We start from the raw sequence: 203,566 nt of genomic DNA, 5'->3' as shown, positions 1-203,566 counted from the left end.
TCTCTATACTGGGGAGGGGGGTGTCTCCCACCTTTTATTTTATTTTATTTTATTTTATTTTTTTAAGACTAGTCAAGTGCAGTAGTGAGGAGGGGGGAAAGTAGTAGAACAAGGAGTTCTGTAACTGACTGTGAACAATCAAGTGCCACCTTTTTTTTTTTGATTGTTCAATAGTGTTGTTGACATTTTTAAAATATTTACCCTAATATATGCATATTTTGTTAGCCATATATATTTAATACATGAAATTCATGATAATGTAAATTTGGACATAATACAACTGCCAATTGGTTCTTGTGTTCCTCTCAGCCCGCCCTTTATCATTTGGGAAGATGAGGTGTGGAGGAGAGGGTGAGGCAGGAAGCATTGGTGTTAGTGGGTCCCAGTGTCCTTGGTATTTCCTAAGCCCAGTGTCCATATCAAGTTGACAAAGGGGCACCAATGTTCTAGACATTCCAGTCATGTGTATGGATTTGTCCCCATTGATGATTAATCTAAGGTGGAAAATGACCACCAGGTGGTACTACAACCCTGTTGAGACAAGGATGGACTTGGTTCTCAGCCAGATGCCCAGACTCCTGGTTGGCTAGCTGTGCAAGTTACATCATAATGCACTAGATTTTTTTTTATTCCACTTAATGATATTTTGACAGGATTTTACTGTGCAATTCACATGATAAAGAATACACTAAAATAGAAATCTTAAAGAGATGAGATAAAAATATAAAAAGTTTTGTAAGTTCATTTCTACGTCTGAATGGACTTCATTGAACACCTCTTGGTACACACACACTCAATAATCTTTATTTTTAAGAAGCTCCAAGGTGATGCTGATTCTGTTTGACGTTGTTCTACACAGCAGACAGAGCAACCTTTTCAACACCCAAATAAGATCATACCATTCCCCTTCTTCAGTAGCTTGGCTATGTATTGAATATTATCAGACATAGAATAAGGGTAAAAAGGGGCACATTGATGGTTTTCCTTGGGTAAGGTCTCAAATAATAGATAACATAACCATAAGCCAACGTTATGAAACTTACTAGAGCAGAGTAAATGATCCAGTACAGCCAAACTGCATTAATATACTTGTCCCATTTAGTAGAAACATTGCAAAAATCCATTACAAAAAAACTTAGTTATCATGAAATAACTTATAATATTTAAGACACTTCATAGTAAAGCCATTTGTCTTCCTATCCCTGTGGCAATTTCATATCTACTAAGTTTACATTATAAAACTAGGTCTTCATTGTTTTTGGAGACAACTCAGAAATAAGGACATGGACTATTTTCCCATATGTTCAGGAGTTTTCTATCTCAGTAATGAATTACATTCAATTTACATTGCTAAGGTTCTGAGTATGACCCTAAAATTGTGTAAAATTGTATTGGAATAGTAATGATTATTTGAATTTACAATTTTTTTTTTTTTTTTCAGAAACAGGGTCTCACTCTGTTGCCCAGGCTGAAGTACAGTGGTAAAATCATAGCTCACTGCAGCCTTGAACTCCTGGGCTCAAGCAATCTTCCCACCTCAACCTCCCAAGTAGCTAGGATTACAGCTACATGCCACCATACCCAGCTAATTTTTTTAATTTTTTGTAGTGACAAGGTCTCACTATGTTGTCCAGGCTGGTCTTGAACTCCTGTGCATTTGCAATTATAATTTTACGTTTCTCAAAATACTTTCATCTGCTATTACCCTCCAAGTAGCTCTGTAAGTGGCAAAGAAAAAGGTTTCAGAGTTTTCAAAATTGAACATGCATCAGAGTCACCTGGAGAGATTCTGATTCAATAGATCTGAAAGGAAACTCAATAATTTGCATTTTTAATAAGCTCCTAGATGATGCTGATGCTGCTGGTTCATTGACCACACTTTGAGTTAGCACTGTTTTAGAGCAGTGGTTCTTAATTTTGGCTATACATTGAAATTATGTGGGTGGGAAGTTCTTTAAAAAGTATCTGGGGGGCAGGGCCCAGTGGCTCATACCTGTAATCCTAGCACTTGGGAGGCCTAGGCGGGCGGATCATTTGAGCTCAGGAGTTCGGAGCAAGAGTGAGACCCCTCCCTTCTCTAGTAAAAAAACAGAAAGAAATTAGCCGGACAACTAAAAATATATAGAAAAAATTAGCCGGGCATGGTGGCGCATGCCTGTAGTCCCAGCTACTCGAGAGGCTGAGGCAGGAGGATCGCTTGAGCCCAGGAGTTTGAGGTTGCTGTGAGCTAGGCTGACACCACGGCACTCTAGCCCGGGCAACAGAGTGAGACTCTGTCTCAAAATAAATAAATAAATAAATAAATAAATCTGGGGACTCCCAGAGATTCTGATTTGATTGGCTTGGGTTAAGACACACATATTTATATGCATTTCTCTACTTACCAGGAAGTTCAAGCATCTACTCATGTCTGTTAATCATTTGAATTTCTTTTTCCATAAACTACCTGTTTAGAACTGTATCAGTTTTAATTTGGTTGTGTCTTTTTTTGATTTATGTGAACATTTTAATACATTATGGACATCAACCCTTTTCTGATTTATATTATAAGAATATTACATCTTAGTCTGTCACTTGGCTCTTATCATATAGGAATTTTATTTAATTAATTTATTTATTTCAAGACAGAGTCTAGCTCTGTTGCCCAGGCTAGAGTGCAGTGGCATCATCATAGCTTACTGCAACCTCAAACTCCTGGCTCAAGTGATCCTCCTGCCTCAGCCTCCTAAGTAGTTGGGACTACAGGTGTGCGATACCACATTCGGCTAATTTTTTCTATTTTTGGTAGAGACAGGGTCTTGCTCTTGCTCAGGCTGGTCTCAAACTTCTGAGGTTAAGCAATCCTTCAGCCTCGGCCTTCTAGAATGCTAAGATTACAGGTGTGAGCCACTGTGCCCAGCCAGGAATTTTAATTTTTATTTTATCTGTCCATCCTTTTCTTTACAGCTTCTGGGTTTGAGTCTTGCTTGGGAAGGTTAACCACAAGGTTAAAAATGTTCTTTTGTACCTTTTTCTGAGATTTTTATACTTCCGTTTCCTACTATTACTTTTCTCATTTACCTATAGATCATTTTTGAGTGAGACAGCTTTTTTCCCAGATGGATAGTGCATATGTGAGGACTGAAGTCCCTTTTGCTAGTTTAAGAATAAAGGGGTTTGCTAAGGGATTTAGGTGATACAGGATCTTTGGGAAAAACAAACTTCATAATGAATGTTCAAGAACTCCCCGAAATACTGAAATACTGTCAAGGCAGTTGCTAAATCTGAAAGGATCAGGAAGCTGCAGAATTAGGAATCTGCCAAAAAGGGGTATGCCTTGCCTCTCTTGTTATATAATTCAATTCTGAATCAAAGTCTTACATAGCTTGGTGGAACCTAAATCATATTTGGAACCCTAGCTACAAGTGAATGTGGGAAATAATGGTTTTAGTTTTCCAGGAAGGCATCCAAGAGGAGAGTTGGGCAATCCATACATGGTATCTGTCACTGACTAGTCCATCATTTTCCTATTACTTTGAAATGTCTATATTTTTATGTTAACTATATCATAGATATAGTTATTTAAAAGATATTTGGGGACAATTAGCAGTGTCTGCCACACTCCACAGCTCTGTTATTTTATAATTTACCATCCGTTTCAGTTAATGTTGTACATGATTTTATTTTTTCCAAATGAAGATTGTCAAGGTGTCCGGGAGGATGGAGAATGTAGTAAGCTGTCCCAGGTCATTCTTCTAGGCCTAAAGCCATTTTTTTCTGCTACTGCCTGTTGGGCTGACTCATTCTGGGATAGTTGCTCAACTTGATCTTCCAGTTTCTAATCTGTATCTGTTCTGAAACCCAGACCATCCATTTAATTTTTTATTTCAGTTACCAGGTTTTTAAATTCCCAAATAAATAGTTAAATTTTTTTGTACATAAGACATCTTCTCATGTTTCTCTGAAGATATTAATTACACTTTTCAAGTGTCTTCTGATTGTTCTCTAGCTTTTTTCTCCAATACTAGTTGTGGAAAATGGTGCCTCTCTCATGGTGGTTTTTTTTTTTTTTTTTCAAATGTGTAATAATGTGTTAGTTATCTGTTCAATTTTGTATTTTAGAATCTCTGTTCACTTTGCCTTTTTATTTACTGTATCCATTCTCTGCCAATTTTGAGTAAGGAACAGCTCTTATAAAACAAGGGTGTGTTGATAGCTCATCTTCAAAGTGAGAGAGACTGGCTGGGCGAGGTGGCTCTCACCTGTAATCCTAGCACTCTGGGAGGCCGAGGCTGGTGGATCACTCAAGGTCAGGAGTTCAAGACCAGCCTGAGCAAGAGCGAGCCCCTGTCTCTACTAAAAATAGAAAGAAATTATCTGGCCAACTAAGAATATATATAGAAAAAATTAGCCGGGCATGGTGGCGCACGCCTGTAGTCCCAGCTACTCGGGAGGCTGAGGCAGTAGGATTGCTTAAGCCCAGGAGTTTGAGGTTGCTGTGAGCGAGGCTGACGCCACGGCACTCACTCTAGCCAGGGCAACAAACTGAGACTCTGTCTCAAAAAAAAAAAAAAAAAAAAGTGAGAGAGACTGGTGTTCTTCCTGGCAGTCTATATAGCTTTCTGGGCCAGAATTTAGAACTAGTGGGGAGGAAAAAGGAATTGACTTAGTCTAACTACTCTAAATCTCTTTCCCCAGTTATCTTCCCTGACCAATGCCTCGGTGCCCTCCTCCCTAATTCTGGATCTGATAACTGTGAGCTTGCACACTGTCCCCCCAACTGTTCTGAGCTGAATATTCCTACCATTTTGTTCTTTTTTTTTTTTTTGAGACAGAGTCTCACTATGTTGCCAGGGCTTGAGTGTAGTGGTGCAATCATAGCTCACTATAACCTCTAACTTCTGGGCTTAAGTGATCCTCCTGCATTAGCCTCCCAAGCTAATTTTATATTTCTGTAGAGATGGGGTCTCGCTGTGTTGCTCAGGCTGGTCTTGAATTCCTGATCTCAAGAGATCCTCTCACTTCAGCCTCCCAAAGTGCTAGGATTATAGGTGTGAGCAACCTTTACCCCTGGTCTCCATTTTGTTTTTCTGAGATATAATCTATCCGCATTTTGTCTTTTCTCAACCTTCCTAGAAAGTTTGTTGATGGCAATTTTTCTCATTTTCCTGGCATATTTTTTACTTGTAAAAAGTATCTTTATCATTTCATGGAATTTTAGGTGGTAGGTTGTAGATGTGTGTGCTTGATTGACTATTTTGATCTAACCTCTGTTAAATTCTGTGTATATGTGCATGTGTGTGTGTGAGAGAGAGAGAGAAATCTTTTTTTGTACTATTTTTGTCTTATTTCTCAGATTATTCCTTTTTCCTCTAAATGATTTTTAAAAAGAAAAAGGAATAACTAAATGTCATAAATCTAGAGTTGAGCTTAGTACTGAATCTTACTTAGCCTTTTTTGCTTATATATATATATTTTTTCTCTATTCTCTTTGTTCTGGAAAAAATAGCCAAATAAATTAAATATGTTCACACCACACTTCCTGGTATTCAAAATGCACCTACTTTTCCTGAAATGAGAAGTAAAATTGGTGCCTATAGGTAGTAGATGATTTCAGGATTAGGATCAGGGCTGGGTGGCAGTTGGATGTTGTGGTTATAAGTATTTATAAACCAACAGGGGATGTGTAACAAACTAATACTAACCATGTTCACAGAGACTCAGTTATAATTCAGAATGCCTATTTTTTTTCCTTTAGAGTACAGGATATATTATAGCTTTGCAGGAACCAGTATTGTAGTAAATAGCACAAATTTAGAGTTGAACTTGAGTTGGAATCCTGGACTCACCATTCACTCTCTTTGTTACCTAATATTTCTGAATCTACTTTTATCTTTGTGAATATTAAATGAGATAAAGAACGTTAACTTCTTGGCACAGTAGCTAGCACGTAAAAAACATGGAATAAACAGTAGCAATATTGGTGAAGACGATGATGTTGGTGACCACTAGAGTTCTGTTCTTTATGGTAGCCCTCTCAGGATCAATCAGCCTGAAAAACTAAAGTAATAATCCAAATGGATCCTTGGGCAATGTAGAATTAGTAAAGTTTGTCTTTATATAAAACACATTTTTTATTTAGTTGTATTTACTTTTTACTTAGTCTTTAGTTGTGTTTTCATGGAGAAAATAATAATTAACATTTTGTTCATCAGTTTTCTCACTTATAAAATGAGGATAATTTTATGAGGTTGTCACAGATATTCAATGAGAAAACATTGTAAAGTGCTTAAAATGGTGACTACCTAGTAGGAGCTCAATAACTCTTAACTCTTGTCATTATTAATATTTTACACAAGCTGTAGAAGAGCTGGAAAATTATTCCTATTTCACTTAGTTGGTGATGTTATTTTTTTTCAACCAACAGTTGAAACACATGATTGGACATAATTCATGTGATAAACAGATATTTAAAATTGGCACTGTTCTAGAAAAACTAGAACATATTGTTACTATAAGTATAGTGTATATTTTTGATGACCAGAATTCTTGTGTCCACCACATATCTTTTCACTGTGAATTCTTCCTATCTGATGCTCTTACTTCAACTATTTTCAAATGATTTGCTCTTTTCATTATCAGTGGAACCCTTTTATCTAGTAAGATCTCACCAGATACCTTAATATATAAGTAACAATGTGCTGGCTAGGTTGGGGGTCCTTGATCCAGAGCTCTGCCCATTTTTTTTAATCTTCATGAAACCCAGGGCTCCTGGAAATACAGTTTGAAAATCTTATTTCTCATAGGTAGTGATACAATCAGTTAAGCAGATAAGAATATTGTTTATAATTATCATGCACTAGTGCATTTCTAATGATATACTCTATTTACTATTTTAGATTTAAGAGATAATTTTGGGAAATACTTTAGTTTTATCAGTATTACAAATCATATTTTAGGGTTTGTTACTTTTTTAATTTTATTTTTTTTGAGACAGGGTCTCACTCTATCACCCTGGCTAGGATGTAGTGGCGCCATCATAGCTCACTGCAACCTCAAATTCTGCAGCTCAAGTGATCCTTCTGTCTCAGCCTCCTGAGTAGCTGGGACTATATGCACATACCACCATGCCCAGCTAATTTTTCTATTTTTTGTAGAGACTGGGTCTTGATCTTGCTCAGGCTGGTCTTGAACTCTTAACCTCAAGCAGTCCTCCCACCTCAGCCTCCCAGAGTGCTGGGATTGCAGGTGTGAGCCACTGTACCCGGCTGTATTTTTATATTAATAGATGGTTATTACAGACATTTTATACTAACTATTTTTAGCTTCCTCTACAGAGGGTGACTTTATTTTGCCTTCTCTCGAAATCAGATTATACCATATTTAGGATCTATATTTCCTTATGAACTTATCTTTGTCAGTATTCCCACTAAATAAAAAGATCATAAGTATATATCCTTAAATTTTCTTATCAACTTTATTGGGGAATAATTTACCCAAATATCATATATCTAAAGTGTACAATTTAGCTATGACAGTTGCATAGACCTGTGAAATTGTCCCTATGATCAAAGCAGAGAAAATCTTCATTACCCTCAAAAGATTTTTACTAGACCTTTGCAGTCCATCCTTTCCTCCACCCCTGGCTCCAGGCAATTACTAATCTGCTTTTTGTCATTATAGGTTATTTTGGAACTCATATAAATGGAATCATATGGTATGTATTTTGTCTCTGGCTTCTTCAAATCAGTATAATGATTTTGAGAGTTACCCATGTTGAGGCCGGTATGAGTAGTTCCTGCTTTTTTATCACTTATTAGTAATCCATTGTATAGATGTACCACATTTGTTTTTTCATTCACCTGTTGATGTACAGTTGGGTTCCTTCTGGTTTGGGGCTATTGTGAAAAAATGCTGCTATGAGCATTTGTATTCAAATCTTTGTGTGGGCCGGGCGCTGTGGCTCATGCCTGTAATCCTAGCACTCTGGGAGGCCGAGGCGGGTGGATTGTTTGAGCTCAGGAGTTCGAGACCATCCTGAGCAAGAGTGAGACCCCATCTCTACTAAAAAATAGAAAGAAATTATATGGACAGCTAAATATATATATAGAAAAAAATTAGCTGGGCATGGTGGCGCATGCCTGTAGTCCCAGCTACTCGGGAGGCTGAGGCAGAAGGATCGCCTGAGCCCAGGAGTTTGAGGTTGCTGTGAGCTAGGCTGATGCCACGGCACGCACTCTAGCCTGGGCAACAGAGTGAGACTCTGTCTCAAAAAAACAAAAAAACACAAAACACTTAGGAATGGGATGCCTGGGATATGGTAGATGTATGTTTAACTTTTAAGAAATATTTTGTTTTATTTTATGAGAACTTACTCAACTCCTGTATATCTGGGCTCAGAGAAGGATACTAAATTTACTGGTTTGTCTAGGTGAAGCAGGGAGAAATACTTCCCCTCCCCCTCCTTGGCCCACCTACTTCCATGTTTAATTGCTCATTCAATTTGTTTGGGTACTTAAAATAATTTCAATCTCCTTCTTTCTTCTCCAGCCCTTTGCTACCATCTCAGAGTTACTTGGGTGTCTATTCTGCATTAGGTACTGTGCTAGGTGCTGAGGGGTGCACAAGACTTTGAGTTAAAGGGGTAGCAAAACCTGTCCTGTTTCGTGGTCTGAGCTGGGTGGACAGCTATGGGTCATGCTGCAGGCAGAACATGTGAGAACTCCTGAGGCAGCATTTCATTTACTTGACTCACATGCCAAAGGAAATATCCCACTTTTGTTTGAGTGTGGGCTTTATTTATTTATTTATTTATTTAAAGCAAGTGTGGCTGTTAAATGACGAGGAAGTATTATGTGAAATCCCAGAAAAGAGGGGAGAGAAAAAAAAATTCTTTCTTTAATAACAATAATTCTTCCCATTGAGCAGCGGTCCTCAAAGTGTCGTGGTACTCCGACTAGTAGTAGCAGCTTCTGCTGAGAACATATTAGAAATGCAAATCGTCGCGCCTCACTCCAGACTCACTAAATATGAAACTCTGGGTGAGGATCTGTGTTTTAACAAGCCCTCCAGGTGATTCTGATCCACGCTCAAGTTTGAGAACAGCTGTGCTAATCTCATTGCAAGCATGTAGATGGTCATTTTTAGGCTCGGGTAATGGTGGATTGTATGGATAACGTGCTGCAAGCGCCCATCCACCTCTCCCCGTCAAAGACGCTCCCAGCACCTGCAACTCCTCTTTCACTCTCCGCCTGAACCCCGGCTCCTGGTCTAGCGTCTCCTCCCGTGGGAGCCGCAGCCAAAAACCGGCAAGTGGATTCCGAGTTTGCAGGCCTGGATGCCGGCCGGGCATGCGCAGTGGCGCGAGCGCAGCAGCTAGGCGGGCGCCGAGAGGTAGCCAGCCGCACGGTGGACCTGCGAGTTAGTAGATCCCGAGCGAGAGCTGCGGGCCAGAGGGCAAGACGGCCGAGGCAGGTACGCAGCGGTCGCGGTGGGGCGCAAAAGTAAGGCTGGACAGACAGATGGAGAACAAAGCTTTACTTCTCTGGGGTCGCGCGGCGGCTCGCGGGCAGTTTCTCCGGGTTTCCTCGCTGATGGGTAGTCTCCGGCTGTGCAGTGCGGCGCTCGCCGTCCTCCGGACGCGCTTCTGCCCAGTCGGGGCAGCATGTAGTGCCTGCAGGTGTTAAATCATATATTTATACTGCTTAAACAATGAGCCTGAGAACTGCATTATGATTGTCTGCATGAAGTAAGCCATTCGGTAAAGTTTCTGTTTTATACTTTGGGAGGCTGCTGGAGAGGTTCCAGCCTGTTTCGTTTGAATTCTATGACTGGTTTGTTTGCCTTTGGCGTTTTGGTGCATAGGATCAATAGGGCTGGCGTGAAATCGCATCCGTGCTTTCTGGTTTTGGTGCCTTTCCTGGAGCATAGGGGCTTCTGGATGCGACATAAAACTGTCACTTTTCAGCAAATGTCACTGCCAAAAATTTTCCGCGTTTCAGCTGCATTTTCAAGTAGAGACTTTACAAAATTTAAGATTTTTCTCCCTTACCTTTCAACATTACTGTTGTTTTGGGCTACATTGGTGCTATTAAAAGGAAACAGTCTTTTAGATGAGTAACAGAATTCTTGCTTTTCCCCCTTTATTTACTATGTCACATTTTATGGCATATACAGAGATATTTTACCCTGGGTCTGTGGTGTTGGATACACTTGTATGAGACTGAGGCTGTGCTGCACACATTTCCTGGAGAACCTGTGAGCCCTAGGCAGAATTTCAGGCCAGGGGGCACATACTGAACATTGTTTATGTGCCACAAAGATGAAACAAGTGCTTTTACAACTCCCCACCCCTTTGTATTCAGCTCCCCTTTAAACTGGATTCTGTAGTGAAATTCTATAGTAAAGTGTTAAATTTGTGATATGGGAGGCATATACATAGTAAGTAGTAAGTTTAGGAAAAAACTTTTAAGTTCAGGAAGAGAAACCTATGTGGAAAGTGAATACAAGTAGGCCCTCCACTCCACCGCTTCATTTCCCCCATGATGAATGTTTTAATGGCAGAAATAATATACAGTTGTTCTACTTTTGGACTGTAAAGACCTTCAGGGTCAGCAAGTTCAGCTGCTTCAATTTACAAATGAGAAAACTGAGACCAGCGAGGTTAGATGACTTGCTGTGGCCACCCAAGCCCCTCGTTGGCAAAGCTGGGCCTGGAATCCAGGTTTTCTGATTTTTCAGGGCTCTTTTTACCACTCCCTGATGATACTATTCTCACCATTTGGTTAGATTATTAAACTTTCTTTTTCTCTTCCACCTTCTTATACCATGTAGTCTGTTTTGAGCATAAAATTGTTTCTATACTAAGCTTGCTAGTACCTTGTAAACTCCTTTCAAAAAGTGCCCTATCATTCAATCCCTGCCTATCAGTTTGCTGGTCTTGAAACTGCCCTCTTTCTTTGCATCCGTAATGTTGGGCCCTTGGCCCAGAATGCCTGTTTGCCTCCCTCTCTCCCTGTTGAAGTGCTGCCCATGCTGCAATGTGTAGCTCAGGTGTGACCACTTCTTGGAAGCCTTCCTTAATTGCTGCAACTAGAAGTAGCTCTCCTTCTTCTGAACCCTATAGCATTTATTATTATTGTCTGTGCTGTTGGTATCCCCTTTGTGTATAGTATCCTGAATTATTGTATTTTAGCCTCTCTCAACTTCCTGATCATGAAATTGGCAGATGGTGTAAGGTCTTGGAAGTTAAAGCCTATGATTTAAACATCCCATCCAGCAGTAAGCATTTTCTTAGCCACTGTTTGTGGGAGGGAAGTGAAGTACGGATAGTTTTATAAAGGGATTTGATATGGGTTCTGTAATATGGGGGAGGCCCCATTGTAGAGGTGTATCAGGACAGTGGCCAAGTCAAACCATCCAGATGGAGTGATTTTTCTGATTATTATATTTTGATAAGAGATCACCAGTTAGGGGTAGTGCTAGATACAGGGGTAAAAACAATAGGAGACAGTTGTCTGGGGCCTGGATTAGGCATGTAACTCTAAGTGCAGAGTGGAGAGCACAGATTTGAGAAATGATGTAAAGGAATAAGCATTTGGTGAAAGATTAAATACAGAGAAGGAAAGACGCTGAAAATTAGTTTCAGGCTTGGAGTATTAGTAATGGGTTTATAACATTCTCTTTCTCATAAGTACCTCCAATTATAACATCTCTTTCTGTTTCTTAGTTATTGATGTGATTATCTTATTTCCTATTCTAGATGATAAACTCTTTGAAGAATGATCTTTAACCCCTCACAATACCTGCCACATTGTTTTGCAGTATCAAACATGCAATAGTTGTTGCATGAATGAATAAATAAATAAATGTATTTTGGCATGGGGAGGGTGGACATTTAAGATTCTGGAACTATAAGGTGGCACTTTATCCAGACCATCCCCTAATTATATAGAGAAGGAACTGAGATATGCTTAACTAAGCTAGTTAATGACATTGCCAGACGCTCTGTTCAAGTTCCCTCATTACTAGACCCAAGCTCCTTTCATTAACTCATACTTTTTGAGGTTGTTGGCCCTAAGATTAATTTGAGTTGGCAGCAGGACGCTACAGTTTGAGATGTTTTGTGGATCCAAAGCCCTCAGAGACCAATCTAAATGGGGAAATTTGGTGGCTGAGGGGAGAATATCTGTGTCATTGGAAGATGTAAGATATAAGGGCTGATCCGGCCATTTCAAGAATGAGTATATAGAATGAGGAGGGGCTGAGGCTGGGGTCCTGGGAATCTGCACATGGGGGAGTTGAGAAGAAATCTGGAAAGGTCATGATAGCTTAGCTTGTCAGAGGGCAAAAACACAAATGGGTTGGCCCAAAGTCCTTGGACTGAGAGTATATTTCGGAGAGACTTTCTACACTACCAGGAGGTGGTGAGCAATGGCCATGGAGAGGGTGGCACCGAGGGATGGTGTTTGTGACCCAGGAATGTGGGGGTAAGATTAGAGAGAGAGGGACAGAGAATATGAGAGAATTTTGATGAGACTTTCCCTGGAAAAACAAGGCAGTACTTCTGAACTCAAAATCCCGGTTCAAGAGGTGGTTTGAAATATTTGTTTACTTGGAACGGATGTTGCAAATAGCTATTTTGCAAATCAAAATGCAGCCTTTCCATTGAGCTGCATCCAGCATTGAGGGGAGCTATTGGATGGCACATCCTTTCCATTGACATTCACACTGTGGTTGATCACTGTCTTCATTTTTCCACATGCAGTGATTCCTGTTCTCATAAAAATATCAAGGAGAGAGAGAGCAGTTGAGAGGCGAGACAGAGCTTGAAAGGCGGTTAGCAGGGGGGAAGAGAAGGGTTGACCTGGTGTTTTTTATATATATGTAAAAAATAATGACAGTGAAAATTGACTAGATAGACAAATGCAAAATCAGGCAGTATGTTGAAGTTAATGTCTCATACACTTAACAAATGCCCAAAAATTAAATCCTAGAGTTTACCATGGCCCTATGTAAAATGACATTATATAACTTTCTTAAAATAATAATGGTAATATTTAAAACTAGTATTATAGAATGTTTTCCATGGATCAGACACTATACGAAACATTTTACAAGCAATATGTCCTTTAATTGTTATAAATCATCCTATGAGATAGGTGCAATTATCACTCTCATTTTATAGATGAGAAAACTGAGGCATGGAGAGATAAAAGCTTCTATCTGAGGTCACATAGTTGACAGGTGGCTGAACTGAGATTTGACCCCAGGCCTGTCTGACTTCTGGCACTGAGAACTCAAATAACTTAATCAAATATCTTAACAAAATGCAAAATGTGGTAACTCTAACGGATGCTTAGAATGGCCACAGGTTTTAGCTGGTGGAAGTCTCAACAGTCTATGAGCCATACTTTAATCTGAGAAACAAAACAATAGTGATACTTTCTGGTTTTTGTTTGAGACATAGGGTCTCACTCTGTCACCCAGGCTGGAGTGCAGTGGCATGATCATAGCTCACTGAAACCTCCAACTGGAGTAGCTAAGACTACAGGTATGCACTACCACACCCGGCCTGGTTTTTTAAATTCCACTTAGTCTTTATGTCCTTTACTCATGAAGCATTCCTGGAGACAGAGACACCAGCTTTTTCTCTGGGTACTTATACCATTAAAGCCATTTCTGTTCTGCCCCCACCCTCTTTTGGGGTGAGGCTGTAGGGGGAAGTAAGTTGGTGTTTATCCATGGGGTGCCTCTGGAGTTGGGGATGGGAAACTCACCTTGCAAAGGAGCCTAAGAACTCTGGAGTGACCAGGTCTGTAAGAATTTTTTCCCTGGGGTGTATACATAGCTGGAAGCTCCTGGAATATCTGTAGGTCCTGATCCTGATCTCAGACTTTTGAACTATGGCCATAAACCCCCAGGGAAAATCCATATCTGAACACATTCTCCCCAAATTTTCAATGTCAGCGAGTTCTGAAGTCAATGTGGACTGGTTGGAGGTGGGTGTAGATACCTCAGGGAAGGCCTCAGGTCAGAGACAAATAATTTAAATGCCAGGCTGATAGGCCCCAGATTTGACCTGCCGAATGATCTACCAAGTTGGCTGTGAGAAAATGTGCTCCTTTTCCTCCTCTTGATGAACCTAATTACGTAGGGAGCTTACTCTCTCCTGGGAGTCTGAAAATGGAACCCAGCTGAGAGCTTTCTTCCCTCCCTGTGCTGCCTGAGCTCCTTCCATTTCCTGGTTCTGCTTCACCTTCCTTCCCCTGAGCAGGTCTGTCTGCTCCCAGGGCCTGTATTCTGGATATGAAAGGAAAGGCCAGCAGCTTCTGGCTTCTACCTGTTACTTGTCTCAACATCCAAAAACTTGTAACATCATCCAGTTTTGAATCAACATTTTACTCTGGATGATGGTAAACATCAGGGAAAAAGAAAAAGGCCTTCGGGTGGCATATAGGTTTATTGGTTATAAAATGGTTGTACAGTTTCGATTGCTGGAAACTTTGCTGCTATATAATATCACGTGAGATCTGAGGCTGTTCAATGCTGATCATTTTATTTTCAGTATTATTACTATCTCTGAGAATGCCTATTTGCCATTTTTGGTGAGACGCATGTAGCATGGCTTCTGTAAAAGCAAGTTGCTTTGCAGTAATACTGTGGACACAGAAAGGGCAAAGAGATGATGAGAGTTTTTCTCTTATTTAAAAGTTTCATCAGAAAATATTTTCTAGGAGAGTTAGAGATAGCTTTGTTATAAAGTCCAATTGTGAAGGACTTTTGACTTTAAAATCTAAATTTTCTCTACTTTTTTGATCAATGTACAGCTATAAAACTACAAGAATATTTGGGTGATAACTCACTACAAACAAACATGCTTCTTTCAAAGGATCCCAGATTATTCATTAGTAAGGTAGAAGATGTCTGTGAGGCTTCTTCATGATAGATGGTAAAAGGTTTTGGGGTGTAGTTGACCTAAAATATTAGAGGAAATCAGAATTACTCTATTTTGAGAAACAATAAATTGTTTAAAGATGTAGTTGCAGGAAATAATGTTTTTAGTAAAGAAAAGACAAAAGCTCCTTCAAATTTTTGAAGAACCAAGAAACAAGAGATTTTAGCAGTGCTGCCAAAATAGAATTTGGATTAAATCTGAGTTTAAGACTGGTAAATGTGTGTGGAAGGATCAGTCATGTTAATTACACCTTGGACCTAGGTCTACTTGTCTAATAAACCTTCTCCCTTACAATGAATGCCCAATCGAGTCCCTCTGTACTCCACAAATGAAAGAGTAAACCTATCCCCATAGATCACAATTGTAAAATCCAAAGAGGATGCACGGCAGTCCATGGCCTAAAACTGATATTGATCAAGCAATTTGAATGCCTTAGGTTGTATTCACATATTGTTCCCATAGCTGGTGCTCATAATCTAGATTAAACTGTTGAAATAAAAGAAAAGCCAGTTCAGCTGGGTGCGCTGGCATGTGCTTATAGTTCCAGCTACTCGAGAGGCTGAGATGGGAGGATCACTTGAGCTCAGGAGTTTGAAGCTAGCCTGGGCAATGTAGTGAGACTCTGTTGCTTAAAAAAAAAAAAAAAAAATTGAAAAGCAGGTTCAGAACCAACTTATTTATAGTGAATGATCAGTGACACAAGTAGACTTTATGACTCATTTCACTTTGTTATCTTAAATGCCATCTTTTTTGGCTATATTGGTTTCTTTTGTTGTCTTTGATGATAAACATGTATTTACTATATACTGTTTATAGATAAAAATCAATGCAGACTAGAACATTGAGGTTTGATAAATGAGTCCCTACTTAGGGTTTTATGCTACTTATCAATAATTTGGTGGAAGGACAATATCAAGTGAGTACATAATTGAACCTTTAGTTCAGTATCAAGTTAGTATTTATGACCTTTGTGTATTAACCAAAAGTTCTCAAAGACTCCTGTACTCTTTCCCTGGAGAACTTTCAGAATTCTTTCCTGTCAAAGTCCCTTTTCCTACCTCTCTCTTCAGGTTTATGTTCACTGGGACACCCTTTGGTCCAGGAAATGTTTCCAAGAGTAGCCCAGTTCTTACAGAGTTTTAAGTGTTATTAGGTCAGTGAGGTTCCAGCCGTGAAATATAGCTCACAAAAACCCAGTGATGTTTTTTAGCAAAATTTGTCATGCAAGTGAATTAATTTTGGAAAAACAACAATAATTGCCATTTGCTTGATCCCTTTTCTTATCCTTAAATAGCTAAGTTAAACCCAAGATTATCACAGTGGAAAAAGGTAATCTGAAAATCTTGGAATGTTTAGTGCTCAGTTAAAATGAGCCTTAGGTCAATTTAAAGTTTAGATATCTGAAATCAGTTGGCCTATGATCAGAGCCATGGATGGGAAATCAAAGTCTGTGATTCTTCTGACCCCACGAGAAGGGAGGCCTTCTCTTCAGCTGTGAGTTTGCTGATAGTGAATGTGCAAGCAACTAGTAAACTGTAAGATAAAGAAGTAAAGTATTTATTGTGGGGGGAGGTGGTTCATGTCTGTAATCCCAGCACTGTGGGAGGGTCACTTAAGGCCAGGAGTTTGATACCAGCCTGGGCAACATATTGAGATCCCATCTCTACAAAGAATAAAAAAAATTACCTGGGTATGGTGGCGCATGCATGTAGTCCTAGCTACTGGGGAGGCCGATGCAGGAGGATCACTTGAGCTCAGGAGTTTGAGGCTGTAGTGAGCTGTGATCGTGCCCATTGTACTCCAACCTGGATGACAGAGTGAGACTCCAAACAAACAAAAAACAGGCAAAGTATTTATTGATAATTATAATAGTTTTCTGTCTTTGCTGCTTTTTACTGATAAGAGTGGCCAGGACTTCAAGAATGACTTGCCTGCTTGAGGTTACCTCACTTGGAAGTGGCAGAGATCAAACTATATGTCTTCTAATGTCTACATTTGAAAGAATGTCAGGGCTTAGCCTTGGGATCACAGTGGTGACCTAGACAGATATAAAGTCCCCATCCTTGTGGAACTTCAGTCTAGCTTCAAATCTAGTGCTCTTCCAATCAATCTGTATTTTGATGAAGAGAAGTTCTGTTCATTGGGTTGAGGAAGGCTTTAGGGTGGAGGTGACTTTTGAGCTGAGGCTTTGGGGGAAAAAAAGCATATGTTCAATTTACAGAGAATAAACAGAAAAGGCATGCCACGGGAAGGGCAGCATGAGCAAAAGCATGGAGATGGATAGAGCTGGCCTGCTTAGGAAATGGCAGGTACTTTCATGTGTTCTAAAACTTTAGCATGTATAAGAATCACCTGGAGAGCTTGTTGAAAACCAGATGACTAGGTCCCAACTCCAGAGTTTCTAAATCTTTAGATCTTTGGTGGGGCTGGAAAATTTACGTTTTAACAAGTTCCCAGGTAATGCTGAGGCCAACAGTCTGGGAACCACACTTTGAGAACTTAGCTAGAGCATAGGGTGTGTAGGATAGACAAACTAGAAAAATTTTCTTTTGAAACTTCACTGCCTTCACAAAATTGACATTTCAGGTTTTGTTGTTTTGTTTCTTAAATTAGTCCTATTTACTAAGTAGTTACTGCCTTGTGCTCTCTGTTGCCTTTTGGAAATTTCTTACTCTGCCTCCCCCTCCATTCTATCAAGACTTTTTCTTGTATACCATGTTTTAAAATAACTGCTGTTCAGCCAGCACGACCATTTCACATATGGAAAGCTGAACAGCCAACATCAGCCAGATATTAAGAATTGGCCCAAACCAAGTTGAATGACTAGTACACTCAAAGGGTTTGTATTTGGATTTTCTTTTGTTACTCTTTGTTACTCTAGATATAAAACTTCAATAAGTATTTTTGAAATAGCCTTCAAGCTTTGAACTAAGAGGCAGAACTTAACTGCCGAAAGGTTTTCCCTGCCCTCAGAAAACTTGCAATCTTGGAGGAGGGTTAAAATGCAGGCATTCATGACTATAGTACAGGATAGTTGGTGCTAAGCGGTGTAGGAATGTATAGATACCAAATGTGATAGAACTGAGAAGGAAAGTTCACTTACCATGATAACAATTAGGGTAGGCAGGGCAGAATTGAGGAGATGCTGGTATGTGCTGTGTTCTCATGTTTTATGCATTTTCAGAAGCCATCTGAAATGAAGGAGCGTATGTCTACATAAAGAAAGTAAGGGAGTAGAGGGTATTTGAATTAGGCATTGAAGAATGGGCAGACGTCTGTCAGGTAGAGATTGATCCGTAGGGGGAGTAATAGGGAGAGGGTTCCAGACAAAGGGGCAGTTGAACCTCAGAAGGAAGGTATGATAAGGAATTAGCCAGGTGCAATGGCATGGACCTGTTGCCTTAGCTACTCATGAAGCCGAAGCAGGAGGATCACTTGAGGCCATGAGTTCTAGGTTACAGTGAGCTGTGATCATGCCAGTGCCACTGCATTCCAGCCTTGATGACAGAGTGAGACCCTGTCTCCCAGTTAAAAAAAAAAGGCGGTAGCTTAGTGAGTGCCTGACACTGAGCTGACTGACTCATCTTCCTTGCCCAAGATCCACAGCTGAGAGATTCAGTGGGCGAGGGAATCTCCAAGTCATTCAGCCTATCTAAACCTTGGGGTTTTTTTTTTTTTTTGGTTCTATTTTGTTGTGGATTAAATAAGTAAACTAAGTAAATTGGAAGATACCATACACATTTTAAGTCAATCTCCTAATACTAAAGTTTATTCTGTTGTAAATTCTTATGGGCAGAGAGTATGAGCTTGGAAAGAGCTGTGTCTCTTTTGGTTTGCACCCCATTGCCTAATCCATAGTAAGCACTTGATGAGTTATTGAAGGAATGGTAGAAAAAAGAGTTAATGGCTGAATAAATCTGCACCTATCTCAGCTCACACTCTGCCCACATACCTAATACTTTCTACCTTCTACTTGCCTGTAGACACTTAAGATCCATGGTGCCTTATTTTATTTTTTATTTTTGAGACGGTGTCTTTGTTCTGTCACCCAGAGTAGAGTGCAGTGGCGTCACGATAGCTCACAGCAACCTTAAACTGGGCTCAAGCGATTCTCCTGCCTCAGCTTCCCAAGTAACTGGGACTACAATGCCTGGCCAAGTTTTCTATTTTTTGTAGAGATGGGGGTCTCATTCTTGCTCAGGCTGGTTTTGAACTCGGGAGCTCAAGCTATCCTCCTGCCTTGGCCTTCCAGAGTGCTACAGTTATAGGCCTGAGCCACCGCACCTGATCCAGGATGCCTTATTTTTAGACTCACCTTTGTTGTCCAAGGTCCACTCATCCTTCTTTACCCCCAGGTCTGAGTTTTACTGACTGTAAATCTTAAGAGATACTCTAGCCTTATCTAAGAGATAACTAGATAACCTGAATTTAAAATACGAAGGATTTTTTGTAGATTCATATGCATTCTAAACTAATTCCAGAAATGAATAATATGTAATAATAATGTTTTACATGTAAATAATGTTTATATGTAAAACCAATTTCACCTCTAAAACCGACACCTAATAAATTGAGGTTATTTATATTCCTCTTGAAGTACTTTTTAGTGTTTTAAGAGAAATCAGAAATGAGTAGGAGAGCAGCTCACAGAGATTCTCAAAGAAATGTATGTTAATACACTAATCTAATGCTGGAAATTTGGATACTTGTCTATTCTGGAGTTAAATGAAAGCAGAGCCAAAAGTTACTTTATCCTACCTGAGGTTTTACAGTTTCTCTAATGTTTAACAGTAATGCAGTTTTTTTTTTTTTGTTTTTTTTTTTTGAGACAGAGTCTCGCTCTTTTGACCTGGCTAGAGTGCCGTGGCGTCAGCCTAGCTCACAGCAACCTCAAACACCTGGGCTCAAGCAATCCTCCTGCCTCAGGGTCCCGAGTAGCTGGGATGACAGGCATGCGCCACCATGCCCGGCTAATTTTTTCTATATAGATTTTTAGTTGTCCAGCTAATTTATTTCTTTTCTTTTCTTTTCTTTTCTTTCCTTTTCTTTTTTTTAAGCAGAGACAGGGCCTCACTCTTGCTCAGGCTGCTCTCAAACTACTGAGCTCAGATGATCGGCCCGCCTTGGCCTCCCAGAGTGTTAGGATTACAGGCATGAGCCACCATGTCCGGCCAGTAATTCAGTTCTTGAAATAAGACAATTAACATGGGAGAAATTAATCTCTTTCATGTTGAACAAAGTAGTTTTAATATATATCTGGAATGTGTAGGATAAAAAAGATTAAACTTTTTAAATATTTTACAAAATTATAGTCTCCCCATGTGATACATAATTGTACTGTGGGAGACTGAGCCTTAACTGAAGTATTTCTGAAAGGTTAATATTAACATTTCTCATACCACTAGGACAATAAATAACGGGAGAACTGGAATCATTGCAATTTTCTAGCAATTCGGAGGAAATGACTGCATTCTGAAGCAATGAACAAAAGGGTATGCAATGATACCAATTTTTTCAAGTTAATGTATTAAATATTAGTGGGGATATTCTGCATTCTGTTTCACATCTCAGGCACACTTAAGGAAGGCCTTATGTTATACATGTTGCTCATTTACTTTTTATGTAAAGTATTTATTAATTCAACCTCAGTTGTGTTGTATTCACATTGTCCAAATCTCTTCATGTTGCTCATTTAATCTAAAGAGAATGCTAATGTTCATTCAGAACTTCTGTAGGCACAGGTTCTTTCTACTATATTATGCCCTTAGACACTATACTAAGGGTATTACAAAATCAAGCAGCAAGATCTCTCAGAGAATTAAAGGTTTCATATCAACTAGACATTGTCAGAATCTTTGCCATGAATAGGATTAAATGGTGTTTCATCAGTATTCTTGGTGCACATGACATTTTAAAAATAACAGCTTTATTGAGATGTAATACCATACAGTTCACCCATTTAAAGTACACAATTTTAGAATATTATCATTACCCTGTATTCATTAGTGTTCATTTTCTATCACCTCCTTCCCTACCCCCCTGCCCTAAGCCATGACAAATCTACCTTTTGACTCTATAGATTTACCTAGTCTTTAAATTTCATATAAATAGAATCATATATTAATAATATGTGGCCTTTTGTATCTGGCTTATTTCACTTAGCATAATGTCATCCAGGTTCATCCTTGTAGCATGTATCAATACTTCTTTTTATGGCTGTGAATTATATCCCATTGTGTGGATATACCACATTTTATTCATTCCTTAGTTGATGGACATTGGGGTTGTTTCCTCTTTGGGGCTATTATGAATAATGCTGCTGTAAACATTTGTGAACTTTTTTGGGGGACATTTGCTTTCATTTATTTTGGGCAGATACCTAGAAGTAGAATTGTTGAGTCATATGGTAACACTATGTTTAACATTTCAACAAACTGCCAAACTGTTTTCCAAAGCTGCTGTATCATTTTACATTCCCACAAGGAATGTATGAAAGTTCCTGTTTCTGCACATTCTCACCAGCATTTGTCACCTGTTATATAGATACATGTGAAGTGGTATCTCATTGTGGTGATTTTTTAAATTATTATTAATGGACTTTATCTTTTAGGATAGTTTTAGATTTACAGAGAAATTAAGCAGCATAGTACGGAGTGTTCCCATATGCCCCCACACTGATACAGTCTACCATATTTTAACATCTTATATTGGTATGGTACATTTGTTATAATTAATGAACCAATATTGTTACATTATTATTAACTATAGGCTGTAGTTTATTCATATTATTATTAACTAAAGACCATAGTTTATTAATATTTCCTCTGTTTTTACCTAAAATCTAGGATGCCATCCAAGATAGCACATTACATTTAGTTGTTATGTCTCCTTAGGTTCCTCTTGGCTGTGACAGTTTCTGAGACTTTGTTTCTTGATCTTGAGAGTTTTGAGGAATAGTTTTCAGGTACATTGTAGAATTCCTCTTTTGGAATTTGTTTTTTCTTTTTATGATTAGCCTCTGGTGACATTGATTTTTTTATACTCAAAGAGCAACTTGGAGTATGAAAATACATAACCAGAATTGGAAATCAGCAGAATATAGTTAGTTGGGAATTCTTAGGCATTTAAAAAATTCAGTTGTCTCTGGAAGAGCAGAAATTTAACTCAAGATATATTTTTCTAGCAAGGGCTTGATCACATTGGAAGATGATCAGTAGGTAGTAGAATTTATTTTCGTGACTGTCATTAGATAGCATCTAATCTAAGGGTAAAGTCAAAGGTATATTTCTTACTGCTTTAAATGTAACAGAGAATGTGTGTGTGTGTGTGTGTGTGTGTTTTGCTTAAAAAACATATGCTATGTGATAAAGCTTAAAGTTAATAGAAATTCAGATTAATTTTTAGAAGAATTCCACAGCACTGTGGCAGCGGGTGTCCAAAGTATATTGAGTACTTACACCTACATCAATCTCAGTAATTCTCACAAATGCCTTGTGAAGGGGAAGGGAACTCAGGCTCAGAGAGGCTGTGTCATTTGCCCTGATTTACATGGCTTGTTATTAGTAGAGCTGAGATTTGAACCCAGGGCTATGGAAGCTTATACCCTGCTACCTGCCAGGTTCCCGAGTTCCCAGTGGTTTTAAATCAGGAATGCATCGAGGGACACAGGCTCGAGTCCTTATCTTACTGGATATTTTTACTGCCAGCCAGATGAGATAGCATCTCTCTGTGTCCAAGGCCCCACTCAAATTGGGCTGTCCAATTAACAGCATACTTGTTGACTGCTAACTAAGGAGAACTAAGCCAGCTTTGTCTGGGACACTACTCCATCAGTGTCTGTCTATGCAGTAGTAATTCCTGCCACATGTTTCTGAAAATGAAGCCCAAGTGTTATAAAGCAGGAAAAGAGCTATGTGGGAGAACAATCTTAGCTGAATATATTTGCCAGCGATTACATTGCTCAAGGTATATCTCAGTCAGCTCTCTCAGTGTTTTTCAATAAGTGAGTGGCATAGAGGTTTTGATTTTAAATACTTTTCTTTGAATTGGAGTAGGTGTGGTAATAATTTGTGAGTGAACTTGAAATGAAATATTAATGATAAAGTTTCACAGATAACTGTCTGAGGAAGGTTTGGATAATTTCCCTGCTTATTCAGTAAACTGCCCAAGCTGGTGGATCACAGACTAATACGAGGTTTCTTTCTGTATACCAGAATATCAGACTTTCTGTATTAGTCAGGATAGAGTAGTTTGTGCTACAGTAACAAAGTAACCTGAAATCTCCATTACTTTCTTGCTCATATAAATGTCAGTGTGAATTGGCTGTTCTCCACTGTAGCCGTCCTGTATGCAATTACTCAGAAATCTAGGCTGCTGTGATTTTTATGATTTTGTTGTCCTAATATGGGGCTTCCAAATTGTGCCAACAGGGGAAGGAGAACTGATGATCACATACCAGCTCTGAAATGCTTTGATCTAGAGAGACACAGATAACTTCTACTCATAGCCCATTGGCTAGAAGTAGTTATATGACCCTTCTTAAGCATCTGGAAGACATGGATATTTGGCGAATGATAAATATCTTTTGTACCACCTTTTTTAGAGCAACAGGAGTGGTTAAATAGTTTGAAAAAAAAACTTCTTCAGTAAAGAAAGAAAAGTGTACTGAAATATTTAGTGAGAATTACCTGATAATAAATTACAAGTGAGTTTTGCCATAAACTAATAAAATTTCTAATAATTTACTTACTTATACAGCAACCTGATTTCCATTTGTGAATATGGCTACATTTTCTAAGAGAATAACATTAAGGTTTACATTTTTTTACATTATAATTCCTCAAATGATGGTGCTGATGATTAAAGCTTGTATTTATTGTCTCCTATGTGCCAGGTACTCTTCTAAGTGTTTTACATGGATTAAATTAATTTAGATTGAACGCTGCAATTTCATGTCCATGGTAAATATTCTTAAATTCCATCAACTTGCTTTGTTTGATTGGTGCCTAGATTAGACCCATCACCATGCTGATAGCTTCCCTCTAGAAACAAGATTGTCATTATTTTACCTTAAAAAAATAAGGCTCCCTAGGTTGTATGTGACACTCTAAGTGTTGTCTGACCAGCACAGAATGAGACCTACCATTTACTATGATTTGGAGTCATACTTATGTGGCTGGAAGTATCTGTTGTCGTTATATTAACAATGTCTGGGTACTTGTCCAGACAGTCCTCCTACATACGCAACTCAAGGCTTTGTAAACCTTTTAGCAGCTGTCTATAAAAATAAGCTTGAGGTGAGCTAAGCCCATAGGATATTTTTTTTTAATAAATGTTTTATTTCCAAACGAATTCTGCCTTTTCCCTACTCAATTCAGTGTGGCCTAAAACTCCACCATTAGAATTATACAAAACAGTGACCCTAGCTGGGCTTCATAGACTAGGACAGTCCTCTCATGTTCTCTGTTTTCAAAAAGGCTCTCTGTTGTTTGAGAACAACTATCTTTACCACCTATAAGGAACCCCACCTCAGGCTCTTCATGTTGACACCATCACTTATCAAATATTTACTGAACACAATTTTAGGTTAGGCACTGAGGTAGGCCCCAGCAGAGCTCTGCCCTCATAGTGCTAACAGTCTAGACCAGAGGTTGGCAAACGTTTTTTTGTAAAGGGCCAGACAATAAATATTTTAGGCCTTGTGTTCCATGTAGTCTCTGTCTTAGCTACTTAACTCTTGTTGAATGAAAGCTGCTATAGATACTAATAATATATAAATAAATGAGCATGGCTATATGTTCCAATAAACTTTATTTATGGGCACTGAAATTTTGGTTTCTCATAAATTTTGCATGTCACAAACTATTACTCTTTAAATATTTTTTTTTCCAACCATTAAAAAAATAATGAAAACCATTCTTAGTTCACAGGTTGTATGCACACAGGCAATGGGCCAGATGTGGCCTACAGGCTGAGTTTGTTGACCCTGGTCTAGAAATAGCTCTGTGTGTTTTTTTCCCTCACAAATAGTGAACTCACTGCCTTAATGATTACTTAAATTATTCAAGTTCAATGTTTAAACATAATTAACTTAATCTGGGCCTTTATTCAATAAATTACTACCAGTTCTGCAAATTATTTGAGATTCTATTTTTATTTATAAATGTATATTTTATATTATAAATTAAATATAAATTATATGTAAACATAACACAAAATATACATAATGTATAAGTGTGCACACATTACTTTTGAAGACCACTCATTTTATGAAAATCATGAATCACCAATATTTAAAATAATAGCTAACATTTATTGAATATTTACTATATGTCAGCCCTTTTTCTAAGCCCTTTGCTGTTTATTTTAATTATTCCTCCTGAAACTCTGTGGAGTTGGTATTATTTATTTATTTTTTTGAGTCAGAGTCTCGCTCTGTTGCCCGGGCTAGAGTGAGTGCCGTGGCATCAGCCTAGCTCACAGCAACCTCAAACTCCTGGGCTCAAGCAATCCTACTGCCTCAGCCTCCTGAGTAGCTGGGACTACAGGCATGCGCCACCATGCCCGGCTAATTTTTTTCTATATATATTTTTAGTTGGCCAGATAATTTCTTTCTATTTTTAGTAGAGACGGGGTCTCGCTCTTGCTCAGGCTGGTCTCGAACTCCTGAGCTCCAGCGATCCGCCAGCCTCAGCCTCCCAGAGTGCTAGGATTACAGGCGTGAGCCACCGCGCCCGGCCTAGTTGATATTATTATCATCTTCATTTTTTGGTATGAAACCAAGAGTCAAACGGGTTAAATGATTCACCTAAGGAGATAGATTTTAGTAAGAAGCAGAGTCTACATTCATTCTCAAGAATTCTAACTCTAGAGTCACAGCTCCTAATGACATATTATGCCCCCTTAGGTACTGAAATTTATGTGCAAAAGTAATTAAACTTTTTCTTATTACAATGTAAGAAAATAGAAGTGGTAAGTAAAGATTAAAAAATTATTTTTCCTAAGGAGAAAGTATATAATTACAAAAGGAATTTAGTAAGTGTTTTAATAGTTTTCACTGATTTAATTTTAAGTTGTTTCCATGAGAAAAGATGATCAATTCAGATTCTAACTCAGGATAAACAATATACTGAGAGGTTTCTCTTTTCTCAGTTAACAAAGAATTAGGGCAGGGCTGGATTTACAATGGAATGATGCATTATGTCCAGCTCAAAAATCATAATGCAGATACAAATACAGTGTATCTGCATTATGATTTGTGTATTTGTGTATAGAGTTTACAAAATGCTCTGTTGTATATGATAAATTTTGTGAAAGTGTTTTGTAACCTGCAAACTGTGTTCCAAAGAGATCATTGTTAATCATTCTGGTGGGCCATTTTACTATAGATACAGCTTTAGCCCTACTTTCATTGTTATTAATATTTTAGTTGGATCAGTAGAAAAGTTTAGATTTCAAATGGACATAACTGTGAAAGATTCCTAATGGACTGTTTAAAATTTCCCCTTATTTAATTTTGGACCTGTTCTATGTTGAACTAGGATGAAAGGACTACAAAATCCATTCTTGTCCTGTGAAGTCTCTGAGAGGAAAGAAGTATTAACAGGATCCAGATACATTTTATTTTCCCATTTAAGTTCTGGTCTTAAAGGAAAGAGAGGTGAAATAGAAGGAAGAATTTTTTTTGAAGATAGGATCTCACTGTCACCCAGGCCAGAGTGAAGTGGTGTGATCATAGCTCACTGGAGCATCAAACTCCTGAGCTCACACAATCCTCCTGCCTCAGCCTCCTGAGGAGCTAGGACACCCAGCTAATTTTTTTTTTTTTTTGTAGAGACAGGATCTTGCTATGTTGCTCAGGCTGGTCTTGAACTCCTTGCTTCAAGCAATCCTTCACTTTGGCTCCTAAAGTGCTACGATTAAAGGTGTGAGCCAAGTGTGCTTGGGCTTTTTAAAAAAATTTTTATGTAGAGAGTGGGTTTTTCTATGTTACCCAGGCTGGTCTTGAACTCTTGGACTCAAGCGATCCTCCCAGCTCAGCCTCTGAAAGTGTTAGGATTACAGGCGTGAAGCCAGCACACTTGATCAGAAGGAAATTTCGAAAGTCAAATATTTACTTTGACACTGACTCACTAATCTTAGGAGCAAAGACCAGGAATTTAAAAGGTACCCAAACTTCTGCCACTCTGGGACAAGTTCCTGGCTGTAACACTGCAGTCATTGGTGGCATAGGTGTATTTTCAACCAGTTTATTGTACATGCAAATAACAGATGATTCAAGACAAAAGATCTTTGTACACTTTTATTGCACCATGATTGTTTCCTAATTAGGTAAAGATTCTCCTCTAAACTAATCTGTAGTATAGCTTATTGCTAAATGAAGAGGGCTGGTAGGTGACAGGGTCTTCCCAAAAACAATACACTTTGATTTGCTTTATATATAATTTAAAATTAAGTATACCATAAAATTCTACATTTGGCAACTTCTGATTATGGAATTTTTATCCTATAACACAGGATGTAGTCATTTTTTTCTTTCATTAGTCCTGATCTTTATTAAGGAACTAGAAATGTTAAAAAGGCGATTGCCTTTTTGATTTGAGTCCTTTTACCTTCTCTCTCCTCACCCTCTGTGAGTTTGGGCCACTTTGGGGTAAGCATTTGCCATTTGTTCATAATCTCTACAAATTACAGCTTCATGGTTGAGAATGAAAGCAACCACCAGCTGAGGAGGAAAAAAAAAAATACATGCTTCTTTTTCTGAACAGCATGATACAATATAATTTCAGTTCAGGGATATCTCGGGAAATTAGCAGTGGCAGGTAGTAGAGCTCATGTTTAACTACGGTTCGTTCACATATTCTCTGTGGAAGAAGGCAGTGAGAGAATGGGGACAGCAGGGAGTCACAAGGACTGTGAAACCCAAGGTTCACATCTTATCTAAAGGACGCAGCTGTTCCTGACCTAGCCCAATGTTACCATGTGGGAACATGAGCTCAGTATTGCCAGACCTTCTGATTTTAAGTGAGAGAATAGAAATCTGAGTCTTATGTTAATCTCCTAATTTTTATATGTTCACTCCAAAATTTAAAAAAATACTCAATGAGCCACTGAAGATGTATATCCAGGCAGTATTTGGTCCATGGGTGCCATTTTGTCCCATTGGCAGCCAGAAGAGGCTCTTAATTTGGTGAAGGAGTGAAAAGAGCCCTGAGATAGCTGCCTCAGAACTATGGAGGCTATAGATTGTGAGAGCTGGCATGGGTTTTGCTTGCTTCTTTCTTTTTCTGTTTTGCTGAGGAGATTGTGTTTTAATTCTGTTGTTCTTCTTAAGGAAAACCTTTTGCCATCCTCCTGGAGAAGGAGGGGCTAGAGGTGTTGAACTCTGTTGGGGGCTTCAGGAGCTGGGTGGGACTAGGCAGAGGTGGAGTAAGACTGGCCACACTGCAATGTTTGAGGGCAGGGAGTCATTTGAAAATTGAAACACAAAAGGATCCATTTGCAGAATCTGGGTAAGTGAGCAGACGCAGCACAGAAGCCAGACCCAAGCATAGAAAGAAAAACAGTAGAAAGAAGTGGTCAAGAGGTGCCCAAGGCACTGAAGAAAAGCTCCAGGGCTTGGCTTAGCTGTGGGTGGGAAGGAAGCTGTTGAGGCAGCCAACCTGGTCTGGATAGTTGTTGATGATTGACCCAGAGAAGTAATCTAGGCTGAATTTCCTGAAGGCCTTATATCTTCTTCTCTTCATTTACATAACTTTGGTGAGAACTGCATATTCTTCAGGGGCATTATTCAGTATGCCTTTTGATGTCATGTGGCTTCAGCATTATGGTTTAGATAGGACAAGGTCACACTGCGCACAGAATGAGGCCATAGCCTTTGGACTTCCCAGTTATATTCCCTATCATTCCACAGTCATTATCATGCTGGATGTTCTTGGGTTGATGGGGCTGATAATTTGTACTCTTCTTACCTTTATTCTCTGAACCAGTTGAGAAGTTGATATAGATCTCTCAGAGTTCAAAATATCAACTTTATTCTTGGTGGAGCTGGACCATGATTGCAGCCTGGGGCTGTGGCCAAATGGTCTTCCTAATTCCTTCTTCCCAGAAGTTTAACTTATACTCACCCCATCCCAGGTAGACCTGCTGGACAATTGCCTCCGGCTTTTACCATATGGAGGAAGAAGAGTGCTTGTGTCCTGAGGATAAGCAACTGCTAAAGGGAGAAGGGGCAAACCATGTAAGGACAGTGGTGTTTAACACTTTAGTCCCAGTAAGTATAGGAGTGGTTTCCAAAGTGTGGTTCTTAGACAAGCAGCATCGGCATTACCTTGAAACTCATTAGAAATGCAGACTCTTAGTCTTCGTTCCAAATGGTTCCAAATGAACTGAATCGGAGACTCATGGGGCAGGGAGTGGGTGGGCCCAGAAGTCTGTGTTTTCACAAGGCCTTCTTGTGATTCTGTTGCAGTTAAAGTTCGAGAACCACTGAGGTATGGGGTTCACTGGACCCAAGATACCCTCTCCCCAGTGAGATAAACACCCTCTCCCCAGTGAGATAAATCAGTTCCCCTTCTTTGGGGAAGAGTGAAAAAGGAGTGTAGACAAAGAGACCAGAAGTGCTGCTTTAACAATAGGCCCTTGTGGACACATAAATATAGAATGGATTTCCCCCAACAGATGATTCTGCTCTGTAGTCCAGAGGACTACAGTTTGAGAAAACCAGCAGGGGCAAATATGAAGACTTTCATCAAAGGCCCTTTTCCTCATCTGTTAATGTTTTCTACCTTTTCTACAAAGGACAAAGGAGAGCAAAAAGAAAGATGAATGAACACAAGTGGGAACAGGAAGTACACTAAAAGATATAGAAAAATAATGAAATAGGTATTGTATTCCTTCTGACATCATTCTTTAATCACTTATTTTTGTATATTAATTAAATTTTTAGTCTCTGTTTTTCTAGTTGTGACCTAACAACAAGCCATTTGCTGTGATAGTGTCATCTGTCATCAGCATGGACTCAACTCCAGTGCTATTTGCTCTTTTATTTGTGTTTATTCATTTCCATGTTATTGGATTGTGTATTAATATATTGTTTCATGACATGATTATTTATGTCCTTCATATTCTTGCCTGACAATTGAGATTATTTAACTTGCCTTGTAACCTTGAGCAAGTTGTTCAGTTTTACTTTCAACAGTCTTCAAATCAGAATGGAGGCCTGTCTGGTTAGTTACTAAAATAGCCAGTGATGGCAAGGACTTGTCTCAATAATCCATATAGTTGGCATTTCATATGCTAAGGTGAAAAAAGGGATAAATTTCCTACATGTTTGTGATTAGGAAAAATATCTTTTTGCTTCAGCCAGCCTTTTCAGAGAGTATAGCCTTAAAGAGATATGGATGGTCCCCTCACTCTCAATAAAACTTCCTATACACATTCTTAATTCTGTGCAGTCCAGAGTGGAAACTTGTATCCATTAAATATTTAATCTTTCCAGATACTGTTACAGGAATGAAAAATGCTAAAGAATTCAAGCTGCCTCTCCTCATTTTGATCCCATTCAGATGCCTGGGCCCTGCCCTAAAACCCCTGAATGAGATTCTTTGGGTTGAAGCCCACGCATCTGCATTTACATAAGCTCCACAGGTTGATCTTATGACTGCTAGTAAGAACAACTGCACCTAATTGTTGGGTAGCATTTCATGTTTTGCAGTAATGTCTGGGCCCCAGTCCATTAGGAAGGTGATATTGTTTGGATGTTTGGCCCCTCCAAACCTCATGTGAAAATTTGATCCCCAGCGTTGGAGGTGGGGCCTGGTGGGAGGTGTTTGGGGTGATGGGGGCAGATCCCTCTTGAGTGACTTGGTGTCCTCCCTGTAATAATAAGTGAGTTGTCACTTTGTTTACCCAAGAACTGGTTGTTTAAAGTAGCCCAGAACCACCCCCCCTTCTCTCTCTCTCTCTCTCTCTCTCTCTCCCCCCCCCTCCCCCTCCCTCCCTCCATCTTTCTCTTCTCTCTCTGTCCCTCTTCCTCCCCCTTTCCCTTCTCTCTCCATATGTGACACACTTGCTCCCCTTTTGCCTTCTGTCTTGATTGGAAGCTCCCTGAAACCCTCACCAGAAGCAGATGCAGAACTGTGAGCCAAATAAACCTCTTTTCTTTATAAATTGCCCACCCTCAGGTATTTCCTTTAGAGCAACACAAGATGGACAAACACAGAAGGGTTAAGACAAAGGCATCATTGCTTATCGTTATTGGCAGAATTTTGAATGTTTTAATTTTTGTAGTATTTTTCTTTTTAAGCTGCTAAACTAAATATTTGACTAATTTCCAATATGTGTGTATATGCTATTGGAGGGAAAATTTATTTAAGGAGCACTGTAAAACCAACAAGGATCCCTCCCATCAAACACATTCCCCCTCCCCCATCTTCTAAATGATAGTTGTTCTCTCTTATGGGCAATCCAAGACCAAGGCGATAAGAACATCTTATTCTGAATAAAACTGTCGGAGCCCATATTAGCTTTCTGTTGATCCTATAACAAATTACAAGAAAGTTAGCAGCTTAAACAATACAAATTTGTTACCTTTCAGTTCTGTAGGTCAGAAGTTTGACACAGGTCTCATTAGGCTAGAATTAACATATTAGCAGGACTGCTTTCCTTTCTGGAGGCTCTAGGGGGAGAATCTTTCTCATGGCTCATTTGGGTTGTTGGCAGAATTCAGTTCCTTGTGGTGGTAGGCCTGAGATCCCTGTTTTCTTGCTGGATATAAACTGAAGGCCATTCCCAGCTTCTACAGGCCACCTGCGTTCCTTGGTTCATGGTTCCTTTCCTCCATCTTCAAAGCCAGAGAAAGTGGGTCAAGCCCCTGTCACATTTCACATCTCTCCTTCTCCTCCTGGTTTATCTCTCTGACCCAGCAGGGAAAGGTTCTCTGCTTTTAAAGCCTCATGGGATTAGACTGGGCCTGCCTGGATAATCCAGGATAAACTACCCCATCCCAAAGCCCATACCCTTAATCAACATCTGTAAAATCCCTTGTGCTGTGTAAGTTACCGTTTTCCACAGGTGCTGGGGATTAGGGCACAGACATCTTTGAGGGTATTATCCTGCTTACCACAGACCTATTGTCTGCCTTCATTGACAAAGACGATAGTGAGGGTTATCACTACCAGCAGGGCTCCAAGCATTAGTGTTGATATACATGAGAAAATGTGACTTAACTGGATATTTTTCTAAATTGAAAATATTTCAGGGCCAGATTCTGAAACATATAGTTTTGAAAAGGATGTTTCAGGACTTTTGTATAGTCAAGCAGAGCTGCAACAACACTTATTTTTGTGTGTAGGAAAGAAAAGTAATTCACATTGTGCCTGCTTCTCTGGTAACTTAGATTCAGAAAAAATTATTATGATATGAAATAGGCATACTCACTCAGCCAACATATTTGCTTTCAGTTACTCATTGCCTGCCATATGCTCCCCTGTTTCCGCACCTTTGTTCATGCACTTCCAGCTGCTAAGTTTGCCCTTCTGTTATCTACCCATTTATCTATAATGATACATATTTATGACAAGTTTTGACACCTACTTATTCTAGGAAACATTTTACATGATGCTGAAAGTGTGGCATCTACTCATTTTTCCCAATAGCTGAATTAAAATGATAAAAAGAACCCAGGTCATCTGACAGTTTTTCAAAGGCTGTTTTTGAGTTCTGTAGGATGTCTTCCTCCATAAATCTGTGTAGCATTAAAGAAGCTCCTGCAGTATCTTGGACATAGTAAGTACTCAGTAACTACTTACTGTTCAGAAGCACTAAATTTAAGTAATTGATTAAATTATTTATACATCAAAATTCTGCAAGGTATATATACTTACTGTTTCCTTTAGAATGTTCTTAACAAAAGAACGAAGAATGTTTGATATTATACAAGTGAGTAAAACTGGGATTGTTAGAGCTGAGGTTTCCAATTCATCTTTTACTGAATGTTAATTCATATTAAAAATGTGGCTCCTGCCCTGAAGGTAAACATGGAATAGTCAATTCTTCTTTAAATTTTCTTGCTTTCTCAAATAGTTGTATATCCAACTTTGACTCAGATTATTTTTTTCCAATATTATTTTACTTGTGATGGTTCAAAATACTTTTGCCTCAAATATTCACAGTCTGTTAAAACTGCACCCTGCACTTGGCCCTGATCAGTGACTTGGCACTACATCACTTTCTACATAATTTTTGAGATCAAATCAGTATTATTTTCTTTGGAATTTTGGTTGAGACTCATAGTCGATATCGAAGAAGAAAAGCATTTTATCAGTGAAAGTGGCACTTTTAAACTGTAACACTTCTCAACAGAGCGGAAATAGAAATTGCTTGCAACAAAATGGAGTGGATAAAATCTTAGAGAAACTGGACTCGAACTATAATGTCCCTCATTCCCCATCCACTCTTTGTGGTCAAGGGTGTTTACTGAAGCATTATTTCTAAAACATTGGAAACCACCTTAGTTATCAACATGAATGCTTAAATAAATATTGGTATAGTTATAACATGGATTATTATGAAGCCTGAAAAACATGCTTTCAAAAAATATGGGAATTTCTTACTTAGTGTTAAGTAAAACTATATATAGCAAATACCAATTTTGTTTAAAAAGTATATTCATATACATGTGCATAGAAGAAAGACTGGAAATTCATGGCATATTGGCCCTGGTTGTTTCTGAATGGTGTGCTTGAGAACAATTTAAAATTTCTTACTTTCCAAATTTTTAAATTTTATATATTACTTTTCAAAAATCAGAAAACCACACAGGATCCTTTTTGTTTTTTAAAGGACACATAGGGTAGATAACTGATTTTTCCTGTGAAGTGAAGTCCTGGCACAAATTATACATAACAAGTACACATTTTAGTAAAGAGGTTAGCAGAGCTCCACACAACAGCAGCAACACCACAAACATCCATAATGGTCTCCTTGAAATAATGGAATTTGGGATGTAAGAAACATTAATGATCACCTCATCCAACTTTCTATGTAGGAATCCCCAAAGGCAACAGCCTCTGTACCCCCAAATGGTCCCTTAGCCTTTGTAGGAGCAGGCCCAGTGAAGAGAACCTCAGTGTTCCAGAGGTAGCCCGAGTTGGCTGTGTACCACTTGGATAGAATGTTTGCTTATATTCATGAGGAATTTGTCTTCTATTTCTGCCTAATGGTCCTAGTTCTATCAGCTTGTGGCCATATACAGCAAGAGTAAGCCTTCTTCAATACAGATGTCCTTTAAGTATTTAAATATGAGTGTGCATTTTTAACATTCATTGAGGTATAATTTAGGTATGATAGACTGTACTTAAAGTGGACAATTAGCTATGTTTTGACAGGTGTATACACCCACAAAATCATCACCACAATCAAGATGTAGAACATTTTCATTACCTCCCAAAGTTTCTTCATGTCCCTTTGCATTCCATCCCTCCTTGCGCCTCTGCTCCAGACCACCATTTATCTGCTGTCACCATAGATTAGTTTGCATTTTCCATGATTTCATATAAATGGAATCATACAGTGCTGTATGTGCTTTTGTTTTTTAAACTGGCTATTAAGATAAAAACCTTAACTTTTTCTTTCACCTTATTAAGGAGTTTTATAACATCCATTCTTTATGGAGACAGCATAAAAGATGTTTCAGAATTACTGTTCAGAAAATTAACCAGTCACTGAAAATGGATTATGCATTTTATAAGTGAGCCTTTCTTGCCTAACTTAGAAAGTAGTATTGGACTATAACCCTTGAGGCACTTTCTATCCTTAATACTGTATAAGTCTATGTAATGTTTCCAGTTATTGTTCAAAGGTAATTTTGTAGATTTGCTTGAAATTGGCCCAGTAACTATAAAAGAAATTCAGCAGGGTGTAAGCTTTTTCAATTTTTTTTTTTTTTTAGTTTTATACAGTTTCCTAATTCTAGGGATTGCAATGTATACTTAATTCGGTAGTGGTTTTCACATGGTGAAAACAACATGGCCCTTTTCTTTCTTTCTTTCCTTTCTTTTCTTTTCTTTTTTTACTTTTTAAGAGACAGAGTCTTACTATGTTTCCCAGGGTCTCTATGTTGCTCAGGCTGGTCTCAAACTCCTGGACTCAAGCAATCCTCCAGTTTCAGCCTCCCAAGGAGCTGGAATTACAGGTGCATGCCACAGAGCTGAGGTCAGCATTGCCATTTTAAAATTAAAATGGCAAAGTAATATTTATAAAAATAATATGGGAGTTCATGGGATAGTCCCATTCCATAGGAAGAAAACCTGCTTGAGTGGAATCTAAGGGGTAAAGTGAGTATCAAAATATATTTTAAACACACCAGCTATAATCAAATAGAAATGGTGATGGCATCTACATATTTTCCTCTTGATTTTTTTATAGTTCCAAACCACACCCACGTTGAAGGTTGGCCTTTCTACTGAGACCAAATTCTATTGAGATTAAAATTTATAGTTGAAGGCAGCACACTTCAGTGTGGAGTTGCTTATCTTCTTCAGTCAAACACTGACTTTGGCAAAGGATTATCTGAGGATAGACATAGCTTAGGAAGGCTGAATTTTAAATCTTCTGAAGTGTTTTTCTGGACTTCTAAATCTCAGGTGATAAGACTAGCAGAAGCAGGTATGTAAAAAGCAATAATAACAGCCTCAGATTCTAGTGCTACTTTTTCATATGATTGTTAAATTGAGATAACCCCCTCACAGTATTTCTTTTTATGGTGCATTCTTGCTTTGGGATGCTAGTGCATAATCAGTACAAATAATAACCTTGGTATTGAGGGTCATATAGTTCTTAATTCTCTCTTCATTTTTCTATTTGGAATACTATTTCTTCTGTAAGCACTATTTCTTAGATAAGAAAGGATTATTTTGATTTATTCAGGGTTGGATTAAAAAATTAAACTTGTAATTAGTTTAATCATGGATAAGCAAAATTCCCCATTTTTTCTAAGGATATTCCACAGATACATAAAATAAATCATAATAAAGGATATCTCCAATGCTAGGGATGTGATGTAATTATATCCAAGCATCTAGAGTCTAAAGAAAATATCTAAATTAAAATCAATTCTTTATCATTATTTTTGCTCTTCTACATTTTTAAGTACCAGAATGTACTTGTAGATAGTGACCTTGCTTAAAAGCTTCTTTCAATGTTTCATTAAATTTGGGAAGAGGCTGAAGGCTGTCAGACAGTTCTCATAAAAATAGTGTGCAAAGAAGCAAGCCACCTTTCACTTTGAGCATTTTTCATGGTGTCTGAGGTTGGCTAAAAAACTGTGTATCTTTACCTTATGCAGCTCTGGAAACTGTAACAGCCTTACTTTAAGCTCTTTTCTTAGTAAAGCAGAAAATGAACAGTTCCCAGCCCATGTAAAGCTGAGAAGGTCTTGAATGATGCATGTCAAGGAAACTTGGATACTGATACCGGTGGCAATTTACATAGGTCTTAATGCCAAAGAATTAAAGACTCGAGTTTTCTTGAGAGATCAGCTTTTAAAAAGTTAAATGTGTTTCCTTTTTGCAATGACCTGAGTTCTCAAACCTAAGTAGAAAGTTGACTTACTTGCTCAGCTTTGTGAAGTAGTCAACCATTTAAATTGATTTGTATAAGTCAGAGAATAGTTACTCTGTGGGCTCTTAGAGAACTGAACACAGTATGACCAATTAACCCTGGAAAGTGAGTGCCATGGAAAAATTTTACATGGTTTTTAAAAACCCTCTTATGGCTTTCTTAGGAACCAGAATTGCCTTTCTTGTATTATGCCTGGAGTCCAACAAAGACTGTGCCCTTGTGCCAGTCCTTTCATAATGAGTCAACCAATTGCTCAATTGTGTTCTTGTGAAGGAGGGGGATAACATTCCTTTATGATCCCCAGTTTAGATCAGCTTACCACCCAAAGCATGATATTTGATTACCCTTATTATGTTTCTTTGCTTAGCTACAAATGTTGCTAATGGCGTGGCCTTATCTAGCTATTATAAAAAATCCACATCTATGCTGACTTAGTCCGTGCTGTAAAAGGCCCTATTGCCAAGCACCTGGTAATATGAGTCCTTGGAGAATGGAGCAGCACTTGGGGTTAGGTATGCACTGCAAGTGGAAACATCTTAAAATCCCAAATATTCCACTGAGTACCTGACTGCCTGCTTTTTCTTCTAATGCTGATTTTAATCTCTAAAGCTCCCTGTGTCTGGGCCTGAATTGCTTTTTATAATTCTTATTGTAAAAGTTTACCGGCCACTTCTAACCATATTCTTCTATTAGAATTGAGGTTTTTAGGGTTCCCTTTTTTTCCCTTCCAAATGTTTCCAACTCAGTTCTCAGTCTTGCAGAACAGAAGAGATGCTACATAAACCACTAGAAGCAAATGGTGGAAGAATTCTTACCCCTCTGCCTACTCCAGCAGAGTTGTTGTTTCTCCCTTTAACTCTGGAGCAGTGGCCCCCAGGCTTTTTAAATTTTCAGTTCCCATCAATAAAAGTGTTGTGCATATACCACTTGCAAGATATATATTTTAAATTTATGTTCCATTTAGTGTATATGTCATATATACTAGAGAATATATAAAAAAAAAAAAGGAGATGATTTTTTAAAACCTATTATTTAGAAGAACATTATGGTAATAATATCCTTAACTAATATCTCATGATACAGTATATATACAAGATACTATTTATTGTTAATGATGGTGAGTATAATGTATTTTACATAATCCTGAACATTTTGATTTTTTTTGCCTAATTTGTGGTCACGTTTGTCCCTGTTTTGTTTTCTGATATAGCTGATGAACATTCATACTAAGAGGTGTCAGCTCTGCTATTTTCTTGGGCCTGTACGATTAGTATTTTTTTCAGTCCCCAATTTCTTTGCAGTCATTTTTTAAGGCTACTTACCAATTTAGTGAAGGTAGATTTGATATCAACAGGGTTATATAATCTACTAATGCATAGAACTAGGCGTACACAAACTGTAGGATGTCACAAATGCTGGAAATAAAAAAAGGAATGATGGCCAACTGTCCAGCCTCTTCTTTGTGGAATGTCTACTCCTCTCTTGGACATCCCTTTAACTGATTGTGCATGGGACTATGTCACAAGGACCAAGTTAGGATTCTTCCGAAAATTTACATGTTAAATATTTGTAAAGCTAATTTTGTCTTAAAATAAACATAAGCAGTTCTAATATTTACTTCCTACACTCAGGTAGAGACAATTGTTCTTGGTGACTGTGTTGTCTTCTGAGTAGACAAGGTTGGGTGTGGCCTTAGTTTTCTCATCTGTAAAAAGAGGGTTGGACTAGATGACTTTTAGGTGTTTTTGAGGGGGAGGGAAATTTTTACCCCATTTTGTTTTCTACCTGTCCTCTGGACTAATACATGCCTATTGATTCATCCACATAAGTAATACTGCTTGGAAGTTGTTTCTGTAAGGAATAATGTTCAGAAATATAAGTGACATATTAGGATTTGCTTTTTAAGCTAACACAGAAATATTTGTTACACTCAAACCAGAACATTAAAAGCCTCCTTACTCTTCAAGGCCCATCCAACTTAAACATTACCCCCTCAGGAGAATCTTTGTCAGAACCCGTATTTGAAGTGTTTGCTCCCTTTTTTCCTCCTATAGAATTCTGTTTGTACAGTAATCAGTGGTCTTGAATTATGGTTATATGTATACATGTTTGCCTTTCATGAGGCATAGCTGTTTATTACTAAGTTTTATATTTAGTAACAGCAAGCCTTGCTGATTAACTGATTGGTTTTCACTGAAAATGTTGGAGAATGCTGTTGAGAATATTAAGAACATGTTCTCCAAGAAATTATTTAAATATGTTTTCTTCCCAAGGAAACTTTTTTTGGAAAACCTGAGGCTAAAGGTCTTAGCCAGGAACCCATGGACCTCTAGAAGGCCCATGGATGGGCTTGCAGGGGTTGTGTATCCATAACCACCACTGAAATCATATGTAAAATTCAGATCTGTGGGCGTTTTTCTGGGAAGAGGGTCCATAGCCTCACAAAGGCTAAAAATCATAAGACCTTTAAGAATAAATGCAACAGGCGAAATATAGGCACTTCAAATATAACCTTCTATTCATCTTAATTTATGTTTACTTTCCAACTGAATTTTCATCACTTTTGTATATTTCAGCTCTCCATAGTATTTCATGGCCTTTCTATGAAAAGTATTATTAGCAATACTTAATACCATACCCCTGAATCTGCCATGCTGTATTCCTACTAATTTATATATTCATGACATTATCTTGCTTATGAGGGATAGAGACCTTTTCAAACTCATTACTTCTTGTTGAATACAGTAAATAAATAGTATTTTACTTTTTAGAAAAAAGGGAGAATTTGGGGTTAAATTAGAATTGAGAAAGTAAAAAGAACCATGTACAGAATTGTTTTGTAAACCTCTCTACTGAGTCATCTAATTTCAATGTCTACATAAAAGAAGCTCAGATCTCTCTCTTGAATATCATGTAGAAAGATGATACCCTGGTTCCCTGGAGAACCTATTTCATGACTTGATTGCTTTTGGCCTTTCAAGAATCAGTGTGGTTTGTTGAAAGGAACATGGGACTGGGACTCAAACAAACTGAAAATAGTACCAGCTTTGACAGTTACCATTGGATGACCTAGGCTACATAGGTCTACCTCTCTGAGTCTGTTTCCTTGTATGTAGAAATGGGAATAAGGGAGCGTTAAGCAGCAGAACTGAAAATACAGTGTATGTGTGTGCATATACATGTAGTAGTTTATGTAGTGTAATATTATTTTATTCCCATTTTACATATGAGGAAACGGGTAATACTACTATTATATATAGTATTGTTATTTTCAGTTCTGCTGCTTAACTTACTGGGTGATATTGAGTAAGATGCGATAGTACATCTGAAATTGCTTTATAAATTAGAAAGCACTTAAATGTGAGACTTAATTTCTCTTGATAATTATACATGTTACTTATAATATGGTGGTCTTCCTTAGTCTGCGGTTTGAGGCCACCATGAAGAATCAGTTTCAAACTTACCTTTTCTTTCACAAAGCTTATGTCATTATTATTAGCTAAGAATAAAATCTCGACTGAATTTGCCCTGGGACATTCATACAAACTGAAGGAACAGACTTAAAGGTAAAACCTATCACATTGAAACACACAAAGAAAAAACACTGGGTCAGCCAATTAATGTTATTTTAAAATACTGAAATTAACTAAAGTAAAATATTCTAAGATTATAAAAGTTGGATAGAGTCAGACTAAAAAGCAAAATGATTAAATTCCCTTATGAGAGATCCAGAGAAGTTTCCTGGGCCCAGCCTTACATGGAATAGTGAAAATATGGACCTTGAAACAGCTGTTTCAAGTGTGCTTCAGTATGACTCCAGTTGTTTTGGTATGACTCTAGTGCCTACTAGCTGAGTGGTATTGGGCAAATTAACCATAGTGACCTTGACTTTATCAGTAAAAATAGATGTAACAAATACTACTTTTGTGTGTTATTTTAAGGATTAGAAATAATTTATATAAAGTTCCTGGCACATATTCAGCAGAGTTCTGACCAGCACATTTGTGTGTGATGAAACTACCTGGAGACCTGTGAAAGAACCACTGAAAGGATTAGAAGGAATAGTGCTTGGCACTCACACTAGGCCAGGAAAAGTGCCTGTTCCCACCAGTCAGAGTGAAAAAAAAAATTTAATAATGTACAGGTTATTGAGTACTCAGAAGCATCCTGCCTCAATAATAGGGAATAGTTAGCCCTTAGACTGCAAGGCTTCTCAACCTCACCGCTATGGAAATGTTGGACTGGATGATTCTTTATTGTAAGGGGGATCTCCTGTGTATTGTAGGATTTTTAGCTGTGTCCCTGGCCTCACCATACTACATTCCAGTAACACCTTCTCTGTTGTGAAAGCAAAAAATGTCTCCAGACATTGCCAGATGTCCTCTGGGGACCATAGTTATCTCCTTTGAGAACCAGAACCCTAAACTAAATTCTGCTCTGGTCCTGCTGAATAAAACTTAAAAGCAAAAACCAAGGATCAAACTCTTTCTAGGTAATTTAACTGTATCCAAGAACAAAGATCAAGAATAGTTATTGGACATTTTTTTCAGAAATAAGAAAAGGCCATTCTGAAATTATGTGGTACAAAGCAACAGTCACCAAGTATAATACTGGGATAAAGATAGATACATAAAGACCAATGGAACAGATTAGAGAGTCCATAAATAAACTCTTGTGTATATGGCCAAATGGCTTTTGACAAGGGTCTCAAGACTTACACAATGGAGAAAAGACAGTCTCTTCAACAAATGGTGTTGGGAAAGCAGGATAGCCACAAGCAAAAGAATGAAGTTGAACCCTTGCCTTACACCATATACAGAAATTAACTCAAAATGGATTAAATATCTAAATGTAAGACCTAAAACTATAAACCTCATAAGAAAAAACATAGGGCAAAAGCTTCAGGATATCAGATTTGGAAATGATTTCTTGGATATGGCACCAAAAACACAGGCAACAAAAGCAAAAATAGGCCGGGCTCAATGGCTCATGCCTGTAATCCTAGCACTTTGGGAAGCCAAGGCAGGAAGATGGCTTGAGGCCAGGAGTTCAAGACTGTCCTGAGTAACATAGCAAGACCTTATCTCTACAAAAAATAAAAAAATTGGTCAAGGCGTGGTGGCATGCACCTGTAGTCCCAGCTACTCAAGAGGCTGTGAGGCAGGAGGATCACTTGAGCCCAGGATTTTGAGCCTGCAGTAAGCTATGATGACACCTCTGCACTCTAGCCTGGGCAAGGAAGTGAGACCCTGTCTCAAAAAAACAAAAACCAAAAAATAACAACAAAATGGGACTACTTCAAACTTAAAAACTTCTGCACATCAAAGGAAACAATCAACAGAGTGAAAAAGCAACCTATGAAATTGGAGAAGATATTAGTAAATCATATCTGATAAGAGGATAACATCCAGAATATATAAGGAACTTCTGTAACTTAACAACTAAAAAATAACCTAATTAAATGGGCAAAGAACTGGAATAGACTATTTCAAAGAAGACATACAAATGGCCAAAAAGCATATGAAAAGATGCTCAATATCACTACAGATGGTTCCTGACGTATTATGATGGTTCAACTTACAATTTTTTTGCCTTTACACAAGCAATACACATGGTGAGAAAGCAATACAGATTCAGTACACTCCTCAACTTATGACAGAGTGAGACCCCATTTGAAAAAAAAAAAAAAAACAAAAAAACCCCAGTATGACATTATGGAGGTTCCTCAAAAAATTAAAAATAGAATTACCATATGATCCGGCAATCCCACTTCTGGGTATATATCCAAAAAAATTTTGAGCAGGATCTCAAAGAGATATTTGCACACCTATGTTGACTGTATCATTATTCACAATAGCCAAGAGGTAGAAGCAATTCAGAAGTCCATCAGCAGATGAATAAAGAAAATGTGGTATATAAATATAATGGAATATCATGCAGCTTTTAAAAAGGAATCCTATCACATGCTACAACGTTGATGAACCTAAAGGACATCATGGTAAGCAAAATAAGCCAGGTCACAAAAGGACAAATACTGTATGATTCCATTCATAAGAAGTATGTAAAATAGTCATAGTCACAGAAACAGAAATTAGAATGTGAGGCCAGGCGCAGTGGCTCACGCCTGTAATCCTAGCACTCTGGGAGGCCGAGGTGGGAGGATCGCTCGAGGTCATGAGTTCAATACCAGCCTGAGCAAGAGTGAGACCCTATCTCTATTAAAAATAGAAATGATCCGGACAGCTAAAAATATATATAGAAAAAAATTAGCCAGGCATGGTGGCACATACCTGTAGTCCCAGCTACTCGGGAGGCTGAGGCAGAAGGATTGCTTGAACCCAGGAGTTTGAGGTTGCTGTGAGCTAGGCTGATGCCATGGCACTCTAGCCTGGGCAACAGAGCAAGACTCTGTCTCAACCAAAAAAAAAAAAGAAATTAGAATGTGGTTGCCAAGACTGGGGAGGGGGGGAGGAGAAATTCATATTTAATGGGTATAGAGTTTCAGATTTGCAGGACGAAAAAGTTCTAGAGATCTGTTGTATAGCAATGTGAATATAATTAATATTACTGAACTGTACACCTAAAAATGATTAAGATGGTAAATTTAATGTTATGTGTTTTTTACCACAATAAAAAGAATATCTATAGGAATACAAAACTATATTATCCAGCAAAGTAAACTTTACAATGTGTAATTCAATAAAAAATTATCAGGCATGCAAAGAAGCCAGCAAATATGACCCATAATTGAGAGGAAAAATCTGTCAATCAAAACTGACTCAGAACTGACACAGTTATTAGAACTGTCAGAGAGTGGCATTAAAATTATTATTACAACTATTTTTCACATGCTTAAAAAAAGAGTTAAATGGAGACATAGGAAATATTTTAAAAGACCCAAATCAAATTTCTAGAGATAAAAACTACAGCATCTCAGAGGAAAAATACACTGAACAGGATTTTTTTTTTTTTTGAAACAGAGTCTCACTCTGTTGCCTGGGCTAGAGTGCCATGGTGTCAGCCTAGCTCACAGCAACCTCAAACTCCTGGGCTCAAGCGATCCTTCTTCTGCCTCAGCCTCCCGAGTAGCTGGGACTATAGGCATGCGCCACCATGCCCGGCTAATTTTTTCTATGTATTTTTAGTTGTCCAGCTAATTTTCTTTCTAATTTTAGTAGAGACGGGGTCTCGCTCTTGCTCAGGCTGGTCTTGAACTCCTGAGCTCAAACGATCCACCCGCCTCAGCCTCCCAGAGTACTAGGATTACAGGCGTGAGCCACCATGCCTGGCCACTGAATAGGATTAAAGGCAGTTTAGACATTGTAGAAGAAAAGATTGATGGCCTTGAAGATGTAGCAATAGAAACTATCTAAAATGAAACAAAGAGAAAAGAACTACAAAAAATTAAAAATATCAGTAATCTGCATGACACTTTCAAGTGGTCTTACATACATGTACTTTTAGGTTCCCTTAAGGAGGAGGGAAGAGGAGAAGAACTATCTGAAGAGATTATGGCTTAAAAATTTTCCAAATGCGATGAAAACTATAAACCTACAGATCCAAGACACTCAGTGAACTTCAAGCAAAAGATACATGAGGAAAACTACATTGTAATTAGATTGCTTAAAAACAGTGATAGAGATAAAATTTTAAAATAAGCCAAAGGAAAAAAAGGATACTTTACATATAGAGGAAGAAAGGTAAAGATGATATAGATGTTTTTTGCTTCTATCCAATTGAAATCTTCAACTCTAGTTGTGGATTTGTCCATTTCTCACTGTAATTCTATCAAGTTTTGTTAAAGATGAGGTAATACAGATAAGACAGTAGAGGAACGTCATTAAAGTAATGAAAGAAAAGCAGTTAAACTAAAATTCTATACCCAAAAAATATTTTTTTTGAAGAGTCAAAATATTTTTTTTTATTTTGAGACAATTGTAGATTCAGATGAAGTTGTAAAAGACCCCTTTAAGCTTTAACCCATTTCTCCCAGTGGCAACTATCTCACAAAAAATATCACAACCAGGAAGTTGATACTGATGTAGTTAATACAAAGCAAACCCATATATTTTAAAAACAAAGATGAAATAACGACTTTTCAGATACGTGAGAACTGAAAGAATTCATCACCAGCAGACTTGTATTACAAGAAATGTTAAAGGAAGTCCTTCAGGCAGAAAGACAATACCATATGGAAATATAGATCTATACAAAGGAATGAAGAACATCAGAAATAGTATTATATGGATAAACATAAAGATTTTTTCCTTATACAAATCTTTAAAAGATAATTTCTTTAAATAAAAATAATGAAATGCATGGGGTTTATAACATCTGAAATATACGACAAAAAGCATAAATGCTGGGGAAAAATGGAAGTACATTATTGTAATGTTATACTGTACATGAAATGGTACAATATTGCTGGAAGATAAGCTATAGTAAGTTAAAGATGTATGCTATAAATCCTAAAGCAACCACTAAAATAACAAAGAGTTATATAATAATCCAAGAAAGGAGATAAAATGAAATTGTAAATAATATTTGGGTGATTCAAAAGAAGAAGAAAAAGAGGGAAAAAAGAAAACAGATGGGACAAACAGCAGAATAAGAGGCTTAAACCTAACCATATCAATGAATACATTAAAGGTTAATTGTTGGCTGGGTGCAGTGGCTCATGCCTGTGGTCCCAGCACTTTGGAAGTCGAGGCAGGATCCGGTGGATTGCTTGAGATTGGGAGTTCTAGAGCAGCCTGGGCAACACAGTGAGATCCTGTCCCTACCAAAAAAAAAAAAAAAAAAAAAATTGGCATTGTGGTGCTTGCCTGTAGCCCTAGCTACTCAGGAGGCTGAGGTAGGAGAATTGCTTGAGCCCAGGAGTTCAAGGTTGCAGTGAGCTATGATCACAGCCACTGTACTCCAGCCTGGGGGCTAGAACAAGACTTTGTCTCTTAAAAAAAAAAAGTTAATTGAATAGCTCAATTAAGCGGAGGTTGTCAAATTTGGTAAAAAACCAGCTATATGTTGCCTAGAGGAAACAAATTTTAAATATAAAGAGACAGCTTAAAAGTAACCATCACAACAAGATATACCATGCTAATGATAATCAAAAGAAAGCTAGTCTATATTAACATCAGGGTAAGTAGATTTCAGAGCAAAGGTTATTACCAGGGATAAAGGTAATTTTATTATTATTGAGGGGTCAGTTCTTCAAGAAGACAGAGCAGTTCTAAATATTTATATACCTAATAACAGAGCTTCAAAATAAATGAAGCAAAACTTGATAGCACTGCAGTGAGAAATAGAGAAATCTACAATAATAGTTGAAGATTTCAACTGAAATAGAAGTAGAAGCAATAGACAGAAATTCAGTAAGGATATAGAAGACTTAATACTATCATTCATCTCTATTGATATTTGTAGAACACTCCACCCAACAGCAGCAGAATATACTTTCTTTTAAAGTACACACAGAATATTTACCAAGATAGATCATATGCTGGGCCATAAAACAAGTCTCAATAATTTAAAAGGATTCAAGTCATATAAAGTATATTTTCTCACCACAATGGAGTGAAATTAGAAATTGAATTAGGGAAATCCACAAATATGTGAAAATTAACATACCTTTTTTTTTTTTTTTTTGAGACAGTCTCACTCTGTTGCCTGGGCTAGAGTGAGTGCCGTGGTGTCAGCCTAGCTCACAGCAACCTCAAACTCCTGGGCTCAAGCAATCTTTCTTGCCTCAGCCTCCTGAGTAGCTGGGACGACAGGCATGCGCCACCATGCCCGGCTAATTTTTCTATATATATTTTTAGTTGTCCATATAATTCCTTTCTACTTTTAGTAGAGATGGAGGTCTCGCTTTTGCTCAGGTTGGTCTCGAACTCCTGAGCTCAAACGATCCTCCCACCTCGGCCTCCCAGAGTGCTAGGATTACAGACATGAGCCACTACACCTGGCCAAAATTAACATACTTCTTAATCAAAGGTAAAAGAATAAATGAAAAGGGGAATTATTGTAAGTACTTTTAACTGAATGAAAACATATTAAAATGTGTTGGATGCTGCTAAAGCAATACTTAGGGGGAGTTTATCACACTAAACAGTCATATTTGAAAAGAAGAAAAATAAGTGACCTCACCTTCCACCTTAAGAAACAAGAAAAAGAAGAGCAAACTAAGTCTAGGCAGAAGAAAGAAAATGATCAGAACAAAAATCAGCAAATGAAAAATCAATGAAATCAAAAGCTGGTTATTTGTAATGATCAATAAAGTTGATAAACATCTAGCCAGACTGAGCAGACAAAAAAGAAAGAAGACAAATCAATATCAAGAATGAGAGAGGTGACATCACTACAGACTCTGCAGATATTAAAAGAATAATAAGGAGATGTTTTGAACAACTTTATACCAATACCTTTGGTTATTTAAATGAAAGGGACAAATTCCAAACCTTACTCAAGAAGAAATAACTAACATGAATAGACCTATAGCTATTGAGGAAATTGAATTTGTAGTTAAAAGCCTTCCCAGAAAGAGAACTCCGGCTCCTAACAGACATTTCAGGAACAAATAATGCCAATTCTATACAAACTCCTTCAGACAGTTAAAGAGAAGGGAATACTTTCCACTCATCTGTGAGGCCAAAATTTTTTTAAGAGATGTGATCTTGCTCTGTTGCGCAGTTCAGTGGCACAGTCGTAGCTCACTACAGCCTCAAACTCCTGGGCTCAAGTGATCCTCCCACCTCAGCCTCCTGAGTAGCTGGGATGAGACATGTGCCACCATGCCTGACAAATTAAAAAAAAAAATTTTCTTTAGAGATAGGGTCTTGGTATGTTGCCCAGGCTATTCTCAAACTCCTGGCCCCACACTATCCTCCCACCTGAGCCTTCTGAGCTGCTTGGTTTACAGGTTTGAGCCACCGTATCTGGCAAGGCAGCAAATATTCTGATGTTAAAACCAAATAAAGACATTACAAGAAAACCAAAGATTGATATCCCTTATGAATATAGATGCAGAAATTCTAAACAAAATGTAAGCAAATTGAATCCAACAATGTATAAAAGGAATAATGCATAATCACCAAGGGTTAATCCCAGGAATATAAGATTGTTTTCACATTTGAAAGTTAATCCTTATAATTCACAATATTAATAAACAAAACTATATAATCATTTCAGAGACACAAAGCATTAAGAATCTAACATCCTTTGCTGATTTAAAAAAAAAGTTTTAGCAAAGCAGAAATAGATGGGAACTTCCTCAATCTGACAGAGTACCTGCAAGAGCTATTAGAACTAATAAGTGAGTTCTACTACTAGCAAGGTTATACAAAAATCAACTGTATTTGTATTTAGTAGCAACAATCAGAAATTTAAATAAAAAGTACCTCTTATAATAGCTTAAAAAAATAGAAGGATAAGTTGGAGAAAAGATGAGCCAGACCTGTACACTGAAACTATTAAACATTGTTGAGATGTGCTCGCTTCAGCAGCACATGTGCTAAAATTGAAATGATGCAGAGATTAGCATGGCCCCTGTGCAAGGATGACACACAAATTTGTGACGCATTCCATATTTTGCTCCAGTCCTGGGAAGGTTGTTTCATTACTTGCTGACTAACTCTAAGGAAACAATGTGAGAAAAAGCAAAATGGGTGGCACCTAATATTGAAATTGTGATTTAAAAAAAAAAAATTGCTGAGATAAAAGATTTAAGTAAACTGAGATATACCATATTTATGAACTCTCAATATTGTTAAGGTGTCAGTTCCCTAAAATTGATCCATAGATTCAGTGTAATCCCTGTCTAAATCCCAAAAGGCTATTTGGTAGAAATTGACAACAGGATTCAAAAATTCATATGGAAGTGCAAATGACCTAGAATAGCCCAAACTGTCTTGGACAAAAAAATCAGAATTGGAGGACTAACACTACCTGATTTCTAGACGTTTTATAAAGCTAGAGTATTTAACGGTGTTGTATTTACATTGAGATAGAGCACTGGAACAGAACAGAAAGGCTATAAGTAGACCCACACATATGTACAACTGAATTTTAACAAAGATACAAAAGTAATTCAGTGGAGAAACAATCTTCCACAAATGGTGCTAGAAAAATTGGATACCCAGATGCCAAAAAATGAACATTGATTCATACCTTGTACCATAAACTCAAAAAAAGATTGTAGACCTAAATATCATTCCTAGAAATATGAAACTTCTGGAAGAGAAGAGAAAAATTTTGAGATCTTGGGTTTGATAAAAATTTCTTAGATCCAACATCAAAGGCATAGTCTATTATAGAAATAGTCGATAAGTTGGATTTCATCAAAATTGAAAAGTTCTACCATTTGAAAGAAACTAAAATGACAGTTCCAGAATGGGAGAAAATATTTGCAAAGAATGTATCTCATAAAGTACTTATATTCATAATATGTAAACAACCCTCAATACTCACTAGTAAGAAAATAAAACCACACAATCAAATAATGGGCAAAAGTTTTGGACACTTCACCAAAGAAGACAGATGAATGGTAGATAAGCTCATGAAAAGCTGCTTATTTTCATTAGTCATCAGGGACGTGTAAATAAGATACCACATTGAGATACCACTATTTGAATGGCCAAAATTAGAAAGATTGACCATACTAAGTATTGGTGAATATGTCGTAGAACTAGAACTCTCATACATTGCTGGTAGGACTGGTGAAATGGTATTACCATTTTGGAGAACAACTTGACAGTTCCTTAAAATGTTAAATATACATCTACCAGGATTTCCAGCATTCTGCTCTAGGGATTTACTGAAGAAAAACAAATGTATATGTCCACACACAGACTTGTACACAATTGTTCATAGCACCTTTTTGGTAATAGCCCAAATCTATGAACAACCAAAATGTCTTTGCGATTTATTCATTCAAAAGAATACTATTTAGAAACTACTCCCCTGCAAATGAGAAAAAAAAATAATATAAAGAAAGCAAAACCAAAATACTACTCAGGAATATAAAGGAATGAACTATTAAAACATACAGCCTAGATAGATCTCAAAATATTTATGCCGAGTGAAAGAAACCAGAAGAAAAGAATGGATGATTCCATTTATATAAAACTCTAGAAAATGTAGACTAATTGTAGTGACATTAAATACATCAGTGGTTGCCTGTGAACAGGAAAGGATGGGAGGGAGGGATTATAAAGGGGCATGAAGAATATTATGGGAGTCATAGATAGGTTCACTATCTTGATTATAGTGATAGTTGCAGGTGTGTAGTATGTCAAAACTTCAAATTTTATACTTTACATGTACAGCTTAGTATATGTCAATTGGATAAATGGTTTTATTAAATTATGTTTGAATAATTTCAAACATTTAATTTAAACATTAAATACATTGTTTTTTTAAAAAAAAGGCTGTGAAAAGCCCATGAAGGAATAGTTTAAAAAATTTACTATAATTTTCTTCTGTATGTGTGTGTATGTGTGTATTCAGGATATAGAATTAAGTATAGAAAAGAACAAAGTAGAAAGTTAATGGTTATCCTTCTGATATTACTTTTTTTTTTTTTTTTTTTTTTTTTTGTTGAGACAGAGTCTCACTTTGTTGCCCAGGCTAGAGTGAGTGCCGTGGCGTCAGCTTAGCTCACAGCAACCTCAAACTCCTGGGCTCAAGCGATCCTACTGCCTCAGCCTCCCGAGTAGCTGGGACTACAGGCATGCGCCACTATGCCCGGCTAATTTTTTCTATATAGATTTTTAGGTGTCCATATAATGTGTTTCTATTTTTTAGTAGAGACGGGGTCTCGCTCAGGCTGGTCTCGAACTCCTGACCTTGAGCAATCCACCCGCCTCGGCCTCCCAGAGTGCTAGGATTACAGGCGTGAGCCACCGCGCCCGGCCTGATATTACTTTTTATCTGTAGGTAAAGAACACTCCAGGCCCCTCTACCTATATAAAATATGGAGGTGCCTTTAAATGCCAATAATTCTATCTTTCTCCAGTCTTTTTCCCTCTACTCACCCTCCTGCTGTAGCTACTCTCTCCAAAGCTGGCCAGCCCCATTGGAAAAGGTGATAGATTGCAATTAGTGTTAGTGTGTGAAATGTGAGTATAGGGGGCAGGAGAGCTCCCCAACATACCTCTCCATCTGCTTATGTAACCTGAGATTCTGAAATTCCTTTGAAAGGGTATAAAGCTTTTTATTGTATAACTGAGAAAGTAGTTTTAAGCATATAGTCTCCTGAAAGAGGTAGTAAAGTAGTATCTGGCCTTTCACATGTACTTTCCCATTTGATCCTGAGCATCCTGTAAGATAGGTTCCGTTATTAAAGTGAGATCCAGAGAGGTCAAATACTCAAGATTGCACAGCACCTAGATCTGTCAGGTTTCACAGCTCAGTGGAAGGCAGGAAGGCACAGGGTGCTGAGAATGCTGGAGCTGCTTTCATGTGTTGGGGCAAAAATGCTGGCTTGAAGGGTTAGCACCCGTAAGAACCTGCAGCCCACCTAACTGGTCTGTGAGCACTGTCTCTGGAACGTAGGGACAACAGTGATGTTTCAGGGCTGGCAGAAATTCTGTGCCTGCTTTGTGAGTGCTCTAAAAAGGATGCCTGGGAGTAGTGTTTGGCATGTGTCTTTAGACTCTTTCTGGCCATATAACCTGTCTCTCTGAAGGACTTTTTCTCAGTATTCATTTTGGAATGTAATGATATACTACCTTGGATTATTTTTAATTTTTAAAAACCTCTGTAACAAGGATGAATTCCCAGGCCTCAAAATTTAGGTGTGCAAGAAACGTTTCTCATTTATTTATTATTTTTTTAATGACATAATTTCTATTGTCAGTACCTATCTAGTAGAAGGCTTCCTTAGGGTAAAACATACAGGGTACCCCTTGGTCATTTAAGGCTGAATTCAGTTGTTTTCCCTGGATGGTGAGTTTTCAGAAACTTCATCATGTCATAGCATGGATATGTGCATGAGGATTTTAGTTTAGGGCTGTTGTTTCTCTTAAATTATTATGCTTCTGCTGAGGCTTTGGTTTCTGTCTAGTCCCTGGGTGTGGCTATCCCTCTCTGCTGACATCTGAAGTGTTTGAATTCCCAGTTAAGTCTGTGGTCTTGTGGTGTCTCTTCATAAAGACCCTGAATCTTCTTCAAATCTACCTGGTTGTAGTTGCAGAATGGTGGAGGGCATGGGTTGGAGTTGTAAAACAGTAAGTTACTATTTCGCAATTTTATCCCAATACTCTTGAGATAACATGTTGCTTCTCCCCAATTCTTCCCACTTCTCCCTTGGACACTTTCTGGATTATTTGAGTACATAGAGACCTCTTCTTCCTCTCACCTCCTTAATTCTTTGTGTCTAACTATACCAGACGGTGAATTTTATTGATTACACTCATAGTAACATTGCCGTTTAGCTTACTATTTGTTTTTCTTATCCCCTGAGGCCCCCCCCCCCCCAGCTAGTTTGTAAGCTCCTGGAATGCCTAGGCCAGAAATTAAACTTCTTGATGCTCTTCACAGTCCATAGCATAAGACTGAGTGCATAGTTGGTCTTTAGTAAACGTTGGCTGAATGAATAATGAATGAATTTAAGCTTTCTGAGTACAGAGAATAAATCTAGTATTTTTATATCTCCTAAGATGTTTGACATAGTGTTGAACTCTACGTAATCATAAACTATTTACTTAATTTAACTGAGAGTCATTTTATGTTATTAGTTCTACATGTATTTCCAGTGTCCAAGGAAGCCTCAAAAAACCATGTTTGCTACAGATGCTCATTTGAAAATGATTTAAGCTATTGATTAGAATTGAATGGGAGAATTTTTTAGAATGCAGGAGGTAAGTGTGATTACATACATGGCATGTTAGAGACAGGAAATAATACAAGACCAGAAAAATAAAAGACTGCTGGTATTATTTACAACATCTATTGTTTAAATAGATATAAGAAAAAGGAGGCAGATGAATCCAATTCATTTCTCTTAAGCTAAGGGAGAAAAATTGAACTAAGGAGATGATCTCTTAAGCTTATCTTTGGTAGGGTTTAATGACTTTCTGTACTTGGGTTCATATAACAAATTTTTATTGAGCACCAACTGTGTGCAAACAATGTTTTAGACACTCAGTATTCAGAGAAACACCTGAAAAAAGGTGTTTCTTATTTTCAAGAATGCGTAATCTTTGATGAAGGCAGAATAAACAGAAAGTACTATGCAAAATGGCATTTACTAGAGGGCTCAGTGAGTTTCTTTGGCATCACTGAAGGACATAGTTGCTTATTCAGGCTGAGGGATTTGAGGAAGACTCCACAAGGGAAATGGTATTTGATTAGATATGGAATGATTACCAAGAATTTGAAGGGTAAAGAAAAGACAAAGGGAATTCTAAGTAAAGGGCATGTCTAGAGGTTGATTTTAAGACAGAACTAACATGTACAGGATCTGCTGATGTGCTCAGTGTGATTGTAGCATGTGGTATGGTGTGTGTGGCAGGGTGGTGTCTGATGATGTGGGTTTGGCTAGGTTGCAGGGGCATTCACTAGATGCCAGTTTGGATTTATTCTAGTAGTATATCAAAGTTTATCTTCTCCATTTTTCAAAAATCTTTTTAGCTGTCTTATAGGAATAGTAAAATGTGAATCTTCACTTTTTTCTTCCTCTCTTGTCTGTTACAAAAATAATATATGATGATTGTGGAAAATATACAGTTATATAGAAAAAAATTAACTCATCCATAATCTCTTCACCCTCTCCCCTGAAATGGCTCCTGTTATCATTCTTTTTAAAATGTACTTTTTCTTTTTTAAAATTTCCTGTTCTTATGAATGAATTTCTTCTTTTATTTCTAAACATTTCAGATATATCTATTTCAAAGTCTTTTCCCTGATTACCAGTTTGGAAGTCTCTTACTGACTTTGGTGGTGATAGATTCTTTAATATGATTTGTAATTTTTGTCAGTGAGCTCATCTTCGAGCCTTATCTTCAGCTGGAGTCCCGTGTGCACTCTGGAAGGTAGAGGTCTTCCTATGGAGCACTTCTGCTTCTGCCTCTGCTAGGTCCATGTGGTTTCTTTGGTTTCTTGGGTTCTAGATTTCCTCAGTGGGGGTGGTGTGAATTCAGGCCTCACATTCGCTCCAGGGCAGTTTTGGGGTTCTGATTTCTCATGAATGCCATTTTTTCTACCTGTAGTCTATGATGAATATTTAATATGTCTTTATAGAGAGGTCTGCTCCTTTCCTGGTTTGGGGCTTTATGTTCTGCTTCTAGCTTTCTGCTGTGTTCAGGATCTGAGACCTCAACTCCTATCCCTCGGAGTGTGAATATTGCCCTGCTCTTACTCAACTTCCCACTTCATTTCTGGTACCTGGAGATTTCTTTTGCTTGCTCAAGATATATATCAATTGAAAAAAATTAAAGATTTATATTTTATCCAACATTTCTATGTGTTTGAAATAGGAGGGGAACTTCCCTTACCACCTGTCTGGCCAGTCTTTTTTCTTTGTAGCAGTATATACTTTAAACAAATTGATGCTATACTGTATATATTGATAATCTTCTTCAAAACTTGATAATATATTACAAAACTTTTTTCTGTATTCTTTGAAAATATTATTTTTAATGACTGATATTTTTTATAGGGAGATACTATATATTAATGAATCTCTGTTTTTTAAATTTAGGTTGTTGTAGATTTCCATTATTATAAATGATGAACATTTATACCAAAGTCTTCTCATTTCAGATTACTTCTGTAGAATAATTCCTACAAATGAATTCTTTCATCAACATTTTTGAGACTTTTGAATCTTTTGTTGCTAAATTTTGCTATAACAAATTTGTTGTAGTTTATGCCTCATCAGTGGGGTCTGTATGTTTCCCAGAACCCTTTCTTCTACTGATTATTACCCTTTTTAAAAGTATGGCTGCTAATTTTCTGGGCAAAACAGTAGGATTTCATTGTTATTTTAATTTCCACTTTGTTTCATGGCCATTTGAAGAAAACACTTTGAATAAGTCTGTGATATTTTCAGTTTAAAATTTTCTTAAACAGTAATCTGGAGCTTTTGTGTCTACTGACTTGTATTCTTTTGCTGTTTGCTATTCTTCTACTGCCTTCTAAGGAAGTTGAATCTTTAGGTGGAAGAAGTTGTATTTGGTAAGGGGAGTGATGAGTGAAAAGGATGTAAATTGTGGAAGCTGAGGAAAGAGTTTGAATTGCTCAACATAAGAAAAGCGACCAGCCTCCTTCATGTTGATTTAATACCGGGGTAGGCTAAATAATGGCCCCAGATATCCAGGTCCTAATCCCTGGAAACTGTGAATGTTATTGCCTATGGAAAAAGAATCTATGCAGATGTGATTAAGTTAGGATCTTGGCATGGGGAGATTATCTTGGGTTACCTGGGTGGGTGCTAAATGTAATCAGAAATATTCTTACAAGAGGGAAGCAGAGGAAGACTTAACAGACAGAAGAGAAGGCAGCCATGTCAAGGCCACGTCACAGAAACAGAGTGAAGCAGAGTCAGAGAGAATCAGAGAGAAAAGATACAAACCATTGGCTTGGAACATGGAGGAGGGGACATGAGCCAAGGAATACAAGGCATGTGGCTTTCTCTAGAAGCTGGCAACAACTAGGACATGTATTCCCCCTTACAGCCTCTGAACTCCCTGCCAACACTTGATGTTACCTCTGTAAGATTCATTTCTGATTTTTGGGTTTCAAAACTGGAAGAGAATAAATTTGAATTGTATTAAGCCACAAAAAAAAAAAAAAAAAAAAGAAAAACAAAGCAAAGCAAAGCGAAGCGACCAGGATGGAGGCTGAAGAAAGGCAGGCCTTGGGGACGGGAGACTATAGACCAGAGAGGAAGATCCAGGAGCTGCTGCAAGGGAGAGAATTTTGAAGTGATCAGAGAGAAGGTAGCTCACTTTCAGAGAAGAGCTTTGGGGAAAGTTAGAGTAATTAAAGGAAATTTTGCAGTTTTGTCCAGTGATGTGTAATGTAAATTTTCTTCTCTACTTCTCGACAAAATCTTAAGTAAAACATTTCTCATCAAATGCATTGTGAGGTTGGCTCTATTTGGCAGGAATTCATTGAAGCTGTGGGTATGGCCTATGGTGTGCACAAGGTTAGAGCCAAATACTGGGTGGGGAGAGTCGGGAGGAGCAGAAATAAACCTCCTGAAGTAGCCCTGGCAAGGCATCAGAGTGCTGAACCAAGGCATGGACAAGTGAAGACAGAGAGAAGGGTTTCCCAGAAACATTTCAGGTTTGGAATTTGGTGATCAGTTAAGGGTGTTGGGGTGAAGCAGATAATGGAGTTAAGATGACTTTGGGGCTCACAGCTGAGGAGACAGCATACATGGGGGGTGTCATCTCTGATCACTGAGACTAGCCTCGAGAACAGAGGTCACTCTCTCCAGGCTTAGAACTAACTTTGATTTAGTTTAGGAAAATAAATATAATCTAAGAGTTGTAGAATATTTTGTAACTTTACAACTTATTTATTATTCAAATTCTCTATATCCTCTATTTGCTTTTGACTAAATTCTCAACAGCTACGATCTCCTACAGTAGTTGTACCCTTGTTAATTTCTTTTTTTATTTCTAGAGCTATATAACCCACAGCATCTAAACATTAATGCCTGCTGTGTCTTAATTTTGGCCTGAACCTCTTTAGTGGTTTTTAATTTAAGTCCTCTTGTTGTAAATACTCTTACTCATTATTGTCAATGCCTTGTTCTGAAACCCTGAGCACATCATTGTACCCCTCAATCTAGATGTCACTCCTCTTAGCTGTGGAGTAAAGTGTGTGGACTGGACTTTATAAGTGTTATAAATAATTAAACTTCATTGTGTCTCAATTTCTCTATGGGGATGACTTTGTCTAATAATAAGGTAATGGATGTGGAACTGCTTTGGAAAATAGAAAATGCTTGGTAAATATACAGTTATTAATTTTTCTAATGCCAAGATTCTGGTGAGAGAAAATTTCCAGAGTTGGTAGTGGGTGCTATTTTCCTCAATTTGCCAATAGCAAACAATACAATTACCTCATAGTTCAAATGATACAAGTACCTTAAAGTTTTTGGGCAAATACCTGGTTTCAACTAAGAAGCATCCATCTTTTGTGAGTAGGAAAAAACTCTAACCTGAGACGTTTGGTAGAATCAATCCTTCAGTGGTGACATGCAGACTGTTAAAAGAATGATAAAACATAAATTTGTTAGTTATATTCTTTAAGAAAATTGTGTTAATACACTGACAGTGTTTGTTTTCTTAAGAGACAGAGTCTCGCTCTGTTGCCCAGGCTGGAGTACAGTGGTATGATTATAGCTCACTGTATCTTTGAATTCCTGGGCTCAAGTGATCCTCCTGCTTCAGCCTTCAAGTAGCTAGGACTATATGCTACCACATTTGGTTAATTTTGTTAATTTTATTTTTTGTAGACATGGGGGTCTCACTGTGTTGCCCAGGCTGAACTCCTGGCCTCAAGTGATCCTCCTGCCTTGGCCTCCCAAAATGTTGGGATTACCTGTGAGCCCCCACCCCTGGCTCATAGTTATTAGTTCTTTATTATTTTGGCATTCTTTGTAAGTGTTGATATTTTTTGACACTAACTTTTAAAATCCGTAACCCTTAGCAACTTAGAACTTTTGGAATGACTTCTATGGATCCTTGAAAAAACTTGCATTCCTTCCTTTGTCTTTTAGCAGGGAGGGTCAGAGTTGGATTCTGCAGGTTGCAAAATAAAGTACCTCAGAGTTTCAACTCCTGAAAGCACTGTTGTAATTGATCTGTGTTGTGTTTTTTTTTTTTTTTTTTTTTTTGAGACAGAGTGTCACTTTGTTGCCCTGGCTAGAGTGAGTGCCGTGGCATCGGCCTAGCTCACAGCAACCTCAAACTCCTGGGCTTAAGCAATCCTACTGTCTCAGCCTCCCGAGTAGCTGGGACTACAGGCATGCACCGCCATGCCTGGCTAATTTTTTTTCTATGTATATTTTAGTTGGCCAGATAACTTCTTTCTATTTTTAGTAGAGACGGGGTCTCGCTCTTTCTCAGGCTGGTCTCAAACTCCTGACCTCGAGTGATCCACCCGCCTCAGCCTCCCGGAGTGCTAGGATTACAGGCGTGAGCCACCGCTCCCGGCCCTGATCTGTGTTAAGAGTGAAAAACTTCAAGTATAAACCAATGTGTGTTTGGGAGATTAAATTTCAAACCCTGACGTGGAAGCATGCTGGGTAGAACTCTTTTTGCTCACTTGGACACTCTTGGACTAGAATCTCACTTGTGTTGCTGTGAATCATTTACATTGAAATTCTCAGCTAGAACTGGGAGAAAGGGGATTCTAAACCAGGAAGTAATGCCTGGGTTATTCCAGAGCACTTGGAAGTGACTCATGGCTCCCTGTTCTCTGACAGCTCTTTGGTGTTTGTCTAGAGGCATTCATTCTGAGATATTTGGCATTATAGGCAGTTCCAATCTGGGCAATTATCTTTCTAATGTATAATTTCCTGTGACTAATACATAGAAAATAGGAATAAGGTACTTTTCCAGAGATGACTAAAAAAGTGATATAATATATATCATTCTCACAAAGTTCATTTAAATCCTTTCATCTATTCCCTGAGTTTCTAGTAAGACAGATCACACTGTGTCCATACTTCACCCTAAACAGTTCTATCCTGAAGAGTCAGGTTCTAGGGCAGCTTCTAACAGGAAAAGGTCATAGGGTATATAACTTGAGATATAGGCATGGAAAGGGATTGATAGGGACCACCAGCATGAAGGCAATATATAAGTAAGAGTCTGGACTTGGCAGACTCCCTGGGTTGTTTTTTTTCTTTTCTTTTCTTGATCACTTTTTAGTAGACTAGAGAACTCCCTGGGTTTTGATCCCAGCTCTACCACTTACTGTGAAGCTTTTGGCCTCAATTTCTTTGGCTCTAAAGTGTGAATTGTAATAATACCAACCTCATAGAGCTGCTGTGAGGATTAAATGGGACAATATCTACAGTACTTAGAAGAGTGCTTGGCCTATAATGAACAACCATGAATGTTTATTGTTAAAAGGGTAAGAGAAGTCTCACTTGCCTTGTTTGGACTGCCATGGTTATGAGTGCTGTGTTTTGTGGTAGGGAGATAGAGGGAGATGTTATGAGCCATGTTTCAGATGTTCTTGATTATGTGTGATTAGTTCAGGCCAGGAGAAGACTCTTAGAATAGCATGTTTGCATTTGCTTATGAGTCAGGTGTAAACCTTCATCTTTGCTTCATGCAAACAGAGAGACCGTGCAGCAGGCAAATGAATGAGACAAAGAGATTTTTACAGCTGTGTATCTTGCCTTCCTGGTATCCGCTGATTGTGGGGATGGGCATGTGGCTGAAACTCTGCCACTCAGACTCACCATCCTGGGAATTAGACTGTCATCCTCAGATGGTAGTGGAGGCATGTGAAGATAGTTCTCTAAAGTAGCACATCATAGTTCCCACTGTGGAGCTCCTTGGAGCTATCTGGCATTTGTTCTTCTTAGCCCTCCCTTGATTCTTTCAGCCAACACCCCAAACTCCCCGCCCTTCCAGTGCATTCCTTTTTTGACAAATTTTGCCAGAATCAGATTTGTCGTGTATAATCAAAATATCTTAACTGGCACAAATACCAAGTAGGTAAATATTTCCATTGTCAGTAGGTAAGGGGACATAGATGAAGCCAAGAGTTCTGGAGGTCATAGAAAATTCCTTCCTTAGCATGGCTTGGAATAAGAATATTACTTCTTTTCTGAGGAACATAAGAAGAAATGCATTTTTTTTTTACCTACTTCAGTGGAAAAAAGGGAGAGTCCTTAGGTTGGCCAATATTGTATAATATAAATAGTTGAGAACTCCATTTTGTCAGACTATGAGTGGTCTGTAGGGAGACCAGTAAGGTGTTTCTTCTTCAGCTGGGGTTTGCATCTTTCTTTCTCTGCCTGTTTGTTTTTCAGGGTCTAGCTCAAATGGTACCTCCTCTGTAAAATCATCCTTGAATCTTCCAGTCAGATGATTCTTCCTTTTGTTCTAGCTTGTACAGAGGTTCTGGATGTGGCATTCTAGTTCACTTTAAGGGTGGACTCTTTGGTAGAGGCTATGTAGAGGACCATGTTGAAATGGGGATTCTGAACCACTCAGAGCTCATTGGGAGAGAGTAGCGACTGGTGAGTGATGTCTGCAGTGGGAAAAGGAGTCTCCTGTGTTTGCCACTGCTGTCGTCTTTGGTTCATTTGACTCCCTTACTAAATTGTAAATTCTTTTGAGAGTCAGGTCTGTGTGTTAGTCACCATTTGATCGCTTCCACACTTGGCATAATACCTAGCACCTTAGATGTTCTCAATAAATATGTGCTGAAATGAAATGAGGTCACTGAGGAAAAATTCATGGTGGAATTTGAGCTGTACTTTGAGGGTGGGTAAAGATTTAGATGAAGGAGAATAGAGTTTCTAGGGATAGGAAATGACATGAAGGAAAGTTGTAGGACAATAAGGAAAGAGGCCTCAAGAGAAAGAGAAGGCCTTTTTTAGGGTGTAGTGGGAAATAAGGATTGTTAAAAGGAAAGGATTGGAGTCTAGAGGTAAAAGTTTAACTAAAATTGTTTGAGGCCATGATCTCATAAAGCAAATTATTTGATGTATAGTTTAAGGGAACAAACTAAAAAACACAAAAGAAAATTTAGTTGTGGGAGTTATCAGCTTTTGGAATGTTTTGCTCCTGTAGGATTTTAAAATAGAGAATAAAGGCCAGGCGCGGTGGCTCACGCCTGTAATCCTAGCACTCTGGGAGGCCGAGGCGGGTGGATCGCTCGAGGTCAAGAGTTCGAGAACAGCCTGAGCAAGAGCAAGACCCTGTCTCTACCAAAAAAAAAAAAAAAAGAAAAAGAAAAAAAAAATAATATATATACATATATATATATATATATATATATATAAAGAAATTATCTGGACAGCTAAAAATATATAGAAAAAATTAGCCGGGCATGGTGGCGCATGCCTGTAGTCCCAGCTACTCGGGAGGCTGAGGCAGTAGGATCGCTTAAGTCCAGGAGTTTGAGGTTGCTGTGAGCTAGGCTGATGCCATGGCACTCTAGCCAGGGCAAAAGAGCGAGACTCTGTCAAAAATAAATAAATAAATAAATAAAATAAAATAAAATAGAGAATAATTAGGAAACTTGTGAAATTTGGGCGGCAACATAGTGACATCATTATTGTGAACTGGAACGTCATAGCAACAATAAAAGCAACAAATAGATTTGCTAAAGAAGCCTATCATTTCTAATGTTTCTACTTAATGTTTATTTCAGGCCTATTTCTTTGGGAAACCATAACTACGTTAGATATCTGAGCATGCATAAGAACACTGTTAAAAAAAATGAATGGAGAGTTTTGTTTTTTCAGCCTTATTCCTTCCGAAATTCCTGTCTGCCTTGTGCCTTTCTTGTTCCCTTTGTGCTTTGAAGGCAATTTTTATGCAATACAATGTAACTACTTAGTTAAGAATATTCCTTTAACCTCTCAGTGGCAATGATGGTGAATGATCCCAGTCAAAAGGTGCCACACAGCAAATTACAGTGTAGGTTTACTGAGATCTGGGTCAAGTACCCCTTTGGAAATCTAACTTAAAGGGACTTGCTGCTTAACTGTACCTGTTTTCGGTGGGATGTTGTATAAATCTGAAAACATCTTAGACACATATTTTTTTTACCCCTAGAGATTGGGTAAATTACTTTTTCCTCTCTCTACATGCAAAACATTAGAAGTTTTCTGATTTTTATGATTTGTTGACTTTGAATGTCATTACAGCTAGATTGCCTTGCCCTGCCTCATACCAGAAAGATCTGCCCATTTCTCATATTACTATGTAGTTTGTCATCTTTAGCTGAAGATGAATGAAAAGAGAATAGGAAGAATTTTTCTGGATGAAGGGAAGGGGACAAAAGGTACAAAGAAGCCATAGGTCCAGAGGCCTTTATACTGTGAATATATCCTTAATACTGCTGATCAAATGTGGGAACAACTATAAATTGACTTTTCTGTGGTTCACTGAGGCATTGAATTTCTGGGATTAGTTGTAGTGGTGGGAAAATACAAGTTAGGACAAAAATAATGCTTCTTGTCTAGATATAAACTTATTCAGAAAATATAATTATGATTAATTTCCTTTCCCAATTCAGAATGCCCAGATAGTCTCCATTCTTTGAGGAAGTGACCCTCCCTTCCATTTTCTTTATGTAGATTGTCTGTCATTGCTATCTGTATATCAGTTTAGACTTAGACTGGGTCTTGCTCTATAGCCTAGGTTAGACTGCAGTAGTGCGATTATAAATCACTATAGCCTCAAACTCCTGGACTCAAGCAATCCTCCCACCTCAGCCTCCCAAGTAGCTAGGACTATAGGTGCATGCCCCCATGTCTGGCTAATTTTTAAATTTTTGTAGAGATGAGTCTCACTATGTTGCCCAGGCTGGTCTAGAATTCCTGGTCTCAAGTGATCCTCCCAAGTTCTGGATTACAGATGTGAGCCACTGCTCCTGGCCTAGGCTCTTGTTGAAAGCAATAGAAACCCAGTTTACATGGCTTTAAAAAAATTGTTTTGAGTAACCAAAAATGTATAAGGACTTTAGTACAGTGGGATTCAGAACTCAACCCTGACAGGATGTGTTTTCTCTTCCCTGTTTGGCTCTACTTCCAGCTGTGTTGGTTTTGGCTTTATTCTTAGCTTTGGGTCCTCTCCGTGCTGGAGACATGATGGCTGAAGCTGCTCTGACCTCTGCTTCCTCACTGATTCAGAGGATTGTGTGGGGACTCTCATTACAGAGAGCTCCACAAAAACCCCATCATGTCTTGTTGGCTTCAGTTGGGTTTTATGCTTATTTCTAAACCAAAATCACTGTGGCCAGGGAATATGATATATCACTTGGCTTGGACCTGGAGCCTCACCCAGATGGCATGGATGAATTATAGGATACGAGTGAAACTCCAAAACTAAAGTTAGGACTTTTCCCAGAAGGGAAATAGTTGCTGGAGAAGAAAACAAAACATGTTGAGGAAATTATACTCAAAGTGTTAATATTGTAACATTATTATTTTTTATTTCAAAATATTAAGGAGGTACAAGTGTTTTGTTATGCAGATACACTGTATAAAGCTGAAGTCAGGGTTTTTAGTGTACTGTCACCAGAATAGTTTTTATGGATAGGTAAGTTTTTATTCCTAACCCTCCTCTCACCTTCCCCCCTTCTTGGTTTCCAATGTTCTTCACATCTCTTTGTGACTGTGTGTACCCATCATTTAGCTCCCACTTATTAGTGAGAACATGAAGTATTTGTTTTTCCATTCCTGAGATACTTAGGATAATGGTCTCCAGTTCCATACAAATTGCTGTAAAAGACATTATTTCATTCCTTTTTATGGCAGAGTGGTACTTCATGGCATATATATACCATATTTTCCTTATCCACTCATGAATTGATGGCCATTTAACTTGATTCTGTATCTTTGCAATTGTGAATTAATATTATAACATTATTAATGATGGGAATTTGGTAATAACCATGTGTTGAATTTTCTCAGAGAACCAAGGAAGTCCTAAAGTGGATGTGGGGGTAGGGGAGAGTAGATAGGGATATAAATACTAAATGAGAAGAAAAAAGATCCTGGGATGCTGGAAAGGTCCAGTTACCTGAGCTAGGAAAGTCTCCGTGATTAATTGGCTCATGACCTGCTGGCCCCTCATCTTTCAGAGGCACTGACACTTTGAAATGCCGCTGTTTGGGTTCAGGGATAATGATGAGTGGTGCAAAACTGAGGTTGGGTTTTGACACATTAAGAGACAAAATGTTTTATTCTGTCCCTCAGAGTGAGCTAATTTGGTGAGAGTGTTTCTTTTCTTTTTTTCTTCCTTCTTATAAGAGAATCTGGGTTTCACGATGTTGCCTAGGCTGGATTAAAACTCCTGGGCTCAAGCGGGAACTTAGCTTCCCAAGTAGCTAGGACTACAGGTACGCATCAGTGCGTCCAACTGATGGAAATGTTTCTAAAGAAACGCACAGCATTTCAACCAAGGCCTTGTGAAGAGGCCAAGTGAAGTAACAGAATCAAGGAGGTGTGGAAACAAATTTAATAGACTGGAGGATTCATGTGGCACACATGGTGCTTTATAATAATTCAAATTATTTGCCAAAATTTAAAAATCAAATTTCAGGAAATCCGTCGCCTGCATTTCTGTCTGGGTAGCAAGGACTCCCAAGGGCCAAAAGAATTAAAGGCATGACTGGGATTTCTTCTGAGACTGTGGTGAAACTCCTTCCAAGGCTGGGAGGTCATTAGGTGCTTTGGAGGAACTTGGCACCACTTGATATTAAATAGCCACTTGAGACAAATATGAAATTGTATTTGCAGCTGATGGACTCAATTTGAGCCTTTAAATTTGTGGTTATTCTGTTATACTGTAAACTAATACATTGTTTGTCTAGCATTGATTAGGTTCCTTTGCATATGTATTTTCACAGTGTGCCCCCCTCCCCAAATCTGAATTAAACCAGATTTTGCAAATTCAAAAAAAAAATCAAATTTCACATAAAAATATGGATCTCTGGCTTCCCTTGAAAAATCAGAAGATCCAGCCATCCTGGGCTTCATTCCTCTTGACAACAGTCCTTTGGAGCTCAGCGGTGGCTGCTCCTTCCAGATCCCTTTCACAGCCCCTGCCTGGCCTCCGTAGGCTTAGAGGCAAATACGGGATTTCTAGGGGACTGGCATCATGGACACATCAGGAAAGGGGTGAAGGTTGGGGAGTCAAATGGGAAAGGGCCTCTTTTTTCATCTGGGACTTCAGGAACCAGGAAGAATTTTCATGGGCTATAGATTGGAAGTGTTACTGAGCTTGTGGCCATGGGGCCTCATTGGTCAGCAGGTCCTGAGGAGAACTGATTACCACTTCATAGATTCTAATTTCCTCTGCTTACAAGTTGTCTATATTCATTTAATGTTGAATTTAGAGGGGACTTGAGCCGTCAGAGAAATACTGGTGACTTAAGTTCTTTCCTTTCTTTCATACATGGGTTCCAGTTGTTCCAATCAAAGTCTAATATGGATACTCTTTATTATGCTTTTGATCAGTAAATCCTACTTTGTACCTTTTATATATACTTTTAATATAGTTTCCTATTTCTCAGCTAAGAAAATTATTAACCTTGGCTCCACTAACAAAGAGGCAAAGATTTTCCTGCCCCTTAGAGAGGCCACAGTGGGGAGCAGTGTCTGTGTCATTGGGGGCATGGCAGATCCATTAGCGTACCCACCTGGGTAGAGCAGAGGGACCAGAGGTGAGGCAACTTTACATATTTTCCCTCTTTGCCTAGGCCATTCCTTCAATAGGTACTTCCACAGTTAACAACTTGAAGTCTTTGGATTTCAAAACTGAATAGCACATGTTTGGTGTTAACCAGGGATAATGGGTAGGTGTGTGAGAAGAGACCAAGTTTTTTTTTTGATATGTTGATTTAACCATTCAAGAAGCAACTCTAACTTCACACACTCATTCGTTCAGTTGCACAAGTCAAATAACATTTGGTTTTTTTTATATTTATTTTTATTTCATCTTATTATGGGGGATACAGAATTTCAGGTTACATACGTTGCCCATGTACCGCCTGTTCCCACAAGTCAAAGCTCCAGGCGTGTCCGTTCCCCAGACAGTGCGCGTTGCACCCATCATGTAGGTATATATCCATCCCCTCCCCCCCCACCCCCCCCACCCCGCCCCGAGTCAGCACCTTCAAGCGTGACCATTCCCCAAACGGTGCACAATGCACTCATTATGTACGCATACACCCATCCCCTCCCCCCACCCCCCACCTCAGTCTGATATCTGATTGGTATCCATCCCAGATGTGTATTTAGGTGATGATCAGGGAAACCAATTTTCTGGTGAGTACATGTGATGCTTGTTTTTCCATTCTTGGGAGACTTCACTTAATATAATGGGTTCCAACTCTCTCCAGGAGAACCATAGAGATGTCGTATCTTCGTTATTTCTTTTTTTTTTTTATTTTTTTTTATTTTTTTGAGACAGAGTCTCACTCTGTTGCCCGGGCTAGAGTGAGTGCCGTGGCTTCAGCCTAGCTCACAGCAACCTCAAACTCCTGGGCTCAAGCGATCCTCCTGCCTCAGCCTCCCGAGTAGCTGGGACTACAGGCATGCGCCACCATGCCCGGCTAATTTTTTGTATATATATATTTTAGTTGTCCATATAATTTCTTTCTATTTTTAGTAGAGACGGGGTCTCACTCTTGCTCAGGCTAGTCTCGAACTCCTGACCTCGAGCGATCCACCTGCCTCGGCCTCCCAGAGTGCTAGGATTACAGGCGTGAGCCACCGCGCCCGGCCATATCTTCGTTATTTCTTATAGCTGAGTAATATTCCATGGTATACATATACCACAGTTTACTAATCCAATCATGTAGTGATGGGCATTTGGGTTGTTTCCACATCTTTGCAAGTCAAATAACATTTGAACCTCTGTGCTTGGGTGACCAAACCCCATACGTGAAAAAGTAAAGATCGGAGCTTTGGTACCAGCAGCTTTGATTTCAATATGGTGTCTTTCCTTGGGATGGTTATTCCTTCTGTACAACCTTTTTTTTTTTTTTTTAATCTAAGTCAATTTCTGCCTTCACAAAATACTTGTTGACTCACCACATGCTTTTATGTTGGTATTCTGGTTTGGGTCATGCCTCCCTCTGACTTGCACTTTGGTTTAACAAAGAAAGAGATAGTTTTGCCACAACATGAATCCTTTACATACCAGATGTTTTTTACAAGAACTTTTCTTTCTGTTTTCTTAAGTCTTTGTTCTTTGTCTTATTCTTGTTTTCTCTTAAACTCATGCATCTTCTCACATCACCTTTTCATGATACAATTGCCTTGGCTACAATTAGTGTAGAAACTTCCATCCCAAAGCCATCTATGCTGAGTGACTGCTATAATAAGTGGTAAATACTGTACAAAGAGGCCCTTTTTTATCCATATTTAAATAGCAAGTGATTAGAGGTGATTCTATAATAATTTGTCAATCATACAGAAATAATCATAAGACTGTATTCTTTACAGAAAAAAATCAGTTTTGGCCTGGCACAGTGGCTCACGCCTGTAATCCTAGCACTCTGGGAGGCTGAAGTGGGACAATTGCTTGAGGCCAAGAGTTCAAGACCAGCCTGAGCAACGTAGTGAGACCTCATCTCTACAAAAAATACAAACATTAGCCAGGTGTGGTGGCATGTGCCTGTAGTCCCAGCTACTAGGGAGGCTGAGGCAGGAGGATCGCTTGAGCCCAGGAGTTCAAGGGTGCAGTGAGGTATGATCACACCACTGCACTCCAGCCTGGGTGACAGAGTGAGACCCTGTCTCAAAAAAAAAAACAAAATCCCCAAAAACCCTGAATGCTATCGAATTAGTCTTTGTGCTGCTAATCCTCTAATGTTCAGCAGAGTAAACCAGTAAACAAGTGCTCAATAAGTTGTCATTGAATAAATAATGCATAAGTGGGTAAGTGAATGAAGATAACTAGTGATTGAGGTATAAAAACTCTTCATCTCTTGTCTATTGGTGGCACATTTCTCACAAGCCATTGTTTTGTTTGGCCCTTTGTTATCTATTCTTGCTCTGTGAAGAGAAACATCACTACTAATGAAATTTACTAACCTTTCCCCACATACACAACACAATAAGGCCACTGGGAATATAAAAATAATAAAATATCTTTTACCTGCAAGTAGCAAACAATGATGTTAGGAGGGTGGAATGAGAATAAAATAGCAAAATAAGACCACTACAAAGCAACACATAATGAAAAATAAATTAATATATGTGAACTGAATAATACATAAGAGATAAAGACACTAAGTAAAGGAAAAGACAGAGATGATCATGTCTTATGCCAGTGGGAAAGAGTTAAGGACACAGGGGAATGGACCTTAAGCCAAAGCTGGAAGTCCAAGCTGTCAGATTGATAGTAGGGGGCAGAGAGCACATTAATTTGGCAGCGTGGGGAGCAGTAAAATGGTAAATACTTGGAAATACTGAAGCAAAGAAAAAGCCCCAACATTAAGATAACAGTATACTGTTATTTTTCATTTTGTTTGTTTTTGTAGGGGATTTCTGGGCCTCCATTTAAGAGGTCACAAGAGTCAGTTTGGAACCAAGTGTCACTTCACCCCATGTGTGGTATCCCTGACTTAATGCTTTATAATGATGCTTAAATGATGTTCTCAAGGTCTCTAGGATTGTCTAGGCACTTAAGAATTATTCTGCTTGTTTGAAAATAGAAGTCTTTTTAACAATGAATTTTAAAAGTAATTCAGGATTTGGCAAATCCAGGCTGTTGGCAATCAAATTAAACACTTTCTAAGAAAAGTTTTTCTAGCATAGCTGCCCCTTGTAGAATAAACAAAAAAAGATGAGCCCAGTTCTTTCAGTGCCGAAGGATGCTCAGGAAAAAATTCGAATTATATTATACCCTTTTAATATATTACGCCCTCTGTCCAAAGAGCAGTGCAGGTTGGTATGTAGAGTAGGAGACTAATATTTAACAAAGTAAATCATATCCCAATTCATACTTATATTCAAGAGTTACTAGACATTCTAGTTAACTAGAGAAAACCTAGTAAAAAATTAACAGGTTGATATGGAATATGAATATTTACTTTTTGCAAAATGAAAGATGCAGCTCCCTGTTGTAAAATGTGGTTGAATAAGGAGATTGCTGGAAATATACATAAATGAAAACATTTTCCAGGTTTTCCTTTAAATTAGAAAGAAAACTCTTCAATTAAATAATATTTCTTAGCTATTTACTTTTTTCACATAGTGATTTATTCCAGTGACCTTGTGATCTTTAAACTTGTAATGGAAAGCTCAAAATAGGACGTAGCATAGGAAAAGGAGAGAGTTGCAGTGAGAGATGAGAGAATAATTTAAGAAGAATGGGAGGACAACACAGGACATCAGTAGAACTTCTACTCACCAGAGATACTGAAATACTTTGGAACAATTCTTCAGAGAAATACTATTAAGGCTTTTTCCATAAAAGTCAGATATGAAAGAAATATCACATTTCTTTACATTCTTTAAAGCAACTTTATTTTCACTGTGATGACTCATCCTTCCAAAATACTGTCAAGTCTCGGGCACCTGGAATCTGCCCCTCAGCCTCTGTTTTTCTAGGGTCTTAAGTGAATTAAAAGACTTAGAGGAAGTCTTCTATCCTTGCACATCAGTCCTTAGTGTCGACCTGGGAAATACCCCTTGGCTTAGGCTGCAGGTCCCTTCTGGTAGAGGTTCTGTTACACCTGCTACCTCTGGGGCAGCAGTCTTCCTTGCTGGCATCCACAGATTTCCCTTTCTCCCCACTGGAGTAATTTCTCCCCCTCTTTGCCTTCTTCATCTAGTGGTTTCTCAGAGGTGCCTACCTGCCCATTTCCAGGACAGCCAACCTAAGTAAGCCCTTTCATAGGTTTATGCTTCCTCCCAAAGACTGAGGGAACCACAGATTCCAGGCTAGTTTTGCATTCTGTGCTGCCACACAAGAAATTGTTATTGCCTTAATTGAGGGGGGAAAAGAATAAATGCAACTTAATATTTCAATTAGTTTTTCTGCCACAATAATATTCACTGTTTTAATTGTTCAAAATTGAAGTACTGAAGTACTTAAAAAAAAAAAAAAAAAACTTTCCCAAAGCCTTAGGAAAATTTCTCCTATTCCAAAACATATTCTTGGTCTTTGTTTTTTTTTTTTTTTTATCATTTTTACTGTTTGAGCTTCTGTTATTAGTGGTTTGTAGCTTTGGATTAAGAAGCATCTTTTTTCTCTTTAAGAATAATTTTTTAAATATTATGAGTTGTTAAAAAACTGAAAAATATAGAAATAATATAACATATCCATGTACTTCCCAGATTGAACAGACATTAAAGTTTTACCACAATTGCTTCCACTGTGTCTTTATTTAAAAAGGTAATAGATCCAGCCCTACCATCAAGTCCTTCCCCTTGCTTTACTCTCCATAAACAACCATTATTCTGAATTTGTTGTGTTATTTTCATGTGTTTTTTAAGTTTTACTACATATGTGTGGCATCATAAGCAACATATTTAGTATTTTGTTTTTATAATTTACAATAAATGGTATACTGTATATATCCTTTAGCAGTTTGCTTTTTCCATTTAGTATGCTTTCGAGAAACAGATATGATTCATTAATTTGCTGATTTATAAATATTGATTAAACAGTAATGTAAATATGGTTGGAAGAATTGACCCTTTAAATGTTTATTGGTCATTCATACTTTAGTGTGAAGTAATTATCAATCCTTTCTTTAAAACTACCTATGATGCTTGCAGTAAGAGAGTAGGGATTTTAATTGCTGCTTTCTCAGGCATCCAGGTATGTATGCTTCAATGCCAGGTATTTGGATACTGATTAAGTGACATTTTCTTCGTTTCTAAAATTGCAAAGTGAATTTTAGTAACTGTATTCTAGAGTGTTTCAGAACTGACAAGTGTAATGTGCTTGATAATATGAGTTGATCTAGCTGGAACTTTTCCCCCAACACTTTACAGAAGCTGATTTCTTTTAAAAATGCAAGTTCTTATTTTATAAGTATATAATAGATAGTATAAATTATTTATGACTATTATGTAAATACATATTTATAGGGCTTGATATCAGATGATATTTGGGAGGCCTGCATCCTAGCCTAGAGGCAGGAATGATACATACTTGGGTTCTGTCATAGCTTAGTTGTGAGACTGAGAGAGAAAGTTATTCACTTTGAGACCTTGAGAAAGTTACTCAGTGCCATGAAACATCCCTTTTTCAAATGCCAAAACGGGAACAGGACCTACCTCGTGGAGTAGTGAGGATTAAATGAGAATGCATACAAAGCACTTAGGATAGTATATGGCACATTAATTAAGTGTAAGACTAGGAACAAAAATAAATATTAGGTTGATAGTTATTGGGTCACTGGGCTTTTCTTCTGAAATTTTGCATACTATTTTGAAACTTTAGTTGTTGGATACATTCTCTTCCATAAATTTTTAAAAAGCCTGTCCTGTTTTATTGTAGTAGAAACATTTTTTCATTGAAAAACACCACAGCAAGTAATTTATTTGGAGATCATGTAACTAGGATAGTCTTACACATCAAATCAAACGCCTATGTTTTCTCAGCCAATGGGATATTTTGCTCCCAATAAGTTTATTGTGCATGTAAAAATGCATGTTAAGGTACACCATATGCTGTAGTTTTTGGAGAATCCTAACAGTATCATAATTTTGCAAAAACATAGAAAAATATTGATACAATGTATTTATGCATGATTCTGTACATGTAAAAGAAGCAATATAGTTTTCATTAACCACTCTACTACTAAGTCTTTATGCTTTTGTGAAAAACTATAAATTATTTTACTATTTTAATCATAGTTTTTGCTTTGTAAGAAAATATAGGTGCTCTTATTTATAATTGTCACATATAGGTAGGTATAGGTACTGGATAATCTTATTATCTGTAATCAGTAATGTGTACCTTCAGACCAGTAGTATTTGCTTTATTTTTTTCAGTGTTTTACCACAATTGCCTTTGTTTTTCAGTTTTTTTTTCCTGGTAGGCTTTATGGTCTAAAGAAAATACTAAAAGGGTCTAAAAAATACAAAAAGTATATATTGAAAAGTATATACGCCCTGCCCCAATTCCTCATTTCCCCCAGAGAATCAATTACTGTTAACCATTTTCTTATATGCTTCCAGAAATTTTTTATTAATATAAATATATAATTGATATATCACTCCCCTTCCCCCTGCCATACTTACTTTTTTGCACCTTGCTTTGTTCTTTTAAGAATACAGATGCTCCCCAACTTACTGTGGGGTTATGTCCTGATAAACCCATTGTAAGTTGAAAATATCATGAGTCAAAAATGCATTTAATACACTTAACCTACTGAACATGATAGCTTAGCCTAGCCTACCTTAAATGTGCTCAAAACACATTAACTTAACAGTTGGGCAAAGTCTTCTGGCAACATGGTAAACTGTAGCTTATCGGGTGTTCACTCTCATGATCGTGGGAGCTGTGGCTGCCTGCTGCTGCCCAGCATTGTGAGAGAATATCGTACTGCCTTATGCTGAATGCATATAGCTTTTTCATCATCGTAAGTACAAAAATTGTAAGTCAAACCATCGTAAGTTGGGAACTGCCTGTATAACTTGAAGATCATTCTATATTTTTCTATTTGTTTCTTTTAAGTACCAAAGGACTCAAAGCAACATCTTTATTACATATAAAAACAAAGCTTTAAAAATTAAAAAAAAAAAACCCATAACATTGTGTGGGTAAATTGCTTTTTCGATATGTTTAAATGCTGGTTTTGCCTGATTATGGCAGCATAAAAATATTTTATGTAATTAACAAATGATTTGAATAGGCATGAGCAAAGAATAGAGCTCCAGGTTTATTTTTATCATTTCAAATGCAAGGTCAATATAAGTACTGTTAATTTGCAGCCTTTCTGTAGAGTGCAAATGGTAAAACTGGAGTGCTATTTTTAAAATTTGAGGCAAGGGATAGAAACCATTTTGAGTACAGGAAAGGATATGCAGGATGGCCAAGACCACAGAGATCTAAAGTCAGCCACAATAGAAGTAGCATTTTGCAGACCCAGGGAATTATGCTTAAAAGTCCTAAAAGGATGATTTAATCTCTTTTTAACAAAAGATAAGTATGCCTGTATGTAGTTTTAAATATAGTAAAACCTAAAAGTGAGAATTCTAATGCTCAGATATAAGAAACTGCATCTGGGGAGTAAGATGACTTTTTCCTATTCCACTGACTTGAGCTCTTCAGATTAAAAAAAAAAAGTGTGGAATTAAATAGCGGACAATGGTATATTTAAACAAAAGATTCAACTGTGCATTTAATTAGAACCATACTCCAAAAAATTGAAAGAGAAATATATGATTTGGAAAAACATCAAAAATCATAAACAAATTGGTATAGCAATCATAAATGAGCCATACTCTTAGAGTGCGTCACACAATTTAATATTATTTTAAAATGATCAATGGTGAATTTCAGTGAATAAATTATTTTGAAAATTGTGCTTCCCTAGAAAATTAGGGATGTATTGAACCTCCTATATAAATCTATAAAAGTGTATAAAAAGATTTCCCATTTAGTTTCAATTCCTGTTGTCTTATAAGTACTCATTCATTTTCACTTATTTTCTAAGGCATATATCAACTGTCTGATATAACTAATTGTATATAAGAGGAATACAGCATAATTCATAGTCATCTTTAGCTTTACATTGAATAGTTAAACCACTAAGTCATTTTAAAAATCAGAGTTGCACTGCTATATTTCAGAAGTCTTAAAAATGTAAGTAATTCTACTTGTAAATATTTATTATACAGAAATAAACATGGATACGAACAAAGATTTATCTATAAGGATGTTCATTAAAACATTAATAATGAAATACTGGAAGCAATGCAAACACCCTGAGATAAGTAAGAGATTTACCAAGTTATAATACAGTAATATGTGGCCATTAAATATTGCATTGATGAACAACATGGAAACATAATGACAGTGTGTTAGGACAAGAAAAAAAAAGTACCAAAAGTAACCTAAAAGTACTATAACTAAGATAGAATGGACACTTTGTTCTTCCCTCAAAAAAGGTACACATGTGCTTAGAAAATAAAGGCAACAAAAAGATGCTAGTTGATATTTCCAGACAGTAGGATTATGGGTGATTTTAATTTTCTGTTTAGGGCATTTGTTAATTATTTTCTGTAATGAACACCACCTTCTTACTTACAGCCTAGTTTTACATGATTTTTTTTTTCTTTTTAGTTTGTCTTGCCTACTCAAAATAAGGGCAACACTTAGAGTAAGAAGGGCTCCACAGACCCTCACAGACCTTGCCCAGGGAAGAGGAAGGGATGTGGCAAAGGTTGGATATTGTAAAGCTGAATATAAAACCACAAACTACATCCCACGATGAGCAGACTCTAACTTACTTTACCTTTTTTTGTGGATATTACTCATGTCTTTAAATTTTACTTTCTGACTTCATCATTTACATTTATAAATGCTATACTTTTCTCAAACTTGAATTGCTTATTTTACTGAAATGGATAAAATGTAAATAAAAATTACACAGGCTATTGAGAAATATCTGTGCCCTGTAAAAGTACAAGGTGTGAAAAACAGGTGTTTTCTTCCCCTTACTGAGTCTCAGTTATTGTTTGGCTGGGAGAGAGTGTTACCGGGGAACCTACTCCTATTTGTTCCTTGTCAGCCAGACCTAATGGTTGATTTCTGCTAGAGAATGTACTTCCTCTATACCTTACGTTGCTTAGATAAATGTTTCCAAAGGACTAATGTTTTTTATAATATTGCTTTTTCTAGATATAAAGACCTGAAGGTAGTCCTTCCTGTCCAAAGATGGAAAACAGTACCACTACCATTTCTCGGGAGGAGCTTGAAGAGCTACAAGAAGCATTTAATAAAATAGGTATGCTCAAGAAAAAGTAAATATGACATTACTGTTCTGTTCGATGGCAGACTTTAGAAGGGAACAATACCTTTTATGTCTTCTACCACCGCCCAGTTATTCCCAGATCTGTTCCTTTTTTTCTCATCTAGGCTTTACTGTGTTCTTTCTGAGCGATAAGCTAGGACTGGCTTGAATTTCTAGGTGAATTGGACTTTGAGTTCTTTGATCATTTCTTTGCAGAGAATAATTCAGGTTAATGAATGACAGTGTAACTGAATACACTTAACATGGTATCCTTATTACAGAGAAAAAATACAGAAACACTTCCTTGTGTATACACTGAACTCTGGCCTTCATGTCTTTGTCACTAACAGTAACACTTTCTGACTTCATGCACAATATTTTAAAAATCTTGGTATTGTTTTAAAAGGTCATATGTCTTCCTTCTCTCTCATGCATAATTTAAAAAGTCTTAGTATTGATTTTAAAGGCCATATGTCTTATTTTTCCTCTTTCACTTTTTAAAGCCACTTAGTGTTTTGTCTTTATGACATTATCATTTTGACAGCTTTGTATTTTTCTTCCAAAAAAATTTCCTCATACTCTCTTAAATCTCAATTCTTCTGCATTTTGTTCTTAGGAAATCCATGGTAAACAAAGAGATTATAAACACCATTTTTTTCTTTAGTCTGCAAATGCATGCAAGTGAAAGGTGAACCCAGTGAAAGGTGAGCACAGTGAATAGACACTGGGACAATGACACCACCGTCTCAGTCTCATACTTGTCAGGATCCTTCTCTAGTGCAACAGGGCACTCCATGACAAACAGAGTTATGTGGAAGACCAGGGAGGATATAATGATCACAGTTGGTCTTGTGCTTAGATTTCTCACAAACCCAGGAAATAATAACTAAAATTAATGTACGTAAAATGCAATTCAGGATAAGTTTTAGAGACCAATATGAAGAAAAATTTAAGTTTAAAAAATAAAGTTACCCACCACCCCCCAAAAAACAGTGAAACTCAGCTCATGATTTACAAATCATTGCTATAAAACAGATCTCTGGGCCCTTCCACTTCTCCATGGGAAAGGCATATTTGTCATTAGAGCATTGCATGAATATGGTATGATTTTTCAGAAAATTATTAATCATAAATTTTATAGAGAATTTTATACAGTGCCCAGAATCTTTTCAAGATAAAAATTAGACAATTTTTGAAATGTTCTGCTTATTTTGAGCATTGAAACAGGAAAAGTAATAAAAATGTATCCCCTAGTTTGGTATTTCTGTCACTTTATAGGTGCAGTTTGTTAGCTTGAATAAAATTACTACCAAGATCTTAGTAAAACAAATGAAGTAGTAATCTATTTTCTTTGTTTAGCATACCAACTTTATGACTCATGGACATATAATCTTACAATATTTATTTAATGATATTTTGAATAAACAATTCACTGATGGAACAATTTTGACAGCAAGATAATTTGTTGTGAGGGAAGTGTTAACACGACCAGAATATGTACTTGCTGACTTTATTTAAAAGATAAACTGCTACCTGTGAACTTAGCAAGCCCTCTGCTAATTGATACCAGACCACTTTTCTCAGAAACCTAGAGACATGCTCGTCCAACCTTACTAGATGGGGTATTTTTAGACCACTGTGAGAAGTGGGGAGTTAAAATATTACTCAGTCTTGTTTCTTTTTTTTCTCTTTTTGAAATTGTGGTAAAATATACATAACAAAATTTCCCATTTTAACCATTTTTAGGTGTATAGTGACGTTAAGTACATTCACATTGTTCTGCATCCATTACCACCATCCCTTTCCAGAACTCTTTTCGTCCTCCCAAACTGCAACTTCCTACCCATTAAATAATAATTCTCTATTTTTCCCTCCTCCAGCCCCTGGTAACCACCACTTTACTTTCTGTCTGTATGAATTTCACTAGTCTAGGTACCTCATATAAGTAGAATCATACAATATCTGTCTTTTTATGACTGGCTTATTTCACTTAGTATAATGTCCTCAAAGTTCATCCATGTTGTAGCATGTGTCAGAATTTCCTAACTTTTTAAGGCTGAATAATATATTTGCTTATCCATTCATCCACTGGTGGTCATTTGGGTTGGTTTCACCTTTTTTTTTTTTAAAGAGTTGGGGTCTTGCTCTGTTGCCCAGGCTGGAGTGTGGTGGTGTGATCCTAGCTCACTGCAGTCTCCAACTCTTGGGCTCAAGTGATCCTCCTGCTTTAGCCTTCCAAGTAGCTAAGACTTATAGGTGCATGCCACCGTGCCTGGCTAATTTTTAAATTTTTTGTAGAGATGGAGTCTCACTATGTTGCCCAGGCTGGTCTAGAACTCCTGGCCTCAAGTGATCCCTCCCAAAGTGCTGGGATTGCAGGTGTGAGCTACTGTGCCCCACTGTTTCTAGCTTTTGGCTATTGTAAACAACGCAGCTATGATCTGGGTATACAAATATCTGTTCAATTCTTTGCTTTCAGTTATTTTGAGTGTTTACCCAGAAGTGGAATTGCTCAATTATATGATAATTATATATATAATGTTTGGAGGAACTAGCATACTGTTTGCTCTAGTGGATGCACCATCTTACATTCCCACCAGCAGTGTATAAGGATTCCATTTTCTCCATATCATAACCAACAATTACTTTCTGTTTTTTTGAAAATAGCCATCCTCATGGGTGCACAGTAGTATGTCATGGTTTTGATTTGCATTTTCCCAATGATTAGTCAAGTTGAGCATCTTTATGTGCTTATTGGCCATTTGTATATCTTCTTTGGAGAAATGTCTGTTCAAGCACTTTGCATATTTTTGAATCAGTTTGTTTGCTTTGTTGTTGAGTTGTAAAAAAATCTTTCTTTTCAAACTGTGATCTTTATGGTTATTTAACTTAAGCCTTTATTTCTTCACTTTTAAAATGGAACTAATATTAGTAACTACCTCAATGTTGTTGTAAGGATTTCATGAAATAATGTAAGTCAAGTTTTTAACAAATCACTTGGTACAGTATATGTGCTCATTAAGTGGTTTGTTTCTATTCTTGTCATATTACACCAAAACCTCAGATGTTGTAGGGATGGCGCTAGGATCTTAAGCACCTACCTATGTCTGTCTTCAGAGCCTTAGCTCTTACCTATTCTTGTTAGTTTAGCATGATGGTTAGCACAGAAATATCTTCCTCAATCTTGTTTATATTTAAATATTTCCTACCATAGTGCTGGTACAGAAGTAAGCCAGCCTAGTCTATTTGTAAATTTCAGAATTATGGGAAACAATTCTGTACTGGTGATGTACTAATAATGAGATTTTGCTCTAAATTCAAAGAAAGCAGTATTATTACAATATCAAGCAATTTAGCTGCCTTTTGTGATTATACCAATATTTTGGCTATTGGTGGTTCTAGTTTAGAAGTATTCCATTGTTCTGAACAGTATTAATTCTAAAATTTTCATATGAGTCCAAAGAAAAGTTTCTATCCTTAACATTAATTCAATTATAGTGATGAGAGCTCTTTTATTGAGAAGAAAAAGAAATATAGGAGACAAAGCAACTATTGCCAGATGAGCAAAGAGAACCTATACGAGGTGGATCCAGGCAACAAACAAAACAATACAAAGCTCTGCTGCCAACTCTTGGCAAAAGTATTTTGTGTCACTTTTGTTCTGAGTCAAGAAGTGATATCTAGTCTCTAGGGCAAACCCAGGGAAGGGCATCTCAATGATGACATGAAAACACCTGGAAACCTGTTTCTAAAAGTCCAAATATAGGTGTGAATTTCTTGAACACCTAATCTCAAAATGATATCAAACATGATTCAGCATACATAATGGTATCATAAATATGTAATGAAAAAGCAATGAATTATTGACAAATGAAACAGAACTGCAACCAAGTTAAATGTAGAACAAAAATTCCTATGTGTATTTTGCATGATGCATATATTTTATATGGAATGTGGGGCCAGCAGGTTCATTTTGTATATTTCATCAAGAAGTTAAAGTCTGGGTGGGTGTTCCTTTTTGTATATTGCTGATATATATACATATCACTTAAAATACATATGGTGGCCCTATGTCTATGGAGATAAACTCCATTTAAAAATGAGTTTTTAAATAAAGCATACAGCACACCCTGTACAGTTCAGGTGCAGGAAGAAAGGTTACTGCCACTTGTGAAACGAACATGAAAGGTTCTGCATGCCTGTGAATCCCCCAAATGGCCTTCTGACTACATATCTTCAGCAAAGAGTACAAATGATATTTGATAGCTCATAATGTATCTTTACAGATATTGACAACAGTGGGTATGTTAGTGACTATGAACTTCAAGACCTGTTTAAGGAAGCAAGCCTTCCTCTGCCTGGCTACAAGGTGCGCGAGATTGTGGAGAAAATTCTCGCAGTTGCCGACAACAACAAAGATGGCAAAATCAGTTTTGAAGAGTTTGTGTCAGTAAGTAATCTAATCCTCTCCTGGCTACTGATCGTTTTGTTTCAAGCAGAATTTTAATTAATGTCATTGCTAGCTTTGGTTAGATCCAGCTGTAGAGGCCACAAAAAGCATTGCTTTAAAATGATGATGATTATAATAATAATTATTATTTGTGGAATAATTTCCACAAATTATTCATAAAAAAGGAATAAAAATCATTCTCAAATTGTTGGAATGGAAGTCAGGTGCAGATAATAGTAATTCATTCTCTAGAATAACGACAGTTGAATTCGGTGCTTATTGACCAGTCATATAATTCAATCTATGAAATAATGTGGTTTTGCATTGTTTATTCATTAAGCAAATATTTTAGCTTTTCTCTTCCCAGAAACTTTGCTAGGCACTGTGAATGATGTGATGAGCAAAAAAAGACATAGTCCTTGCTTTCATGTAGTTAACATGTGGTGGGGAAGACTGAATCACACAAATGGATAAAAGATAACAACTATGATAATTGCTATGACATAGTGGTATAGATCCCATGAGAGTTTGTATTGATAGTAGAAGGACTTGAACTTGGAGGATAGGTTGGAGAAACCAGGGGCTCGGGAAAGGTGTCCTTGAACCTATGAAGACTGAGCTGATTCTGAAGAAAGATGTTAAATGATAAAAGTGGGTGGGGGGAAAATGAATAATATGGGAGGCAGGTAGATGTAACAGTATCTGTAGAGGCCCCATGGCTTTAGAAATGATGGATACTCTCAAGCAATTTTAAAAAGGGTTAGTGTGGCTGGAGCTGAGATGATAAGGGTAAGGAATGTTACTGGAGAAGTAAGTCAGAATCAGGTCACGTAGGGCCTTGTAGAATTTTTGTTTTTATTCTAAGAGCAATAGGAAGCCAATGAAGTGGGAGGAGTAGAGTGTGAAGTGACATGATTGGATTTACATAAAAAAAAAAACAAATCACTGGTGGCTCACGCCTGTAATCCTAGCACTTTGGGAGGCCGAGGCGGGAGGATCGCTCGAGGTCAGGAGTTTGAGACCAGCCTGAGCAAGACCGAGACCCCGTTTCTACTAAAAACAGAAAGAAATTATCTGGACAACTAAAAATATATATGTAAAAAATTAGTCGGGCATGATGGCACATGCCTGTAGTCCCAGCTATTCAGGAGGCTGAGGCAGAAGGATTGCTTGAGCCCAGGAGTTTGAGGTTGCTGTGAGCTAGGCTGATGCCAAGGCACTCTAGCCAGGGCAACAGAGTGAGACTCTTGTCTCAAAAAAACAAATCACTTTGGCTGCTGCATGGAGAACTGATTGTATTTAGTTTTGCCAATCTCTGGAGAGTACATTGAGAGAGTGATTGGGAGAGGGAGTTTCTGTAAGCCTATGTTATTTCCTATAAGAGCTGACTTATTTAACATGTATGCATTTGAGACTTTTAGGCAGGAAAATACCTTCATTAAGGCATTCTTTTATCTTTATCGTGTAGTTAATGATTTCTTAGGTTTTCAGTAAAAAAGATTATGGCAAGTCAAGAATAATAACTTCAGTGTGTTCAATTTAAGCTTAGTTACAACAAAATTTGTTCCAGTGGTTGGGGTGCAAATATTTGTTCACCTTGTTATTGGCAAAATGATGAGAGGTATCTGTGTATATAAGCAATATGTGCAGGAATACCTGATTGGTATTTATTTTTGTATCATTTCAAATAAATAAGTCTAAATAAATATCCTTCATGTCGCCAGGTTTTAATGATTATCTGATCAAGTCTCAGTTTTACTTATGTTCCATTCCAGCTAATGCAAGAGTTAAAAAGCAAAGATATCAGCAAAACATTCCGAAAAATAATCAACAAGAGGGAAGGGATTACTGCTATTGGAGGAACTTCATCTATTTCCAGTGAGGGCACACAGCATTCTTATTCAGGTAACTGGCCACTCCAAATTTGATCTTTTAGTCATTGATTCATTCAGTAAGTGACATATTTCATCAAATCTAAGATGCTATTCATTGTGATTCATACAATTATTTTATGTATCATTGAGGGGAAAAAATACTGCAGACTAAATTATAACATGCCATTAAATTTGAAATGCCTCTGTTTCAGAAAAGTCTAAATAAAAAAATCCTAGAATTGTTGAACTTAATGAATTCCTACTAAGTGTCAAGCTCAGTCTACATTGAAAAGATTAAACACAACAAAATAGAAGCTGTTTATATTTAAGCATCGGATGTGTTTAATAATGACTTTTGAATGGCTTTTTTGGTGACTTTACTTTTAGACCTCATTTAGAAATGGTAGAGAGGCTTATTATTATATAAGGATTTTTGTCTTCCATTTTCCAAGAGCCGAAATATGTGATTCATCTTTTATCAATTAGCCAAATGACTAGAGAGCACAGCACTTGATTTGTTTGAATCTGATAAAACCACTGGATTGTTGCCCAGTAGGAAATCCAGAGTCACGTTAACTCTTAGGATGATGTGTCTTGCTCCATGCTAAGCTTCCTTTTCAGGGTCAAGATGTGGAAGAACCTTTGGCCATGTTCCGTTTATTTATATGAACATAATTAGAACTATGCTTTTTGACTTTTTGGCAGAATTGCCTCTAAATTTTTTTTCTCTTTCTTCCTTTGAGATCTGAATCTGTTAATTATCCTCTTGATTCTCTTTATTCATATTTGGATTTTCCTTTATCGATACACACAAGTTTCTCCCATCTGTTATAATTTTTTTCTAACCTTTCCCACTAAGGAAGCAGTGGTAGAGGCAGTGGCGTGTAACTGCTACCTCCACTTTTTGAAAGGTATTCACCCCTTAATTCAATTTCTGCCTGAAAATTCTACTGAAATGGCTTTTTTAAAAAAAAAACAAAAAACAAAAAAATTAAGGTATAATATACATTCAGCAAAGTGTATATAGCTCAATGAATTTTTACTGTGTATACATTCATGTACCTGTCAACCAGGTAAAGATAGAGAATACTTCCATCACCCTGAGCAGCTCCCTCATGCCGTTACCAGTAACGGGTCCTCCCGAGAAGTAACCACTTTTCTGATGTTCATCACCATAGATTTTTGTTTACTTGTTTATTGAAATATAAGATAGGCTTAATAAAGTACATAAAGTATACTATTCCTAAGTATACGGCTGGATGTTTTTTTTTTTTTTACCTATGAATACATTCATGTAAATATTATCTAGAAGAAGATGTAGAATATTTAATGGCTTTTTTAAAAATAGCAGCCTTATTGAGATATAGTTGACATAGCATGAAATTCACCCTTTTAAAGCATACAATTCAGTAGGTTTCTGTATATTCAGAGTTGTGCAGTTGTCATCAGTATTTAATCTCAGAGCACTTTCATTATGCCAAAGAGAAACTCCATACTCATTAGCATTCATTCCCCATTTCCCCCTTCCCAAAGCCTCTGCAACCATCCATCTACTTTCTATTTCTATAGATTTGTATATTCTGGAAATTCATATAAGTGGAATCATCTTTTAGTGGCGTTTCATTTGACAAGCTTCCTCAATGGCATAATTTTAAGGTTCATCCATGTTGTAGCATATATTGGACTTATTTTCTTTTTATTGCTGAATATTCCATTCTATGGGTAATACTAAATTTTGTTTATCCTTTCATCAATTGATGGACATTTGGTTTGTTTCCACTTGTTGGGTATCTGAACACCCATGAACACATTTTTTGTGTGGACATAGGCTTTGAATTCTCTTACATATTTACCTAGGAGTGGAATTGCTGGATCTTTTGATAACTCTCTGTTTAACATTTTAAAGAATTGCCAAACTGTTTTCCAAAGTGGCTGCACCATTTTACATTCTCATCAGCAATGTATGAGGATTCCAGTTTCTTCACATCTTGCTAATACTTGGTTTTGTCCATTTTTTAAATTACAGCCATCTTAGTGGTTGTGATGTGGTATCTCATTTCTGGTTCCCATACCTGGAACATCCATCCTTCCCCTGATCATCTTTACCTATTGAAAACCTATCTTTCATATAGTACCTCCTCCATAAAGCCTTTTCTTGGTCACTTTAACTAGAAGTGATTCTTTCTTTAAATTCTTAAAACATTGCGTATATATCTCTAGTGGTATGCTGTATTTCCCTTATGTTGCATTTCTTTGCATATTTGTTTTATAATTACACTAAAAAAATTCCTTGATGGCAGGTACAGTATCTTAGTGATCTTTAAATCTCTGCATTCTAAGTCTCTCTAAGGAGACATGTATGGTGTGGCAAGAACATAAGAAGGCAGATTATGATATGTACAAAGAAGAAATATTAGTAAATGTTTGTGTCTTTATGGACTCTGTGTGTGTATATGTGTGATGGATTAAATTTTGGAGGTACCTGCCAAATTTTCCCTCAGAAAAATTACCTATTTCTAGGACCTGGGGCAATAATGGGGAAGGCCAGCTCATATATACCCTCTGATGGGAATGTGGATTATTTAGTTTGAGGACTTAGATTGTTAAATTATTTTTATATTTGTGAAACAATAATAAAGTTGTAGAACATTTTTACTCCTTCTTATTTGCCTCACTGCATAGCCCAATGACATTTTCTGCCTAAAGATCAATGTACCCATACTAGAAGCCATATGTTGAGAAGTTGATTATGATGGCCAAGAGTAGTTCTGGTATCTAAATTTGTGTCAGTTTTTTGATACCAAAAATTCTACAGAAACGGAGCTGTTTTATTCATTTTAATAACTCTTGACTGAATTTAGTATTTCTGTTGTAGGCTGAAAGTCATAGCTCTCTAAATCTTTTTTGAGGGGTGAAATTTATTGCCATGGATATTTGTTTCTTGTATTTTTTTCATTATTTAAATGTATATATGTTTATTTATTTTATCTCTGATGGTCTCCTTCTGATTCATTAAATTTCAGAAGCACTGGGTGTGGGGGTATAGCTCAGTGGTAGTGCATTTGACTGCAGAAGCAATAAATATTTGGAAAGATCTTCGAATCAAACCAAATATTTATTGTGTTTCTTTAAAATATATACCTTACTCTCCCCTAATATGGTGAGATGAAGAAGTGGAATGAATTCACCTTTCTTCTTTTCTTAAACCCTATAGTGTTTTAGTAGAGTTTTAATAATAGTCATTTATTATCTTTGACCAGAAATTAAGAAGTATGTCTTTGTATTGTGATAGAGTTTGTCAAATGAGATTTGCCTATCAAGATTTTCTTTTTTCAGAGGAAGAAAAAGTGGCTTTTGTTAACTGGATAAACAAAGCCCTAGAGAATGACCCTGACTGTAAGCATCTTCTACCCATGAATCCCAACGATGGCAGTCTTTTCAAGTCACTTGCAGATGGCATCCTTCTTTGGTGAGTTGAGCATCTGGTTCAGGGCGTTATGTTCTTTTTTATATATGTATATTTATTTAATTATTTTTAATTAATTAATTTTGAGACAGGGTCTCATTCTGTTGCCCAGGCTAGAGTGCAGTGGTGTCATAATAGCTCACTGCAACCTCAAACTCCTGGGCCCAAGTGATCATTCCACCTTACCTCCCCAAGTAGCTGGGACTACAGGCACACGTCACCATGCCTGGCTAATATTTCTATTTTTTTGTAGAGATGGGGTCTTGCTATCTTGCTCAGGCTGATCTTGAACTCCTGGTCTCAAGCAATCCTCCTGCCTCTACCTCCCAAAGTGGTAGGATTGCAGGTGTGAGCCACTGTGCCTGGCGAGGGAGCTATATTCTTTCTGTCCCAATTGATGAGCATTCCATGAAAACTATTATTCAGTGAATCTGTTATCTTTTGGAATTAGTAGCTACTTAGGTCTTGAAGGATTTATACTGCATAGAAAATTAAGTACTACTATATATGTGTTGCAAAATTTTCTTTCAAATACAATCCCTTATTTTTCTGGTGCCTTTTACATCTATTACCATAATAATGCCAGGAAGCTTTTGAGTTATTCCTCTGATACATTTTAAAATGTTGACAGGTTTTCTTTTTTTACTTCCCAGGGAGGGAATGTTGATTATTGACTGGAATAGAAACATGAGGAAATGCAAATGGAAGACATACCTTATTTGTACCCAAATGAAAAGAACGTTTTAATTCAGCCTTGTGTTATCCTTAGTTCTTTGTAGTCATTTCTGCTCAGTAGATTATAAACTCTCTCAGAGAATGTCTTTGTTGTGTGTACTATAGTCCCAGTATACTTCTTTATACAAAGCAGGTGTCTTTTTTCTTTAAGTTTATAAAAATATAGAAAACTTGCAAAGGAGAAAATAACCATCACAAATATTGTTACCCCCCATAATTAATTACTAACATTCTGGAACATTTCCTTCATTCTGGAACATTTCTGTGTTTTTACTTAAAAAGGAAAATAAAACCTACCCACAAGTACATGATATCAGTTTTTAGGACATTATGTGTAAAATATACTTTGACCTCCATCTACAATTCTGAATCTTTTTCTCTGACCTTCAGAGAAATTCTTAATATAAATCAAATGGGTATTTTCCTATTTTTGTTCTAAAAGATAAACTCTATTCTAAAATATAGAGACAAAATTTATTTTTCTTTTAAAATGTCTGAATTACATCTTACATGAAATCTCTGGCTCCTTATCTTTCTGTAATTTTAACAGTGTTGATACTACTTTATGAAATTTGGCTTCTTGAGAATATCTTTGTTTACATTTCAGGCTGCTGAATGTTGATGATGATCATTAAGTGAATAAAGACAAGATTCACATAAAGAAAATACAGGATGGTTAAGAAAAATGAGAGGCTGGGAGCAGTGGTTCACACTTGTAATCCCTAGCACATTGGAAGGCCAAGGTGGCACTTGAGGCCAGGAGTTCAAGACCAGCCTGGGCAATATAGCAAGACCCTGTCTCTACAAAGAAAATTAAAAAAAAATTAGCAGACATGGTAGCATGTCCCTGTAGTTGTAGCTGCTCAGGAGGCTGAGGCAGGAGGATCCTTTGAGCCCAGGAGTTCAAGGCTGCAGTGAGCTATGATCATGCCACTGCACTCCACTCTGGGTGACAGAGAAAGACCCTGTCCCTAAAAACTTTTTTTTTAAACAGGTGAAAATGCTAAGATTACTATTTAAGTGAGTGATGGATTTGTTTTAAGATAAGGTATATTTCTTAGATTTTAAAAATTAAGTTTCTGACATGAATTATAGTTTAATATATTTTTTTTTGAGATGGAGTCTTGTTGTGTTGTCCAGGCTAGCCTCAAACTCCTGGACTCCTGGACTCAAGCTATCCTCCTGCCTCAGCCCTCCAAGTAGCTGGGACGACATGCATGTGCAAATGTGCCCGGCCTACAGTTTAATATTTTAAAGAAATGAATTGTTTTGGTTGCTTGCAAAAATAAACTAAAAATTTTTCTAGGAGTTTTAACCTAACTTATTCTCATTTTTTCTTTAGCAAAATGATCAATTTATCTGAACCAGATACAATTGATGAAAGAGCTATTAATAAGAAAAAGCTCACCCCTTTCACTATTTCTGTAAGTATTTTCCCTTTGCTTATAATCACATTACTATGCTGAGAAATGTAAGACCTTTATAAGTGGATGTTTGGGCCCAGGGAAAACCTTTGATTTGACATAATTTTGTTTTCCTGTAAATGCTAGTTTTTATCAAATAAAAATTCAGCTGCATTTTGTAATGAATGAAATTAACAATCAAAGTATTTTGGATGGTTTTCTTTATTTAAGTTAGTAGTATTAAGGTTATATTATTATAATTATTGAGTTATTTTATAAATGAATACTTACTTGTTTGATGCCAGTGTGCTTGTTGTTTGGTTAAAAAACACTTCAATTTTATCATGTTTTACCATTTCACAAAATTTTAAACTATTCTTTTTGTACTAGTTGGTTCTGTAGTTGGTTTCTCCATATAGATCTGTTAAAGTGCACAGATTTATATAATATTTATCACATTTTTTCCCTCCAGATCTCTAGACCCATGGGTGAACATTAATATTTTTACTAGGTACCAGCCACTATTCTAAAAATACTATGTGAGTTTCCCTTTGATCCCCTTCCCAGCAACTTTATAGTAAGGTGTATACTCTGATTTTACAGATCAGGAAACTGAGGCACTGACAGCTTATATGGTTGCAGAGCCAGGATATGTATGATCCCAGTGGTCTAGCGCCAGAGCACATCCTCTTAATCACAATGCTATACTGCCACCCGTATGTGGTGGTAGTAATAGCAACTATTTAATGTGTGGTCACAACAGTAGCTATTAAAATCAAGATACTGCTAAGCTATTTTCTTCGTTTGGCAAATGCAATCCTTGATTTTGCTAAAGTTGTGAAGTATCTTCTATAGGCAGCTAGGACCTTAGGGCCATGGTACATGGTTAGTCTTGGACTATCCAAGGAGTTCCCCTGTTTTCTGTTATCCTTAAGAAGTATAGAATTGGATGTTGATTACTTGCTCTCTTGTCTCCCACTTGCCAATAATGTTGCATATCCCCAGTAGAAACTACCATTCTCGAAGAAGCCTATTTCCAATTGTAATTATCAAAAGATTATTTTCTTTCACATATCATGTGAGGATCTTCATCTGATGTCCATGATTATTGAAAATATTCATATCTACTTTATTTTTAGAATATCTTATATTTAGAATTGTGTGACATGTGTAACAATTTTTTTTCTGGCACTGAATCTGAGATACAGCATTACTTACTATTGTCTAAATTTATTGTTTGGTTTTACTTTTAATGCTTGTATGTAGTGCATTAGAAAATAAAGAAAAAATAGTCTGTAAATATTTTGCAGTAGCTGCAGAATGGATCTGAGGGACTAAGTATTGTATAGTTTTATTTTTAGAGATAGCATTCTTCCAATATGAGTAGGGGTATTAGCATTTAGGATGCTTGACAGAGGGTACTAAAATGTAGAATGAGAAAAGACTAAGGATTTTGAGAAGGGGCAGAGTGTTACTGTGGGTAATATATCTGTCTTGTTCAGGATTTTAGAGCTCTGGAAATGGGTTCTCTAGAAAACTACTACTTTCACATGAAACCTTACACTGAGGAGGCCTATTTCATTTGTAAAAGATTGTAAAGATTGTGTAAATATTGTCTTTTTTACCTTAAAATGATAAGTTTATGGGGCATCATGATATATGGAAGAAGAGAATGATAAAAGAATGAAAATGATGTACAGTAGTTATGAAAGCAAGGGACGACAGATTAAGTAATTAAGAGCAGAACTCGATTATGGTCTTGGACACTTTTCATCTTTTTTTCTTCTACCCAATGTACTACTGAGCTACATTCACATGCTTATTTATTACTATTGAAAGAAAAAATAATTATATGAATAAGACTCTGCAAAACAGATGGTAGTGATTTCGGGACTCAGGAAACTAACACAGGTAATAAGAAATTGAACCTGTTCATTACTACATGTAAAAAAATGTCCAGTGAAATGAATATACTCTGATATATGCAAAGTATATATGTCTATACTTTATACTTACATATGTATACAAAAGTACACATACACATGACCTTAATTTTACCTTATATAAAATTACAGTTTAAGTAGGGAAAACATTATAAATCTCAAATGGAGTAAAAGTGACAATATGTAAAATAAGGATGAAATCTGAATAATGAATCATGCCTCTATTCTTACCCAATGAGTATATAGCAAAGCTCTCTAAAAATCATTAACAAAAGCGTACTTATCTGAGCTGGGCATGGTGGCATGCACCTGTAGTCCCAGCTACTCAGAAGGCTGAGGCAGGAGGATCCCTTGAGCTCTGGAGTTGAAGGCCAGCCTGGGTAACATAGTGAGATCTCGTCTCTTAAAAAAAAAACAAAAACAAAAAACAAAAAAAGTTTATTCGTCTGGAATTAACCTTCATGGGAAATGAAACTTTGCAAAGTGATATGAAATTAAAACAAAACTTACAGTACGTATTTGAGACTGTTAATAAAGAGTTAGATAGATAGTTAATTCACCAAAATAAAAAGGACAGAGAAGCCATCTAAAACAGCAGTATAAATTTTTCTACCTGGTAAGATGGGCTTTATCTTAGGCATAGTCAATTCACTGATGCACAAAAAAGATGGGAGAAAATAGCTGAGTGGTCCAAGATAAACTGCCAGTCTTTTATGAGTATTCCTATAAGGTAGAGTATCTTGTTTTACAGATTTAGGAATCTGAAACACAGGAAGGACCACCTGTCTTGTGTCCCAGTTGTTTGTGGTTCTCCATTGTCCTTATCTTTCCTCACTAACACAAATCTTCAGGAAGGAAGGCTGGGCACTTAGGGCAGTGTCCATGGTAAGACTTAGATAGCAACCTGTATATGGAGTTCTCCTGTTGCTTCTTGTTCAGAAGGTTTAGAAGTGGCTTTTAGACAATAGTGGCCATTTTATTCACTAACTTGAAGGAAAATAATGTATTTTTCAAGTAAAAACTACTATTTACTTGAAGGAAGCACATTGCAACTCCTTACTTTCAACTCATTTTTTAAAGCCAATTACTTGTAAGACATTTGATATACTTATAAAGCAAACATTTTTTGAATAAAATTAACATCAAAAGCTGGTTCTCCTTGTTTCACCAACACAACTGTTGATAAGACAAAGCTGAGTTTACAACTTACTGCAGTAAGAGAAAACACCACCTGCAAAGCTTTGGCAGTGTCTTGGAGCTGAGAAGGTGAGGGCAGCATTTGAGAAATGGAATTGTGGTTTAAGGTGGATCTTTCAATATGAGAGAGGAGTCTGATTCAGATTGGGTAAGGACCTCAATACAATAATCGAAGATTGGTAGAAAAAGCAAGGGGAGGTTTTCAAGGTGAGGAAGTCAAAGAATCTTAGGGCATAAACTGTTCATTGCTATTTTCCATTGCAGAGTTAATGGATCTAGGTAGTGCCTGCAATGAAAAACCAAACCTTTTGCCTAGGCTTAAAAACTCCTGGAAGAATAAAGTCATGCTAATGAAGACAGGGGAATAATAAATTCATGCCAGTGAAGACATGCAGAATAACACACAAAATCATGTAAATGTAAACAGTAAGGAGTGTCAGTGTCTAAGCTGAGAGTAGTGATAGAAAGTTTTGGTTCTTACTAGTTACTACAATCAATTTAGTGAAGTCACATACTTCTTTTGGCCCACAGTATCATGCTGTCAATTGCACATGAAATCGTTATTGTGAAATTAATACTATTGTTGGAATCATTTTCAGTCTAGTTCTTTTCCCTGATCATGCATTCAGGGGAGTCACAACTGAAGCAAAAATCCTTTATGCTCTCAGAAGAAAAAATAGAAAAATATTAGTGGCCAAGGCTAAATTGGTAGAAGCTTTCTCTTGAAAGTTGTATTGATTTGATTTAAGGTAACTTAAAAGCATCTGAAGCTATTAAAAATCTTCTAAGATTTCCATAAAATATCTGCAATTTACTGACAGTGTTTTCATATTTATGTTTATTTATAGTGAATTATGAGGTTATAAAGATATTAAAGGATTCTCTGGTCCTGCTGCTTTTGGGAGAACTGTATTTAAATGAACATTGCTTAGTATTACTACAAAAATAATTTAATTTTAAATGCTTACTTTAATCACCCCAGAATGATCCCCAAGAGATACAGCCATTTACTTGGAGCCCAGCAAGATAAATCGCTTTAGCACACTGCAAGAGGAATCCACTGAAATGTTCACTATGCTTTGAGAACCTCTGTACTTTGCTGCTGTTGTGACCAACCCATTACTAACTACTTGTGACCAACTACTTAATGTAGTTGCTATTACTACCACCATATGAGAATGGCAGTATAGCATGCTGATTAAGAGGATGAGCTCTGGAGACCACTGGATCATACCCTGCCTCTGCCACTGTGTAACCTATCAGTGCTGTAGTTTTCCCATCTGTAAAAATCCATCTTCAGGCCAGGCATGGTGGCTCACACCTGTAATTCCAGTGCTTTGGGAGGCCGAGGTGGGATGATCACTAGAGGCCAGGAATTTGAGACCAGCCTGGGCAACACAGTGAGACCTGTCTCTACAAAGAATTTTTAAAAAATTAACCAGGTGTGGTGGTGTGTACCTGTAGCCCTAGCTACTCAGGAGGCTGAGGGGAGAGGATGGCTTGAGCCCAGGAGTTCAAAGTTACAGTGAGCTATCATCACACCACTGCACTTCAACCTAGGTGACAGGGTGAGACCCTGCTTCAGGAAAAAAAAAAAAAAAAAAATCCATCTTAAGACTTACTTTTAAAATTTGCTGGAATTAAAACTGAATTGCACATCATTTTTTAAAGAAGTGCTTCCAAGTGAAGACTTTACAGAAATGAAAATATCATCAACCCAACACTAATAAACTGATAGTACTGAAGTTTCTAGGGGAAAGTCATTCAAATATAACATTTATATAATGTAATATTATATAAATGTTAATAGTAATTCCCTTTCTCCCTTTTTGTGTATATGCAAGGCTTATACACAAAAGTGTATGATAGTATAGGGAAGGGAGTGACTAATTTTGTGTGGCAAGATGATTGAGGGAAATCTTTTTTTTTTTTTTCAATTTTTTCTATTTTTAGTAGAGATGGGGTCTCACTCTTGCTCAGGTTGGTCTCAAACTCCTGACCTCAAGCAGTCCTCCCACCTCGGCCTCCCAGAGTGCTAGGATTACAGGTGTGAGCCACCATACCCGGTCTGAGGGAAATCTTAATAAAAGAGATAGTGCTTGATTTGAGGATTGAGCTTGTGACTTGAGGAAAGGGGAGTGTTACAGGCCAAAGGAAAAGGACCTTCTATTTTGGCCCAAGCATAGACTGTACATGTGGAATGTTGGGAGATGAGGCCAGAGTCAAATCCTGAGGGTTTTTGATTTATCCCCACTAAGAATTTGAACTTAACCCTCTCCTTTCCCTCCATGCCCTCATTTACTCTTACCCTTTCATCCATTTATTAATATTGTGAACATATACTATGTGCTTAAGTACTTGGAGAAGCAGTGCCAAACAGATCAAAGCTCCTGCTGTTTAGAGCTCAGACTCTTAATTGGGGGAGATATAATAAGAAACAAGTAAGTATATAATATGCCAAAGAGTGACAAGGAGTAAATAGGGAATAACAAGTAACAGCATGGGTGGGGGTGATGCTATTTTGTGTAGGCTGGTCAGAGAAGGCTGCACAAATTAGGTGTATCTGAGCAGAGTCTTAAAGTAATTGTGGATATTTGGGGGAAGTGTGTTCCAGGTAGAGAGAACAGCAAGTTCAAAGGCCCTGTATAGCTGGAACAGAGGGAGTGAGAGGAAATAGCGGGAGGGACAGGGAACATTTGAAAAGTTTTAAAGGTTGGGAACACTATCAAATTTATATTTTGCTAAGATCACTGACAGCAGAACATTGTAGATGTACTGGAGAGAGAAAGTCTAAGGATGGTCATTAGGAAGTAAGGAAACCATTGAAGAAAGGCACTGACACTTTTCAGAGGTATTTATAAGGTGGAATTGACAGAAATTGGTGATCAGATGTGAGAAGCAAGGAGCAAAAAGGATTTTGTTTAGATTTCTAGCTTAGGAAGAAAGGAGACAAGAATGAAGATTGGTCCTATCAACAAAGACAGTAAATAGATAAGGAAGAGCCCGTTTTAATAGGAATGAGAGGAAGACCAGGGAAGCATGGTGAAAAAATTTGCTTCAGTTTTGGACATGCTGAGTTAGAGGTACTTGTAGAATATCCGGTCGGATATAACCAAGTCCATACATAGATATAGAGAGCTTAGAGTGGGGGCTTGGAGGAGGTATGGGCTAGAGGTACGGATTTGAAAGTCATTGGCATATGCAGGTAATAGTTAAAACCATGTGGATTGTTTTTTGAGGAGTGATATTTTGGTTGTATAAATATTATGTTTAAAAATCTGAAATTTCTTCAATCTGTTGTTAATAGCTAACTTTAGACTTTAGAAAGTACTTCTTCACATGTATTTTTCTTTTGGCAATTTAGGAAAATTTAAATCTGGCCCTGAATTCTGCCTCGGCCATTGGTTGTACAGTGGTCAACATCGGTGCACAGGATCTCAAAGAAGGAAAACCTCACTTGGTCTTGGGACTTCTTTGGCAGATCATCAAAGTTGGTCTTTTTGCTGATATTGAGATTTCCAGAAATGAAGGTATGATCATAGAAATATTTACTATTCATTTGACATGTACTCACTGTGGGAAGAAATTACATTTCAGTATTTTCCTCTCAGCTTTGATTGCATTGCTGAATGAAGGTGAGGATCTAGAGGAGCTGATGAAGCTTTCTCCTGAGGAGTTACTGTTGCGATGGGTGAACTACCATCTGACCAATGCAGGATGGCGTACCATCAACAACTTCAGCCAAGACATTAAGGTTTATATTTGAATGTTCAAATGTACTAGCCTCAGCAAAACTTTTTTAAATTTCAAAATATTAAGGGGGTACAAATGTTTTTGTTACATGGATATCTTTTATAATGCTTAAGTCAGGGCTATAAGTGTGCCCATCACCTGAATAGTGTTCATTGTACCTGTTAGGTAGGTTTTTATCCCTGCTCTCCTCCCCCTCCCTCCTTCTTGATTTCTAATGAGTTTTACTTCTCTCTGTGCCCACGTGTACTCATCAATTAGTTCCAAATTATTAGAGAGTATGTGTGGTGTTTTTCCATTCTTGAGATACTTCACTTAGGATAATGGTCTCCAGTTCCATCCAAATTGCTGCAAAAGACATTAATTCCTTTCTTTTTGTGGCTGAGTAGTACTCCACGGTATGTACTACACATTTTGTTAATCCACTCATGAATTGATAGGCACTTAAGTTGATTCCACATCTTTGTAACTGTGAATTGTGCTGCAATCAACATTCAAGTGTAGGTGTCTTTTTGATAAAATGACTTCTTTTGGGTAGATACCCAGTAGTGGGATTGCTGAATTGCATGGTAGATCTACTTTTAGTTCTTTAAGAAATCTCCATAATGTTTTCCATAGAGGTTGTACTAATTTGCAGTCCCACCAACAGTGTATAAACATTCCTGTCTCTCTGCATCCACTGTTGCAGCATCTGTTGTTTTTGGATTTTTTAATAATAGCTATTCTGACAGGGGTAAGGTGAGCTTCAGCAAATTAAAGCATTCTTTCCCATTTTATATGCTACAGGTCTACTAGATTATAATGAAGATGTCAGTCCATTGATTTGGACTGAGAATTACATCTGTTTGCCAAACTGGATGCCCTTGTGGGCCCTACCAGTTTAACACTCTTAGTCTCACTTTGTCAATAAGCAGCTAACAGGAAACCAAATTATCTGAAGGCACAGGGAACAAAGGGGATCAGTAGACAAAAGGGATCTTAAGGGATGTATCTCAATCAAAGTAGTTTGAAACACTTCCATCTCTACTGGGAGAGCCTTGTCAAGGAAACTATAACATTCACTTTTGCCTAATCATAACTCTCCCATGGTCACTGCCTTGATGGACATTACCAAACTGAGTCGCTGCAAACATTTTTCTTCTCTATGCTTTTGTTTCCCCTATGGTAGTCAGTGCTGGCTCTAACTGTTGTTCCTTCTTGAGATATGTTACCACTTCAGTCAGGTTATGTTTTTTCCATAATGGCTTCTATGTCAGTCTCTTGCTTTGAAGTAACATTATATTTCTCCAATTTCATCTATTATATGCTGATTTAAAAGTTTATTTTGGGATTTTCTCATATTCAGCTCATTAGACATTTATAAAGCTCCTCCTGTGGGGCATTATGCCCAGGGGATACAAAGACTCAGCTCTTGGGATGCTTACCAATTACACAAGGAGACAAACATCTGGTAGATGGATATTTCAGTTATCTATTGCTGTATAGCAAACCATGCAAAACTTACTGGCTTAAAATAATGATTTATTATTTCTCATCATTTTGTGGCTAGGCTGGGTGATTCCTTTTGTTTCATGTGGTTTTGGCTGGGATCACTAACTCAGTTATAGTCAGCTCTCAGTTGGGCTCATCTGGAAGGTGCCCAGAGGCATCAGTCACATTCTGGTGCCATAGTGTTCCTCCACAAGGCTGCTCCACATGGCTAGCTTGGCTAGCAGCAGTCAGATACTTGGAGTTCTTAGGTGGAGGTTAACTTCAAGAGGGAAGAAGCAGCACCCCTTAAGATTTGGTCTTGGAAACCCCAGAACATCATTTTCACAGCATTCTATTGGTCAAAGTGAATCACATGGCCAGTCCAAATTAAGGGGGAGAGGAAATACCTTCTGCCTTTTGATGCAAGGAGGTACATGTATGTGTAGGGAAGAATTATGATAGCCATCTTTGGAGATGCCTACTTGGATGATTTAATACAGTGTGGTCACTTTATTGAGGTGGGCAAGGGGTGCTATACAATATAGACGAGGGTACTTAGTTCATTCTCGGCAATCCAGGGAAGGCTTCCAGGAGATAATGACCTGAATCTTAACTGATGCTTGAGTATACAAACAAATGACAAAGGTGAAGGAAGTTATCCCCAATGTAGGGAACAGCATTGCTGGATGCTCTGAAAAGTGAAATAGTATGGTGCATCCAGGACCCCACAGGTAATTCTGTATTATTAAGCTTACTAGGTTGTTATTTCATTCTTTGAAATGGGGGCAGTTTTCTCAGTTTGAGCACTTTTTTCCTAAATTCAATGATGTTTTTGTTCATTTTAAAAATGTTATTTCTGATCTTTCCTTGAAGGATTCGAGAGCCTATTTTCATCTGCTTAATCAGATTGCCCCTAAAGGTGACCGGGGAGATGGACCTGCCATTGCCATTGACCTTTCAGGATTTAATGTGAGTGCAGTTTTAAATGTTTTTTTGTATATTGTGGTAAAATATACATATCATAAAACTTACCATTTTTAAGTATACAGTTTAGTGGCATTCAGTACATTCATGTTGTTATGCAACTATCACCATTTTCCATCTCTAGAATCTTTCATCATCCCGTAGTAAAATTCTGTACCCATTAAACAATAACCCCATTCTCCCCTTCCCCCAGGCTCTGTTAACCACTGTTACACTTTCTGTGAATTTGACTAGTGAGTACTGTCAAATTTAGAGTGCAGTTCTCTACAGGCAGCATTCCCTGGTGGAGCCCTCCTCCCGTCATTAAAGCTTGGCTTTTTGTTCTTCAGAAGTTTTTTCATACCCCAGGCTCCATGTTAAGCCATCTGGCTGTCATGACTGAAGAAAGGAAATTGCAGAATTCTGACCTTGCGTACTTGTGGAATCAGTTCTACATTCACGTTTCCTTGGTACAATGCAACTGGAACTCACCAGGGTGCTTTTGGGACTGTCAATATGTACCAGGAAAAGAAGCAACGAGCTGTTATTAGATTGCTAAGCAATTGATTATCAGTTTTACTAGCTTATATTTGGAAATACACAAAATAAAAGATGGAAATTCCTAGTATTTGTGGTGTAGGAAAGTCTGGTACAGATCCTTACCCCCCAAACACATTTCCTGAGAATCTCATTCTTTCAGCATACATTGTAAATTCCAGGGATGGTTCTATCTAAACATTAAAATGCTATGAGAATATAGATTTATGAAAGTATGTTAAGTACTTACAGTGCAGTATCCATAATATTTGGTTTTAAAGGCAACATGAGTCATTACTAATTATATCTCACATTATTATAATGAAATATCTCAGAAACTTAGTATTGCAAATTATACAAAGTTTGCAAATTAGTCAAAAAAATTAAGAACTTAAACTTATGGAAGATTTTGAATATATTCAAAAGTGAATAGACATAGTATACTAAACTACCGTGTACTCATCCTGCAGTTTTAACATCTGTCAACTCATCGTCAACCTTATCTCATTTATTCCCTATTTCCCTCCTCTCCTATATTATTTTGAAGCAAATCCTAGACATCATACCATTTCACTGATAAATATTTCAATATGTATTTCTACGATAATACACTTTTTTAGTGTTAGACATTACCTTATATCTAAAAAAGTTAACAATATGTAATATAATCAAAATATCTAGTCAACATTGACGTTTCCAATTGCCTCATAAATGTCAAATTTTCTTTTCACAGTGCATTTGAATTAAGATCTAAGTAAGGTTCACATACTGTGATTTGTTGATGTCTACCTTGGTAACTTTTCATTGTTTAATAATATTCAATCTGTCATTTTCTCTGATTTCATTTGCATTTTTATTTTTTGCAACTGTTGTGTACAGAAATAGATAGCTTATAGTCCTTGGTCATGATACAGTCTTATCATGGGGCTGTGCATGTCCCTTTTTATTTATTTTTGTTTGTGGCTGTTTCTTTTGAAGTTGTAATATGCTGCACAAACCCTCAATCCAACAAGAAAACTAAGACTTTGATATTAATTTACACTTAGCTGTGCAGTTCTTCTCTATTCCATCTCTGCCTCACCCCAATGTGAACACCACCATCTTCAATCTTGTGTTCATTGTTTTTTTGCTTTTCTTTTCATATAGTTTCCCTTCATCCACATATATTCCTTACAAAATTAAACTTATTTTACTTTTTAACTGTGTATAAAGATATCATGTACTTAAATTTCTAGTACTTATTTTTGAACTTACATCTCTAAGTCACCCACATTGTTATATATATACAATTGTGAATATACCAATTCATTCATTTACTCTTCTGCTTATAGATATTTGGCTTGTTTCATTTGTTTCCAGGATTTTGCAATTATGAAAGGTGCAGTTCCTTTTTATTTTAATAATTTTTTATATGTATCCCAACTTGTTTTTCATTGAGAAAAGAGTCTACTAGAAGTATCACTCAGTGTAGAATGGGTGTGACAACTGAGCTTGTTATCCAGAGGGCTCTCTACTAGCTGGCTCTCTACTAGGTAACTGATTTTACCACTAGGAGTTTATTGATACAATATTTGGGTTTTGTTGAGTATTTCAGCAATGAGGGTGATATATAACTCTGTGATTCCAGCAAGAATACTCACAGACTTGTTCTTTTTGATTTAAAAGAAATGGGGAAGGTAATTTGGAATTCCTGCACATTCTGATCTTATTATGAGTTGTTATTACTTGCAGAAAAGTAATTGCCTTTAAGTATTTTTGTCAATAAAAAATTATGCCAATCAAAAATTCAGTTGTGACCATTTTTGTTTCATTTTATTGTCTAGGAGAAAAATGACCTGAAGCGTGCTGGATTCATGCTTCAAGAAGCAGACAAACTGGGCTGCAGACAGTTTGTTACTCCTGCAGATGTGGTTTCAGGCAATCCTAAACTTAATTTAGCTTTTGTAGCTAATCTGTTTAACACATACCCCTGCCTACACAAGCCTAATAATAATGACATCGATATGAATTTATTGGAAGGTATGTCTTTCTACCTTTAATTGACTCACTATATTTATCTTCTTATGGTATTGCTCTACTTCACTGTCGGAGGTAGGAGATTTGTGGTAGGAGATGCAATTTAGTGTGTGCAGGCATGTGCATCCATTAAAAAACTGTAGTTTTAGAAAGTGCTTGTTGGTTTTGGTTAAAAGAGAATACTGGGGTAAATCTTATCTGTCATTTCTCCCTAAGAGGTTAGTGAAAACTATTATATATTTAAAATATTCTCGTAAATGATGACATAACATAACTCTACCGTCAATATGGACAATGAATTATCTATTGGAAAAAATAATTTGTAGCTTTTTTTCCTCCTTTGAAAGCTCCAGTTTGACTCGAGTATTGTTCTCTTTTTAATGTTTTTAGTGTACATGAAAAAAATTACAGCATTCATTACTTGTCTTGTGTGTGGTCTATCATTATCTGTCTCATAATATATAATACTTTCCTATTTTGCTTCATGAAATGCAGATTTGACCCCTCCTAATGTAGGTACTGTATTTAGTAGTTTTCTATACTCTATGTTCATTCTGAATGTTCTTTTTATTAGTACCATTTATTCTTTCCATCTGTGTTGATATTTTATTTTTTGCATTGTTCATGCTGTGCTGTTTCTGTCTTAATATGCCCATAGAATGAATGACTACAAGCAAGAAACACAAAGGAAGCTTAATTAGAATGGCAGAGCAAGGCTTTGATTATGTAAAATCTCTACCTAATTTGCCTTCTATAATGATAGGATATTGTAGTTGTAAACACATTAGAAATCAGTTTTGACAATTGGACTTCATGATTCGATGTAAACTCTGTATTCCTTTCCTGTAATAAACTTTTATCACAAATAATCTTTGAGAAGATTCATTTAGGTTCCATAACAGATTATTTTATATCATTTAGCTATGTTATGTTTATTGAATGTCATCAAAGCTTACAATATATGAATGGTCATAATGACAGAAACATTCTCAATATCTGGTTCTTTCTCCTTATCTTTATTTCCCAGACTTTCTTCCTTCCTTCCTTTTCCTTTTCTCCTTCCCCTTCCCCTTCCCTTTCTCTCCCTCCCTCCCTTCCCTGCCTTTCCTTCCTCCTCACACCCTCACCTACTTGCATACCAACACCCACATTAGTATCAGAACTAAAAGTAAAAACAGTGGCAGCAGTAATGGCAGTTGTTGGAGGGAGAGAGGTAGTTGTCAGAAGAGGCTAATCCTAAAATTTTCTCTCTAGTTGCCCTGGTTTGGAGAAAGTAGAGATTCTTCTTGGTAGGGAGAATTTGAGGTTGCAGTGTTCATTCTCTCACATAACCCACCCTCACTCCATTCTTCCCCAGTGAGACAGAACAAGGAAATCAGTTTCATGATCTTTTCCTCTTTGACTGCCACAACCGTAATTCCAATGTTCTTGTCACTTCATAATTACAGTTTTGTGATGAATGAAAAAAGTTTCAGATTTAACAAATATATTCTTTGAAGAATATGACTGATTAAATGCATTCTTCCTGAAGGTCCAGTAAAATAAAGACTATATTCTTTATGTAGGTATGTAACTGAGAGGAAAAATAGAGAAAAATGTAGATTTTTCAGCTGAGAGAAATTTGGAGTGAGAGATTAGAACTTGAAAAAAATTAAGCAAAAAGGAAGACTGCTAAGTTTTTATTAGTCTGGAAAATTTCAAAATCCCTCTGTGTCAGTAGAAGGCATTGTTTAGAGTGGCATATTAAAAATGATCTGCTTTTTATAGTCACTGAATTCTTGCTAGATTATCTTTTCCAACTTGCTCGCTCCCCTATTTGTCACGTTTGAATTCTTTTGCTAGTGTTCAGCATGCTTTTGGAATTTTTCAGTGTGAATGGGATTGCTAAATATTTCCATTAGTATTTATTGTATTGGTTAAGAAAAAGTGGGAAATATTTATCAGTCATCTTTATTGAGAACATATGTATATCCTGATACATGTGCCAAAATGTATTGGACTTTGACTATCATCGGAATAATTTCCTCTGTAAATTTGTGTTTTTATATATCCTCATGAAATTTGAAGCTTGACCATATCACATCCCAAATTCATATATTAGTATGTCCTCATTGGCAGAGAATTTTATCTTTAGAGAATTAAAATTAAAGGCCCAATTAAATATTAAATCTTTATATCAAATTGAGCCAAATATGTGGGATATTTATAGAGGGATCATCTCAGAATTCATTTGTGATGACTGAAAGTACACAGGCCACAGAATTAGAAAGACTTTGTTCAAATCATAGTTCTACCATTTAATTTCTGAGTAAATTCTGTGAGCCTTGGCTTCCTCATGTATAAAGCAGGACTGATAATACTTATTTTGAAGAGTTACAGAGCAAGTTAAATGTGATCATGAATGAAGGGGTTTAACATATAGCACTTAATACATCATAGCACATTTAGCAAGTGTTAAATGTTAGTTCCTTTTTTCCCCTCTTAGTAGCCTACTTTTAATATATTTGTTATTTTTATTAAAACTTTTATCATTTGTAGATGTCAGTTTGACTCTGCAAATGAAAGAAATGTTTGATAGTTTTTTCTATATTGGATATCAGCAATTAAGATCTTATTTCTGAGATTGCTTTAGTTGTCTGTAATCCAAACAACATTTTCCAATCTGGAATACATATGTTTTTGTAATGCTTTACCATGGCTCTTGCAAAAATGTGTAGTGCTTCTAGCTTCGAGCATTTATTTACCAAGACCTCTTGAAATGGTATTAGATAAATAAATGCTCACTTATAAAATCTATTTTACTTTCTAGGCATCAAAAATTAAAATAATTATAAAATTAGTTGAGAACAATAGGAAGAAATATGAACCCTGAAGATAGTTCCAGAACTCAATCAAAATGCAAGTTTATTGTCTTTTTACATATTATCTACTATATCATCAAGTTCAACAGAATTTGGATATTTTAAATTAAAAATTAAGCCATTCTGACACTCCATCTTTGTAATTTTAAGACATAATTTGGATTTTCCTATTTGGAAATAATGTAAAAATTCTCTAATTACTAGAAAAAATTTATATATACAGCATTATAACAGATAGTAATACAGAAACAACTAAAAGGTAAATCTAAGTCACATGCATCATGCTATTAATCATAGTATGCTTATATTTATGTTGATCTTGGGGAGAGTACACGGATTTAATTTCCACCTGATTAATAACTCCTTCAAACAAGGCAGGCATGGAGTCTAGAAATATTTAGTTTTAGCTTGGTTCTTTTCAAAAAAGATTCTCATGTAGATTCTAAAGTGGTTGTGGCAGATACAACAGACTGATCAGTTGCTTTTAGTGCAGACCAGAGGGAATAAAATTTAAGCAAATTATATGGCTATGTAATTTAATAGAGCAAGAATTAAAGCTGATTCTGAGAAATCCATGAAATAATGGCATTGAAAACCACATGAACATACTGTGGGCAGTTTATTTCCTGAACAGTTGGCACAAATAACAGAATCCTTTAGAACTGACAAGGTTTTGTTTCCCATTGTTGGTGTGCAGATTTATGCTGTCTGTGGCACTTAGTATGAAGACGACTGTAAGGAGGGGTCCATAGGAATGGGCCCCCAGAGCTCAGATGGTTATAGATTTATATGCCAAATTGTCCTATGAGTCTCACATGGGCCAAAGTCTAGAGAGTGACCTGAACTTGCCTATGACTTAGAAGTGATGAATGGTGTAAATATTTCAGTTTCAGGAGTTTGGGGAAAAGTTATAGACTAGGCCATTCCACTGCTTCCTAACTTTGCTGAAGAACGAACAATATTATAGTCATTTAGGACTGTTTGCAATCAGGAGATGATTAGAAGGCAGATGTGGCAGGAAGAACCCACATCCCTGCCCTCTTTATGGTGCACCATAGCCCATTTCCCTTATAGATGGTGTAAGCACTGCTATGAAGGGAATACTCAGGGAGGTAGGGTTATCATATGTGAAATACTAGTGCCTGCAGGAGTTATCTCTCTGAGGTGATCTTTGATGTTCAGGAACTTACTATGATGAAATGTGTTTTTCCCTTAGCACCCTGTGTGGGCTCTGTCTTCCTTATGTATTTTCAGTAGTGACAATCTAAAATAACTCTGTAAGCCTGGAAAATAGTTACATCCCCCTCATTGCCTGTCTTTATGTTACTTGTAATCCTCTCTACCCTTCATCATTTGGTATAATTAAAATACGGATTTGTGTGCCAGAAATTTTCCTTTGTAAAACCATAATCTGTACAAATTTAGAAACACTGCATGGGGAAAGAGGTAGAGCTTTTTCTATTTCTGTTTAATGTGCTGATGTTACTATGACTGCTAAAAGATTTTGCATCTATTCGTAACTGACCACATAAGCTTATCTGTTATGTTTCTAGACAGAGAAACCTGTGTGTGACTCAGTAGTTTACAGACATTAAATTAGGGAATCTAGAAGGAGATATCTAGAGCAAATGGAGGCTTCCTAGACAGTGGGAAAGAAGGGACTTTGGCAGTAAGAGTTTTTTTTTTCCCTAAAGAAACCATAGTATCTAAAGAACCATGGCAAAGTATATATGGCTAGTTTGTACCTGCCAGAATGGTTTAACATATAGTTCTTGATTCTTTTTGTCCTGAATCATCAATGTGAACTTGTGTCTACTCTAGGAGAGAGCAAGGAAGAGAGGACATTTCGGAACTGGATGAATTCCTTGGGAGTCAACCCATATATTAATCATTTGTACAGGTAAATATTTTGTTTCAGTTTTACTGTCAGGGTCCAACTTTTCAAGTTTCAAACTGTAGGTATGTTTTTTACATGAGTATATTTTTTCAAATCATAAGAATTTTAGCTAACTTTTAGAGTTTCAGAATGCTAGAAACTGGCAATACAATGGATTTTAAAAGAAAGCTATTACTTAAGAATATGATAATGGTAGTTAGAATTTTTGTGATATAAATAAATCAGTAAAGAGACTCCTTACTCTAATAGATATTGATTATGAAAATTACTACAACTTTAACAGATTAGAATAAGTTAATACTTGATTATTCTTATTCTATCATATTTTTCATTATAAGTCACTTTTTCATTTATTTTTGCCAAAACCTAATTATTGAATAATTTTTGTGTATATTTCTAATTTGTAGAAATAACTTGTTTTCTCTGAGTAATTATTATCTCATTCTTTCTTGTTTAAAAATGACAACATATTAATAACATTGGTAGGGCTAAGAAAATATTTTAGTAAATCATTTCCTGGGCTGTCTGGTAGTGCTAACAATGTCTTTCTAAGTGTGGATGAGAGGAAACCTTACTTCTCTCTTTATTATACAGTCTACCAGTCTGCCTTGAAAATATGCAAAAGAACTCAATTTCAGCTAGTTAAAATTTCTTAAAAAAAAGGTCTAATTAACTAAGTCTATTAATAATTTACATATCAAGGAAATTCCTTAAAGAAGATTAACTAAATTCTGTATTTAAATATGAACTGAAGATTAATGTCATAATAGACCAAGTTCACTGGCTGAGGTTTTATGATGCAGTAATTTCTGTTCCTTGGTGTATACTCAAAATATTCTTTAAAATTTAAAACCAGTTTTGCCTCATTATGGTAACTGGCTTTGATGTGATCCATATTTATAAAGCTCTTGAAGAACGTGTAAATTCCAGCAAAAGGGGAAGAGATGTACATCAATTAGAATGGAGCCCCTGTTTTAGCAGCAGGGCAGTTAAAACTCAAATATTGGAGGTGAGGAGCAATTTGATCTTTATGAACTGATGTGAAAGAATATCTATAATACATAGAGGAAAGAACAATAGGTCTAATATGGTCTCATTTTGTTTAAAAATTGAGTATATAGCTATTTGTATATGAATTTTTAAGGAAAATCTGGAGAGGTACATAATAAAGTATGCAACCTGGGTAGCAGGAGTGGAGAATGGTCATGAGACTTTTATTTCTAATCTTAGCAACTTAAATATGGCTTCAATTTTTTTTTTTTTTTTTTACAATGAGCATGTTGTATTTCTTCTATAATTAAAGAGTAAATTCAAACTAGATTAAGATTTATTGAGACTTATGATTACTATTTCATAAATGTCAAGAACACTAGAGTTCTCTATGGGTAAATAGTGGAGAAGAGAATTGACCAAATCTTTTAGTTAAAGATATCTGATTACAGTTATATCGATCTTGAAATGCCAGCACAGGGCTTCTAGGCACATGTAATTTTTTTCTTGGGAAAGAGACTCTTACTTCCAGAAAATTCTCAAAAATAACATAACCTTAAAGAGAACCATTGGATATAGAAAATAGCCAGATATCTATTTAGTAGTTGGCACTAGAACCACATGTTCATGAATTTGTGTCTAGGCCATATTCCTAAACCTACCCCTAAGCACTTTTAGCTTCCCACCTGCAGTATACCCAGCCCATACCAAAGCAACTATAATAATTTATATTGATTTTCATTGAAAAGTCTCTTCTCTAAACAAGTTACTAAATATATTTCAAGAATTACTAGTCATGGAGTTTTTCCATGGCCAGTTTGTTCTAGAACTAATCTTGAAGTCTCTAGAAATCATTTCAACTCTCTGGGCCTCAGTTTTCCTATTTACAAAACATGAACAACAATACCACACTACACAGGAATAAGAATGAATTCATTTAAAGTAAAAAAGAAAAATTTGTGGAACAGATAAGATTCCAGAACCTATACAAATACTTTAGTGATTGTTTTTTTTTTTTTTTAAATTAAATGATTTTTTCCTCTAGGTATTTTTTTTTTTTTTTTTTTTTGAGACAGAGTCTCACTCTGTTGCCCAGGCTAGAGTGCCCTGGCGTCAGCCTAGCTCACAGCAACCTCAAACTCCTGGACTCAAGCCATCCTACTGCCTCAGCCTCCCGAGTAGCTGGGACTACAGGCATGCACCACCATGCCCGGCTAAGTGATTCTTTTTTTAATATAAAATGTTCCATGTGGTTACAGATAACCTAATCAGACTTAAGTACCTTCATATTAGACTTTTTCTGTCCATCACTCAGCATTGGGCCTGGCCCCCTTTGCTGCCATATGATGTGTGCTCAGAGAATGCAAAGTAACTTTAATATGAACCTTAGCAAAACATAACTTAGTGGATAAGCCATTGGGGGAGAAAAGCCACATAATACATCACGGAGCTAGCAATTTAAAAGATCAATTGCTATTGCATTATGTCCTTAGCATATAGAATTGAAAAGACTGTATAGATATACTTTAAGCTTCCCAGAACATATTTTTCTGAATCCAAATAGTATTTTTACTTTGAGAATTCCTACTTGATCAATTCCTCCTCTTAACTCTCATTATTGAACATGAACAGCTGCCTACTGAGTAGCTATGGTGATTTTCTTATAATTATTTTTAAAAAGTACTTAAAAATCGTAATATACAAGTAATACTGAACTCTCACTATGCAAGTTTCAGGAAATATGTAAGTATGCAGAATAAAATAAAACATAATTTCTCCCCTACTCTTCTCATTCTCCATTTTTCCTGCCCAGAGGTAATCACTATTAATACTCCTTAGCATATATAAGTATATAAATACATTTGACTCCAAGATTTTTGAAAAATAAATGAGATCAAACTGTATGAAGTGTTCTGCCACTTGCTTTTTAAAACTTAATGTGTCTTGCAAAGGTTTTCATATCATCACATAGAGATCTACCTTATTACGTGTAACGGGGGCCCCGGAGCTCATACTATGGATAGTTTCAATAGTACCCTACTGCCAGGCATTTGTTTGCAAATTTATAAATACTGTGGCAGTGAATGTCCTTACATATTTATCTTTGTAAACATTTATGAAAAGATTTTGGACAGATTCTTAGATTGGAAGTTCTGGGTCAAATTGATAAGTCCTGTCATTCTCAAGCATTAAATGATCTTGTTTTTAAAGACTAAGTTCATCTTCAGCGTACTTAATAAAATTAAGTAGCATTAATACCAACATTTACTCCTCCTCTATCCACTTTTCCTTCCTGTTTTAGTGACCTTGCAGATGCTTTAGTGATCTTTCAGCTCTATGAAATGATCCGAGTGCCAGTCAACTGGAGCCATGTCAACAAACCTCCGTATCCTGCTCTTGGAGGAAACATGAAGAAGGTGAATGAAATGATGACCATGAAAATATTATTGTTATTCTCATATAAAAAAGGATTTAGAGTTTCATAAGGCTTGGTAAAGTGTGGTCTGTCCCCATAGTTCTGATTCAAACCAAAATGTCTTAAGTTTAATAGCCTTTTTACAAGTTTGCGTTAATAAATGTTTGGAAAGATGAATGCAGTCCCTTCAGTCAGCCACTTTATATAACTACTTTCATCTTTAGCAAGTTGTAGTACTTAATATTCATTGAGATGTACCATCGTACTCTTATGATTTCAATAACTTGCTGGATTTTTATTGGTTATCACTTATTTATTCAATAGATATTTATCAATTACCTATTACCTGTACAGAGTGCTATGCAAGATATAAAAAAGTACAAGGCATGGAGTTGTTCCTCAGGAAGCTTTAAAGAAATTAGAGAGATGTGTTGCAAACAACTACAATACAGTGTAGCGTAAGCAAAAGTGAATATTATGAATTCAGAGGAAGAAAACTGAATAGCTGCTGAAATAATGATAGCAAAAAGGGAAAGCAACATGACTGAACAGTTCACAGAAGAAACAATAATGAATAATACACATATGAAAAACTTTTCACCCACAATAAAGAAAAGCAATTTAAAACAAACTGTTGCACTGCATCTAATGTTAGAGGAAGTCTTTCTAAAATCGGTTTGGTAATACATGTCAATAATCTTCAAAAAATCCTTCGACCAATTAATTTCACTTCTTTTTATCTGCCCTGATGAAAAATCAGAAAAACAAGTTGTCTGGCAAAATGCTAATCATAGCAATGTTTATAGAACAAAAAAGAAAACAACTTAGTTGTTTAAACAAGGGTTAGTAAATTGATATACCTGTAAGATGAAGTAAAATGTGCCATTGCTTTAGTAATAGTGACATGGAAATGAGCAGGATACAAAATTGCATATATACATGATATGAACCTAATTTGTTTACACAAAACACACAGGTGCAAAGTGGAATTCTAGTCATTCTTCCGTATTTCTAGAATGAACATGTATTTATAGACTTTGTAATTTAAAGAAAATTTAAAAAAGACTTTTAAAAGGAAATACATCACAGTGGCTCATGCCTGTATCCTACCACTTTGGGAGGCTGTGGCAGGTGGATTGCTTGAGCCCAGGAGTTCAAGGCCAGCCTGAGCAAGAGCAAGACCCTGTATCTACAAAATATAGAAAAATCAGCCGAGCGTTGTGGCATGAGTCTCTAGTCCCAGCTACTGGGGAGGCTGAGGTGGGAGGATCACTTGAGCCCAGGAATCTGAGGTTGCAAGTGAGCTATGTATGATGACGCCACTGCACTGCAGCCTGGGTGACATAGCGAGACCCTGTATCAAAAAAACAAACAATAAAAAGGAAATATATCATAATATTAAAAGTAGTTAAATGGTATAATTATGAGAGATTTATATTCATATTTTTCAGCATTTCTAGTGGTCGGACAACCTGCATTTTTAATTTCATTTGATTTTCCTATAATTCTTTTCATGGGAGTAGAATTCAAAAAATTTTGTTGACTAATTTCACGTAAGTTTTTTCTTCAAAATTTCAGATGCAAAGTGTAACAGGAAAACAGAAATTGAACCATTCATTATACCTGGAATTTTATGTTAGTTACAAAATGTCACAAACGAATCATGCAGAATGCTTCCTTTCAACAAATACTGTTTATAGAATGAAACATAAAACCTGAAATACATTCAAGATGTTTAAAAAATGAAGTAGTACTTTCATGACATATCACAGGGAATTATTTTATGGAATTTGGGCAATCATCAATAGACATCACTTTCCTTCACTTACAAAATTCATAAAGCTGCACCATTAAAATAGTCTTCCTCATCCTGGGCAACATAGTGACCCCCCAGCTCTAAAAAATTAAAAAAAAAAATTAGCTGGGTATGGTAGTGCCTGTGGTCCCAGCTACTTAGGAGGCTGAGGCAGGGAGGATCACTTGAGTCCAGGAGTTAGAGACTAGCCTGGGTGATTAAAAAATATAGATGTACATACATACACACACACACACACACACACACACACATATATATATATGTAAAACTTTCTTCATTATTTTTTCAGTATTTCTTGTCACTTGGAACCTTGTGTCCCATTGTGTAACTCTTATTGTCCAAATGATCTAAGCTTCATTTTTGTGCAAAGTATTTGAAGTGCCCAGTAGTCATTTCTTTCATTAACTCTGTAAAACTGTACTTTCCAATTTTTTTCTTTGTGTTCATTCTTACCTTTCATAGGTTCTTTTTCATCTTTTAGCCTGACAACTTAGTACTTCCAAGGCTCAGTTCTTGGCCCCAAGCTCCTAATTTCTATATTTACATTCTCAGGGAGTAGATCCATTTTTAGAGTTTCAAGTACAGAATAAATATCCCTTATCCAGAATGCTTGGGACCAGAAGTGTTTTGGAGTTCAGATTTTTTTGCATTTTGGAATATCTGCAATATACCAGTTGAACATCCTTTATCCAAATCTGACATCTAAAATGTTCCAATGAGCATTTCCTTTAGTGTCAGTGCTCAAAAAGTTTCAGAGTTGGCAGTATTTTGGATTTTGGCTTCTCAGATTAGGGATATTCATCCTGTGCTACCATAAGCATGGCTTACCTCTAGGAACCTAATTTCTCATTCTTTCTCTAGTTTGGTACCTTCCTAGATTTTAGAATGTTCTGCCAAATTTGGAACCAAATGTTGGCAACAAATAGAATGAACACATCCTTTCCCTTATGTTAGCACCTGTATCCAGTTTCCCTTTCATCGCTGGTCATTCATACCAACATCTTCTTAGGCCTCTACACTAGCAACCCTGAGCTCCCTTCTCACCATCTCCCTTAGGACTTTTGGTCAAACTGACAATAAATCATATGGCCCTTCACTGAAACACGTTTTATACATAAGTGATTATTGCAGTTTGCTAGAAAATTCTCCCATTGAAATGGGTGTCCATGGAAAATACACTGGTTTTTCTCTCTCCTGTTCACACAGTTACATAATTTTTGTGCTGATGTTATTTTCCATAAATTAGGAATCTGTTTTTAATTCTATTTTTAAAAATTCTATACATTCCTATAGTACATATTCCTATTAAACAGGCTAAACATATAATTTATAATGACTACTAGTAAAAAAATTTGGAATATTATCTACTTGCATTTTTTCAATTTTTTACTTTTTAGAGACAGGGTCTCGCTATGTTGCCCAGGCTGGCGTGCAGTGGCTGTTCATAGGCACAATCGTAGAGCACTACAGCCTCAAACTCCTAGCTTTAAGCGATTGTCCTGCCTCAGCCTCTCAAATAGTTGGGAATACTGCTCCCAGTTTCTCCTTGTATTTTTAAAAAATGAATACATAGCAAAGATTTTGTTTAATTTATGAAGTGAACCAGGCAGATATTATAGCAGGTTCAAAGGATCTTCTTGCATTTTTATTTGTAACAAACTGATCTTTGGGAATTTGGATTCTCTTTTATAAGAACAGTATCCACTTAACTTGTACACATTCTTTTATTTGTATGATCTCTTTCTCATCTTTCCTGGAAATATTTTCTCATTCTTGGAAAAAAATGTGTATCTCAGGTTGTATTGTTTTGTAATGGTCCTTAATTAGGGAGAGAAAATTAAGGATACCAGTTATTCTGTTTTTCTTAACTGAATATTTACTTTATTACAAAAAGTATTTAGTAAGCACTTTTTTCCTACTGGTGATATTACAAGATTATGAGAGCTTACAATTTCACTAGAGCAAAAAGGCTAAGATACATAAGAATTTATATAAGTCCTGATATAATAAGTATAGCACTAGATGATGGAGGTAAGAAACCTCTATAGAGGCCAGCCAGGGTAGTCAAAAACATTTACTAGAGAAAGGACCTAACTGGACTTAACATCACTAAGAAATAGGTAAGTGGGTAGGTTGGTAAATAATGTACTTGGTGTTTTTGTATCAGATTTTTACTGTAGACAGGGTACTATGCTGGGTCCTGGTCTAGGGAGAGTATGATACATATTTACACATGTAAAAGTTTTTGTCCTTTAAAAGGAGCTTATACTCTGGTTGCCAAAAGAAAATGCACAAAAGGCTAAGTAGAAGATGGTGCAGTAAGTATTACAAAAAAACATTCTTAGGAGTTCAAACAAGGGATAGATAGATCATTAGCAGCCTCTTGTTTAAAAAAGTGGGCCAAAAGCTGAATTTCAGAGGAAGAGTGAGATCTGGGTAAAGAATGTGGGAGATGAAATTAGATTCTTAATAGAACAATTGCTTTCTTCTCTATTCTTTAACTTTAAACAAAACATAATCTATTACTTCTATTAATGGAATGGAGAAAACCTAGGTTTTTAGTCAAAGATTTGCCACTAATAAGCTGTGTAACCTTGGATAGTAAAGGCTATTAGAGTGGAGGGTATCTTACAACTTTCTAGCCAGTTGTTCCTCTATGTAGGTTAACCCCTCAGGGCTTTGATATCTTCAGCTATAAAATGAGAACAATTATTTCTTTGCTACCACTGTGTTATTATGAAATGAAATTTGGTCATATAATTTAAGATGGCACCATAATTATTTTTCAAATGACTGAACTAGGCTGTCATATTTAGGAGATATGTTTTCAAAAATCTGTTTTTATACCAAAACTTTTATTTACTTATAGATTGAAAACTGTAACTATGCAGTGGAACTTGGAAAGAATAAGGCCAAATTCTCCTTGGTTGGCATTGCTGGGCAAGACCTAAATGAAGGGAACTCAACACTTACTCTGGCATTGGTATGGCAGCTGATGAGAAGGTAAAGGCTGATGTGTTTATAGCAACACTGTCAGTTCCTTCAATGAGTCATTTGAACTAAACTTTTAGCTATTTTTGAAGAATAATGAACCTAGAAGAAATATACAATGCAAAATATTTTAATTTTTAAAGGATTTACTGTTGATTGTACATTTTCATAAATTATATTTTATGAAAAAATGGGTCAGTATCTAGGAACACATCACTTTTATTAATGCCTCTTACAAATGGCTTTGTATGGAGTTGTTTTAAATTTTTAAAATATCATATAGTAGTTTTTTGTTTCTGATTAGTGAGCTTGTAACTTTGGAATGTAATCAAGTGCAAATGCCAGACTAAAATTAGAAATATTTATTAGAACTGAACTATTTTTTAAATATTTATCTAAATATTGATATAAATGATGTGAAAGCAAATTTTACCTCTTTCATTCTTAAGTATACATCCTTTCTGTTACAGGTACACATTGAATGTGTTATCAGATCTTGGAGAGGGTGAAAAAGTAAATGATGAAATTATTATTAAGTGGGTCAATCAGACCCTTAAAAGTGCAAACAAACATACTTCTATTTCCAGCTTCAAGGTAATCAAGAGTATTGAAAAATTTTTTTTAAGTTTTGGAGGGAATTTTTATTGGGAATTACATTGGTGAGGCTCAGAATTACATTAATGTTATATCTCAGAAACACACAATTTATGAGTTTAGAAATAGTAATTATTTGGCATGTGTAAACTAGATATATGCAGTTTGAATTCTTATATTTTTGATTGTCCCATTAAGTATAAATGCAGGTTAATATTATCAGAGTCTGGTAATCTAATCTTTAAAAAGAAATATTAATAGAATAGAGCCAAAAAAATCCAATTGTCAAATGAAAAAGAAAGATAAAAAGCCATTGTTTATATAGGACCTATAATGTTTTGTGCTCCCTAGCAGCAGTCTCAGAATTGTATTGACATCATTCCCAAGGCATAGCAGAGCCAGCCAAACCGATTCAAGTGGGAATTGAGAAAACTGGTAGGAAAAAAAAAATCTTGTCATCTGGCTTCATAATGGCACTTAACACTCACTTCCGAGCATTTGTGGATGATTCATAAAGTACCCAAAATGTAATCTGCACATACATACTAATTCTCATGCATTTCCATTGTATTTTGCTTTTGCATGAAAGCTAATGTTAGCTAGAGATAAGCATGTCTGCTTGTACATATTCATTCATTCATACCTTGTGTTTGTGATTTTATTATATGTGAAAAACCAGCAATTTGTATTTTTTTAGTGAAATAAAGTGCAAACAGATGAAACATCAAGCTATGCTAAGAGATATCTACCCATCTTTTTTTCCCTCTTTGCCTTTGTTCTCTCTGTTTAACAACATGTAGAGTAAAAGAAATGTCAGAAATTGATAAATTCAATCTTCTCATCTTTACCAAAAACTAAAGCCCAAAGTAGATTTGACAGGACAGATGGATATTGGCAGAGATGTTGCCTGAATCCTAGATCAAGTGCTTTTTCCCCTTTTCTATCTTAGAAGGAACTAATGACATTGAGTTTTTGTCGTTGCTTATTTTTAAAAAAGTAATGTTCAGTCCATGATTTGTTTCTCTCTGTTTTAAACATAAATCATAACTTAAAAATGTAAAACAGCAATGGGCATGTATTATAAAATTCTCTAATTGGCAGTTACTCTTTAAAATTGTTAAAGTTGTATGCATTTGCACCTTAATCTATGAAAATATTAAGCATATAATTAAATCATATATGGTAAAAAATATTTAGTAACAAATTAATATTTATTGAGTTCTTACTATTAAATAACTTCTCCAGGTTAAAAAAAAGATATAAAGTATAAGAAATTAATTTGGCCCTCAGAGTATTTACCATTTATTTGAAAGACAAAACCTGTATAATTGAGAAGGTAACAATACTACAGAGTAACTGATAAAATCCAAGTAAGTAATACAACTAATATTATTATGGATGAGAAGTCTAATATCAATGATTATATTTCAAACTGAATGGTCAGTTAAGAGTAGATGGAGAAAGCTGGATTTGAATGTCATAGATGGAGAAGGAATTTGAATTTTTGGTGGAGAAAAAGAGAAGGGTAACAAGATAGAAAGGTCCATCTTGCAAAAAGGCAAATCTCAGAAGGTTAGGAGAAATAGAGAGGATGGTCCCTAAGCGATGTAGTGCAAGATATAGACTAGGTGAACATTGTAGAGGAATTTGACCTAAATAAAGGATATTGAGTAAAGGGAGTTATTTTAAAAAGGCGATTGTTATAGGAAGACTAATCTGAATGTGGTGGGCAGGATGGGTGGGAGAGATAATGGTATAATGCAAGGTCAGTGCATAAGAATCCACAGCAGTACTTAAGGTGTGAAGCCATAAGGGTCTGAATGGGGTTGGATGTGGGCACAGGGAATGGCAAGAATGGACAGCTATGAGCTATTGCAAAAGAAGAGCTAATATTTGGCTTCTTGATATAGTGCAGCAGAGGAGAGAGATGACTCAAAACTCTTGATGTTTTGGGCCTGGGTAACTGGAAAACAGGTAACACTAAAAGAAATGGGGATGTCATGAAGTCTCACCCTTTCTGGAAAAGGGTAAGAATTCAGTTTTAAGCTTGTTGAATTTGAGGTGATTTTCAGGAAATGGGGGAGTTAGATGAAAGTAGATATTAAAATTAGGAATACACACTTGGTGATCAGTTAAATAAAAAAGTTGAAAATGGGAGTACACAAACCCTCTAAGAGTGAGCTCTCACAGATAACAGCAGACTTGAGAATACAGTTTTACTTAGAACTCAAGAGGCAGAAACACTGCAAAAGTGCTTGGCATTTAGTAGGTGCTTGATAATAAAATTTTTAAAGACAGTGCAAATAGTTAAGAAATGTAGCAGTGAAAGCTGGTGTGGTGGCATGCACCTATATAGTCTCAGTTGCTTGGGAGGCTGAGGCAGAATCTTAAGAGGTCAGGAGTTCAAGGCTAGCCTGAGCAACACATTGAGACCCAGTCTCTAAAAAAATAAAAAAAAAAAAAACAGAAAGAAATGTAGCAGTGAATAAAAAACAAACAAACAAAAAAAAAAACAGTTGGGGTGAGGGAGGTTTTCTTCCAACTACAGAAGGCATTGTGTTTGAAGGCTATAATAAGTGGTACTATTAAAAAATTTTAATCATAACCAAGGCAGTGCTATAACTAGGAATTTTAGAAAAGACAAATTTACCCTTTTTGTTGCAAAGTAATTTTCCCTCACCATGAAGATAGGGAGGTGGTATATCAACACATAACAATAATCATAATTACCATTTATTGAGTCCTATGTCACTGAGTTAAGTAATTTACACATTGTTTCTTTTAATTCTCTCAACTCTATGAGCAAAAAGGTGAGCATTAGAGCAGTGGTCCCCAACCTTTTTGGCACCAGGGACCAGTTTCATGGAAGACAATTTTTCCACCAGGGGGGTCAGTGGGTGGAGTGGTGGGGTGGGGAAGGAGGCGGAGCTCAAGTAGTGATGTGGCCTCCCAGTTCCTAACAGGCCATGGACCGGTACCGGTTCATGGCCCAGGGGTTGGGGACTGCAGCATTAGAGAAATAACTTGTCCACTATCATACAACTTTTAAGCAGAACAACCGGATTTCACATCCAGGTCTATCTACCTACAGGTTGAAAGCCAAGCTTTGGAGTTGAACGGCTCCAGGTCTGACTATTAGCTGTGTGACATATTGCTCCTTTATTCTGTAAATATTCAAAACTTACCCTGTGTCAGGTGCCTTGCTAATCACTGTGGCTACGTAGTGCCTTCAAAGAGATCACTGCTCAGGGAAGGAGTCAAATAAGAAAATAGGAACTACAGTATGGGGTATCAACAATATTATATAAATCAGCTAAGGGGAGTATGGGAGGACATGAGAAGGGCATCTGTTTTACAGGGACCTTAGCAGTTTATACTAACAGCTGGGCTACATCTATTGATGAATGAAACAGAACTTACTTTTGGCTCAACATTTAATACCTATATGACCTTAGGCAAGTTATTAATTTCTCTGTGCTTCAGTTTCCCTATATCTAAAATGGGAATGCCTATCTTGTAGTGTTGTTGTCAGACTAAATAAGTTAACCAATGTAAAGAGCTTAACAGTACCTAAGCTCACAGTCCCTAAGAGGATATATTAAGGGCTCAATAAAGGGCCCTTATCACAGTGTTGGCATTGCCAATATGTAAAGGGCATCGTATGCAAAGTGGTTCCTGTTGAGCTTTTTAGGGAACACTGGTGGCCACACATCACCGTTTTTCTACTTTTATTTTTAAAGATGACAGGAAGAGCAATGGAATGGAATGTTCTAGTAGTATGTATCAAATTAAGAGAAAGATGATAAAATTCGTATCTGGAAAATCAGGCTAAATTTTGGGCTACTTCTAGATTAAGATCCTAGATTCTTTTTGCCTAAGTAATTTCTTTATGATTAACTTAAGGAAAGGAAAAGGAAAAATGATGGAAATGTATTTATGTACTAAACTAAGGGTTTTCACTATAACTCCTTCCCCTTTGCAAAAGTAAAATGTCTTTCACTGATATTGTAGAAACCAGAGGAGTTGAAAGATAGGCCTGATGGGAAACAAGAGGATAAGAGATCTGATATCTTTAGAAACTTAAATTTTTCATTCAACTCAGTAGCTTTTCTCAAGGTGAATTATAAGGAAATAGGTGGAAAAAATACTTATTTCCTAAATCTAAATGAAGAAATATTTAAAATACCAAATAAAATACCAAAGTAATCAAAATATAACACAATTAAACAAGGCACTTGTATGTTTTTGAATCATCACAGAAATATATGAAAGGTAAGCCCATAGAAATTTTATATTCTAGCATGATATAAATATTAAGATTATGCTGGGCACAGTGGCTCACACCTGTAATCCTGTAATTTAGGAGGCTGAGGTGGGAGGATCTCTTGAGGCCAGGAGTTTGAGATCAGCCTGGGCAATATAGTAAAACTCCATCTCTACAAAATTTTTTTAAAAAATTAACCAGGTGCAGTGTTGTACACTTGTAGTCCTAGCTACTCATGAGGCTGAGCCAGGAGGATTGCTTGAGCTTGGGAGTTGGAGGTTGCAATGAGCTATGATCACGCCACTGCACTCCCATTTGGGCAACAAAGCAAGACCCTGTCTCACAAAAAAATTTAAAAAATAAAAAAAATTTGTTTTTAGAAAGTATAATGGTGTACATTAGAGTCATCTAAAAATGTAGATTCCCAGCCTTATCTACAGATAACCTGACTTATTAATTTGAGAGTGGGGCTAAATTTACACTTTTAACAAGTACCCCAGGGAATTTTCAGGTAGGTGGTCGGGCAGACTATACATTGAGAAAAGAGGTACGAGGATTTTCAGAAATAGAGAAGATGCCAAAAAAACAGATCCAGATTACTAGTATCAGATAGACTTAAGGGCCCTAATTATTTTTACCCTTCATCACCACCTTCTACCCCAAAGATCTGTATCATGAAATGAACATTCCTGATAACAAAAAATATAAATTTTTCTAAAATTAATAAATGAAGTGGCTCATAGATCATGGCTCAAAAAAGCAGCTTGTTACTTTTCTTCACATGGCTTCAAATTGTTTTATCAGAGATTTATTAAGAACGGACGTTTGGCTAGGAACTGTACTCAAAGCTTCCACTTATTCAGTATTTCAGTATTCCCAAGAATCCTGTGACATTCCATTTTAGAGATTATGAAGGGTACCTTGAAACCCCATTTAAAATGGTTTAAACCAAAAGGAAAGGTATTGACTACAGTAACAGAAATCCTGAGGAAGGGCAGACTTCAGGATCGATTTAGCTAATAATTGAAGACTGTCATTCAGGACTCAAGTTTTTTTCCATCTCTGATTTGCCATCTAATGTGCCAACTTCACCTAAAGCTGATTTTCCTCTTCGTTATAGGATAGTTGCTGGTTGTGACAGAGGTCACATCCTCTCATTCACATCCAGGAGGGGTTGTTGGCTTCCCATGGCCTAAAGTAGGTCCAGATTAAATCACTGTGGTAACAGGATAAGATCACTCTATTTGGCTTAGATCAGTGTTTTTTAACTTTTTAATTATTGTCCTCCAAAGGAATCTTTTTAGACCCCATGAAATTTTAATGTAGAGATATACTATGTATCTGTTTATGCACTGTATACTTTATATATAAAAGGAGTAAGTTTAACCCCCTGTCCCCATTGAGAATGCTTAGCCCAGACTAATTCAGGGTCACTCCTGGAGTTGTGGATATCAGCTTTCCTTGAAGCTCATGTCTGTGTGAGGGAGGTATGAAGGATACAGAGCAAAAATATGGATTTTGTTAGGTTGGAGGAAGAAGTAAGGAGTGAGTGGATTATGGATAAGCAAGCAACAGTGGCCACTATTCAGGCTGAGAGAGAGAACAAATAATTTGTTCAAGGACTGGTAAGTGGTAAAATTAATTCAGACGGGGATTTCTGACTTCATTTTCAACGTACTACCACTATAATTTAGTTACCTTGGAGGTAACTTCAAAATGGAGAGAATTTTGGGTGCATTATAGCGAGACTATAATGGGTTCAAATATAAGTTCTGTACTTACTGGTTATGTAAACAAGTCACTTGAGTTTTCTGAACTTTGTGTTTCTTCATCTTTTTTAAAAGAGGGATTATAATTCCTTTATTAAAAAAGGTGGATTAAATAAGATAAAACATGTAAAACAACAAGAACAATGCCTTTGTAAATGTTAGTTCCCTTCCACTATTTCACTTTCCTTTCTGAAAACTATTACGGCTTAGGAATTTATGGTCTAAGAAATATAGTATTACTAGAATTTGTAAAATTATTAATTAAAAATCCATCTTCTATTCCCTTTTAAAAGTTATTTATTTTTTTACAGAATGGATATTATAGTTAGCATTCTTAGGAATTGTCATGTCCACAAATCTTATACAGATATGATGACAACTCTACACTATAATTTGTAAAAAGACTGAAGGAAAAGTGTATGTTAAATGGTTTGTTATATGTGCTGGTTGCAGAAAAGCTGAATATTAGGAACAAAGAAAATTTATAGTTTGCTTTCAGTTATATGACTGTGACCAGAAAAGTCTGATATTTATTAAAATTAAAAGATGTTTATGAATATTCATCTATTCTTTATTTTCTAGGATAAATCTATTAGCACTAGTTTACCAGTCCTAGATTTAATAGATGCCATTGCACCAAATGCAGTTCGTCAAGAAATGATCAAAAGAGAAAATTTATCTGATGAAGATAAGCTGAACAATGCTAAGTAAGCCTTTGTGGTTTATATTATTAATAGAACATAGTGGCCCTTTGATTTTCTAAAATTCTGTGTCCTTAAGGTTCATATTTTTTTTTTAAGTACAACTTGTATGGGGAATATTATTTAAGACTGATAAAGTTAATCTTTTTGTCAAGTTAATCTTATCAAAACATTTCATTCTTTTGTTAAAATATATTAAGTAAAAATACAGTAGATAACAAATACCAAGATATTTTTCTTGTCTCTTTAAGATATGCCATTTCAGTTGCTCGAAAGATTGGTGCCCGGATATATGCGTTACCTGATGACCTCGTAGAAGTGAAACCAAAGATGGTTATGACGGTGTTTGCTTGCTTAATGGGAAAAGGACTGAACAGAATAAAATAATGAAACATTTAATATGATTTTTCTGCCACATTAAACACACTGAATGCCTCACAGTTTACAGAATTCTGAAATGTAGTGGGTATAAAACCATAGATATTATTTGTATGTTCAAAATAGTTATATATTCATTAATGAATTCAATATCTTGTTCATACTAGTTAGAACTTGTCAACCCTTTTGGGTAACAGTTAATTTACCAATCAATACTGACAATAAAATATGTTCATTATCAAGCTGATACTTCATGATTAAATTATTTTTGTTTCCTGAAAGTCTTATTAAAACAAGACTAATTCATTCTTTTCCATGGTTCAAAAAAGATCAATACAAAAAAGATTTTTCAGGTTCTGCTGTGAAATGTGTTCTGATTTTTTTTTTTTTGGTGTTATTTACTTTTGATCATAAATACAAAGTCATGATCCAGATTATTCTTTTTATTTTCTTCCTCCAAATATATAAAGTGGTCTAAAACCCTTCTGTAAATTTCTATATTATCTAAAATTTTAAAGTGACAAGTATTCAATAACATTAAACTTTTTATATATGAGAACTAATTCTTCAATAAACCCCAAAGTTCACTCTCTTGTATAAGTAGCAGGAGCTTTTTACTCAAAACTTAATTTTAACTGGATTGATACCTTACATATCCTAGTTTGGTAATATAGCTTTAACTATGAGGTGCAGCATATATATGTTGGTGGGATATTATTAGAGAAATATCTGTGCATACATATTTTTTGCCTCTGAATTACCCAGATTTTCTTAAATGGTATGTATAATTGGTCAGTCAGCCAACTATTAAGTATTTATTTTGCCCCACAACATGTATAACACATTTCAGTTTGTGGATATCTGATAAATGAAGATTTCTTTTATAAATCTTGAATGTGCATGTAGTTATTTTTCAACTGACTCCTTCAAAATACTTGTAGCCAAACACTGGCTAGAACATCCCAAGACATGCTGACACTCCTGTTGGCTTCATACTTCACTTGTTAGGTTAGGTCTATACTGAAACCCTATATAATTCAGAATATGCCCACTGAATATCTTTAGTAGAAAGTAATATAAAGCTAATATTTAACAAATTGTTTTCACAGCCTCTTACAAATTGGCAATGTTTTGTTAATGTTTGTTACCTGGGAATAGCTAAAGTTTGAGACCTATTGTTTTCTGAATTTTTAGCATTAGACTGATTCTGCTGTTAACAATTGAATCCAGAAATCAACTTCCCTCAATTTCTACTGTTAGCACCAGTGAGCAATACTGCTGTGTAAGAAAAATGTTGTTACTTTATCCCAGTGTCAATGAGTAGCATAAATCCCCCTTCTACCATGGATTAAAACATACATGTTGGTAAGAGTGAGACTGCCATGTGTTTAGAATAGGATTTTTTTAAATGAAATGATCAACAGGTGGAATTTTGAAATATATTCTTCTATAAGAGACTTCTTTCCCTTTTATATTTTGATGATTGTTTCTTATATGAAGATTAAGATACGTTCTTGGTCTTTTATGAAATTATTTAATTCATGTTTCCCCCTTTGATTTTTTTCACTGTTATACTTACTGAGTTATCTGATTTACATGAAATTTGGCACTTTAGGGTGTTCTTTTCTCACAAAGTATATTTAATAAAAATGCTGTGTATGTAGAAATGTGTCAGTATTTATTTCATTTGAAGAGAAATAGCCTTGAAAATTAGTCTAGCATAAGCTTATTTTCCAGAAAAGAAAATTACTACATGAATTAGTAAAACAAACAAAAATTGTATTAGATCATTTCTTTGGAGGTGAGGGTAATTCTTTTGTTCTTTAATATGAAGACTTTTATTAAAAACCAACTATATGATTACTAAAATTTAGTTTGTGATGAAGTAATTTGAGTTAATTCATTAACAAATTTGTCTGTTATCCAAGTTCTAGCCACTGGGGATTCAGCTGAGAAAATTATAGAAGAAGTCTCCTGCCCTCATGTATCTTATATCCTAGTGTAGAAAAACATGATAAACAGGAATTTTAGATAGTAATTAGTAGAAGAAATAGGGTAACATGATAGAGACTGACTTGGGAAATGGGGTGGAGATTATTTTAATTTGGGTGGTCAGGGAAGGTCTCTCAAAGGATGTGATATCTAGATTATGAGTTTTCAGCAGAGAGAACAAGTGTAAAGGCCATGAGGCAGGAAGAGTGTCATAGGCATTATAGAAAAGAAACAGGCAAATGTGGCCTGAGAGGAGTGAGGGAGAGGTAGAGAGTCTGGAGATGTAGATAGGGTCTATCCTACTTGTAGGACTAGATCTAAATCTGTATTTTTTTTCTTCTCTGACTGGAGTTGTGACTGCTCTTTTGTACATGTGGTTTGGGTGAGTTGCTTTGAGTATTATGTTGCTTCTGAATCTTGCATGCCACTGTTCATCATAACTCTATCATTGGTCTCCATATCACATATGCAGAATAAACTGATGGATCACATAGGTGATGTTAAAATACCCCAATTTATGCTGGATAAATAGAGGCAAGAAAGGATAGTCTACATCAGAGACGATCCCAAAAGACTTCTGAAGAATAGGTTGCAGTTGCAATAATGGCTTGCGTTGAAGTAGGAACAGGACCCAACACTTTGGAATGCCTCCTAGGATTATCTACTGAAGTAGGTTGGAATTCACTTGAATCTTGGAGGTTAATTCACCCCCTGTGGGAGTCCTCTGGATAAAGAATCATCTAAGCCCAGACACTTGAAAAAGCTTCAGATTAAAGTGAAGCGATTGGCGTGGCGGTTTTAATTTCAGATAACTTAGTTTTTAAGTCAACAAAAGTAATGAGAGACAAAGATGGTCACTATATAATGGTGAAGGGTACAGTTCAACAAAAAGACATAACTATACTTAATATGTATGCACCCAACTTAGGTGTGCCCAGATTCATAAAGCAAATGCTACTTGAACTAAACCAAATGATAAACAGCAACACCATAATAGCTGGAGACTTCAACACCCCACTGACAGCACAGGACAGACCCTCCAAACAGAAAATAAACAAACAAATAATGGACTTAAACAGAATGCTAGAACAAATGGGCCTGACTGACATTTACAGGACATTCTATCCAAACTCCACTGAATATACATTCTTCTCATCAGCTCATGGGACATTCTCTAAGATTGACCATATCCTAGGACACAAAGTATGTCTTAAAAAATTAAAAAACTAGAAATTATACCATGAATCTTCTCAGATCACAGTGGAATAAAAGTAGAAATCAACCCTAACAAATTCTCATTTCTACTCAAAGTCATGGAAGCTAAACAACCTTCTCCTGAATGATCATTTCATAAATGAGGAAATCAAAAGATTGTTTGAACTAAATGACAAAGACACAAGTTATCAAAATCTGTGGGACACAGCTAAAGCAGTACTGAGAGGAAAGTTTATTTCCATAAATGCCTATATCAAAAAGACAGAAAATTTACAAATAGACAACCTAATAAATACACTCAAAGAGCTGGAGAAAGAAGAACAGACTGATCCCAAACCCAGCAGAAGGAGTGAAATTAATAAGATCAAATCAGAACTAAATGAAGTGGACAACAGGAAATCTATATGGGAGATGAATAAAACAAAAAGTTGGTTCTTTGAAAAGATAAACAAAATTGACACGCCTTTGGCTAGACTAAGATCAGAAAAGAAAAATCTCTAATAACCTCCATCAGGAACATGAAAGGAGAAATTACAACTGATGCCACAGAGATACAAGATATCATCTATGAATTCTACAAAAACCTTTATGCACACAAATTGGAAAATGTGGAGGAAGTGGACAAATTTTTAGAAACACACAACCTCCCTGGGTTCAACCAGGAAGAAATAGAATTCCTGAACAGACCAATATCAAGAACTGAAATCGAAACAGCAATAAAAAACCTCCCCAAAAAGAAAAGCCCAGGACCAGATGGCTTCACACCCGAATTTTACCACACCTACAAAGAAGAACTGGTGCCTATCCTACAAAAGTTATTCCACAACATCGAGAATACAGAATCCTCCCCAACACATTTTATGAAGCCAACATAACTCTAATACCCAAACCAGGAAAGGATGCAACAAAAATAGAAAACTACAGACCAATATCCCTCATGAATATAGATGCAAAAATTCTCAATAAAATCCTAGCAAATCAAATCCAGGTACTTATCAAGAAAATAATCCATCACGACCAACTAGGCTTCATCCCAGAGATGCAGAGATGGTTCGACATACGCCAATCTATAAATTTAATACACCACATAAATAGAAGCAAAAACAAAGACCATATGATCCTCTCAATAGACGCAGAAAAAGCATGTGACAAAATTCAACACCCTTTTATGATAAGAACATTTAACAAATAGGCATAGATGGGGCCTACCTAAAAATGATACAAGCCATGTATGACAAACCCACAGCCAGCATCATACTGAATGGGGAAAAATTGAAAGCCTTCCCACTTAGAACTGGAACCAGACAAGGTTGCCTACTGTCCCCACTGCTATTCAACATAGTGCTGGAAGTCCTTGCGAGAGCAATCAGGCAACAGAGCAGAATCAAGGGTGTCCAAATGGGGACAGAAGAAATCAAACTCTCACTCTTTGTGGATGATATAATATTATATCTAGAAAACCCTAAGGATTCAACCAAGAGACTTCTGGAACTGATAAATGAATTCAGTAGAGTCTCAGGATACAAAATCAATACACACAAATCAGAGGCATTCACATATGCCAATAACAGTCAAACTGAGAACCAAATCAAAGCCTCAATACCCTTCACGATAGCAACAAAGAAAATAAAATACCTAGGAATACATTTAAGGAAGTAAAAGACCACTACAGGGAGAACTATGAAACACTGAGGAAGGAAATCGCAGAGCAGGTAAACAGGTGGAAAACCATACCATGCTCATGGATCGGAAGAATCAACATTGTTAAAATGTCTATACTACCCAAAGTGATCTACAGATTGAATGCAATCCCTATTAAATTACCAATGTCATTTTTCACATATATAGAAAAAATAATTTTATGCTTTGTATGGAACCAGAGAAGACCCCGTTTAGCAAAAGCGATTTTAAGCAAGAAGAACAAAATGGGAGGTATTAATTTGCCAGACTTCAAACTATACTACAAGGCTGTGGTTATTAAAACAGCTTGGTATTGGCACAAGAACAGGGACACAGACCAGTGGAACAGAATGGAGAATCCAGATATAAAACCATCCTCATATAGCCATCTAATCTTTGACAAAGCAGACAAAAACATACTCCGGGGAAAAGAATCCTTATTCAATAAATGGTGCAGGGAAAACTGGATAGCCACATGTAGAAGACTGAAACAGGACTCACACCTTTCACCTCTCACAAAAATCAAATCACAGTGGATAACAGACTTAAACCTGATGAGTGAAACTATTAGAATTCTAGAAGAAAATGTAGGAAAGACTCTTATAGACATTGGCCTAGGCAAAGAATTTATGAAGAAGACCCCAAAGGCAATCACAGCCACAACAAAAATAAATAAATGGGACCCAAGTAAATTAAAAAGCTTCTGCACAGCCAAAGAAACTGTCACGAGAGTAGACAACCTACAGAATGGGAAAAAATTTTTGCATGCTACACATCCGATAAACGACTGATAACTAGAATCTATTTAGAACTCAGGAAAATCAGCAAGAAAAAATCGAACAACCCTATCAAAAAGTGGGCAAAGGACAGAAATTTTTCAAAAGAAGACAGAAGAATGGCCAACAAACATATGAAAAGATGCTCAAGATCTCTAATTATCAGGGAAATGCAAATCAAAACCACAATGAGATATCACTTAACTCCAGTGAGAATGGCCTTTATCAAAAAGTCCCATAACAACAAATGTTGGCGTAGATGCAGAGAGACAGGAACACTCACACACTGCTGGTGGGACTGCAAACTAGTGCAACCTCTGTGGAAAGCAATATGGAGATACCTTAAACAGATACAAGTAGACCTACCATTTGATCCAGCAATCCCATTATTGGGCATCTACCCAAAAGGACAAAAGACATTCTATAACAAGGCTATCTGCACCCAAATGTTTATAGCAGCACAATTCACAATTGCAGAGATGTGGAAACAACCCAAGTGCCCATCAATACGTGAGTGGATTAATAAAATGTGGTATATGTATACCATGGAGTACTACTCAGCTATAAGAAACAATGGTGATATAGCACCTCTTGTATTTTCCTGGAAAGAGTTGGAACTCATTCTATTAAGTGAAGTATCCCAAGAATGGAAAAATAAGCACCACATGTACTCACCATCAAATTGGTTTCACCAATCATCACCTACGAGCACATTTAGGAATAACATTGATCAGGTGTCAGGCAGATGTGGATGGGGGAAGGGATGGGTGTATACATAATGAGTGCGATGCGCACTGTCTAGGTGATGGATACGTTTGAAGCTCTGACTCGGGGGGGGGGGGTTGGGGGCAAGGGCAATATACGTAACCTAACCTTTTGTACCCCCACAATATTATGAAATAAGAATTAAAAAAATTGGTATTAACTGATCAACATTTAAGTGCACATGTAGTAATAACATTTATCAGGGGTAGGGCAGATGGGAGCAGGGAGGAAGGGATGGGTATATACACAACTAATGGGTGCAGTGCACACCATCTGGGGGATGGAGACGCTTGAAGCTCTGACTCGGGTGAGGCAAAGGCATGTATGTAACCTAAACATTTGTACCCCTGTAATATGCTGAAATAAAAAATATAAAAAAAGAAAAAAATAAAATAAAGTGAAGCGGTATGTGTGTCTACCTATCCCTTTCTTTTTCTCCCTCCCTCCCTCCCGACCCCGCCCCCTCCCATAGTTCTGAGCCATTCAAATTTTTACCTTCTAACACTCTGTTAAGTTTTGAATGCATCAGGGTTAGAGTTGTTCTGCTGTTGACTAAAAATTTTACAGAACTACAAAGAGTGTGTAAGCACACACACACAAATACAAATATGTACCACTGTGTTCACTGGCCACAAATTTACAATGAGCAATTTTGACATTCCACCAAATACACAAACTTGGAACTGTATTAAACATTACAGAATGGAGATTTGTGATCTATTAGAGATGACAGTTAACCTAAATGACTCAATAGATTATCAACTATTTTGAAGAAAACACATGAAAGTGTTTGGAAAAGTGGGCAATCTTGGCATCTGCCAAGGCCTCTTAGAGATCTAAAGAGGACTTTGAATGATGAGAAAGTTGTTTTTAGGAAATTTGGGAGTTAAAGTGTTGGCAGGGACAGGGATGGAACAAATCAACCTGAAAAAAATAGGAAGTTTTTCTCTTAAATATAAGATATTCTGAAGTAAATTTATATATTGCCTTAAAAACCTAAAGCTTTAAAGGCACAATTTAAATTTTTATATAGTTGATTGTGGAAAGCAATAGGAATTATTCAAAAGATGTAATTTCCAGTCCCCCCCCCTTACCTTTAAGGTGGAAGACAATAGCAACAGTGTATAATGATTAATCTACTTTAAATAAAAATGGAATTAAAAATTATTCAAGGAAGTGGCACTTACTGAGCTTCATTCAGCTCTTGCTTAAATTATGGATTCATCTTAAGAAATGAGATTCATAAACGTGACAAACCATTGGAAGGATTGTGATAAATGTCCTTATCCAATGGTTACAAGTAGGTACCTTTGAATTATAAGCGAATAAACGTGTGACATCAGGAATGTTATGCCAATTTCAGATCACAAACGAGTTGTTAAAAAAATACAGCCTTCAGAAATCAGGGTAGCTAGCCCAAACAAACCCACGTCTGAAGGCGCGGTGAGGGTTCTTTCTGCCTCAAGAAGAGTGCACCGAAATATGAAATACTTGGACAATTCCATGAGGGGTTTCCACTAAATGTTAAGTCGTCAGAGGCTCAGCACACCGCTGAATATTTACTTAATTACCTTAAACCGGCAACCTGGGTGTGGAGACATACGCTAGGACCCAGCGGTTCACCTTCTCAGCAGCACGAAGCCCCAAAGAGGTAGAGGGCTTGAGGAGCAGGGCGCGGCGCGCCCTTGAGCCCGCCCCCGCCGCAGGCCCCGCCCACCACGAGCCCGCCCTTGCCGCAGGCCCCGCCCTAGTGTCGTCGCCACAGCGGAGCACAGGATGACGTGAAGAGAGAGTCGCGAACATCTCGGGGAGCAGCTGGGCCAGCGGTTTCCACAGCCCTGGAGCCCAACGTGCGCAGAAGCACCTCTTGGAGCTCCTCTCCCACCGGTCTCTCGTCCTCCTCCCGGGCTGGGCCGCCCCCTGCGCGGCCCCTGCGGCTCTTGGCACGGCCCCGCGCTCGGCTGCCGCCCTGGCGCGCGCCACACTGTCGTCCCCGGACGGGCGCGGACCAGCTCGGCCAGGGCGCCGGCGGCTGGGGAGGGGGCGCTGGCCTCGGGGTCGCGCATGCGCCGCCACCAACCTGGGGCTGTCAGTGGAGGGCGAGTGCTGGCTCCGAGGGGAGTCGATGCCCTTCGGGGCCAACGGGCCTCACGCCGAGGCGGCCGTGGGAACGACTCATCCCTTTTCCAGCCCTGGGGCGGGGCTGGGGTCGGGGTCGGGGCCGGTGGGGGCTCCGCCCCCGTCTCCTGGCCTGCCCCCTTCATGGGCTGCGATGATGGCGGCCCTATACCCGAGCACGGACCTCTCGGGAGCGTCCTCCTCCTCCCTGCCTTCCTCCCCATCCTCCTCTTCGTCGCCGAACGAGGTGATGGCGCTGAAGGATGTGCGGGAGGTGAAGGAGGAGAACACACTGAATGAGAAGCTTTTCTTGCTGGCGTGCGACAAGGGTGAGAGCTAGGCCCTTTTCTCCTCTGGACGCCCCTGCCCTCCACACCCTTCTTTTTCCCCTCTGCCTCAACTTACTCGGGGCACTCCCTCTTCCTCAGGCGCCGAGTGTCTGTTCCCGCCGCGCCAGCTGCCTCACTCGGGCAGCCCCGACCGCCTCAGTGTCAGTGTGGAGCGGGCGGGCGAACCGAGCTGGGGGTGCGTCCTCTGAGCGCAGCACCTGGGGCGAAGCTTCTGGCCGTGGCCTCCCTTAGTTGGGTCCAGTGTTTAGGTAGCGTCGTGGGAGCCCAGACCCCAGAGTTTTAGCCCCGCCCTTGCCACCGGCCACGTGAGTGACTTGGTCTGTGTCTCTTGGGCCTCAGTTCTTTCCTTCGGGGAGCGAAGAGGCTAGTTTCATACTTTCCTGTCCGAAAACCCATGATCTTACCTTAAGATTCCTCGTATTTTAGGCTCTCACTTGACTTTTGTTTTTTAAAAAAAAAAAAAACAAAAACAAAAAACCCCAAACCTGTTATTTAGTTTCGGCTGCCCAGTGCCTTGTCCAGTGAGTTGACTGGCATTAGATATCTGAATATCCTAGGTTGAGATATACGAAATATGGAAAAGACTGGAGAAATTCTGCCTTCGTTCCCAAAACTTTCTCCAAACTTACGGAACAACTTTGTGCGTGCTTTTTAATGTAGAGAAAGGTTTGTTGCTCAGCCGCCTTTGGAAGATAAGGGTAGTGAAAAATAATTACAGGAATTACAGGGCAAAAATATGTGGAATGTATTTAGTGTGTTTTCCCATTTTTTCTAAGTCTAGAAATTGGTCATTTTTATGGCCATATCAAAGTCTTTTCACGTAAGCATGCTTTCTAGTGATGCATATAATAAAAGGAATAGGAAATTGATTGCCCTTAGACTGCTTTTATTTCCTACATGAAAAAAGTACTAAAAATATTCTATTTCTGAATATATGCAGCTTGCTGTACAATGGACATGCCCAGGAGAACTCTGTTAGAACCGTGCAAACTTCCAAAATATAAACCCAAAGGGCAGTTTACACTGTGAAAAGATTAACTACAGAGGATTTTTGTTTGTTTCTTTGTGTGGGTGGTATTAAATGACAGCCTCCCTAATCTCTTACCGCTTTTGAAATAGGATTGTATTTACACAACTTTTTGTAAACACATTGACATATAAACCAAGTCCACCTTTGCCTTTTATCAAGTCACTTTTATGTTTTTGTGTAATAGTATTAAATAATATTATGAAAGCATTTTTTAAAGTCTACCATGGACACAGCTTTTTAGTAGTCTTGGAAATGTAAAGAAACATAGGATATATATCTATAACCTCACAAAAATAGGGTGTATGAATTATGTGAAATTATTTGATATTGCTGGACTGGCTTTCTTCTCAATAATTCTGAGAGGGTAAAGGGCAAGGATTGTGTTGTACTAGATGTGTAAGTGGCTGCTACAACATCTACCCAGCTCACTGTGCTGTGGTTATTTTAAAGCAAACAGAAAGTGGGTCAAGAGCAGGAAAGAATTTGATATTCCTGTCAAACGGAGGGCAGAGAAATAACCATAATGGAATATGGTTGGAGTAGGTACTTTTCTGGTGTGTATATTTAGGATGCTTGCATGACATATCTCAAACAAAAGGGAGTTTAAATTTGTGAGTTTTAAAGCCTATCCAGTAGTACCAGTTGAAACTGCTTGATATTCTTAGTCAATTTCACATTTTATAACATCATTAAAATCCTTGGGCAGATTTAGCTTTTGAGGGGGTAGAAATTAAATATGCATGTTTTCCCTATATATGAATTAAATTTTTTTAAATGAGTGAGATAAAATAGGTATTTTCTATGTTTCAAGTATGTTGGAACAAGTTCTTAGATTTGGAAAATAGCATAATTCTTATACTTACAGTATACATTTACATTTTAAAAATAAATTGGAGTTATGGGAGTATTTTTTTGTTTGTTTACATCTTTGTATTCACTAATATGGTTAAACCTTTTTTAGTGTTCCCCAAGCCAAATCTAAAAGTGAAAATTTTCCTGAAGTAGCTGTAGCGCCCACTATTATTAATATGTTGAAGCCTTCATCAGGCCAAATGGCAAACATTTACTAAAGCAGCTACTGGGGGAGAGTGCTGCTGCTTTTCACAGGCGATTTCATTTAATCCTCACAACCCCATGAGCCAGATCTGTTGTTATCCTCATTTTACATATGAGGAAAGTGAGGCTTAGCAAAATTCAAAAAGTAATTTGCCGAAGGTTACCTTGGTTAGAAACTAGTAGAACTGGGATCTATCTTGAGCCTGCACTCTTAACCACTATATCAATTTGGTTGTAGTTAAACAGAAATCATGTGTGTCAGAAAAGACACATCCACATTTGGACGTAATTTGAAATTAAGCTTGCTTTCTATAGATATTTTATAAATTTTGATTTTTGTGTATTACATTTGTCCAGTAAAGGTAAAAAGCAAGCATAGTACTTTAGTAGCACCAGAGTAAAATATTTCGTTCTTTTCATTTAGCCGTCTTCCTCTACATGTGCAAAATGTTCATAACATATTCTACTTAGGGAGAAATTAGGAATTCCTAAAGCAAAAATTGTGGAGATGAGATGGTTATGTGTATATTAGTGGATGGGTGGCCCTTTGAAAAGTGTGTACATATTAAAGAGTAAACAAAAAATGTAGGAAAGAGAAAATGAAAAGATTTTATAGTTTGTAAATAGCTGGCTTTTATGTAAATGAGTTCAGTACATCTAGGCAACAGCTGATTCAGACAGTGGCCACTTAGTAATGGCTATTAATGATCTTCACAGTGGGTCAGGATCATCTCAAAGGTAACACCAGGTCCTCTTTGTATAACATTTAGAAGAAAAAGTGAACTGAAAGTTCCTGTATCAGTGAAATAAAGTTGAGTCTGGGCCCCCCAAATGAAATTCTTAGAAAGTACACTCATATTCTTTTTAGACATAGAACTCTGTAATTCAGAGGTAAAAGTTAATTGAAACAAGAGCTGACTATAAATATGTTGTTTTATAAAATATGAAGTAGTGTTTCTTACCACCCACGTCTTTTTCCTCCCTCATTAAGAGTGTGGTAATGAGCCGCTTTTAATTATGGGAGCCTCTGTATCCCTCAGGCCTGCTGACTGGAGAAAGGGAAAATAAGTTTATTTAGAAAGCACCTAAACTAAGAATAGTTTGTGTTAATTTTCCTCTTTTAAAGTAACTGTTGAGTAGATGGTAGCTTTTAATATATATTTGCAAATAGCAACCTGCCCGAACCCTTTAATTTGCTGTTGTAATCAGTTCTTGTGCAGTAAAGGGAAGTTTGAAAGGATTTAGTCCTTGCTGACTTTCCATGGAGAGTATTTGTAGTAAATTTCATTTATGGTCAATGAATCAGGAGTCCCTTCTTGAAATTTCAGCATGGGTTTAGGGGAGGAATGGAGAGGGCAGAATTTCACCTTTATACCTAGTTTCAGCCTAATCTCAAGTGTCCTTTGTGATATGATTTGCTGCGTTGTAAGGAAGGATGTTTTGATGACTGAGTTCCTACATATGCTTTGTGTACCTTTAGGTTAAGGATGCTTTTAAAATGTGCAACATTTTTGAAAGAAGGAATGCTACACTGCTGTTTTATTAACACCTTACTTAACATATTTAATGGGCTTTTTCTTTTGGTTTTACCTATTTGAGAAGAGATTTTGAAGTGTGGTGTTGGAGAGGATGGTGGTGGGAAGAAAAAATGTAGAGTATTGGGTATTGCTGAGAAGTTTTATGTTGACAGGGGGCACTAATGAAAGGACGTATGTGCTGTGAGGGAAGAAAACTTTGCAGAAAGGAAAGGTAAACTATATTGTAGGCAGCATTTTACAAACATTTCACAAATTGTGATAGGCATAGCACTTAAGTACTTTGTATAGGAAAGCTTTTCAAATAAAGTTTTAGGATGTACTAATTGAGAAATGTTGCTATAGGGAATGGTTCATAGTTATTTTAACAAAAAATAATTCAAATCACCAAAATCTTAGTGGATAATTATCTCTAACAGACTAATCATTGAGCAGCTAGCTGCCTGACGGTTGTACAATACTGGCATTTCTTTGTAGTGGTCGCACAACTTTGTTTCTTTTATTTTTACTTTGCTGTTCTTTTCTATAAGTCATCATAAAAATATGCTTATCCGATTCTTAATTATGTTACGGCCCTGGGAAAGTGCTTTATCAAGAATTTACTGACTGCATCTCTATCCTTTAGGAGTTTATTCTGTAACAGAGATGCTCTTGTACTCTGGTGAGGAGCAATAAGGAAACAAAAGTATGTTTGTGTATATTATATCTGTCTGAGGGAAGAAGCAAATGCTCAGTTTTAACTTAAATGGCCTGCATGTGATTTGGGAGATGGGATATTCCTAATACAGAGGCAATCTTTTATCTGGGCAGTTAAAAAAAAACGTAACCCAAGCAAAACTCTTATATCTTGTATATTACAAACTTGGGGAGAAGTGTTAAAAGATTAAATTTTATTGTATAGGTATTGTTGCAACCTAAGAATAATGCCTTGTCTACATTGCTACTAATGCTATAAATATCTTCTTCATACTTGACTCCATCGAATTTAATGATACTGAGAAGTTTGAGATCTACGATTAGTAGTTTTATAGGTAATGAGAAGTTCAAAAGTTATCACTAAGAGAAGATAAGTGATGTCTTGTAGGAGCCTAAATGAATTATCAGGACTAAAAGAATTCCAGTACCATATCAGCTATGAGATGCAGTAGAATTTCTTTATTGTTATTAATAGTTTCTGTTAATTTTTTTTTAAATAACTCATGTTTATTTTCTGGTCCTAATTCCAACAATAATTCTTTTATATTTTTTCTAGCTTAATTTATATTGACCAATAATATACTTTTCCAGTTTTATAATTACATACAATTCAAATATCTGTGAGATTAAATTTAAACAACACAATAAACCCTTTATGAAACTGTGTTGCTACATACCTCATATAAACTACAAGGTTTTTTTTTTTTTTTTTTTTTTTTTTGTGAGACAGAGTCTCGCTTTGTTGCCCAGGGTAGAGTGAGTGCCGTGGCGTCAGTCTAGCTCACAGCAACCTCAAACTCCTGGGTTTAAGCAATCCTACTGTCTCAGCCTCCCGAGTAGCTGGGACTACAGGCATGCGCTACCATACCCAGCTAATTTTTTCTATATATATTTTAGTTGGCCAGATAATTTCTATTTTTAGTAGAGACAGGGTCTCACTCTTGCTCAGGCTGGTCTCGAACTCCTGACCTTGAGCGATCCACCCGCCTCGGCCTCCCAGAGTGCTAGGATTACAGGCGGGAGCCACCGCGCCCGGCCTAAACTAAAGTTTTATACAACTTGCAACATCACTGTAAATGGGATCTCAAGTCATATGCCAAACTCTATCCACAAAATAAACATTGCTTCTAATTGTTCTTAATAGTCAAGTTCAAGAATATGCTTTTATAATTTTTATCAACTGATTTGCTATAAAAAAGTCAGCATTACCTTATATGCTGTAGTATAATTTTTTTCCTATAGCAGTGTGAATCTTTGCTCTTTGGCAGATGATATTTATTATCATTAGTAGTCCTCATTATGATTCATAAACAATAAGAAATTATGATAATAATTGTCTTTTTTCAAAAATATTCAAAGTACTATGAACAGTTCAGTATAACGTTTTTGAGTATCTTTAATTTTGAAGGTTTCATTCACAATGATATGATTATAAATACATTGGGGTCTATAATATTAAGTTTTGCATATTTGATAAAGCTACATTTTAAATAATTTTCACTGTAAAAGTCTGCATGTATTTTTTTCTTTTTAGAATTTGGTTCAGACTAATTTGAAGTTTGCTGTAGAGTTGACATTTTTATCAGTTTTGACCTTATTTATATTTCCAGATCCAGCAATTAAGTTTGATCAAGTCTTTGTATTTTTTCACATCATCATTCTTTTTCCTCTTAATAAAATCTTCTGTTTTAAGCATCATTGGTAATATTTCAGTTAGAATGTTGCACTTGCCACTCTCTAAGTGTGTTATAGAAACTTGATTTCAAAAGCTTTTCACAAAATTTTTTATTAAAAAAAAAGAAAAGCTTTGAAGATTTTTTTGAGAGATAAAATTCTCCTACATTTCACAACTAACTTCAAATTTGGTTAATATAAAATTACACTGAGCAACAGTAACGCTGCCATTTCAGTGATGGTGAAATATACCATCTTACGCCAGAAAATCAAACCAGATGCCAATGAGGAAAAGGTGGAATCACCTTTTCTTAATCAGTATTGTAACATTTCTCTACTATGTTTGTTGAGGATTTATCACTGCTGGCCAGAATAAATTTGTTCTTAAGGATCCATGGGATTAAGGATCCTCTGGTATTTTATATACTATTCATTTTTTTAAATTGCTGGTTAGGACTCAGTATATTGATTTCACGACTGCTAATGGGTTGTAACCTATAATTTGGAAAACATTGGTTTAGAATTATTATTGGCTGAGCGGGAAAGTGGCACAAAGTAAATTCAGAATTTAGCAAGGCCTAAATCCTACAGGGCTGTGTAGGCCACAGTAAGAATTCTGGCATTTATTTTAAGTGTAATAGAAAATCATGAAGATTGTAAGCTGGAAATGATTTGAATTTTTAAAAGATCACTCTGACTGCAGGGTGGAGAGTGGATTGAAGAAATGGGGTTAGAGCAGGGGTAAGCAAACTATGGCCCATCGGCCAAATCCACCTGTTTTTGTGAGACTTTGGAGTAAGACTGGTTTTCACTGTTTATATTGGAAATGGTTAAAATTTTAAAGACTAATATTCCATAACACATGAATAGTCTATGAAATTCAAATTTCAGTGTCCACAGAGTTTTATTGGAATACATACACTATACGGCTGCTTTTGTGCTTAAAGGGCAGAGTTGAGTGGTTACTACTAAGATGGCATGGCCCACAAAGCCTAAAATATTTACTATCTAGCCCTTTTTTGGAATAAGTTTGTTGACCCCTGTGCTAGAGTGTAAAATATTAATGAATGATATAAATTGCAATAGGGAAAAGAGTCCAGTGTGAACTGAATTCAACTTCAGTTTGTGCGGAAGTGATTAGATGTTTTAAAGGAAGAACTAGGGACTAAGGAAGGGAATGGGTAGGGGGGCTCAGTAGAGTCAAGGGACTGAAAATTACAAAATGTGAGAAGTGGGGAGTTGGTCCATATGAAACCCATCTGGGTTTGTTACCTGGCACTTACGAAAGTTATGTTCCTACCCTCCCACAGAAGCTGGGAGGCAGGGGCTCTGTCTTCAGGTTTTGGCTGGAATAAACAATAAATTCTTTTGGCAGCCTTGAGTTTTCTCAGACAGGCCCTTTAAGAGGGGTGAGGGTTATCCTCAGGATACAGCCTTGAGCTGTTAGAAACTATATTAGTGTTTTGTTCAAGTGTATAAAAACCAAGGTTGGTTGAGGCCTAGTGAAGATGATAGCTCAGAGGAGTCTGACTAGAGTTTGGTCAAGGAAAGAATCTTTGTCAGCAGCTGTATTAGTTAAGAGGTCATTGCAGAGTCTAGGAGAGAGATGATGGTGGCTTGGACTGGGGGTAGCTGTAGACATGGAGACAAGTAGATGAATATAGGAGATATTTTGGAAAGGGGGCTGAGAAGACTTGGTGTTGAATTGGTGTACTCCCTGTGGAATTGATTGAAAAAGGTTTCTTTTTCTTCACTGAAAAAGACAACCATCTAGCCAAAAAAGTAAACAGATTATGTTGCACTGCCTTCTATATGTTACATTTTAAAAGACAAAAAAAAAGATGTATGTAACTCTTGAAAGCAATATAAAAAAAGTATAAAATGAAAGGCATTTATATATTTGTCTGGCATACATAGGCATTTTGAATTGTAATCCTTGCTCAAGAACTAGCTTCTTGCTATCTATTTTAAGTTTCCTAACCTCTTTTTACATATATACTCATCCTAAAAATTAAGACTGTTCTGTTCTTTTTAGATACAGTGCATTGTTTTAAATGAATTGCGTATATAAACTTCTATGGAATGCTTAGCCATAATTCTATGTTTCCTATAGTTTCTGTTGACGATAGCATATGGTTTTTTATTTGCATTAGTATATTAGCTGTGGCAGGGTGGAACTTTTTACTTTTATGGATGAAAATTATTTATTTGGTTTTTATTTTTAAGGTATTTTGTTGCTTCTTTGCATAGCACCTTGACTGCAATGGAAATAGTCTCTGAAACTTTAAAACTGGAATATCTGATATTTGCAATGCAATTTCTTTTTTAACAGCAATCTAAACTTTTTAAATGCATAGAAGTTCTTTTTGTCTGTTTGCTATATTTGAAATTTATAAAATTTTTATAAGAATTTATTTATATAGTGCTTTATACTTTTGTGTCTCCAGCAATATGGTTGACTAGATAATCGAAAAAATGCTTCTGCTTCAAATCGCCTAGAAATGATAGCTGCACTTTCAAGAAAGTAGAGAAAACACCCAGGATACAAAAGAGAAGAAAAGACTGAAAAACAGAGGAATGTGTGAACTGTAATGGCTGCTCCGTGGGTGGGGGTGAGAGTTACTGGTCTGGGCATTGCAGGAATTTGAATTTTAATGCCCACATGGGAACAGGTTACAAGGCCTTGTGTCTGTATAAAGTGGGGAGTTGGAACCAACATGTAAGCATAAAACCAGGATCCTTAAAGGACAATACTTTCAGCAAAGGTAGATGAGGAAAAGAACCCACCCACCAGCACATGAAGACTTCAAAGAAGCTTGTCTTAGTCTGGGCCCTGAATAGGGGTAAAAACAAGACTTCTCTAAGAATATGTAACTGTGGTTCTGCCTCTTGTTGGCTTGGAGTTCAAAGTAATACTACCTTCAGATAATAAAACTACCATTTAGAGACCATAAAATGATTATGTTTAAAATTACTAAAAGCTTAAAAGGAGGAAGTGAAAATATAAGAAAATAAAACAGAAGAGATTTAGAAAAGAATCCAATAAAATTTATAGAAATAAAAAATATAGTTATTCAATTTAAAAAAAAATCTATTAGTGGGTTAATCAGCAGAGATAGCTAAAGGAGGAATAAGTAACTGGAAGAGATGTGTGAAGAAATCACTCAGAATACAGGAAAGAGAGAGAGAAAGAGGAAAAATTAGAAATCTTGAGAGACACAGACGTTGAAATGAGAAGGTCTAACATAACATCTAATAGAAGTTGATAGGAGGAAAAGTACTATGGGGATGAAACAGTACTTGAAGAGGTAAAAGCTAAAATATTGCAGAATTAATAAAGGGTAGAAATTCTTAGATTTAGAAAGCCTAATGGCCGGGCGCGGTGGCTCACGCCTGTAATCCTAGCACTCTGGGAGGCCGAGGTGGGTGGATCGTTTGAGCTCAGGAGTTCGAGACCAGCCTGAGCAAGAGCGAGACCCCATCTCTACTAAAAATAGAAAGAAATTATATGGACAGCTAAAAAATATATATAGAAAAAATTAGCCGGGCATGGTGGTGCATGCCTGTAGTCCCAGCTACTCGGGAGGCTGAGACAGGAGGATCCCTTGAGCTCAGGAGTTTGAGGTTGCTGTGAGCTAGGCTGACGCCACGGCACTCACTCTAGCCTGGGCAACAGAGTGAGACTCTGTCTCAAAAAAAAAAAAAAAGAAAGCCTAATGAGTCCCAAGCAGTATAAAAAATTAATTCTCACTTAGACATGTCATGATAACAAAGAAAACAGTTTTTATGGGTAGCATTCTCCTAAGATACTACTGAAATAGATTCACCTGAAATAAGGTTAAATGTTATTTTCCAATAATAGTGATAAATTTTCACTGGTATATCTTTGGTCACTATTGGTTCAACTTGTGACTAAAAGCATCACTTTGTTAAGTGTCTGATAAGTTTTTCCCCTGGAGCATTAGTGCCTGAATAATAATTAGTAGTACTATGGGGGAAATACTTCTTTTTGTGACTAGTTTTCTTCTTGAGGGAACTAAGGAAATATGTTATCAAGAAAGCTACCACTCAACTTCTTTCGAAAGAAGTTGTGTGTATGTAAGGCCATAGATTAAAAATAATTGCAAATTTATTTGAAATTTTAACAAATAAGATGTTACCTTTCTTACTCATTTAGTCCAGTTTTAGTATTTTTTCTTTCTGTATCATGAAATCATTCATTTCTTTTTCCTTCTGGTTTCCATGCTGATTGTTCTTTCCCTGTTTCTTATTCATAGACTTCTAAGGAGCAACTATATTTGCAAGTCACTTAAAATGGTTTATTCATCTTTGTTTAAAAGTTAAATGAAACAAAATAAACAAAACCTCCTTTGCTTTCTTACTTCATGTAATTAGCATTTCTCTTTTGATTCAGTCCCCGTATCCCTGCACCATCTGGTCAGGAGACAAATATAGTGGACCCTTGGCAAAAATGATTACTGCTGTAATTATTCTCATTTTCCCACATGGGACAACTGTTTTGTTGTGGGCTACAGTCAGGCAGAAGGCAATCTGCTTGCCCCTAACAGATCAAACACTAATCCTAGTCCTGCCTTACCATTTTGTCAGCTATATGTTTCGTGGTCATTTATTCTAAACAGCTTCGTTAGTCAGATGGTGTATGTATGGGGGGCCAGGGGTGAGTGTGTTGGGAAGGAGAAGAGAGGACTTTCAGGCATCCTTCCCTTTACAATACATACCCACAAGCATAAACATATTCACACTGCTTTCTGAAATATGTTTCCCTGTAAAACCTCTTTATGATATCCTCTACTTACCAGATTTCATTTTTAACCATTAAGATGTATAAGTAAGTGTTTGTATATATTTGAGATATAAAAATTCCTTTATGTTTCTTCTATCTTACTTTTCTAACTTTTAGTCTGTGCTTTTGGGCATCCTTTATTAAATTACTTTAAATATCTTCTAAAAGTTTCTCTTCCTTATGTTCATCTAGTGAAGAATTTTAAACTAATAACTTTTATTTCACACTGCATTTTAAAATTTTCTACTTTTTATGTTTGTAGCTGATGTACCTATTATTTTATTAAGATATAAGTTTTCAGTAAGGAAATGTTCATATATTCTGTGCACATTTCCATATACAAAAATGAGTTCAGGTTTTTAATCTTTTAATAAGCTAAGTTTTACTTTACAGTCATTCTTATTTAATATGTCATGGATATTAAATTATGTTTGTATATTGTTATTTAGGTGATTATTATATGGTTAAAAAGATTTTGGAGGAAAACAGTTCAGGTGACTTGAACATAAATTGCGTAGATGTGCTTGGGAGAAATGCTGTTACCATAACTATTGAAAACGAAAACTTGGATATACTGCAGCTTCTTTTGGACTACGGTTGTCAGGTACAAGGCTAGATAATTTTATCCAGTAACTTCTAAGTACTGTTAGATATGCCATGTTTTCTTCTTTCCTTCTTGTTTTCTTTCTTCTTTTTCCTTCTTTTTTTTGTTTTTCTTTCTCTCTCTCACTCTTCTTCTTTCTGTCTGTCATCTTTTGTTTTGAGCCACTAAAAGTTTTAAAACAAACCAAAAGAAACTTTTTAAAAAGTATAATATTTTGAATTGGTTTATCTTTTTCCTCCCAACTGCCACTTTTCTGCATATTTGATAGAGATAAATTATCCTGGCTTATTAAAGATGATTTTGTTTTTATTACCTATATTACTATTATGTATATTATATACCTAAAAATAGTACAAGTGTTCTGGAAGTGTCAGAGGAACATGTTTTTCTGTGGCGCATATTATTTAAAGGCATACAAACAAAATGCTCCTGACTCACAAAACAATTTTCAGTTTGACTTTGGTTTTCTCCCAAGTTTTATTAAATTTTCCATATTATTTGAAATTTATTCTTTGCTTATATTTAAAGATGAAGGAATTTTTTTAAACAGGAAAAGATGGACCTTTCTGTTTGTCTTCATATCAGTCCAAGTAGAAAAGCAGGCATGTGTGTATAAGTCTTGAAAGAAATCACTCTAGAGATTCTGAAAGAAATTTGATAGCAATATCATTTTCCTTTCTTTTTTAGTTTATGATAGGACTTAGCACATGAAATCTAGCTCTTTTTTTTTTTCTTAATGAGGCATATTTTTTTGAGTGGCATCAGGAAGCACTCGCAGCAGATTTTCTGAATATAAGTAGGGTAGTTCTATGTACATTTCTATTATATATATGCATTACAACATATGGTGCTATCTCCAAGTATATATGTTTGGAGTAAAAAAAGATATTGCTTAGCCAGAAACCTCAGCTATCCATAGTATAACTGAGAACCAGAGAGTAAATAAAAAATACCTCTGAGTAGCCAGAGTAGTTGCCATGAAGTTTTCAAATTTACTCAATTAAGTTCATGAACTTGAGTTATAGGAGTACTTCTGGAGTCTTCTTTCAAAGTCTGTTTTTTTTCTCATTTTAAATTCCATTTTAACAAACTTAATTACTTTGTAATCTATAGAGCATTAGAGGGACAATGGAAGGGCATGAGAACTGTAGTGAAACAAAATGAGACATGGTACCTCTGACACAAAGAGGTCAACAGCACTACATATCTGATAATCTCTGAGGGAGCTATATGTTAGAATGGTAATTAAGGTTTATAACAATGGCCCAGAGTCAGTAAGAAAAAGTTAAATTATTTTCAGTACCTATTATTTTAGAAGAAAGAAGAAATGTATGTGTGTGTGCGTGTGTATGTGTGTGTATGTATACACACACAGACTTTCAGAAGAAAACTTCCATCTAAATAGTTTAAGTGTTAAAGTTAAACACTTAAAGGCATAAGCTTCAGTTACCTAGAAAATGAATTTATGAAGAAATTTGTTCCCTGATCCGATGATTCTGGATAAAAGAGGTATTATGATATAATAATTTTGTCTTTTTACACATATTGTTACATGTATATAATAGTTCTGCAATAAACCTAGTTCTTTCACATACTTGATCACATTCAAACATCATAGTCAATATATATAGATGTTACATTTTATAGGTCAGAAAACTGAGGCTCATAGACTTTAATGAATTGCCCAAAGTTATAAAATTAGTAAGGGCAAAACTAAGATTTGAACTTAAGCTTCTGACTGCAAATCCCATGCTCTTTCTGGTTCACTGTGTTCTGTCCAGGTTACCTGTGTCATATTTGATCAATCAACAAATGTCCAAGGTCTTTGGTTGGGTGTGATTTCTTAAAATGAACTGGACAATTAAGGTGCATATGAGTTATAAGTCAAATAATACAAAAGTATATTTGATAAGTGCTGAGTGGTAATAATATTAATACTTGACCCTTATATATTGCTTTACAGTTACAAAGAGCTTTCATGTATCTTGTGTTATATCAGTGGTTCTCAACCAAATGATTTTGTCCCCATCAGGGGACATTTGGCAATGTCTGGAGACAGTTTTGGTTTCAGAATTGGGGGACAGGTTACTACTAGTATGGTGTGGGTGGAGGCTAGGGATGTTACTGAACATTTGCAACACCCAGGACAGCCCCCACAACAAAATATTATCTGGCTCAAAATTTCAGTAATGCTGCTATTAAAAGCCCTATTTTATATTTAAATTTCTGTGGTTCAATATTAATGCTTTTGAAATATAAAAAAAAGTAAGAATCACTATGGATTGGAGCTATCAAGGAATGTTTCATTGGAAGAGTATCAGTGGAGCTTAGCCTTGAAATATTATTAATAATAATTACTAACACTTATATAGTACTACTCTGTGCCAGGAACCTTAAATATATTCATTTACTTAATCCTCACACAGCCCTGTCAGGTAGGTATGATTATTTTCCCCATTTTATAGAGGAGGAAACTGAGGTACAAAAAGGTTAAGTAACTTGCCCCAAGTCACTCCATAAATAGAAGACCTGGAATTTGAACCCCATTTCTGGCTCCAGAGTCCATCCTCTTATCTACAGCCCTAATCTACTCTCAAAAATGTATAGATAGGCAGGGAAAAGGGCATGTGGAGAGGATGTAAACAAAGGCGCATGCAATGTATATTCTTGAAACAGTGAATTGAATTAGCCTTTTTGAACAAAATATTTGGTTTGGAGAGTAGTGGGCATTATCAGGATAAATAACTAAAACAAAACTGATGAAAAGGGCCTTAAATGCCAGGCTAAGGAATTTGGATTTTATATAATAGATAATGGGATATCATTAGATGGTTTTTGGGAGAGGATGTGATATGTGTCCATTGGTATTTTTAAAAGATGAATCTAGTACCTGAGTTTAGTATTGGAAATGGAAAGTGAGGAAGACTATAGCTTATGTGAGCAGTTTTGAAGAGGTTAAGGCTTGAATTGAAACAATGGCTGCAAGGAAAATACTGGCTGTAAGAAGAGGGGAAAAAAGACAAGACATGAGAGATATTATAAAGGAAGAATTGACAGGTCTTAATGAGTATTTAAATTTGGAGGGGGGAATTGAGAAGGAGTCCAAGATGATTTGGAAATCTTAAACATGGGTGACTGGGAGAAGGATGAAAGAACAATAGCAAGTTTAGAAGAGAAGTCAAGCTTGGGGCAAAAGAGTGTGAATTCTAGTTTTAACCTTGTTGATATTGGAGTTATCAAGTAGTCCCCAACAGACAGTCACGGATGAAAATTATATCTCTAGGGAGAGGTCAGGCTAAAGAGGTCCATAGACAGACATGGACATGGGGATGGACATCATAAGAGTGTGTGAAACAACATCACAAGAGTGTGTGAAATTACAGAGAAGAGCAAAGGGTTGGTGCAGATTCATTTTAAGGGGAAATCTTCATTTAACAAAGGGCATTACATGGAAAGAGTTTCATTAAATAAGACCAAATAGATGGTTCAAGATGTCAGAGGTAGTTAGGGTAGTGCAGCATTATGCAAACCAAGAAATATTTTTAATATGTTATTTAGAAAGCAAGAAAATTGAGGAGGTAGAAAAGGTCATTGGATTTTGAAAGCATGGCATCAGTAGAATTGGAGAAAATGACAAACTTTGAGAAGTACAACACAGTGAAAGGAAGAAGAAAACTTGAGTGGTAAGAGAAAGACAGGATTAAGTCAAGTTAGCAAAGAGTGAGGGAGCTGATATTTCTGCAAATGAAGGATCAAGGTCCTATAGAACTGTGGTCCCCAACCCCCAGGCCTCGACTGATAACCGGTCAATGGCCTGTTAGGAATCTGCAGGAGTGGTGGGCAGGTGAGCACAAAGGAGCAAGCAAGGCTTCTTCTGTATTTACAGCTTCTTCCCATCGCTGGCATCACCCCATAAACTCCGTCTCCTGTCACATCAGCCAAGGTATTAGATTCTCAAAGGAGCAGGAACCCTACAGTATGTAAACTCTGCATTGCAAGGGATCTGGATTGCGCTCTCCTTATGGGAATGTAATGCCTGATGACCTGAGGTGGAGCTGAGGCAGTGATGCTAGTGCTGGGGAGTGGCTGCAAATACAGATAGATGATCATTAGCAGAGAGGTTTGACAGCACAATAAATTGTAATGCCCTTGGATTATCCCGAAACCATCCCCACCCTGGTCCATGGAAAAATTGTCTTCCATGAAAACGGTACCTGGTGCAAAAAAGGTTGCGGACCACTGCAGAAGATTGGACAGCATTAAATAGAATACTAAGGTGGAAAATTTAGCTTTGGAAAGGAATTAAGTAGCTTCTTACTCTGAGCTTATGGGAAAGAGTATGGGAATTGTTGAAAAGACAAATTCTAAGGTAAGAAGGAAGATAGCAACCTCATAAATACATATGTATTGAAGATACTTTAATAAGGAATTGTCAAATATTTGAGAAATTGGGAAACAAAACTAGTGAGGACATTTTGCATACCTGTATATATTTTTTAAATAATTTAAAACATTTTTTTACTTCAGAACTGCCATTGGTTTATCAAATAAAAAACCGTTTGTTCAGAATATGTCAATGGTAAGTATTTACATGAAATTTTTATATAAAAATGAATGTATTTATAGCTGAAGCTTATCCTTTTAAGCATTAAACGATTTAATATAAATCTTTATTTTTTACTAAGTAATGTATTTGAATATAATTTAACTTTATCATCATAAGTTGGAATCATTAAGAATGTAATCATTTTATTTTACTTCATATGTTCTGAAACTAACATGTTTGTCCCTGCATTAAATGGCTTCAGACTGCTGTGCATTCATTGATAGTGATTTTGCTATACTGGTATTTTATCTTTTCAGTGGTCAACTTTAGCAATTTTTCCTTCCTTTCCCAACTACTTTGTTGTTTTTAATCTAGCTGTTTTCTTATTCTGTAACAATCTGAAGAATTCTTAGGAAAGCCAGATAGTCATCATTTATAGACAATTCTAAGTCAGACTGCTTGGGCCTGTTCCTTTTGGGAGTTAGTTTGTGACAGCTCAATATGTTGCTTTTTGTGTGTGTGTTTTTAGGTTGCAGCTAGAACGATGGCTATGTTTCAGATGCTTGAAGTTGCCTGGTGTTTGACTTTGAGAGCAATGGCATTAGTATAGTTAGCTTTATGGGTTAAAATTAAAAATCATAAATGAAGTATTTAATAGTAATGGATACAAGGTTCTTTTCGTTCATTTGCTTCAACTGACTGACTATGCTAAAAACTGAAGAGAAATGTATGCAAAGCAGAAAAATAATAATGCTAGGACTTTAAAGCATAGGCTATAGCCCAGTGAACCCTAAAGTGTTAACGGTTAAAACAATGGATTAAATTTTCCATCTAGGTAGGGAGTTTTGCCAGGGGAAAACATAGGTGATTCCTAATGGTTGAACGCCAATTCTTTCTTTGGGGTACATAGTCCTATTTTTAGATACCCTGGTAAAGCCTGCCATTTTTTGCCCTATTTTTAACATCCAGATAAAGTGGATAAAGCTTTCTTCTTTTCAGCTACAAAGAATATTAAAGATCCGATTTTTGTTTCCAAGAGCAAGAATATTGATTGATTTAAATAGTTATTAAAGATTATAGCACTTAAAAATGTATAGATTGGAAATAATCAGGGCATTTTCTTAGATTAAGTCATTATTTATCCCCATGTTTTCCTTCTTCCTTTATGATTTCCCTTGAAAAACAAAGAAAACAAAACAAAACCTTGATGTTATGGTTTCCAGTAGGACTGTAGTCCTTGTTACAGTCGAAAAGTCCCCATTTCCTTACTTTTTCCTCCTATCAAAGTTGGATCTTCACAATTAGCTATAGATTGAGAGTAGAACTATAAAATTACTTCTTCCTGTGGACCCTATGAATTTTGGTAGCCTAATTATTTTGCGGTTTATCCTTGATAAAATTGCTAATATTAATGTCGAATATGTATCATTTCAGTCAGCCATGTATGTTTTAAAAATGAGAAGAGAGAGCTAACTCTTTGTATTTGACCTTCTCCTCTATCATGGTTGCATTAATGATCATTTTTATTAGACTGAACACAATCGTTTACCTGTAGTAATAGTTCTTGACAATTTCTTTTATAGATTTAGAATGTTAAGATTCTTTTGGACCACAGTCCAAGAGTAAAGATCTTGGGGGGAAAAAAAAACTTTAAATACATTTAAATACTGCATGGATCAGCACTGTTCCACTAATAATCCTTTCTGTCAAGCATTCATTATTTTACTAGCTCATGCATTGAAAACAGGACAGAAAAGTGTAATACACAGAAGTACTATTAAGGCAAACAAATGTACTATTTGTACAGTATCAATTTTTGAAAATTCAGTATTACTGTATTTAATACAGTTTAAAATTTTTTAAAAATAGCTTTATTTATGAATTACTAAAAAGAAATAGTTTACCTTTTTATCTTCCGTTTTCATTTTTAACGTTTTTTTTTTTTGAAGTCTGCAGATGCACTTTTGGTGGCAATCGACTCTGAAGTAGTGGGAGCTGTTGATATACTACTTAATCATCGATCAAAACGATCATCAAGACCACCTATAGTAGTTAGTACTCTTAAATATTTATTAATTTGGATTTTTAAACCAAAATATATCTCGTGCCCCATTGCCATTTTTTCTTTCCCCAAATTTATTTTGTTTTTTTAAAATAGAGTTTTTTCTCACTCTGAAATATTACTTTAAAGTAAGTAGACACTTGCAAGAATAATTAGTATTGCCTTCAGGAAGCCTTTTTAAGTTAGTTGATATTTCCATAATTTTGTCAGTGTGGACCTGTATTTTTAAAATGCTTAGAATATTCTGGAGGTAATGTTGAAACTATAGATTAGTTTCCAGATAAGTGAGAATTAAATATAAACAATGAAACCATAAAACTGGAAGAAAATGTAGGTGAATGTTTAATTGGGAGCAGAGGGACTTTTTAAACATAAAAGCAATGGACAAAAATCATAGTGCCACAGTTTTTGCTGTTATAGAAGTTAAATTTCTGGAATTCAAACATCAGGCAAAATTTAGAAAGCAGATGGATGACTGGCAAAAGGTATTTGCAGCATATATCACAAGTTAATAGTCTTAAATTAGACAAATTGATGAAAAACATCAAAATAATATTAGAAAGGACATGAAAATCTCAGAAAATACAAAACATTAAATCTTACTGATAATCAAATAAATAAGATACTAATTTTTACTTATGAAATTAGCCAATATTTTAAAATAATAATAATAACCATTGATGGCGAGGGAGTATTAATCTCATATACTAGTGAGGCAACTATTGGAAAGTATTTTGTCAGGATGTGTCATAATCAAGAAAGATGTTCATATTCTTTAACCTATTGTTTTCTCCTCTAGGAACCTATCAAGGAAATAGATATGTGGACAAAAATGTTGATTGTAATCTTACTTGTAGTAGTGAAAAAAAAGCCCGTGTGACATAATCTAAACATCCCAAAATTAGAAGATAGGAAATATAAGTAGTTGCTTGTACACACAGTAGACTATTATGTAATCATTTAAATGGTATTTTTAAAAGAATATTTAGGAAGATGGAAAAATATGATATAGTAAGTAAAAAAATGAAGATAGTAGATTGTACATATAATTTGATCCAAGGTTAAAAATACGCATAGGAAAGGGAGTATATGGAAATGCAGCAAAATGTTACCTAATATTCATCATCTCTTATTGATTGACCAAATTAAGGATTTTTTAAACTCTTTTTTTCTTTATTGCTTTTGTAATTAGGAAGATAGTCACTATTAAATAAATGCTAATTTAAAAATGTATTTCTTGTATATCAAATTAAAAAATACAACATTATTGGTGAGGTATAATGAAACAAGCAGTTTAAATAACTGCTGGGAATATAAACCAGCTATACTCAGGAGAAAAATACTGTTTTAAGAAAGAATTATAATCTTTCCTGACTATCCTGACTATCTGCATGATCTGAGCACTATGAGAAGCTCTGCTAAATTGCATACCTTATCATACATTAACTGAAAAATTGTACTCTCATTTAGACTATTACAAAAGTGTGACTTTCTCTAGTGGATAATACCATCTAGTTTCAGTGGTGGTAGGAAGCCAACAAGAGTAAAGAAAAAAGGGCAAAGAATATAGTTCCTATCCAAAAGATATGTAATATCTAAAATAGTATTCAATTTTCTGCCATTTATTCTATAGTTATTATTATATTTTGGTATACCTGTTCTACCTTCTAGCCTTTTAACCTATTTCCTTTCCTGGAGGGGACAGTGGGATATGGTGTGCTGGAGTATTGGAACCACTGACTGGTTTTATTTTATCACCATTATCACTACCAATTAAATCTTAGAGTTGTAAGGCTTTAGCAGTCCTTACCTACTCAGTAAAAGAATACTTCTACTCTATCTCTAACAAATAAAAATTATTCAGCTTTTATTCGGATATGTACAGTGACAGCAACATCACATTTTACCAACCCTATTACTTCCAGACAGGCAATATGAAATATTTTTTTATATACTTTGTTTTTCCATTTCAGTGAATTGTTCTGTATTCTTGGCTTGTTAGGTTGTTTTTTCTGCAATTTACTTTCTTTTTTTTTTTTTTCTTTTTTTTTTTGAGACAGAGTCTCACTTTGTTGCCCAGGCTAGAGTGAGTGCCGTGGCGTCAGCCTAGCTCACAGCAACCTCAAACTCCTGAGCTCAAGGGATCCTCCTGTCTCAGCCTCCCGAGTAGCTGGGACTACAGGCATGCACCACCATGCCCGGCTAATTTTTTCTATATATATTTTTAGCTGTCCATATAATTTCTTTCTATTTTTAGTAGAGATGGGGTCTCGCTCTTGCTCAGGCTGGTCTCGAACTCCTGAGCTCAAACGATCCGCCCACCTCGGCCTCCCAGAGTGCTAGGATTACAGGCGTGAGCCACCGCGCCCGGCCTGCAATTTACTTTCAAATCCAGGTTGTTTATTTGCTAGTACACAGATTATATTATTAATAATGAAATTATGAACTATACATGTCTAGTAGTGTTTTTCATATAGTTAAGTATATTTCATAGGAAACATGAGGGCCACCTTCTTTTAAGGGATTAGATATAATTTTCTCTTCTTTATAACCAGTAATGCAATGATAAGAGGAAAAAGGGCTAATTTTAGGTTAGTCTGTAATTTTTAAATAAATTCATTAATTTGAAATCCTCAATAAATAAGTGGGAAGTAGATGAACAAACTTCATAAAAGAGGATAAAAAAAGATAAGTATATCAGAAAATATTAAAACTTATCAGTAATCAAAGTAAATTAAAATTTCATGATATTTTTCACTCATAAGTTGGGAGTGATCATGCCCAGTGCTGGTGAGTAAAACTTTAGTGTCAAATGGGTACATTCTTATATTGTTAGTAATATAAACTATTAAGACTTTGAGGATCTCAAGAACTTCAAAACTGTTCATGGCCTTTGGATCTATAATCCTACTTCTGGGATTCTATGTCAATGAGATAACCCTAAATTTGGAAAAAGTTGTTTTCATAAAGATTTTTGCAGTAGTGTAATTTAAATTACAAAAATAAAATACTTGAACACAGAGTCTATGAACTTCCTTAAATTGCATACAAAATTCTGTACATGAATTTTTTTTCCTGAAGATCCTGGGTTATAGCTTTATGAGATTATTAAAAGGGTCCTTGATCTTCAAAATATTAAGAACCATTGTTTTTGATCATTGGTTTAAAACCTACTATTATTACCTACTACTTATGCAAAAGATGTCATCAGAAGAGGGATAGAGAAAGGACTTGAAGGAAATACTGTACTGTAAAATGTTCTTTGGGTAGTAAGAATATGGTTTTTTTATTCTTTCTGATTTTCTGTATTTTTCAGATATTTTATAATGAGTATACATTGCTTTTACAATGTTAATAAAAATTACCAATAAATGTGAACTTGATGAACTTAGAGTGTGGAATCTCAGGGAAACCTCTGTGAAAAAGTGAAAAGTATTGGAAAGAATATGTAATATTCATGAAATAGTCACCCTTTTTATTTAACTCTAATTCTTTAATTACTAATGTTTTCTTCCTTCATTTCATGCCCTCACCTGCCCCATGGGCTCTTGTAGTGGAAGGAGAGTCAGCTCTGCAGTAATACAAACCTAAATTCTAATCACCCAGCCACCCCATTGTGTGGCTCAGGCACATTAACTTCTCTGAGCCTCAGTTTCTTCATGGGGATTATATGCTCAGTTTTTTAGGCTATTGTGAGGATTAAATGAGATGATAAATGTAAAGTGCCTAACAGTTCCAAAACTCATTAAATAGTAGCTATGATTGTTAGTGTTTTTGTGCATTTGTGATATAAAGTAGTATATGTAATCATTAGGAATGCATAGAAAACTTTACATAATGAAGAGTGCTTCCTATTTACTTTCCCTTTCAGGTAGCTTCATTGCTATCAATGTGACCAGGTTTGCCATAGATGTGGAATTTTTAAAGTTTTTCTCATGTATTTTTATTCTGCCTATTTTTAACATTTTTGTTTTTCCAGTATTTTCTTTTTCTAACATCTTTGTTCTTTATCCTTGTCGTGCATGATTCTATAATCTTGTGAAAATTAAATACTTTTTCTTAAGGTATTTCTCTAGATAGTCTCATTTCTTTGTTAGGAAAACAGAACTCTAGTTTTATTAATGTTATCTGTTGAAGATTTTGTCTGTTATGATTATAATCCGTTTATTAATTAGAGTTAAGTTTTGAGGTTTCAAAAAAATTTAGTCCAAATAAAATGTTTACATATTCCTTAAAATAATTAAGTTCTTTGTGCCTTCTTGTTTTTTTCATTTTATTCTTCAGCTAAATATATTTTTTGAAGTCATGAATAATTTTTGGACATTTATGTAAATATTTTTCAGAAACTAATGGAACGAATTCAGAATCCTGAGTATTCAACAACTATGGATGTTGCTCCTGTCATTTTAGCTGCTCATCGTAACAACTATGAAATTCTCACAATGCTCTTAAAACAGGATGTATCTCTACCCAAGCCCCATGCAGTTGGCTGTGAATGCACATTGTGTTCTGCAAAAAACAAAAAGGACAGCCTGCGACATTCCAGGTTAGAACGTTGAGATTTTGGTAAATAGATGTATGATATAGTAAAATATACATAACAACAATGTTGGTTTTTTTATTGGTGTTCTTTCTATGTAGCTTTTAAGAAATGTGATGCCGGGATGACTTATGAAAGCCAAACTTCTAGTTCCTTTGCTTATATAATGAGTTCTGCATTTTTAAGAAATGTTTACCAAATACTGAATAACTAGGAAAATCCTTCAAATTATGATTGAGGTTTATCTCATACTCCCCCTGGTGGGAGCACTATCTGCTTTTTAGCCCCAGAGTTTATTAATCTAAGAGAATCTCCATGTAGTAGAAGGGGTAGAGATACCACTTTCTAGTTATTTATAAGGAAATAAAGACTATTTTCCATCTAATTGAATATTTGAACTGTTATGCCTCTCACTTCCCTTCTCACACAATATTCAAGTCTTCATCTCTTCCTCATTCATTATCTCTTCCCATTTCCCCAATTGAAAATGTTAAGAACAACTGAGAAGCGATTAACCAAGAAAGTACCCTGTCTTGTACAGGTTGAACAAGATAACACACATGGGCATATTGTATAAGATGTATGGTTCTGGGCTAGATTAGAGAATCTGATTTTCAGCAAAAGCCTGTATATACACACAGTAATGTGCTGCATAACAATGTTTTGGTCAATGATAGTCCGCATATAAAATAGTGGTCCCATAGGATTATAATGGAGATGGAAAATTCTTACTGCTTCATGAAGTCCTAACTGTGGTAATATCGTAGCCTGTCGTATCCTGGGGTAGCATTATTCGTGTATTTGTGGTGATGCTGATGTAAACAAACCTATTGCACTGCCAGTCATATAAAAGTATAGCACATACAATTATGTCCAGTATATAATACTTGATAATAACTATGTTACTGGTTTATATATTTACTCTACTTTTTGTTGCTATTTTAGAGTGTATTTCTTCTACTTATTAAAAAATAGTTAACTATAAAACACCCCAGCAAGTCCTTTAGGAGGTATTCCAGAGGAAGGCATCTTATTATAGGAGATGACAGCTCCATGCATGTTACTGCCCCTGAGGACCTCATAGTGGAATAAAAAGTGGAGGTGGAAGACAGTGTTATTGGTCCTGACCTTGTGTAGGCTAATGTGTGTGTTTGTATCTTAATTTTTAATAAAAAATTTAAAAATTAAATTAATAAAATTAAATATAAAATTTTAAATTAAACTAATTAATTATTAATAAAATTAATAAAAATAAAATATAAAAATATTTTTAAAAAATATAAAGAACCTTATAGAATAATGATAAAAAATATTTTTGTATGATGTATTGTGTTTTAAGCTAAGTGTTACAAGTGAAAAAGTTAAAAAAATTAAAAAGTTTATAAAGTAAAAATGTTACAGTATTGAAGAAAGAAAAGTTTATTTATAAATTTAGTGTAGTCTAAGTGTACAGAGTTTATAAAGTCTACAGTAGTATACAGTAATATTTTAGGCCTTCTCATTCACTCACTACTCACTCACTGACTCACCCAGAGCAACTTCCAGTCCTGCAAGCTCCAACCTCCATGCTCGATTCATGTTTAGTGCCCTAGACAGTTGTAACATTTTTTATCTTTTATACTATATTTTTACTGTTCCTTTTCTATGTTTAGGTACACAAATAACTTACCATAGTGTTACAACTGCCTACACTATTAAGTACTATAACTTGCTGTACAGGTTTGTAGACTTGGACCAATAGGCTATACCATAGCCTAGGTGTATAGTAGTTATACCATCTAGCCTATGTAAGTATACTTGATGTTTGCACAATGACAAAATTGCCTAACAATGCATTTCTCAGACTGTATCCCTCTTGTTAAATGAAGCATGACTATATGTGTGCGTATATACGAGGGTACTTCAAAAAGTTATGGAAAAATAGAATTAAGAGATAAAAATACAAACTTTATTTTTTAACGTACACTCCATCAAGTTCAAGACACTTGATACCAGCCATTTAGTCCATCCCTGTAGAACTGAGGGTCCTGAGAATTTAACCATGTCAATCAATGCAGGGTTTTTTTTTGCATTATTACCTGAAGAAAATTGGATGCCCTTTAAAGATTTTTTTAAGAGGTCAGAAGGAGCCACGTCAGGACTGTAAGGTGGATGCCTAATGACTTCCCATTAAAACTCTTGCAAAATTGCCCTTGTTTGATGAGAGGAATGAGCGGGAGCTTTGTAATGGTGAAGAACTCTCTAGTGAAGCTTTCCCAGGTGTTTTTCTACTAATGCTTTGGCTAACTTTCTTAAAACACTCTCATAATATGCAAATGTTATCATTCTTTGGCCCCTTCAGAAAGTCAACAAGCTGCCGAAGCTTCTAAACTAATTCAGATTAAACCAACTATAAAATTCTGTTTGCCATTAGGTTGGCAAAGATTGAATAAATTGACAATACCCAGGATTAGTGAAGGTGTAAGAAAAAATGAGCTCTCATCATTATTGCTTTGGTAAGATCTATCAGAATTTTAAAAACACATGCCATTTTGCCTAGCAATTCAAGGTGTGCAAGAGATATATAAACTAAAGAATATTCATTGCTACATTTTTTATAGCAGAAAAAAATTAGTAGCAACCTGAATGTACATTAATGGAGATCTGATAGACCTCCTTAAAATGGAAAACCATCCAGTTGTAGAAAAGAATGAAGTATAGTGACATAGGAAGAGGTTCATGATATATTACAATTTCTAAAAAGCAAGTTATTCCTTTATATATTATGTCCAATTATATTTGTGTGTGAATAGAAAATATCAGGATGGATATTTACAACTCTCTATAAAGTGACTATCTTTGAGGAGGAAGAGAATTGGGGAGTATCATGTTTCCAAATTGCTTACTTTTGTTTTATAACAAGCATGTATTAAATTTATATTTAAAAGAAAATATGCATTTTATAATATCTACCAAATTTATAAATTAATATTTATAAATGAAGAATTATAGCAGAATTTTAATGATTTGTTTCCTATTTAAATATTGAAATGTGAAAGTCAGTTTACTGAGGGTAAAGGAAGTGCTTGTCTGTTAGCTGGAGATTATGCATAAATGAATGATTTCCCTCATAAAATTTGAAATATCTTCCAAATCATACCCAGGCTGTATGAGTAATGGGTTATATGTATCAAGCATATTAAAGTAGTTTTTTCACTGGGGAATAAAAAATTTAACAATTGTCTAATCCATATCATATCAAAAATTTATTAGTTATTAGCATATTTCATTTAAAATTCTCTTGGGTTAAGGAATAGAAATTTTATTAAATTTAACTGAACTATATAAAGTTTTGAATCTATGAAAAGTGATAGTAAAATAATTTTTTTAAAAGCAATAGGTACAAAGTTTTTCAGCATATCTCAAGATATTTAATTTTTAAGTCTTTTTCTTTTCATAAAAGTTATCTTGTAATATATTTGTATTTCCTATTTTCTTTCATTTATATAATATTTTAAGTATAAATTTATGAAAATTATAGATTAAAATGCTAATTATATGTATATAAGTTTATTTTACATTATGGAATTTAATTTTACCACAGGTTTCGTCTTGATATATATCGATGTTTGGCCAGTCCAGCTCTAATCATGCTAACAGAGGAAGATCCAATTCTGAGAGCATTTGAACTTAGTGCTGATTTGAAAGAACTAAGCCTTGTGGAGGTGGAATTCAGGTGGGAATGAATAGAAGTTGTAAATTATATAATGTCTTTTGTTTCAAAACTTCAGCCTCAGTGTCTTCATAGGCCAAATTATAATTTATATTTATTTACATTTGATACAAGATGACCATACCTTGTTGCCACTTACTTGGGATTTTCCTTCTGCAAAGGACCAGAACTTGGTGCTACTTAGGTCACTTCTTCCCCATCAGCCCTCTGCCACCTTTTAACCACTCTTAATCTCCTACCCTCTTTGTCCTAACCAAGGACATTCTAGAACAGTGTGAAAAGTAATCAAAATTGTAGCCTAAAGCAAGAGCAAACTTATTTGCAATTGCTCTCTGTCCCACCTCCCCTCATTCCCAGATTCTGTGATCATCCTTAGGGACCGATCCTTTAAATCTTTCAAAAGCACATGAAATGCTTTCTGTATATCAAGGACATTGCACACACACAGACGTAGTACCTTTCCACTGTTTGCTCAGATTTTCTGATAGAAGAAACATATGTAATACATGTAAACATAAAAATAATATACTACTAATTACTAAGGATAAACACCCAATCTGAGTTTTCTTCTGAAACAAAGCTTAAGTGAAATTCTGATGGAAAAAAAAAGGCTTTGGAAAATCAGCCTATTAAATACTAATTTAAACATGTAAAAAAATCCTTAGAAAACTACCTCTAGTAGAGTTGAGGAAAAGCTTTGAGATTTTCCATTATAGGAGAGTATCCCTGGTGCCCTCTGAAGAAGGAGGAATTGATTAAGATTTCTTACCAGCCACTGCTGCAAGGTTTCTATTGGGGATCTGTAACTATCCCCACCTTTTCTTTCCTGTCCAGCTGCTATTGGAGCCCCAGGTCTTGTGTGGTACCCTTCCACTGACTTGACAAGATTGGGAAAGTTCAAACTTCTACCTACTAGAAGAGGGATAAGAAACTTGCAATTTTCTTTAGTCTTAGCAGCACTACTAAAAGTTTCTGATTTCCAGGAACTTTTAAAAAATATCTGTTAGTAAGTTTTCAAGTTTGGAACTACTGTACTTTAATTTAGATAAATTAAATTTTATTTAAACTTGATACGACAAAGTATATGTAGTTTACTTTGATGAACACCTAAGATGTGGTTAAAATGTAACTTGTTGCTACTTTTAACTTTATTGGCATATGAGGCTGTTAATAAATTATTCTATTTACATATAAAGAACTTCCTATTATAATCTCATAATTTTAGTTTTGAATTTTACCATATAAAATAAAATTTATTCAACTTCTTCCAAAAAGGATTTGAAGCAACTGCTATGATTATATAATCATAGAATAAAAAAGTTAGATTTGAAAGTGATCATAGAACCCATTTATTTCAATCTAGTGTTTTTATAAACAGGCAAAGAGATCTGTAAAGGCTAGATGTTTTAATAATAACATCTAATATTAGGAATAGAGTTAAAACTAAAAGTAGGAGCAAAGTTATAACTGGAACATAGGACTCCTTGCTTCTAGTTTACTGTTTCCATCTAAACTATATAGCCACTTATTCATCTTCCCATAATTTATTAGTGATGAAGAAAATTAGGTTAATAAAATATATTAATTTTATCTTTGAATATAGTGATCTATCAAATGTTTATCCAAAGGTGGAATATCTTTGTAATAATATACCCTTTTGATAAATGTTCCCATTTGCAATTAGATTCCTAAACCAAGAAGCAGGTATACATCATTTGTTAAAGAAATCCAAACTACTTATTCTCAGTAGTTTTGGTTATGTAGTAAATGCAAAGAATGAATGAAAGAAATGTTAATTTGTAAGGAAAAGAAGTTTTTATTCTTTGAGTTATAATTTTATACAGCCAGTTCATGAATAACTCCATTGTATACTAAAACTAACCAGTGGGAAACCTTTCATTTTCCTCTTCCTTTCCCTCTGGGGAAAAAAACTGAATAAAAAATTATTTTCTTAAGTCTGAATCTAAGACTATGACCATAATTATTTATTTCTGACTTCATTCTTAAGTTGTTATTAAACCCAGACATAAATTTAAGGTAATTGCTATTTTAAAAAAGAATTACGTACTAAAACATCTTCATTTCTCACAAACTAATTTAGGTCTGTCTTGAATAAACAGTTCAACCCTGAGATTTAAGCAGTAGTGATTCTGAAGGACAGTTCTTTACTAAGTGTATTTTAGTATCTTTCTTTCTAACCTGTATTTCTTTCAAATGAGCACTTTAAATATGAATCAAAATGCTACTTTAATATCAGAAGTAGCATAAACATGTTGTAGACTGTTACTGAAAAATTCTAGTTAAAGATTTTATGATAATACTGATTGGAAAGCATTAAGATATTATTTCTATTGTTTAGATGAGTAATTATAAAAGGAAGTTTTAGCCAAAGTTATACAGCATAAGGGAAAATGAGTTAACTGGTTGATGAATATTATTAGAATTTCTAGGAATATCACTCTATATAAGGGAACATTGTGCTCATCTAAGATTATCAGTATGAACACAGGGAACATAATTGTGTTATGGTTATCCCCAAAGCTGTGGAGAATTTATGAACCAGCAGTTTCCTTTGATTGTCAGCAGAAAATGACTTCAGATTTTATTTAACACTGTCAGAATTAAAATGTTTTTGAGTAAAAAATTTTCTAGTTAATATGGCTTAATTAGAAGATGAAAGTGACATTTCTAATAAGAGATTGCTGCATTTTGTAGGAATGATTATGAGGAGCTAGCCCGGCAATGTAAAATGTTTGCTAAAGATTTGCTTGCACAAGCCCGAAATTCACGTGAATTGGAAGTTATCCTAAATCATACATCTAATGATGAGCCTCTTGACAAACGGGGATTACTAGAAGAAAGAATGAATTTAAGTCGTCTAAAACTTGCTATCAAATATAACCAAAAAGAGGTATGAGGCTTTCTATGATATATTTAAGATATTTTCTCTACGGTAGTCTAGTGGCTCAGAGCAAAGGCTTTGGGGCAACATATCTGGGTTGAGATCCTACTTCTGCTTCATAAAAATTGTGTGTCCTTGGCAAGTTATTGAATCTGTCTGAGCTTTAGTTTTAAGAATTAACTAAGAATTTATACTTTAGGGGTTTAGCACAGTGAGTACTAGCATTAAGCAATTACTCAATAAATGGTAGTTGCTGTTATTTTTTTTCCAAATATTTTTGATCCATGGTTAGTTGAATCTACAGATGCAGAACCCATGGATATGGACGGCCAACTGTGTAGTATTATTAGAAATTTTCTTGGTAAGCACAATAAGTAGCAGCAAAACTCTGTCTAATTCTTTTTTTCACTACAGTGTAACATTCTATAAATTATATTCTATTGCAGGATAAATCTTTATAAAACAGAAGATTGACCAATTATTATTTTAGATTACCTGAATAATATTATGATAATCTACTTGTACTTTATTTTAGTAATTTCAAACCTGCTCACATTATTGCGTAAATAGTTATCAGGATCTTTTTTTTTTTTTTTTTGAGAGACAGAATCTCACTCTGTCATCCAGGCTGAAGTGCAGTTGCATGATCATAGCTCACAGCAACCTTGAATTCCTGGGCTCAAGTGATCTCCCACCTCAGCCTCCTGAGTAGCTGGAATTACAGGCATGTGCCATCATGCCTGGTTAATTTTTTAATTTTTTTGTAGAGATGGGGTATTGTTATATTGCCCAGACTGGTCTCCATCTCCTAGTCTCAAGTGATCCTCCCTCCTCGGCTTCCCATAGTGCTAGGATTACAGGCATGAACCACCATGCCCAGCCAAGACCCTTAACTTATACTTCACAACTTGAGCATTATATTGGAAAAATATTGCCTATGAAATTTATAAACTAAGAAGCTTTGTAAACTTTGGTAAATTAATTTCTACACTTGAACTAGACTTTTCCTCTTATTTGGAAATATTTTTCCTTTTCTTACATGAAATTCACTTTTAAGCAGGCTTAAGAGTATCTTTAATTAATACCTTTTAAGAAATTCTCAGTGTTTCCCTGGAGCATGAATATATCTAATATTTAGACTTTGATTGTTTTTGCTATCTTGGCACCTTGACTTCTTGTATCTAAAATTAGCAGTTTCTCTGGCCCAAAGGAATCCAAACATTAGTTAATGGTGTCTTTTTCTATGGATAAATAATATTTATGGACTTCATAAATATTATTGTAAGAGTCTTTATAAATTAAATGTGACAGAATGGCTAAATAGGCTAATAATAATAAATACTCACATAGTGCATGCTATGAACCAGGCACTTTTCTAAGAGCTTAGCATTTAATCCTCACAACTTTATAAGTAAGTACTATCATCATCTCTGTTTTACAGATGGGGAATTTGAATCTTAGAGATATTTAAAAATTTTCTCAAGGTCATTAGTAAATGGAAGAGCCTGTATTTGAATCTATTTAATCTGGCTCAAGAGTCTATGCTCTTTACCTCTATACTCTTATTAATATTACCGGTGAAAAAGAAAAAAGAAATTCAACTATGTTCATTGTATAGAATTGATCTTTAAACTATTATTCAAACTTTGAATATCAATTAATCAGTATTTAAAGGTTGTATTTTACTTTTTGTGTGTGTGTGTATGTCCTTTTCAGTTTGTCTCCCAGTCTAACTGCCAGCAGTTCCTGAACACTGTTTGGTTTGGACAGATGTCAGGTTACCGACGTAAGCCCACCTGTAAGAAGATCATGACTGTTTTGACAGTAGGCATCTTTTGGCCAATTTTATCACTTTGTTATTTGATAGCTCCTAAATCTCAATTTGGCAGAATCATTCACACACCTTTTATGAAATTTATTATTCATGGAGCATCATATTTCACATTCCTACTGTTACTAAATCTATATTCTCTTGTCTACAATGAGGATAAGAAAAACACAATGGGGCCAGCCCTTGAAAGAATAGACTATCTTCTTATACTGTGGATTATTGGTAAGTACCAATTTAGTTTGAAAATTTTTACTTTTATTGAGACGCTTAATTCTTCGTTGCTTCATGACTTTATGAACACTGAGTTAAATTTGCAAATTTATAATGTTTATACTATAAGAATTTGAACACTCCATGATCCCTGAAGATTTAACTGTCACTTTTATAAAGATAAATATTTTTGAACTTGGTGATAAGGAAGCATATCTCTCATTTAATATTACTTAAGTACATGGAAATTAAAAATTATTTATTCTCAGACTCTGAAGTTATTCATTATTTTTAAAACAGAAAAACAACTTTTACTGATGAGTGCTTTTTTGATGTAAGAATATGAACTTGTCTTAGGGATTTTAAAACTTAATACATTTTATACTCTTCTGCACTTTAAAAGTTAACTATTCTATTTCATTATAAGATTAGTTTTCCTTTTAAGAACCTATGAAATTTTGTAATTATGTCTTACTTTATCTCTATTACAGAAACATAATTTAAATTTAGATTTGAAGGGATCCCTGGTGACTCATTCCATAAATCAGTTCTTTGTAGTAATAGCCAAATCTCTTTAGTAATGACAGATTTTTTAAAGTATGACATTTTATTTTCTGAAAATCATTTTATACAAGTACTATGCTATATAATAAATATCTTAAATGATCTTCTACAGTTTTTACTCACCTTGCCTTTTTGTCTGGGGGCAGGGAGTTGTAGGGAGTGATTATCTGTTTATGGTCTTTTAAAGACATTTCCTTTATTTCTGTCTGTATCTTCAAGCTTGTATTTAACCTCACCATTCCTACCTGTCCATCTACTACTTGCTATAGAGTAAAAAGATATTATTATAAAATTCAGTCTTTTCTGTGGTATAAATTACTAATTGTATTTATTTATCTTTTGATTAATATGTTCTTGATTGTTTCAATTATTAAATAATTTGAGAAGAGTTATTTTATAATATTCAATTTTAGTTCTCCAGCTATAAAAATAATTTTTATATTTTATAATTTTTTATTATAAATCAAGTAAAACTCTGAAATCAAGTTACTTGAAAATCAGTTAATTTCAAGTAACTTGATTTCAATCAAAGTTTTACTTTTAGCAGTATTCAATCCATGATGCATTAATGTTTAAAATTAGGTAGATAAAAATAATACAGCTAAACTCTAGGTTATAGAGAATTAAATAACTCCTTCTTGTTAATATTTTCCTGTTTCCTGTATTTTTGCTCTCTTATCTAAAATCTAACATTTTAATTTAGAAAATAATTTATACTTTACTATATATAGTTTCATATTGTGTTGTGTGGATCTTACCAATGTGAAATTTGTTTATGTTGTTATTTGAGTAGATAAAAAAATATTGGTTTGAAAAAAACTCTATGAAGCATTTTTCCATATTCATTTAAACGATTTCTGAAGGTTATTATATATAACTTAGTTTTAAGGAAATGAAATTTTATATTATTTATCTATAACCTATTGGTTAAGTAGTAATAAGAAAGAACATTTTCTGTGTTTTGTAAGATTCAGTTTACCCAAGTCTGTGTAAGAATCAAATTAAAGTTTATATGTCTTAGCAGTGAGCAAACAGTCGCTGAAATCAAATAGTCATACCACTGTTTGGATAGCATAAATGTTGCTGCTGTCACTGATTTTCATCATAATGGTAAAACTAGGGCTATTCCCTTTTAAGAATGATGGCCCTGTTTTCAATAACATTATATGTATACACACATACACCCTCTCTCCCCCACATACAAGATGATTAATTTTATAACTGTATTCTACCTCACTAGAAGAATGCATGTGAATTAAGACGGTAAAATTCCTGGAAATGTTTTACTTTCCTTGACACAGCTTCTGCTTTCAAACAATTAAATCTGAATAAACTTTGCCAAGGATATTGGCTTCCTTCCGTATATAGATCCAAACCTGCTCTAAGTGAGCAGGTAGGAATAGTTTGCTTGCTTGTCCAAAGTCAATCCTTGGTTCAGTTTATTACTTTAAGCAATGCACACAGTGACTTTTTATTCACGGTGACCAATTTTGTACATTTGTTTCCTATTTCTTTTTATTAGCTTTTCAGAAAAAAAGTAGGATAAAGTAAGGTAGGTAAAAAGGAAATAATTTGTTGATGAAGGCACAGAATATTAATGGTATTCTTTTATTTAATATTTTGCTATTAAACATCATAGAACATCCATTATAAAAATGTATTTTTAAAAATGTCATGTACCTACTTTGTACAGGCAGAAGCAGATACGGCCCCTGTTCTCATAGAGCTTATGGTCTAGTTAAGGCAAAACAAAACAAAATAAAACCATTAACTTGAGAATCATGCAGATAAATGAAAAATCACAAATGAATTAAGTGCTACTGAGTAAAGGTCATGGTGCTAGGAGAGCAAGCATATTATAGCGGTATTTGACCTAGTCAGGGAGGTTGGGAAGGCTACTTTGAGGAAACAATAAATGAGCTAAAATCTAAAGGATATAGGCAACAACTGGGAGAATTGGGAGAGAAAAGTATTCTAGTTTTAGAGAAAAGCACATTCAGAAGCCCAGTGGCAAGAGAAAGCATGGTACAAAGAAGGGACTGAGTAAATGTTACTAGAGCAAGGAGAGCTTGATACAAGATGAAGCTGTGGAAACATATGTTGTACCAGACCATGCATGGCCTTGTAGGTCAGGTTAAGTAATTTTGACTTCATACTAAGAGCAATAGAGAACCATTGAATGTTTTAAATAGGAAAGTGACATGATCAGTTTGGCCTCTTGAAAAGATCATTCTTTCTACAGTGTGGAGAATGGGTTGGGAGGATATGACTGGCTAGTAGATGGAGGTTGTATTAATAGTAATCCATATGAGAGGTGATGGTACCTTGGACTTAGGGTAATTGTGGCAGGGAAAGAGAGAAGGGAACAGAATTGAGAGACATTTGCAAGGTAAGGCCAGTAGGACATGGAGATACTTAATATATTAGAGATGAGGGAAAGAGATTATTGAGCAACACAGGTATTTTGGAAGAGTACTAGGTATTTTTTTTGTTGATGGTTTTCTTCTTTTTTTTTGAGACAAAGTCTCACTCTGTTGCCCTAGGTAGAGTACAGTGGCATCATCACAGCTCATCACAACCTCAGACTCCTGGGCTCAAGCTATCCTCCTGCCTCAGCCTCCTGAGTAGCTGGGACTACAGGCATGCGCCACCACGCCAGACTAATTTTTTTCTATTTTTGGTAGAGACAGGGTTTTTCTCTTGCTCAGGCTGGTCTCGAATTCCTGACCTCAAGCAATCCTCCGATCTTAGCCTCCCTGAGTGCTAGGATTACAGGCAGGTGCCACCACGCCTGGCCAAGAGTACTAGGTTTGACGATTTGTGAGTGGGTAGATCCTGAGTATAGTTTTGGATATGTTGTTTGAAAAGCCTTTAAGATATCCAAGAAAGATGTCAAGCAGACAATTGGTCTGGAGCTCAAGAGAAGTCTAAGCTTGAGTTAGAAATGTGTGAATATCTGAATATAGGTGTATGAAACAACGAGATGAGACACAAGGAGAAAGTATAATATGAGAAAAGAGGACAGAAGATTAAGCCTTGAGAAATCCTAAAATGGCTGAGATTGCTGCTTACTAATGTTATTTCCTAATTCTAAAAAAAAAAAAATGGACTCTAAAATATAGAATGATAGAATGTTGATTATGTAGTAATTGTGTTACTTATAATAGCTTAAAATTATTTTATTCTTTTCAATCCGACTGAGATATATGAAATACATCAAATATATTAGCTTCTTTTTGGTGAGGGTGTTGCATAGGCAATGGGAAATTACCTGACAGTGGTCCTCTCTGTACTTTCATATGTCTTCCTTTTTTGATCAACAGTCTTCTCTGGTTTATGCTGTAACTTTTTGATAAGAATTTCTTATAGGTATAACATTGCATTTTATAGGAAAAAACACTTATTTCTGTAGGCATCTTTCTTGGTTTAGTATTTTAATGTTAGCAGGAATGTGACTAAAGTTTAAATGGTTTTGTTTGAAGATGTTTCATAAATAAAGATTTGCGTACTATTGTATGTCAGGATCTAGGATTAGGCAACAAATGAGTCTCCAAGAAACTATGATCATGGAGGATTTGTTTAATATGTTTCAGCTCCATAGCTCCTCGTATTGGGGGAAGGTTGAGCATGATAAATACTCAGAAAGCTTTGATCCCCACTTCTTCTCCAAATAAAATAATATTTGAGTTAATAAAATATTACCTGCTAGACTATTTTATTTAAAATTTTTAGACAGTTTTTATCTATTAATTTTGAGTATTCCAAGTGGAATTTTTAAAAAAAAAATGTTTTTCCTGTCAGATCTGCAAATATTTAAAATTTTTTTTCTATATAAAATATGGGTACTTAATAATTAAGATGTTATGAACAGAGGTTTTCATGTGTTTCCCAGGGGAATTATTCTGCCTCTTGTTAAGCCAGAGAACAATTCTGATTGGCTTAATTTGCTCTCCACCCATGTGTTATGCTGCAGCACTCTATTCTTGTGTTATTTTATATTCTCCCTAAAATGTCTTAATGAAGGAATGTACCATAAAACTATCCTGAATTATGTTACTGCTGTCTGGCACTTCCAGAAATATATAATTATGGAGGAACTTCTGGCCAAAAAAAGGGAAGGTTTTTTTAATTTGTTTAGTCTGGTGTCTTATTTGTGTATATTTATTCATTTAGCAAACATTTTTAGCACTCTCTTGGTATCAGGCACTATTCAGTCTTGGGACATCAATAAAGAAAACAGACATTCTTACCCTTGAAGAACTTACCCAAAGTGGAAGAAAGATAGTCAATTAATAATAGACCTAATAAGCAAATTATATTCAGTGTTAGAAAGTGATAAGTACTACAAAGGAAAAGTAAAAGCATAGTGAGAGGATTTGGGAATGGGAGCCATTGGTCAAAACAGTAAACACAGCATGTCAGCATGACGGCTTCAGAGGTATTGGCAGCCCTTACAAAAGTCTCGGGCCACTTCCTAGGCCAATAGCGGGCACACTCAGTTGTAAGGGATGAGGCCATGTGGGTGGGTGTGGTTTACCCCAGCTGGGAAAGCCTCAAATCCAGCAGGAACTATATCTTATAAAGCTCAAGAGTATAGCTCCCACTTACAGTCAGACTCTGGTTTAAGAGAGACATAGAGAAGCTGAGGCCTGTGTTTCTGAGCATGTTTTTTTTATATAGTCCTGGCTATTTGTACCTTCAGGGTCTATGAGTCCACTCATAGTTCTCCCAGTCCAGATGGTTTCCCAATCAATGGTTGTTTCTATAACAATGTTGGACACAGCTGATCTTCCATATTTTTCTTAAAATAGTATTTTTTCAAGGAAACCACTTTAGTAGAAGACAACCTGAGGTTTTATTCCTGTGGAGAAAGTTTGGATCTGCTGTTAATCCTTTCTCCTCTGGGAGCTAATAAAAGGAGGGAAGTAATACTTGAGTTTTAAAAGGATCACTCTGGTTGCTGTAATGAGAATAGATTTTTTAGGGAGATCAGGATAGAAGTAAGCAGACCAGGTAGCTATTTCAGTAACTCAGGCAAGAAAGGATGGTGGCTTGAAGTTCAAGTGGTTGTGAGAAGGGTTAGATGCTAGATATAGGTATTTTGAAAGCAGAGGCAACAGGATTTGCTTTTGCATTGAATGTGGAGTTTAAAAGAAGTATAGGAGTCAAGGATGATTCAAGAACATTTGAATTGAATTGAGCAACTAGAAGGATGAAGCTGTCACCAACAGAGATGGGGATATCTGCGAATGTAGTGAATTTGGGGACAGAGATTAATAATTCAGTTTGGACATGTTAAGACATCCAATTGGAGATGTAGAGTAGCCAAGTGCCTATATAAGTTGATTTTAGGAGAGAGGTTTGTAGATAAAAATTATTGTATAAATATAGGTTGAGTTTAAATATATAAATTTGAGAGTGTTTGCCATATGGCTTGTATTTAAAGCCATTAGATTGGGTGTGATCACTGAAGGTAGTGAGTGTAGATAAAAGAAAAGGATCAGGGACTGAGTCCCGCCTCACACACTGTGTGTGTGTTTAGCATCAATTTATTTCATTTCTTATGCTTGTTTAACATCACTTAAAATCTCTTTTTGGTAAAGATAAAGCTTGAGGTTATTTTCTTCAAGTCATATGAAATTTAAGGTTATTTTCTTTCTAATGTTAAGAACTTTTCCCTAAAAAGTTTTTTTTTTTTCTTTCAACAAGGCTTTAACTGGCCCAAGGGTTATTTATTTAATACTTTGAATCTTAAAGTACTATTTAGTTTATTATTGAAATAAAAAAGTATTATATGATTTTTTTCTCCCCTCCCCCCCTTTTTTTTTTAGGAATGATTTGGTCAGACATTAAAAGACTTTGGTATGAAGGGCTGGAAGACTTTTTAGAAGAATCTCGTAATCAACTCAGTTTTGTCATGAATTCCCTTTATTTGGCAACCTTTGCCCTCAAAGTGGTTGCTCACAATAAGGTGACTATTTATTATGTCAATTGAAGGCATAATTGAAGCTTATTTTGAAAAAAACTAAGATATTTAGCCTTGTAACTCAGAGTTACATTGAGCCAAATCTGTGTCTGATGTGTTTTCATTTAAACCTATCTATTTAAACATAGTTTCCTACCTTCCAGTAGTTTAAAGGATGTTGCCTACTTTTGCATGATGTTTACCTATTTGTATATGACAGGCACCATGGTTGATATTTGTTTTACTTTATCTCATTTTCACAGGGATTCTATGAGACAGAGGTTCTGTACAGCCATTTTGCAAATAAGAAAAATGAAGCTTAGAGAGATTAAATAACTTGTCCAAGACCACATAGTAAGATACCAAGACTGGCTTTAAATCTGACTCTGTCTAGGCATTTTCTTTCTACCAAATGCCAATTCCTTATATCTGAGCTAGGTTCAGTTAGCTCATTAAGCCATATATACTTAAAATGAGAACACAGAGTTACTTACATGATTAGTGTTAAAATATCTTTATATCTGCCAGAAAAAGAGTTTATCTGAATGGAATTCATTATGTAGTACTTTAAAAATTCCAAATCATTGTCTTTCATACCTTAAAACGGTATATAAATGTGATATAAATAATATAAATTTTTTGATGACTATATATTTTTATTTTGAATTTGACAAAAATCTAGTTATATAGACATCTTATAATCTTACTTCCATCAAGATTTAAGCTTTTCCAAGCCCAGAAAGGGTAATAGATTTTGTATTAACTGTCTTTGTTTAAACCTTGAGTTTAGAATTCTTCTGTGGTGTCACATTCAAGGAACTACAATATATAATTTTCTGTCTATATAAATTCTATATAAGTCTATATAAATTAGGACTAATTTATATATTATAGAAAAAGTAAGCTGATTATCTTATATCATTTTACTTTATTAAAAATCCTATTCCTTTAATTAATAAGTAGTATGGAACATGTTTGTTAGGTATGTTCAATGACCAGAGTGTGAAATTTCTAAGAAAATAAAAATTGATCATACGTAGATAAATGGTTTGACAAATGGGCATTTCTTTTTCAGACTAATTTCTTTAATTCTAAAAGTAGGGTACCCATATAATTTATTACCCAAATCAGGACATTTTGAGAGTGAAAGAGAGCACTATTGATAATTATGCCAGGACAACTGGTAAATAATCTTGTACTGTCCCAGGCAATTGGGATGTGTGGCCACTCTATGTGTAGGTACAATAATGAGCTCTCCTTATTTTGTATTTAAAAGGGAAAAAAGAAATTCTGTGGTTCATTCTAGAATCCTGAGTCAAAAGAATTAGGTTAATTTAATATGATAGTGAATTTATTGACAGCACAAATACTTAAAGTTTGTTATAGGATTTAAGAAAACTAGCCAACATTTTGTTCACAAAAAGTTTAATGATAATTTTAAAAATTGTTTAATTTTCTGAAATCTAAGAATTTCTGGAAAAATCTCTTCATATAGAGTAAGGAATATTGCCTCACATACATAGAAACCTTTTATTTAATTAAAAGATTATGTCTATTTAAAAAAAGAACTCTATAAAACATAAGTGGAGATCCCCTATTAGAAGACATAATTAAAACAGCTTTCTTTCAACAGTCAGAATATTTGTTTTTATTTTCCTAAATTGAGAGAGCTTATTTACCTTTGACTTTTTCTTCCTAACCTTAGTTTCATGATTTTGCTGATCGGAAGGATTGGGATGCATTCCATCCTACACTGGTGGCAGAAGGGCTTTTTGCATTTGCAAATGTTCTGAGTTATCTTCGTCTCTTTTTTATGTATACAACCAGTTCTGTCTTGGGTCCATTACAGGTAAATAATTAAAATTTTTTAAAGAACAATTGTTAGATGTCATTATTATTACATCTTTCTATTTGCCCACTGGAACGTTGTTCTCTCATGATATTAAAGCTCAGCTTTGCTTTTGAAAATAATTAGCAATTAGAAGGATATATCATGTTTATCTGCTTTGTTTCTGGCTCACTGGTAATCCTTTGCTTTCAGGTATTCTAAGTTTTTTAAGCTGTGGTCCATTGGCCTCCTCCCCTATTCCATGGACATAGATGTGTTTAAAGTATAGTTATACTTCAGACAATAGAGTAACATAAAAATCCGCTTTTTACCAAAATGAATCTCACATGTAAATTCTTAAGTGTTTTAGATTCTAAGTATAAGGGAGATCCTGTGCAGACAGAAATTATCATACTTGATGATTTTGAAAGTATGTAAGGTATATTTCAAAAAGTACTCCCACTCTAATCAATATTAAATGTAATAAGTTAGAAAATAGCATATTTAGAGCTAAAAAATTTACAGAGGTTATGTAGTTTAGCTTTGTACGTTATGGTACTTTATAATTAAAGAAATTGAGCTTTTGAGATGGTAGGTGTATGATTATTATGCATCCAAGGCTAAATTCTGAGTCTATTTACACCAAAGAAAGGACTCATAATTGGTTGAATTTACCCCACAGAGTTTAGTAATTGATTGTTTTTAGAAGGTGGGATCAATTCTGCTAGCTCTACATAATATTCTAGCTTATAATTCTGAAAATCTGGACTATGTTCATTTTTCCTTGATAAGTAAAAATTTACTTACTATTTAGATTGTCTCTTTATGTTTTTAAAGGGTATATTTTAAATAAAGGGCATAATTAGCTTCTCCAAACAGGGATATGAAAATAAAATATATAAGAAAAACCTGATTTAGTTAGGCTTGTGCTATCATCCTGAAACAGTGTTTCTTGAAGTATAGCTCTCTTAACCAAGTCCTGTGAGATACTCTGAATTAAGTAAGTTTGGGACATACTGTAATTGTATCTCTTTTGGGAGTATATAGTGCATGTTATCACATTAAATCCTCTGAGAAAGAAATAAACTTTTTAACCTTGTTGAAAACATCATTATGTAAATTCATTTAACCTCATACCTGTTTTTTATGAAATATGCACAAGTCTCTATATTTCTCCAAAATATTTATGTGAAACACTGGTTTAGATTATCTGTTATTTACTTATTTATTTGTTGACACTAATATCATCTGCACGCTGATTTTTTTTTTAAGCTAAAAATGGATGACATCACTAGGTTTCTGTACTGGACTGGAAGTTTCTTTATGGACTTCTACAAAGGCTTAAAAAGGAGAAAGTATAATATTGTTTAGGAATGAAAAGCCAATTTCTGACTTCTGTTTCTAGCTAACAAGGATTAGATTTACCCTCCTGCCTGAAGCAACCAAAAAGGAGAAAAGAACAGATGAAATACATGAAATAACAGTTTATAGGAAAGTTGACATCAGGCAATAAAGAACAGTGATAGCAACCAAAAAGGAGAAAAGAACAGATGAAATACATGAAACAACAGTTTATAGGAAAGTTGACATCAGGCAATAAAGAACAGTGATCTGTAAGAAACAGAGATTGCCCCAGCTACTGCCTTGTGAGAATTTTTAGGCTATTGTGCAGGGTAAGTGCAGTCAGAACCTGACAGAATTCTGGGTTTAGGAGACAGATCTGAGAGTCAAAAGAAACCCAAAAGACTAGAGTTTGCAGGAAGGGGTACTGGAGAGTCAGAACCTGGCAGAATTCTGGGTTCAGGAGACAGATCTGAGAGTCAAAAGAAACCCAAAATGCTAGAGTTTGCAGGAAGGAGAGGTGAGAACAGCATGGAGAGAAAATTATGGAGATCTGCAGATGGTCTCCTTTGAGTATTTAGCAGAATACCGATTAGTATATGCATGTAAGGACACTACCTGGGGCAGGGGGGAAAAAAATCCATCTGACAGGATTAGTGAAAATAGTACTTACAGTTCACTTCAGGGCCAGGATGGTACCTTTTCATACCAGCCAGACTGGAAAAACCCATAACACACTGGGTCATTGGGTAGAGTACTCAGAAGCGTCTTGCTTCAGTGGTGGGAAATAATTACCTCTAGACTACACATTGCTCTGGTCCCACCAAATAAATTTTAAAAACAAGATCTAAAAGGATTAAGCTGTTTCCAAGTAACTTTAATATGTTCATCAAAACCGATCCAAAGGGGACAAAGATGTTAGAATTAGCACATAATAACTCTAAAACATTTATTATAATTGCATTCCATATGTTCTAAAAGTTAAGTAGAAACATGGAAGATATGGGGGGAAAAAACCCAAATCAAACTTTTAGAGATGAAAACTTCAATGTGTGACATGAAACATACACTGGATTTGATTAATGACAGATTAGACATTGTAGGAGAATACATTAGTGAAGGTGAAAAGATAATAGAAACTGTGCAAAATGGAGAAAAAAGAATTCAAAATATGAAAAGATGCTCTGTAAAATTTGGGATGTCGGGTGGCCTAATACCCAAGTAACTGGAGTCCCTGAAGAAGAAGAAAGACCAAGAAATATTTGAAGAAATAATAGACGAAAATTTCTAAATTTGAGGAAAACTATAAATCTGCAGATCCAGGAATTTCAATGAGTCCCAAACACAAAAAACATGAATAAAACCATACCAATGTACATCATACTCAGATTGCTCAAAATCAGTGATAAAGAAAAAATCTTCAAAGCAAAGAATAAAAACTCATCATACAGAAATAAAAGGTAAGAATGACAGAAGATTTCTTGTTAGAAAAAATGCAAGCAAGGAGGCATTGGAGTAATATTTTTAAAGCACTGAAAGAAAAAAAAACAGCTGTTAACCCGAATTTCTATATGCAGTGAAATACTGTTCAAAAACGAAGGTAAAATATAGACTTTCCCAGACATGCAAAAGCTGAAACAATGCATCACCAGCAGACCAGCACTACAAAGAATGTTAAAGGAAGTCCTTCAGATATAAGGAATATAATACCATATGGCAATATGGATCTAAGCAAAAGAATGAACAAAAGGCATGAACTACAGATGTACATAAAGAAATGGTAACCACATAGCTGAATATATAAGCATTTTTAATTTAAATCTCTTGGAAAGATAATTTACTGTTTATTGAAATACAATAATATATCATAGGAGGTTATAATACATATACATACATGTGTAAAATGTACAAAAACAATAGGATAAAGGACAGGCTGGGAGAAATGGAACTATTGTAAGGTTCTTATACTATACATGAAGTACTGATATATCACTTGAAAATAGGCTGTGATAAGTTAAAGATGTATACCATAAACCCTAAAGCACCCTATAAAATAAAATAGTTATAATTAATAAGCCAACAGAGAAGATAAAGTGGATTCATAGAAAATAATCCAGATGAAGGCAAAGAGGAAGATACAACAAAGAACAGATGAACTAAAGAGGGAAAATAACAACATGATAGACCTGAACCTAACAATATCAATTTATCACATTAAGTATAAATGGTCTAATCATCCCAATCAAAAGGTAGAGATTGATAGACTGGATAAAAAAGCAAGGCTCAACCGTATGCTGCTTACAAGAAACACATAAATGAATTAAAAGGAAAAGGATAGTAAAAGACATACCATGTTAACACTAATCAAGAGAAAACTGAAGTGGTTCTATTAATAGCAGATACAATAGATTTCACAGCAAGGATTTATCAGGATAAAAAAGGTCATTTCATAATGATAAATGGCTCAACCCATTGAGAGGACATAACAGTTCTACATATTTGTGCCTAATAGCATAGTTTCAAAATATATGAAGTAAAACCTGATAGAACTACAAGGAGAAATACATAAATCCACAAAAATAACCAAAGGTTTAATATGCTTCTCTTAATAATTGATAGAAACATTGACAGAAAAAGAAATGAGTATATAGAAGATCTGGGTGACACTCATCCAGTTTAGCCTAAATTATAGAGCACCCCACTCAATACAATAGAATATACATCATTTTTTTCAAGTGCACACAGAACATTGTTCAAGACTGACTATATTCTGGGCTATAAAATGAACCACAATAATAAACCACATTTCTAATAATATTAAATTAGAAATGCATAACAGAAAAATTTCTGAAAAATCCCAAGTATTTGGAAATTAACACACTTAATTAGGTTATAAATATCCTATAGGCCACAGAAGAAATTTAAAGGAGAAATTAGAAAGTATTTTGAACTGAAAGAAAATGAAAACAGAATATATCAAAATTTGTGTACTTAGGGGAAAAATGTATAGCTCTACACACCTATATTATAAAAGAAGAAAGCTCAAATCAGTGACCTCAGATTCCACTAAGGAAGAAACTAGAAAAGGAAAAATTATAACCAAAGTAAACTGAAGAAAGGAAATAATAAAGGTGAGAGTGAAATGGATAAACTAGACAAAAATAATAGTGAAAAGCCAGGGAAGGCAAAAGCTAATTTGTTGAGAAAATTGCAATTGTTCTAGGCAAGGATCAGAAACACGGGAAATAAAGAGAAGACAAAATATCAGGAATGGGAAGGTGGTATTTCTACAAATTCTACAGATAGGAAGGAAAATATTGTATAATTTTATGTCAATACATTTGACAACACACATGGCAGTGTAATAAGGTGAGAAAATAAGTAAAAGGCCTTCAGATTGGAAAGGAAGAAACTGACCTGTTTTCATCTGCAGACAACATGATCACTGATGTAGAAAATCTAAGTCTATTAAGAAATTACTAAAACTGAGTGACTTTAATATAGTTAATATTATATAAAAATAACTTTAAAAAACTTCAAAAAGAAAAAATCAGTTATATTTCTGAATACTAACAATGAACAATCAGAAATTGAAATTTAAAATAACTTGTACTATTTACAGTAAGAAGCATCAAAAAAGATTAAATAATTTGGGATAAATCTGACAGAAGATATGAAAAACCTGTATGCTTAAAATTACAAAATGATGGTGAGAGAAATTAAAGAAGGCCTATGCAAATGGAGATATATGTAAATGGAAGAGTCAATATAGTTGAGATGTCAGTTTTCCCTAAATTAATCCATAGTTATAATTTTAATCAAAATTTCAGCAGACTCTTTTATAGAAACTATCAAGCTGATTTTAAGATTCATATGGAAATGTAAAGGATTTGGACAAGCTAAAATAACTTAAAAAGAAGAACAAAGTGGGAAGACTAACAGTGTCTGATTTCAAGATTTATTATAAAGATATAGTAATCAAGACTGTGTAGTATTGTTCTCAAGATAGATGAATAGATCAATGGAACAGAACAGAGATTTTGGATATAGGACAAAATCTGTCCTATATCCAAAATTTATACATATATGGACAACAGTTTTTTTTACAAAAGCACAAAGGAAATTAGGTGGAGAAAAGATAGTCTTTCAACAAATGATGTTGGAAAAATTGGATAACCGATATGCAAAAAAACAAACAAAAACGAACCTTGATGCATACCTCACATTGTATACCAGAATTTACTCAGAATGGATTATAGACCTAAATGTCAAGCCCAAACCCATAAAACTTCTCAAAGAAAGCATAGGAAAAATTGGATTAGGCAAATATTTTACAGGTACAATACCAGAAGCACAATCCATAAAAAATTGATACATTACACTTCATCGATGGAAAGTTCTCTTCAAAAGGCACTATTAAAAGAATGAAAGCATAAGCCATGGGAGAGAATTTCCCAAAGCATATATTTAATAGGATTTAACATAATATAGTCAGTAACATAGCCAGAATATAAACAGTTCTGCTATGATGTAATATGTATGTTACTAAAAATTACTGTACTATGCAAAATTGTGCAGTGAAAACTACAGGGCTTACAGATAAAATGGAGTTTGGGACACAACACTTAAAAACTTCATCAGTGACATACAAACACATTATTTTCTTAGTTTAGCTAAGGATTTGTTTATCTTTTCAAAAATCAACTCTTTGTTGATTTTCCTCTATTTTTCTGTTTTCTATTTTGTTTATTTCTGCTCTAATCTTTATTTCTTTCCTTTTGCTGACTTTAGGCTTAGTTTATTTTTCTAGTTTTTTGAGGGATAAATTTAGTTTTTTTTATTTGAGATTTTCTTTTTTTAATATAGGCATTTAAAGTTATGAAAGTCCCTCTTACTACTTTTTCTGCATCCTGTAAGTTTTGGTATGTTATGGTTTCATTTTAATTTGTCTGAAAGTATTTTCTAATATCCTTTTTGATTTTTCTTTGACCTAATGGTTGTTCAATAGTGTATTGTTTAATTTCCACATATTTGTGAATTTTCCAGTTTTCCTTCTGCTGTTTACTTCTTGTTTTATTCCATTGTGATAAGAAAAGATACTTGATATGATTTCAGTGTTCTTAAATTTGGTAAGAGTTGTTTTATGACCTAACATGTGATCTACCTTGCAAAAATATTTGTGTGCATTTGAGAAGAAAATATATTCTGTTGCTGTTGGGTAGAATATTCTGTATAAGTCTGTTAGGTCCATTTGGCTTATAGTATTAGTCAATTCTCTGTTTCCTCATTGATCTTCTATCTCAATGTTCTGCTCATTATTGAAAGTGATGTATTGAAATCTCCTATTATTATTGTACTGCTGTCTATTTTTCCCTTCAGTTCTTTTAATGTTCACTTTATTTAGGTGCTCTGATGTTGGGTGCATATATATTTATAATTGATTGTTATGTTGTCCTGATGAATTGACTCATTTATTATTATATAATGTCCTTTGTTCTCTCATAACAATTTTTGACTTAAAGTCTATTTTGTCTGATGTTAAGTATAGACACCTCTCCCCTCTTTTGGTTACAATTTTCATGGAATATCTTTTTGCATCCTTTCCTTTTAGCCTATGTGTATCTTTTAGTCCAAAGGGAATTTCTTGTAGACAGCATATAGTTGTTAGTTCTTGTTTTTTAAATTCATTTAGTCACATTTTATCTTTTGATTGGGCAGTTTAATCCATTTACGTTTAAAGTAATTATTAATAGGGAAGGACTTACTATTGCCATTCTGTTAACTCTTTTTTGTTTATTTTATAGTTCTTTTCCTCTCTTGCGGTCTTCCTTTGGGTTTTGTTGTTTGTTTTTTGTATTGTTGTACTTTAATTCCTTTCTTTTTCTTTTATGTAACTTCTATAAGATTTTCTTTATGATTACCATAGGGCTTACATGAAATGTCTTATGAAAGTCCATTTTAAGCTGATAATAACTTCAGTTGCACACAAAAAAATCTGTGCTTTGACTCCCCCCAATTTATGTTATTGATGTCACAATTTACATCTATTATATTGTGCAGCTATTATATTTTTTAGTTATAGTTATTTTTAATACTTTTGTGTCTTAACTTTTATCCTAAAATTAAAAGTGATTTCCCCACCACTGTTACAGTAATACAGTATTCTGTATTTGTCAATACATTTGCCTTTAACAATGGTTTTTATACTTTATTAATATGTTAGCATGCTGCTGTTTGTTGTCGTTTATTTTCAAGTTGAATAACTCATTTTAGCATTTCTTATAAGATAGAACTAGTGATGAATTCCCTCAACTTTCATGTGTCTGAGAAAGTTTTTATGTCTCCTTCATTTTTAAAGGGCTTTTAAACTACCCTCTTTGTCTTTGATTTTTTATAGTTTAATGATAATCTATCTCAGCATAGATTTCTTTGGATTTTTCTTTTTCTATTCTTCCTGTATCTGGAAGTTCATTTTCTTTCCCAGACTGGGGATTTTTTCAGCCATTATTTCTTTGAAAAATCTCTCTCTGTGTGTGTGTCTCTCTCTCTCTCTCTTTTTCTCTCTTTCTGTTTCTCTCTTTCCTCCTTTTAGAACTCTCATAAAGCGTACATCAGTCCACTTGATTGTGTTCATAAATCCCTTAAGCTATTCTCATTCTTTTTCATTCTTTTTTTTCTTTTTGATTTTCTAACTGGCTAATTTCAAACGATCTGTCTTTGAGTTTTCTGATTCTCTTCTCTGCTTGTTTTAGTGTGCTGTTGAATTTTTCAGTTCAGTTGTTGTATTATTCAGCGTCTGGATTTCTGTTTATTTCTTTTTAAAACTTTCTATCCTTTTTTTTGAAATTCTCTCTTTGTTCATACATTACTCTCCTTAGCTCAGTGAGTATTTTTATGATGGCTATTTTAAATTCTCTGTCATATATTTCATATATCTGTTTCATTAATGTTTGTTTCTGGAGTTCTGTTTTACTCCTTTGTTTGGATTGTGTTTCTCTCTTTCTTCATTTTCCTTGCCTCTTTGTGCTGGTATCTACATATTAGAAAAAAAAAACACCACCCCTCTCTCTCTGTCCAGTCTTACTGGTTTGGCCTCGTATAGGAGAATACCTTCACCAATCAACCTAGCCTGAGCTTTGTGGACCTCTCAAATCTTCATGGTAGTACAGACCATCATCTTTGTTCTTAGTAGCCCCTATGCATCTGGAATATGCCAGATCCAATCAATGCTCCAAGATAGGTTGGATAGATACCAGTCCTTCAAGCACCTCTCAGAGAAGTTGGAACTCTGGGTACATTTCCCCACTATTGCTCTTCTCAGAAAGAAGCTGGAGCTAGAGTTTATCATCTCCTTACTCTGTGCTGAGCTGGGGAGAGGAGCTGTGATGAGTTCCCTCGTGCTATTTCAAAGTGCCATTTTGTTTTCTGTAGCCCCCAGAGGACTAGTGTATGCCAGGTCCTGTCAGCTTTTTCAGACACGTGATGCAGAAGCCATTCCTGTGGGGAGCACCCAGAAAAGTTGGGGTGTTACATGTGTAGTCTAACATTTTTGCTTCTCTGAGAGAAGCTGGAAACTGGGGTTTATTGTTTGCTTGCTCTGTGCTGAGCTGGGGAGAGGCCGTGGTGACTTCCTGCACAGTAGTTCTAACCACTGCTTTATTTTCTATAATTCTCAGGGGACTCAGGGGACTAGCATATGCTGGGCTCCACCAGCTCTCAGAGACAGGTGAGATAGAGGCCAGTCCTTTGGGTAGCACCCGGAGAAGTTGGGATGCTAAATGTACAGTTGAGTTCTTTCCTTCCTCAGGGGGAAGCTGGGAGCTGGGGCTTCCATCCTGATCATTTGGTGCTGGGCCACAGGTGGGGATTTTGGCATGAGAATGTCTCTGCTTTTCTTACTGGTTTTGATGTTGCTGATTTTGCACTCATCTGAGGTGCCAGAGCTTCTTAGATGGTTTTTAGATTTCTCACAAAGGGAATTGATCCATGTGTTGCTATTGTATCAGTGTGCTGTGCGGGAAGGAGAGTCCAGGGCCTCCTTTTCTGCCATCTTAGTGATGTCACTCCTTAAAGAAGCTTTAGAGTAAAGACATTTATTTTTCAGTGTAGTCTTATCAATATGATAGATTGATATTACATAATGATGCCAAAGTATTCTAGTTTTATGTTGGAAATTTATAATAATTTTTTCCATTGTGTTCTTCATAAGTAAGGAACTCAATTAAAGTAGAGTGATCTAGTTATAAATATACAACTAAAAGAAATACAAAAGAAAATCAACTACAACGAAATAGTTAACTGCTTTAGCAAAAGTGCAATTTTTGTCCTTTGTGAGTATAGAACCAACAATGTTAGATAATATTTTTATATGATTACTGCAGTTGTGTATCCTAGTACTTGACATTTTTATGATTGTATTCATTAAATTTATGACTTATATCGTAGGTCAACTTACAGCTCAGAACCACCTTTGGAAGGTGGTCTTCTACAATCTGGGTGTACTTACTTTCTAGTCATCTCTCACTGTACTCATCTCCTTGTCCGTTCCTAAAATACCTCTTTTCCATCCGGGGGCCAAGACCAGTCACTAATCTCACACACGTCCTGTGCTTTCCCACTTCCATCTCATTTTTAGGTTATTACTCTGTTTGGATGTCACTGCCATATTCTCTGCTTGTTGAAATTTTACTTAGTCATTCAACAAACATTTATTGAATAGACCTGATAGGTATCAGATACCAGGAATACTGAAATGAGTAAGCTACAATCTCTCTTTAAGGAGCTTCTGGCAAGAGAAGACTTGCCAGAAGAGGTGACACTGAAATTAAAGCCTTGAAGGATGAGTAGAAAGGAGATAGGTGTGGGATATTCCAGGGAGAGGGAACATGGGCCAGCCATAGTGGCCCTTCCACTACACTCCTACTCATGTAAATGAGTATCTCCAACTTATGAATTAATACATTGAACCTCTATTGAGCACTTTCTATAGCTTATCTTAAATTGTAAAGGTATGCTGTTTCTTTTAAATTAAAAATTTTTTGAGGATGGGGAATCTTCATTTTCTCATCTTCACTTTACTCACTACCTTGCCATAGTAATTACTTAATGAATGTTTATTGATTGAATTGAAAAATTGGTTTGAATGGGGTTGGATAAAGACATGTGCTGTATCATGTGAGAAGAAAAAAGCTGATAGAGAAATAGGACTATATCATAGCTTTTGCTGTAGCTGCTTCTGTAAAATAACGACAGCAACTAACAATTATTTAACATTTTTTGTGGGCGAGGCACTGTGCTAAGTGTTTTCCACTTATTTAATCCCCATCACAACCCTTATTATTTTATTATTTACATTTTACATATGGGAAATGTAAGGCTTGGAGAGGTTAAATAGTTCACAGTTCACTAGTAATTGGTAGAGTCAAGAGTTGAACTTGAGTCTGTCTGACTCCAGAGGCCAACCTGAAGTTCCTTCTCCTGCTTTTATGAAGGAAGCCAGCTAATCCACTTCAGCAGATGTAAGAATCATGGTTGGGCATAAATCAGTAATGTTTATGTTTTAAAGAAAAAGACATGAAGATAGAATCTATAAATAATTTTGGTGATAGTAATACTAATAATAATAGCAAACATTTATTGAACCCTTACTATGTGTCAGATACTATTCTAAGTAAGGTCTTTATTTGCATTTATTACCTCATTTAAACCTCACAACCATTCTAAGAGGCAGACTCTTTATTTCCGTTTTACAGAGGAAGAATCTGAGGCATAGAGACATTAAGTAACTTGCAGAAGTTCACATAGCTGGTAAGTAGCAGAACTGGGACTCCAGCCCAAGTGGTTTAACTCTAGAGCCAATGATCTTAACCACTATACTAAATTGCCCCTTAGTGTTTTCTGTTCTACAGAATAATATGATTTCCCTTACTAACTTTTATTCTATAGTAACTTCTGTGGGCATGCTTTAATAATTTACAGATTTAAAAAAATTATTCCTGGTTTATTGATGTTTCAGATTAATTAAACAACCGTTAGCACGGATAGTTGGGTGATTAGAAAGAAAGGAAAAGCCATGATCACATAGCACTCTACCCTTTTTTTCTCACTTGGTCCCAGGGTAGGACCCTCTCTCATGTCCAACATGCTTCCTTTCTCTGTGCTTTTGGCTTGATAGAGAAGATGTAATATTAAAGGCTCCTCCTGCTCAAAGATGCTGCTGCTTGGGTACCTGATTTCTACCCCTCTGGAGTATATACTGTCAGAAAAATGGCACTGATAGAGTTGCTCTACCAGGGTTGCCACAAATCTTCAACTTGTAAAAAATGTGATTATCTGTGGAGCACAATAAAGTGAACCACAATAAAATGATATATACCTGTATTTTGATGGCAGTTACCTGTACCAAATAGTAAGATAGTTCTGACTGAATTGGGCAGATAAAGTGTAGGATGGAATGGGTCGAGGAAGACAGAAGAGAGAGAGGCAGGCTTTCAGAGAAAGTAGCCCTTCAAGGAGTTTTACTCCTATTGCTCAAGGAACTGTCAAGACCTATATCTAGTCAAAGAGAAAACAATGATTTTCATCTCTTATTGACATACTCTTAACATTGTGTAGTGAAACACCAGCCATGAGATCAGGTGGGCCTGCTTCCCCTTCCTCTTTCTTTTTTGCTTTTTTTATTTCAGAATATTACAGGGGTACATAGTTGGTTACATATATTGCCTTTGCACCACCTGAGTCAGAGCTACAAGTGTGCCCATCCCCTGCACAGTACAGACCCCACCAATTAGGTGTGAATATATGCATTCTCCCTTCCCCCCTCCAACCTGCCCAACACCCAATGAATGTTACTTCCATATGTGCACATAAGTGTTGATCAATTAGTACCAATTTAATGGTGTGTATATGTGGTGCTGTTTTTCCATGCCTGTGATATTTCACTTAGGAGAATGGGCTCCAGCTCCATCAGGGTAATGCAAGAGGTGTCAGTTCACCATTGTCTTTTGTGGCTGAGTAGTACTCCATGGTATACATATACCACGTTTTATTAATCCACTCACTTGGGTTGTTTCCAATCTTTGCAGTTGTGAATTGTGCTGCCATAAACATTCGAGTGCAGATGTCTTCATTATACAATGTCTTTTGTTCCTTTGGATAGGTGCCCAGTAGTGGGATTGCTGGATCAAATGATATTTCTACTTTTAGTTGTTTGAGGTATCTGCATATTACTTTTCACAGAGGTTGTACTAGTTTGCAGTCCCACCAACAGTGTATGAGTGTTCCTATCTCTCTGCATCCTTGCCAATATTTGTTGTTTTGGAACTTTTTGATAAAAGCCATTGTCACTGGAGTTAAGTGGTACCTCATTGTGGTTTTGATTTGCATTTCTCTGTTGATTAGAGATGTTGAGCATTTTTTCACGTTTGTTGGCCATTAGCCTATTTTCTTTTGAAAAGTTTCTGTTCATGTCCTTTGCCTACTTATTAATGGGGTTGTTTGATTTTTTTCTTACTGATTTTCCTGAGTTCTATATAGATTCTGGTTATCAGTCCTTTATCAGATATATAGCATGTAAATATTTTCTCCCATTCTCTAGGTTCTCTGTTTACTCTCATGATAGTTTCCTTGGCTGTGCAGAAGCTTTTTAATTGATCAAGTCTCATTTATTTATTTTTGTTGTTGCTGTGATTGCCTTTGGGGTCTTCTTCATAAATTCTTTGCCTAGGTTAATGTCTATAAGGGTTTTTCCAACATTTTCTTCTAGAATTCTTATAGTTTTATGTCTTAGGTTTAAGTCTGTTATCTACCATGAGTTGATTTTTGTGAGAGGTGAGAGGTATGGATCCTGTTTCAGTCTTCTCCATGTGGCTATCCAGTTTTCCCAGCACCATTTATTGAATAGGGATTCTTTTCCCCAATGTATGTTTTTGTCTGCTTTGTCAAAGATCACATGGCAATATGAGGATGGTTTTATATCTGGGTTCTTAGTTCTGTTCCATTGATCTATGTCTCTGTTCTTGTGCCAGTACCATGCTGTTTTAGTTATTATAGCCTTATAGTATAGCTTGAAGTCTGATAAATTGTTGCCTCCCAATATGTCCTTTTTGCTTAAGATTGCTTTCGCTGTACAAGGTCTTCTCTGGTTCTATACGAAGCGTAGAATTATTTTTTCTAGATCTCTGTAAAATGATGTTGGTATTTTAATAGGGATTGCATTGAATCTATAGATTGCTTTGAGTAGTATAGACATTTTAACAATGTTGATTCTCCCAACTCATGAGCGTGGTATGGTTTTCCACTTGTTTATGTCCTCTGCTATTTCCTTCCTCAGTGTTTTGTAGTTTTCCCCATAGAGATCTTTTACCTCCTTAGTTAAATATTTTATTTGTTGCTATCGTGAAGGGTATTGAGTCTTTGATTTGGTTCTTAGTTTGACTGTTGTTGGCATATAGGAATGCTACTAATTTGTACATATTGATTTTGTTTATCAATTCCAGTAGTCTCTTGGCAGAATTTTGGGGGTTTTCTAGATATGAGATCATACTGTCAGCAAAGAACTGTAGTTTGTCCTCCTCTGGCCCCATTTGAATGCCCTTGATTTCCTTCTCTTTTCTGATTGCTTTGGCTAGGACTTCTAGCACTATGTTCAATAAAAGTGGTGTTAGAGGGCAACCTTATCTTTTTCCAATTCTAAGTGGAAATGCTTTCAGTTTTTTCCTGTTTGGTATGATGTTGGCTGTGGGTTTGTTGTATATGGCTTTTATCATTTTGAGGTAAGTCTCATCTATGCCTATTTTGTTAAGTGTTCTTATCATAAAAGGGTGCTGAATTTTGTCAAATGCTTTTTCTGTGTCTACTGAGAGGATCATATGGTCTTTGGTTTTTTTCTTCTGTTTACATGGTGAATTACATTTATAGATTTGCGTATGTTGAACCATCCCTCCATCTCCAGAAGGAAGCCCACTTCATCGTGATGGATTATTTTTTTTATGAGCTGCTGAATTCAATGTACTAGGATTTTACTGAAAATTTTGCATCTATATTCATAAGGGATATTGGCCTGTAGTTTTCTTTTTTTGTTGAGTCCTTTCTGGTTTTGGTATCAGGTGATGTTGACTTTGTAAAATGTGTTGGGGAGGATTCCTTCCTTTTTGATATTATGGAATGCTGGTAGTTAGCTACTCTCCCAGCAAAACAGGTCCCAAGGCAGAATTGTCGCAAAGGATTTGGAAATAATAGAAAATAAAGAAGGAAATAATATAGACGGAGAAATGATTGCGACGGAGACAAAGTGCAGTTTAAATGATGAGGGAGTTAGGGGGTCTCCAGCATCCCCGTGAACTGTGAGACCATGAGTGAAGTCCCGCATCAGTATTTATTGTTACAGCAAATAGTTGTCTTTTATTAGAGAATTACGTGTATGGTTCATTTTTTGAGGTTTCCAAGGGAACCTTACCTAATTCTGTCTACAAGAATAGATGGTTACAAAATTTTTAAGATAAGCATGTTAAGCTCTAAGGTAGAAACAGACCTAGCTGAGCATACAAATTAAAGATGAAATGTATAAAATGAGAACACTGAGTCTGTGTACTACTCTAATCTAATTCTTCTAAACACAGAGACGTGTAGTCAGGAGTGAAGCAAGAATAGCCTTGAAGTCTAGGATAGTTCCAGCTGCACATTATCTGCTGGGCAGGCATTTTAATCAGCTTCTCTGCCAAGGACCCAAACTGAGCTTCTGCCTTGCAAAAAAGCTCAAGGCGATGGCCGGCAGCAAAGAAGAAAGGTTGCTTTGCAAACGTCCTCTGACAATGCCTCCCTTGTTGGAAGCAGCTTCTATTCTGTGAACTAACATGTCCACAGATTCCTTCAAGGCAAGGCCCTGCAAAACTCCTGAAACTTTTCACATCTCTTAGTCTATTTCCAAACAGTGGAATAATTTCTGCAGGATAGGCACCAGTTCTTCTTTGTAGATCTGGTAGAATTTGGTTGTGAAACCATCTGGTCCAAGTCTTTTTTTTAAGGACGGTTTTTTATTGCTGCTTCAATTTCAGTACTTGATATTGGTGTATTTAAGAGTTCTGTTTCTTCCTGATTGAGCCTAGGGAGGCTATGTGTTTCTAAGAATTTGCCTATTTTCTCCATGTTTTCAACTTTGTGTGCATAGAGATTTTTATACTATTCAGAGATGATATTTTGTATTTCTGTGGTATCAGTTGTAATTTCTCCTTTTTTATTCCTGATTGAGTTTATTAGAGAGAGTCCTTTCTTTTCTGCTTCTGGTTAATCTAGCAAGAGGCATGTCAAATTTGTTTATGTTTTCAGAGAAACAGGTTTTGTTTCATTAATCTTTCATATAGTTCTTTTGTTATTGATTTCATTTAGTTCTGCTCTGATCTTCGTTATTTCTTTTCTTCTGTTGGGTGTGGGATTGGTTTGGTCTTCTTTTTCCAGTTCTTTGAGTTGATTCATTAGATTGTTAATTTGTGATCATTCTGTCTTTTGGATGTAGGCATTTAGGCTATGAATTTTCCTCTCAGGACTTCTTTAGCTCTTCCTACAGATTTTGATAACTTGTGTTCCTTTTATCATTTGGCTCAAAGAATCTTTTGATTTCCATTTTAAGTTCCTCCTTGACCCAGCAGTCATTTAGCAGTAGGTTGTTTCGTTTCCATGACTTTGTGTAGAGATGAGTATTTATGTTGGAGTTGATTGTTGCACCATAGATTATTATTGGTATATTAGAGACAGAAATGATCCCAGGAGTTTTGCAGGGCTTTGCCCTCAAGGAATATGTGAATGTGTTAGTTTGCGTATCAAAAGCTGCCTCCCCTCAGGAGGGCATCTCAAAGGTCAGTGGCAGCTGCTTTACTAGGTGACACTGCAGTCTCAAACCTGTGGTTTTTGCCTGCTTTGTATGACAAAGCAGGTTTGCATGGAGCCACTGGATGAGAGCTGATCAAAGAGTGTTCACCGACAGACAGACACCTGTGGCTGAAAGCAGTTGGCCTAAGGGACAGTTCCTGCTTGACTCCTGACTACCTGTCTTCATCCACAATAACTAGAAAAGAAATATGGAGCCGCTATATCTCTGTTTAACCCTTGTGTTAAATGATACCTTTATCTTAGAACTTAGAAGTTTGTCTTGGAAAGATTTTTATAACCGTTTGCTCATGTAGATAGAGTTAATTAAAGGATCTATAGAAGCCTTTTGGGAGACTTTTAACCTAAAATGAACTACCTGTTATTATGTAAAGCTGTTACCCCTGGCAACCGATCACTGTAACCATAAATACTGATGTGAAACTTCACTCGTGGCCTCACAGTTTACGGGAATGCTGTGGGGGTCTGTCAAGCCCCCACCCCTTTCATAAATCTATTATCTATGAAACTGTAGTTTTGTCTCTGTGTATTCTTTTATTTCTATATTCTATTTTCTATTATTTCCTTATCCTTTGCGACGACCCCTGCCTGAGGGACCCAATTTTTTGCTGGGAGCATAGCTAAGTCCCTGCAGTTGATTACTAATTTTATTCCACTGTGATCTGAGAAGATTCTTGTATAATTTCAATTTTTTTTAATTTATTGAGACATGTTTTGTGGCCTAGGATGTGGTCAATCTTAGAGAACATCCAGTGAGCTGATGAGAAGAATGTATATTCAGTTGTTTTGGGGTGGTATGTTCTGTAAATGTATGGAAGCCCCATTTGTTCTAGTGTTCTGTTTAAGTCCATTGTTTCTTTGTTTATTTTCTGTTTGGAAGATTTGTCCTGTTCTGTCAGTGGGGTGTTGAAGTCCCCAGCTATTACAGTGTGTTGTTTATCATTTTTTTTTTTTTTTAGAGTAAGTAGGATTTGTTTTATGAATCTAGGTACACCTGTGTTAGGTGCGTAAATATTTAGAATTGTTATATCTTCCTGTTGAGTGGTCCCCTCTACCATTATATAATGACCATCTTTGGCTTTCATTACTTTTCTTGATTTGAAGACTAAGTTATCTCATATGAAAACTGCTATGCTAGCTTTCTTTTGGTTTCTATTTTCATGGAATATTTTTTTCCATCCCTGCACCTTGAGTCTGAATGAGTCCTTGTTGGTTTGTGTATATTTATCCATTTGGCCAGCCCATGTCTCTTCAGTGGGTGGTTCAAGCCATTCACATTTATTGAAAGAATTGATAAGTGCTATGGATTTCTGTTCATCCTGTTGAGCAGAACTTTGTTGCTTTGTTTTATGTCTTGAGCCATTGTGTTATGTGGCCTTTGACCTTTAGCTTTTGGATGATTTTACACTGGTATCTATTGTGCTGATTTGTGTGTAATGTGTTTCTGAGTACTTCTTGCAGGGCAGGTCTTGTTTTGACAAATTCCCTCATTTTTGCTTGTCTAAGAGAGACTGTTTCCCCTCATATATGAAACTTGATTTTGCAGGATACAAAATTTTAGGCTGGACATTATTCTATTTGAGAAAACTGAGAATGGTGCCTCAGTCCCTTCTAGCTTGTAAGGTCTCAGTTGAGAAGTCTGCAGTTAGTCTTATGGGTTTTCCTTTGTACGTTACCTGCTGCTTTCGCCTTATGGCTCAGAGGAGGGCCTCTTTCGTGCTTATTTTGGCCAGTCTGATGACTGTGTGTCATGGTGTTTTCCTCTTTGCGATGAATCTCCTAGAGTCCTTTGAGCTTCTTGTACCTGGATATCTAGATTTCTAGCAAGGCCAGGGAAATTTTCCTCAATTATTCCCTCAAATACATCATCCAACCCTTGTGTATTTTCTTTTCACCCTCAGGGATGCCTATGATTCTTATGTTGGACCTTTTCACATAATTCTATATTTCTTGTAAGCTTTGTCTTTTCTCTTATTTCTCTGCTCTATCATCTCTGCGACTGGCTTATTGAATTGAAAGATATTGTCTTCAAGTTCTGAGATTCTTTCTTCTGCTTGATCTAACCTATGCTTAACACTTTCCACTGTGTTTTGTAATTCATTGAATGAATTTTTTATTTTCAGAAGTTCTGTTTGATTTTTCTTTAATATTTAAATTTCTTTGTGAATTTTTCATTCATTTCCTGCATTCTTTTTGTGATTGCTTTGTTTTGGGTTTCCATTTTATCTTGCTTTTCATTGAGCTTCCTTACAATCCATGTTCAAAATTCTTTATCTTTCATTTCAATGTACTGATTTTGATTGGTATCCATTGTTAGAGAGCATGTGTTCCCTTTTGGGAGTGTCCTTTCGCCTTGATTCTTCAGACTTCTGGAGTTGTTTTGCTTATCCCTTCTCATCTGGAGCACCTGTTGCTTCCTACTTTTGGATTTTCTTTTGTTTAGATATTGACATGCCCAGTTTAATTTCTGAGCCAGTAAGTGGTGCTTGTGGGTGAGAATGGACCACATCCTGTATGATACATCAGTAAATGCAGTAAAACGGCATGCAAATTGACCTCCCTATCAGTAGGTGGTACTTGCTGGCAGGAACAAGTTACAGTGTTGTTTTTGGGTCCTGTGACCAGCTCTATTTCCTCAGGAGAAGCATTCTAATGCCCCAGGTGGTGAGTAGAGCCCTGGAACTTCCAGGTGTGTCCTTGTTCTCCACCTCAGCAGGGGCAGGTGGGGCAGTGAAGCTGGGCTGGGGTGGGTTGGGTGAGCCTTCCCTCAAGCTCCACAAATGCTTTTAGCAGGGGTCAAAGGTCTGTTCCCTTCCTCTGGTCAAAGCTGCCAGGGAGGGGCTGAATTGGCTCCACTCAACCAAAAAGTTTGTATGTGGATGTGGGACTGTCTTAGACCCACAGTCTGGAACAGGCCTCACTGCTTTCCACCCTCTCATATTCTGCAGTTTCTTCTGGTCCTGTATTCTGCCGTTTCCCCCTGGCCTTTGGCAGTAGGCAGGACCTCAAGCCAGCTAAGCTCCTCCACAACTGTGATGTGGGCTGGGAGGTTCCTTGCCCAGGATCCGGGCCTGAGCTGGGAGCGCTTTCTTCCCGTGGGATGAGGGGTACCCCGCGTAGCCAGGACCCACTCTGCACTCTCACTCCTGCAGGTACCCACACCTTGCAAGACTAATTCATAGATACTCCTCTGTGCACCCAGTTGATGCAATGGAGACCTGGGTGTACGAGATCTGTGCCCTGGGCCCCAGAGATTAATCCTTGTCCATGCCAGGGAGAATGATACTGATCCCAAATCTCTCTCATGGGCTGCTCAAGCTGATTCTATGTTCCTCCACCTTGGGATGTGTCTTGCTCTGCTGGAGTCGCCAGGCAAGCAGCACCAGGGAGGGCCAGTAGGTGGAGAGCTCACAGTCTGAGCACCCCTCAGTCTGTTTCAGGACCCCAAAAGGAAAGGTTTGAGCCCCATTCCCTGTGGAAGCCTCCATGTGGTGGCTCAGTCGTCTCTCAGCAGCCACGGGTCGGGGAGGGGAAGGGGCAAAAAAGTTTAGGTGGAGGAAAGTCCACCCTATGGTCATCTCCAACCCTCTTTCTGGGAGCCAGTCTGCTCAGAATGACAGAGCTTGGGAATCATGCAGATCACCCAGGATCCACTGGACCCCTGTGGCTGTTATAGTCTGGGCTGGAGTTGGGAAATGTCTTCGTAGGGATAAGCAAGACAGAACCTGAGGGGTTGATGCCCTCTGCAGAGTGCAAAGATGCCCAGTGGGTAAAGAAGCAATATGGTGTCTGCCATCTGGCTCAGGTCTATGGGGCAGGAGGCACTGGGGTGGGGAGTGAGAGCCTGGTGCCCTGTCCACAAGAAGCTCTCCGCTTGCTGGCGGCAGCAGTCTCTGGGTTCACTTTAGCAGAAGGTCTCTCCAGCAGCTCTGGAGCCCATCAATAGTCCGAGATGTGAGGGAGGGACCTTTCTCCTTCCAGTTCTGCTCCGCAGCCTCTTCCCGTGGACACTGTAGGTTCAGGCACCCTTCCTTGAGACCCTCATCCAATCTATGTTTTGTCTGTTAGTTTGTTTTTCTCTTTCATCTAAAATTTCTCCTTCTTACAGAGGTGCCCTGGGTGGTGGTGTCTTTGGTCTGCTATCTTGCAGCTCTTGGCCCCTTCCTCTTTCTTTTCTCCTCTTCCCACTACAGAGTATCGTTATTTCTTCTTCAGTGCTGTGATAACCAGTCCTCACAAGAGCAACAAATCTCCCCCTTCAGCCTCTTTTTTGACCTCACTCTTTCAGGCCTCTAAGTAGAAATCTAAGAGGGCTTTTTTTTCCACTAAGAGAATCTAAAAGTGGAAAAATAAAAAAAGACTTTATTTTTTGAAGAAGGGAAAGAAGTTATTTGGGAATTTTCTTAAGCATTAATCCCATTTCTTCCCAAAAGTTTCTTCGTCCCTACTTCATTTAGGATAAGAGGTGCGTTTCTTTCCCAGAGGTAGAAATGTCTCTTTCCTAGGGATATCTAGGAATATCATGTGGTTCTAGACAGTTTAACTAAAGGCCCCACATTAGTTGATTATTGTTTCCTAAGCAGGATCCCCAAAGCAGAAGTTTCAGGCAAGGATTAGTTCTTGGGTGGTGGTGATGAGCAAATCAGACTAAGGAAGTGTCTTATCCATGTATTCTTAGGCCTCAACATTTATGGTAATTGAAAGTGCCTTTATCTAAATGTCTTGCTTTTCTGCTTGGTCTAATTATTAGAATTACTAATACTACAAATGGATGAACACCCCCTTGGGTTCTGACAGCTTGGTTCAAAATCTTGTTCCATCATCTGAGCCTCAATTTCTTTGTTGGTGTGAGAATTAAATGGGTCAGTGTATACCCAAGTACCTGACACATGGTGGGCTTTACATAAATGCTCAGATCCATTTCTCCATTCCTTTTATAGTCAGTTAACTATAGCAGACCTGAAAAATAATATAAGAAAACTTGGAAAGTTAATGTAGTGCTTGAGACGTGAGTGTGTACTTTATTCCTAATGAATTATTTGATTTACTGGATAGTTTATCAGCTTTGATTTAGTAGCCTGTATAATATAAATGGCACATTGATGCTGTTTCTAATAAGTAAAGAGCAATTTCAGGTGCTTTGCTTTTGGGGCTATGTTAGAGCTAGAGGGAAATAGAAGTCATGTAGCCCAGAGGGTCCCAAACTGGTGGGGCTCCAGAATCACCTGGGAAGCATGCTAAACCTAGATTCTCAGAGATACTAACTAGATTGAGTTGGCTGGGTGCAGTGGCTAATGCCTGTAATCCCAGCACCTGGGGAGGCCAAGTAGGAGGCTCTCTTGAGGCTGGGAGTTTGAGACCAGTCTGGGCAACATAACAAGACCCCCTTCTGTACAAAAAATGTTTTAAAAAAATGGCTGGGCATGGTGGCAGGCACCTGTAGTCCTAGCTATTCAGAAGGGTGAGGCAGGAGGATCACTTGAGCTCAGGAATTGGAGGCTGCAGTGAGCTAAAATTGTGCCACTGCACTCCAGCCTGGGTGATAGAGTGAGACCTTGTCTCAAAAAAAAAAAAAAAATTGGGTTAAGTGTGGGCAAATGGCATGTAGGTGAGTCTGATGCAGCATTTGACTATCCGCCATATCCCTTTTATACATCAGGAAACTAAGGCCCAGCTCACACAGTGTTAGAACCAGGACTTGATGTTAATTAACCAAGTTAAAAGGTGTAATTAACAATTCATTCATATATTAATTCAGCAATCCCTGATGTGTTGGGAAGTATTATATGAGAACTCAATCCTTACTAATTGGACCTAGCCCCAAATTTCTAATGAGAAAGCTAAGATAAAACCACAAAATAATGTTTTTAAAAAGTATTTGCAACAAATTAAAAGCAGGAATTCAATTCACACCTCCGCCATCTATTAGTTTTGTTACCCTGAGCAATTTCCTAAATCTCTCTGAGCTTCAATTTGATCAGTTGGAAAAATGGAGACAATGTTAGCCTTTCCCACCCTACAGGGTAGGTAAAAAAAAAAACGTGATAGCTCTTGGAAAATGGCAAAGAATTAGATAAAAGGCATATAAAAGGTAGTAATATATTCAACATTTTAATTAATGTGCCAGTCTCTGGAGCTTATTAAGACGTGGTACCTGTCCTTAAAGATTGCTAGAGAAGACAAACATAAATATTAGTGAAAAATACTATTTTAGAAATAACAAACTTTCTTTGGGAGCATGACACAAGGAGTACCTGGAGAGAGTCAGGAAGGTTCTTTAGAGGAGGTGGCATTTGATCTGAGCCTTGAAGGAATAAGAGGCTTGCCTGGCAAAGAACAAAGCAAGAGTAATATGCGGAAGGATGGAGTCATAAAGCATGGCATTCTTAGAAGAAAACAGAATGTTCTTTACACCTGAAGCATTGGATTGGAGTTGGGGCAATGAAGCTGAAAAAGGCTAGAATGTCTCTGTTGTAGGAGTTTTAACATTATCACACATGCAAAGGAGGTTTTTGAGCACGGGTGGCTTGAGTAGATAAAACTTTTAGACAGATAATTATGGCTTTATTCTGGAGGGGTATTTGGAAGGAGAATGACTAGAAGTTGTCATTATTATTGCTTCCTTTTGTTAACAACTTTTATAATTTAAAGAGCCTAAAGATATCAACTTTTTCTCTATCAGGCATTTAGGTTATTTTTGTTGTTCTACATAGTAATCTATGTATAAGGCGTTTTCCCTGTGTGAAATTATTTTCTAAGGATAAGTCTCCAAAAATGGTATTAACAGATCAAAAGATAGATCCTTATAACACCTCAGTATTTTTATTTCTTTACAGTAGAGTATGTTAATTTTCTGTCACACAAGCAGTATAAAAAATACTGTTTTACCACATTAATAGTATTTGGTGCTTTTAACTTATACTAACTTAGTAGTTTGCTTTAATTTCCATTTTTCTGATTATCAAGAAAGATTTTTTTCTCTGTGTGTACTAGTAGTAACTCCTGTGTAAATTTCTTTCTTTTTTTTTTTTTTATTTCAGCTTATTATGGGGGTACAAAAGTTCAGGTTACATACGTTGCCCATGTACCGCCTATCCCCCCCAAGTCAGAGCTCCAGGCGTGTCCATTCCCCAGACAGTGCGCATTGTACTCATCATGTAGGTATACACTCAACCCCTCCTTGCACCCCCCCCTCCCCGAGTCAGCATCTTCAAGCGTGACCATTCTCCAGATGGTGCGCAACGCACTCATCATGTAGGCATACACCCATCCCCTCCCCCCAGCCCCCACCTAAGTCTGATATCCGATTGGTATTATTCCCAAATGTGCATTTAGGTGATGATCAGGGAAACCAATTTTCTGGTGAGTACATGTGATGCTTGTTTTTCCATTCTTGGGATATTTCACTTAATATAATGGGTTCCATCTCTCTTCAGGAGAACCAAAGAGATGTCATATCACTGTGATTTCTTATAGCTGAGTAATACTCCATGGTATACATATACCATAATTTACTAATCCAATCATGAATTGATGGGCATTTGGGTTGTTTCCACATCTTTGCAATTGTGAATTGTGCTGCTATAAACATTCGGGTACAGGTGACTTTGTCATAGAATGACTTATGTTCCTTTGGGTAGATGCCCAATAATGGGATTGCTGGATCGAATGGTAGGTCTATTTGAATCTGTTTAAGGTATCTCCATAATGCTTTCCACAGGGGTTGCACTAGTTTGCAGTTCCACCAGCAGTGTATGAGTATTCCTGTCTTTCCGCATCCACACCAACATTTATTGTTATGGGACTTTTTGATAAAGGCCATTCTCACTGGGGTTAAGTGATATCTCATTGTGGTTTTGATTTGCATTTCTCTGATGATTAGGGATGTTGAGCATTTTTTCATATGTTTGTTAGCCATTCTTATATCTTCTTTTGAAAAATTTCTATTCATGTCCTTTGCCCACTTTTTGATAGGGTTATTTGATTTTTTTCTTGCTGATTTTCCTGAGTTCTAAATAGATTCTTGTTATCAGTCCTTTATCTGATGTGTAGTATGTGAAAATTTTTTCCCATTCTGTAGGTGGTCTGTTTATTCTCGTGACTGTTTCTTTGGCTGTGCAGAAGCTTTTTAATTTAATCAGGTCCCATTCATTTATTTTTGTTGTTGCTGTGGTTGCCTTAGGGGTCTTCTTCATGAATTCTTTGCCTAGGCCAATGTCTGTAAGAGTCTTTCCTACATTTTCTTCTAGAATTCTAATCGTTTCACACCTAAGGTTTAAGTCTGTTATCCACTGTGATTTGATTTTTGTGAGAGGTGAAAGCTGTGGGTCCTGTTTCAGTCTTCTACATGTGGCTATCCAATTTTCCCAGCACCATTTATTGAATAGGGATTCTTGTCCCCAGAGTATGTTTTTGTCTGCTTTGTCAAAGATTAGGTGTCTATATAAGGATGGTTTTATATTTGGATTTTCTGTTCTGTTCCACTGGTCTGTGTCCCTGCACTTGTGCCAATACCAGGCAGTTTTAACAACCACAGCCTTGTAGTATAGTTTGAAGTCTGGCAAATTAATACCTCCCATTTTGTTTTTATTGCTTAAAATTGCTTTTGCTATACGGGGTCTTCTCTGATTCCATACAAAGTGTATAATTATTTTTTCTATATCTGTGAAAAATGATGTTGGTAATTTAATAGGGATTGCATTGAATCTGTAGATCACTTTGGATAGTACAGACATTTTAACAATGTTGATTCTTCCGATCCACGAGCATGGTATGGTTTTCCACCTATTTACAAGTTCTGCTATTTCCTTCCTCAGTGTTTCATAGTTTTCCCTATAGAGGTGCTTTACCTCTTTAATTAAATATATTCCTAGATATTTTATTTTCTTAGTTGCTATTTTGAAGGATACTGAGTCTTTAATTTGGTTCTCCAATTGACTGTTATTGGCATATATGAATGCCTCTGATTTGTGTGTATTGATTTTGTAACCTGAGACTTTACTGTATTCGTTAATCAATTCCAGGAGTCTCTTGGTTGAATCCTTGGGGTTTTCCAGATATAACATCATATCATCAGCAAAGAGTGAGAGTTTGATCTCTTCTTTCCCTATTTGGACTCCCTTGATTCTGCTCTCTTGCCTGATAGCTCTCGCAAGGACTTCAAATACTATGTTGAAAAGTAATGGGGACAGTGGACAGCCTTGTCTGGTTCCAGTTCGAAGTGGGAATGCTTTCAATTTTTCCCCATTCAGTATGATGTTGGCTGTGGGTTTGTCATATATGGCTTGTATCGTTTTTAGGTAGGTTCCATCTATGCCTATTTTGTTAAGCGTTCTTATCATAAAAGGGTGTTGAATTTTGTCAAATGCTTTTTCTGCATCTATTGAGAGGATCATATGGTTTTTATTTTTGCTTCTATTTATGTGGTGAATTACATTTATAGATTTACATATGTTGAACCACCCCTGCATCTCTGAGATGAAGCCCACTTGGTCGTGATGGATTATTTTTTTGATAAGCACTTGGATTCGATTTGCTAGGATTTTATTGAGAATTTTTGCATCTATATTCATAAGAGAAATTGGTCTGTAGTTCTCTTTTTTTGTTGCATCCTTTCCTGGTTTTGGTATCAATGTTATGTTGGCTTGGTCAAACGTGTTGGGGAGAATTCCATCCTTCTCGATATTGGAGAATAGTTTATGTAGGATGGGCACCAGTTCTTCTTTGTATGTGTGGTAAAATTCGGGTGTGAACCCATCTGGACCAGGGCTTTTCTTTTGAGGAAGGTTTTTTATTGCTGTTTCAATTTCAGTTCTTGATATTGGTCTATTCAGGAATTCTATTTATCCTGTGTAAATTTCAATATCAATATTTTAATTACCTTCTTTTCATTTCATAAGTTTTCATATTTCTCAAGTAAAACTGCCAAGGAGTTTTAAATAAGTAAATATATAACAAAGCATGATTATTACTTTTACAAATACATAAACCTTATAATTTTCCCTAGTGTAAAATAAATTTACTGTTTTTAATGTTTGCCTTTCACATGAAAATTTTAGTGTCATCAGACCAATGTTTACCTCAGTGAGATACACTGTACTACTTTTAGTTCTTCCATTTTGCATAAGAACTGATGTCATGCTTTTAAAAAATAAGTCATAAAGTTTGTGGTGTTCTCATTCAATATTGCTCACTTGATACTGAAATTGATTATACTTACTCTTTAAAACTTAGTTATGTTAAATTAAAGCCTCTATTTTGACTAAGCTTTTAAAACTAAAATTATATCATACACAGTCACTCTTGGAAACCTTATTTACCATAAGCTCACAGTGTCCAAATTTTTTCAAAGGTTATCTTTTCTGTAATTATCAAAAGCAGTTACTATATTCTTAACTATCATAAGTTATTAAGTTCTCTACTAGGATGTATGGCTTTGTTCTAAGCAACCATAATCAATTATTTCTTTTCCAAGGTGACCCAGTAAAGCTGTCATTGTTAAGAAGAAAATGTATTTCTTCTCTTTCTCACATATTTTGAGCTTTCTGATCCTAACCTCTTCCTGCTTCCTCTGTTAGAATTTTGCAAGAAGACCAAGTAAGGGAAGCATAAGGAAAAGTTCCACATAGCCTGGTATGCAAAAGTCAGGCATGTTGGACCTTTCCACTATTGCAGAGTCTGGGTTACTAGCTTGTGGTGTGCCTAAAATTTTAAAACACCTCTTCTGCTCGATTAGCTGGCTCACTTTAGCGGACTAGAAGAGCCAGGCCACTTGCCTGTGGCTACCATTTTATATCATTTAAAGTGGGCATATGCTGTGTTGGCAGGTTTGGGTCAATTAGGAATTTTATTTGAAGTTGGATTTAATTAATTATATGAATTTGACCTGGTTAAATTTGAGGGAGGGTTGTTTTTAAACACCAATTTTTGTATTTTAAAAGTAATAAATGCATACAGTAAAGAAAATCCAAAGGGATATAAAGTGAAAAAGTCCGTCTTCTATACTCTTAGTCCTACCTCCCATACATAAGCATTGTTAACAATTTCTGGTATAAACTTTCAGCAATTTACTATACATAATAAACCATATCTATATGAAAGTATATATCTTATCTATCCTTAAATAGAAATGGGAGCTGCTATACAAGGGCTGTCTGGAAAGCATCCAGCCATGGATATGATGGATATATGGATAAAATGTCTGGATACTCTGGACAGCCCTCATATGTGGTGTTCTGTACCTGCTTTTTTGACTTCAAGTCTTACAGACATCTTTCTATGCCAGCACATATAGATGTACTTCATTTTTTAAAAAAACAATATTTAAGATGTTCTGATTTTTTGCTACATCTAACAATGCTGCAGTGAAAATCCTGTATATACATGTATCTTTGTGTAGTTCTTACCTATTGGTTAAATTTCTAGGGATATAATTACTGGATCAAGAATGCAATCACATTATTTCCCAAATTTATATGCCAATTTAAAAATCAAGAATTTATGAAAAATAGCTAATCCACCGATTTTGAAGGAGTATGAAGGAGAATGAAATTAGGCTTGAATGAAGCTTTCATATGCACTATACACATCTAAATTATAAAAGATACTCATTATTAATACTGGACACTCTCATTTGGCTTGGACACATAGTATTTTCTTAAAATGGACCCAAAGTGAAAGAAAATTGATCACGTTGGCAAAAGAGATTAGGGCAGTCCTAGAGGAGTAAATGCTGTGTCATTTAGGAATTGGTTGCAAAAATCAGGTGAAATACTTTGTGTCATAATGATTTTGTATTTGTAAATTTTAAGAAGCTATGCAAGTATAAGCATTTATTTCTCTTTAGGTTTGAGTGGGGCATTTTCCTTTTATACCTTGCAAGTTTTCTTAAACTTCCATGTCTCTGCCTCTACCTCCATAGCAACAATGTCCTCTGCAGACCTCATCCAGATTCAAGGAATGTACTATCCAACACTCACAGTGTTGACATGATTAAAATGGCTTTTTGTTAGGTAGCTAGATTTTCGACGTTTTCAAAATGCTGAAATATCTCAACCAGATAGATTAAAAGGGGTGGCCTGTGGATCACAAGTTTGTCTTCCTTTTGTTGCTGGGTCATTTAATATTTAATATTTTGTTTTTCTGTTAATTTTAATGAACACCTATGTAATATATTTCACAGATTTCAATGGGACAGATGTTACAAGATTTTGGAAAATTTCTTGGGATGTTCCTTCTTGTTTTGTTTTCTTTCACAATTGGACTGACACAACTGTATGATAAAGGCTATACTCCAAAAGAACAGAAGGACTGTGTAGGCATCTTCTGCGAACAGCAAAGCAATGATACCTTCCATTCGTGAGTGTCTTTTAAATATTTTAGTAAATATATTTCTCTCTTCCTACCATGTTCTATATGAATTAGTACCTACAGAAATGGAGCTTCAAATTTTCTTTAAGAAATTCCATTTTTTTTTGTGGGGGGTGCGCAGAATCTTATTCTGTCGCCCCAGATAGAGTGCACTGGCATCATCATAGCTCACTGCAACCTCAAACTCCTAGGCTCAAGCGATCCTCCTGCCTCAGCCTCCTGAGTAGCTGGGACTATAGGCATGCACCACCATGCCCTGCCAATTTTTATATTTTTAGTGGAGACAGGGTCTGGCTCTTGCTCAGGCTGGTCCCGAACCCCTGAGCTCAAGCAATCCTCCTGCCTCGGTCTCCCAGAGTGGTAGGATTATAGGTGCGAGCCACTGCACTTGGCCAAGAAATTAATTTTAATGTTCACAAACTTTAATAAATACTTCATTTTCATGAATCAAATAAATCCTTAATTTTCATGAATCAATGTAGTCATCTTTACATATAGAATCTTAAGTAGTAGGTCCAAGTTATTATATTGTCTTCCCTTACTGCAGTCTGTCTTAACAGAGGACTTCCTGGCATTTCGAGTCCTCTTAGCATTTTGGGCAATTCTTTGTCAGTCCCATATATTGCATGATGTTTAGCATATCAGCCCCTCAAGTATTAAGTGTCAGTAGCAACTCTCAGTCATTGTTACAACCAAAAACACTGTCTCACATTTTCAATGCTTTTTAAGAGATCATTAGACTTGAGAATCATTAGAATTTAATGAACTGGTTTTTTTCTCTAATGTATCATAAGGAATTGAAAAACCAGTTATGAGGTAGACAAGATACCTCCCCTCAGTTTTAAATAAACTAATGGAGAAAAGGGTATGGAATTACACATTTGTTATGGTCTTATTTTGTGCCAACTATTCTTTAGTTTCTTTGTGTGTCATCTTATTTTAAATTAGGCTGCACACAGTGGCTCACTCCTATAATCCCAGTGCTTTGGGGAGCTGAGGCAGGAGGATTGCTTGAGGCCAGGAGTTTGAGACCAGCCTGGGCAACACAGCAAGACTCTTTCTCTACAAAAAATAAAAAAATTAGTTGGGCATGCTGTTGCACACCTGTAGTCCCAGCTACTCAGGAGGCTGAGTGGGAAGATTGCTTTCTAGTGAGGTGATACAGGCAATAAAAAGATAAATGTATAGTATGTTACACAATGATAAGGGCTAAAAAGACAAAGTTTTGGCTAAGGAGTATATGTATTTATGTGTGAGGGGGAACACTTTTAGATAAAGGGACTAGGGAGTGTCCTAAAAGAAATGATATTCACCTAAAGATCTAAAGCTGGTAAAGAAGCAACCATGAAGAAGGTATCTGGAGGAAGAGCATTTACAGATAGGGGGAACAGCAAAGGCAAATGCTCAGAGGCTGGAGCATGACTGGCAACTTCAAGGAAAAGCCAGGTGGCCAATGTGAGTGGAATGTGGTGAATCAGAGGGAGAATTGTAGGAAATGAGGTCAGAAAGGTAATGGGGATCATGTAGGACCTTGTTAGCCTGGTAAGGATTTGGGGTTATTAAGACTGAGAGCCATTTCAAGGTTTTGAGCAGAGGAGTAGCAAGATCCAATTAGATATTAACAGAATACTATAGATAGAAAGGTGGCAAGGGGTTAAACAGGAATAATTTGTCTTCCTTTGGGTCTATTTCTTTGTTTAAGGCATATCTGTACTGCAGAAATCAACCTCATTTATTTTATAAGGTATTATTCAAGGATTATCAATGTTTCATTTATGTAATTTTCATATAAATGAATTATTCGTTTTTGCTGATTAATTTTTTTAATTGCCTTTTAAACAAAAATGTAATTGTCTTTACAGGTTCATTGGCACTTGCTTTGCTTTGTTCTGGTATATTTTCTCTTTAGCACATGTGGCAATCTTTGTTACAAGATTTAGCTATGGAGAAGAATTGCAATCCTTTGTTGGAGCCGTTATTGTTGGTACATACAACGTCGTGGTTGTGATCGTGCTTACCAAGCTGCTGGTAGCAATGCTTCATAAAAGTTTTCAGTTGATAGCAGTAAGTTCATTTTTTTTTTAAATTTTATATTCTCTTCAGATCATACTATGCAGTAGCTAAGATAACCAAAGATTATAAGCATTGAAAAATGTATCATTTAAAAATTAAATATAGATTTTTAAAATGTAAATAATATATAATAATTGCAAATTCTGGACCAAATCTGCAAGGTGTGGAAAAACATCCCCTTCCCATATGTGTATATGTGTGTGTGTATGTATTCATATTCTATATTGCTTTTCAATTTGCCTCTTATAGAATCATGAAGACAAAGAGTGGAAGTTTGCTCGAGCAAAGTTGTGGCTTAGCTACTTTGAGGACAAATGTACATTACCTCCACCTTTCAACATCATTCCTTCACCAAAGACTATCTGCTATATGATTAGTAGCCTCAGTAAGTGGATTTGTTCTCATACCTCGAAAGGCAAAGTAAAGCGGCAAAACAGTTTAAAGGTAAGAAATTAGAAGCTTGAATTGTACCAAATAAGTTTTAACAGTTTCTAATCTGAGCTGCTTCTTAAAGCCTAAGTATGCAAGTTCCTTAAGGGCTGTGTCTGACGTTTTTTGCTGCTGTATGCTTGATGCATGGCACAGCATCTAATATAAAGTAAGGATTTAATAAGTACTTACTGAGAGTGATAAATAATACTGTGTTTTTTTTAGTTTTCAGATTCTTCTAAAATATGAAATCTCATCTCATATTTTTAAAACATGGGAAATATTTAGAATACCTATTCTGTCATTATAGGTAAAAGAATGATTACTAGCATCAATTCGTATTTTTCTGATTCTTCAAAGTTATTCAAGAAGAATAATTTTTATTTTTTTAAAGTCTACCTCAATTCGATACTTATTGCTCTAAAGTAAGGGTTGGAAAATTTTTTCTGCTAAGGGCCAGATGGTAAATATTTTACACTTTGCAGGCCAAGATAGAAATCAAAAATGTTATGTAAGCAGTGATATAACAAGAGAGAAAACAAATTTCCACAGAAATTTTATTGATAAAATTCAAAATATAATAATAATCAAATAATTTTTTGTATTACAGGTCTACTAGCAAAAATAATGGAATTCCTTTTGGAGGGCAATAAAATTTCACTTAATTAGGGCTCAAAATTAGCGTTCCCTGCCATCAAATTGATGATAAATGTTCATGTGTAAAAATCATTCTTAGCTCACAGGCTGTAAAAAATAGAAAGTGGGCCATATTTTGCCTGTGGGTTGTAGTTTGCCAATCTCTGCTATAAATTGAGGTTCCTAAGAATATTTTTTTAAATCAAGATAAGCATAAAGGTGAGTAAATAAAACAAATATGAAAGCTATATTTGTTTTAAACAAGTGTTGAATATTATTTCATACCATATAGTAGCAAAACTATAGTCTGATAAAGCATATGTATGTATCTGTGAATATTTTTTAAAAATTCACCTCATTTAAGTATGTTTCTGCATATCATTAGTATTGTTATTTGTTTTGAAGGAATGGAGAAATTTGAAACAAAAGAGAGATGAAAACTACCAAAAAGTGATGTGCTGCTTAGTGCATCGTTACTTGACTTCCATGAGACAGAAGATGCAAAGTACAGATCAGGCAACTGTGGAAAATCTAAACGAACTACGCCAAGATCTGTCAAAATTCCGAAATGAAATAAGGGATTTACTTGGCTTTCGGACTTCTAAATATGCTATGTTTTATCCAAGAAATTAACCATTTTCTAAATCATGTAGAGAGTAATTTTTAATAACATATCTGAAAGACTGTACTTGCATAACTTGCAGTTAAATTAATGAGATACATATTGAAATAAAGAATTATATAAAAGCCATTCTTTAAAATATTTATGGGATAAATATACGTTATGTAAAGTATGTATATAGAATTAGTTTTTTAAAACCTTCTGTGAGTGGCTTTTTGCAGGAGCAAAACAGATTAAGTAGATAGATTTTGTTAGCATGCTGCTTGGTTTTCTTTTTTGGACAGTGCTTTTAAATTTCTTCTTTTTATGTTTAAGAGGGTCAGTTATAAATGTACACATTGCCCAGGAGGTTTTGTAACATGAAGATCAGCACATGTGGGCTGGTCTCCTTCCATAGAATACGCTTGAGATATAGAAGTCATGGTTTTAAAAATCTCTGTTTTAGGAGTTCACATATAGTTCAGTATTTGTTGTTTAGGAGTGTAGTTTTATCTAAAATAATAGCCTATTTTTTTTTTATTTTGTTATAATTTTAAGTAACAAAGAAAAAACCCTAATGAATATTTGAATCTATTTATGTCCCTACTGATTTAAATTCACTTCAGTTTTTGTTATAATATATTTACTTTTACATGGTTATAATCACTTTATATTTTTAATTTTGGTTTTTCCACTTAATATTTTATATATACATTTCCATGTATTGACATAGTCCTTGTATTTAAATTTTTATGGAATTATATAGTTTTTGAAAAATGTAGTCAGTAGATGTTTTTTATTTTTTAGCTATAGAGTATTTGATTACATTTATAAATTTGCATAGCTACTTCTCTAGACACTTGGTTGGTTTTAATTTTTCTTTATCATAGTAGTGCTATAATTTTTTTCAAGTTGGATTGAATGTTTATAGTTATAAAATAGAAGATACTTTTTTATCATGTGTAGTCACAACCTCTTTGTTTTTGTAAAAATTATAACACTGTTTAATGTAAGGATTTGTCTTATATTTAGAATAAGATTCTTGAGCTTATTTCCCAAGGCATTTTCCACAGAATTTAACATAGCTTCTATAAAAGTGACTTCATGCTTATTTGTGGATCATTCTTGTTGCTTAAGATGAAAAACATTGACTTTTTAAATGGGAGACCAAAATATATATTTAATTTTTTTCTGTGTTCACATAAGAGATGTAGCTAAATGTTTTTCATAGGTTATTGCTTATGTATTCTTGCAGCATTTCCAGTTAAGAGGATATTCGATATATAATTACCTTCTTAACTGAATGTCAAATGGTCTTAAGGCCACAGGGTGCAGGTAGCCCTTGGTCTATAGGCACCACAGATCCAGGGATCATTGCCTAAATATGTTAGCATTATTTTCATCTTGCTTTTTACTTTTGATTTTTTAAATTCCAAATTTTAAGTGTTCCCTCTTTGGGGTAAATTCTTATAAAAATGTTTATTGTAAAGTTATATATTTTGTCTACAATGGGATTATGCAGTTCCCAATTGGGATTTTACATCAAGATTTTTAGTCATTCTAAAAAATACCTATTATTAAATCAAAATATTTATAGAGTATCTAATGTATGCATGAGTTATTTATGAGGTACATTTTGAGTGACGGCATATTGTAAGAAAAAAGGTGAATAAAACTTGACATTAGATTATAAATTGACATAGAGTCTGTCCGTTGTATTACCGTATACTTTTAAAAGTTGAGATGTACAGTAGTCCTCCCTCATCTGCAGTTTTGCTTTCTGTGGTTTTAGTTACCCATGATATCGAAGTGCTTGTGTTAAAGTAGCCCTTATTCACCCTTGTGAATAAGAGGGGACTACTGTGCCATGTTTTTGAAATAATATGTCCACACAAAGACCTGTATGTGAATGTTTATAGAAGCTTTATTCATGGTCAAGCTGAAAACAACCAAATGACCATTAACCACTGAATGGATTAACAAATTATACATCCATACCATGGAAATCTCAGCAATAAAAAGGAATTTTATCAGTCAGTTCAATCAGAGAAATAGAGATACTAGGATTTTGCAGGCACATGTGTATGTGTGTGTCTAGTGATTTGTTTAAAGGGATTTGACATTATACAACTGTTGTAGTTGGTAAGTAGTTTCTGTGAGGCTGTTGTTTTTGCCTCTAATGCTAGAGCTGGGAGTCTGTAGTAGGCAGGTGAGAAGGAAAGATGGATGTAAAGTAGGAGAGAGCAAGGACAAGCTAGAGCCCATGAAGACAGACTGAGTCTCATATGTCACTTCTCATGTCTCCAACCTTATGATGTAGTATCCTATGGAAGAAGTGTTGCCCTTTCCTTTCCAAGTGTGTTGCTAAACACATACTTGGCTCAGGAATCAGAGAAGCTGAAGGAGGATCCAAGGAAAGGTGGAACAACTATAGGCCTCGCAGCTCTCCCCCATTAACAAAGTGAGCCAGCAGGTAAGTTACAACATGTAGGAGCTACCAAAGGGCCTGCAAAAAGAATGAAATGGCTGCTGCTTCACTTCTGCCCTCCAAATCTCACACTAAAATGTCTCTTGTAACTGAAAGAATACATGCAAGAAAATTTTGGGAAACATAATTAAGGCTAGCCATATTGACACATTATAAAGCCACTACAAGAACAAAATACTGATAAATGCAGTAATGTGGATGAATCTTAAAAGTAAGTGAAAGAAGCCAGTCACGAAAGGTTATACACTGTCTGATTCCATTTATATGACAATCTAAAAGACAAAACTAGAGGAATTGAAATTAGATCATTGATTACCAGGGTCTGATTGGAAGAGAGAATTGACTGCACAACTCATCAAACTGTATATTTAAAAAGTGAATTTTAATGTATGGAAATTATGCTTTAATAAACCTGACAAAATATAAAATGCTATAACATACTAAAATAAAGAAATAAGAAATTAACAGTGGAATCTTAAAATTCATTACTGCTCCAAAAGAAAACAGTGCTTGAATATGCAAGTTGGTAGCCCATCACTAACACACACAGTGGGGAGAAGTACAGTAAGAAATGCCAAGGTGAAGAACTTTGTATTACTTTTCAAAATTATTTTTGCTATTTAAGTTTTCATTTTTCATAAAATTTTGGAATCTGCTTATCAATTTCTAAAAAAAAAAAAAAACTGTTGGGATTTTTATTGCAATTGTGTAGACTCTAGAGACCACTTTGGGAAGAAGTGACATCTTAATAATATTGTCTTACAGTCCATCAACATGATGTATCTCTCCATTTATTTAGGTCTTCAATTTCCCCCAGCAATGTTGTATAGATTTTAGTACTGAAATCTAATAACATTACTATTATTATTATTTGAGACAGAGTCTCATTCTGATGCCCCGGGTAGAGTACAGTGGCATCATCATAGCTCACTGCAACCTCCAACTCCTGGCTCAAGCCATCTTCCTGCCTCAGTCTTCTGAGTAGCTGGGACTGCAGGCATATGCTACTGTGCCTGGCTAATTTTTCTTTTTTCTTTTCTTTTTTTAGTAGAGACAGGGGTCTTGCTCTTGCTCAGGCTGGTGTCAAACTCCTGAGCTCAAGCGATCCTCCCACCTCAGCCTCCCAGAGTGCTAGGATTACAGGCATGAGCCACCACGCCCAGCCTAATACCATTATATTTTAATAACTACACAAGTAAGTTGAAATTCTACCTCCCAGGCTATCCCAATGAAGATAAATGTGTTTGATCATTTAGTTATGTGTTCAGATTTCAAAGCTTAATATTTTTCCTAAAAGTAACTAGAGGTTGTTATTATTAGTTGTTTGAGGGACACACATAACCAACTATTAATCATTGACAGTCTTTCTTGAAAAATGATAAAACTGGAAATGTTCTTGATCTCGTTGCTAGTAAGTACTTGTCTCTCCTCTACCTAATAAAGGAAATTTTCTTTCCTTAGACTATTTAAAATTTTTGTTTTATTTATAAACTACCAAGTAGGCTGAAGTTATAGACCATGGAGAATAAACCAACTGGGTCTAATTAGTCATAATTACACTAAGAAAAATATTAATAGTAGGAGAGATAATGGCTGCTCTGAATTTCTCATTTGTAAGTTAA

General features: G+C 36.0%; 2 protein-coding genes and 1 non-coding gene across 17 annotated transcripts; all 3 read left to right on the top strand.

Moving 5' to 3' along the window:
* Positions 1-48,038: 48,038 nt before the first annotated feature.
* Positions 48,039-48,142, top strand: LOC138388827 (U6 spliceosomal RNA). Its single transcript, XR_011234309.1, has one exon. It is a non-coding gene; the product is annotated as a U6 spliceosomal RNA (small nuclear RNA).
* A 20,508-nt stretch (positions 48,143-68,650) lies between these two features.
* On the top strand, positions 68,651-120,336 carry PLS1 (plastin 1). 2 transcript variants are annotated; one of them, XM_069475381.1, is made up of 16 exons: positions 68,651-68,932; positions 74,077-74,182; positions 78,475-78,638; positions 80,414-80,543; positions 83,849-83,981; positions 86,056-86,137; positions 92,621-92,786; positions 92,868-93,010; positions 95,350-95,445; positions 97,800-97,995; positions 102,675-102,753; positions 106,043-106,157; positions 110,842-110,975; positions 111,434-111,557; positions 118,173-118,297; positions 118,543-120,336. In XM_069475381.1, exons 2-16 carry the CDS (start codon positions 74,113-74,115, stop codon positions 118,676-118,678), a joined length of 1,893 nt encoding a protein of 630 aa, XP_069331482.1. In that variant the 5' UTR covers positions 68,651-68,932; positions 74,077-74,112; the 3' UTR covers positions 118,679-120,336. The 2 variants fall into 2 exon arrangements, with proteins under 2 accessions (XP_069331482.1, XP_069331481.1); XM_069475380.1 differs by lacking the exon at positions 68,651-68,932 and having other exon boundaries at positions 74,075-74,182.
* A 6,516-nt stretch (positions 120,337-126,852) lies between these two features.
* Positions 126,853-201,150, top strand: TRPC1 (transient receptor potential cation channel subfamily C member 1). 14 transcript variants are annotated; one of them, XM_069475366.1, is made up of 13 exons: positions 126,853-127,544; positions 138,810-138,964; positions 145,460-145,561; positions 149,916-150,118; positions 153,696-153,827; positions 156,540-156,735; positions 158,443-158,779; positions 165,163-165,302; positions 167,002-167,145; positions 195,530-195,705; positions 197,580-197,781; positions 198,040-198,234; positions 199,261-201,150. In XM_069475366.1, exons 1-13 carry the CDS (start codon positions 127,223-127,225, stop codon positions 199,486-199,488), a joined length of 2,532 nt encoding a protein of 843 aa, XP_069331467.1. In that variant the 5' UTR covers positions 126,853-127,222; the 3' UTR covers positions 199,489-201,150. The 14 variants fall into 14 exon arrangements, with proteins under 14 accessions (XP_069331467.1, XP_069331471.1, XP_069331468.1 ...); XM_069475370.1 differs by lacking the exon at positions 138,810-138,964; XM_069475367.1 differs by lacking the exon at positions 145,460-145,561.
* The last annotated feature ends 2,416 nt before the right edge of the window (positions 201,151-203,566 follow it).

Source organism: Eulemur rufifrons, chromosome 7, assembly GCF_041146395.1.
Source record: "Eulemur rufifrons isolate Redbay chromosome 7, OSU_ERuf_1, whole genome shotgun sequence".
Taxonomy (NCBI): domain Eukaryota; kingdom Metazoa; phylum Chordata; class Mammalia; order Primates; family Lemuridae; genus Eulemur; species Eulemur rufifrons.
Note: the sequence above shows the minus strand (reverse complement) of the source record. Positions and strands in the feature narration are given on the sequence as shown.

Coding starts and splice junctions, on each gene's coding strand:
- PLS1 (XM_069475381.1), top strand. CDS start 74,113: ATGGAAAACAGTACCACTACCATTTCTCGGGAGGAGCTTGAAGAGCTA. Junction 74,183..78,474: donor AGAAGCATTTAATAAAATAG/GTATGCTCAAGA, acceptor GTATCTTTACAG/ATATTGACAACAGTGGGTAT. Junction 111,558..118,172: donor CTTCTATTTCCAGCTTCAAG/GTAATCAAGAGT, acceptor TTTATTTTCTAG/GATAAATCTATTAGCACTAG.
- TRPC1 (XM_069475366.1), top strand. CDS start 127,223: ATGCCCTTCGGGGCCAACGGGCCTCACGCCGAGGCGGCCGTGGGAACG. Junction 127,545..138,809: donor CTTGCTGGCGTGCGACAAGG/GTGAGAGCTAGG, acceptor ATTGTTATTTAG/GTGATTATTATATGGTTAAA. Junction 158,780..165,162: donor TCTTATACTGTGGATTATTG/GTAAGTACCAAT, acceptor TTTTTTTTTTAG/GAATGATTTGGTCAGACATT.